Below are 265,186 nucleotides of genomic sequence, written 5' to 3'. Positions count from 1 at the left end.
CAGTTACTGTAGTGTTTCTGATCAATGCAAACAAACTATTGAAGGTGTTGTGAAGGGTATGTGGGAGAATCATATTTCTAATCTAGAGGAAGAAAGCCATTCCTTGTGTACCCCTTGTATAGTACAGAGGAGGTTAGTACATAGTGGCGGTCATGGCACTGCCGCTTATGTAATGGTGATGATGAGGACCAGAATTCTGTTATTGTACTGATTTGTGAAGAATTGCAACAATTATGTAAAAAAAAAAAAAAAAAAGAAAATCTAAGTGCATAATGAAATGTTTGATTTTGAATAGCCAGCATTTAATTCACATTGAAATCTCATTTTTTTTTTTTCTGTGTGTGTGTGCTGATCACAGTGACACTGCAATATATCAGGCAGAGATGTGTGTATATCAAAAAGATATTTTTATACTTCATGAAAGTCTAACCTCTATTGTAAGCGTAGGGGAATGAAATTTAGAAGAATATTCAATGAAATATTATATCGAAATAAGTAGAAAGATTCAGAAATTTGGGAAGTCATTCTTGTTCTGTGTGTCTCTTGTGTTTGAGTAGTAGAATGAGGTGTTGGTGCAACTAGGTTAACCTTCAACTCACAGTCTTGTAGCTCACTCTAATTACTATACATGGGACTTTGCATCAAATTTCTTACACACAGAGAAAATTGTGAAATTCATATCTGGTGGTACATCTTAAGCTGTCTACCTCATATGTCTTCTAGCCTATACTTTTTTTATCTGTCAAGTATATTCAGGTACGGTATTTCTATCTGTAAAGATTTCATTCGATTGGAGGAGTAGAATAATGCAGTCCATGTGGTACTGAGTATCTCCAATTAATGTGGTGTGGTAGTTCATAGCTTGTTTCGAGTCGTAGAAACCAGGAAGCCCAACATTGTGTATTGGTAATCCAGTGACAACCTGTTCGATTCACAGTGACTTGTGAAGTAGGGAGCTTGCTTTCCTCAAACCGTACATAACTATACTGATTGTGTGTACGATACGGCTATAATGTCACTGTATTTTGTTCTTGTATCATATGTTGCCAGCTTACCTTAGTAGCCTTAGCTTGCGTAAGTGCCACCTTTTCTCTTTCCTTTTTTTTTTTTCATACTATGTCACGATATTTATTCATAGACCTGGGAGAGATTTTTACTGTTTGAAGGGAGGTGAATACTGGAATAAAACCAGAATGTTATTGTACATGAGCCTGTCATACACAGATATGTTTGAGATTACAGAGTGCAAGACTCCAAACCTTCTCTCCGTCCTGTGAAATACTCCTCTACAGATTTCCCATGTATACCAGTCATGTCCTACGTCGCGTTATCCACCTGCCGATCTCTCTTTTCAGTTTACAGTCACTCGTACGTTTGATAACCCTTCTCTCTGATCACTGACGTTAACTATCCAACAAAAAAGAGAGAGAGAAAGTCCCAAAAGAATCCAATTTTCTATTTTTCAAACTGTAATCTTTGTCTCTTTGTGTTATAATTATACATTAATATGACTTTGATTCTTGTATTATCAATATATGACTTATGTTAATGAATTATCGATATGTTATGATGTGCTGGTAGAGCACGCGGTTTTCAGGTCAAAGGGATTTTTGCTTTATTTTTGCTTGTAGGTTTGAATCAAAGTGTCTCAGGCTAGAAAAAAAAAGACTAAAGAAGCATTTATTTTTTATCCTTCTGATATTCAACAGAACAGTGAGGTGAGAAGGTCTTATGTAATTGAATAGTGGAATTTCAGTTTTATTATTATTTTTTGTACGAAGAGAACGAATAATGATTTTTGTCGTGCTTTCTTCATTGTGAAGGGCACAAGAGTGATGATGATGTTCCACGGAGAAGGAACAGAGGCTGAAATAAGTGAGATGCGTGTAAAGGACCGTCAAATATATTTGTGAATAGTTTCTTTGGGGAAGTGCGAAAGGTTGGTAAATGTTCATTCTTCCAAGCAATAAAGTTAGGACAACCACATTAGACAAGGCACTGAGTGTACTTGTCGAATTGTATGATTATATAACGTGGTATTTTACTTCCTTTTTTTTTTTCAAATAAAAAAAAATGTATTCCCAACATACAGCCTTTGTGTGAAGTTGCTTTATTCATGTTGAGATGTTCATTCAGCTGCCTTACCCGTTGAGGACGAGTCCCGAGTATACTGTAAAACATAATATATTCGCAGCATGAAATTTTCGCGAATTTGAGCCGACAGCCTTTTTCGTGGCATGAAATTTTCGCAAATTGCCACTGGCGTTCATTGCATGTAGTGTAGACAAAAACTTTCGCGTGCATTTTAATTTCACTAATTTTGGCGATCGCGAAATTCGCGAAATTAAAATGCACGCAAAAATTCCTCGTTTTACAGTACTCAAGCAGGTGTCTGTGGGAAATGTGCGTTGTAAGCAAAATCAGTCAGTCCTCAACGGGTTAAAACTCACAGTTGTGCCTGAATGCTCAATGGGATGTTGAGCCTGGACACTAGAAGGTTGTGTTTTTCCAAGTTTTACTGATGCCGAAGATTACCTGGAGGAACATAATGTCTTCTTGGAGGTTTGATGCCGAGAGTACGAGATTGAGGCTTGGATACATGTCTGGCTGGGATCCCTAGGGAAGTATGCGTGTATGTGCGTGTGTGTGTGTGTGTGTGTGTGTGTGTGTGTGTGTGTGTGTGTGTGTGTGTGTATGTGTGTGTGTGTGTGTGTGTATGTGTGTGTGTGTATCTGTGTCTGTGACTATCTGTGTGGATGGGTGGGGGATGGGGAGGGGGAAGGGGGAGGGGAGGGGATATTAAAGTAAGAGAGTAATGACTAAGACTTGTCATATTCAACGTATCCTCCATAAATGATATAGGCATAGACAGCTTTTCATAGGAGCATTCAAAAATGATGTTGACTGATCCAGCTATATTTATCAGACAGATAAAACTACGGCTGACACTAATAATTTTCAGACATGACCTGGCTTTCAGGAGCATCAGGATCTGAAAGTGCGGAAAAGAAAAAAAAAATCAGAAATAATTGAATGTAGTCCACCAAAAAGAGATGAACTTGTTTTATTCGTAGATACCGGTACACCCACAATCAATTTACTTGCACCGTGTATATACTCTGCACCATGCACCTCAACTACTGCGTTTCACACACACACTCACACACATCCAAAGTTTGCAAGAATCTTCAAGTTTGAAGGAGACAGACTGAACCAGAAGAAGAAGAATCATTGAAACAGTTTTACAATAATGCTTCAGTGCACTAATACAATGTACAATGTACCTAATTTTTGTTCTACTGTGTCTATATTTGGTGCCGTTCAGAATACATTAGCCTGGAGTATATTTTAGAGTCTTGATGTCGGTGACACGGATAATCATTGGTATACATTTGAGTGCTCCACTTTGGGATGGAGAAGAAATACGAGGGGAAATTTGCAGGAGATGTCGGGGTGCAGAAACCTGTCGACCTTGGTGCAGAGTCCGGAAAACTTGCGTGATGGTCTCAAAATAAAACAAACCCAAACTGTCTATATTATGGTGAACTAACACTCATTTTGAGCTCAAAATCCAAACTTCAAGTTAAATCGATACTGGGTGGGTGTGTAAGAGGGAGGTAAAATGTTGAGTGGAAAGTGAGAGAGAGGGAGAGATTGTGAGAGTGAAGGTAGGAGGGAGGAAGAGGGCAGACTGGAGGATGAAGACAGGCATACAGCGTACTAAAGGGCTTTTTACACTTGTAAATTTTTGCTTAGCCCCGGACTATCGGTGGGGCTAAGGGGGGGCCTTAGCCCCACCGTTGGTACGGGACTATCCTTAGCCCACTTTCTGTTTACACTCGTTTTTGCCAAAGTGGGCTAGCCCCACCGATAGTACGGTACTATCTGGCCCTGCAAAATAGCAGGGGTTAGCACCGCAATTGCGGTGCTAGCACCGCAATTGCGGTGCCAAGCAAGTGAGTGTAAACAGAACGAAAAAATAATCCTGGGCTAAGCGACGGAGACGAAGTCCGACCCTCACTGACCAATCAGAAACGAGGCAATCAAGTGCTGCCGGTGCGTGCGTGTACGTGTACAGTACACAGCGTAATTATGAATATTCATGTGGTTTGGAAAGTCCGGGGCTAAGAAATACGAGTGTAAAAAGGTCAGTTTTCTCCTTAGCCCCGGACAAGAGATAGTACGGGACTAATTGGCCAGTGTAAAAAGCTGAAAAAATTGGTACGGGACTAACGATAGTCCTGGGTCAGAGAAAGTCCGGGGTTAAGAAACACAAGTGTAAAAAGCCCTAAAGAGAGAGTAGCAGCCAATGGTAGCAGCACGTTTCGTAAAATGCAAGTGCGCCATCAGTGTTCGTTTATGGCAAAAGAGACAAATGATATTACTGTATGTTGCTTTGATCGAAACTGTTAATGTCTGTTTTCTTTCCTGTATAACGCCGACATTAAATTTTGTCTGATATTCTTTGGGAGTATTCTTCTCCCATCAATCAAGAGCAGTAAGACTATAAGAGAATCTAAAAGGCTTTATATGAAAACAAAAACTCTCTTTGATCTTTGATGAAATGTACCTGAAATTATACATGTATAACTATAAGCATGCAATGTTTCCTCCTCTGCCTCTTTTCTTGTCTTTTCATTGTACCTTCCACCTTAGTTTTATCATTTGAATTTGTTTGATCATTGCTCCAATGGAATAGGACAATGATTGTTTGTAGGGGATCATTTCCAACAAACCTCGCCTGTGATTTTTAAGATCCCTCCATTTAAAATGTATACATTGTAGCAAGGCAATTGCATTTTGAATTTCGTACATGTTGTTATGTTTTGAAATGGGAATGAATGAATGAATGAATGAATGAATGAATGAATGCACGAATGAATGAAAGAATGTATGAATGAATGAATGAGTGAGTGAGTGAATGAATGAATGAATGAATGAATGAAGATCCATCTATTCTTGCCCATGCAAAATACACACACACACAAAAACAAACAAACAAATTTGAACATTCGTAAACACTGTACAGGCACCTAATTATCATACAAGTGTGACTCTGCATGCACTCGTCCTCCTTAACCCCCCCCCCTCCCACCCCCATGTCTGCCTCACTCTCTCCTCTCCCTTATTCTCCTCTCACCTTTGTATAGAGTCTGTCTCCCTTCACCCTCCCTTTTATATCCACTCTCCATTCTACACTCTACCTCTCTTCGGTGGCACTGTGCATCGGTGCACCGATGCAAAAATACTCCCACCCCCCCCCCCCCCCCCCTCCTTAGCCCCACCGTTGGTACGGGACAAGCAAAAAATTTGCAAGACTGTAAAAAGCGCTTGCTTTTTTAGACGAAGAGAGAGTAGACCAAGTGATAGATCACCCTCCCCCCCCCTCCCCCTCCCTCTCTTCCTTCTCTCTTACTACATGACAGCGGCTTTTAGTAAGTGTAGGAATTTGTACAGGGTGATGTTTCGGATTAGGTTTCCATTATCTCAGTTTGTTTTATGATTCTACAGTAGGCCCCTTTATCAATCATATTTGTTGTACATAATTACGTATATGTGGGGGAATGCACCCTATACAAGCATTGCTTGTTAAAGTATTCCTCCACATTTCTAGTATTTCCGTATACAGTACTTACAGTATTTTCATGCATTGTGATGTAATTTATGTATTCAATTTCTGTAAAATATTCATGTTTCTATTGGAAATGAAAAAAAAGAAAGACAGAAGGAATAAAGAAATGAGAGACTGACGGAGAGAAAGGGAGGGAGAAAAAGGGAGAAGGTGATTGGAAAGGGAGGCAGAATGGTGAGTGGGGAATAAGAGAGAGTGAGAGAAACTTATTACGTGGTATGAAGACGAAAAGACACAGAACTACAAGACAATTAGTTTGAGCCGCTCAGATTTGAAAAGAAAATAAAGTTGGACATTCTGGTTCTTTTGCAACCATTACAGGATCGGCACAATTTTGCGATTTCATGATGTTAATTTTTCAACATTAATTTTGATGATGAGACTCAGATAGATAGATTGTTGTAAATGATTTATAACAAAACAAAACTTCTTTAACTAGTCTTCTTCATAAGTTTCAAGGAACGTTCATCTGATGGATCATTAACTTTTATTTTTTCTCAAGTCCCAGGTGACTAAGAATCAGAGATTAAAATAAAATCCCCAAATGATTCATTGCGAATAAAATTGTGCAAGGATAACAATGGGATGGTAAGCGATGGAGCGGATCAGTCCTATTGCATGCTTCTCGAAACGTGAAATATTTTCTAAACCCACAAGAGGGACGAAGAATAGTTGTTCCCCACAAAAGCTGTAGCGATTAAGCAAACCTTCGAAGACCAAGCAGATCGATGGGAAATTTTCCCCCATTCGAGAGAGTTGACCCGATAAACCTGTGAAATGCAAAGCCACGGATCATCAAAAAGTAAGTATCTGAAAGAAGTGCCATTATACACTCTGTAGTAGAATGATAATAATAATTAACAACAGTTACAGCGCATAACCCATGCAGTGCATATCATGTACCTAATGTGCTCAAGAAAAGGAAAGAATATAAAAAGAATATAGAGTATAACATTGTAACTGCAATAATTGGGAGCTTCATGTTTGTTTAGACTGTTCAAAGGTGTAATTCCAAATTATATTTTGATTTATTGCCGTTAGTAATTTGCCGTAGATTCTGGGGTAGAACATATCACATAGAGTAGAGGCATTGTGCAAAATTTTCATTCTCCATAAAATTTGGTTATTCTATTAGGAATAACAAATAAAGCTTTGCTTTTTGAGGGAAAAGGCTTTTGAGGGAAAAGGCTCCTCTGTGGCGTGTAGATTTAAGTTATCTAAGTTCAGATGGCATGGGAGGGGGGGGGGCTGGGGAAACGTATAGGATGACTTTGTTTCTTTTCAAGAATCATCGTGTATTTGCACACAAACTTCAAAATTAATTATTAATGTAATAAGGCCAAGAAATTCGGATCTATTCCTATTTTGTGTTAGCATAGTAAGTTGCAATATTTGAGTTCTCGGGTGAATGTGTTCATTATCTTTCTTTGTTTGATCTGGGTGGGTCCAAGTTATTGTCGTATCAGTCGGTCGCTATCATTACGTCGCATGAATGACGCATAAGACTTAGAGGAACACGCAGAGAAAATAAGGAAGGGCCGAAAGAAACGTGTGTCAGTTGAAGGCAGAAGCCAAACTAGTATTTGTTCTGAGGGAGTGGAGTCAACGGAAACAAAATGAAGGCATGGGAAATGAGGGGAATGGCCGAGAGGTCCAGAAGTTTGGATCAAATCTAAAATACTGTAATATTTGCTGATATGAAAAATTTGGAGTTGTTATAACTTGAAGGGAGTTACAATCTCTTAATCATTAGAGTTTACATCAGTTTTTACCCCCAAGATACCCTATAGGTGTCACTGTATTTTTTGGCATCAATATGGGTTATATATATAGGCCTACAACTGTTTACGTATTTATTTTATTCTTTCACTTTCTGTTTTATGCATAATAACTATTTCTGAGAAATATTAGAAGCAATGAATCACAAATTCGTCAAATACGTACCGCTCTGTTCTCCTTCATACACACATTACATCACGTGTCGACACGCAATATTAATGGTTGAAGCGTAGGTGACTAATAATTACAGTAATGATATCGGTATTGACGCTACTGTATTCCTTCTTCCCCAAACATAATTATACAACGTGTACAGGCGTATCTAATGATCTTCCACCCACATTAATGCAAATACCCAACTGAGTTTGCCCCCCCCCCCCCACATCTTTCTCGGACTACAATGCATTGACACTATGTTTATCACCACCCACGGGTGCCTTGGATGTCTCGCCCATCATTGTAATCGTTATGACGTGATTGTGAGTCAGTGGTCTGGGGTGGGGATTGTCACAAAACGTCAAGGACCTCCGTGCCACTGGACGATGGGACCGAACGAAACAGAAAGATGTCATGGAAAAGGCCAATGTCCAATTTCTGCTATCCCGTGTCAGTATCTAAAGGACTCGCAAAATAATGCCAAAAGGCATGGGACAATAGCGAAATGCATTTGACCACAATAGCATCGGATATCAACGAGAAGAACCAAATTACAGAACGTGTTGTGGGTCCCACGCTTTTCATAAAACCATGGACTTGAGTAGGTCCAAGATGAAACCAACATCTATCTTCATTGTCTGATGCTGTGTTTATTGTAAAGCTATACATTCAATATAGATTGTTTCGATGGAGAAAGTTTCTAACGAATCACTTGATCATTCCGCGACAGTCATGAGTGGCGAGCATTACAGAGTTCAGTATAGTTCAGTTTCAGTTTGAAGGGAGTAAAAAAAAAAAAACCGACCTTAGGTAGCGAAGTTAGCTTATTACGTCCCGCGCAGTGCTGACTGCAGCGTGACAATAATGTTTGGTGTTTTGTTTTGTTTTGTTTCGTTATGTTTTTTTTTTTTTTGGGGGGGGGGGGGAGGTTAAGTTTTTTGTTTTTTGTTTTTGTTTTTCCGGAAAAGACAAGTTCAGTTCAGTTCAGTTCAGTTCGGTTCAGTCCAGTCCAGTTGAATCGAGTTGAATCACGAACAAACGATAGATGTAGTACAAAACTGTTAGATGTCAGACTGATTTGAAAACCAAATATGCCCCATCAGACAATGAACAATGAGGGATGACTCGTTTACTTCAAACAAGGCCGTCTCTTATCTGCATAGAGGTTAGACCTATATATATATCTTGAGATAACGGACATGAGTAGGCCTACTATATGACTTGATGACATTTTTCTTTCGCTTCATCTTTGTTGCTGCTCATTTATGTAATGGATGAGATGTTCTCATGTGGGTCGTGTCGAATGATGACGCATAAGATGACATTTGCTTGTGATTTAATTGGTAGTGCATGCGCTATATTTTGACAAAATTAAAAGTAAGAGAATACTCACATACACATACATACATACAGACAGACAGACAGAAACACACATGCACACACACACACACACACACATACACACACAGAAATAAAAGCACACATAAAGAATCAAATGCAGCCAGTTATCGATACAAGTCACCATGGCAGTTGTCATTAAAGGTATTAGCCCACATTTGTAAACCTGCAGCAATTGGTCTCATAGTTAGCATGGAGTTTGGGTATGATTGCAGTAACACCTGTGCAAAATTTCGTTCCAATTAGTCCATTACTTTCATAAAAATAAATGAAAATGCACCGTATGCATGCGTATAACGCTCGCTAGCTCCGGTCCACGTAATACGTACTACGTGCATGCGATACATGTGTAAGTTACATGTACGTACTAGCCCGCGCTCGTAATTCGATTTTGGGTCGGGTTAACCCGGTTTGAAAATTGATTTTAAAACGATGATTTTCTCTCTTTTATCGAATGGTATAGACAAAGAGCAACAGGTGAGGTATGTTACTGTTATAACTTGTACTTGAAGTCATATTGGACCTGTTTTATGCAGTTTTGATTTTCGTGGGTTTGCAAATGTGCATGGGCTAATACCTTTAACATGTTATTTACATGGCGGCTTTAATTGCATTGAAAAAAAAAAGCATAATGTATTATACATGTGTTACAAAAATCAAGTAAGAACCTGTCATCTTCCCTAAAATCTACAAGCTTATACAAAAAAAAAAAAAAAATACACGTCTACTTTTCCATACCTTTCATGTTACCGTCTATAAATGAATTCGAAATTAGAAATCTGTTCAAGTAAAAATATAAATAAAGTGAAGAAAATCATATCATCGTTATTAATGTTTAGGTAAGTAGCTTCCCGGGCTCATTACGTTACTTCAGTTGACATCATTGACGTGGCACGAAGGGGCACGTGAGTATATATACCACTTTTTTTCATCTATATAGTGACCATAATGGCCCTGTTTCATAAAGGTTTATAGATCAAAATTCTAATGTAAGTCAGAGTATCAAAACATAAGTCTCTGAATAGTAAATCATCTTTTTTTTTTGATACTTTGTACCTGATATAGACGTTTGATTTTCTGACATAATTATGTTGGATTGCATCTTCTTCTTCTGTTTTAAATATAGAACAGCGGCCCTGATTTATGTATACTCTCTGGTTGTAGGCCTACGTACCTGCATGGAAAGCCATCACAGTGGATGATCCCAAATAGCTTTTTGGACAGTAAGGCATGCCGTCTATAATGGCAATGGCTGCTTTAGAATGCAGAGTATCGGATAAGGGGCGGATCATCCATTGTGTATATAGAATAGGACTCTAGTGCATTGCAGTTCCAAATAATAATTCATGGAAACCTACCCATCACAATAGTGTTCAAATTTACTCAAATCAACAAAACTGAACGCTGATCATCATGGGATTATTGTAAGAAACATATTAATATCATTGCATTTCAAGAATTCACATGCTTTCACGATTATTGTAGTGATACAGTATTAGTTTGCAGCAATCAAACTAGGTGTATTTAATTGTCAAATTAATGAGGCGATCATCTTCGTCTCACATATCTCATATTGGTTTGTACGTAAATGATTACCATCCACGTATTGCTAAAACGAACAAACAAACAAAAAAACATAATATCAGTATTGCTAGATTATCATCTCTCAAAAATTTAAAGCTCCCTGGGGCTGTTCTTTTGAAGGGGAAATCCGGACCACTATGAAGTTGTAGTCTGAACAGACAGAATTAAATGTGACAAGGACAACAGTGAAAATTTGTTCAAAACAGGATTTGGAGGGGTTTTTCAAATTTCGGAGATTCGCTAATTTTTGCAAAACAGTTCTCGACAGTTGATATCACTATGTGAATAAGCTGATGCCACCACCTTCCCGTTTCTATTGATCGTGTGGCAAGAAAAGAACGAAAATCCAACTTTTCTGCTATAAAAGTGTAAAGCATAATGATAACGAATATCTTCCAAATAAACGGTCAGATATAATCAGGATTTGAGAAATGGGCATTATTGTGTCAAAATTTCTATACATATACAAACTGCCTGACAAGTTGTGAAGGTATAACATTATCAAATCACCATCTGTACACTCATATTGACTGTTCATGAAATGTTTCATGAGATATTGGCAAAATTTCACAATTTCACAGCTTCTCTGCTTATTTATTATTATTTTTTTTCGACGTTGTTCTCTCTTTTCAAACTTCTGATCCGGAACTCCCCTTACAGGAAAAAAGAATATTAGAAATGCTTGTGTGCAAGTATCCCATTAAGGACACAGTGACATGAGGGTAGATAATAATCACAACTCCAACTTTCCAGGGTATAGGATGGGACATAATAATGAGGTTGTCTGGAAAAAAACAGCAAATTTTGAAATAATATGTCAAGGTTTACTTATCCATGCTCGACTTTCTTGAAGCTTTCACCGTTCTGTGTTTGAGTTTATCATCTTTTCGAAAGATGGCTGTGAAACCTAGGAGTTTGAAGCTCCTTGGTGAAACCTATCACCAGACTGTATTTAGATCAACCGAAAATAAACATAACGAACTTACGAAAGAAGACAATTATCTATAAAAATCGATAATAAACAAAGCGGTTGAAATAAACACATATCATTAAAAAAAAGCCCCCAATTCCACGGGAAGTCGTAGCAATAATATGAATTGTGTTGAGCCGAGTTTCCCCGGTGGTTTGCATAATCCCCCTTGTTTCGCAATCCAAACACGCGAACAGATCGTCTGCCAATGGAAGGAAGAAAAAGGCAGTGGGAATCCCCGCAGTGGAACTCGAAAATCCCCTCGCTAGCTGCCTTGTTGGTACACTGTACAATATTATGAATGACATCAAATCTATTTAAAGATACAACGCTACGGCTAGCGGTTGCGCTATCGATCTCTAACCGCTCTCATGGAAAAAAAGGTATACGCACACACAGCGCTGTTGTTTTCACAGCGTTCTGTTTGCGCTCTATTCGTGCGTGCGCTGACACACCAGTAGATTGATTAGTCTGAATATCTAGACCGTAAGGCTATGTGAAAAGATCAGCAGACCGTGACTACGTCTGTGATGGCGGTTCAGTGAACGTGTCCATAATTTCTAGACATTATCCTAGAAGGAAACGACTACACTTCAGGAGAAACCTCTATAGTTATTCTCAAGAGTCTACCACAAAATATCAATACATGCAATAGCAATCTTATTTCTTGGGAAGCTGGCTCGACAATCGCAGACAGGGGTAGATATAGGAAGTCACCCGAAGTCCTCTATTCTTCTATTCTGGAACGCTACCACACAAATAATAACAGTTGTCACAATTCTTGTGCTTATTTGTCACAATTCTTGCGCTCTGGAGCACATAAGGCCGTCACGCAGTCTTGCTGCATATTTCCTTATTGTAAACAAATTCGAATTATATGTCTGTAGACAAAATACTGAAAACGATATCCTACAGACAGTATATATAGAAACCTGTGATATGATAAGGCTACGCTGACTGTTTATACACTTTATGCCGATTTGTTTCCTTTACAAGCTAATCAAGGCAGATTTAGTCTGAATAACATGGTGAAAAGGCACTATGTAGGCCAACTGGAAAAAAAGATATCCGTGTTTTGCCGGGAAAATACCTCATGAGAACTTTCCCTTGCCTGTGATTAGAGTGCGCAAAGTGGCGAGTTGTGTCAAATAACGTATTATAACCCATCCGATTGAAGGGGGAGAAGAACACATACTCCATAAAAATCCTCAACATTTGCCAGGTATCTTATATAATCACGGAGGGAATAAATGTTATACGGTTTGTGCTTATTTTCATACTGACAAATGCACGATTGTGTATATCAGGCTAGCTCGCAAGTAAAAGTAAAATATAATTATAGCCTTGAAGCATCGGAGTAAGCTGTAAACAGTTTTGAACAATTTCATTTCATATCTTGTAACCAAGCATGGACGACAAAAAGCGCCTCCATCATAAACTATGTTCCTTTCATAGTTCCTCTAAGTGATATTGTTCCCACTTCTTGAATTCAAGGAAAAGGGAATTGCGTGAGCATATATTTTAAATATGATCTTCCTTTCTTCAAATATATCTTGATCTGCTGTACATTCTCTCTGCTGTAAACGGTTGCGGGAGTACTGATATTCTAATGCTAATTTGATGACGTTATACAGTCATGATTTGCCGGCTGGTTTTTCCTCTTTCGGATATCATTTCTTCAAATACAATCTTGATCTGCTACATTCTTTGTGCTGTAAACGGTTGCTGGAGAACTGATATTCTATTGCTGACGACGTTATACATGATTTACCGACTGGCTTTTGATAGATCTATCAGTAAGTTGAAGCGAACATGACAATATCGTTTCTATTCCAAGACTTTAGTTAACCAAAGATGATAAATTGTTTCTACTCCTTGCCTAATATACAAAGGGTCGAAGAATCAAATGTGTTTTATGCATATAGTATGGAAGTAAATTAAATATCCTGTGTTCGTTCTTTATGGTTTTATATAACTTCCTAATGGCTATCATTATAGTGTCAGAATTTGTTCTAATTTGAGCCGATTAAAGCTGAGGTATTGTCACTTTCTTTCCATGGTTTTATATAACTTCCTAATGACTATTATTATAGTATGAGAATTTATTCTAATTTGAGCCGATTAAAGCTGAGATATTGTCACTTTCTTTCCATGGTTTGCAGCGTAAACATTGTCTGATAGATACATCCTCTTTCAGTGCGTTGGAATCGAAATGGATCCGGCTACCTCTGTTTCAGAGACAACATTGGATTCAAGCATGTGTGTCATCTTCTCAAATAACTTTCATCCTGTTCGCTCTCGCTCTCCCATTCCTTCTTTCTTTCTTTTTTTTTAACTTAGGTATACTCTGTCATATTAGATTACCATATCCGCCATTTCTATATGATTCACTTCCATCTTGGCTATGGCATATTCTGTTAATTTCCCCCAAATCCTTAATCATAATTAATTTTCACGTGATCATGCATGAGAAGGCCTTTCCAGACAAGTATTCGTATGCTATTGTGTAAAGGTGACCTCACCTCATTTTATTGTTTTTTTAGATACTTTTTGGTGGTTTTTTTTTCAATAAATAGACAACATTATTTACACGAACGCAATATATAGAGTAGGAATACATACATCAAACATATCAGTTTTGTTTTTCACAAATTTCATCTTGTTTTGAATGCATTTTGAAAGAATGTCATAGCTCAACAGCTTCGAAACAATTAATCATAAATGCTCCGCACATCAAAACGCATTGTGAAGTATACTCTTTCTCCCTCCCTCCATCTCTCTCTCTCTCTTGCCCTTTCTCTCTCTATCTCTCAACTTTTGTATAAATCAAGCAGATTACATGTAGTTGCATCGAATTCCGATTTTCACTTAACTTGTCAAACCAAATATGGTGCAGAGATAAAAAACAACAACAAATAATCATCCCTACAGCTGATAAATGGAATGTAAGATACATAGAGTAATTCATAACTGCGCTATTTCTATGTATATAATTGTTAGTACAAAGGGTAATTGCTCTTTTATAATGATCAAGGTGTCAGCACACATTGACTCGGGAGTAAAATGAATAGCAGACTTTGATTTCAGCCTACTCATCAGTACAAAACTTAATCGTTAAAGATGTTGTCTACAAAATATTGTCGATTCCTAATAAAGTGTTACGGCATACAGTACACCAATGTGCAATGAGATAACATTCCCCATTACAAATATTAATCACTAAAGGTGTTGTCTACGAAATACTGTCGATTCCCAATAGTGCTACGGTATACAGTACACCAGTGTGCAATGAGATAACCAACATTTCCAATTATTTTGTCCAGCAAAAACGGATGGTCTTCTAAAACGATAACAATAAAAAAAAAATCATGTCCAAATGGACTGGCTTTCAAGTCATCATTCGCTTCCTCGGCAGGTTTTTGAACAAGATTGACAAAAGCTAGCACACACTTCAATGAACATTCATTTTGACCGTTCAAAGAAACCAACATTCACCAAAAACGTCATAACTTTTGAATACATTCTACACAGCTTCTGGCTACTTGATGGTGGAAATCAAGAACCAATATTTCTGCTGGTAGCAAAACATATTGGTAACAATATTGTTACCAGGTACAATATTGCAATGCGCTCCAATATTATATCAAACTTTATAACGGAAGGCAGTTCGCGATGCATAGTTTCGTATTCTTCATATTTAACAACTTAAATGTACCATCATGTATGAGTATTCAGGGCACATCATTCAACTCAAGCTATATATAATACGTTCGAAGTCTTAAAAAAAAAGAATTCATGTCACACTTACGCTTGCAGCCTAAGATAAGCAATTAAAAGAAGCCCAAGTAATACAGCGAGTAGAAAGCGTTCTGTATACTGAGACGCAGCTACAACTATATATAGAGGCATCTTTGCAAATCTATTATTTCGTCGGTTTCAATCGCCATGACCAAAACCTCTGCGAGTGCACAAACTACAATTTTCTCTTGAAATGGTCATGCAGAAAATTTCTTATGAATCAACATATCTACAAAGACTTTAAAAATTTACTCAAGTCAGTATATCAGTACATAGAGTTATGACCGATCAATCATGACATACGGCCTGATAGAAGGCAAATGAACAGATCTTCTTTGCATAGTAATTCAGTGAAACGGGCAAGAAATGGGCAATAAACTTTCTTTGGTCGTTTTTGTTTTTGTTTTTGCTAGGAGTTTTGATGTGCTCCCCACGCAAAACACAGAAATATGAAATAGCATTAACAATACATAAAAAGGACTAGCCGACACAATGATGAGTTTTTTATAGTACTGATTCAGATTTCTTTGAATATCAACAGTTGGGATGCTAACTTCTGAAGACTAGTCTAAAACATGTCTTTGATAACAGACAAATCGGAAAACTGTTAACAGAGCATGCTACGTAAAATTTCAGAAAAGTCGTATTATCATTTCAAAACCAACATTTTCATGAAGGAAAAAATACTGAATGAGGTAAGAACGTACTATCCGTAAGCTCAGTATACAAGCATACACACAAGCCAAAATTTTACTGACATTTCAAAGTACTGGAGTATAATCACAAAGAATGTCTTTGACCTATACCTACCAACTGAATGTAGAAGAGTTTTTGCCATGTATGAGTACTGATGTATTCGATTGCAAAATATCGCGCGTGCTAGTACTTGCCTTATAGCACATGTTCATACTTTGATGATGAATGTCTGTTATCAAAAATATATTTATAAAAACCTTCAGAGGGCATACTGTATAAAAGATCATACTTGAGTGTTGCATATAGACCAGGAGGGATCTCACATACAGATTAAAAATGAAAGAAGTCGGACCCAATTAATCAATGTAGGACCAGATTGCTGGTTGGGAGAGGGGTTGTGGATGGCCTTTCCCCAGCACGCTTGACCCTGGGGAAGACCACTTGACCCATGATAGAGCGGTCATCGTACTGGGGAGGTGGGTCCCTGATTGCACCCCCACAAGTTCCCATGGGCGTGGCCACTGGCAGGTCAGTCTCGTCGAATCCATTGGGGGCGTCGTGGACGACGTCCCTCGGTAGAGTGTAGCCGGCATCATCCCACGAATCATCAAGGGGCTGCAAAGAAATTAAAAAGAGATAGCGATGTTGATGACACGAGTTCTCGTGTGAAAAAAAAGGCTACTCATACAAATTAATATACCAAAAAAGCAAAACTTATTCCAAGAGCGTTAACAAAGACGCTGTATAAATTACCAATTTAATATACGAGGAGGACACGTGAAATGTTTTGAATGATTATCGTTGAATGTGTAACTTTATATTCACGCAAGAACATGAACTATTACGAACCAAAGACTGTCCTTTGTTATCACTTTTCTAAAAGAAGCATCCACATTATCATAGTGTTTTCATCACATCATTGCTCTTACCTCCATAAACATGTCAGCATAGTAGTTTTGAACATGGCGGGTAGAGAGAACACGAGAGGACGACTTGTTTCTCTGCTGTTCTTGGTATCGTGTGATCTGTAATCAAGAAACACGCACAATAATTATTCAAGAATGATATGCACTTTAACGTATATGTAAATAGATGTGTGATCAATGTTATAAACGAAATCGAAAATTAAAAATCAAATAATCTCCTTTCACAAAAATCCTCTATACCCTCTACAACTTTTAAAACCGATTCCAGAACCAGTTAAGAGATCTGATCTTAAATATTTACCTGAACTTTGAGTGAGTTCGCAAAGTCCTCTGATTTCTTGAGCTGCTTCTTAAGATCATCATTTTCTTTCTTGATGCGATCCTTCTCCTTCTTTTCTTGCTTGAAATCCTCCAGACATATCGAAATCTGTGGGGGAATGGAAAGAGAAAACTCAGTTATCAGAAATGCCACAGACTAATAACTGCATTGAGATGCAAAAATGTTGACTACAACTATACCAAGCACAGAAGGGAACATAATATTACAATCATTTTCATTTTATGATTCAGTAATTTCCATAAACTATCATCCATGCGAAGGCGCTGAGAAAAGTCATTATGTTTTTCCTTGTTATGTGTAAGGATCGTTACATGGACTGTTCACAGATAAATAATCTGCAGAACTACACAACACCGCTTTGATCATGAAAATGTCTCTCACCTGCTGAGTGTATAGGTCGGCTTGCTCCGTCATCTGGGTCTTGGTTGCTACCAGCTGATCCTGCAGCTGGCTCGCTTTCTCCTTGAGGTCCACAACGCGCTTGCTCATTTGGTAAAGATCCCTGTCCTTAGTGGCCTCCTTGGTGGGTCGCCCGCCGTCCTCCCGCTTCGTTCGATCTCTCATGGCAGCATCAAGACGATGTGACGCCTCGTGTCGCTTCTTTTCCGACTGCCTCAGGTTCAGCTCCAACGCCTGTATCTTCTGCTGACACCGCTCCAGCTCAGCCTGCCGCTCCGCCGCCCGAACCCTGGCGTCTGTCCACCGCAGCTCCAGCTCCTCCGTCTGATCTCGCTGCTCCGAAAGCCTCGCCTCCAGTTCGTCAACCTTCTCCCGGGATTGCTGAAGCTGCGCCGTGAGGTCGTCGACCACGGCGTCCCTCTCCTTGTCGTACTTTTGCCACCGTGTGTTCATTTTGGTGACCTCCTTCAGTTGCTGCCGAATGTTGCTCTTCTCGCTTCGCAGTCGCTGAATTTGGTGATTCGCTACTCGCAACCGGGTCTCGAGTGGAAGGGGAGTGTCACTGTCGTATAACGCATGGTCGCTATTCTGTGAAAACGGTGGCATATTTCAAGCATATTTTAGAATAATATCACTCACACATTCATACCTTTAACTTATCTTACTTATCTCTACTAGCTGTGATTGATGATTCCATCATTATCTTTTTCTTGTGCATGCCACGTGCAACCGCACAGTTTGAAATGAATACCCAACATGATAAAATCATTACGAACATAAAACAAACAAACATAATTATTCATATGCCGGATTACAAAAATGAGATTGTACTCTTTCACCCCAAATGTTAGTATTGTTTCATTTCATTTCATTTATTTTACTTCCAATGCAATTGCAAATAGTCATTTGATTTATACGTAAGTACCCAAAATCAAGAAAATAAATGTGATCAAGGAAAATACTAAGAAATGAAATGCACCAAGTGTTAGGGCCTTTGTCTTTTAATATGACAAAAAAAAATAATAACATTATTGTTTAGGTTTGTTCCATTCGAAGGGGTCGTGGACAGTGTTATGGGAAAAGGAAGTGGGAGTACATTGTTAGTTCGGCTGTATACATTATAATTACCTCGTCCGAGTCCGAGCTGAGATGGTCGACAGGCTCCGAAGCTCTGCACGGTCGAGGTCCGGGGGCCTGCTCTAGCTTTCTGCCGTTGTGACATGTACACGTATAACTCTCGTCGCTTACTTTACCCACTGTAATATCTGGCTTGCCACAGTGATCCATGTTTGGCTGCTGTGCTTGGGCGGATCCCTTGCGTGAAAAACCAAAACAAATGTGAAATTATTTCCAGAGGGAAGGTGAAAGGGGAAAGATATGGCGCTTCCGTTTACCCTGCGAAATGAGAGAAACCCGCTCTCTACGTACCAGCCACAGAACAACGCTTTGAAATGATGGCAAATGTCTCACAGACGTCGGTTCTTATATAACGCTGTGCTGCGCGAGCAAAATCCCAAACCAGTCCATTACGATGCGAGAATGGTATTTATAGCCCCACGGGGTTTCCCCCACTGACTTGCGCCTGGTTTCGGGTTGTTGTTGTCTCCTTGTTTTGTTTTATGATATACGAGACTCAAAATGATTAGTGTTACATGATACAACCTTTTTTTTTTTTTTCGGGGGGGGGGGGGGTTGTTGTTGTTGTTGTTGTTGTTGTTTGCCTTTAGAGTTAATCTTTCCTTTTTCGGCAGTATATAGGGTAGGCCCTACTTACAAGATAGTACATCCCTGGTCAAACTGCCGTACCAGCTGCCGGACCGGTTGACGTTTGCGCTAGATGAGCCATGCAGGGAAGTGCATGGGAACCTCAGAGAACATGGCCGTGTAGCCTCTATCTGCATAACACAAGGATAGAGTTTTTTTATACTATGCGCTGCTTTGGTTTATCTAGTTATATGGAGCTATCTCTAGTACAAGTAGTTCTATGGTTATCCGAGAAAAGGGGGACATTCACACATGTCGTGAATTCATTCTATGCCCAGGCCTTGTGTAAAAACATATCAACTACAGTATGCAATGTATGACTGTGTCGAGTCAAGCACGTAACACACGATGCTCTCCAGGTAAGTAGTTTGCGCCACTTGTCGCATGATAGCACCGTGTGGAGGTGTACACACAAGCACTTAAACACACACAATACGCCTACACACAATACGTCTACACACAACACACCGCAGTCAGTCGGCTGAGGCACACGCAATCCGCCGTTTTAGGTGACCTTTATGCAAAATGGGGAGGGGGGGGGGGGGGCGGCGCGGGCGGCACGGAGTAAACAGTCTATATTTCAGACACAATTACAATCTATAAGTACTGATAGGCCTGTATGGTTTACGAAATCAGCGTTTCGAGAAAACCGCCTTCAAAGTTTTCCTTCCGACGCTATCATGATCAAGGGGAAGCAAGACAGTTTTCACTTCTTTACAATAAAAGGTATATCTTTCATGAAAACACAGTGGGAGTGAGGAAATGTTCATTTCCTTGATTACGTTCTTTGCTTTGCAATCCCAGTGGTCTTTAATTTCAAAGGAGGAACTTGTGCCCAATACCCAGGGTACATTTGATTTTGATCTACTAATTCATGGTATTCCTTTCTTATTTTAATTTTCAAACAATATACAGGTATATTGCAAAGGCAAAAATGATAGCATATTCCGTGTATAAATATGACTTCAAAATATTATGAGAAAGCATCTTGTTTCTTTAAAGACTAAAAATGAAAAATGAGGAACTGGTAAAATAAAAAATGTATAGGCCTGAAATGCCTTGGTGTATTTTACTTGCATAACTAGTAATAAATAACGAACCTTAATGAATTGAACTGAATTAAAAATGCACTTTATTTCGTTTTTGGATTAACAAATTATTTTTCGTCCTTCGCTTGTCTTACAGTTTAAAAAACACAATTTTATACATTTATGTAAATCCTTGTTATATAAGTAGACATCGCGGGCAAATTAGGGGCGATTATGATGGCACCACCAAACAACATTATCTTCAATATTATCTTCTTATCAAAGTTTGCGTTTTAAACCAAATAAGCAAGAAAACACTAATGGAGAATTTGTTTCAAGGTGGTAATACCATCCTCTATGAGACTTTGCATTCAGATGATTGTTCTGACACCAAAAAAGAAAGAAAGAAAGAAAGAAAGAAAGAAAGAAAGAAAAGAAAGTTAAACCTTCAACTTATTAACTTTCGAGGGACGATTTTGACCAAAGTTGCATTGTCCAATCCATTGGATGTTTCCAGTCTACCCATCTTGAATATGATTTCAATTTTTTTCTTTCCAGCATAACTATCCTGAGCACTCATACGTGCTATAGTGTCATGGAATGAACAAGTAACAAGATCAGGACATGGAGCTACTATGATCAGGGTGAGACCACTGAATTGTCATGCAAGATGAAGCGCGGCAGGAATTATATTACGTTGACCTATAGCCCGCTAATTGCCTCAATACTAGCAAACATTTTAGCACCCTCCCTCATAATCCTACCTAAATCCAATTGATTGCCCTGGCGGACGGAATTAACATATTTCAGTCGTCGTGCAAGCACTCTGCTATCATGGGCATGCATAATGGCACTCAGATAGTCTAATGGGTGGGCAAAACAGTATGATATTAGAAAGACACTGTTTGTGAAGCTCCATTTAAAGGAAGACTATGCAAAACTTCGCTGACTGAACTGCGTGCTGTAATTCTCAAGCATAATTTCATGTTTGTAAAAATTGTCTTCTCTTGTTCACTTTTTTTAATTACGAGGCTATGTCTATAGTATTATGTTCAATCGATTGCATCATGTTATTTGTGTTTGAGATGTGGAACAATAAAATGAAATAAAATAAAATCAATTAAAACAAACACAAATTGTAAAAAATCATGCAGTCATTATCAACAGTTATGTGAACAGATGTTCTCATACTTTCATTTCATTCTTATTGTGTGTGTGTGTGTGTGTGTGCGCGCGCGCGCGCGCTCGCCCACTACTGTCTATGGTAATTAAAAATCCTACCATTCGTAGCTTTTCACTTCCTTGATGAGATTGATGATAATTATTGTTTCAACCACGTTCTTTTCTTCTTCTTTTTTCTTTTTTTTTTCACAATAACAAATGTACAGATGACATGCAGAACATCGCAACTCCAAACATTGTAAAAAAGAAACATAGGTAAACGGTGCCTCTTATATCGATATTTGTTTCCTATCTGTCGTTGGGCGAGACGGCGTCATGCCTTTTATGCATCGCAAAAAGCCATACTCTGCTGAAAATCCAGCACATTTTCTTCACTGCTTATGCGTGCAGCATAACCCTTCCGTATTTCAATTCTGCGATGAGAATGGATTGAGAGTCACGACATAACAAATTAACAAAGAAGGTCCCCATCTCCCTGATAAATAATATTCACCCTGGCAAGCAAGCATGCAAACCTCAAGCAACCCTCGGTCTATACAAGTCCGTGCGGAGACAGTATAAAACTCCTTAGCTTGGGGATGGAACTCGCTCGATTTATTCAAAGCGATGTCATTAATGCACAAGAATTGACACCGCACCCATTAGCATCACTTTATGTCCATCACACCTAGCACAGCTTCGCTAGATTGAAAGAGAGAGAGAGGGAGGGGGGGGGGGGGGGTGTGCAGAAAAAAAAAACACCAGGAGATATAATCTACTGCGAGGAGATAGGAAAGAACCCCGGAAATTTATTTGCCGGGTAAGGCATAATACACATACACGTGTATCGGTCATAATCGACTTAAAATGGCTTCTTGAAAGATTGTTATGACACAGTTTAGTCTGGATGTATGCTCATGCGAGCTACATTATCGGCTGACAAGCAAGGTGTGATTGGTTAGTGACAGAAGTGTTATATCCAACGTGGCATTTACACTTCGAAGCGTTAAAACATTAATAGTGAAATACCCTATTATGATCCCGATTGGTGTTTAAATGAGCCCTAGATTTTAGATAAAGTTGCTACAATGTATTTGAGTTTTCTTTTTTAATCGTGACCTATATCGTGAAAACAAAATTACAATAGTTCAGAAGAAAATTGCATTTATGGAGTAAGAAAATGTTGAGAAATATCGCATAGTTAACAAAGTGACAGAAGAAGAAGAAGCATGCTGGCAATATGTATATAGGGTCAAGAGGTATAGGGAAAATGAGAAGGAGCTTAAAGAAGAGGAAAAGAAGAAAAGAAAGTGCAAAAAACTGGCCTATACGAGAAAAGAGAACTTGGTCGACATCTCAACTATCTCCCTCTCCATTCTTATTATTCACTTTCATGTCAGCCATCAATATCGACTGACGATGCGTCACCGTTACCTCCGCAGTTCATAAAAATAACAGGTCCAAGAAAGAGAGGAATCGAACACGTGAGATCTCATTCAGAGTCCCAGAAGTGTCAATCCATATGAGTCACCAACATCCTATATTGGTGGATTCTATCTAGAGATTCACTAACCAGTTAATGCAAAGTCTAATGTTGGAAGTCAAGAACAATTTTCCAACCATTCTGGAGGAAACCAGTGACGGAAATCAAATTTTGTGAGCAAGTAATCGAAGTAGTCGTTTAGTTACCACTCAGTACTACCAATTCAATTTGATGACGGAAGGTGCACCTACTCACACCCACACATAATAGTGATAGGTTTCCTAACCCACCCACAAACAGCGAAGACTTAGGGAACCTTTGAATTACTGAAATGGGGATTTGCAACGTTGCAATTGATTTCTCTGGTATAGTAATTGGTTCTATTCGTGGATTCGGCTAGCAAAATGGTTCATCTAAGCTCAGTTGAAGTTAATTAAGTCCAAGCTTTTAGGAAAGTTCTCAAATAATGTGGGTGTGAAATTTTAGTAAAGAACTTTCGTTTATGGTGCTTGCGCCGTTGCTTTTAGTTGTGGATGAGGAGTTTAAAAACTAGCGTAAAACGCAATGCAGTTAGCTACATGCATGGGCAAACATACAGACAGACATTTAACATACAGACATTTAAATATGTATAGGTATATACACAAGCACACTGATGTTCGCGTGCACACACACTACACACACACGCTCGCACACACAAACACAACGACTTGAAGAGTGTCAATCGTCAACGATGTCTTCCATTATTAACCGAAGTCGCACTGGGCGACAAAACGTCTTTGTGTCCGTCGAGTGTCGCTTCATAAAGACCGGTCATAATGGGCCCTGCATCAATTCTCGCTTTGATGCGAAAAACGATGGAAAGAGCTTTTTGGTGATGATGCATCACTCCGACATTTTTTAGTCTGACAGACACAAAAGTGGCAATTCTGACCAGAATATGTGGGATATTTCGTGCAGGAAATCGTCCAACAAGCGATAGTAGAATATCCTAAACGAGCGATTTACTCTCTGGATGAACAAATTTCAAGAAATCTCGATATTTTCGTTGGGACATCGATATTTTCGTTTGGACATGGATTACATACTTGCTGAACATCCCACTGAAGTCGAGTTTGTCTTCGTTTCCTATAACCCTTATCGCCAAGCATGGACTTCATCAACCAAGTTCCCAGAGTGATTGCCATCTTCACTAAAAGTAGCTATAGGCAAGAAGAAGAACAGCTCATCATACAGTAGTCATAAGGAGGTTGCACACGATTCTGGCCTCTTGAATCAAATTCACCCATCAACTCAGCCTTCAACTTCTGCAGTCGCATCTACAGATTTTCGCTATCCCTGTACTGGCAAGTTGTCTGGATTGTTATTCTTCGATAGATTTATGTCCTTGAAGATTTCCCAGCTTGGGTTTTTCTCCATCTTCCCTTCGAGTTTGAGAGCAACTAGAGGCCATCGCTGAGGAAGCACATACTTTTTCTTTCCGACAGAGCAGTATTCCTTTTTCTTTGTTTACATAGACAGACTCCGTGCAAATATAAATATTTTTCTTTGTTTCAATAGATAGATTCCATGTAAATTGCAAGTTGATCATCTCTTTCACTTCCCTAATTGTTTCTTTTTATTTTGGTTACTTTTTTTTAAAACAGCAAATGGAGAATGGTCTAACTGACATTAAGTCTGAATGTCAACAAGGGAGATAAATGGGACCAATATATAGAAATTAGGATGCAAACCAACGCTTTACAGATATCAAACCTCTCATAGATTCCGTTAAGAAGAGGGCCCGGGAAACACAAGCATGAGTTTAGGTTAGATATTTTTAGGGTAAGGTGTAGGATTAACATCAATGTCCGAAGTAAAAAAGAAAATGATGTTTTCAAATGACTGTAGTCAATTGAGGGGAGTCGCTCATCTATGTATTCTATAATGGGGAGATTTATCTCCGAACACGGGCAGCTGCCCTGACGCTACATCTTAGGCATGCAGTCGTCAGTCTACCAATAGATATCACCTATTATCTATAGTCAACTAAGGATTGATCATGGCGCGAACTAACATCATGATTCTTAAATTGTGGGATCTCGTGAGTTTGTTTATCACATTCGTCTGCATTAAAAGTGACATTTTATCAGATGCCACGCTTAATCCCGCCTTGTCTAGCAAGGGGGACGACCATTGTTTACGGAAGCAGCGTGATCTCAATATCTTTGCTCTTCGTTTTGACGAAAGCAAGACTGAATCGGAATGTATGCTGGATGTGATGCAGCTGGCATCCATGTTGGAAGATGTTGTCATGGAAACCAACGTCCGTTATTCAGGATCGAATTCTTCGCTTGGATACGCAGTTGTGAATGGATGTACAGTGAATAGCTCAGAAACATACAGTATCTTGAATGAGATGAGGACTGTCACGAACCCGGTATTGGTATATGACGGGAAGTACGATTCCCTCTTTTTGTTGATAGTGCTTAGACAAGCCAGAGAACTCAACATCCCCATCTACACGTATAACACGCTCTTCCGGGGCCAGGACGTTCCCACAGGGTCACTCCATCTAGGCCCAACCCAAGAAGACTTGGTCAGTGCCCTTCTGGGACTGATGGAATACTTTCACTGGTCCTGGATCAGTGTCGTCGTGGAAAATGATAGACTCGGTCGGCTCTTCCTCAGCCTGTTGGAGAAAAAGCTGGAGGAAGAGACGAGGATTTGTATAGACGCTAAACTTATCTTCAACTCTGATTTACTCCTGGCGAGTGACTTTAAAGCCCAGGAAGTACTTGGGGCTCGAATTCGGAACTCCACGGCAAGGGTTGTTATAGTCTTCGCATCTGGTGCAAATTTTGCGCAGATGTTCGCCAAAGTCAAGGATGATTATCAAGGTATTTATCGTGTGTGTATGTGTGTGGGTGGGTGGGTGTATTCTGACAACTATTGTACGATGCCTTGCATATAAGTGCAGCTAAAGTTTGGAGGATTTTATTGCGAATCCAGGGTTTTTCAAAACAAAATGATTTCAAAATATTCTATTCCATCATAGTTTTACATTGCATAGATGTATTCATCGTTTGTGTGCATTAATTGAAGCGTTGTCAAAACTTTTTAACAATCTAAACCTCTCGTGTTTACATTATCTAATACCGTGGGGTAATGAAGATCAATGCTTCGTAGTACTTCCTGTATGTGGGTTTACGTAGGCCCTTTATACCTCGAGTACTTTTAGTATACATGGTAGAAATCGTCAGGTATTGAAACAAGCAATGCATTGCTAGTTATACTGCAGGTGTGTTTATGTGTATAGTTGGCGTGTGTGTGTGTGTGTGTCAGATAAAGAACAAGGGATAATCTCATATGCGGTTGTCTCATCCCATATTCTTGCGCTTTCACATTCTGATTAACCTCCCTTCTACCTTCATTTCAAGATCGCACGTGGATCCTCACGTCTATCAGTTCATTACCAGAAGAACTTCCCCATGGCACTTGGACACTCATAGTCTCACCCACGAGCTACGAGATCCCAAACAACTCGACCGGTTTTCTCACCCACTTGTGCAGCTACGATGGAAACTGTTCGGCAGACGGCAACGACGCCGAGGGCTACAGGACGGATCGCACCAAGCTTTGTGGCGCCGTCTGGAATAGCACCGGTCTTGGCGGGAACTTCGCGGTGGACTCTCTCTACCTTCACCTTGCGGCCAGAATCGTGCGAGAGAAGGCGTCACTCGGGAGCGCATCCGAGTTCTCAATCTTGGACTTGGCCGAAATCAGAGCTCGCAATCGACTGCCGGTGCTACCGATCCACGAATCGATCAATGGCTTCGGCCCAGTCTGGATCGATGCAAAGAGCGTTGAGTTGCCATGGGGATTTGATCTGTGGTCCTTGAGACCAGCAGTGAGTACCTCAAACGGCTCAGAAGGAGTCAATGACAGTGGTGATGGTGAACACAGTGAGATCAGGAGTAGATCGATAGCGAATAGGGAAGATGGCGGCAGACTCCTCTCGTATCACGTGATTGGGAGAACTGTGAAGAACTTTGGGCATGAGAGAAATCTTGTCCTACTCAACGACAGCCTGATTCGATGGCCGGATGGTGCCAGTAAGGTTGGTTAACTTAACCATTAAAGGCAGTGGCGTATCTCGGGGAAAACGGCGCCCGGGGCAAGCGCGAAAATTGCGCCCGTAATTTCTGAAAAAGTGTTCAACCCCAACGGCATCCCGGTAGGGACTTTTAAAAAAAATCCACATGATATGCTTTTTCAAGCACTTAAAAGGGGTCCTCTGAGGGTGATTTAAATGTAATAAATTAAGATAAATTTTGGCGAGCGAGCGGAGCGAGCGTGCCGAAAAGTTCTGTATATTTCCGCGTCATCATCACGTTTTGTTCTTATCTATTCTTTTTTTTTTTTTTGGATACATTTTGGCGAGCAAGCAGCGAGCAAGCCGAAAATTGTTGTATTTCAGCTTACAAAATATGGAATTCTTGTCATTTTTTGCCTATTAAATCTTACAATTCTAATCAACATATAGTGACGGCCTTATAGATAACGATTTATACCAACAAACTGAGGACTTGAAGTAAATACTCTAAATCAGAACGCGAGAGTGAGCCGAAATTTGTATATTTCCGCGTCATCATTACGTTTTGTTCTTATCTTGTTGATTTGGTTTTTTGCGCCCCCCCCCCCCCCGTATGTTCGACACTTTTGGCTCCCTCGTTTGATCCAATGGGCGATCGCTTCAGAACGAAAGAAATAAAATTGCAGCCGCTGTTCGTGTAACATTTTGCCTTCTAACGATGGCCTGTGTGAACACAATATACATTGTCATTTTGTCCGCGTCATCATCACGTTTTTTCTTATCTTCTTTTTATATAAATTTTGGCGAGCGAGCGCAGCGAGCGAGCCAAAATTTCAGCTTACAAAACATGGAATTTTTATGTGAACACAATAAACATTGTCATTTTTTTGTTTTTATCTTGTTTGATTTGGTTTTCTCGTATTCATAATTTTCAAGATTATCATGAAGATGATTTCTAACATTGGCATGTAGGTCCTATATACGTATTATTACAATTTTTCCTTAATGATGATGAATAATTCATGATTATGAGCTTCTATATTATTATTAACACTATATAAGTGTTATTGATTATTACCATTATTATTATTATTATTATTATTATTATCATTATTATTATTAGGCCCTATTATTATCATTATATTCTCATGTCACATTGTTTATGAAATCATTATGATTGATACTATCATTAATTGTCATTGTTTGTCAACATAATCTTCATCTTTTCCAATTTGCATTATTTTTTCCATGCATATACCTAGCACTTGATCCCTTTTAAGCCAGTTGTGCTAATCACGGGCCAAAACATACACAAATCTTTTTTCTTTTTAATAACTGCGTGTTTTGTCATGATAAAACATGATTTCGATTACCTTTCTTTTGTGCATCTTACTTAAAACAAACCATAACGTCGTTCATACGTTTACAACCCTTCCGCGCAGAAGTGTGTGATGCAACAACTAAAAATAAAGCCCTGTTCGTCTCAAGTACGTTCTCGGCCTTTACTTTCCATTAATAGACTCGATCATTGCAACCAATGAACCTGATATGTCATCATCGGAACCTCTTTTTCGCACTTACCTCTCCCGCTCTCACTCCCCCTCTCTCTCTCGCTCTCTCACCCTCTCTTGCATTATGTGCTATTTTTAGCATTTGAGTAAGAACATTATACTTAGTACACATTAATGATTTCCTTATGATTTCGTCGTGTATCTATTTTCTTCAGCACACTTTCCCACTTCTGTGTTTACATTCATTTTTTTCCTCACAGTGTCGCCTGCCTTCTTCCTCTCTCACTTCCGAATATCCGAAACTTCCTTCTCACCGACTAAAATGTTATTAAAAATGTCTCCTAGAAGTTAGTGTCTGTTCGGAAATCAACGGTTGCTTCACCACGGTGTCCACTGTAACTTCCCCGTGACATAGACGCAGTTTCAGACGAATCTTGTAATTGTTTTTGTGAGACAAATGCAGTCGTCAACCCTTGAAATCGCCAAACAGAAACAAGTTATACAGTTATATAGTTATACAGTGCGCAAGGGACGAGGTTCATTTGGACACCTATTATCTACGAGTTGTTTAGTGTTCTTGACGTGTATATACAATTTGAGGAAGATGGTGCTTTTTACTTCTAACCCGAGCTCGGACCCTGGTCCCAGACTGCATTGTTCCTTCTTTTTCATGCTTTCTTTCTCCCCACATTGTCTACATAATTATCTTTGTCTGTCTGTCCTTCTGTCTGTCTGTCTCGCCTCCTTCATTATGTACGTAATCAATGAGTATTCTCGTCTGACACTCAGACTTAACACAAATAAACAGTACTTGGAGCTAAGGAGCTTGGAGGAAACTTTCATTTTCAATTTAGTGGAAGTAAATCATTGACTAGCACTTAGAATTAAAGATAATATGAAGTTTTGGTACCTTTACAAAGTTTCCCTGAGATTGCCTTGTCTTAGTTTGTGTTTCAGGTTAAAGTACCTTTCATATAACCAACACAGTGAGACTTACTCGCCCCAAAGTGCTCTCATGTCTTAGTAATCATGCAATAATGGTTTCGGATATTATCGACGCTGTACAACGTCAATAAATACTAACGGCTCGTTCGAATCGTTCGAATCTTTATATAGCTCCCTCAACGATCATTCTGCGTGTAACTCGTGAGAACCGGATCGCCAGCACAGAACTTGTGTAGAGTTCTGTGACCGCCAGTTATCCGGGCAGTGCCGCAGCGCTAACACTCCTCTGAAGCTGTTTGTGCGATGCGGTAATGCGTGCATGCATGCGAGCGGTATGTACAGTGCCGACAATGCGTGATCACAGATTATGGTACATGAGGCGAGGATGTACGACTTGTGTGTACTAGGACTAGTAGTATGGTACACGAAGACGGGTTTGACATAGAGCAGCCATTGCAGGAAGGAAACAAAAACAAATACGAAGACCATAAACAGTGGTCAATCCTGCCGGAGGGGAAAAAAGACGAGTATAGCTGCGGCAACTTTGAGGCGATCAGATATGCATCAGTATACTTTGTATACTACTAGGCGCTGCGTTTTACTCACCACCGGCCACCCTGGTTAGATCGAGGCTCGTTATGCAGCGAAGCACGGATTATACATACAGATTGTACGCGCACACAACTTGACAACACTGCGGTGGTGAGAAGTGACTTGCTGTGCTGCCAAATAAGACAGTAGTTCCTACATGATATTTTAATGTAGTTAGATATTTTTAATATTGTCTGAATTCATATGTTGGTAAACTCTCGTGATTTTAGAGGCTCCACCACAGTGCTAGACTATCACGCGGACTTGCTATGAGATAGATGACATCTATCTTGTAAGCAGCCTTAGCATGCCCTGTTCAGCAGTCGATCGTTTTACCAGGGAGGTGGTTTACCGGGGAGACGGGAACTCTCTATTCATTCAGTACTGTACATGAAGGAAGACATCACCTCAACCAGCTCCCAGCCCGACCAGATGCATGCATGAATGCAATACCCGCTCGCGCTGGTTTACGTTTGGAACAGCAACACACACACACGCACACACTCACATACACACACAGTACACACACACACACACACATACTCACAAGCACACTGACACCAGGGAGTGTTCCAGTCCACCTGCCTTGACACGGGTACAGAAATAGATCGAACGTTTATTGACCTTGAGTCGGGTCAGACTCACAAAAAAAGAGGAAGAAGAAACCACGCCAGAGATGGAGTGATCAGATTGCAGGGAGAGAGAGAGAGAGAGAGGAAGAGGGAAAGACACATTTTCACAAACCTGCCTCGTTATGACGCAATCGTGGAGAACAGTGCCAGACAGTCGAGGATGGAATCAGAGCTTGAAGCTCCTTGATGGAATAAAGCCCATCCCATACTCACGACTATAGGACTGACAGAGTTTGGATCCTGAACAAGTCACAGCAGCTTCAGCATAAACGAGTTGTTTTTTGTTTTGTTTTGTTTTTTCAAATCCAAAGTCGGTCAGTCATAGTCGTGAGTCGTATTCCAATAGTGTGCGGCGGGCTTAGGATATGTAGGTCACTCTCTGGCCTTTAGTTCGGCCTGCACTAATTTATTCATTTATTTATTTTATTATTTTTTTTTTTGTATTTCAAAGTTACGTTGGTGTTTTCATTATGCAGATGGTGCATTATAGTAGGCCTATGATAAGTGGTCTATTGGCCCCAAAACATGATTTTAGACTGAAAATAATCCGAGTTACGTGTTTGTTTTTTATTTTTTATTTTTACATACAGATTATATTCAGATTGACAGTGTAAATCATTAATCGATTGATTTTCAAGGAAAATGGACTTACCGGATTATTTTTTTCTTTCGAACACGCTCTTCTTCCTTCAGAGAAACACAAAACCTTCACATTCAACTCCAAAGGGAGGAAAATCAAGCTGCGCATACCGAGGTTGAGGTAACATAAGTAAATCCAAGTTCTGTGAGTTTCAGAGGAATATCGCAAGATCTTGTGGGTGGTATACTAGTACTTTAGTAAGCTTCAGTTTGATTGTAGTTATGAACTACCTATTTACGACGCCAGTGTAGCCACGGGTATGAGCATGTCGCTGTAATAATATTGTGCGACACAACAGAAGCCTGCAACATTGTGTGCGACATCCTCGAGAATTGGCGACATGTATGTTCTAACTATATAAGTATTATCAAATTTGTGAAAAACACGTGTAAAACTTGTAGGACGACAAACTCATATGTTGGCTGAACTCTATTTTATTTTTATTTTTTTTAAAGAATATTTTATTCTCCATCAATGGTATTTCGTTTATGCATCGATACAAGGTACTCCATCATCTCTTTATTGTTTTAGGGGGTTTCGTGTTGACAAAGTCGAGTATTTGGCTGCAAAAATTGCGGTGAGCTACCCGTGGTGTATGGCTGGTGCGTGTTCCACGTGTTTATAGGGCATAGTGAAAATTCATGGAAAAAAAAAACCTACAACCCAAACGAATTGAAACAGAACGCGCAGTGGTACGGGGAAAAGACACTGCGTGCGAACATAACATCTTCTTAAAAAAAACAAAAAAAAACAAAAAAAAACTAGAAATGTCGCTACGGCGACAGGTGTATGCCTCCGCAATAATGCAGGTCTATAGTACAATGTCTTGACAATGTGTGATGACAGTTTCACACCAAGTTTGATGCAAAACCACCTCACGGTTCTTGAGATATTGACAAAAACAAAACGGGACGGACGTACGGACGGACGCCCCGAAAACAATGCCTCCGGCCACTTCGTTGGCGGAGAAAAGAGAAAAGAGCAAAATCCCACGATAGCAAGGTGCCACAGACTTGGCAAAGAGGGGGGGGGGGGGGGGAGGGGGAGGGGGAGGGCGGGTAAACCACAAATCCGCGCGGTGGCGCATTCCTGCTGAGGTCATAAACAGTCTGGGGCCTGCGGGAATGAAAAGGATGTTTCGAAGCGAGCTCAAGTCGAAGACTCTGAGGAAGACCACTGGCAGGATTGCAATCGTTACCTGATTCTACATTTCTTTCAATCAATTGACGTAAAATAATGTCATTTTTTCTATTTTCTTTATATCTTTCCTGAAATATATCCCACTGCCCTCCAAAGGGGGAAGATTCTCTATCATTATTCTTTCTTTTCTGACGGTGACTCAGAGGTGCTTGATTATAAAAAGGGAAAATCATGTTACTGTTCGTCACTCTGCAAGTTCGTTGTTCTGAGAGAGAAACACTTTCGTTATTTTTATGGTTCCTTGATTCGAACACGGGTGTTCGTTCATCCTGAAACGAAATAAATTTCGTACCACGTATAGGACCTAATTCGTTTTCAGAATAAAAATGTTCGGATTATAACTAACGCCTTCATATTCGGAGCAACAAATGGATCTGGAACAGGAATTTGGGGACCCGGATTGACGGACCTTATACATGACGTGTACTTATCCCCCAAAGTAATGGATACCGTGCAAAGAAATTAACGATGTCAAAAAGGGAGATTAGTTTCCCGCCAATTCCCCCTTCCGTCAATACTAAGGCTCCTACTTCGGAAGTATAGGTCTGTCTCTCGTTGCTCGATAAAGAAAAAGAAAAAGAAATGAACAACGTCAAAATAAACAAGAACAGAATAAACGCATGTTCGCCTATCGTGGGGCATCTATGCAATACTGTTACCTTGGATGATATCCTCACCCTCACCATCGTGTAATTCCTATATAAGAAAGCAATTAATAATTATGTTTTGCACTGGATGTTATGACAATGTATGTGATCTGGTATCCCGACGTAATGTAAATGATTATGTTACATGAAGAGGGCTGTGAGTGGGTGGTATTCGAATACTGTTTTGTATAATTATGATTTCGTTATGTGTAGATTATGTGCGTATAATAAGAGTTTCATTTTAAATGGAGTTTCAATCAATTTAATTATTCATGTCAAATTGGATTCCTCGGAAGACCATCACGACCATGAATGCCGAGTTGCGAGCAGGGCAATCCATACGTTTACCTTTGGTTATAATACCATGTTATTATAGTTGAAATGTATCATTGTTACCTTGGGACTTTACGGTGAATCATTTATTAACAGACAATCAAATATCTCCCACTGCCCAAGGGGAAACATATCAAACTAAGAATGACATTCATTTTTGCTTTTAAGATTTCCCCTCCCGTCTGACAATTATTTTCTGAAACATCCACCAGTGCCGGATGTAGAATGTTTATTCCGAAGGTGATATTCGACAATGAAGTACAAAGGCTTGATACTCCGATGAATTAGAATCACAAGCTTACGCAATGCTATTTTACGAAGAACACTCTTCGGATATATGTTGAAGATTAGTGCCTAAACATTACCTATAAACCAAAACAATCGTAGCATATGTATACTAGCTAGGCCTTCTAAATAACCAATAAAACATTTGAACGAATTAATAATTGCCTATAAATAATCGGCAGCACCCCTCAAGTATTTCAAGAAACAACTATATGTCTTGTGCAAAACAATTCCTGCATATTTTTTGAATGTGGCAAGATATAATGCGAACATGAGATTGTGAGTTATAAGAACAATTTCAATACTGAGCTGAGTTCAGCAGATGTCATAAAATATCTTCGGATCTCGTTCATGAGGACATGCCAGCAGAATTTTGGTAAATGAAATGCAGCCATTTCCACTGGAACTAATGGTAGATCAATGTTATTGCCGTATCCTTGGAGTAAAATGTCGCCGGGGCGCGGGACAATTCAGTGTGGTGTCTTCGAAGGAAACATCACCGGAGCAAGTGTTGGTGGTTCAGTCGTCGGCGGAGCAATCATTGTCGACGGAGCAGATGTCGTTGGGGTGATGTTGTGGAGCACATTCTCGCGGAGCGAATTAATGTCAGTGGAGCATAAAGACTGACCTCTCTTTGATACATACGTATACTCATGGACACAAAAGAAACATTAGCCAATGGTATAAAGGGTATAGTGGTCGGACATTTCCATCGCCTTGATGTTACCATTTTGCAAAGAATCTACAAATTTTAGTAACATACATTCACCAAAATTAATGTCATACCGTACATTTCTGGATGCTGAAAATAATTAGAAGCTGACCTATTTCACTAGGCCCCATGTCACAATGGAAATTGACAAAAGTTGCCAAAAATTGACAAAATTGACAAAGATTGCGCAACATTATGCAAAGTTGACATGCAAGTTTAGGCAACTTTGCATTTGCTTGCGCAACTTTGCGCCATTTCCGGCAATTTTGCGCCCATTTCTGGCAATTTTCCGCAACTTCCGGCAATTTTGCGCAACCTTGCACCATTTCCGGCAATTTTGCGCAACCTTGCGCCATTTCCGGCAATTTTGCGCAACCTTGCGCCATTTCCGGCAATTTTGCGCAACCTTGCGCCATTTCCGGCAATTTTGCGCCCATTTCTGGCAATTTTCCGCAACTTCCGGCAATTTTGTGCCCATTTCTGACAATTTTCCGCAACTTCCGGCAATTTTGCGCAACTTTGCGCCATGTCCAGCAATTTTACGCAACTTCGTGCCATTTTCCGGCATTTCTGTGCAATTTTGCGCCATTTCGGGCAATTTTGCGCAACTTTGCACCATTTCAGGCAATTTTGTACAAATTTGCGCCATTTTAGGCAATTTTGCCCAACTTTGCGCCATTTCCAGCAATTTTGTGCAACTTAGCACATTTTCAGGAAACTTTGGAAAAGTTTGCACAATTTAAGGGAACTTTGCACAATATCAAACATTTTTTAGCAATTTTTAGCACCTGCACACAATACAATGCCACTTTGAGCAGGTTTTCAAAATATATTGACTTTTGGTGCCTGCTCTCTTTCATTCGTCTCAAAATCTTATCTTGTATATGATTTCAAATATCAGGACTTTATAATAATACTATTGCATCTTTCCTGTGGTCATGCACTTCTGCCAAACAATCACATAGTTGAACATCATCTTTGAAACTCTGTATTCATACATGTACTTCAGTCACAGAGTATGAGGACACCAAGAATGGTGCAATGTCAGATGTGCATGTATATAAAAGATTTCTTTATTAATTTTTTAATCCTCTAGCCCTCTATAATATTTTGTTCATATCTAAAGGGATCATGGAGAAAATATAACATTCATGTGGTTCCAAAATCTCCATATATGCAATACGGTAAAGTGGGGGATGATGCTGTGGAACGGATCACCCACCTTTTAAATTCTTTGGGAGATAATTACATGGAACTCTAGCATTAACTAATTAAAATATACTATCGCAAATCTACGATGACATGCAATGCCTGGAGTATTTTATGTGGTACTAGTGAACAAAATAAAAAGACCTGCTTGCAAAAATATTTTGTAATGGAAGAAACAATTTATTATACTTAAAAATGTGATACATGTGATATGACTGCTGGATTTTGTTTATCACCCTTCCTCTAACTGTATTGAACACGTCGGCATTGTCTCTTAATGACATTCCTTAAACCAGTTTTGGCAAAATTGATCATGAGTATAGTAGGGGGGGGGGTCAGGAAAAAGCATTTATTATAGAGACTATAACTTCCATAATTACACACATTAAGAAGATTTTTGTGGCACTGAAAATGGAGAATTAAATATTGCTGACTTAGAAGGAACTTTTGTCCTGTGGCCATTTTCACCATTAACACTTGTGTAATAAAACACTCGCCATGAGTCCCTTAAACTATGTGCTTCCTTTAACTTAATCATGGTTAAGAGATTCCCTTAACCCTATGTCCACTGGGGGGGTCAAATTGACCCCCCCCCCCCCCGTACAAAAATTTTCTGCTGCCGCGCGACCGCCGCTGATCGCGTGATAATTTTTGGTGACTTTTTTTTTCTTTTGAAATAAATTTTGCGAAAATCCGACCACCGGTCGCGAGGTCACGTGACATTTCGTAAGTGCATGTCTGCCCAAAATTTGGCAAAAACCTGCTTTTCCCATACGTTTGTGTGCAAAGCAGCATATTTCATAAATTGCTCTAAAACACAGCTTTTTCAATCTTCTAGGCCATTTAAAAGATGTTATGTGACTTCACATCAACTAATTTTAGATTAGAAAACAAAAAAAAATCTTAAAAACAAGGAAATACATAAGAAATAAAAACAATAGAATACATAAGAAATTCGGAAAACAATACAATACAAAGAAAATGTTTTGAAATTTGAAAATATTACATATAATCTTGTTGACAATGCTTCTGGGATACAAAGAATTAGAATCCAATTATAATTTTTGAAGGAAATATTGATATATTGTGAATTTTATGAAATTTGATGCACCTCATTTGCATAAATTATAATAATTAAAAAAATTAAGAACTTTGCGAAAAAAATAATGCAGCGACGTTCTTTTCACGTGTCTTCAGGCTTACTTGAATACTTCCAAACTGAAGTTAAATTACATTCAATTAAAACAGAAAACTAAACATTTCAGGTAATAAAGGAAACATTAAACACAATGATAATGTATACATGTACGTAGACTCCATTTGCTTATGAAGAGAGACATTTGTTTAGCCCTTTTTGATTGGGGTGCAATAGGTATACATATACAAATCATCAGAAATCTGCAGTTTTGACAGAAACAAAATGCTTCCTACATGTAGTCAGCTCTACTGTCCAAACTGGATACATCCTTGAGATCTTTGAAGCATCAGCAACAGATATGGAATACATTATTGCATTTGATTGTAATGTTACTTTAGTTTGAAAGTATTCATTTATAATGGAGTCTTGTACACACATTACCAACAAAATATCAGTATGTGGGGGTAACAGTAACTTTGTAAATTGCATTAAAAAGAGTTTTTAAAGGTGAAGAAATAAAGTATCATCCTAGATATTTACATGTTATGTTAATACTATACTGACAATTAACATACATAAAAATCAAGTAAAAATATTATTCGTCTGGGGGGCAAAAGCAAGGTTAAAGGAAAGGTCAAAGGTCATAGCACTTTAACTTTCTCCAATAATATGTTTGATACCATTTTTGAATTCCTCTTTGAATTTCATTTTGAATGGTACCAGTTTCACAAAAATTGGTCAACCAGTTCAGACGCATTGTGCCGTTGAAATGGAAGGTCACAACCATTTTTGCCAAAACGAATCAAATAGGGCGGGCCATAGCTCGGAATGGCTTTTTTTTTGTTTCATGGGAAGGTAATGTTAAACTTTATGTGTACCAAATTTGAGCAAATTCTGAGACGGAAGGGTGCAAAATTGCACTTTCATTGGGTGAATTGGCATGGAATGACCCTAGAGCTCCATTATAGATAATTGTATCATACCTTTCTTTGATTTACAGTCCATCACTGGACACCAGAACATAACTGGATTTATTGTCAGTACTTCATAGGTCTTATCGCCATAAACTTTGCCAGTCATGCTCCTGAATCGGTCAAACTCATAAAGGAGAAACGAAGCATCTGTGCTGCAGAGGAGCTTGTTACAATTTTCTGACCATTTTCCATCAGACTTAAGTTCTCTTACTAGTTCTTGGTGGATTTTAGAAGCTGTCACAAGAAAATAAAAATTAGATAAAGGAGTAAGTGAACAGGCTTTGAGCCAGTTTTGTCATTTCGATATCTTTAAAAAATAAACAAAACAAACAAACAAACAAAAAGAAACTAAGGAATATAGGGATTCTTAAATATAAGAAATATACTTTTACACAATACACACACCACTGCTTGTGATACATGTACAGCAGGGACATTGTTTATAAACAGTTTTCCAAATGTAAATCCAGGGGACAATAATTTGATTTGGGCTGGTGTAACTGGAATTCTGACTCACTTTCATTTGCAAATGCAATAGACCCTATGCATAGAATTTCTGCCCCTACAAGATGCCAGAAAACAATGGTTATATTGAAATGTTGCCTGGTCAACCGATTCCCGGTATCAATGGGTTGTCAACTCTGATGCAAACCAGCGAAATGGTGTACATGACAAGCCATGTCCTCCACGATGGCGGCAATTTCAATTGTAATGCTGTTCCGCATGGTGGAATGCATATAGGGTCTGTAGCGGATACTCCCATAAAAAAAGTCCAATAAAAATTCTGTTAAAATGAATGGGTCGGCTCATATGGCCTAATATAAATAACAATAGTGGTATATCTATGTGCAATGGCTACCTGATACTGATTTTGGTTGACATGCACAAGCACACTTTACATAGTAGTAAAAACACATGAAATACTGTGGTTACCAGTAGTTTTCTCAAGCCATCACTTCATATGCAAAGGAAGACCCTATGAACAAATCTACTAGACCTTCGTTATCTCATTAAGGCATCAGCATATTTGTGACCATCCACCACAAATCGCTTGTAAAGTCGGCACCGACTTGAGACTAGTTTCTGTTTGTTTTCAGTAGAAGAATTGATTAGGTGTTCTGTACCATAGTGCAATCCCTGGGCATTGTTGATTACGAAGAACGATAAAAGGCAATGGGTGGTAACTGGGTCGGTCATGTATAACATACTTCATTCAATCAATGCAAACAAACGCCCATGGATCACATTATCGTAGAGAACACCTGTTCAATTCTTCCACTGGAAACGAACAGAACCCAGAAACCAGACTCACCTTGGTACCAACTTAACGAGTGATTCGTTGTGGACGGTCACATTTTTGCCATGATCCTCAATAAGGGGCTTTCCCCTGGAACCCCTGCCAAGTAGCTTTGCCTCCTGGAATGCATAACATTGGACAGAAATTTCATTGCATCTCAGTCCCAACCCCCCCCCCCCCACCAATCAAAATCATCATGTCCTAAGCCTATGTACTTCTCATCATGACTAACACTTTTCACAGTTTATATGAAGCGTGTAATTCTAACAATGTTTTATAAAGGTGAAATATTTGTCTCACAAACATTATCACTAAACTTTATCAACCATTCTTAAACACTTTAGTCAGTTCTTGAAATTTCATTGGTTCCTGGCCGTGTTACATACACATGGCTGCAGCATGTGCACGTCTACGCAATGCGCACACGCGCTGCTCGAACCATATTGGAGCCGCATAGTAATAACGGGACTGATCGATTCTAAAGCCCAGGTAATATTTTGTGTAAAAAATGTAAAAATTGCCTAGTCTAAAAGTTAGTCTATTTTTAAAATTAAAACCAATCTTGAATTGAAGTGTTTAAGAATGAGAATAAAGGTATTGTTTTTAGCTGCTGACTTGCATCTATATATCATATAACAAGCGATCGGATTCCATTATTTTTAGCATAGAACAGAGACTCCAACTCTCCCGTTTTCGACGGGAGATCTCCCGCCGAAAGCCCATTTTTGCACAATCTCCCGTTCTCCCGTTTGAGATTTGATTTCTCCCGCCCTGGCTCTGTGTCTCCCGGTGGAAAGGATTTCTTACTTATTTCTATCGTATGTTGAAAAAACAAGCCTTTGATAGCACCAGAGAACATCTAGAATCCTAGGAACTTCGCGCTTCTCACACATCAACTTGGAGTCTCCCGTTTGCTAGGGGTTTCAGGCGGGAGAATCTCCAGATCAGAAGGCGCTTGGGTTGGAGTCTCTGATAGAACCGTTCGGCTACGCCTCACAGTTCTTGATATCGCCTGTGTTATATGAGACGACAGATGCACGTCAGCAACTAAAAACAATACCTTCATTCTCTAATTGACAATAAGCAGCAACAGTTTTTCAGAAGTAACATTATTAGGCCTACTATTTGGATGTCATTACTCATTAGCAACACCTCTTTTGGCACCTACTATTTAGAGCAAACATGATGCAAACTTAACCCGTTTGAAATCTAAACTAATAAAATCAGAGACTCTCTCTTTGTCTGTTCACGAATAGGCTCCTAAACGATGTACTTTCATACTGAACTGACCCCGTACAATGATAGAACAGGTATCTTAGATGTGCAATGGGTAGGTTAGAGTAGGGGGTCAATCGTTTACTATGCAAATAACAAAAAAAAAATGAATAATAAACAGCTTGGTTGCTATGGCTTGTGCCGAAAGGGTGGGTTGGGTGGTGGCGCGTCGCGTTAATGGGAACACCACCCTTCGTCCAAAGCCCCCCCGGTTTTGCCGAAAGGGTGCGTTGGGAGCGTTGGGTCGCGTCGCGTTGACTGGAACCCCACCCTTCGTCCAAAGCCCCCCCCCCCCCCCCCCCGGTTTTGCCGAAAGGGTGCGTTGGTACTTTTTCTTACGTAATATCAAAAGAATTGAATTTATATTTAACCTTCAAACAACCATTTCAAAGAGGCTATCGTCCGGATCGGTTTACACTCTATTACAACTTGGTCTACAGCCAGTTGGTCTAATAGACTGTTTAATATCAGTTGGTCTAATATATACCAGTTGGTCTAGTCATCATTTCGTCCAATTACTGTTTGGTCTAATTGCTATTTGTTGTTTAATATCAGTTGGTTAGATATGAATTCAAAACTCGTCTTTTAACCCTATAAAGCCCAAGGGGGGGGGGGGCACATTGTGCCCCCTACCCGATTTTCATTCGCCACTCCTTCGCCCTTAATTCAGTTTTAACCAAATTTGGTGACTTTTCTAAAAATCTTATTCCAAACATTTTGACATATGATTAAGCTATATTTGATATTGCTGGTTGCCATGGCAACAATAAAACTGACAACCATGTCAGTCAGATTTTGCATATTTTTCTGTTCCAATTCCAATTACCCATATTATAATGTATAAAATGGGCGTTTCTTGGCTGAAATTTGCTGAAGGAGCAAAATGTGAAGTAATTATGGCCCTGAAATGTTCTTCCTATTATTTCCTTTGTTTTTCTGTGACAATGCCATAAAACAGTAGATATAATAGAGGTACTTGAAAATAACAGTATTTTCCAAAGATTGCCATTCTATTTTGTGTCATTTTGATTCCTCCACCCAAGTTATACCTCTAATATCATTTGTTTATCACATTATCAATCTGCAAACTTAAAATTCCGATATTATTGGTATATGAAATATGATAACTATATGCATGTACCTATTCCTAACAATACATCACAGGTCTCATAATGTATTTCTTTATTTTGTTATGAATAGCGCCCCCATGTAGTGACCTTGAGAAATTTCGACCATAAAAAATAATGAGCTTTGACTTGCAAATCATTTGTGGCAAATATGAAAAATATTGGTCTATGATAACACATAGTGGGGATAAAGAAATTATACAGAAAAATCATGTTTTTAGCATATTTCCTATGTATTTCTTTATATTTTGGTGAATAGCGCCCTCTATGTGTCACCATGAAAAAAAAAAATCAAGTATGCGGTCATGTAGACTATGAGTTGCTCTACCCATGTGCCGAATGTGACGATGAAACATCAAACAATAACATCAAGATAGCTTGGGCTTTATAGGGTTACATGAGAAAAAGAGAAAAAGTACCAACGCACCCTTTCGGCAAAACCGGGGGGGGGGGGGGGCTTTGGACGAAGGGTGGTGTTCCCATTAACGCGACGCGCCACCACCCAACCCACCCTTTCGGCACAAGCCGGTTGCTATGCGGTCCTACACATGGATTACGCGTTGCAACATCAGGGTCATGTTATACGCGCGATGACGGTGATGCTCGCGTCAGACGCGAATGCACGGTAACTGCGGCGACGCGTTCACTGTGCACAGTGGCCATGGCCACTGCGAAGCACGGGTACCCGCTAGTTATAATAAAATTGTACATCATGACTTGTTATGTGGAGCAACACTACGGATAATATTATATGTTTATGCAGCTGTCATTTGTATGACGCACCTCTTGACCCCCGGGAAAAGTGCGTCATGGTCGCGTCAAGTACCACCAATTTGATGATGCGTGGTACCGTCACGGGAGCAAAATGTCCGTCACATACTGACCCATTATGTGCGTCATAGTCGGTCATTTAACCAGAGTGTGTCAAAAGGTTCGTTAATATACTAATGATGCACAGGATAGAGTGCGTTAGTGTAGGCGTAGTGCACTCGAGGGTATTTACAATTGGGAAACATGCACTACATTGTAAATACCCGAGAGTGAGCTACGCCTACACTAACGCCACGAAATAATCCTGTGCATCATTTGTTTTATAAAATGGGTCGAAAATTCGAAAACTAACATCATTTTTCAGCGTTTTTCACGTACCTTTGTGGATCAAGACGTCCGAAGATGTTCGTCCCAAACTTTTACGCACGTCGCACTCGCGGAAGTCCCGCACATACAGTATAAGTATAATGGGGGGTTGGGTTTCCGGACACCCGCATGAAAACTTACTTATTTTACATAGAATATGCACCCTTTACCTTAAAGACTTGATATAGACTTCTCATATAGGCCTACTAGACAACATACTCTGAAAACGGCGTGAGAATTAACCTGCTAAATCGTTGGATTTGCTCTTCAAAGTGACTCCATGTACGTGTCCGGTCCCATAACGCTTGGTCTACTGTACTGTACAAAGTGTACGTATAGTACAGTATACGTACGTACGCCACATATGTTATGCACAAGGGAAGACAGGCCGGCCGGCCGGCAGCCCGAACTAGAAGTTGTTTACAGGATTGACGGCGCGTACGCGTATGCACGCAATTCATCAAAGGAGCCGCCGCGCGCACAGACGATCGGCAATCTACCATAGGATTACAGGCAGTGCAGTTGTACTGAAGTAAAGGAAGGAGGTGTGTCTCATTTCAGCGCTTCCTATTGGCTACATTCTTGAACCCATTTTATAATAGGACCGTCATGTAATTTTGCGAGGCTTCTTGCATGGTATCCCTCCGTAACAGAATAAAACAAACTCGCGATCGCGAGCCGGGCAAATTCACCGGCTCCTGAAAACGCGAAACTGACACAATTTTCATTCAGTTTTATTATAACATACTGATACTCACTTCATTCTCGTATGTCTTCTTTTTCTATCTGATGTCAGACTAAAGGTCTTTTCAGAAGGTTTGAGCACAAATTTGCTCAAAAAACCACACTACCAAACACGATTTGTGATTAAAATCATCACATACAGCCCGCGGCATCGCGAAGCTCGCTATCCTTCAATCGCATTCACTGCTGTAGTGTAGCATCGACCGACCGTCGACCGTGAAATCTGCTGCAAAACCATGTGCGTGATGTGGACCGTGTTGTACATGTATACAGTACAGGCGTACAGTACAGGCGTACATACACGTGTACAGAAGACGAGGCATGGCAGAGCAGAGGCCAGGCCGCGATTATTTTTTCCGTAACCCTAACCTGCCGATCGACACACAAACGATTATGGAACTACTGAGAGTCTTATTCATATTTATGAACAAAATATTTACGTCGATGTAGGGCAATTTGTTAATCAGTTGCAATACTGACAGTCTATTATTAACTTAAAATAGTAAATTCTATTCAAACACTAGCCATATAAACCATGTACCTAACTTAGGGTTTAATAAGGTTCGTGTTTAAATATAGGCAGGGGCTTCAATCAAGCTGTTTTCGAATCGGGGAAGGGGAGGCGGGAGGTTACGGAAAAAAATTACTGTGGCCATGCCAGGCCGTAGTTTCGCGAAACTAGATATAATAGTTCGAGGACATGCCATAGCAACGTGTAGGCCTATATATCAAAACACGCGTTTCTATGGGATGTCCATGAACTAGGGAACGGTTTTGAGAAATTCGAAGTCATTCGAAGTTGAAGTGGTCTTTTCCTATGCATTTTTAGGTGATCCGAGTATCCTCTCGAATCACCTTCTGTATCTGTACGGATTCTTTCTTTCTTTCTTTCTTCTTCTTCTTCTTCTTCTTCTTTCTTTCTTTCTTTATTTCTCCCCAAAAGTTGTGCAGAGGTTAGCTCAGAAAGTGATATGCCTATCAAGTTCATACTTATACCATGTATGTATCGTGTCCCAAAGACGACAGATCTAGTTATTTTTTGTTGTTGTTCATATCTCAAAAATTCGATTTCTTATTTTTTTTTCAACTGGTATTTGGGAGTCTTGTAATATATTTAAAATGTTGATAGAAATTTCTGAATATATTCAGAAAGTACGCCTAGGCGCCTACTGTTTGGATAAACGGTAAACATAGTCTACGTTCGATACGAAGAAATCATTACGTCTTTCACTTGAGGAAAAACATACAAAACAAACAAACAAACAAAAAACACGTACGAACGAATGTTGATAGCCAAAACCAGGGAGGTGGAAGAAAGACCTCCCTGGCCAAAACTTTGATAAGTAATAAGCAGTTATGATGAGCGTGAACTGAAATTAATTGTCACGATTTTGCTGTCTAACCAGGTGATGACTGCATCTCATTGAACCTACTCGTAGTGAATTTCTCTGGGCATACGAGACCTTTTTATTTCTGTGATTGCATTTTTAATTGACTGATTAATCGATCTTTTTTTTTTTTAGTGTTCAGGGAACATAAGATATTCGATCAAGTACACTATATTCGACTGTTTGATGTTTCCTACTATGCGCCAAAAGAAAGGCTATAGAATCACGATATTTTTGCAATGATTCCTTTAATTCAACTAATGAGCTGGTTCTTCGATCGATATTTCCAGGATATTTACACGCTGTTTATTCCAGCGCGCGCATTCTTTCGTCTGGCACGCACCTGGGTGTGGCACCTGCTTTTGTGGAAATTTCCACAAGGGGAGAGAGGTGGGGTGTCAAGTTTCTTATCGAGCCGAAGAGACTGCATGTAACACAATCTCTTCGCTCTGATTTATTGTCATTCGTGCTTTCCCCTTATTCTTTGCTGATGTTGGTAAAATCAGACAACTTGTCTAAAATTTGTCACAAATTTTCTTTAGGTATGGAAGAAGAGAAAGGGGAAAGGAAAAGAGAAAAAAAGAGGAAAGAAGAAGAAGGCCAAGGGGAAGGAAGAACCTGGGGTGTTAAGTTGGATTGACATTTTCGGGGGAATTGGCGACTGTGACCTCTAAAGTCTCTAACAACATGTTAGAGGTCATTTTTAGTGTTTGGGTTAACTGGGGGGGGGGGGGGGAACATTTCTGATGGGGGAAATGCCTCATAACCCCCCCCCCCCCACCCTCTCACTCTCTCTCTCTCTTTAACTTATGTGAATTTTAACACTTCAATCTATCTTTTAGGCCCGTGAAGATTAAACCTAGCAGAATTAGATTATTATCCATAATCATATAGATCTAGGCCTTACAAAGAAATACAGTGTCACTCACGTCGTTACAAGTCGCGACGACGTGGAATCGGGGAAATCTCCACCGACTCCCGTCCTCAGATTTAGAAGACGACCCGAGGGTAAGAATTTGAGACGTCACCTCGTACTAAGCTTGACGTTCGGTCTGGCGTTAGAAAGCTGCCTAATGCAATGAAAAACCCCCACCCCATTCCTAAATAATCCAAACTGCCTTTAGAGCCACGTTCTATTACAACCACAACACACAAAAAAATGTAAATAAAAACAAACACAAAACAATAAATAAATATATATTTTTTTTAAATTGTTCCAAATTCGAATAGACTAATAGTAATATAAATCTTAGGGCTTACCTTTATATCAGATGCCATGTACATGGCTTCCTGTGTTATCTTGTTCCGGTAACATGTGGGTTATGAAATTATAATCATCATGATTTAAAAAAAAAAAAATTGATCAAATGGAATTATAAACACTTTAAAATTAAAGAAATCGCGTAAATCAGAAATAATTTGTTTTATGTGTTTATCATTAATAATGATCAAGTCACTTGGTCTAATATCTAAATGAGACTCCATGAGTTTCTTCAGCAGTGGGCTCGCTTTTGACGACATATTTTTGTATCTTGACTCGACTCGACTATACAGTATTCGACTTGAGAAAAAGAATGAAGATGGCGTATCGATATCTCTTGTGAATATCGATACAGACCTCATTTTAACTTTCAACCAATGAAACAGCCGCAAATTTGCAAAGAATCGTTTTTCAAGTAGTTCAAGTTTTGACACGTCCGGCGCACCATGAATCGAAATGACGTCATCTCTTAGTTTGTTTGGGTTTTATCCTTCGATCTCTAACCACTGGATATAGCATAGTACCAAAGACGCTTAATTGAAAAGACTGGGAACTGCGCGATTTTCATGTACAAAACAAATGGACAGCGCGCGGTCATCAAGCGTGCTAATTAATTCATACGCGGGTATACTCAGTCGCACTTGGTGGGTAGTTTCTCAGTTATAGTGGTACGCAATTATACTAATGATGCACAGGATAGAGTGTGTTAGTGAAGGTGTGGCGCGCTCGAGAGTATTGACAATGGTGCGACATGCACGAGGCGCAGCCGAGTGCATGTTTGCAACCGTTGTCAATACTCGAGAGTGAGCCGCACCTTCACTAACGCCACGAAATAATCCTGTGCATCATTAGATTTATAAAATGGGTCGAAAACTAACAGCATTATTCACGTACCTTTGTGGGTCAATACCAGTCAGCTACATGTAGCACTCGCTCAAAAGTCAAGGTGTCCGAAGATGTTCGTCCCAAACATTTACGCACGTCGCACTCGGAAATCCCGCACACTATAAGTACTGTACGTACGTATAAGAGTATACGTACGCCACGTACTGTTATGCACAAGAAAGGCCGCCGGCTGTTGTGGCAGCCCGCGGCCCGAACTAGAAGTTGTTTACAGGATTGACAGCGCGTATAGTAGCGCGTGACGCACTTGTAACAACTGATTGAGTGCGCACTGCTAGTGTAAAACATTGTGACGTACATCAGGCCAGGGAGGTGGAAGAGAGACTCTTCTTAGTGCTTACCTGAAGAAAATAATGCACGCACACGTGACTCATTTCAGCGCTTCCACTTGGCTACATTCTTGAACCCATTTTATAATATACTAATGATGCACAGGATAGAGTGTGTTAGTGAAGGTGCGGCGCGCTCGAGAGTGTTGACAATGGTGCGACATGCACGAGGCGCAGCCGAGTGCATGTTTGCAACCGTTGTCAATACTCGAGAGTGAGCCGCACCTTCACTAACGCCACGAAATAATCCTGTGCATCATTAGTTTTATAAAATGGGTCGAAAACTAACAGCATTATTCACGTACCTTTGTGGGTCAATACCAGTCAGCTACATGTAGCACTCGCTCAAACGGTGTCCGAAGATGTTCGTCCCAAACATTTACGCACGTCGCACTCGGAAATCCCGCACACTATAAGTACTGTACGTTCGTATAAGAGTATACGTACGCCACGTACTGTTATGCACAAGAAAGGCCGCCGGCTGTTGTGGCAGCCCGCGGCCCGAACTAGAAGTTGTTTACAGGATTGACAGCGCGTATAGTAGCGCGTGACGCACTTGTAACAACTGATTGAGTGCGCACTGCTAGTGTAAAACATTGTGACGTACGTCAGGCCAGGGAGGTGGAAGAGAGACTCTTCTTAGTGCTTACCTGAAGAAAATAATGCACGCACACGTGACTCATTTCAGCGCTTCCACTTGGCTACATTCTTGAACCCATTTTATAATATACTAATGATGCACAGGATAGAGTGTGTTAGTGAAGGTGCGGCGCGCTCGAGAGTATTGACAATGGTGCGACATGCACGAGGCGCAGCCGAGTGCATGTTTGCAACCGTTGTCAATACTCGAGAGTGAGCCGCACCTTCACTAACGCCACGAAATAATCCTGTGCATCATTAGTTTTATAAAATGGGTCGAAAACTAACAGCATTATTCACGTACCTTTGTGGGTCAATACCAGTCAGCTACATGTAGCACTCGCTCAAAAGTCAAGATGTCCGAAGATGTTCGTCCCAAACATTTACGCACGTCGCACTCGGAAATCCCGCACACTGTAAGTACTGTACGTACGTATAAGAGTATACGTACGCCACGTACTGTTATGCACAAGAAAGGCCGCCGGTGTAGCGGCAGATAGCGTTCCGCGGCGTTTTTTGTTCTAGAACAGTATCCGCCGGCAGTTATCGTTTCAATCGGCAGTTATCGTTCCGACATGGGCTGAAATCTGCCGCGATTAGTGACGGCAGATACTGTACAGCGGCGGATTTTGTACGTACAGGCTACTACGTTGTAATAGCGTTGCTTAACCTGCCGCGTGCACGTGATCTTCGTCAGGGACTGTGTCGAAAGAGTTCCGCGCTGCGCGGATTAGGTTCCAAGTGGCTACTGCAGCCATTTTAGTAAGCAAAATGCTGCATGAATCGTCACGAGATGGAGTGAATTCTGCCTCCCTATGAATACACAACAGGGCGGACTTATTCCTCTCTTTGAATACGTTACAGGGACTCACGGTTGACATTTTTATAATCTGTTGATATTTTTATAATCTGCGGACATTTTAGTAGGCAAAGTGCTGCATTCACCTAGGCATGATACCTGCACCATGTGCACTGGAGTGAATTCTGCCTCCCTTTCATTTTCTCGTTTGAGGGGGAGCCGAGGGGAGGGGGTGGGGGAGGGAGGGGGAGGGATCATAATGCTATTCAAAAGCATATATCTATAAGATAATTTCTCGCATGGCTACGAAAAAAAAAGATACGTGCGGACCAGAGCTAGCTGTTGTAACCTCGGAATACCGGTCTGGAGTGTAAGTGGAGGCAGCGAAACAGCAGCAGCGAGGGGCGGAAGCAGCAAATATAGAGTTATTGTACGTGAAACTCGAAATGGAAGCAGCGAACAAGCAGGGGCGCATTGGCAGAATCAGCGAAAAGAAGAAACCACAGTGAGAAGCAACGATAGTAACGATACCTGCGCTTCAGAACAGTATCCGCCAGTGTTAGGACACGATCTGCCGGCGGATACTGTTTTAGAACAAAAAAAACGCCGCGGAACGCTATCTGCCGCTACACCGGCTGTTGTGGCAGTCCGCGGCCCGAACTAGAAGTTGTTTACAGGATTGACAGCGCGTATAGTAGCGCGTGACGCACTTGTAACAACTGAGTGCGCACTGCTAGTGTAAAACAATAGCCGGGTTCACACGTACAAATTAGCGGGATGACGATCGCGATGCTCATCCCGAGTTTTTTGGCGAGCGTCCACACGTACCAAATTAGCGGGATGGCGATCGCGATCGGTAGGCCTATCCCGCTAATTTGGCGAGCGTCCACACGTACCGAATTATCCCGCTAATTGCCGATAGAGACAACAACAAAGCCTGCAAACTGGGTCACACAGCGCCCTTCTCTAGCCGGGTTCACACGTACAAATTAGCGGGATGACGATCGCGATGCTCATCCCGAGTTTTTTGGCGAGCGTCCACACGTACCAAATTAGCGGGATGGCGATCGCGATCGGTATCCCGCTAATTTGGCGAGCGTCCACACGTACCGAATTATCCCGCTAAGTGCCGATAGAGACAACAACAAAGCCTGCAAACTGGGTCACGCAGCGCCCTTCTCTATCACTGCTTGCGCGCACTTACCTTTGTCCATTGTCTTTTACGCGTCAGTGGTGTGGTTCGCGCGCTGTTGTTATTGTTCTCCAAAGAGGTGAAGGACCTCTTCGCAGAGGCCTCGCTGTTGTGATGTGCGCATTGCATGATGGGATGTAAAAACTCGAGATTGTAATCCCGACCGTTCACACGTACCAGCGCGCGGCCAATTATCCCGCTAATTGACGAACCAGCGCAAGATTTCTTGGGATTAGCATCGCGATGCTTATCCCGCTAATTTTCGGGTTTTTTCTGTCCACACGTGCAAAAAACTAGGGATGACGATCGCGATGCAAATCTCGAGATTTGTATCCCGCTAATTGGTGTACGTGTGAACCCGGCTTCTGTCACTGCTTGCGCGCACTTACCTTTGTCCATTGTCTTTTACGCGTCAGTGGTGTGGTTCGCGCGCTGTTGTTGTTGTGCTCCAAAGAGGTGAAGGACCTCTTCGCAGAGGCCTCGCTGTTGTGATGTGCGCATTGCATGATGGGATATAAAAACTCGAGATTGTAATCCCGACCGTTCACACGTACCAGCGCGCGGCCAATTATCCCGCTAATTGACGAACCAGCGCAAGATTTCTTGGGATTAGCATCGCGATGCTTATCCCGCTAATTTTCGGGTTTTTTCTGTCCACACGTGCAAAAAACTCGGGATGACGATCGCGATGCAAATCTCGAGATTTGTATCCCGCTAATTGGTGTACGTGTGAACCCGGCTATTGTGACGTACGTCAGGCCAGGGAGGTGGAAGAGAGACTCTTCTTAGTGCTTACCTGAAGAAAATAATGCACGCACACGTGACTCATTTCAGCGCTTCCAATTGGCTACATTCTTGAACCCATTTTATAAATCCAATTAATGTACAATACAAATGGACGCGTGCGCAATCACCCATATATTGCGCAGTGAAACTTAATCATGGCAAGGCGCGTGATCAATAAATTCGACGCAACTGATTGGTGATTGATGCGCTTATTTCTTTTGTCACTGATTGTGTTTTGGCGTATTGTGGCATTGCCTATTTTTCATGTACACGAATTAATCCTTATTTTTCTAAAATATTTTGTTACGATTCAAGCACTTTATATCACAAAAATCGTGTATAATTTTAAAATCTTTTAAAGATAATATTAACACCATTTATCTTATAAATAATCAATGCTTGCGGGCGGACTGAGTTGTGTTCTTAGCTCTGTGATTATAGTTCTGCCCGATCAGTCAGGCGCAAGATCGATTTACCGATCTTATGGAAAAGAATGGTTTTTGGCTGTTTTCAATCACCCGCCGCGTGATGGCGTAGAGATCGTGCTACATAGACTCTACGCAGTCGTTTATTCAAAACAACCAAAAACATCAAAATTATTAATCGATCTGCACGCAAGAATGATAGGAGTTGCGTATACGTGAACGGGTGACATGGTAACTTCATTCTCACACACACACACACACACACACACACACAAACACACACACATGCACAGAATATTTCTCAGTATAGTTTCTTTTTGAAGGTATTGCAGTTTTGTTACGTTATTAGTAGTATACACACACGCACACACACACACATACATACATACATACATACACACAAACACACATATTTTTAGTGTCTCAATATGTAGCGCTTTTATTCTAAGACAATGCAGTTCCATTTCGCGATTACTATGGTCCAAAAACTACCTGGCCTGATGTGCATGCTTGGTGGGGGGGGGGGGGGGGGGGGGGGTCAAGCAGGAGAAGCAAACCCCATAATTTGAAAACCAAACAGGGTGTTGACCCATACGCAGAGCGGGAGATGTTTTTAGTACCGTTTTAGAATGTTTTCCCCTGCTCGTTTGTCATAATTCAATTGCATATCTTGGTATATAAGAAATCAAAACAAGAACAATTACATAATCTTACCCCCCGGTTCAATAGAGGGGTTTCGTAATGTCAAATTTTATGCACACACCTTTGTTAAATTTCGATAAGCAAACATTTGTTCACCTGATAACAAACAATAACATTGTAATGGATGGAATGATCGTCACCCGCTGTGAATGTTGCTATAGGTTTGACAAGCTACAATGTTTGTCCGACTTGGCAATACTAATGTATGCAGTTCGCCTTCTGACTATTGTGATGTGGTTGTATTTGACAGGTGAATACATAGTTTGTCTACATTACCAAATCATCTATTCTGCTCCACCCCCCCCCCCCTTCTACTCTATGTCTCTGAGCTTCACGATAAGATGTTACATTGATAAACATTAGCGAGTTGCAACCCAACTGATAACAAACAATACCCTTACCAGATTGCGTTATTTGACAAAGCGCCTGTTCGAACACGTCTATAAGGAACGGTTCGTTCAAATCTTCAAAAATATCGAGCCTAATTACGTATTCCAGTGGAAATTCTCAAAAATGTCATGGCTCATTTTCTTTTATATTAACAGAGAAGTATCATTATGTATTCTTCATGATTCATGCGCTTTGTAAAAAATATTGAGCCATGACATTTTCCGTAAATATTTTTTGAAAAACGGTACTGCAAACCAAACATTTGTTGGCCATAGGTATAACACGCAACGCATCGCAAAGCATGACGGGACTAAGGTTTATGTATTATTCATCAGGCCCCAAAACAACCATAAACCGTTCTTTTGGGGAAGAACGGTATTTCGATCTTGTGCCTGACTGCCGATTGCGGTCCAAATGTGCTTGCTCCATGCATACTGCACGCTTTCCTATCTTGTTAACTCTTTGATAGTACCAAAGATATTAGAGTTAACAAGATAGGAAAACGCACAGAATGTACGGAGCAAGCACATTTGGACCTCATTTGGGGAAGGGAGAAGAATTAAAGTGGAATTTTGTGAGAAGTTAACCCGTTGAAGACGAGTCCCGGGTATAATCGGGCTGGGGTCATAAGAATTGCGTGTAATAGCAAAATCAGCTCGTCTTCAACGGGTTAATGGAACTTAGTAGGGTGGAACATCCTATTACCGGACGCTTTTCTTTGTGGCTTTGAATTCCGTACTCATAGAGTGAAATTTCGGCTAAAAACAACACCACTTATTCACAGACTCATGGAAATTACGAATTCAGCCAACTTACGTCATTTCTTCGTTCCAGTTTTTAGAAAATATGCTTCAAACATACCCCTCTAAAAATAGTGGTTTTTTGCGCGGTGCAAAATCGCATTGTATTACCGGACGCTATTTTCGTAATCGAATAATCGAGGTCTTTCGCACCTAATCCTTGCACCAGAATCACAATTCATCCCACAAATCACCATACACATTCTCACCGAGCGGATGACACACAAAAAAAATCTGCAAATGAAGCTCAAATTTCGTATTTTACAGTAAAATGTCTGTCTTGACCATTTCGAACAGTTCACGCAATAAAACCTTGTGAGAAATCGACAACTGGTTAGAGTATACGTGCTTTGTCTATGGGAGCTGCACGCGCGGGTGATGAGTTGCGTGCCCCTTAGCGCACAACTATTCCGCATCGTTCGCGTTTGAGGACGATAGCTACAATTTTTCCGATATTGATCAGTGAACTTTTGGTTCTAATAGAATCTTCAGCATTTTTCCTGTATGTGAGTGGGATTTCATAGAATTTCAGTCGCGAAATGTGATTCAAACATGCATAAATATTAACTATAAACAAGGTACGGGTCACTCAACTATAAATTTGAGGTAAAATGTGAATTTTTTCGTTTTTTTTTTACATTTTTATGTGGCGTTTTTTGCGATTTCGGTCCACACAAAGTTCTGTGAGGCTAATCTACGAAGTCTCGCGCGTACAGAATGTCATTAGTACGCAAAAATGTGCGTGTCCGGTAATACCATGGTGTCCGGTGACACCATGCTTGCCCCTACAATTTTATGTGACTTTGTGAACCTTTGCGCAATTTTGCATAACTTTGTGAAAAGTTAATGTAACTTTGTACAACTTTGCGCAATTTTTTGCAACTTTGTGAGAAGGTCATGCAACTTTGTACAACTTTGCACATTTTTGTGCAACTTCGTGAGAAGTTTATGCAATTTAGTGCAACTTTGTACAATTTTGCGCAATTTAGTGCAACTTTGTACAATTTTGCGCAATTTTTAGTGCAACTTTGTACAATTTTGCGCAATTTAGTGCAACTTTGTACAATTTTGCGCAATTTAGTGCAACTTTGTACAATTTTGCGCAATTTAGTGCAACTTTGTACAATTTTGCGCAATTTAGTGCAACTTTGAGAAAAGTTTGTGCAACTTTGTACAATTTTGCGCAATTTAGTGCAACTTTGAGAAAAGTTTGTGCAACTTAGTACAATTTTGCGCAATTTAGTGCAACTTTGAGAAAAGTTTGTGCAACTTTGTACAATTTTGCGCAATTTTGTGCAACTTTGTGAAAAGTTTATGCAACTTTGTACAACTTTGCGCAATTTTGAGCAACTTTGTGAAAAGTTTATGCAATTTTGTACAATTTTGTGCAACTTTGGTCAATTTTGTCAATTTTTGGCAACTTTTGTCAATTTCCACTGTGACATGGGGCCTAACGGAGTTACTCTGTGCGGTAACATCCTCGTATGAGATGAACATGAGACCCGAGAGGAGCTCAAACTTGTTTTCAATCAGAAGTACAGGGGCATAATAATTTATGCAGTAGATCGATCTCCATAGGGAAAACGCTATTTGAGAAAGACTTGCAAACAACATGAAAAATGCTGGCGAGTCGCCCCTCGTGCGTGGGCCAAAAAGTCACCTTCTCCGACCGACCGCGTCGTCGGTCGTTCGGTAGCACGCGGATAGAACATACCGTCATATTTTCCAGCATCGCACCATCTAATGTAGAAAAACTAGTAAGTCCCCGTTTACATGCCGGACGACTCAGATTTTTCAAAGAGACGTGGTCTCTCATTATTTCTGATCCCTGGATTTCAGACACTATTTGTTGTTACAAGATCTTATTTGACGGTTATCCCAACAAAAATTATTCCTCCTCAATTACTACTGTCGGAGGAAGGAAAATGCGGCAATTAATTTGGAATTTCTTTCGTTGTTAACCAGAAAGGGGCAACATCAGAAATTTCCCCAGGGGAAGTGTCATTTCTGTCCACTATATTCACAATTCCAAAGAAAACCGAGGATCTCAGATCCTTCATTGATTTGAAAAATCTGAACTCGTTCGTTCAGTATGAGCATTTCAAGATGGAAATTTTTCGAAATGTTAAAGAAATAATCAATGCAATCCGACTACTTAACGCCACTGGATCTCAAGGATGCATATGTTTCCATTCCTATTCATGAAGATTATCAAAGTAATTGTTCTACGTGGAATGTTCGTTTTTATTGTCTTACTTGCTTACCCTCTGGGTTAAGCTCAGCGCCAAGGGTATTTACTAAAGGAATGAAACCCGTTATTGCTTCTCTTAAAAGCAGAGGCATGAGAATAATGATTTATTTGGACGATATTTTAATTGTTTGCCCGCTCTAAAGAGGAGAGTATTGCTAACACGAACTGTGTTTTGGATTTACTGGCATCATTGGGATTGTCATTAATTTTGGGAAGTCACAACATCTCCGACCTACTCAGGCTTTAATTTGGTGGCGAGCCATCTAGACAAAAAAAAAAAAAAAAAAAATTGACAAGATAAGGAATCTTGGGCATCCCATTTTGTCGTCTCCCTCGACAAAAATTCGAGATTTAGCAAAGTTCATTGGTTTCTTTCTTCTCCATTTGACCCCGTACCGGCGGGTCGTTGGCATTATCGTGTTCTAGAGTCGTGCAGAACCAAAGCAGTGCAAGAATCAGGTGGTAATTTTGATGCATCTCTTTAATTCAATAAACAATAATGCCATTGAAGAAATTCGTTGGTGGCTTCCCTTGCCATGCAAGGAATTTGGGTCCTGCATCGACATTCCTGTCATCCATTGACAATATTCGTACAGATGCCAGCACCTCAAGATGGGGTACACTCTGTGTAAATGATAATTCCTTTGCTCAAGGTGTCTGGTCTCGAGAGGAAGCTAATCTGCATATCAATGCGCTAGAATTACTGGCTATTCATCGAGGCCTTGCCTCCCTGTGCGACACCTCCCATAAGCAACACATTCATATTAAGTCAGATAACAGTGCAGCTGTCAGTTACGTCAGGAAAATGAGTGGTAGTATTCCATTACTTAATAAGTTGTCATATGACATTTGGGCGTGGTCGCTGGGTCGCTACTCTTGGCTATCTGTTTCCCACTTGGCTGGTGTTGCTCATATAGAAGCAGATAATTAATCTATCTCGGAGAGATATGAAGAATTAAGTCTTCGTCCTGATATATATTTTCGTTGCTCTTATCTATACCTTCCTTCAGACCCGAAATTGATCTTTTCGCGTCCAATGCCAATAGGAAATTGGTTACGTACTTGTCTTGGGAACAAGACCTCTAAGGCTATCGATGCCTTTTCAATATCATGGGAATTTTTACATCCCTACTATGTTTTTCCTCCACTTTGTTTTTGCCTACTTTCCAGGGTCCTTCCCAAGTCCGCAGGGACAATATTAACTGCCAGAGAGCAGTCTCGATCACCCCCTTTGTGGAGGACACAATCGTGGCTCCCGCTCACCCGCGATCCTGGCAGCCCTACCCCTCCTACCAGGGGACTGCCTGGTTCCCCTTCCCATTCCAATGCCCGAGCTGAGGTTACTCGCCTGACCCAGGGAGATATCTCTTCCCACCTCCCTGCCTGACCTATCTCAGCAAACGTTGGCGAGCATTAGGAATTTCAGAGCACACTTCCGAGCTCATCGCAAATTCATGGCACAACACCAAAAAACATTATAACTCAGCTTGAAAGCAGCGGATTAGTTGATGCCGCAAACAATCGCTTGAGCCATTTAGTTCATCTATCACCAATATCGTGATGTTTGTCTGACCAGCATGTGTTAGGGAAAAATACAGTAAGGTAGATTCGTATCGATCAGCCTTGTCATCTGTGTTGCCCTCTTCTGACGGGTTTTCCGTGGGAAAGCACCCGTTTGTAGTACCTGTGTTGAAAGGTAGAACTTCCCAAACCACGGTACAACACCACATTTCTTAAGTTTCTCAATTATGTTCATTAGGTAATGATGCAAGACTGTTACTTCTAAGCGAGAATTTGATTGCCCTGGCGACTCTTGTTTCAACACAGAGATTGCAGACTCTGAGTTTTTTGGACATTACATAATGTCAATTCCTAATGACAGTACAGTCTTTCAAGTGGTTGAGTTAATTGAAAACAACTACAGAAGAAGGGTACTGCCAACCAATCTATTAAATTGTCTTCTTTCCTCACAAACGAGAAGTTGTGTGTTTTATCAGTGCTCATGGAGTACTTAAGTCGAAAAGAACCCTTGCGTCAGGTTCACGTTGTGACTAAACTTTTTATTTCTACTACAAAACCTCACAAAGAAGTAATCACTTCTACCCTGTCTAGGTGCTAAAAGGGCACATTGAATAAGCAGGCATAGATACATCGGTTTTCTGCTCACATTTACCGCAGTGCCTCGAGTACTGCAGCTTTTAATCAAGGCGTTACCATGGAGGAGTGGCCAATGCCAAAACCTTTCGAGATTTTTATTCTAAGCCAGTTCAAGAAGCAAAATTCGCTTCAACCATTCTCAGCTCATCTTCACAAGTTATAAGGAAGATGGGGGACACGATACGTATGTAACTCAGTTACTATACTGTTACAAAACTATACTGTTATTTCCTCCTTGTGATCATGCGTGTTCATACGGAACATACACCTTGTCATGGTACTACTCAGATTGCTCATGACTAAAATTTGACCTATCATGAACGCTCATGTGCAGCAGTTTTTTGTTTCATTTGCCTGAAACATATCTCAATTGACAGTTTCTGCGTATTACTTTGAAGATGCTAACCCTCTGAAAGCTTGTACGAAGTGTTATGTAATAGAATTCCTAAATTATGCGAATAATATTACGAAGTATAATTAGAATTCTATTAATAACAATGAAGTACAAGATGAAGAGGGTCCCACCCAACGCGTTGCGGGTTCATAACATATTGTTTGATAACCCCCCTCTCTCTTCTCGTCACAGAAACTGTCAACTCATTTGCCATACTATATTATACTATACTTCCGTAACCAGGCTCATTACTTTACTGTCTGGCTTCATGCCTGTAAGATATATATGACTGAGCCGGATGAATGATTGTTGATACGTATTCTGTTCAATGTTAGTGGAGACTGACGTTGAGTGATCGTGTGAATGTTTGGATACTGCCTCGTATACTTTAAAAAGATGTCGAATAGTGGGAATACCTGCTATTTATAGGGACTGGGGTGCCAAACTCATTATCATAACAAAAGACTTTGAATTTCCTTGGTGTGATCTCTCTGCCAAAGCACGCAGGAATATGCTAACCCTCTTCATCTTGTACTTCATTGTTATTAATAGAATTCTAATTATACTTCATAATATTATTCGCATAATTTAGGAATTATATGATTTCAATCACGCATAAATGTACTTAAAATACAAGAATTACAAAATAAACCATAAATACGGCAATCAATGTATTTATGACTTAATAATAATAATAATGATGATATGAAATACTTATTAAGCGCTTAATACAACATGTTTCGAAGCGCTTTACAAACAAACAAACATACAAATCAGCTTGGAATAAGAATAATTTACTACAAATGCATATGGGGGCCTACATGATTATTGATTCCGATCCAAAAATAAATGGGTTTTAAGTTTCTTTTTGAAGATGTCAAGGTAGAGGTCTGAATATGAGTAGGGAGAGTGTTCCAAAGAAGGGGGGGGGGGGCACACACGGAGAAATCACGGTCACCATAACGGTTGTGGGTGCGAGGGCCAAGTTTAAGCTTGGTTGCAGATGCTGATCTTAGGTCCATGTGTGTAGCCGGTCTGGGTTTCGATGAGATCAGGTCAGTGAGATATAAGGGTGAACGGTTATGGATTTATTTATTTAATCTTGCAAACACTGGCTCATGAGCATGCGAAAAGAGTTGTATACTAAGATTGTATTACAGGTTTGATTTGATAGTGTTGGGAATGGTAAGTGTAATGGAGAAGATACTACGTAAGCCTATGATACCTCCAATGTAATTACCATGTAGGAGCCCGAATCGCGGTGTAGACTGTTGTTGGTTATATGTGTGACTGGATAATGTGTGTGGTAGGTAGTGTAGTGGGTTCGAAAAATACAGGCTGTTGGGTATTGCACAAGCCATTATAGAGCATGACTGGTATTGGTTTCTGTGTACAAATGTATAGGTGTATGTATTTGTGTGTGTTGGTTTTTGAGGATACTCAAGAACACTATATCTATGTTAGGATTTCGATGTATTATGCTTAATTGCAAGACGAACATACGCAGGTAGTTATGCCGAGAAGGTGAAAATAAAGTGCGGGGAAGCCGCTTTCGTGGATATACCGGCCCTCTTTCATTCGTTGACATTAATGTTCATATACAAATATATATCATAGCAAATTGTGTATATATATATATATATATATATATATATATATAACACAACTGAAACAAAGTTCATGCTGTATTCACCAACGATGTGCAGAAATAAACCGTTTGTGAATAAAGCATAAACTTTCCTCTAGTTGTGTTTTTAATATTATTATCTCGCCAACACGTGGACAACCTACTTAATATACACGTATATATATATATATATATATATATATGTGTGTGTGTGTGTGTGTGTGTGTGTGTGTATGTTTGTTTGTGTTAATATGATAGGAATATGAAAAGCAGCACACTATCATGGTTTCAATTTAAACTGTAATAACAACCTTGGTTGCAGAAACTTGCAAAATGCTGCATACATTCGAAATCTGACTTTGTGTAGACACTTCCGCCCCGAACCGGTTATGAATCATTATACAACACCTTATATAGAATGATGTCGAATTGTGATTGGCCAAGAACATGTCACATGACATTCAATAGAAAATACCTATCAAACTCATTGAGAGTGACAGCCGTGCAATAGGCCCCTGGCATGGGCCTATTGCACGGCTCGAAGATACTATAGCACGGCTTTGCGGGGGGCTACTAATGCACGGCCGCTCACACTAGCAAAGCGCCAGCAAACTACGTGCTGGCCGGCTGCGCTGCCGGTAAGTCTCACAGACCAGGCGCAGCGGGGTACTGCAACGTTAACGTGTACGCGCAGCTACTTTGCTAGTACCACTTAGTAGTTGCATGTATTGCGGCCTTACCTACGGCTGTGTTTTTACTTTTGACTCTGATCTGCTACGTGGACCACAGTGATCCCAAAATCAAGATTTCATTTCAAGTTGAGAAACCGTTATTTGATTATTTTTCTGTGTTTTTATACAAAATCATTTTCGGAAATAGACAAAGTCTAGACCCAAGCACTACTAGATCTACCGACATCTCAGATCGGCCTATAACAGTCAGGCCTAACTCGATATAACGTTAGTGTAGAATGGGTATAGACCCTGCAGAGTTTGTGATTCCAGTGTGGTCGAATCATGACGAGTGTTTGAAAGCAGTACACTGGGTGGTTTACAATTCTTGGCCTAATTGTTGCATATATTTTGGGGCTTTCCTGAGTTGGCGGTCACTAATTTAGTACTGTGATTGAGGACAAGGTGTTGTATAAAACGAATAATTCATGATTTTTTTCGTGCATTAGGGCACGTAATATCGCACTCGGCGCGAGATTCGTCACTGGTCTATTCAACGCGGCGCTATGCGCCTTGTTGAATAGACCAGTGGCTTATCTCGCGCCTCGTGCGATATTCGTGCCCTAATGCACTCACAACTCATAAATTATTCGTATACTATACAGTACATATTGTTGATCAAACACAATTACAATAAAATTCTATGCACAATACCCTGAACATGTCCTGGGCTTATGTTTCATATTTTACTAATTATCATCGAAGTGAAAGAAAAATAAAGAAAATGAGTCTCATAGAGAAAAATTCTGTAAAATTGTTTTTATAATTATGTGTTTATTCCTGGCTGCGTATTTCTGTTTATTAGCTCGCCATGAAGGAGTCTGGTATATCATGTAGCTTGCGTCAACAGCAAGAACAAACAAGATCACTCACATGTTGTAATAATGTTCTTCGTGCACTGTGTCAGATCAATGTTTCCCACTGTAATTCCCCACACAAATCGAAATTAAGAAAAAAAAAATGAAAACACTTATCTCCACAAGAAATGAGAAAGCTCAATTAGCACGTAAGTTGCCATGCATTATTTCTTTTTAATCACTGTTGACATTGCTCCAGCAAAGCACAGAGCGAATCAACAAAACAAGAAGATAATGACAAAGGAATTAAAGGGTTGTCCAACACTTACTCCATTTCGACTTCTCTTACCCCCATTTTTTTTTTTTTTTTTTTGCAATTCATCCCCATTTCTTTACTATTATTCCTATCATTTCCTATTATTCTTCCGTCAGTCTTCCCGGGCCCTTTCTCAGTAGCATTTTCAAACATCTCGCTAGACAAGCTTCCGATCATTGGCCTCTCACAACGTGTAACTTCTGTTATGATGATCTTTGATCAGGGGTGCGTGCTTTGATAATATTCCTCCTCATCTCGGCAGTAACTGTGCGTTTGTAGCTCATTGCTTTACAACGTCCACAGAGCAAAGATCACATATTTTCCATTGTGAGGGAGGCATTTGCACACTCTGAAGTTATGAATTCTTTAAGTTTCTGCTCAGTCACGGCTAGATGAGAAGACTACTATAGTTTGTGATGTCACATGTGTACAACGATATAAAGAAAGAATAAAGAAAAATCAACATATTTTCACTTTTCTCGCATAACAAAAGAATACTCATCTTCTCTCCTTCAGAAGGCAGGGGAAATAATATTACCCTTAACATACGTCAGTAACAAGTCAACGAAATGTGTACTTTATTCAAAAAGTACAGTTTTGTGAAATTTTCTTTTAATTTTCCTTATGTAGTTGTACGCATGTGACATCACACACTGAAGTAGTCTTCTCATCCAGCAGTGACTGTGCAGATACTTAAAAAATTCATAACTTTTGAACAGACTGTCCGATTTCCCCCCAAATTTTCACTGATGTGTTCTACTAATATTGTTGCATTCACTCAATCCACATGTATATGAAGGTGAGCTTGTCCTTTAATTTATCATAATATTTGGAGAAAAAGTACAGATATAGAACTAAAATCAAGCCTGACCAAACTAATTAATCTTCGTTTGGCAATCAGTTAAGTGTTCACGAGGGGACTGAAACTGTGAGGTACTGCTTTTCAGCAGTCCGATCCATTTCCAATAACGTTGTCTTGGCGCAGCTGTGACAGGCCTTTTGTAGTTGTATTTCCTTGATGTTGTAGAGTACTGTCCCTTTATGTGAAATATTGCACTGGTAATTTTATAACCATGTATATGTATCTGTTACACTGTAATTGCTTTTTTGTTGGAAATTAAATACATGAAATAAAATGGATGTGTCAAGCCAGCACAACTAAAGGAAGCAGGAAGCTCAAAAAATTCGTGGGAGTATTACAGTTTATAAATCTTCCGTTGACCATCACTTATTGAAACTTGAAGCCTTGTTTCGAAAACTATCACAAAAAGTAATTAATCGCATACGAGGTACTTTTGAAACCACGCTACATGTTTCAGCGCAGCCCAACGCGTTGGCCGGCGTCACACCCGCCACTTGGTCGATTGTCATCTAGTTGTTTACCCGCACTGGTATATGAGAAATTCGTTAAGGCCATGCCACACTTTTTCGGGCAAGCCTTGCATGCGACTTGCGAAGATCAATTTTTACTACCCGGAGATCCCCGCAGATGACCCACACATGACAGTACCTAGCACATAAAATCTCACCCGTAGTCACCCGGAGGTGCACGCGCAAATCAGTTTTTCCCGCAACCATGTTTAGGACCTGTCCCACCTTTTCGGACAAGCTACGCGGGCTTGCTGCGTGTGGGGATTTTCCAGGATACCTGACAATTTCTGAGGGCGGAAAAGGATTTGGGCGAGTTTTGCATGTGTCTTACTTACTGGACGCGTTCTACTTAAGCTCTACTTGCGGGTATTCTGTGTGTATTCGTTTTCGTAACAGAAAACGGATCGGTTTCAAAGCTCTCACGCAGGCCGCACGGAATACAAGCAAGTAGAAGATTATAACACGCGTCTAGCAGGTAAGACACAAGTGCGAAACTCGTAAACATTCTTGTCCGCCCGCAGAAAATTCCCCTGCGTGTTGGAAAATCCCTAATCTCAACAAGCCCGCGTAGCCAACCTTCAACTATGGCATATTTGATGGGTTTTTTTTACGGACCACGAGCGATGTCGTGTCTTCCGGCAATATCCTTTTGTAAAGTAAGATGGGGCATCAGACGGAATAGATATAAATCTCTAAAGATGTTGATGTCATCTATGGTAAATATGATGATGATATTGGTGAAGCTGCTGATGGAAATAAAGCAATATCAAATTTATCATAGGACGTTAATCATCGTGATAATAATGAAACTGATAGTAACGATAATAACAATAAATGTCATTCCGTATTAGGTTAGTGACATTCTCCGCTTTGCGTAAATGAGAACTCACACACACACACACACACACACACACACACACACGACACAAATTTCCCTCAATGATTAGTTGCAATTAACTTTTCAAATGCTTTCGAATACAGAAGATCATCAGATATTCAGAAATTACATGTCAATTTGCTAAAGGAATAAATGAATAATAAACAAATTCATAGTGAATCGGAATCTGAACATACATTTTTGTATCATTTTAATAACGCATGAATGTACATATTATTTAGATAGACCATAAATACGGCTATCAATGTATTTATGATTTATTCATTAAATCTTGCCAACACTGACTCATGAGCATGCGAAAAGAGTTTTGTACTAATAATTAACCTAAGAGTGTAATACAGGTGTAATTTTAAAGTGTTGGGAATGGTAAGTATAATGGAGGAGATACTATTGTACGTAAGCCTATAATAACTCCAAGGAGCCAGAATCGCGGTGTAGACTTCTGTGGTTGTTGGTTGAATGTGTGACTGGACAATGTATGTGGTAGGTATATAGTGGGTTCGAAAAATACAGGCTTTTGGGTATTGCACAAGCCATTATAGAGCATGACTGGTATTAGTTTCTGTGTACAAATGTAAAGGTGTGTGTATTTGTGTGTGTTGGTTTTCGAGGATACGCAAGAACACCTTATCTTTGTTAGGATTTCGATTTATTATGCTAAATTGCAAGACGAACATACGCAGCTTATTATGCCGAGAAGGTGAAAATAAAGTGCGGGAAGCCGCTTTCGTTGATATACCGGCCCTCTGTCATTCGTTGACATTAATGTTCTTAAACAAATATATAATATATAATATAATATATATATATATATATATATATATATATATATATAATTTTTGTATAAAACAAAACTGGAACAATGTTCATGTTGTATTCACCAACGATGTGCACAAATAAACCGTTTGTGAATAAAGCATAAACTTTCTTCTAGTTTTGCTTTTAATCTTACTATCTCGCCAATATATATATATATATATATATGCGTGTGTGTGTGTGTGTGTGTGTGTATGTGTGTTTGTGTTAATATGATAGGAAAATGAAAAGTAGCACACTATCATGGTTGCAATTTAAACTGTAATAACAACCATATCAGTTTTAGAAAAATCTACTCATCTTCAACACAATCATTTCGCTCACACATATACAAACCAGCTTGGTTGCAGAAACTTGCAAAATGCTGCATACATTCGAAATCTGACTTTGCATAGACACTTCCGCCCCGAACCGGTTATGAAGCACTATACAGTACATATTGTTGATCAAACACAATTACAATAAGATTCTATGCACAATACCCTGAACCTGCCCTGGGCTTATGTTTCATATTTTACTAATTATCATCGAAGTGAAAGAAAAATAAAGAAAATGTGTCTTATAGAGAAAAATTCTGTAAAATTGTTTTTTATAATTATGTGTTTATTCCTGGCTGCGTATTTTTGTTTATTAGCTCGCCATGAAGGAGTCTGGTATATCATGTAGCTTGCATCAACAGCAAGAACAAGAACACTCACATGTTGTAATAATGTTCTTCGTGCACTGTGTCAGATCAATGTTTCCCACTGTAATTCCTCACACAAATCGAAATTAAGATAAAAATGAAAACACTTATCTCCACAAGAAATGAGAAAGCTCAATTAGCACGTAAGTTGCCATGCATTATTTTTTGTAATAACTGTTGATATTGGTCCAGCAAAAGCACAGAGCGAATCAACAAAAAACGAAGATAATGACAAAGGAATTGAAGGGTTGTCCAACTCTTACTCCATTTCGACTTCTCTTCCCCTCCCCCCCTTTTTTTTTGCAATTCATCCTCATTTCTTTACTATTATTCCTATCATTTCCTATTATTCTACCGCCAGTCTTCCCGGGCCCTTTCTCAGTAGCATTTTCAAACATCTCGCAAGACAAGCTTCCGATCTTTGCCCTCTCACAACGTGTAACTTCTGTTATGATGATCTTTGATCAGGGGTGCGTGCTTTGATAATATTCCTCCTCATCTCGGCAGTAATTGTGCGTTTGTAGCTCATTGCTTTACAACGTATACAGAGCAAAGATCACATATTTTCCATTGTGAGGGAGGCATTTGCACACTCTGAAATCAAATTTTCCAATAGCAGATCAGAGAAATTGCTATACGAGTCCTGTACTCGTACGGTAAGCTTTTACAGTTATTTCTTTTTTTTTTCCATTCTGCAGCAGAATTTTGAAAGGCTGATCGTATTGTAAGTTTTTCCTTTTCTCAAGATTTCATTGATCTGCGAACTGTTATAGTCATTGCTTGTTTCAACAATATGTTGCGCAAATCTTTAAGATCAGTGATATATTTGATTTTAATAGGTCGTTGCATTATTCTCGTTATCATGCAGGGGTTCCACAATGTCGTTATAATGTCCACCTTCACACCGGATGCTGTCTAGTCACAGTACGCCAACTTGTTTGGGCTAGTGACCTTGCAGTCCCCGACAAGACCGGGGGTTGCGTTGTCTACAATCTGGGAGTAAACCTGCTCCGCACTAAGTCCCATCCCCAACATAACAGCAGCGATACCTGAGTGGAGAGACAGAGTAACCTTTGAAACTGATCAAACCCATCAACTCGACCAATAATGATAATAATAATAATAATGATAATAATAATAATAATAATAACCAACATTTATATAGCGCTTTTTTTCTAAACAGACAGAAAGCGCTTCAACAATTGTAACAAAATACAAGAAATCAACAATATTCACCAAACAAAACAAACAAAGAAAATACAAAGCAAAACAAATAGATAATGACTTTACACTTGTCAGATCACTATCAGTGGAATTAAGAGCCATAAAGAGGTTTTACTTTTGGAACAAATAAGTTTTCAACAGTTTTTTAAATTGATCTATGTTAACTGCTGATTAGATATTTGCAGGGAGACTGTTCCAGGATTGATGTGCTGCAATATTATCCGGCTGTCGTTTCAATATTTCACTAGCACAATAAACATAACCTCTGCAATTCATCTCTACAATCGAAGTCATGGTGGCCAGAAGTAAAACTTAACAAGAATTGCAAATCAACTGAGTAATAGATGGATTGAAATGACAACCTTACGATACATCGAATTATGAAATACCCAGTCAGTTAAATCGGTTAAACCGTTGATCAACAAATGCTACCCCACACTCTTTTAAAAAGAAAAAGGGTAAAATCAGCGTTTTAAACTTGGCAAGGACTGACAGCGTTTTAAAAGTATTGTATTCACCCCTTTTATTGCTGTATCTAGCACATCTAACTGTTGGATTCAGCTGGATAAAAGGCTGAATACAACATTTTAAAAGCGTTGTCATTCCTCCCCCTTAATGTTGATTTAACATTTTCCTTTTAAGAGTGCACCATATAAAAAAGAATACAAGTCAGTCATTGCAGATGCCTATCCTTGCATTGATCTTTGATGGGACCAAAACTATTGTAAGAAGCAGTCACGTACCAGAGACATGTGGACAGGCCATGCTCGTCCCGCTCATCGTTCTGGTTCCGGAGTTATTGCTGTGCCTAAGGCTGACGATGCTGGAACCAGGGGCAAACAAATCGACGCAGTTTCCGTAGTTTGAGAAATATGAACGAGTGTCGGTTTTATCGGTGGCTCCGACGGTAATGGCCTGAGAAAAAAAATGGAGACTAGAATTGTAAACATTCTTAGGACATAACAATCTAGTAATCACCACCCTAAATCCACCCTAAAAGTGGATATATTATTAGTATCTTGATGAAAAGATCACACTCCCTTTTTCTGAAAGACTTTCCATGGATGAAAGGTACAGAAATAAAAGCTGTATAATTGTCTTACAATTAATGAAAAGTAGTCCTCCCACATAAAACACAAACAAATAAACGAACAAGAACAAACAAACAAACAAACAAACAAATAAACAAACAAACAAACAAACAAGCAAACCGAGAAGCCATCAGTGTAAAGCTGCGGTCACAAAGGTTCGTACGAACGATGCGTTCATACGAATGTCACTGTTCGTACGAATTATAGAGTTCGTAGAGATTCGTACATGGGGCACAGATTCTTATACGCCCTTTCGCAAGAGCAACTTAAGACTTTTTAGAGCAATGAAATGATTTATGGCCCTAGAATTCGTACGTTTTTTGTAAAAATGCCTTGAGTTATTATTTCGTCAGACTTACGGCCATCTTACGATTTCTTTTTGTCGTAAGATGGTCTTACGTGCAACTCACGGCACTCTCAAGTCATTCGTAAGAAGATTTACGATATTTTGTATATTTTGTCGGGTTGTTAAGAAGACGCTGCCGTGTCCTGTCGAAAATTCTGTAACAGTTGAAAGTTTTATACTTCAAGATGGCAGTAGTGCCAAGGAGACTACAATTGCAGCTGCATCTACAAGTAGAGGAGGAGGAGGTTGTTGCTCCAAATCTCCCCCTCTCACTCCTTCCTCCTCATCTCCCTCTTTTCTTTTCTTCCCCTTCCCTCTTTTCCCTTTGATTGCCTTCCCTTTTGGTCCCATATTAGTGGGGTGGCTTAGTGAAATTATCGTGACACGGTGGACAAAAGCATGATTTTTTCACCAAAGGTACTTCATGATGTACTTTCTCAAAAAATAGGGTGCTCCAAGAAAATTGATGCTGGGAAGGAGGTCAGAGGTCAAAGGTCAATGACCTTTATTTGTGAAATAGGTTTTTTGGCTATTTCTCAGGTCAGGAATATCCAATCTGGATAAAACTTGGCAGGAAGAATATTGAGAACAAGTAAAATATTTTGATTGAATTTGGAGTGAATTTTCCAAAGGTCAAAGGTCAAAGGTCAATGAACTTTTTCTAAAAATCATGTTTTTGTTTATTTCTCCAGGTATAGGAAGATTCAATTTTCACAAAATTTGATATGAACGTTGTATAGAAGGTACCAAGAGTATAAACCAGGGGTCAAATATAATTGTTGATTTGTACGTTGCCATGGCAACCCAAAAGTAGGGTTTTTAATTGAAGTTAGTTACAGGAGGCTATTTTCCAGTTTGGAAGAGATTCCATTTGAATAGGTACAACTGATCGACGGGATGTATAGAGGTTTGAAATACTTTTCATTAGTGTTTAGTGGTATGTTGCCATGGCAACTACATATGTAGATTTTGGCTAAACTTAAAGGAGACTTCAGAACTTATGAATTTGAAGAGATTTCCATCAGGGTTGGTATAATTGATCAACAAAAAAGTCGTCAGACAAAGATTTGTCACCTTTATAGCATGTGGGTTGAGTGAATGCAGCAACAATAGTAGAACACATCAGTGAGAGTTTGAGGAAAATTGGACAATCCGTTCTAAAGTTATGAATTTTTGAAGTTTCTGCTCATGCAGTCGAGGCTGGATGAGAAGACTACTATACCTTATAATGTCACATGTGTACAACGATATAAAGAATGAATAAAGAAAATTCAACATAAATTATTTTCGCTTACAACAGGATACTCAACTTCTCTTTCAGAAGGCAGGGGGAATAATATTACCCTTGACATACGTCAGTAGCAAGTCAAAGAAACTATGTGAACTTTATTCAAAAAGTATGGTTTTGTGAAATTCTCATTTTATATTCCTTAGAATGTGCGCATGTGACATCATACACTGTGGTATAGTAGTCTTTTCATCCAGCCGCGACTGTGCAGATACCTTAAAAAATCATAACTTTTGAACGGATTGTACGATTTTTCCAAGCTTTCTGTGATGTGTCCTACTAATATTGTTGTATTCACTGAATCCACGTGTGCATGAAGGTGGACTTGTCGTTTTAGGACAGATTCTGAAAGAGCAGACTGTAAGCTTTAAAATGATGTATCACACAATTCAAAGGGATTCCCCTAACCTATCTAAATAATAATACCGGTACTGGAAAGAAAGCACACACTCTGGATAAGTATGAACTGAGAAAAGAGGCTGCATTGTCTATCTTAGCGTTTAATCCTTACCAAGCTGTCTCATGTCATTATGTTCATCTTTTCTTCCCCCCTCTAATTTTCATTTGAGTTTGTCATTATTAATTTTTGATGATAAGAACGATGCCACAAGGCATTGTTTCTTAAACATGCTTCAACTGCTCCTTCAGGTCCAAAATCTACATCAATATATATAATTTTCCTGATCTCCTCAACATTTTCCAAAAATAAAGCATACACCTTTTATGCATTGAGTCCTCCTTTTTGTGGATAATTAAAGGCAAAAACCCAAAATTAGTGCTTGAAAATTATTCTTAAGTGTGAGTTACGGATAGAAAGAACCTCTGTAAAAAAATGAATCTGTATAATCAATGTTAAGTATTGTTAATAACACAAAATGTGAACAATATTTCTATATGATAACATGTTTCCAGACTAAACCGTCCGCATTTATGCTTTAATGAGAAAAATACTGATATCTCTTTATTATGTTTGCTTTGATTGCAAAAACTGTATTATGGTAGGATGTCTTGTGATACAACAGGGGGGCAATTCATGAAGCAGTTTGGTCAGATATTTTTCTGACAAACTGTTACAAACTACAGAAATCCTTGCATCTGATTGGCAGAGAGCAAATTATTTTGTCCGACAACTTGTCGGACAAAATGCTTCATGAAATGCCCCCTGCAGACCTACACATATTATGCATGAAATGTGATATCCTGAACATTTTTTCAAGTCACTCTCCCAAAAGTGTATACATAGGACCTTTAAGTTTTTCTTGTGTTTGTTCCTGGCAGATTACTAGTACACAAATGCTCCAATCCATGATGACCTAACGGAAATTAAGGAAATTAAAATGAATATACTGAAAACCAAAACTACAGATACTAATAACTTACTTCATTCTTCTCTCCCCACCCCACCCCACCCCTTCTTTTTAGTTTCTTGATATACTAGTAGATCTAGCTGACTTTGATAATTGTCATTATGTAACATCATCTTCAATTGACAAGGCGATAAAACTTAACAATCATTTCATTATGCTGCTGGACTAATGGGGTTAGTTGAACTTTATTGTTTTTAATGTACTATACTTTTTCCTCCTATCAATCACATGTATTTTGGGTGGAATGTATTTTGACATAAAGCATCATAGAATCAACCGCATTTGGGGTCGGGAATTTTGTCATATCATATTGTGATTTAGATTCTGCTCTATGCCGATTTTGTTTTATTTCTATCAACTTTTTAAACTTCACCATAGACTTTGTTCACCAGCCAACTACATCCCACCCTCTTTGGATAATGTGAACCAATCAAACATTGCTTTTACTTTTTAATAACATGTCTATACATAGCTATCAGATCAAAAATATTCAAACCGCTTTAAGTCTTTATGAGTGAAATTACAAATATCAATATATTTTTAAAAATATTCAAATTGTCTAAATTCAACTTCATCTATGAAAACAGACTTTTAACCTTTTTAAACATTTGAATAACCCCCATAAGAAATAAGAAACATATAGAGAGGGGAAGTGCGGACTATAAAAATTGCTTACGGGAACCAGGTAATCCCTGCGCTAAACCTATGGAATTCACACAATCTTGGAGGAAACGGGTTAAATTTGTTAGGAAATATGTAGGGCAATACCCAAAACCTTAAGTTCTCAATGGAATATGCAGCTCTTCTATACTGGTAAACTAGTAGTTCTGGGAGAAAAAAATGAGCTGAGACATAGTCCTACACCTGGCTCAGTCATTGCCCAAGATTCAAAGTATCTGAGCCAGAGTCACATGTCACTCTTTGCCATTTCTCTACAGGAGGTAGACAGTACTAAAAAAATCCTTTACCAGAAATTATATCAAATTATTTAATGAAAAGGTGCTTAAGAAAACTTGACTATTCCAACACACCTCCCTCAGGTCTGCAACACAGACTAACCTCCTGTTACCATAGGAAAACCAGGAAAAATGGTGTATTACTGTAAACATGCACATAATATGTCGTATTATGGGTCTGAATTTTAAGACTAGCAACCATGTACATTGCATTGCATTGAACAGAAACCTGGCGAATGCCCCGTGTATAGTCTTTGAATTCAGACATTATTGTTATGTACAAATTAAGGGCATTTTCTCATTTTTTCTGTTAGCGGATTTCTTGGAGCACCCCCTAATTTTGATCCTCATATATATACAAATGTCTGAGGAAAAACTGACACTTTTGTCCGGCGTGTCACGATTATCAGTATATTTGTCACTAAGCCACCCCACTATATTGAACAGATATGATTTCTGGTCGAACACCTAGAACAAAGTGAGGATTTGAACTTCGCACGTTCGGGTTTATATCCCTAAAACTCAACAGTTGCACAAAATAATCATTATTGAGTACATACGCCTTACGAGTCCCTGAAGCCGTGGTCACAACTCGCCGTACTTGCAAGTGCGTGCTGTCTACTTGCAAAAAACGTGGGCAAAATTTGGGGATCCGTACGTAGTAAGTACCGCCTCATTACGGATTTTGGAGCACGCAGACACGCCGTAGCAATTTTAGGACACGAGGAACTTTCGCTGCGTTCGGGCTACGGATTCGCCCTAAGTGCGGGCAACTTACGTGCCCTCTACAGCGAATGTGCGTACAACGCACTAACTCCGTGCGCCTTTTGAAATTTTCCCACCGTCACTTGCTCGACGGACGGCGCACGTAGCACGTACATTTTGAGCACGTAATAAGTGCGCAGCCCGTGCTTATTCGACACTTCCCTGAGTTCAACTGTTCAATAGAGCACGCAGACCGTACCGAACTTGCCGAATAAGCACCTGCTCCGCACTTAAAACGCAAGTTGTGCGCAGTGATTTCTGCAATGTACACGAGCCGAGCCGACGGAAGAGTATCATCATTTCGTCTCCAAGATGTCTTGATGTTGGCAATTATATATTCATACTGTTCTATTTCACCTACCGGTCAGAAATGCCCTGTAAGGATTAAATATGGGATCGAAAAAATCGCATACACAGAAAAAATGATTGTTATATCATTAGAAAGGGCATATAAGACACCGTCAAAAACTGCTTGAAGAAGCAAAGCATATAGAAATCTTGAGCTCTAAGTGGTCAGTACATGAAGTGACCAGGTTTTTGGAGTTTTGAAAAATTGTTACATTTAAGAGCTGCACAAGCGTGGTTAAAAGGCATTGACCATCATTGTGTATGCAGAACAGTGATAAAGTCAGTACCATTCTCTGAAATTGAGAATTTGTATATTTTGAAATTAAGCAAGGAAGAAATTTCTGTGACAGTATTACCTTATATAGGGCCTTAATTGCCAACGTGACACCTTCAGCCTCAGATAAAACTGCAAAACCATAGGCCTACATTCATTATTCTAGTAATATGCTGATAAATCTATGCTGATAAATCTAGCTAAAAAATGCCTCCATGGCTGAAATGCCACCACCTCTGAAACTGGGTATAAAGATGGTAGACTTCATAACAGCAAATCATTATGTGTTGCGACACGGATTGTCGCCCCTACACGGATTGTCGCCCCCGGCTCGGGGCGACAATCCGTGACGGAGTTGGCGACACGGATTGTCGCCCCCGTCACGGATTGTCGACTGGCGACAATCCGTGATGGCAAAAAATTTGTTGCGACACGGATTGTCGCCCCGTCAAGGATTGTCGCCCCGGGCTCGGGGTGGTTCCTCCGGTGTTATGCCCCAGTCACACAGTGCTTTACGATGGGTTACGTCCGCCGCGGATAAATACGGATGAGTGAACGCAGGAGGACGCAGCGTGGATGCAGGCATCCGCAGGGACGTATGTAGACGTAACTGTCCCTAACTCATCCGTTAAGAAACGCAATATGAGGGCGCCAAGCCTGCGAAATTTTGAAATGTTCAAAATTTCGCAGAGGGATTCTACGGATGCAGACTTACGCAAGTAACCGTAACCAAACGTAATCATCCGTAACTGAACGTAAGTATCCGTAGCCTGGACGCAGACTATCCGCAAAATATTTTACCTCCCGTCCGTTTGCGTTCGTTTACGTCCACCTTAAGTATCCGAAAGTAACCGCAAGTTAACGTATCTCAACACTTTCGTCCGCTTACGGATATTTGCGGACAGTTACAGATGCTGCGGACGATTACGTCCTTCGAAGTTTTCCATTTTCCACTCGCATGGGAACACAGAGACTCGTGGGAAGCCACACATCTCGTGTTGCCAAGCTGCAGTGCATTTACCTGAAGGAATGCAACAACACAGTCGGAGCAGTGGAGAGGCAGAACCACATAGTCAAATTATGAAATTTCTCTCACAAATGGTCATTTTATAGGTAGCACCAATATACTCATGACATTGGTTGACCCTTGGTACTGAAATTTTTTTCTTGCACTCAATGAATGTATATTTTTCGAAAAGGCAATATTTTGGGTAGGGAATGGGGTGACAGCATTTAAACCTACATTCATTTTTCTGGCCGGGAAAAGTGTGGGACAGCGATAATTATTATAAAATGAGAACGAATTCAGTATTTCTCTATTGTCTTACCCACTTTACGATGAGTATTACATTTTGTATATATATATATATATATATATATATATATATATATATATATTGTACTTGGGTGTGAATGACGAATTAAATGATTGACGATGAACCCTTAGGTTGTAGAGACCAGCTAAATAAATAATGAAAAGTATATTATCTTAGTATGAATTCAACAAAAAAAGCTTCAACTTACGCTTAAACGAATTCAAAGATAAAGAGTTTTTTATATCACAGCTTAATGAATTCCAGAATCTATAGGGCCAGTGTAAATAAATGTATTTTGCGCCAATAAGGTTCTCAAGAGGGGTAAATGAAACTCATTAGATCGCCTGGTGGGATAATTATATTAAAAAAATGATTTCTTGGAAACATTTAATCAAAAATACTGGAAAGTGCATTTGTGTTATAATTAAACATAAACTGACCCAGCTGAAAGAAAAACAAATTTTTAATCTTTAAAATCTTATTTTTCACGAATAATGGATCTGCATGGGAACGCGGTGAAACGCCAAAAATATTACGAAGTGCCTTTTTTGTAATAACAATAGTTTATCTAATAACGTTTGATGGGCACTTCCCCATGCTAAAATTCCATAATTAAGATAAGGTAATATTAATGAAAAATACAACGTCAACAAAGAAGACAACGGGATATGAGTTTAATGATACCAATATTACGCGAAATTATTTTACTAATATTAATAATATGAGGCTTCCGCGAAAGTTTATCGTCCACTGTAATACCGAGAAACTTATGTGAGATACACGTTCTAAATGAACGTCATCAAAAATAATATCTGTGCCTAAAACTTCTTTAGACTTACTTAATAACATATACTTTGTTTTCTGAAGATTTAGTGATAATTTATTGGCTCTTATCCATTGAGTCATTTTTTTAAATTCAGAATTGACAGTATGGTCAAAGGTAAATGGATTTTGGTGGGAGAAAAAATATTTGAATCATCGGCAAGGAGTATAAAAGAAAGCAATATATGTCCAATGATATGCAAAAGTTATTAATGTGAATGATGAAAGGTAAAGGTCCTGATATAAGTTTTTAAAGTGTTTGAAAGTCTGAATGTCTTTTTTTTCTAGAAATGTAATAAACATTGCTTTTAAAATAACCCTAAAAGTCATGAATATCGCTGCACAACAACAGCGTAACCACATGTCTATTCCATGACTGTAAGTAATAATTTTCTTACTCTAATGTTTAACTTATCGATCTATATTGTATTATTATTGTGGTATAATTAGGTTATGTATTCTTTACATTTATGAAGTTTATTCATATTTGAGTTGCACAAATGCAATTTAAACCTCAAGTTCAAAATGTCATATATATTTTATTACTGTAAAGCAAATTAAAGGATTACGAACTTGTACGTAATTCAATATCAGTTTTCTCCAGTGTACAATGTAAGACAGTCCAATATGTGATAACCTTGTTGTCATAATACACTGACTTAGCAGGGATCGTCAAAGAAAACCATACTGTCCATAATCTGTAACCATCCGTAACTATCCGAAAATATCCGCAACTCTCCGCAAGTGTTCAGAACTATTATGTCCCAATTCGCATGAATATCCGCGAGTGGACGCAAGTACTCGCATCTGGTCGTATTTGTCCGTATCGCCCGCATTTTCCCCGTATGTTTTGAACAAATTTTCTGGTGACGGCAAAGGATCCGCGGGAGTCCGCAGAAAAAAATGACTTTTTTGGACGTAACGTCGGACGCAAAGCATTATGTGACTGGGGCTTTAAGCTTTGGTGGGATGGGTATGACTGGTAAGTTATGCGTATGTGTGTGTGTGTGTGTGTGTGTGTGTGTGTGTATTTGTAGTGAGCTGCATGATTATGTGATGTGTATGATTTGTAGGTGCGTACAATAAGTGACTTGTGTATGGGTTTCCGTATTGTTGTGTGTGTGTGTGTGTGTGTGTGTGTTAGTGTGTTTGGAGTATACCACAATATGTAGAAACTGTGCATGTGTGGTGGTTGTATAGTGGTAGTGGTTTGTTTGTCTGTGTGTATACGTGTGCCTGTATGCTTACGTGTGTATATGGTATATAGTGGCGTATACATATCAAAGGGTATGTGATGGTGCGTGTTTGTGGGCGCAGTTTTGTGCCTGCATGAGTATCTAGGGGTTTGGTGTTCGTGGGCTACGTAGGCCCTACGTAAGTGTGTTGTGTGTGAGCGTTCGTGTGTCTACGTAAGGCCCCAGTCACATAATGCCCTGCGTCCGGCGTTACGTCCAAATAAGTCATTTTTTTCTTTCTGCGGACACCCGGGGATCTCTTGCTGTCACCAGAGCATTTTTACAAAACATACGGGAAAAAATATGCGGGCGATACGGAGAGATACGACCAGATGCGGATACTTGCGTCCACTTGCGGATATTCTTACGAATTGGCACGTAATTTTGTTCTTTCAACTTGCATAAACTTCCGAATAGTTCGGAACACTTGCGGAGAGTTGCGACTATTTACGGAGAGTTGCGGATATTTTCGGATAGTTACAGATTGTTATAAATAATTATGGACAATATGACGATCCCTGCCAAGTCAATGTATGATGACAGCAAATTTATCACATATTGGACTGTCTTACATTGTACGCTGGGGAAAACTGAAATTGAATTTACGTACAAGTTGTGAAAAGTTTTCGCATTTCTTTAATTTGCTTTACAGTAATGAAAGATATATGAAATTTTGAACTTGAAGTTTGAATTGTATTTGTGCAGCTCAAATATGGATAAACATCATAAATATAAAGACTACATAACATAATTATACCACAAATAGAATACTATCTAGATCGATAAGTTAAACAGAGTGAGAAAATATTACTTACAGTCATGGAATAGACAAACTGTGGTTACGCTGTCATTGTGCAGCGATATTCATGACTTTCTAGGTTATGTTTAAGGAGATTGTTATAATAAACCAAAGCCTACTACATTTCCAGAAAAAAAAAAAACATTAGTACTTTCGGACACCCCTCCCACACCCAAATACAATACAAAAAAAATGTAATATCCATGGAGCGTAAAGTGGGTAAGACTATAGGGAAATACTAAATTCTTTCTCATTTTGTATCGTTTATCTCTGTCCCACACCTTCCCGGCCAGAAAAACGAAAAAAAAAAAAAATGCTGTCACCTCATCCCCAACCCCCAAATTGCTTTCCGAGTTTCGAAAAATATACATTCAAATAGTACAAGGAAAAAATGTTCAGCACCAATGGTCAAGCGATGTCATGCGTATATGGGTGCCATCTAAAATGACAATAAAATTATGTGGGAGAAATTTAGTAACTTGACTTTGCGGTTCTGCCTCTCCACCGCTCCGAGTGTGTTGTAGCATTCCTTCAGGTAAATGCGTTGCAGCTTGGCAACACGAGTTGTGTGGCTTCCCACGCGTCTCTGTGCCCCCATGCGAGTGAAAAACAGAAAACGTCGAAAGACGTAATCGTGTACAGCATCCGTAACTCTCCGCAAATATCCGTAAGCGGACGAAAGTGTTGTGATACGTTAACTTGCGGTTGATTTCGAAAACTTACGGTGGACGTAAACGAACGTAAACGGAAGGTAGGTAAAATGTTTTGCGGATGGTCTGCGTTCAAGCTATGGAGAGTTACGTTCAGTTACGGGTAGTTACGTTTGGTTACGGTTACCTTACGTAAGTCCGCGTCCGTGGAGTCCCTCTGCGAAATTTGAACATTTCAAAATTTCGCAGGTTTGCCGCCTTCATTTTACGTTTCTTTACAGACGAGTTACGGACAGTTACGTCTACATACGTCCCTGCGGATGCCTGCGTCCACGCTGCGTCCACCTGCGTCCACTCATCCGCATCTATCCGCGGCGTACGTAACCCATCGTAAAGCACTGTGTGACTGTTGCATTAGCACGCAGGAGATAATAGGAACGAAACATTCAAGCGACACAATTCCCACAACACGCGCAGCGCTTCATCACACACACACACACACACACACACACACACGCACAAACGGACATTAAATTATCATGTGCACGCGCACATACACACTTCCTTGAAACCTCACCATGACTTTTTACGTGGTATGTTTGCATGGATGTAGCCATGTAAGTTATGCGTTAGTATTTCAATGACTATGTCCAGAACGGATTGTCGCCCCCCCCCCCCCCCCCCCGAAGCACATTTTGCTGGGTAATATCGACGACAATCCGTGACGGGGGCGACAATCCGTGCCGCCAACGCCCGTCACGGATTGTCGCCCCGAGCAGGAGGCGACAATCCGTGTAGGGGCGACAATCCGTGTCGCAACATAATTATGCATCTCACCTCCAGTGCCAATGTGCTAGGATATTTCAACCAAAATAATGTTAGGCCTATACAATGTCATTGTATACCTGATATTGACAGTTGCCTATTAGCCTACATCAGGTAATATAATGCCATTTTATACGTGATGTAGCATATGACCTATACCTGATAATTATAGCCTATTTCTCTCTCAGTGAGTCAAATATGCACACATTTCACATATTTCATTCAGTTCATTTATTTCAATCTCATTTTCTTTCCACAAAATATGAAAACCTAGAGACATGAAATGAATATGACACACAGAAGGTTAAACTACCATTTACACGTATGGAGAAGACGTATGATTATACATCTGAAGAACCTCGGAAGATGGTCCTATAATTAGGCCTACCCCTAGCATCTGAAGGGAAAACAAAATCATCGCACTTGCACGCACTTACAATATGCAACAGAGTAGGGATACCGTACGTGAGCAGCACGTGTAATTACAGCCTCCGCAAGAGAACGTGGCAATCGCACACAGATTGTAAGTTGTAAGCACGTGCAACTCACTGACCACGTGCACAACGTACGATGCACGTAACCCCTCATGGCCAGGCGTGGCGTGCGGGCCACGCACTTACACCCTGCACAACCGTGCGAGTGTCGTGCGTTGACGTACTTCCTCCCTGCGCTAGTCACTTCCTCCCCACGTTTGTACGGACGAAAAGGACGCACGGCGAGTTGTGACCAGGGCTTGACGAACGCCTTACAAACTCGAAGAGTTGTTCGTAAGAACGCCGTACGAATCTCCGTTCGTAAGGCATTCTTACGAAAGACGTAAGAGCCCTCTATGAACGACTTAAGGCGTTCTTACAATCATCGTTAGAATTTAAGGCTTCTAGAATTGTCTCTCGAACCTGCAAAATCTTGTGTAGTTCTTACGATGTTCGCACGACATTCGTACATCCACCTTGCGACGAGAGGGTTTCGTACGAAGTTAAAAAAAAATCTTGGACAAGACCATTGACCAGGCTAGGAACTCACGAACGGTCTACTAACAGTCTACGAACCCTGGTTTCGTACGGGCTTCCTAAGAAGATCTTAGGAAATCGTCTGAAAATCGTTCGTACGGCGTTCGTAGCAGTTCGTAAAGGCATTTGGGACCGAACCTTATGCTACAACATTATATCAAGACCCGGCATCATGGGAATAATATGGCTGGCACGATTCGAATATTATTATACCAGGTATTCGGGATATCCCGTGCAGTTTTATCACCAATCTCTAAAGCCTCATCTCATTGTTCTACAATGCCGGTATCGCCACAATTCGACAATTTTCTGAGATCGGAAAGGATCGGGTTGAACATGAGCCGATCTCTGTTCCCTCGTCCAGATACCTGAAGTGCGTGCCCCGATGTACCCCGATCCTCAGTCAGTCAACTTCAGCATGTAGAACCAAAGATATATACTGTGGACCTCGGAAAGCCTCCTAAACTCACGGCTCTTCTGCAGCAATTCATTAATATTCAAAGACGCGCTGATCTTTCCAAGGCTTTTTCTTGGTGTCCTTGCTTTCATAGTCCGTCTTCTTGCTGTCGTAGATGATTTCATATTCTTCAAAACTCTACAAGATCCTCTTTTTCCTCCTCTGCTTGCATCACCAGCGTGCAGTCTCTCTTTCTTCATCTTTTAGGTAGCTGCTTCGCTGCTTTCTTTTCTTCTTTGTCTTCATCTTTTTTTTTTCTTCGTCGAAAATTTGAGCTCCTTTTTCATATTCTCTCTCGACAGGTGCAGGGACAACGTCCTCCTCTTCCTCAACAATTTTAGGTCTCGATCTCTTTGATCTTCTCTTGGCAGAAGTTTTGGCTCCGAATTTTCCAGCGTATCGGCTTTTAGAGCGGCGAGAGCGGAAGACGTGCGTAATTGAATCTGGAAAAGCGCAGGAACAGCGTAGCTAAAGCCGAAACAGGGTAACTAAAGCGGGAATAAAGCGTACTGAGAGCGTTGTAGGAACAGACCTTGATTCTATATGGGAGGAGAGAACGTAGTGAGAGCGTCGTTGAAGCGGGAAGGTCGTGCTTTGATTAGAGAAGAGCGGCGAGGCAGCGGGATCATGTCGGCGTCTAACAGTTTACTTCCCGTTTTTGTGCCAGAAAGACTATGTTACGCTCATATCTCGCGGTATTTACACTATCACTACGATATCTCCACTGGCCTTACGATTCAAAATAGGTCACTTTTGATCGGGGAGATCCTGAAGAAATTTTGAACAGGTTCAAAATTTCTTCCCAATCTGAGAAAAAAAAAAATGTCCGCTCCATCCCGGTCCTCCAAACGCTGCTGTTACGACGCTCCTGATCCCCGTACGCTTTTACCTCTCTCGCCCTATCTGCTGGATCGAGATAGATCGGGGTCCAGATCGTGGTCCAGATCGTGATAGTGGAATAACGGTAAAAAAAAAAAAAAAAAATGCAGCCGAGGACTCTGAAGCAGCATTTACATTATGTTTCCGGCAACCACGGCAGCCATGTTTCTGGCCACCGTGGAAAAACCGTGGATGGACGTAAAACCACGCGGGGAGACAGGATTGTCTAACGTGGCAGGCTGTGTTTGCCGTGGATACCGTGTCAGATTTTTAAACTGTCAAAAAATTGCCACGGCAGTCCCGGTGCTAATGAGGAATTTTGTATACCGTGATAAAAAAGTGGTAAACGCAACGAAACACGGCGGCACGTAATAGACCGTAACATTAATGATCATTAATCAAGATATCTGTAATGATAGTACTTTTACCATATTATGGATAATCCTCAGATTCTAGACAAAAAAAAAATCTATAGATTATATGGGTCCTTGTATTTTTACAGGTTTCATTATACCAATACTGAATTACAAGGGGAAAAAAGTACCTCTGTTGCAGAAGCAGGTGAGTAATTGCATGCATTTGCATCGTCGTTCCCAGCAGCTACCACGACGACAATTCCAGCTCTTCGCGCTTCCGCCACAGCTGCGTTCTGACTACTTGAGTAGCTTCCACCAAGAGACATGGACGCTACTGATGGCTTTTTACCCTTTTCTATTATCCATTCCAGGGCTGTCAAATTACAAGAAAAAGTGAATGATCATGCTGATAGCAATGACAAACAAATTCTGCCTCAGCTCAGAGTAAAAAAGTAAATAGAAGCTGTGTATAGGTGAGATGGGATAAGGAAAAGACACAATGATGGGCATACGTTGATTCCTGGGTAGATTGAAGAAAAGAGAGAAAAGAAAGAAAGAAAGAATGAAAGAAAGAAAGAAAAATCCCACCCATGCTCGGTCTCCCTGTTTTTCGTGTCCCTCCTCCACCTAATCCCCCGGAAAATATATCTGCATAGACTACGAACATGCAACTCTCCGTATCATGGTTTCTTGCACCAGCTGGGGTGAATGATTTTGTCCTAAATTAGAGGCTCACAGTGCTAATATCAAGTTGATACTGCAAAATAGTCTCCTCCCCCCCCCCCAAGCCGGACTATCGAATACATGGCTCTATTTACATTTTCGTCGACAATTCGAGTTTACTGCCTTCCCGTGTGAGAAACGGCAGAACTTGTTGCCATACAATCATCTCAAGCCGAGGGATCTCACTGATTCATCAGGGTGGCACAGGGTGGTGACAGTTCCAACTTTCGACTTCCGGAACAATATTGACTGGCATTAAGACTCATAATGCAGCTACCGATTGGGTTATACTGATACGTATCAATCAGGTCATACCAGCCTTATACACTGTAAGGTCTTTATTTTCTCCATCTTTGTAAAAACACACAGATTAACATTCGTACATAACGGTAAGTGACAAAGCCACATCTCTCTCTCTCCAACTTCAACTCCAACTCTTTTTAAAAATGGACAATCCCTGGTTTTGTTAAGAATACACTGTATAACCATGAACTATATTAGTAATAGACTAGAAATGTCGCTAGGGCGACTGGTATGCCTCCGCCATAATGCATGATTCTCCTAATAGGTCTGTTGTACATGTGGACAATGCGTGATTACATTTTCACAAAATTGGCAAAATATCAAAATGGCAAGTTTGTCACAAATGTGTTGAATGTTCACCTTCCTTGACCTAGGTTTAATTGGATGAATAGTAGAGCATGTATGTGGGGATTTAAGGACTTTAACTTGACTTTCACCCATTCATAAGTTTATGCATTGGATAATTTTCAAGGTATGGAGAAAAAGTGCAATTCCTGTATTGAAAAGTACATTGTTACCACTTTCATCTGGCCTTTGACCCTAAATTCATAGGATTATCACTGTCAGGCAGAACATGCATAAGTATGTAGAAAGTTTCAAGATAACTTGAGCCACTTCCCAGATAGGGAGGAAAAAGTTTGTTCAGCACTTTCCCTTGATCTTTGACCTTTTGACCTTTGAGGCAAAAAAAAAGAAGAAATTTTCCAGAGAATCTCTATTAGGTTATACATGCATACACCAAGTGTAAAAAAAAAAAATCCTGCTGGCACTGCATAAATGACGGAAATAGTAAAATTTTGAAGTGTTGCCCTTGACCTTTGACCCTTGACCTTTCTCTAGATAATCATTGCCAGTCAGTACATGTATAATTATTATTTTACTATGTTCCATGAAGATACCTTGAACAATTTCCAAGTTATGGAGAAAAAAGTGAAGTTTTAATAATTTTTACTTGATCTTTTGACCTTTGACCTTTGACCTCATGACCCCAAACTTTCACCAGAGACTTTTAATTGGGTAATACATGTATACACTAAATTTCAAGTAAATATCTTCAGGCATTGCATAGATATGGGGGAAATAGTGAAATTTTGCGTATTTGACCTTTACCTTTTGACCTTTGACCTTGAGCATATGCACCCAAAAGTTGATAGGCACAACTTTACCCCCTAATACACATACATGCCAAGTTTCATTAGGATACCTCAAAAGGTTTTTCAGTTACGCTGTCCACAAAATTCATTACGGACGGACGGACAACCCGAAAACATAATCCTTCCGGCACCACTTCGTGGCGGAGGCATGCAAACAAGTTCAGAAGGATTATTGGCCAATCAATGATCCTCGCCAGTGGAACATCACAGTCAGCTGGAAAATGGAATATCTCGTGACATATTAAAGAAAGATCGTATTGCCTATTTTGTATGTTTATACTATTTCGTGATCTCAATGAGTATCAGATAAAATCAACTATGTGAATTACGAATGTCATTTTCATTGCATACGGTACACAACCCAAAATAATGACCGCATTTGTAATAGATTTGTGTCTAGCTTAAAGCATTTTCAGTCCGGCTTTTTGTTTTTGTTATTGCCTTTCTTTTTCTTTTTACCTGCAATGGAATCGCTCTTGTATCCGGACCCACTGCAATCCAACGTGCGTATTCCCAGGACGTTTGCCTCGTTTGCGACTCCGTAGGTTGAACTGGCAACAGTCCCGGCACAATGTGTCCCGTGGCCCTGGCAGTCGATTCCCTTAGGTTAGTCCAGAAAGACAAGACTTACTTCGGTACATAGAACAAAGTCAAATTCAAAGTATTTAATTCAGTCATCTTCCTATGTTCACATACGGATACAACGCAATTTTACATCTACACCTCTATTAACAATGAATGTTTATTTCGTTTTATTTTTATTACTGTGGTTATCTGTTCAATAAAAAATGCGTGTAGATTATCAACCTAATCAGTTAATATGAATGATTTAGGGGTAGCAACGAACACAATAATAGATTATCACTGCATGCATTCGCTTGTATGTTTGTGTGTAGCATCACCGGATACAGGAAAGTAACACGAGCTAAACAGCATTTTTCAGGATTTTTTTTTTTTTTTTGTCTAATTAAAATCACTAAAATATCTAGATAACTAGAGAAGCAGTCTCAGAGTGCAGACCTAAGCCAAGCAGCTAATTTCCACCAATGACCTTGTTCTTCCGTAGAGATACGTATGCATGCTGAAAATCGCCCGAATTCCCAATACTGAAGTGTAGAAGCCTTTTGTTACGTCATCAACCCTTAGCTGTGCGGGGCGCCTCGCCCTCGCAGAAACTAGAAAAGTGCAAAAATGCGCAGCTTGAACTCCAAAGTTCATTGACCCTACCTGACAAAATATCGAAAATCCTTCATAAAATCCATAAAATTTCCGGATCACTACACTATTTAAGCTCTTATCTTCCTTGTGTCAGTCTCAACCTTTCCTGTAAGTTTCAACCAAATTCGTTCACAACTTTTAGAGTTATTTTGCACACAGACAAACAAACTGACAGTAATGCAAACATAACCTCCTCCCTTGGCGGAAGTAATAATCTTACATCTCCACCAATCATATCAGCTGCGACAGACGCACGTTCGCCAAAGTCTTGGTGTTCCGGGTTTATACCAGTGTCGATGACGTAGATGTATTGTCCACTTCCATATCCTGATGACGATAATGATAATAATCATAATAAAAATAGTAATGATGATAATAATAACTTTAAAAATGATAATGATAATAATGATTTTAAAAAATGATAATGATAATAATAAGTAAAACTTATATAGCGCTTATACTGATGTTTCCAAGCGCATTGATACGGAAAAATATTGAATTAAAATACAGCATTATGTACATATAATAAAAACAACAACAAAAATGAGGATTGATTAAATAGATAAGTAAGTGTTTTCAGCAATGATTTAAACTTATCAAGACAATCAGCATTTCGGAATTAAAGAGGGAGTTTGTTCTAAAGAGATGGAGAAATAACAGAAAAAGCCCTATCACCATAACAGGTACTGGTGCGGGGATCATGTGATAGTAGCAGAGTGGAGGAAGAATGGAGAGAACGGGTTGAAGTGGAGGAGCGGAGGGATATCAAGTCTTTGAGATAAGATGGGGCTAGATTATTACATATCTTGTAAACAATGAGAGGGATTTTAAAAGTGATACGTTAATCTATGGGGAGCCAGTGGAGGGATTTGAGATATTTGATATATATATATATATACAGTATATATATATATATACACTGTATATATATATATATATATATATATATATATATATATACATATATATATATAGCGAAAACTTTGAGCAAAGAAAATGGGTTTTCATCGGGATTCGAACCCGAGACCTCCGGATTACTAGACCGGTGCTCTACCGACTGAGCTATTGAAAGCCCTAGATCGGTGTTCGTCCCAAACCCTTAATTCTCTTTGCTCGTGTGGTCAGAAGCTATAGTGTGTGTATGTGTGCCACACACTCACACACACATTAACCTGACATAAACCCAAATGATGTAAATCAACTTTGGAATAAATGTGAGGGATCACCGAAGCGATGCAGCTTTTTGTAATAATTATATTTTGAAACAAGGAAGGAAAAACTGACCAGAAACAATTGTAATAATAAATAGCGAAAACTTTGAGCAAAGAAAATGGGTTTTCATCGGGATTCGAACTCGAGAACTCCGGATTACTAGACCGGTGCTCTACCGACTGAGCTATTGAAAGCCCTAGATCGGTGTTCGTCCCAAACCCTTAATTCTCTTTGCTCGTGTGGTCAGAAGCTATATATATATACATATATATATATATATATATATATATATATATATATATATATATACCGTGTCTGAAAAGTAATTTTGCGTCCATTGGTTTTACAATGATGTAACACAAAAGCACAATAAATACTGATTTGTTAGGAACCTGTATGTAGGTCCTAAATACGGGAAGAGTGACTTGTGAAGAGATTGTATAGAAAAAAAAAAGGCCGAAGGAAAGAAGGGATTTTACTGCCTTCAGAAAAGGTTTGTTTTCTTGTTCACACAATGTATCACAGAGGATGAGGATAACAGCTCAGCAAACCGTTCCATACTTTTTTTTTTTCTTTCCACCCAGGGGCAGATGGACAGTTTGTACGCCAGGTCGGCAATATTTACAAGAAGGAAATTATGTACAGCACACACGCATCAACAGCTTTCTTAAAAGTGTTTTTATACTGCACCATTGAGATTCATGTCGTCATTCAATTCAGAGTTCTTCTCATCAATACGATCAATTCCCCATGATCCTGGAGATCTGTTCCTGCCATAGGCATAGACGACCTCGTCTTCTTCAACATATTTCACCCCTTCAAGAGATCGCAGCTTCATGCAGACAAAAGACGAAAGATGAAGATGATATTGAAGTAGAAGTTTGCAGGCGTAAGTCGAGACTTATTATTTCTTTTGTTTGTTCGTTTTCTTTGTCTTTATTTGTTTACTTTCTTTATATCATCCTGCAGGGGTGGTCTTTTCAGTTCGACAAAACTGGTTTTCGAAGGGGCTTTGCATGGATTACACATCATCAGTGATCATGAAATTACATGGAACATAATTATTATGTACATGACTTTCACAAACCAAACATATACAACATGTGCAAGTATAAAGAGTGAATCAAACAATACGAAAATGCATCATGCAGATACAAAATCAGAATTATACTGAATATCAATGTTGAACGCACATCCCAGACGTAACGAGCACATTTCCTTCCGTTCAATTCAAGTCAAAGTATAAAGCTTTGTAAGGTTTATTGTTACTAGGCATATGGACGGACAAACAACCCTGAACATTACGAAGAAGTGCATCGTACAACGCACGCATAGCGATTAACTCTAAAAAGCTTGTAACTCGTAAAATAAGTAGCCCAGCGCCTCTTGGTACGCAAGGGCACCAAAAACAAGTCCTATATATCGGGTACATCGAAGAATTGTGAAGTGATGGCATCATCGTTGTATTCACCAATAGCTTTTCCTTTTTCTGCGGGCAAAACCAACTTCATCATATTCATAAATTTCATTACTTTCTTATTGTTATGTACGATTTTGAAATAAATTTTGTTCCATGTAGCTGATTGACAAATTGCCCTGCATCGACGTAAATAAGCGCTGAATTGATCAGTATTTTAGTAGTAGCCATGACAAAAGTAATGGGCGTACGTACTCAAGCAGGATTCGAACCTACGACCCCCTGATCACCGGACAGGCTTCATCTTCACTAAACCACCGAGCTTCCTCCCGACGGCAAGTAGCGGGCACTGCGCAATTATTCAAATTCATGAAATTCTTCCGTCGAGGTGTTTTTTCTTTTTGTTTTTTTTTTTTACGTCGACATGTTCGATGTAGGGCAAATTGTCAATCAGTTACAAGAAAAACACCTCGACGGAAGATTTTCATGAATTTGAATAATTCAGTTCCTTCCTGCTTACTCTGTCAACTAGAGCTGAAACCCAAATTTGCCTGAGGTAGGCCTATATAGTAACTAAATTTATTCAAAAGGGGTTAAATGAATATCTTTCAGTATAGCTATTCTAACCTTAGAATGCAATTGCACTTCAAGAACATGACATAATTTCAATTTCTACTTCCTGCTGGTTTGACAAGTTCTCAGTTACATCTATTAAGCAAGCGTTTAAATAATTCATTGCAAAAGGGGTGGGGCAATAAAGTAGACGAAAATTACCAAATCAAGACATTGTCTGCTTTTTTTTTTTACTTACAAGATTAAGGGCGACACCGGCAACATCAGCTTGGATCACGAATCCGTTTAACGCCTTTGTGAATTTTCTCTTGATGGCGGTTTCCACTGACACATCTCGCTCAAAACGGCTGATAAAGGAGTCTAGTTCAACACCGTCCTGCATATTATATGAATAGAGTAATTTTTTTCTTGGTCATTGTTAGTTACACACTCTCTGAATTTTGAGACAAATCAATGGAAACAAAATAAATATACATATCAAAACAAGGATGGTAAATATTTGAGTATGTTTACAAAAAAAAAGAGAACTTCCAATTTACCCTTTCAGGGCACTAACAATGCTTACATATCAACAGTATCTCGATGAATGCTTAAAACTATCGTGCTTCAAGAGAAAAAATAATTATGTAAATCGGTATATACTATTGTTTGTGCGTATTGATTTCGTGAAAACATACACAACTTAAATTTTGCATTCGAGCCCCAAAGTTACAAACGAAATTTTAAACCGTAATTTGAAAGGTCTTAGCCAAGTGAACCTGTAAACTCAAAGGACCCAATATTCTGATTTTTTGCACTACCAATTTTCAAAATGAATTTCTAAATGAACAAAGTGTATACTGTCACGTAATACATTACGATCTGGAAGACAGGTACAATTCCTATAGGCATAATGGAATTAAGAAACGTGACTTCTTTTAAGACAATGGGGGGGGGGGGGGGGGGGGGGTCACAGACACAAACGAAAGTAATCAACTGCCACCAGCAATTGGGAATATGATAACATGTATGGCTATCTAGTACTGTAAGGATATGAAGAACAATCGTGATTCTTGTGGAAGAACGATTTTGAAAAGCAAATCTGTAGTGGGTCAAGATCTTGGGCGCATTGATAACATACACATTTTCTTTCCTATGACATAAACTAATAGATACAGGCCTATTGAAAGTAAGATCGCAATTGACAGCTTCTTTTTCAAGTAAAATATCAGACAGCAACATGTACAGGCATGGGTATAGAATGAGATTCAGGTAACTAAAGCAAAGTTACACACTTGCAAAAGAATAAGAGGTTTCAAAGAGGAAGAAACGCGAAGCTTTATCACAAAATCACCTCCAACACCACGATGTAGCGCCCTTGGATTCGGTTCTTGGTCGGGACATGGAATGGAGCCAGGGCGGTGGCAGCGGCCACAAAGGCGAGAAGAAATAGGTACCTCATCTCTGAAAAACTACTGTTCATGCAGAAAAATAAATTGAACATCTCGTACTTAAACTAATATTCGTTACTCTACTTCCGTCATAAGATTCACATAGCACCTCAACATCGCTTCAATAGGATTTTGTTTAATTCTAACACTTGAAATTTATGTCTTTCTCATTTCGATTTCATCTATTGTTAGGGAACAAACGCGTTCACAACAATGTGAGTGTAAAAGTGTGGGTATAGTTTGTACGAGCAGAGTATGAATTTATTCATGTTTAATACTTGTTTTTCAATATGTCCTTGAGGTACCCAAACATTTGGAAAAATTTTCAAGAAGCCTGGCTGAAAACGACACTTTACCACACATCTGTCTTTAAGATGTCTACTCCTGAAGTCAATTAGAATTAAAGCAGTAGAATGCGCAAGATTAAGTGTGAAAGTCAATATCGGATTATACAGTAACCAAGAACGCAACTACATTTCGGGATGAACGTTCGAATTAAAACAAAATTGAATCAAATTTACTATAGCTACATGCCATATTTAACTTCAAGAATCAACATTATAGGCAAGTCTTCACCATAAAATTATGATTGAATTAAGTTTGGAGAGAGACACCAAACAAATATCGTCCATGTTTTTGACAGACCATGAAAACCAATCTTACCTTTCTTGCAACACTGGTCCCAGTAAAAGGTAGAGCTTCAATCTGAGCACTGCAGATGATAATTATCTATCTCGTCCATTTCATTTATACTTCAGGTTAACCACGCTTGAAGCAAGTGTGAAAATCACCACCTGTTTGACCCAATTCAAATGCGCGAGGAGACAAGCAAAAATAATAAATTAATAAGTCAACTGCTGTTAGATAAAGCAATACCCTGGTAGGCCCTTTGTCTTATCCGTCTATTGATTATTACTTTTTTTCAGATTAATTGTGAATAAGGACCTGTACTCCTAAAATGCTGATTAATGATTCATCATCTTGTGAAAACGTTTTGGAAAGGTTGCTTTACGTCTAAAGAAGTTTTCACACTAGTAATTCTAAAAGGTAAGCGTTTATGAGACACTTAATGTTCATCGACCAAATGCAGCGTACTGATGCTGATCTTGAATGCTAGGAGTGGAATAGGATAGGATAACCTGAAGTGAACTTATTCTATTTCATTTTATTTCATTTCCACATGTTCAGAACGAACATGTTAGCCGTGCAGAACAGTACATAAAAACATAGAAACACTGCGAAAAAACACCCGCTTAGACGTTTTGAATTAACCCGTTGAGGACGGACTGATTTTGCTACAACACGCATTTCCCATAGACACCTGCCCGAGTATACTCAGGACTCGTCCTCAACGGGTTAAGAAAAAAGGCATAACACATCATGTAGGAACAACTCTGTCAGTATTTGGCCAATTAGCATAGACCGTTGGTCTTTCTAAAGGTAATCCTGAGATCAGAGAACATCTAAAAATAATAACATTTAGTCACAAATACCTGATGACTATAGAGGAGATACTATAGGTCTGTAGGTCTATTGAAGACTTATGAAAAATTACAATCGTGGTGAGGTATACTTTAATGATTATGAACATAAAATGCAGCGAAGAATTCGTATGGTTCGTCTTCATGTAGAAACAAATTTATGTAGTTACTTTTGAATCTTGCGGGTATTTTAGAAGATTTTCAACGCGTTTATCAATTTTGACTTACCAATAAAACTGGTCCCTTCAATGTACCACCATCTTATTTGACACATGTGTAGAGCACCTCATGCATTACATGACCAAACATGATTTTTTTTCAAGGTCATCCATTGAGGGCGTTATTTACCAAAATGCAAAAGAACTACATAGGAAGTATTTCAAAATTGTGTTTTTTTTATATGAAATGAATATTCATAAATCCCAGTAAACATGTCTTTGTTTTAGAACAATCATTTTACATCTGAAACTTTTGTCACTAAAGGAAAGCAGGCCAAAGTGTGCCAATATTGTTATAATTGAAATGTCTGAAGGGCAACACATAGGAACGCTATGTGTTACATTATAAAGAAGAAGAAAAGATACCTGTACGATTTATATATATATATATATATATATATATATATATATATATATATATTTATATATATATACATAATATACAATGGGTATAGAATTCTGAACAACATATTTCTATACACAATTACATAAAGAAGCAAGGAAAAATGTATTTATATGAATATAAAAATAAATCAAATTGTCATGCTTTGAATAATGAACTTATGTGACTAGAACATTGCCTATTACCTGTAATATAGATTGTAAATAAAACGTCTATCTAACGGAAACTTGGCACAATTTCCCCAGTACAATGTCATTTTAAAAAAAAAATGAATAAAACAGGATTCTACAAAACTGAGCGCAGTGGAATCGAAAGAACGATGGAATTGTCCTATTTCGAATACACATGTTGTGGTCTTTATATAGAACATCATTACCAACTGATTTCTGCTGCAGGCAGTTTTGATTAGTATGGTGTGTGTTTGTGTGTGTTTGTGTGTGTGTGTGTGTGTGTGTGTGCGTGCGCGCGCGTATGTGTTTGTCTGTTTGTGGTGGTCGTGTGTATGTGTGGGAATGACGACGTAACCTAACACACAAAATTCGTTGTGCCTGTGGGTTCCTCAATCCGAGAATGAAATTAAGTTGATGTAAACGAGTATTCTGATGGGACTGTCCTTGGAAAAGTATCGCTCTGACTCTTCAAAAAATCTTCGTCATCAGAAAACTAGCACATTACTTAATCATGACTTCGCTACCGTCAATTATCATTTCAGTTCCGACTTATATTTGAACAGCATTTTGCCAGCAAAACACGTTGATAAGATGTCTGCTCGTAAAATGCATTATCACGACTTCAATCAACACAGCTAACCAATATGGTTAATATAACAGTTCTCGTTAGACATCAACATCCCAAAATATCTATGATGAACGTCTAGGTACCGATAAGTTTTTAGTCATCAGTTGGTGAAATTCACAAGCAAGAGAAATGTACGATGGCGAGTGCTGTCATGCCACGTGAATGAGAAATCTCGTGGCATGAATGTGATTCCGATATGCGCATGTGCGAAAGAAATGTCATCCTAATTTTTTGTGGATTTTCCATTGATTTCAAAACGGAAACAAATTTTCAGGCAAGGTTCTAAGTTATGTGTTTCACGCTGGTTGGAAAGTCTAGAAGAAAGTGATACATCAACAATGTTTACCAAAACCTCTTTATGCATTTCATTTTAAATACATTCATTTCAAATATGACCTAAACAGGAATGCTTTATCACAAAACCTTTCAAGGTTTATTTAAAAGTATGTGATATGGGCCAAACGAGACATACATGCATAATTTACCATTGCAGATGAAACAAAAACCCAGCATTAGTGCTTAAAAATAGTCCTAAAATGAGAGTTAGGAATAAAATCAACCAATGCAAAAATTTGAACCAATATAATCGATGTTTGATTTTGATTTGATTTGATTTGATTTGATTTATTTCTGCTTAATTCCGTTACATCAGATAGGATCATGTACATGTCATTTATGACAAACAGTATATCGACACATATTTTTTAGTACAATTATACAAGACAAATACAAACATACATGCTTATGGAACTTAAACAGAAGGGTCTCCAAAATAAGCCGAGGCTTGACGGAATGGAGACTATATGCTTACCTACTCTGAATAGAATAGGGAATAGAGAAAGAGAGAAATAGGGAAGGGTAGGGGGAATAGGGAAAGTTACAGAGTGTATGGGTACCACTCCAACTACTTTGCAATACTAGTAATGATGATAAATACAATATGATAATGATATTAAAGTTAACACGTTCAGTTGCCTTTGCCGGAGTAATGACCGAATATGCACTATGAAAATGATAATGTGTGAATACAAAATATCTTAAACGTATTGTTATCTGACATTGAATAAAATATATTGTGCTTGTTTTATGTGCGCAGTAATGGTAAGGCACATCGTACACATGCATGCTCATAATATATACATGATGTATCCTATACATACATATACATACTCATATTCATAATATGGATAGATAAATGCATTATGTGTCACGTACATATTCATATACATTTGATTATAATACAATAAAGGAATCAGAATGTTATCCTGGGGAATACTGCTTAAGGAGGTGAAGTTTTACAGCCTTCTTAAATGAATACATAGTGGTCATGTTTTTAATTTCAATGGGAAGGGAATTCCAAGTGTCAGGGCCGGAGTGTCTGATAGAATGATGCGCGAGTGCGGTTTTGGGGTTAAATAAATGTAAATTTGTGGATTGTCTGGTTGGATAAAAGTGAATCTCTGAATTTGACCGAAATATTATGTTAAATATTGGAGGCAAGAGGTTTGACTTGAGACAAAACATAAATACAGCTTTTTGGAGAAAATTTATATCATTTACCTTAAGGGATTTAAGCTGGAAAAACAATGGGTCGGTGTGATCTCGAGAGCGTGCTCGACTGCACACTCGTATTGTTTTTTTCTGTAGGAGAAGTATACGGTCTGTGTTACATTTGTGGGTTGCCCAGATAATGTTGCAATACGATATATATGGTAAGATTAAGGCATTATACAGGGTAAACAATACACGAGTTGGTAAAAAATACTGAAGCTTAGCTAACAGGCCAACGTTTCGGGATATAGGCAAAATGATGTGTTTTACATGATCATCCCATTTTAGGTTTTCATTTATATACACACCAAGAAATTTATTAGATATTTTCCTTTCAAGAGATATACCATCAATATACAATTCATATTCTGGTAGATCAGCTTTTTTACATTTAAAATGAATGAAATTAGTTTTGCTTAAATTAAGTGCCAGTATATTACTTTTAAACCATGTAGATAATTTCGGTAATTCATTGTTCAAAGTAGCAACTAGGTGGTTTAGGTCAGCATGTGAGTAAAACACGTTTGTATCATCGGCAAATAATATATACTGTAACATAGATGATGCGTTTGAAATATCATTAATGTAAATTAAAAACAATAACGGCCCTAAGATCGAACCCTGGGGAACTCCACATGTTACAGGTAGTGTATTGGAGGATACTGAATCAAAGGAAACAAATTGTTTTCTACATAACAAATAGTTTTCAAACCATGTAAGTGCAGTACCCCGAACCCCGTAATGTCGTAGCTTATATAATAATATTTTGTGGTCAAGAGTATCGAATGCCTTGCTCAGATCCATAAATATACCAATTACATGTTTGCGATCTGCCAAGGCACTCGATACTCTATCAAATAACTGCATTAGCACGTGATCAGTAGAATGATTGGTTCGGAAACCGAATTGATCAGGATTGAAGAAATCATTCTGACACAAAAATCCATACAACCTATTATACACAATTCTCTCGAGTATTTTGGAGAAACTAGAGAGAATAGAAATGGGACGGTAATTAGTTACACACGTGGGATCATCTTTTTTATAAATCGGTATTACTTTAGTAATTTTGAAGGAACTTGGAAAAATACCAGAAGAAAGAGATAGATTAAAGATAATTATGGACTAAGGGAGACAAAATACTACCTATAATCTGCTTAAGTAAATTGGTGCTGATTTCATCATGACTGACAGAATAACTATTTGTAAAAGCACAAATAATTCTTAATATTTCAATAAAATCAGTTGGGTTTAAAAATAAGGATGAATCTATTGGTTGTGGCAGAAAATCTACGAAATCACAATTACTCTTATCGATTTTAGAGCCCTGTTGTGGACCAATGTGCACAAAATATTCATTAAACATATAACTTATATCTACCGGATTACTTACAGTATTGCCATCTTTATAAAATACTTGAGAATCAGATGATGATATACTCTTATTGAGAATTTCATTGATTACTTTCCATATAGTTGAACTTTTACCTTGAGCATTATCTATCTTTTTAGAAAAATACATTTGTTTGGACTGTTTGATAATGCTTGTAAATCTATTTCGATATGTCTTGTAATTAGAAACATTTTCAGGGCTAGCTTGATAAAGACTTATTTTGTACAAAATATTTCTTTTATTTGTAGAATTCAAAATTCCTCTTGTTATCCAAGGTTTTATAGGTTTATTACGTTTTCCCCCTGCCTTGGTCTTAGGTATACTAATGTTGAAATATATCTCAAATTTAGCCCAGAATAACTGATATGCTCTTTCGGTATCGTCACAGGTTAAAACATCTTCCCAATCTTCATTCTGCAAATTTTCATTTAACCTAGCTACATTTTCAGTGGTGAATTTACGAGCATTAAATGATTGTCCATTTCTACGAGGAGGAGGGGAATGTTAAGTATTGTTGAATACACAAAATATGAACAATAGTGGTAATAAAAATGTTTCCAGACTAAACCGTCTGTAAAAATGTTTCCAGACTAAACCGTCTATAAAAATGTTTCCAGACTAAACCGTCTATAAAAATGTTTCCAGACTCAACCGTCATGGTTTAATGAGAAAAATAGTGATATCTCCTTATATTTTAGACTTTGTGGCAAAAATTATGCATTGTAGGATGTTTTGTGATACAACTGACCTACACATATGCATCAAAATGGATATCTTTAACCTTTTTAAAATCACTGCTCCCAAAGGTAGTCAGGACCTTTAACTGTGACTGGCTTTTAAACCCGGGTCCGTTTCATGAAGTCATCTTAAAAGTAAATGTCAGAAGGGTCAAAGTCGCTCATTTATGTAGTAGCCATAGGCGCCGGAAGTGGGGGGGGGGGGGGGGGGGCAAAACGCATTTTTGCCCCCCCCCCAAAAAAAAAAAATATATATATATATATATATATATATATATAATAGATGTGTGTGCGTGTGTGTGTGTGTGTGTGTATATGTATATTGTGTAACATATGCATGGTCTAATCTTGAGCCCCCTTCAATGTTTGCCCCCCCCCCCCCAAATCCAAAACTGCTTCCGGCGCGCCTGGTAGTAGCTATGAAAGATTGTCAAAGAGAAGTTAAATCCAGATCATGAAGTCTCTCATAAGTGTATCTTTAGGAGCGAAAAGTCTCTCAAAAGACTTTCATGGAATTGACTCCTGGTCAGCTATCCTTTCAAATTGATCAATAGTTAAGTTCTGCGATTTGTGTGAGTGTGTTTGTGTTTATGTGTCTTTGTCTATCATGTAAATGATATGTGATAGTGTGCCTTGTGTGTGTATTTAACTGCAGTATGGGGAGGTTTATAACAAAAATATTTTTTTTTCCGGTTTTGCGGCAAAACAGGAAGAATCCTCAACCAAGCTATTTCGACATTACATGAAGAGCTTGCTTCAAAAAGGCGCTAAATCCATTGAAAATTATGGATTTAGCGCCTTTTGGAAGCAAGCTCTTCATATGTTGTTTGTTTTATTCTCTCTGGAACGGACAATATTAAAGGGATAGTACAGTTGGTGGAGGCGAGGATTAGGCTTTTTACTTTTTATGAGATACCAAGAAACCACTTGTGAAATAGTACAGAGCGTATCATACAAAGACGAATCCAAAGTTTATTTGATGAAAATCGGTTTTGGAATGGCCAAGACATCCAAAAAGAAAGTAAAATAAAGCGATCATAATAAGACGTGGGTCCCACCTTTCATAAGGATTGCTCTATTTTGCGTATCTCGGCCATTTCAAAACCAATTTTCAGCAAATAAACATTAAATTTCTCTTGGAATTACATGTTCTTTCATATTTCATAAGATTTTTCTCATTATCTCACCCAGAAATGTTAGAAACCTGAAGTTAGGCCTCTATTTAAACTATACGATCCCTTTAATAAGGTAAATCATCAACAATTTTCAACAAAAGCTTTACGAATGCATGTAATTTACATTGATTAGATAGAAAGCCTGAATATGAGGGCTGCATCACACAATCTGCCAATTTGTTTTGAAATCCCGTAGAGTATGCGAGTCAAATGAGATATGCATTAATCGTGAACAAGATTATTTTAATATCTGGTAAACAAAACTTGGTGACAGAATAATCAGTGGTGAAGCGATTTGTTTGTTTGTTTGTTGTGTGTGTGTGTGTGTGTGTGTGTGTGTGTGTGTGTTATATGCCTTTCATTTTGCAATGCAATCATTCATTTTCACTCTTCAGTAGATGACCTACCCATCCTTGGCCATTGTTATAAACCGACTAAAAGCACATAAATGCACTTTGGAATTTCTACGTACACAAGGGCATGGTCATGTTTACCCAGGGTAGCCTTTTTCTGTGATACCGTCCCTCTTTGGACGGCCCTGCTATCATCAGTATTCCCACATTTCCAGGTACCCATGTTAAGAGAGATCAACATGTATGGGTGAAAACATCTCATCCAAGGACATGACACAAGGTAGTATCCGAACTCGGAAAATCTCATTGACTCTTTCACAGCGGCTACAAAACTACACAGAATATGAAGGATGAAAAGTCAATACGAATGCAAAAAACAACAACAACAACAACAAACAAGCAAACCAACAAACAAACAAACAAAAAATGCCCCTTAGAAAACTCTGACTTTGTCAAAGAGTCCTTAGTAATTAGAAAAAGAAATACATAACTTCAACATGACGGTGCCACTGTCTTTTAAGATCCGTTTTCTCTTTGAATAGCATGCACTTTGTATTTTGTTAGCGACGTCAAAAAATTCATTATGATCTAACTCTGCTCGTAAAACACTACACGCCATATCAACACTTCAGTCAACAATGATAAGATACAGTCGGGCATCAATCCCGGGCATCAACATCCCAAAATATCTATGATGTACGACTTGGTACCGATAAGACTATAGTCACCAGTCGGTGAAATTCACACGCGAGAGAAATGTTGTTTGAATGCAAGTGCTGTCATGCCACGTGAATGTGCAAGTTCGTGGCACTGATGTGATTATGATTTGCGCATGTGCGAAAGATATGTCCTCAGTTCATTTGTGAATCATTCGTCATTGATTTCAATACGAAAAGAATCATCAGGAAAGTTATTTTTAGACAATATATTCATATGTGACCGTGCACCTCAAAACGAACATAAAGTCGCACACACTGATTTTGCGTGAGGACTGAAAATAAGTGAAATGGGTCAACCTAGCCGAACTTGACTTTTTCATATTTTCTGAAAGAGCGGGTCTTCTTTTACATTATGCTAAAATTTGGTATCATAAAACGGGCAGGAAAGTGTGGTTTTTTTAGCAGTTTATCTCGAACATTTTTGGTAGAATAGTGTGATTACGTGTGTCTTTAGAATCCCTTTTTCATTTCTGAAAAACCTTGTCCACACTCTTCACTTTCAACTCTAATAACTTTTGAAAGGATAGTGCTACTGCTTTGAAAGTTGGCATTAATTATGGACAGAATGTGTTAATGAGGCATGCTTAATTTCAGTTTAATCTGATAATCCCTTCATTGTTGTTACTCTGGTGGTTTACTTCCTGTTTTTTGTCCCATTCACCGCACCGCCAGCGCAGTTTGGTAAAGATTAAGCGCTTGAATAGACACTGTACTTCAGAGCCTCTTTTCTCAGTTCACACTTTTCCTGAGTTTGTGCTTTCTTTCCAATATTTAGATAGGTTAGGAGAGTCCATTTGATTTGAGTTATACATCAATTTAAAGCTTAAGGTCTGCTCTTTCAGAATATGGTCTTAACTAAAAATTCATGTCTGGCGACTTTTTGTTTGTTTTGATGTGCAGGGTCACATATATAAATTATATTTCATTCTTGTTGCCACGTTTTGGTGAAAGGGATTCATCAACAAAGTTTAACAATAGTACATTGAATAAAAGGCTTTTAAATTTTAACGTCTATAAAGTTATATACTATATATATATATATATATATGTACATATATATATGTACATATATATAAATAAATAAATAAATATATATATATATTATATATATATATATATATATATATATATATATATATATCATATTATATGTTATATCTTATACTCTGTAAATAACTACCGAGTCAATAACCACTGGGATATGGAATGAGCATGTTTTCAAAATCCATTACAAATCACAGTAAACAAGGATGATGACATAGCAGCTTCACATAAGAATTGGGTGCTCATAGAAACAGGACGAAGGAAGAAAGCTCCCCCATATATATATATATATATATATATATATATATATATATACTATATATATATATATCTTAATATCATTGTGAAAATTCGCATTGTTATCCCTGATGAAGAGGAAGGATCCTCGAAAATTCGGATTATTCATTAAAATCAAGATTGGCAATTAATGCATTCCCTGCATTCCTCTGTTGTGACATTATTATTGCTATATATATATATATATATATATATATATATGTATATATATATGTATATATATATAATATATATATATATATATATATATATATATATATATATATATATATATATTATATGTTATATCTCAACAGGCAGAAAATGTGAAGGGTAAAATGCGATTGCGTATGACAGAGAGATTCCAACAGGAATGGGCGCCCTTGACACCGAGGAAAAATGTAATGCGATCTAAATTTCTCTATTGAATGAGCAAACAAGACAACGACAAACAGTCAAGGAAGTCAATGACATTGCATATATCCAGTTTGCATGTACAAGTATCTCTTTGGCATACAATTAAATTCAAGGTGCTGACGATCCGTGATACTAACAGCTTGCGAAAGAGACAGGCCCCAAATGCAAGACGTCATATAGTATGAAAGTGTGATAGTATGAATGCAAAATACTAGATTATGTTTAGTATTGACATAAAAAGAGAAAAAAAAAACATTGGAAGACAAATTTAGAGGGGGTTGGAGAATAACATTGCCTCCTTTAATCCAAGGTAGCCTCTTCAGTGTTGCCACTGCTCTACCAGAGGACCCTAATATCATTTTTACCCTAGCTTTGCCAGGTACCATTGATACACCTGGGTCGAGAGAGACACCTGGGCGGGTATTGAACTCGGGCCCTCGGATTGGCAGTTGGGAGTCTTATCCACTATGCCACAGCGCCCCCCCCCCCCCCCCCCCCACACACACACGCAAGAAGAGGAGAAATACAAATACGAATTTGCAGAGAGATGTGACTGTGGATACGATAAGGCAAGGGTAGCAGCGCAAAAGAGAAGGAGGGAGGGAGAGAGAGAGAGAGATAGAGAAAGAGAGAAGGGGGGGGGGGAGAGAGACGGACAAAAACAAAGAGGGAGCGTGGAAAAGAGAGTGGCATAATCATTCATTGCAACACAATATTTTTCAGTAGTCCGAGTTCGGGAGACGAACGAGAGAGGGCACTGTTTGTACTTCCTCAACGTGGTACAGCCACTGATCTCTATCCATGTATCTACCGGTATCTTTTAGAAGTCAGTGGGTAAACCATGGTCAACTTTTTTTGTTTTCTTTTCTTTTCAGACTCCAACCAGTTTCAACATGGCTCGACTATGGCTAGAGATGGTGATATTTTGCAGATCCAAACAGTGACTATCGCAAAACACAAAGTTTAACTATTACTACTACTTATAACTCACGACATGACAGCATTCTACAAGCAAGTCTTTTTAGCAGTTCCCTCTATTTCTGACAACTTTTCCTTAATGATTCAGTGACAGTTTGCGTATGCTTTTCCTCAAATTATGTACTGTTGTATTGTATGCATTAATTTCGCTTGGTTATGCAAAAGTCACATGGTATTCCATTTTTTGTATAATGCAAGTATCATAATATTGTATACTATGCTTTTATCGGAAATTAAATAAAACACACACACACACACACACACACACACACACACACACACATTGCCCCGAATTCACGAAGGTGGTACAATCTTGTCCGTGGTTCAAAAGACAAAGACCGTATTTTTTTATCTTTTTTTAAAGCGCCAAGTGTTACATGGCCTATTTCGTTACGAAATCAGTCATTTCGTTAACAAAATGGTCATTTCATCGACCAAATGACTGATTTCGTAACGAAATAGGCCATATGCGACACTTGGCGCCCCATAAGAACGTGAAACTACGGTCCTTAAACCATGGACAAGATTGTACCACCTTCGCGAATTCGGGACATGAGGATTTCAACAGTCTGCTAGAGATGCATCTCTGAGTTGGCCAAAAATGTTGTCATAGCGAGCATGGAACAAGCAGGATAACATAAAGTACTCTCTTCTGCAATTCGGCAGACTAGCCCAGGGTCAGACCAGACCCCCTAAACTGGTACTCCGCATATACATGTACACCGTACTACAAAATGTTATACCACTTAGTGTCAAATGAACGGGATGGGGGTGGGCGCAGGGGAGTTTGATTTGATTTGATTTGATTTGAGTCATTGGTTTCTGCATTATCATTCTACCGTACATGCACATCCATGTACACGTATATATAGTTTGTTGGTGTCATACATGTACATTATATACATATTATTTCGAAGAAAGGAATTGCAACACTTGACTCTTTGTAGACTTTGGATTTAATATTTTGTCATCGCACAGGTGACTCAGCGAATCGAGAGTTGACTTCACTTATGACGGCTGCGAGTGATGTAAAACTTTCACAATTGACAATTCATCGACATTATACTTCCAGTGGTCACGCACTTCGACAACGTCGTTGTTTGTTAAATGAATATGAATACAATAAGTTTAAGTTTCATCCTTTGAGGCCACCACAAGAGAGTTCATGGACATCAGACGACACCCCCTTGAATAAAACAGACTGCGTTCTATGCGAAGGAAAACTGCAAATGGTTGGCAGAATAGTTCTATGAGCACCACGCTTTTCCTGATTGCATCCGTATAAAATTGACCTTGTCGAGCGACAGACATGCTGGTCAAGGCCTTTGTGAATGTGGTAAAGCATTCTAACAAGACAGTGTTCGATCTAAGAACCGTTGATATTCCCCAATGTGCTGAGATCTACGAAGTGCCTAATGTCCTCCATTACCATTATCATCCTTCAGCGAGAAACCCTTCGAAGAGGCGAGCTAGACTGCATGGTTCTGAAAGAGACAGATCGCATCTGGTCATATCCAGTAAAAGAGGTGCTCTTGGGATAGGATGGACTGACGAATCTTTCCAGGCATCAGGATTGACAACATTCGGTTCTAAGACAAAAGCAAAAAAAAAAAAAAAAAAAAAAAAACTGCATAAGGTTCTAACATCTCATGAACGAACTCATTAATCAGGGGCAATAGATTCCTATGGAGTGAGATTCTTTCAACACATTCAAACAACGACGAAGTTGGACGTAAACCCGACGGCGGTCAATGATGGGCAGGCAAGAGGCATCAGGAAGATAAACAATTAAAGTTCACATGTCCAGTGGGCAGTGGATTGAGTGTAGAGCAGATGGGGGCAAAATGTCAATTCAATTCATTGGCATTATCTGCGGCAGATTTCTTGTCCTCATGTTGACGCAATGATTGTTTCGAGTCCAGCCGTAAGAAATATTTGCTGGTGCCATTGGCCTGGTTCAGCATTCCTTAGATTGACAATTTTCTATTATTTTTTTTCTTCAAACAGAAAGGCCTTTTGGAGTTTTAATATCTCTTTGGACAGGTATTTACGTACGGTGATGTAAGAGATACAATAAATGTACTTCCTGAAGGCCATGACACGTTTCAATATCAATCTGCAAATATTATTCGTAATCCAATAGTTTGAAGCTCTGTCGACGCTTGTGATCATTACAAGTTTAAAGAAACACTGTTGTTGTAGAGAGTAGGTTCAGATGTCTCGAAATGCCGCGCCTTAGCACGTACAGATGTTACCTACTGTTTTTACCTCTGGAATTTACTATCACATAATGTGTGGGTGCACCTGAACACCTACACCACTGCAGGTGTGTTGCAGCTCCTCGGTCTGTTCTTCACCACCACGAGTGGTTGGCTATATAGACGTATTGAAATTCAATTTGAAAACAGAGTCACTTGTGTCGGCCATAAGTTTAAAGGAGCGGGGGGGGGGTGTCTAAAATTTGAAGAAAAATGTTTCAATGGGTTAGCAATGAGTCAGGTGCAAGTGCAAAAACTAACTATTGTTAGATATACTGAAGGCCCAGTTATGGTAGAAATAATCACATAAGAAATTGTACCCAAACCAAACAAGTCTATAGTCATAATCCCGTAAGTCTTGTCAGCTTGTCGTCGATATCATCAACACCGAAAAACAAATCCACAAACAGACAACATTCCCAGGTGGTGAGTTTCTAAACATTCAGCTGACAAACATCATAGCTATATGCTTGAAGAAAAGATATTCTATACACACATTAAAATGAAAAAGAAGGTGGAAACGATGTGAGAATACACAACACAGGAAAGAGAAATATAACACCTGGAGAAAGATTTTGTCAATGCCACGTTGAAGCCTGAAATAATCGGTGATCTCGATATCTCACCAGTGAGAAACGATGTAGCGCCACCTATCGGCATTAACACTCCTCGTTTGGTTGTTTTGATATCCGAGTGGACAAGATTCGCTTATGTTGCACGTCGTAGAGTCCGCACTCTGCTAAATGAAACACCGTTAGGAATTCATACGATAGAAATAAAACGTAAGAGATGGAGACACTGATAACAACCCGTCACCTAATACAAAATCCAAGAGGATACTTTTATAAATAAATTTCAATAAACACACTGACACGGCGTTAGCCCTAAAGGATCATTATGAAGGGGATAACTTAAGTCACAAGAGAGCATGATTAGACGACATTAAACACCCACGGTAAAGTGATGAACATTGTAGTGAATGGATCAATGGTAAATGATACCTCGTACGTGCCAAATGAAATGAGAAGCTCAGTAACTCTCACTCGTCTCCTGGGAAGAACCAACTTAAAGGAGTCACAGCTAAGAGATGTTTACCACAGGGGGACGAGCCGCAGTCATCCCGGTACAACGTTAATCTGGGCAGACATATCCGCTTTCTTCTCGCAAAGCATCTCATTCTCTATACAGGAACTATAAAGGGTAGGAGGGAGGGAGAGAACATTATGCGTTTGTGTGTAATGTACACTGAAGAGGATTTATGTGTGCATGTGAAAGAATGAGAAGGCAGAATCAATGAGGGATATAGGAAGAGGGGAAACGAGAGGGGGAGAAATGAGGTAGGAAAACCATAAGAATGCCTCCTGGCAACCAGGTATCGCTTTCAGCGAGCTTGGAATACCTCTCAATTGATATCGGCAGATAACTCCCCGCGCAATCCATAAGGGACCTGCCGCCAAAGAGGTAACGCATTATCGCCATCGGGCTATCTTGGGCAGGGAATTCGTCGGCGCACACGCGGACAACTTGAGTCAACACCCTTGGACATACGACCAACATACCAGGAGCACGCGCGTCCGTCCCTGGCAAATTAGCTTTCGAACAAACTCAACGAAGTGTGTGCGACGATATCTAGGGTTGGAAAAAAAATGTGTAACGTGGTTATTTCCCAATTCACAATACTGAACATACGTTTAGACTATATCAGCAACAAGCCATCGATCGAAATATCTTGATATCCCTGTGTTTAAAGGTGGAAAATGAGGTTTATTTTGACTGAGGTCTGATGCCAAGTCAGTAAGGAATGACTACGTGTATTAAAGATCAGTGTGAGGGTCAGTATATCATTGTATCATTTTGTTTAGAGATCAAAAAGGTGTAAATAATAGAATCATTCTCTACATTCTGCGGCTGTCTGGTTAATAATTGAAAGAAGACATCCAACGATCCAAGGCAAAAATTGTTTGCATAATTCGAGCTTCGTTTTCGTCTCCATTTTCTTTGACGCCATTGCGTCCCCGACTTCAAGCATCTCTTTGACGTTCCCCACGGAAAGGCTAAGATTTTGACGCAATGGAAGCATCACGAAAATAATTGACTACTATCTTCGGACTTTGAGGATATGAGGTCCCATACGATTATGCAGAAACCCGGTTAGCACATATTGCTGCCTGAGAATACTCCGTGGTCCTTAGGGATGTTCCAGCACGAAGTTGGTGTGAGAACATTTTTCCAGGATCAAAATATCTTGCACTGGTCAGTGTGCTGGTACAATTCTACAAAATAACACACACAAAAAGGACCATGACGTCATTCCTTAATCCCCGAAGATACTATCCCATGGCCCTTTAGTATTTCGGGAACCAGAGGGGCTTTTTAAATGGGTTTATCTTCTCACGGATGGTTAAATTTCACGCGTCTAAATTCATTTTTTTTTCTCCATCGATCCTTCAAGTAAGTGACTATTGTGTTCATATGTGGTTTTGTGCTCCTCCTTCTGCCTCTGCGTGCATGCCTTGATGTCTATGTACATGCCTGCGTGTAGCATCAACAAACGTACTTGCGCTTCCACACTTTGCAGGGTTAGCATAAAGGTGCGTTGGATGCCGGTATTGACATGATAGGTATACTTAAAGCGATTTCATCATTATTCTCTCTGAATATTCAGTAAAGTATTGTATTTTGTCTAGTTCTGCAAAAGTCCATGAATTTGTCCTTCCAAACAGGTTTGTGACTTCGCTTAGATCTCACCTTCATGTTTAATTCTCCATTCACTTTTCTTCTTTTTTTTTCTTTTTTTCTACCTCTACTTATAATGCTTTTACTACAGATCTTTTTGTTTCTTCCTTTCTTCTTTTTATGTTTCTCTTTCCCCTTTAAAGTGGATGTCTAAACACTTAAATGCGAATTAAATATGGTGTATACTGGGAAAAAAAGAGCAAAACACTGCAGTTCAATATACATGTATTTTTTTGCGAAAAAAAAGGAATAGTGAAAAGTCTTCATTTGCCTGTAGATGGAAGAATATTGATCTGTACAGTAGTCGTTGTTCAGCAGTATTTCTATACTCAATCACCTGCCAAAACTGTCATCAGCAGGCCCTTGATCAAACCCTGATGAGCCCAAGGCCTATTGCACCCTGTCAGAATCACTACTTTACAATACCTTTTTCCTGTTTTATGAAGAGTTATGATTTATCATATAGTGATTTCTATCATAAGTCTATGGCTTTACACTAGATGTCTAAACACTCAAATATGTTTTAGATATGGTGTATACTGGCGAAAAAAATACAGCAAAACACTGCAGGTCAATTATACTTGTATTTTTTTTGCGAAAAAAAAAGGAACAGTGAAAAATCTTCACTCGCCTCTAGATGGAAGAATATTGATCTGTATACAGAAGCAGCAGCATATCTATACTCAATCACGTGCCCTAAACTGTCAACAGCAGGCCCTTGATCTAAACCTGATGAAACCTAATGCAAGTACCCTGTCCGAAAAACTACTTTACAATACCTTGTCACCCAGGCCTGTACATGCTGGTTGCCGATGATAATGACACAGTTTGGGTTATTCAAGAGAAAGAAGAACAGCAGCAATACAAAATAGATGAAAAACAGGAAGGCAGAGATGGATGTCTGAATTGATTAGGAGAAAAATTCTTCCCGCCGAAACTTGCAAGAAGATAAAATGTGTCACGAGGCCGGATGCTGTCACCTGGATCGAATTACTGCACTGACGTCATCAGGTGAGAACTCGACGCGAATCCCCGGATGGTGATGGGATACTGCAGCGATTCTTTTGATGAAAGTACATCGTTTTCGCCAGTTTCTTCTTCTTCCTCACATTCTAGGGAAGAAGACTTTCCGCACATACCTTCGAGAAGAGACGATACAAAATCTTCCACTTTGGGTGGTGATACTTTGAGTGCCTGTTAGCTGGAAAGGTAGACAATCATGTCAGTTAGCAAATAGTAGGGCCTATTCCTGATGGTTACACTTTCGAGCGGCACGATTCCTTGTTTACGCCTCCCCCCTCCTCCGGTTTGCCGACACACACTAACTTGTGTATTCAAAAGGCGCGTGACTTCACCGACTTTTGTGCATAAGAGCCACCTTTTGTTGTTGTTGTTGCCGTGATAGGACTTAGGATAGTGGGGGGGGGGGGGGCTGCATGGTGGTGAATGATGGAGCAGTCTACAATTTGGCATCCCTATGTTTTCACTTTACATACGAATCTAACTTTACATGTTTTACCGCGTGCAGGAATCATACAAATCCATTGTGTAGGTACTGCCAACACAAAAATAGCCCCAATAACTGATTTCAAGGAAACTCAACATTTTTGAGCGATATCTAATGTTTGCATTCCGGCAAACACAGATCGAAGAAGGAAACTACTAGGAAATTAGAGATGTATACTTCAAACATACATTTTGTGTTATGCTCTACACCTGCAGCGGTATGAAATAGAACTATGCCTGTACACAACCACAATTACCAACAAAACATCAATTCAATGATTGATAATTTATAATTTTCCAAACCACCGTGTTAGATTCTATATTCTCATCAAAGAAGTAGATCATCACATTGTAGGTGCTTTGCAGATTTGCTGTTCGATGATTCAATCTTGTGCGATCAAGTATCAAGAACACCAAAATAATTATATTTGGGGGTTGGGGCTTAAGGTATCTCTACTTGTCTGTTTGGATAACCACATTACGTGCATGTAATGAGCATGCACATACCACGGCGAAAATGCAGATTTGCACAATCACACATCCCTCACTAAATTTTTAGCCCACATAAAAACACGCCCACGACGCACAGTGGGCCAGAATGGCTCCAAAGTGCGCCAAAATTCATATTCACCGAGAGCAACTTAAAATGTATGCTAAATTGGAGGATCTAGGGGTAATCAGACCCGTAGAATGCAATGAAAATATTTTCAAACACCTATGACGTCATTTATACAGCGATTTCTGATCGGCTGTGAACATCCAATAAGAAATATAATATTTCTCACGTTACAATAGTTTTCCCATGTCAGAAAATTGATATTGCGAACTTTAGCTGTAACGCATGTGCAGAAACAACATGAAATGTAACAAAACAAAAGAAAAAATACAGGAAAGACGTCAAAGGTTCAGACTTAGGTCACACATAGAGGGGCGCCCTTCAGGACTTTTTTTTTTGGCATATTCAATCAATAGTTTGCTGTATATGATGTCCTTTCTTGAAAATGTATGCGTTAACAATGCAAATAAGAGACAAGTGAGAAACAAACATTGTACACAAATTGAAAAGGAAATTTGATAAATTTATTATGTTAAGTGCGCCCTCTGTAGCCCGGAAAACAACAAAACAACAAAACAAAACAAAACAAAACAGAAAAAAAATACCGCATACCTGTATCACTGAAGCAACCTGTTCAAAATATTGAAATTACTCTGAATCACAGTAACTCTCTGCTGCGTCACCAGCAATGTCCTGGATTGTTGGATCTTTCAACATTTTCTGAACACCTCAGCGGGAAGCGGCTGTGATTTCTGTACTCGCAGAGATTTGCTACTGATTACTAAAAGGCGCAAGAACACACACTACAATCTAAAAAAAAAAACAAGAAAAAACAAAACAAAGGTACTACTAGTATTCACCTAGCTCATTTATGCACTCTCCGTAACTTCCTCTCTACAATAACCACACCCCGCCCTGGCTGGGGGGGGGGGGGGGTGGTATTCGACGCTACAATCTTTGGGATGATAATGCAGGACAGAACAATTGTTTCATAAACATAAACTGCAATGAAAGCCATGACAAGAGAGAGAGAGAGAGGGGGGGGGGGATGTATAACACCATATAACGCCTTTTGATATGAAAACAATTGCAAGGAATCAATTTTCCTTTTTTCCTCTTTAAACAATGATTCCAAGAATACTGACACCTTCCGGCAATAAAAAAAAAACAAAAAAAAACCACCAAATGTTCTATTGTGTCCGGTTCACCTTTACAAAAGGAACATCTTGAGTCATCTTTTCTCCCTATTCGAACAAGCCACGAATTAACGGGGATCAAATTATTCGGTATCCTATATTGCGTTATTCTTAATTTTGTATCAATTGTCAAACTGGCAGGTAATTTGAAAAAAAAAGATTGAACATCTTCAAATCCAATGTCATACATAACATCAAAACGATCAAAAACACTAGATTTTCGAGGGTTATTCAAATGCAGATATATATTATAATATAAATGCTTTGTTGTTACGTAATGTAATTCCAACCATCTACCCTTAATCCAAATTAAAGGAAACATACTCAGGGGTTTAATAAAGGGGTGATAATCTTGATGAAGAAAAACAAGCTTCTATTCACTTGGCATCTTCTTGAAGCAATCAAGAAGAGTGAAATACTGAGTAAACTGCAAACCTTTACCCTTACAATCCTTCCAACGCAGAGGTCGGTTGTATTCATCTAACATAAAATTTATCAGTTACCTTCAAAAAACCTTTCTCTACTATGTGTATTAAACATAGACTTTTCCATGAAACAAAATGTTCCAAATTATTTGATTAGGTATGCTTAATTCTCTGTACTGAAGGAGGGACCACGTTTCTAATACCTCAAAAAACCATCGTGAAACATTAATCTTTAACTATGAAACATCAAAGTTGCAGAAGAACAAAAATTCCCCTCCTACAGATGCTAACAAATTCAAACAAATGGATTTCCACCCTTTTAAACATGACCCAAATAACCTCTGCACCCATTTTATTTTTTGAGCTTGCATCATTGACTTTAAACAACACATTTACATTTTCAAACCTCCCTCCTCATAATCTTTTACTAAAACATCGCGCCTTATTCTATCTGGGCCTCTCCAAATAAATTCATAAATAACTTTATTCAGGTCATGTATAAAAGAATGTGGCACTGAAACTATACTTGCGATATATAGCAACTGAGATAAAGTATAAGTCTGAACAATCTAAATTTTCCCGTAAAGGGATAAATCTCTAAATCTCCACCTGGGCAGTTATGATTAAATATTCAGCAAAATTCTTTGTAATTGTGCCTTACGGTCGTGAAAAGAATACGAAATTTTTATTCCTAAAACAGTGAGAGCAGATACAAATTCTACATTCCTAAATTGTTGCACGTCCGTCTCAGGTGCAGTAGTAAACACAGATGGACCAATTCGCATCACTTTTGTCTTATCATAATTGATTGATAAAGACGAACAGATGGCAAAATCATCTAAAATCTTTGCAAGATTAGGAAAACATTGATATTGTTAAAAGAAAAAAAACTTTGGGAACTTTATAGTCCGGTGGTTTGCTATAAGCAAAAATCGCTTTACTTTTACGATGTACTACTAAGGTCTGCAATCTCAGAAATGTCATAATGCATATATCTAGGAAACTTGGACAACATATCGTTAGCAATCTCGACTTCATACCAAATAATACATAACGATGCAAAAAAGAGAAAAGTCCCTTCCCCTCTCTTGTCGACTACAGGCGTGGAACGAATGGTAGTAGAGCAGATGTTTGGGGTGGCCAGCGCCAACAGGGAACGGATCGTGCTCTTCTATATAGCTTCAACAGACTTGACGCGGGTAGCATATTGCTACGGTCACCGCATGGAAAGAAATTGCGCGGAGTGAAATGAAATTACTCGGGCTTCCGATATGATTTCTGCACGTGCCCTGACACTCATCCGTAGCACCCAGAAATTAAATATCATCTGCTTTAAATACGAAGAACTTACAAAATTCAATGGGACACACGCATACAAGATGTGCGCAATGCATTGGCATATTATGTGCGTATATGCCGATCATGTAGACACTGAAGTCATGATTTGAGCATGGAGCTACCACAAACCTCCCTGGTTTTGAGCTAAATTTTGAAACCTTAGACTGCATTCCATTCCTACAGGGGAAAACAAGCGTTAACTGAGGACAGGCTCTGTACTCTGTAAACAAAACAACAGCAAAATAACCAGTAAAGATATTCTATATAAGATATGAATATGAGATGTCAATCACTGTAAAACATTTTTCGCAAACCATATTATACAAAATAATGCAAATACTGATAAAACTATACGAACGTGGTAAATTTCTCATGCAAAGAGAACAAGGGAAGAACAGTACATGTACCGAACGGGAAAAGAAATTCAGGGTTAATACACCTATAAAACATACTTTGGTGCCACAAAGTTGTAGGCCCAGGATTTTACTTGAAATCATCACGCGCCATGACTATTCAATCTAATTAAATTGAAATGATTTTATTTCCATAATAAAGTAATACAAAGCAATACACATAACGCTTATATGAGTACATAACATTTTAAGGAACTTTTAATCTCAAAAGTTTCAACAAAACATGAACACATTATTATACTGATATCAACTTTGGGTTAGATAAATAAACAAGCAAGCAATACAATCTTATTTTGTAACTCTACATGTAAAAGAGGAATTCACAAGAAAAGCATAGCTTGTAAAATTTGTGAATTGCTCTAGAAGATGAGGGCATCTCCAGATCCGTCAAGGACTCTCTTTATGAAAATTTTGATATCCTCACGTCAGGCGAAACAATCAGAAAATAAAAAAAGGAAAACAAAATCTATTGAAGAAAGGGCTATCTAAATTCATAATATTCAATTCTATCATAATCAGCTCCCCATGTTTCTTACGAAACAAGATAATCGTTACACAATACATGTATGTAATATAGGCCTACAAAATGTCTCTAACTGAGAGATGCTGATTTGATGACCAGTCGACGGATTATTCTGGCGAAGAAACATGGAGGAAGCTGGGTTAAGCAGAGATTTTCCCTGCAGATTACATTATCTTGTAGAGAGAGAGCGAGAGAGAAGTGTGTGTGTTTGTATGCAGATTGTACATGTGTGTGTGTGTGTGTGTGTGTGTGTGTGTGTGTGTGTGTGTGTAGGGGGAGGGGGTAGCATACTTAAATGAAAAATAATGAAATCAGCATGTGTCAGCGCCCGGCTGGGGCTTTCGGTTAAGGCGCCTCGAGCCCCGGGGGAGTAAAAATACAGGCCTGGTCTGGTACTCGGACGAACGCCGCAGAATTTTCGCAGAGGTCAAGGGACAAAATCATAAAGTTAACAAGAGAATGACTGCATATCATAATAAATTATATACATACTTACGTGCCTGTGTATCATGTTTTATGTTTGCTACAATATTTGGTGCACATATACGAGCTGTTATTTTCTGATATTGTACGAAATGATTATGTTTGATTTGATTTCACTTATTTCATTTCCAAGAAAAAATGCAAGCATTTACCATAAGACATTTGAATACATAATAAGAACACAAAATCATTACAACATTGTAATCAATACGTTTGACTCAGAAACAATAAAGGAGTAGGCCCTACATGTATTTGGATATATGTAATAAATATACATGTATATACATAAAATTTGTATCCATATAGATAATGCATACATAGAAGTAATAGTACAATATTATCGACCTTCATCACCAAAGGATAAACATCCCACAAATACAAAAAAAAAAGGCCTCTTTATGGCCTAATGGTCTATTGGTCTCTTACATCACTCTCCCCGTTACCCTAATAAAGTTGAAGAACTTGCGATCGAGACTTAACATCTTGTGAGCACTCCCTCCTTCTTAAAAATAAACCCTTAACAGCGTTCAACATGGTGCTTATAATTATATAGGTAAAAAAGTACATCGGAGACGTGCATAATAACAACCATAGACTGATGACCTGCAATACAGAAGCGCGCGTTGTGGCTATGTGCCGGACTGTTATGGATGGCTGACGGCCGTAAGACGCAGGGTCTAAATCCCTAGCAAGACAAGGCATCTCCGTGATTAACCTATGGGAACTTCTGAATTTCGTTGATATTTTTCGTACAAAATGTCCATTTTTGTCTTGTAAGACAGTTTTCACTCAGACCCAGGACTTATGGCAGCAAAAGAAAGACAACGGGACGCATACTTTGGGTGCCAGATAGTCCCACGCGTGCATTTTGAGCGTAATGCAAGTGCTGATTTAACTTGATATGAACGAACATTTTTTATTCCCCAAATATATCATAGATTGTAGTGTAGGTATATTAGTAGAAATCATGAATAAAATTATAAATCTACTTTAAAATTATATGAACCTTACACTATATATACTACCTTTCAGCTGTACTCAAATAACTAATAACACCACCGCAAAGCTAAAAGTTGCTTTCGGCGTAAAATCCAGATGAATTACAGAACTTGTACTACAGTGCACGCGTGGGACTATCTTTCACCTGAAGGGTACCTCCCGAGTTGTACCCTTCATGCGGAACACTGCATTCACTTTCAAAATTGAAAATATCGCCTCTAATTCCTAGCAGTGTCTTTGTACAGGTATTTTACTATTTGTTTGTTTGTTTGTTTGCTTTTTGTTTAAGAAGTTGTCTTCCCCTGGCTGTCGTAAGTGCTGTAATGCACATTTTTACACGAAAAATTTCTTGACAAATGCTGGAGCTCCCATAGTTTTGAAGACGCAAATGCCTTGTCGTCTACTCGAGATTTTGACTTTGTGTGTGTGTGTGTGTGTGTGTGTGTGTGTGTGTGTGTGTGTGTGTGTGTGTGTGTATGGCGCCTATGGCAGATCTACACGGTGAAATGGAAATAGACGGCCCTCTATAGTGTTCATAATGTTATGAAAGTACAACCAGTAGCTGTATTGCGCAAAATCCCCATTCCTGCTTCCTTAACACTGCCACCAACGTTTGGTAGGAAGCAGCACTTCAGTCCTTTCGAGTTTGTCTATGTCTATGGAACCTTGCGGAGCAGATTTCTATTGAATCTCTTTCTGGAGTGTTTCTAATGACAACAACAAATACTGAAGTGATTAGCGTCTGTCATTATCTATTTCTCTGCTGGATATCGCGAACGCTTGTCTTAATCAAAATTACCCATATCTGTATGAAAATCAGGTGAAATAATAAGACAAAATATCGACCATCCGTGTAGTCAGTAAGATATGGATTGCTGTCAGACTGGTCATAGTTATGGAACGTTAACTTTTGGACGTGGGTTTATTTATAGCAAACTGCAATGAATCGAGGGCGAAATGGCTATCAAGTGTCAAGCGCTTCGATGGCAACGTATATCTTGTCGTCATGCAAATGTTATGATTCTTCTGCGTGCCGTGCTTTTCTACGGACTAAATAGCCTTGCTTCTACTGGCACAGCCGCCACCGCGACCATCACGGTCCAACCCAATTAGTGATCTAATGGCTCTTTTTGCACGCTCGCACACCCGCTCAAAGGAGAGGAAAAAGCAAGAACAAGCAGGAACGGTTTTACCTATAGTGAGGCAAGTGAGACAAAAAGACTGAGCTTGCTATGGTCTCCATCCCTCTCTCACTCCCTCTCTCCCCCCTCTCCTTTCGACTCCCCCCCCCCCCCCCCCCCCTCTCTGACGGTCTGCTCTCACTTTGCCTATCCCACTAAGATCACTCACTCACTAATTGAGCGCTCTGCTTGCTCGCTCGCCGAGCTCAGTGCGTGCGCTCGGTTGAAACGATTGGTAGCGCTCCTCCGGTCACCACGAAACTACCACCAGTAAGAGTCCGAACTACCAGTGGAGGTCGGTAACTCTTACGAGAGCAAAGAAGCGGGGCAAAAAGATGGCGCGAGAGAGATAGATGGTAGGGTTTTGAAAGTGGCATAACGAATTAAAACAGAGGGGCGGCCAATCGTCTGCCGTTCGGATTGCTACCCCGGAGTGGGCCGTGGACGTTGTAACACCTCGCTCGATACCATCTTCAGTGATCTTACCATCGCCCAGCTACGGCGCGCAGCATCTTAAAACGAGACCGACGATGATTGAAATGCACTGGCCGAAGGGAAATTGCTGCCGAGAGCGAGAGAAAAAAAAGTGCAGCTGCAATTACAACCTCAAAATATGTGCACCGTAAATGTATCTATAAACCTGTATGCTCATAGTGTGTTTTTCTAATTGCATTACTTTTGTATTATGTTGGAGCTATCAATACGTCATAATTTCACAGGATTTTAGAGCGCTGCTGGTTTCTTTCTGACGCAGTGGAGATGAGAGAGGCAAGTGAATAAGTTAGTAATGGCGTCCAGGGGCTGCCAAGTGCGAACCTATTTGGAAGGACTTCCTGCCCACTTTTCCAAGGAGATAATCGGAAATTAACGACAAATTCTGGGATTCTATATCACGGATAGGCCCTTGTTCTTGTTGACATCGGAAATTATTTGTCGCGTTGAGCTTTTGAGACATCTGCAGTGTTGCCCAGTGCGGCTGGATTTATTTTGTTTTGATTATTTTTATGTTTCACTTTAAGATGCACCGAGTCTCTGACATGAGTGATGTATATGTAGGAGGTTATTTTTGCATTTGAAGAGATATGTTTTGCCTCAAGATATTGGTATAGGATACAGCGATGCAGGTAAGCGAAAAACAGCTAACCTGGTCCGAGTTCTCCGGGTGCTCGACCGCACACACACCAACATTAGCCAAAAGTTCGTCTTTTATTTTTTTTGATTGAGCAAAGCTGTTAGCTGCGTTCTGGTCGTTTCGTCGGACACGGATCACGGACCTCCAGGGAGATGGAACGTCGCCTACAAGCGTCCGGCAACAGTCCCACTTTGCTCGACATCGAGGAAGGCCGGGTCGACATCGTTGAGCGGCCAAGTGCCGGTGAGCAGTGCTGCCACTATTTCCGCGTCTTCGTCCAATTTCTCTTCTCTTACATCGGCTTGACCGCCATGCTCTGCGGTTACCTGTTCCTCGGAGCTCTGGTCTTCCGCTCCATCGAGGGACCCAAGGAGATGAAGCTAAGGGAAGATATTCACGAAGAGATGAAGCAGACATTTTTGGAGTTGTACTCGGAGGCGGAGAGATTTCCCGCCAAAAACTGGACAGACCTGGCCATCGACCGAATGAAGGAAAAGCAACGCCACTACGCTGTACACTCCATTGTCTTCTTGGAATACCTTGACGACACAGAGAAGTGGTCCTTTTTCGGAGCTATGCTGTTTTCTCTCACTGTTTTGAGCACCATTGGTAAGTCTTCCCACTTTATGGCTATGATTATTTGTATTATTTTCTCTTGTCAATATTTCTTGTTGTTCTTTGCAGTGCGCGCTATCATTTTTATTATCAGCTGATCATAGGTCGGTGTGTGTCATTCCATGATCAAGGTTTCCATAATTCCTCGTTACATTCCCAACTGCAACCATTCGACAGTCGTCTGTTGAATAAATCAATATCAAAATTAATTGGTGTAGTACAATATAGGAAGGGATAGATAAGTCAAAGGTTCATGTATTCCTTTGTTAAAGTGGGAGTTTGCTTCAAGTCGCAGTATATAAGGCTCTGCGTGTGAGTTGTTGCTCTTACTGTTGATTTGGGAAACTCAGCATTGCACTTCCACTTCGATGAAAAAAAAAAACCACCACAAACACATCAAGCGGAAGACATTGCGAAATTGCTTCATAAGTTAAGGTGTGTTTATGATGAAAAAATGATAGATGAAAGCACGTAACTTGACTTGGCGATGACAGAAAAGAAGGAGGGACTTAGAAATGCAACGGACAGGTCTTTGTCATTGATCGACATGGTACAAGAATCTACAAATCAAAATCATGAATGGCCATAATTGATACTTTTTCAATGAAACTTCAAGAAAAAAGAAAACAAAAACGAGGCGATCAAAAAGGGAAAGAAATACAGAATAAAAGAGCATCAGAAAGATAACAAGGATAAGGAGAGAAATGAAAAGAGGGTAAGGGTAAGAGGAAAACGACATATGGAAGAAGACATTTTAACTCTAGTCCAGCCTCTTTTCCTCGCTTTTTAAATCAGCTTCGAGTTTGAGCTTGTTTTGTATCGAAAGTGCTTGGATTGAACAATGAAAGATCATAATAAGTTAAACTTGTTTTTAAGAAAATTTGTGCTGTGTTATTTTCATGCGCCATAGACAAACATTTTTTTTTTTTGGATCTTGGCCACGTTTTGAAGTGTTAGAGAGATGTTTTTAAAAGTTCAAATAAAGTCACGAGACTTTATCTCGACAACGGCAAGGTTTATTCAGTGCTGTGCTTTACACTGAAAAATAGTAATAGTACTTATCACTTATTTCCTTTTATTTCTTGAAGTTAAACAGACAAATCTGCACACTCTGAAGAAATAGTTGTCAAGGTGATGGCAGAAAAACAATACTGGGTCACTGAAAGTTCAGCCGTACAATGCAATCTAATAAATCTTGATGTCTTCATCTAGAAATGTAGCTGCGGCCGATGCATTTTCGTTGATAGAGTTAGCTCTTTTTTTCCCAGTATGCGTCAAAGTAGTTGTTATTCTAGACACGTCTGAGGATGCTTAAGCCGCTTGGAGTTCAATGTGTCGTCACTTACCGTCGTCTGCAGACACTCAGACAATTGATGATTTCAGCAATATTCCGCGTATCAAGGGATGGAGCACTGAGCCTCCCATATCTCCGAGGCGCAACATTGGGGCTTACCATCCAATCAAAGCTGGGTTCTCTTTCAGCGTCGCTGCTCCTAACATTATTGCCGAGGCCTTGTTAACAGACACATGAATGTAGCCAATAAACGTTGAAATGACAAACCCGAATCCTATTTCAGCACTGTCTAGTCGACTGGTATCAGCTTAACGAACTTTCGACAGCCGCTCTCATAACAGGGAAAATTGAAAGCTAAATGGCGCAAAAGCTTAACAATAACCACGACAGCAGCAAGAGAAATGACAGCTAATTATGATGACATCTTTTGGATTCCTCTCATTAATCGGTCATGTTATCAGCGTATCCATCGATCAAGTCAGCCGCACCACAGCTTCAAGCAAACAGAAGAGTAATCAATCTGAATTCTCGGTTTGTCTAATCCGCCTGCCGTCACAGTACCGCAATCAATTTTAACACTTACACGACACATTCATCATGTGTACATAATACTAGTATGTGGCGTGATGGTACTTTCAACGTTTGGTCACTTCTATGATAACATAATGACCAATGCGATAGGATTGTCTTACGTTGGGATCGAACCCAATTCTGGTTTATTGCGAGGTATGGTGTGACAGCTCTGGATCGTTAAAAAAAAAAATGTTTCCCTCACCTACTGTAACGCCATTGCAGCATTGAACTACCGGCGTTACAGTATCATTCGTTATCATAAGGCTGCTATGCATACATATTACTTAAAAGAACAAGGAAAGATTCAAACAAACTAAAACAAACACTTCTCCCTCTCCGAATGATATATTCACGGATTTCATAGTTTCTGTCTTATAAGCTTTCATTTTTTGTTCGTTTAACAAAACACTCATAAAAAAAAAGAGAGACCGGAATAGAAAGAATAGGGGAAAAAGAAGAAGAGGACTTGAGAGAAAAAGGGAGAGAGAGGGTAAAAAGAGAGATCGATAAAAGTGAAAGAACAACGTAAACAGATCGACGTCCTCCACAATGCCATGGTCGGGTTATTAGTTTGTCATTATTATAATTTCTTTTTAATTTTGTTATTAGTTTTTTTTTTTTAATTATCATTTTTGTGTGAGCACGCGATAAATTTATCACACCCCAAAACTTTGGAAAGACAAACCATAAGACGTGCCAATGTCAGCTGCTGCAAACACATGCACACACACACATACACACATACACACATACACACACACACACACACACATATATATATATATATATACATATATATATATATATATATATATATATATATATATATGTGTGTGTGTGTGTGTATATATATATAGGTCTATGTACATAGGGTATCAAATGCAGATGTAAATGTAAGTACGATAAAAAAGTGAGTAATCTTTAAAAAGTGTATTCCAAGAATTCAGTAAAGAAAATTGATATTCGCAATAACGATACCATGAGGAATTTCCTTATCACTCCAAACCGTTTTTTTTTTTCCTGAATTTGGCTAACTCTCTTCTAACATTTCAATCTCTCTCTTGCGGTAAGCAATTTTCATCTCGCACGAAATATTATTCCCGTGCCTCACTTTAATAGGGTCTTGGTGTGCGGACGAAAGTAAATACGCCGCCCTCCCGCCGCTTAAGTGGTCAGTGGTCATTCAGGCATGGAAAGCGACCTATCAGCCATTAAACGTACTGATCTTGGGAATTGTCAGCTTGAATTTTGTTCCAGCAGAAAAAAAAAGAGGAAGAAGAAGCGATGAGTGAGGTAAACAGATTGGAAAAGCGAAAGATCAGTGGGAATTCAAACGTATAGGCCTAAATGGCTTCCATATTTTTGTCTTTGATCTAATGTGTATAATACGTACGCACGCACGCGCAGTATAGATGTAAATGTATATCATATCTAAACATATGTATATGCAATATACACAGTGTGTGTGTATGTAATATATGTATACATATATATATATGTATATATATGAATATGAATACATATACATATATATATATAGATAGATAGATAGATAGATAGATAAAATAGATATATATATAATGTGTGTGTGTGTGTGTGTGTGTGTGTGTGAAGTGTGTATAAGTACTAGGTAGTGCATTTTGATCAACATAATAGAGATTGATTTTGTGACAGTGTCACAGAAAAGATATTAAACTGCGGTATAGATATGAGTGGAAGACCTATCTTGGAGTCCTTGGTCCAGTAAACACAAGACTTGGTGTCATACCAGATCCTTTCTCCACAAGTCGCTATATGTGACTTGACCTTTCTGGGCTAGAATCGATTACTCTAGAGTCCAGCAGTAATCTCTCAACTCTTCATCAAGTCTCGCCTCCTAATATCTCTTCACCGTTCTCCTCCTCCTCCTCCTCCTACTTCCACTCCTCTCTACCAACCAATATCCACCAGCTTCCCTCGCTACACATTCAATCTAAATGCGCTCTGTTCCATATTTTCCAAAGTGTTGGTGGAATTGTGTAGAGGGAGTGGTTGGACAGTCAGAATTCAAAATTGTACATGAGTTCATGTGATACTTGTTCCAGACGAGCCGCTTGCGTTCTAAACGATCACATTCTTTCTGGTAATGAAATATTGTGTCCTTGTCTAGTTTCAATAATAATGTTTATTTAAATGTTTATATTTTATTTATTTATCTATTTATTTATTTTATGTATTTCTGCATGTATGTGTGTATGTATGTATGTATGTACATGTATGTATTCATTTATTTATTTATTTTAGGTAGATATGTATGTATGTATACATTTATTCTATTTACTATTTTGTGAGAAATACCTTTAATCTGCGAGGAGAGAAAAAGAGTTAATGTTGTGGTTTTCAAGCCCTCTTTAGAACAGCTATAGGAAGATAACATACACACTCCATAAAAGACAAGACCATACATATTTTCTTTAATTTTTCAATCAGAAAATAAGACAACTCGTAGGGTGAAAGTTACTGTCACTTAAGATTGTGAAATAGGACACTGTGTTGGGGTTGAATCTACTTACTTTTTACACCTGAGCAGAGCAGTTGCATGCTTTAAAGGAGAACGACCACCAGAACTCCAGCCTCTTGTAAAAGCATCAAAGGCAATTATCTTTACCAGCGGGAGAACAGTGAGGAGCGATAGCATGTTTTTTATCTCCCATACACCTGTTTCGACTAAAAGTAAGACATCATACAGGAAACAAGTCGTAATGTTATCTCTACAGTTGTCTCAATGACTGATTTGCGGAGTTAAGTGCATTGTTAGCTGAATGATACTGGTATCGTGTTGACATTCCGTTCGCGTTTATTGTGTGTTCCAGTCTGAATATATGGATAAGACTATCTTTCTTCAATAAATTCATACTCCATTTCATACGTAACAAGCATTCATGTTTTTTTTATTGACTAGCTACGAATTGTCGTCATTTTTCGGCTGTAATTGCCGAAATGTATTGGACTCTGTATTTCGTTTCCTGGAGATATGTTCCGTACAATTCAATCGTTAGAATTACATGTAAGTGATACATTCAATCAATGACTACTTGTGCCTCTCTTTCGTTATTCATTTATTCGCATTACCACATAGGCACTTGAAAAGACAAATGATACATGAAGTATGTATTTGCCTAAAGGAATTTTGTTTGCACAGGTGTCTGACATCATCAGCTGATGAACTTGTATATTTCATGAGTGCCTACGTCTCTCAATAGTTTTCTGATAATTAGGGTCCGAGAAAAGAACAAAACTGTCGTGTACATAAGGACGAGGTTGTGCGAACTCCACTATCAGTTTGAAGTTCTTCAAGAGTTAACTCAGTGAAATTTACACTTCCTTGAAATTTACACAGGTGGCGATCGAAAGTTTCACTTCCGTAGAGACTGCGTGTAGATTTCAAATTTTGTCTCCAGTTGAACAAGGTACTTAAAAGGGCACAGTCCCCATGGAACATGCTTTTATTCATTAAGTGCACATGTGTGCACTTAATGAATAAAACAAAAATGTTTCAGTTTAAAAAGGGACCCATCGGTTCATATAGCGATAGAATTGCACAATTCTTTCGCGAGACATGACTTCTTACATGTTCTAATCTATTCGATAAAATCCCTGCGCCAACCCCCGCAATTGCCAAATGTATCGATACAAGTTCTTCAATGTACTCTCCCTTGAGAATCATGTACACAGAAAACGTGCCAAAATGTAGGTTCCCCACACGCACAAATTCCACTTACAAGATAACCTATTGGCAACGAGCAACTAGATGGGTCTTGGGGAGATCAAAATCTCTCGGGAAAAGAGTGAATCGAGTGTGTTTTGGTAGTTGTAAATCTGCACTTTTTTGTCCCTTTTTCTTAAATGAAGTGGCTCACTACTGTACCCATTTCGAGGTGAAAAAAAAAATCAAACATTTTTTGAGAACATACTTGACACCCCCCCCCCCAACAATGCAGATTGCTGCATACAATGACATTAAATGATTTCTATCACGTGAGGGCGGAGTAAAGATATGGAATTTCATCAAATTTTTTTAAATCCGTTGCTTTGGTTGGATGATGCAGTTATTCTTTTCTCTTTGTTTGAAATGGTAGATATTTTTAAACATTTTGCATTATGTAAATTAACAAGAGCTTTCTGCGGAATCTTTCGTTTTGAAAGTAGCGTCCCTCGTAAGAAGAGAATGCAGTTTGGAAACAATTACTTCGGAACTATTCAAAGTGTTTTTTGTTTGTTTATTTGTTTGGTCGGTTAGTTGGTTGGTGTTCTTGCACTAGAAATAGACTCCTCTCTGCTTGTGTAGTAAGGCAACGACATTTCTCTGAGACTTGATAGCTTAATGCAATGCAGGGCTGTGTTGGCTGGTTTGAAGCCGTTTTCACGCCTAAGCTCCTCCTGCGACAAAGGGTGTGGTAAAGTTCACCTCGCCAACGCCACCTTATTTCACCGAATTTGCCTTGTCACTTTGTTGACATCTAAATCTCGGCGCTGATGATACGGGTGCACGTCACGAGACCGACACCCACGAGTCATACAGCCCACGAGTCATACAGCTCACAATTCATACAGCCCATGAGTTATACAGCTCACGAGTTATACAGTCCATTAGTGCGACACTAAGCAAGGCCCACGAGACCGACACATTAATCCCCGTGTTCTATCTGTCGAACTCGTGGGCTGTTTTTACGTAGTGTCGAACTCATGGGCTTTATTTGCCTAGTGTCGAACTCATGGGCTGTATGACTTTTGGACCCTTTCTTCAAAGTCGAACTCGTGGGCTGTATCACTCGTCCGTGTTGGTCTAGTGGGATGACTCCGATGATACTTGTGGGTCTCACGAGCAAACATTAAAGCGATACTTAACACGTACTGGACCATTTATTTACAACAAATCACCATTACTCTTCTTTCTTGCGTTCATTGTAACACACCACATGGCATAAATTGAAATAAGAATAAACTATACGGATTTGACGTTTCTCTCTTTTCTATCCGTCTCTTTCTTCTTTATTGAAGAAATATAGTTTGTACAGAGAAAGGATACGTGTACATATAGTCAACAAGAAGGTGGGATCATTGTAACAAATGTTCTAGTATTATGTGCTGACCAGTGGGTAATGAGGGTATAGTAGCAACTATTCAGGTTTTCATCAGGACGACCCCCGCAAACTAAAAGCCCCAAACAGTAAACAACCACAACACAACACAACACAACACAACACAACACAACACCACACAACACAACGCAACGCAACACAACGCAACGCAATGCAACGCAACGCGACGCAACGCAACGCAACACACCACAACACAACACAACACAACACAAAACAACACAACACACCACAACAAAATACAACACAACACAACACAACGCAACACAACACAACACAGCACAACACAACACAACACAACACAACGCAACGCAACGCAACGCAACGCAACGCAACGCGACGCAACGCAACGCAACACAACACAACACAACACAACACAACACAAAACAACACAACACACCACAACAAAATACAACACAACACAACACAACACAACGCAACACAACACAGCACAACACAACACAACACAACACAACACAACACAACACAGCGCAACGCAACGCAACACGGCACAACACAACAGAACACAACACAACAACAACAACAACTTTCTGCGCGTCTGTATTTCTTTGCATTGGCTGTCTATCCTGTATAGTACCTGTGAGTCTTTTTCTTTTTTGTGATGCCTTCCAGTGTCGACTTTGTCTTTAGTCCGAGTCTCCATCATGTCACGTGCCTGTCTTATGACGTCAGAGAAGTATCTTTATAAAGTACCTTCTCTTTTCATTTCTTCATGAAGACGCATCGTTATTGAATGGAATGCACGAAACGATGCCTCTCTTTTCACTAGGTTGTTCTCATCTGCGTTGAATCAGCGGGCAATAGAATTTGCCTTCACTTTCTCCCTGTTATCATGTTACAAACTGCTCTCTGACCTTCCCATGGTATGTGTGCTTATTTCACTGAATGGCTCCACATGACGGACAAATTAAAGACGCTGCATGGCTTATATAATTCTGAGCTGTAATAAAACTATTATAATTTATATGCATATATTCAATGCATATGTTTACATATATACATATTTATTTATTATATTATATGGATATAGTTGATTGAACATTTAGTTACGTCTTTATTCATTTTATGGGTATCTGAAGAACTTTTTTTTAATATCACTAAAGTGCTGCATTCAATCTAAAGTACAGTAAAAAAATTGCAACAAGTTCGATGGCATAGCTAAGCTCAGATAAATTCACTATGTATCTTAATTCATGTTTTTTTTTTCATTTCATCACTGTACATATGTATATAAATATATATATATATATATATATATATGACGAAGAATCAAGAAATAAACTAGTAATGCATTATTTTGCAAATAAAGAATGAGTTTATTGTACTCAAATTTTCGATGGCCTCCACCTTTTTCAGGAGTCTCGACGGGTTCAATTTGTTGTTCATTTTGTTTTGTTTTTTGGTACCGTCATTCCCCGTCGAGACTCCTGAAGAAAGTGGAGGCCACCGAAAATTGGAGTACAATAAACTCCTTCTTTATTGGCAAAATAATGCATTACTAGTTTATTTCTTGATTCTTCGTTATATTGAAGCCAATGCGTGAATTCGCAACATGTTTATATCTATATATATATATATATATATATATACGTACATATATTACGAATCATGGAAACCGATGCCTAGATTGATGCCTAGTAAGAGAGATTCATAGTTGCCACTGACAGTGCTTTGCCAGAAATTGCAGGAACATATAAAAACACCCCAGAGGCTTGTCGATTCTTGTCTCAATTTTGTCACAAAAAAAAAGGAAGTAGGGTGGAAAATGCTGAAATGAGACGGGCAGGGAGGGCTAGACGGTTTAATTGCTGGTGAAATAGAAAGATTAATGACTAACCTTGGCTACCCTGGTAAAAGACGATTAGCTTTGATCACCGCGCGCTGCTGTTCAACGCACAAGGCCGCGTTGCTGGTGCGCCAAGCGCCGGGGAGGCCACCACGCCAAAGATCACATCAAGCGCGTAGTGGGACAAAACTGTGTAACTTCCAATTAGGCGAAGCGTTTTGTCTTCATTGAACTTTCGGACGGGCAAATATCGCTGTATGCCGTCATATCTCACCTGCTTTGGGGCCTGTTTGACACATCACGGGTTAGGCTTCCCCACAAAGCTATAAAGTCCGTGTCTCCATAGGTTGGCGGTGACCTGCTTTTGTGCTTAACCCATGACACAGTCACTGCTCGACTGTATGATTGCTTTCCTTGTCGCACACTGGTTTCGAACTGGGAGGTCAATTCAATTGCTCGTACACCCAGCTGTCTCCGCGGTGAAATACTGTCAACATCACAGCCAATTCCGTTATGACTCAAAGATGAACCAACAATGGTCCTTATCATTTCACTTCTGCCATAACTTTGTCGTCTTCTTCTTCTCTCCCTCGTGTCTGCACTTTGTGTGTGTATGTGTGTGTGTGTGTGTGTGTGCTCCTCCACTTTTGCTATCCACGTGACTACACTCACTCAATGTCTCGGTGCCAAACGAGGGAAACCAATTTGGAGGAAACTTGACTCTTTTTCCCTAACTGTAATCTTTATGGAAGTATAATATGAATAGGCGTCCTGGGGGTGTTTCATAAGCTGTAACGAACGACTTACGAGTGACTGGTGATCAGTTCTTGTGCTGAATTATGGAAATTCTGATAAGTATAGCACATCAGAACTGATCACCACTCGCTTGTAAGTTGTTCGTAACTTTATACGAACAGCTATATAAAACACCCCCCTGGAAATTGCAAGCAAATGGGGGGAAATGCCACTAGAAGAATAGCCAAGCCCTCTGAAGCAACACATTGCATAGTTGGATAGTAGATGCCTATCATAGAAGAATTTAAAAGAAGTAGTGCATACCCTCTATCTTAGCGAACATAACATAGATTCACGTGGAAATGGCACAGTTGATGTATGAGATGATGCAAGATGAGTTATTCTGTAATGCTAACTGTCATTGATTTTTAAAGAATACTACACAAAAGAGAGGTTACTGGTCAAAGAAAACACCCTGACAAACTAATTTATTCTAAATTTGAAAGTTCGTGTTAATGAATTATATCTAAAGTTAGATCTATTTTAAAAAGTTGTAATTAATCATGATGGTAACATCTTTCGGCAAGTGAATTTGCAATGGACCGGCGCAGAAAAAAATATATACAGTTGAATTAAAACATGGTGTATCAAAATCACAAATTACCACTTCATCTTCGGAAGACCAGTCCCAGTGCGAAAAGAAATGAAAATTAAAACTGTTTAGATAATTTCTAAGTCTTTGAAGAAAAAATTTCATTTGAAACAAAAGTTTCAATTGTCATTTTAGAGAATTTTGTACGATCTGATTTTTAGATTTCTTCTTTTCAGAAGCAGATGAGGCAGAGATCTACTGCTGATATGAAACAAGTGGAAATTAGATTTCACGGGGGCGTGGCTCCTCATACATAATGAAGAATATTCCATGAAAACTGCGATTTTTTAACTAATGATAATGTCTCGAAACTCTTATTTTTTTACATCAGTCCCCTTTCTCACTCCTTCTTCGTGCCTCTTTCTTGATCTTCTTGTCTCTCTCCTGCCCCAAACTTTCTTATTTTCCTTTCGCCCTCACAGAAAAAGAGGAAGGTTTCGTTTTTTTTTTCTTTACGTCAAAATTCTATTCAATCGAAACTTCCATAGTACTAGATGAAGCACAACTTTACCAGTAGGCACGATTTTTATATTTCCAGGAATGCAACAACTATATGACAGTATAGAATTGGCATAGCTCTAAAGTTCTCCGGTGAATATGGCTTACGGTGCGTGTTACTCAAGTTATGCAAGGGTTGATTTCTATTAACTTTGTATTGAAATAAACACAAATTAAACCAAATCAAACCCAAAATTTTATAGCTTTAGGATGAGAGGATTCATGTGAACCATGGGAGTACTGGGGTCCGGTGTAGTGAGCTGTTGACTCGTCAGCAGGGTTCGCAGGTTCAAAGCCAGCCTGAAACAGACATCGATATCTGTTGCCATCATGCATCACCCAACATGTCCGTGAACTTTTTTTTTAATTTTCATTTTTTTCAAATGAGAACCCATATATGGTAGAAAAAAAATGTAAGTTTCCTTTTACGAGTACAGTGTCAAACACTGACATGGCTGCCCTAGGTAAATGGGATCATATCGCATAGCCAATATCAAGAGTGGATTTACGGATACATTTTACACTGCCAATGTGGAATCAACATTCGACAAGCTAACTATATAAAGCCCATTTCTGTTCTTTTTTTTTCTTTTGCAAAGCACTGATATCCACTCCCCCTGGAATTAATCCCGTAATATCGCTGGCCTTGGGCGAGAACATCAAATAAAGTGGAAACCAGCACCAGAGGCAGGTCTTGATTAATGACAATTTGATAGAATGCATGCTGATAATACATCAGCAAATGAAACGAAATTGACACAAAATACAGGCAGTCGAGCAGAATGTGTATCTGTGAGGTGTGTGTGTGTGTGTGTGTGTGTGCGTGTGTGTGTGTTGTTTGCGTTTTGCATCTTTCATACATTCACGTATAGGCCCCATACGTGAATGTATGAGGATTATGAAAGTTTTAATAATTGAACTTGGAGCAGCAATCACATTTCAAATTTTAATTGTCTTTTTTTTTTGGGGGGGGGGATGGTGGCGGGGCGGGTGGAGGGTGCTATTTTAGAATGGTAATTTGGCATCAGCCCCTTCTCTGGTGGTGGAATGACTGGAACATTAGTGATTGTGCCAGTCAGTGATGGGTGTGGTACAGAGTACAGGATTCTTGCGACCCTCAGATGGGTTTAAAGGTGGGAAAGTTCGCACCACGATGCTCCAACACGTTTCATTATGCCGGCTTTCCAATTTTCAGCATATTTTTCATAATGGCCACTGTTGGGTGTAGTGAAACAGCCCACAAACTCTCCCGCAGAGTAGGCATCAACGGCCATTAAATATTGGGCACTTCGTTGTATTACGAGGGGTGATTTATCGGGCTCGTAAACACGTCGAAAAGCTGGAGAAATAGAAATAAACACCGCGGACAGCGTTCTCCTTAAAGCTCTGCGCCTATCAGACGCATTATTCGGCGTTAGCGCCTCGAAGCATACAACCGGGGAGTCTTGTTTAACCCTGTGTATCCCGATAACCCACCGTGTACAATTGACTCTGCATAGACTGAAGTTGGGAGTGGGTTTCAGTGCAGTGAGGAATGACATATTACCGACCCTTCTCCAAACTTGTCAGGAATGAGCCACCGTGGATTCGGGTTGCGCGCCCAGTCGATGTTATGTTCGTGTGCATCCAAGAGGCATAGCAAGACGGCAGTTGCGTGTAATATTGACAAGTCACGTGACATCAACATAATCACAGGGTATTGGAAAGCCTTGGAGGGCCTTTCCGCGGTAAACATACAAGAATATGAGTTCTTTTCGACGTGGCATCAACAGCGACGATGAAGTCTTTGTTAGTACCGCTGGCCTCTCCCTCCCCCTCCCCCTTACAGTATAACTTTTGGAGACTAGATACATCTCGTTATTTCTTACGCAAAGAAGAATATAGTTAATGGCTCGACTAGACTGCTAGACGGTGGATTTCTAAGCTATCAATTCTACCCTATGCAGATATCAAAACGATTGTATTAGTTTCGAACCTAAAATGGGGATCATCACTTAATTATAACGGAATGCAATTAAAAAATCAAGACATAAGAGTAACGATCTGTACAATGTGCCATCAAACTGTCGTCAATCATCACATGTTATATGGAACTTTGTGAAATCTCAAAACCACTTCACGGTAACAACAAACAATTCAACCAGTTTTACTACGAATTCCTTATAATGAAGTACAAGATGCATGTAATGTAGTGTGAAACAAAACAAAGATGGAGGTCATTCTTTTTTTCAAACGATTTCTGAATGACTGTGTCACATTTTGTTGAATGGGATTCGTAGAAGTTAAGTAACTCATTAGTACCATCCGTCAGGATTTTATCCGTGCCTTGTTCTCTGCGTTACAGTGGATAAACTACGGACTCATCTGACTCCAAGAACTGACAAAGCTCCAATAATATTGATGGAGGAATAAACCAAGAGAAATTTTCTTCACCGTTATATCTCAGGGAATAATAGATATCAAGCGCGTTTAGAAAATGACAATAGACAAAGTGTTTAACATTAGAGAACTAATATCAGCAAGTTAAAAACAGAAAAGAAAAGTTAAAAGTTCATTAAGTTGTCCATAAGGTTGATGCTATTGGTTAATGAAGTGAGTGTTGAAGTGTGCAAAGCAACAATGAGCCTTTAACTTGAAGTTATTATTATTTTTTTTCTTTGGATCGCGGTCAATATTTCGGACTGTGATTTCTGTGAATCCCCCTATAGCTTTACATCCATATCGACGCCAGTCTCCTTCTTATCAACACGATCGAAGCACTAGAATAAGCAATTACCACGAGTCTCTAGTAAGCCGACTGACGGTAATTATCTCACCAAATGCGTTACGATTGATCGATGTGTCCAAAAATTGGAGTTGTACGTTTATGTTCAGAGTAATAAACATATACATTCATCAACGAAGTGCTCACACATGTGCCGGAGGAAGAATCCTTCTAATCGGTTTGGGGAGATCGTGAACAAAGGGCTAATCTCGTTCAAATCGGTTTGGGGAGATCGTGAGCAAAGGGCTAATCTTTTCCGAATTATCATTACTGCTGCTATTATAATTCTCTTGTTTGTTATTAGTTATTTACGTTATCATTGTGTTGTTTTTTTATATTTCAAACTTGCTGTAAGCCAACGGTAATCTATGTGTAACAGAGCCCTCTCCCGCTCTCCCGCTCTCTCTTATGGTTGGTCAACGTGTGCGTGATGCAGAATAGTGTCTTGACCCCAACCTTTCCATCTTCAGATTTAAAAACCTCAATTCGTTCATCCTACGACATGGATTTAATCCGATTTCTCGATTTAAGTCACGTTGATATTGTTTTCATCCTTACGAGGAGAAGAACTGCTTGCTTGACGCATTTATGGGATAAAGGATTTATCATTAAAATGATAATTTGGCTTGTCATATTGTTTCTCTTTCGCACTGATATCTAAAACATCTGCGACGTCTGCGGTGGTAGACTGCTTGGAAATGTAATCATATTTCACGTTGAATGATACATTTGGGACATAATTATGTAGAAAAAAATATCGATGTGCTTAATTTCATTTAATGAGGTAACAGACTCCTTGTAATTTCTACTTTCGTACTCTTTTGCATGTTATTTCATCTCACCATTTTCTTTCTTTCTGTTCTACGAAGTATACTGCAGGGAAAGGATGATATAACGGATAATACGCATTGATCTTACCATGCTGACATACAAACTACGTGTGTATGGATTCTAGCATGCAGTATTTTCTGTATACATATTCTACTTAAACGACCCTTTATACATATAGTGTGAATAAGACATCAAATCAATTTCTACCGGTATAGCTACCACGTTCAAACCCACAAAATGAAACAAAAGCAAGTAAAAAAAAAAAACAACAACAACAAGCAAACACAAATAATCAAACCGAATATAATTATTATTGAAAACGAACAAATGAAATTATTGACGTAACTACTGTCGTTATTTTTTCAATGTGGAGAAGGAATGGAAATATTAAACATAAAGATAAGCAAGACACATTTTTTAAAGGTATTTCCAGCTCTCACATGACTGTATCCTCTATTCTTATCTCTATGGTCGTTTCGTGAAGCGAATCGTGAGCACTTGACACAACACATCTCTATTTGGGAATCAGTAAATAATTTGATGCTGCCAGTTCCCTTTTTTTAACATTCCGGGGGTTTCTGCTTGTTTTTGTTTTGATTTACTCATACAAAATATTGCATCTTTTATATTCTTATAGTACTGGAAGTCGATTGATTAGCAATTATGAATGTTAAAATGCCTGGAGTACTGTACAGGAATGAACTTAATACAGGGCTGCTCGTTTGGCACTATGTTTGTGCACGCGTAGTTGATTTCGTTTTGCAGACATTTAGCACTCCATGCTGAGTGTATGTGCGTGCGTATCGCACTCCTTGCCGGCTAGACAATTAATCGGTGGCTGCGCCGGTTCTTTACGGGTCCTTGCCTCGACTTTGGCGGGAGTCCCGCCGTGTAGAAACTCATCTCGATTACGTCACCTTGATTTACCCCCACTTTGGCTGAAAAATAATAAACGTGGTGAGCATTGACCCATGGGGGCTCTCTGCTGAGATTTATCATAGTACGTCCAAAAGGCTAATGGTCGGCAAGGGATTGGAAAACAAAATGATGGCTGACGTGGGCTCCTTAGGATCTGTTATAGAATAATGTTACATGGACTTGGGAGACATTTCCCTGAGATGTTTATCGAATATGAATGTGATATTTGTCTGTGTGTTGTAATTACTTTTTCTTGCGTTATTAACTTCCGAAAAGACATTAATGCAGACATACACACAGACATATATGCACAAACTCAATGTACATGCCTCACATTGATATAATCGTACCACGACAATTACCCCCCCCCCCCCACCCCGGCTAAATACTAGTTATTGATAAGGTTAGAGTAAAGATTAGGTTTAGAGTTAGGTTTAAGGTTAGAGTTTGAGTAAGGGGTAGGTTTAGGTTCAGGATTTAGGATTAGTGTTACGGTCAGGGGAAGGGTCTGGGGTGATTGCCTTCGGGGTAATTGATCTAGACCCAATATGATATCGTAACTTACATGCATACATATCTTTTTTGTACAAATACATAAACAAATTTATATGTTTATTAGTCGAAATTGAAAAAGATGGAGCTAATCAATGTTAAAAGTGCTGTGCAGTATTTTTTTTAATTTTCGTTACCAGTATATTCCGTGTGCGTGTGTGACGGTGTGTGTGTGTGTGTGTGTATATGTGTGTGTGCGTGTGTATGTGTCTGTGTGTGTGCATTTGGACCTAGTAAGTGCTAAGCGACTCAACCTAACAGCTGAAAGCAGTGAGGTAAATTTTGAATTATACAGTCGCATACGAAACTCAAGTTATGCAAGAGAGAGAGGGAGAGAGAGAGAGAGAGAGAGAGAGAGCATTGAGACAAAAGGCGAAATGTTTTGACATAAAATTCATTTAAACGGTAACACACGATTTCTTCTCATGGTACCCGGACCGCAATGAAACATGACAACTTAGCCACTGGTGTTGGGATTGGGCAATGCATAACAGGGCGACCTCATCAGACGAGCATCATTTTATGCTTCTATCGATATGATATGCAACGCCCTCCCAAAACAAAGATGTGAAGGATTAGTTTGGTGAGGGTCAAATCCAACCAGCATCCATGCAGAACCAGGAGTCTGTTGAATCCGTCTAATACGCTCTGTTTTCTCCATTCTTGTTTTTTTTTCTCTCTTTTTTCACATCTATTTATTTCTGTCTCACATGGCGGGGATGATTTGAAAAGTGCAAGCATGTCGAGCGTGCACAGAAGATATTTATAGAGCCCCCTCAATCCTGTCGTTGGCGTTGCACGCCGTAGCATAGCCCCAGGTCCTGTGTTATAGGGCTCGAGTGATGGCGGTATTGGTGACATTCACACTCAACACTTACTCCTGTCTATATCTCAGGGTTCGTGAAAGAAAGAAAGAAAGAAAAAAGAAAGAAAGAAAGAAAGAAAGAAAGAAAGAAAGAAGGCAGAGAATATCGTATTATACAATTGTACTAGATATTGAAGATATAAAGCAGTTTTATTTCATGATACACACACAAACACACACACACACACACACACACACACACATACACTACGAATATCGTATTTAAGAAATTTAGCTTATAGACAATAATTAATGTGCCATGCGTTCACTTTCTTTAATTTCTTTAGGTAGACTTTCTTAGAACATATACTCTGTCTCGAAGGAGTGTTCCTTGAAGGCCAAACTAAAATCGTCAAAAATGATTGATAACTGGCACAAAAATAAAAGTGTTACTGTTTCCAAACTCTAGTACTTTCTTTTGGCGTTCAATTTTCCAGAATTCATCTTTGGCTAAGAAAGAGTTATCAAATTTATAAATGCTTTCAAAATATTGTCATCTAAAACAGAGCAGATTGTGGCTGTGACTCACAAATTAATGAGGATAATTTTTTTTCTAATTTCCCTAGAATTAAGTGATATGGATGAATCAACTTTGCATTTGTTCGTACTGATCTAACCACATACGAATCACAAAGCGTCCAAAGTCATGACGTACCAGGGGTAGCGTTAACACCGCACTTTCGTCCTTGCATGCAAGAGACCAGTCTCGTATAAACAACCTCGCCAGTTTGGATGGTTATTTTCGTACCCGCCGGCGGTGGATATATTGCGGAATCTTCGTAGATACTTCTTTTAAACTTACGAGGTGATAATTTTTGGCCTCTGTGCAAAAAGGCCGACGAACTCCTTGCCGCTAATAGACTAGCCGACAGACGTAAATTAAAATGGCCCTTACTCAATGTGACTAAGAAACTCAGTGAACACTTTGGTGAAGATAAATTCAAATACGCAAGTATCAGTGAAACCGGAATCATGAAATCTTAGAAGTATCAGATTTTGAAAGTTTCATGACATAGGGATACTATAGTTACAAACACGAGTGTGAATCAAACAATAGGACGAAGCCTCACACAGCTGAACGTAAGTCTGAACTGAATTTCTTTTTCTTTTCCAATGAAATGACTTACAACGAGGCGCAGCCGCTCCGTTGCTAAACCATCGCAAGAAAATGACCATGAGGTGATTGCGTTTGCAGCTTTTCAGATACCTTTTCCATTCTCTTTTTTCTTTTAAGGAAGGTAGGGTGGGATAAAGTTAAGTATTTTACAACATCCTTGCCTGACAGGAGTCTTATTGAAATTTGCCGATTGGCAGCTCAAAAATGTTTTGATAAGGTCTGAATAAATCCAACCGGACGCAGACCCGCCGAATGCTCCTCGCGTGAAAACAAACATGAAATTTTCCCAGTCAAGCGCGGAGTGCGTACGCTGCGGAAATAAATCGCTCAGCACTGGTGTCTAATGGGCACTTCTTACAGATTTGATGGATTTGGGCAAATTAGAGGCCAGGAAATTCCCCTCCATTTGTCCCTAGTCCATTTCTGGTCTTGCCCCTCGGGGCCTCTTCTATTACCCCTTTAATACTGAGATGGAGGATCTTCAGCAATGTTCAGGGCAGGAAACCCGCCCGGGAGCATATTGAGCACTGTGTGAACAAAAGAGACAAAATAGGGTCCAGTGCGCTTCGGGTTTTATTTTTCATTTTTTCAATCTTATGCTGTGCGTCTCACGTGCAAACGGAAAATTGGGAATCAACCATGTCAGACAGGTACTGACAAAAGAAAAACTTCACAAAATTATGTCTGTTTATTGTACTTGATCTCATGCATAGATCAATTGATGCCATAGCGTCGATTAACGGATTTTTCTAAAACTCAATCAAGAGATGCTTAATCTATTGTAATCATAATTATATTTAGCTGTCAATATTTCATCCTAGACTCCTAGCAGTTAATTTTTCCACTTTCTTTTCCTTTTTTAACTTTCAACGACAAACTACTGTGCATTGTCGCTCAAATTACGTCGAAACGAACAAAGACTGCCGTACCGAAGGTAAAGCGCTGGGATGTCGAGACGAGGAATTTAAATTGCATCATGTAGTTTTCACTCTTTCAAAGTCTTGGTTTGCAAATATTACAATATCATCTAATGATTCAACTATGCGTCTACCGCACCTATATACATAAATACAACATATTGTATATATATATATATATATATATACATAAATGATTATATATATATATTATATATACTATGAAACAAATAGAATAATGATTGTTGATTTTTATCATTTCTGTTCAATTCAATCATAAAATCTTTAGGAAAGATTGATGATTATGTTTTATTACAGTTGATTCCATTTGCGCAGGATTTTCCAAACTATGAAAGCTTAAGTAAAGATTGAATCAAGAAACTCCTGTTTATTTATTGAGAGACACCATGCTGGGGGGTTTCTTTCGAAGTGATGCACCAGTCCAACGCATGCTTAAATTGGATGCTTTATTTGATTGATCATTGGAAATGACTGAAATGTTATCTGACTACCATTAGGCAAAACATGGTCAAAATCCTATTACTAAACCGATTTAATCCTGTTAGATTGTCCTAGCATATTGCCTAGTATCTGGCAAGAGGTGTTTCGATTGCAAGCAATCCTCCGTATGTGCTGATTTTTATTTTTTTTTTACTTTATGCATTTATAGAATTATCCCAATAAACTCCGATCAAAGTGTTAAATTTTACAATGAACGCCATTTTGTATCGATGCAACTGTCAAAGACCGACACAATTGAAAAAAAACCCAACCCAACAACAACAACAACAGCAACAACAACAACAACAAAGAAACGCGTTTCCCCACCGGCAGACATGGTAATACCCTTTTAGAGTCAAGATCTGTTTACTCATCTCTCTGTTTCACAGCATGACCCTAAAATTTCCTTTCGAAACATCGTTCCATCTCCATCTAATGTTTGCAGTCTGCGAAGAAAATGGATGTTATACAATTGCAACGAGACAGACTAACGCCATCAAACGCAAAACCGTCCCATTAGCACATTGTTGTGCACTGTACCTATGAGGATCCGGGCAGCGGAGGCTCGCAATACGATCTGCTTTTGATGTGAAATGATTGGTGCTAGATCCATGACTGCTTATAATAGCTCATGACATATCACTGCAATAATGTCATATCCTGCAGGAGTCTGCGGCAGACCGCCGCGCTGACATGGGCGTCCAGGGCGTAGAATGTGGTAACGTGCATCATGCTTTCAACTGAGGCAAACAATCATCACACAGAAGACAGTGCTACAATTTCGTTTCGTCTGTGTGGGCCTATACTGGCGGGCATGCCACGTCCAACAGAGAGAGAGAAAGAATGGGTCTGTTCATATCGGGAATATTTTCAGCGCATAACTTGTCAAGGACAAATTAATGTGCTTTTATGTTGCTGCGTGATTCCATCTGCATTTTTATGCTTGTTTAAAAAGAACTGTAAGATTTGTTTGATTTTCGTCGTATTTCCCTCAAAATACATCAAGAGAATTGTATTTTTTACACCAATGCGTGCGTTTAGTACTAGACACGGCGAAATTATTATCTTTTTCTATACACAACAGCCAGTATTCCAAATGTACGCCAGTATGGTAAGGGGTATGATAGATACTCAAGAAAATACAACACGTTAATATAGAGCAAATGGCAAACCGATTACTTATGAGCAAGTGTGTTCGACAGTGATGCATGTGCTAGTTTCATTGAGGATAAACACGTGCCGTTTTAGTCATTACCTTTTGAAAGGTTGTCAGCATCGGATTGCTCATTAAATTGCAGTCTTTGGAAACATACTGAATATTTGAAAAGCAAGCATTCCATGAGGAAAACATGGTTTGAATGTGAAAGCGGTCTGCACGAAGCGGAGTGCACCTGTTCTGTGCCGCGGACCCATGGAATTCACCCCAAGGCTCGGGTGTCCAATAAAGCACGGGCAACTATTATTATAACTTTATCATTTTCCTTCAGGAGACCCGGGCCTTCATGTTCGAAAAATAATTAACAACGGATGGAAGTATGGCTAAATAACTGGGGGTTCAGCATGCGAGGCCGAGCCTTAATATGGGCGCACGGCATCATTATCGCTTTGAACATCGATGAGAGGTTTATGGAGTTCAGGGTGAGGCATGCCGGACCAAAATGGACGTTTGATCATAAAGTACTACAGTAATATCTGCATACCATTCATGCGACGACTACTGCATCACCACCGGCACGAACGTCACATGTCATGTTTTCCAGCTTTACTCTTACGAGTGGTTTAAACAGCATGAATTTCATTTTAGGCCGACTGCAAACCTCTTTCCGCTGTTTTTTTTTCTAGTCAAATCTGTCCAGACAATTAAACTACAATAGTCTTTAATGCACTTCACATACAGAATTTCAATGAAGATGTCTCTCATTTTTTTCAAATGTACTTTGTCAGTTGTATTTTGACAAGATGTCTTTTCCTCCATTTTGAATTGCCACCAGAAAACAACAACTTTGTGCTATCAGACCAAAGGACAGTGTTTATACCCGAGGAAGAACCCCGTTAAATTTGGAGAACTCTTTTCTGGTGCCGACGTGTTAAAGTTGTTCAAAAATCTTACGAGTAGCGTTAGCTTGGGTCATTCTCGAACTATAGGCATATGTCGCCAGTGGGCGAATGGCCGTATTGGCATTTTGAGTTCAGCGATTTAAGGCTGTGCGTGGCGCCCCTCGGGCCCACGCTGCTGGTTTCGTCACCCAGCGCGCCGATGCAAGCAGGCCGGGCTCTGCGGCGGTCAGTACCTCTTGTCGCTGGTTACTGTCATGGCAAGCCGACGGGGTGTATTAACCGGCCGGGAAAGGTCAAAGGTAACACATCAGATAACGCTGGCGGCTGCCTGCTGTGATGATTGACGTGTAACTAGTCTTTGTTCCATCGTACAATTTGAGTCACACCTAACTAAAGTTAATACACTTTTCCATATCACCCTGTTGAGAAACGCGTTTCTTCCATTTCAGACGTAAAGCCATTTTCAGATATAAAAAAACACACACACACACACACACACAATACATTGTTCCTATGCGAGTATTTTTGCAGTGTGGGAGGTTTAGGAAATACGTGTTATGTTGTTGATGAATGTCACCTGCGATAATTGAAAAAAAAATCAAAACAAACTATCTTAAGGACAATGTGAAATATGTTCAAAAAGAAAAAGTCGTTACGCAAACACTAGAAATGAAGCTGACAATCTGACTGATATAAAAGACCTTAAGCAATGTTTCATTCCCTTACAAAATGTCTGTGAAGACTGAAGATGAAAGTTGTGCCAAATCAACATGGCTCGTGTCTCGCCTTGTTTTTCGCTCATGTCCACGCCAGTTACCACAGCTGCCATCGTCTGTATTTGACATATCGGCGAAATAAAAATAGAAATAAGACGGAACAACTGTCGAAACATGCCGAGTGTTTTCCTCTAGAATCCGTCTGCTGGAGGAAAGGAGGGTGTTTGCGTGACTCACACTGCTATAAATACTTCCCCCTCAGTACCAGCTCTTCCTTCAGTGCTTCTTAAGCGACTTCACCTCTGTTTCATCCCATCCCTTCTGAAACACTGCTCAACATAGAATTACATAGAATTCGTCGTCACGTGTTCGGCTATAGGACTCGACTGGTACAGCACGCTATATACGTATCCGTCAAGTATTCCATGAGCTGTATATTTGGACCTCGTGTTTTGTCAGTTGCCAGTGCTGTCAGAATGTTTGAGTTGGTCTATTGCATTACATGTATCCATGTGGGGTGGAGTGTTCGAAGTGTTTGAAAGCCATTCCGGTAATGGGCTGTCTGGGGTTCGGCGCCTGGTTATACTGATGTCTTACGGTATTAGAAGCAGCTTTTTTGCCACACTTTAATACTTTCTACTAATATGTCGGGCCCCACTTTGTATCAAAAACACTTTATATCAATTGTAATTTAGAGTAATTACAGTCAACATGGTTACAGCTGGGCAGAAGTAGGGTGAGCTGTGATTACATCTAGATTGTTGCCATGGTGAGTGCAATCACTGTAACCCCATACTCACATACAATTTGGACGTAGATACAATTTGGCCCGTGTAAGGAGAACGAGCTTAAATATGGGTGCATGGAACCCTGATTTACAACGCATCAAGGGGTGTTCCGAAGTTAATGGATGTGTGGCTTAGCACTAAGCGATCTCATAATTGACACGAGATAAAGGAGATAAAATGTCAAGATGTAAAAGAAGGAGCAGCGTCCATTTAGGAACATTATATGGAGCATTTGTATTCATCCGTTAACACCACTCTACTTGATATATACCTCGCCTGTTAACCAATCAACACATTTGCTATATCATAGTAAGATAAAGATGTATTGGCCAAGATAATGGAAAATAGATAGTGCCACCAATATTGAAATAGCAGTAACGACTAGGATAATGATGAATATGATCCATATTGTGCCATATTGTTCAACTAAGTCATTAGTACATGACAGGAGTGGAACTCACTACCAGCGGTTGAAAGTCAACGGTGTTATCCAATATGCCAAAGTGCACTCACAAGCTACGTTGCTAGATAAGTTGGTTGCTTAGTAGAGAGAGAAAGAGAACAGAAGTGTATACAATTTCCTCACGTTCATGAGATTTAATGAGGTTGTGAGATGTTTGATTTTATTATATCACAAAGAAATGGTTCATATATCTATCTAAGTCTATTTATAGATTTAAGCCGTGGAACTTCCTTTTTTTCATAGCCACTACAAACACCAGTGTCTAGTCGTTTAATGCTGAACTTTTGCGTTCTTAACCTTTAACGGAACCAAAAAACACAGGAGGTATTTATCCCGTTTAAGCCGCGTAACAGTCGGGATGGGCTGGAAGTACCGTCCTGTCGAATTAACCGTCACGTCACGAGCCCGACTTTGGTCTACGTGAGACGCGATGTCGTCCTTGGCAAAATGTGACGAGTGACGAGGAAAAAGGTATGAAAACATAATACCTGTCTCGTCAGATAACTCACCTGGTCTCAGCATTTAGCTCGGGACCTCCCCCCCCCCCCCCCCGCCCACCCCGCACCATTCCCCTCAGCCATCGCCCCTAACATTAATAGCGACACGTTTCCCAGCCTGCAGGGATTATGAGCAAGGCATTTATGTCCATGGTGGCGATTCGTTATATTAAAGGCACACTTTAACCCCTTAAACGCCACTGTGTAACCCCTAGGTGTGCCACATTATTCTGAGATTGCAACGCAGGCATACTTTGTGAAAGCATTGTTTTTCATATCATCGTATTTTATTTATAGATTTTCGCTTTGATTGACATGCGATGTGCAAAGTTGTAGAGAAAATTCCAATTTTATAACATATCTATGACTATTTTTCATTCAAATAACTAGTAACTTCATTATTGTCCAGGCATGACTTTTGCACACAAAACAATGACAGAAACTTTTAGAATTTCCTCGAAAAGCCAATAGGGAGCTGTGCTTGATATTCAATCACCACACAATGCCAGATATAATATATCTTCATTCGCGATCCCATTTATCTCACATATTACTAGTATGTGAGATAAATTGGATCGCGAGTGAAGCTTTCATTGTAATGTGGCATTTGGCGATTTATTGATCAGTTTTGGCGGGTTTGTGTATTAGAGCAGAATATGCGAACTTGACACGCCGTAGACTTACTGCGAACGTGGCCCATACAAATTTAATAATGTTTCCATTTCGAAAAGTTAAATCTGAGCTGTATGGTCTTACATGCCGCCGGGGTCTCTAATATAGAAATATAAGCTCCGATCGAATGCTTTAAAAATGTTTATCACAGTAAATATTTTCCATAGATTGTAGTGTAGAATAGATCATTATTCAAAGTAACCTGGTTATTAGCAAAGTGAAATTTATTCAAAACAATCAAAACATTCTTAAAAAGAAGAAGAAGAAGAAGAAGAAGAAGAAGAAGACAACGTTGGTATGCTGAACATCATCATACAGCTGTTTCAGCAATAGGGACAGTTTCTGTCTTTAACCCATCAATACATGTAATTTAACCCATCACAGCCGTGTCTTGTAGCCCTTTGACATCGCAAACTTTATCATGAATATCAAGACTAATTAGTCATTTGTTGCTTCATTCCGCCTTTTCTGTTCAATTCAAGTCAATCCAATTTACTTTATTCCTCTTCGAAAAAAAAGATACAAATTCTAAGTGTACGTTTGATGAATTATATTGTTAAAAAGAAATAAATATGAAATACAATTTCATAAATGTAATTCAAAATGTATGAACGAATGGATATATAATGATAGAAACAATGAATACTTCGAAATAGAGTGATCTACTGAAATGCAGAGCTTGTACATTGTTTAACGTGAATAACTATTATTATTATGAACAAGATTAAATTTACAGCTAGAGCATTCAATAACAGAAATAATGTGCCTAATGATAATAATAATAATAATGATAATAATAATAATAATAATAATAATAATATGTATATATATATATATATATATATATATATATATATATAATACAGTACTTGTAAAATATAGAGAAGATACAAACTTAAAATGAGAACAATGTTACGGCACAGCACTGTTCATTGATAACTCATTTATAACTCACTAAATAATTCTTAAAAGCGGAGAAAACGATAACACAGACTTCAGCACAGACTAGGAAAAATGCAATTTCGAATGTACAATGAATCGCCCTAAACTGGGATGTGGATAATTTTATAGTCTTACAACTAAAACAGAAACCCCAAAAAATATCAATGCCAAATGCGAAATTACTTCCAATAAATGCGAGAAGAGTAGGCTTCACTGGGTGATATCCTACCTTCAGTAAGCCGCCGCTATCATTTCTTTACGATAAATTAAACTTTTGACGAACATCATTCTATCTAAGGTTGTGCTCTGAAACAGTAGATTTCCATGTTTACGTCCTCCTTTAGACGTAAATTTATCTCACCATGGTTACGGTACAAAGATACCGAAAGTGATAATCAACTCGTTCTCTCGCATGCCTTCGGCGAAAAGAATCAATATGAAATCCAGGGAAAGGTAAAGTGCGATGCGATTGAAATCTTCGGGATAAGAGCGATTTCCTCGAAATTAGATCAACTCCTTATCTTATCGTAGCATCAACAAACTCTACAAGACTTCACGGCATGCTTAATTGATATATCATGCAACGTTCGTTATGCACTGCACTTTCATAGGAATTAAACTTCGTCGACACGTTGTGTTGTTAGTGCTCTCTGTTTCTTTATTTTACAGTCAAATATTCTATACCAAACAATGTTAAATTTTTCAGGTCTCTACGCATAGATATACTCTCATCGGCGATCATCATCAAATCACTGTTAGGAGAGAGAGGGGGGGGGGGGGGGCTAGAGAGAATCGGGAGAAGTATCAATGATTTAATCGTCTCTGGGCACAGTTCCTTTTCATACAGTTATGGACATCTTGTGCAACAAAATTCAACAGTGACAACGACAAAGATGTAATAACTTTGAAATCTAACACCATGGACTTATTATGGAACAACGACACGAGAAAAAAAGAAGAAACAAACACAAAAACAAAAATTTACCATGCATCGCATGAAATTGATGGAGGTTCTTGAATGATTGATTAAACCTTCCATATATCGACATTATTTGAATCCTTTTTCCTTCCCCCTCCTCGGATTTCATTTCATTAAATTTTGATGATGATGATGATGATGATGATGCTATGGACGACGTATATATCGCATCGAGCGTTTTCTGGGTCTATTCCTGGCAAAATTGGAGGAAACTGAAGACGGGCATATGGCCACCAGTCATAACAATCAACCGTGCAAAACTGACGAATTCAAAACATTCATCCCGAGAGCGAAAATGAGTTGTATACGAAGTTCAAAACACAGGAAGAACTACCTTTATCTATAGGACTACTGAGATTATGTGTCAATGACCTTAATCATTTCTGCCTACACTGAGAGGTATACCGGGAGTTCACGTCCCTAAAATTATTCATCAAATATGAAAAAAATCGTACCCTCTTCTGTGTATATTACTTACTTCTGTAAAGTGAAGAATGTACAGAGTTTTTCATTTTTTTCTTCATTTTTGATTACACTGGTCAACAACAAATTTGTTGTCTGCGTATTTTCAGCTAATTTAGGGTAAACCTGATGCGCTGAATCCAAAAATCACATTGGTTTTGCTTAATCAGGTCAAGTTTTTGAGCTAGGGCCACATGTCGTTTTTTACGTTTTTGTTCACATTAACGCATGTGTGGAGCATTTTAGAAGAAATCGGTGGGGGTAAAATGCCATTTTGATTAATTGTTTTGATTGGAAATGTTTATTTTAATGACAAAAAGTATTCGGGTCCGATAGTTCTGGGTGATTATGTCGAAAAGGGATCAGTTTGTAGTCATAAAAACCTTGAAATCTTCACTCACTCAACTACACGTACACTGAAGGAGAAGTATGAAGCAGTGAAGTATGTGCTGGAGAAAATTGGTTATGATCAGCGTAAGTGGTTTATTTGTGTTGACCTGAAGATGGTGAACTTTTTGTTGGGACAACAACAACAGAGTGGCTTCACCAAGTACCCATGTTTTCTGTGCATGTGGGATAGTAGGGACCGTGCTCAGCATTACACGAAGAAGGACTGTCCTGTACGAGAGGAATTGGTGCCTTGCAAAGAAAGGAATGTCATCAACGACCCTCTGGTGGACCGAGACAGAATACTCTTCCCACCGCTGCACATCAAGCTCGGCTTAATCAAGCAGTTCACCAAGGCTCTGGACAAGAATGGTAATTGATGTTTCTAAGATCAGGTTATCAATATATGTAGTTGGAAAAAACATTTTTTTCTCTTAAAAATATATTTAGGGTGATATATGTGACAAAAATCAGCTGATAATACCATCGATAATCGATTTTGTCACAAGATCTATTTTTTTTTTCAAATCAACCTAACCTGTTGGCCACTTGAACCGAGTGATCCCTGTACAAAGTCTATGGGAATTACAGAATTGAGTATTCAAAGGGTTAACACAAAAACTTGACCTGATGGAGAGAAACGGATGCCATTTCCTGATTCAGCACTACAAAAATACTCTGAATCAGTTGTAGAAATCAAGACAACATTCAAAAAGTTAAAAATTGTTGCCCAGTGTTATCCATTCGCTTTGCCAGGAATTATTTCGAAGGCGAAACATTGAAGCTTGCAATAAATATTATATTTATCTGCCAAGACAAAAGGAATACCCCAGACCAAGTACTGGTTGTCTCTGCTGTTCCTTTTGATAAGTGCTCTCCAGAATTTTCACATGAGATGAGGCCTTGGTCTACGTTTTCCTGTGGAATATGAATATAACATTATATAGATATATAATTATACAATTGCAAGAAATATATATGTTCAAATATATGAATACATCAATATAAAGATAGATATATATATATATATATATATATATATATATATATATAGATGTATATATACTTAATGTGACCACTATCCTTGACGTTAATGTCGAATACTTTTCATTTTCATTTCATTTCATTTCATTTTATCTCCATCACATTTCAAACGTTTTCTCTTCATCTATCTGTAATCAAGTTGAAAGTCCTAAAATGTATCCTAAAATTGCCATGTAATACTGAATAAACATGGAAATTGGCTTAATTTTAGAGTGGAATGCACTGTGGATAGTGACATAGGACCTACTTGCATTAGGTATATTACTTAAGAAGTAAGCAGCCGCATCAAGCAAATTTGACATAGAATACATTGTATATACATGACAACTCTCTGAGCAGATGTAGGAACACAAAGTGTGTGTATAGACACCATGGAAAAAAAAATAAAGGCATGGCTATAATTTGAAGAAAAAAAACAATAACCCTAGAACAACACAAATTAAGAAAATAATGCCCTCAGTGCCTTTAATAGTGCGTGTATATTAAACCATTAAATCCTGATAATGGCGAAGAGTGGAATGCTTTAGAATGTGAAAAATCTGATAACTGAATTTCCTATGGTAAATTTCACTCACGAGTGAAGACCTAAAAACTATTTTCATACAAGCACTGTACCATTGATCGCAAGCAGCTTAAAAGTGACAGCATAATTTCCAACAACCCTTGTTTGCTTCAGTATATTTCCGCATCCATTTAAACATCGTGACCTAGCTTTGTATTAATAGTGAGCAAACTCTTAGAATGTGTTCTCGAGTTAGACAGTATCTTTAAAATCCAGCGAAGCGATAGCCAACGCGCTCTACCATTAGGCCGGCCCGGGATAACTTAATTAGACCGGCAAGTCTGGCGATGCGGACCTCGTGACATCGTCTGGAACAGCCATTACAATTATCTCACCTGCCTCCAGCTCCAGGTATATACACACGCCGACACCGAAAACGGAGCAAGACAGAAACAAAACAAAACAATGCACCGGAATGTCACCTTAGGGGAGCCAAGAGATAAAGAGGGAGAGAGAGAGAAGGAGAGAAAGAGAAGGAAAGAGAGAGAGAGAGAGAGAGAGGGAGAGAGAGAAAGAAGGATGGAGCTTAAAACTCAAAATGACAAGAGAAGCTCTTTACATGAAATTTATGTTGATCGGAATTACATTACTTGTACCTAGAAGGACCTCACTATGTAAACAGACAGAAGAGTAAAAATAAGAGGAAAAGAAGGCACGATACTATACGAGAAATTTCGATGATGTTGCTGAATCTTTCAATGTATTACCATCTAAGACAAACACAGAGATTCTTTCAAAGAATAAGCAGAATTTTTGTGAAGAGACTATACCAACAGAGAAGCAAACATAGGTGCCAAAACATGAACTCTTTTAAAGTGTGCGAAAATGAAATTTGTTCAAATGAACCGGAAGGTTGAGATTTCACTCAATTTTGTTAAAATACCATTTTGTCGGTACATTGTGTGGACTGGCATTCTGCACATTTAATACAAAGAGACAATGTCTACACGTCTTCAGATTTGCGTTACTTTAAAGCTAGACTCTGTGCGATATATACGGTCCCATTTTATGGTTATATAGAATAAGGGCAGAGCGTAGTTACATTATTTATGTCAATTTGGGCGTGTATTTGGCGGCTGTGATGCTTTCGGCCCATTAATTTCATAAAAAATGTACTGTCTGCGAGACTGAACAGGCCGGTATACCAGCATTCAACAGGCAAGCGCACTATGAACTCGTGCGCACGCACACACGCAAACACACACACACACACACACACACACACACACACACACACACACACATACACACACACACAAATCAGTAAGGGGCTGTTTGAATTGATGTGTTTGGATGTGTATATAAATGATCCTTTAATGTTATATATCATATATGAAACGGGTCCATTAATCTGCTCAGGAACGATGGAAAACGGTAGTGAGTTAGTTAAGGTTAACTAGCCTCTTTTATTTTCTCATTTTGTTCTTTGTTTGGCTTTATGAAGTAATATTGCTCCTTTGGTTTTGATGTACTCGGAAGTCTAGTAGATTGAGGATGTCATTTTTTTTTTTTTTTTTAAGTCAGTGTGTCTTCTAATTTTTATCTTTTAATGATTTGACCGGGGTTTCCTTAAAACAATTTTATTGAAAAATATTACGGACGTGTAAACAACAATGAAATGACTTGCACATTTCATTTGTATAAACATAATAAAAAAGTTATTGTTGTTTGTTGTAAGACATAATAAATCGTTCCGAATTTGTTGAATAGGATACAATAAGATACAATACAATAAGAAAGCAATCCATATCTATCTATATGAAAAGGAGAACATGCAGGAATATGCTATCGTAGTTATACTTAACTAGGATGGTCGTCTTAAAGTAAGTTAGCACATGATGATGTATTCATTCAATGTACAACATTCAATAAACTGTTTAGAACAAAAATCCATTTTCGAAGGATAATAATGAAGACACCCGCCGTAAAAGGAACCTTGTTCACGTCGGGGTACCTAATGCACCATGATATGTTTATTTTGTATGTTTCCCCTTCATTTCCCTGCTGAAACTTTTGCCCGGAAACCACATGAACATTAATAGAATGATTATGAAAACAATAATGACAATGAAATAATAATATGATGATGACAATTATACTGGGGCTAATAATATCATCATAAAAGTTATAATAGTCATCACATTAATACGTGTCATAGTTGGTATTATCCTGATAGCGACAATAAAAAAGAACTGTTATATTACTATTTTGTCCTTCTCCAAGTCATTCGTCGCCGTGTGAAGTAGACTCAAATGCAATTTTGTGCCAAATTGTCGATTTTCATGCGAAATAGCCACGAATAGGTAAGATAGAATAATGCTGCATGGAAATCTATCCTGAACTGCCTGATCGAGCTATCGCCATCCCCCCCCCCCACCCCATTTTCCTCTCTCCCTGCGACAGACAAGTATTTTTCTCCATCCTGCTTGACATTTTGCTGAGAGACTGCATAAGTACGTTGGTCTGTATTTGCTCAGTTGGTAAAATCACTGTTGGCATATCGGAAAAAAAAAGGTGGCAACTCCGTCGCGGTGGTGCACTTTATTCCTACCCTTCTACGAGTGCGCTTAAACGAGATACTGTTTTAAGGTGCACTGTAGTAACTTCCGTAATCAAAATATGTTATGATAGGAAGTTTAATCGCAAAACGACATAACTCCATTCTTGTTAAGTTGAGATATTTCCCAGTAATGCTGCTAAAAACAAAGGAAATAATAAAAATATTATTGTGTTATATTGTATTTCGATGTTGTGTCTTTTATGTTATATCATGTATATATTACGCTATATTTTATTTTAGTGTGAATACTATATTTCAATATAGGTAGAGCATGTATATCGTTTTTTTCTCCATGTTATGTTTGGTACATTGACAATCTTTGCCGTGTTTTTTTTTTTCTTGAAAATGAAAAGAAATGAAAAGAAATAAAACAAAATATTCCTTGTTACATGTATGTAACATGAAGAAACACTGGTAGGGTTTTATTTTGCTTAATGACAGACTTACCATAAAGTGTTTAAAATGGCATTTAACCTATTCAAACTCTTCAAAATAAGTTTATTTATTAGCTAAAGAGTCATTGGATATTAATTTTATGACAGAGAAATGCAACGCGAGCGTCCTGTATAAAACTATTGAAGACATCTCATTTTGAAATAATTCCTGCACGTTATTCGGAGCACTCAATATCATATATTCCAGAGTTACTGGGGTATTCAAGAGTTATATTCTCCATGTTATGAAAAATCTTATATCAAAGCGATTTAACTCCATTCCGGTGAACTTGAGATATTTTCTTTCTCTTTTTTTTTCGTTTTGGTCCTAAGGTACTTAGAAAAATAACAAGACAATTTGGAATGTTTTAAACATAGTGAACTTCAAAAATATTCCGTGTTATGTAACATGTGAAGTACCACTGGAAAGGTTTTATTTTGCCTTAAAAATATGCCAGACTTATTTCAAAATGTTTAGCACAGGCGTTTTTCCCGTTTGACACCAAACTCTCCACTTTAAGCTTACGCTAGAGATTCATTTGATATTCATCTAAGAGAGGTGCAAGGTTATTTGCGTGTAATAACTATCTATTACGCTTCATTTATCGGTCCCACACGTTATTCAATGCACTCTGAAATATAAGTTAAGTCTCAGAACCTTACATTTGGACATCCCGAGTCTGAAGTTTGAATCCCGTTGCCTTGTGAGTTGCATTCTTGGAACAGATGCTTTACTACCGATGTTCATCTTGACCAGGGTATGACTATCGATATTTCACATTCCTTGGGTAATAATCTTTCTATTTTCAATAGACAGTGACATGATATTGTAAGATACTAAAGTTGACGGGTGGTATAAGTTTCTCACTATCGATTATTTTCGAGTTATAGGCGTTGCGTTAATCTTGTTATTAATAACACTGCGTTTCAATTCTACGTCGCTCTGCAGGATGGAGAATTTTTCCAGCATGAACAGACAGAGAGAGAGAGAGAGAGAGAGGAAAAAAAACCTGCTGCCAATACCCTTTAAAATATATTCCCTAGGGTGAGAAATGGAATGAAAGGGAGAAATGAAATATAAGAGAAAGGTAAATAGCGGATAATCTCGCAGGAAGAGGTCACTCACTCATCTCAGCGTCACCTCCCATGCCAATGAAACCCTGTCCTCCCTCGCTGGTTAAGTTGAAGAGTAACCTTCATGTAGCTACTCTCTTTTTCCATCCTGCAACAAAGTTTGAGTAGTTGTTGTCTGTCCCTTCTCTTCTTTTGTTTTTCCTGACGCGCATGTATAGTAGCGAATGTACGCCCGAGGGTCCGCAATGAAATTTCTTGTTGTGTACAGGACTTTAAAAGCTGTAGGATTCGCCTTCCCTCTGCCTGTCTCTTTTCAATCTGCTTCTTGCTTGATCTGTTACATTTTCTTTCCTCCATTTCTCCCCCTCTCCAACATCTTATCCAATGTCTTCCACTCGAACTACATCCTCTGTGGCAGTTGTGCGCCGCCTAAAGCAAATACATTCCGCATAGTGATGCATGATACATATTTCATCGTTGGAGAAAGCTAAAAAGGAAGGATTCTAACGGACATACCGGATATCTGGATCTACGCTCATTCCCATGCATATTCTGTAATGGATGGAAGGGCGGTTTACGTATTCGTTCTTGAGTTTTCAACATAAAAACTTTGACAGTGCTCGCGAGCATCATATGATAGAGGTTGAATTAAGATAATCTCCATATCAAATTGAGGGCACTCTTTAGACGAAGACCGGTACTCCAGTCTGAATAGCTGTAGACTACATCGTTGCAATGTCTTGTAGCGAAGGGATAGTGTAATGATTTATCGAGCTCGGGTGCGCATCAATATTATTTCCATTACCGCTAACCGCCCCGCTCGTCAGAAGCAGTCATATCTGTCATACTCCAGTTCTACGTGTAGTCTTACTTCAAGACACACCATCTTTCGTCTCTGCCCTGCTGGTCAGGCCAGCATGAAGGTATTCCACGTAAGTGTCATGTCCCCTGTCTTCGTGACTGTGAGGCTAACCTTACTTGATCTAGACTTGGCTATTCCGTCACAAAAGCCTCGAGTGAAGACTGATTCAATTATTGACCGGTTTTACTTTGACAGAATTTCAGAATGGCAATGATTACGTATATGTCTTGCAAATATGATAGTGTTGCCAAGTTTCTGTTTTAATGCTAACATGACTCTTGTTTAAAGGAGGAGTCCAGACGATTTTTCATGATTTCACATCATGAATTACATGAATCGACAGCTCCATGTATAGATTTGTGGAATCCATTGTGGTCCTCGAGATGAGAAACCGATACTCTGAAAAATCTTAAACAAGTTGACACTGAACAAGGATGATGACGACATAGAGGCATACATATTTAAGAAACATAGAAACGTAATTCCATTGCACTGTGTAGTATTTCTGCATGCTTTCTTCTTTTGTTCTGCTTCCTTGCGTCCCAACTCATGCATTCTTATGGTGAAGGTGCCATGTCATCGTCCTCGTTCATTGTGATTTGTTATAAATTTTTGAAAATGTTCTTATTCCTCATCGGAATTACTATAAATTCGGAAATTCTGTATCCAGTATATCAAAGCTATTTGGAGTTGTTCAAATGTAAAAGTCTGACAATCATCCAGAGTTCTCTTTTAAGACAGCTTAACGATAATAATGTAGGATAGAACGACATGTGCTGAGACACCTATAAAGAAAACTGAGACAAGCAGAAATGGAGACTTAAGTATTTGAGAAATGCGGATGGAGTCACTAAATGTGGTCATTATGCACTTACGTGATCTATACGCATGCGCAACGCGTACGCATACATGTTACACACGTGTATAGGCCTATTCACATGACCAGTCGTGCTCTTTAAGGTAAGCAAATACAGGATACATATCTTCAGTGGTTATATGATTCCAAGTAAACCAAATATTTAGACAATGTTAGGGGAACTGATTAGTGGGTGTGGTGAATATTCTAACCATTAGTCTAACTCTGCCCACAGAATGACTTCTATACCGGTATTCAATTACAAGCTGAGTTGTCATTCTGTGATTGAAATGCTTGTTTAAAACATTTTAGGACAAATATTTCGAAATTGCATTATCATTTCTAGTTATGAAAATACCCCCCCCCCCAAAAAAAAAAACCAACAACAACCCAACAACAACAACTACAAAACAACACCAAACCCACGGAGGCCCATCCAGTCACCTAACATCCCCTATCGTCTGCGTTTGCATGCTCCTCTAATGAACCATTTCACATGTACTTGAAAAACGAATTCATGTTCTGTGATGCCATTCGCTGGAGATCGGAGCTGCAAAGAGGGTGGAATATCTACGCTGCCCAAATTTGCATGAATAAAAGGAGAAAGAGAGTGGAGTGGTGGTAGCATGAAACGCGTTATTTATAGAGCACTTGAATCAAAAGTGTGGAACATGGGAAATGCTACCGTTTTGAAAAGGGAGTTCACAGTACGCGTCTAGCAATGTGAGTAATCCTCGAAATGGTCGTAAAGCTGCACGATGTGCGAGTATTAATGACGACTCTTTTGGAATAAACAGAGATGGCGTGGGAAGGCACAAAGGAGACGAAGAATTCTGAATGAATGTTTATCAAATACGCTGCCGCATTCTGTCAACAGCGTGCCACATTTTCCGAGATCCGCGCTGAATTATTCGGGACATGATTGCGATTGAAAGAGATCTGTGGTGAGCGTGATTCGCCTAATTGGCCTCTCGAGATTTTAAAGCAAAAAGTAGATACATTTTGGTAGCCAGGCAAAGTGTAGTCAGCGTTGGTATCTATGAAACAATTAATGTATGATCCTTCTCCTTGCATACACTGTGTTCGTGTTATTTCAAACCATAACGTCGGTTTTACAGGCCAAGACGTTACATGGAGCAGCAGAGGATCTCTGTAGCATGGGAGATCATAAAAAAGATGGCGGATAAAAAGAGTAAAGGGTGGATGGGGGGGGGGGGGGGTAGGTTTCAGTATGTTGGAATATTATTTGACAGGTATTAGAGGCAAATGGCTACCCGTTGGTGACTCACGAGGAATGCGGCTATACTGCAGCCAGTGGAGGGTTCAGGCAGGGGCTGCAGCCGGAGAAGAAACAGCGCCAGTCGAGACCGTGTGACTGTACCATACAACCCTTGCTGCCTGGATGGAATAACATCAGGTTCACGACGAGACAGCCAGATTTAATGTTAAAATATCAAACACAGGAAACTTCCTGAAGATTGTGTAAGCTAATATCTTACCCACCCAAATGCTGACATGGTAACATAAGATCATACATGGTTAAGCAAGTAATTAGGATGAGACATCGGAAATACTCTTGCTGTTTGGAATAATGTAGGTAGGGTATTTATTTCATTGATTTCTTTCCGATGAATGACCTTTTACATTCAGACAGATAAAAGTATGTTTTCAGACTTATTAACATGACAACAGATGGAGAAGGAACTTTATGTAACAACAAAATGTACAAGAAGGATAATCAATATTTATACTCGTTGATTGCTGAGACTAGGTTTTTTCAAGATTTTGATAGTCCTGCCTTAATTCAACCTGTCGTTTCAATTCCTTTTAAATGTTTGTTGAAATTGAATTTTATGTTAATTCTGTTTGGAGTGTATTCAAAATTCTAATGGCACAGATATTGCTCTTGAGACATTGTATAGGTCATAATTATGATAGGGAATCAAAAGTTCTTGCAACAAATAAGTGCTGTTGGAAGCCTGGTATAAGAGGGAATACCAGCAGCAATGGAAAGATTCACCTCAGCAACGTCACGGTTTCCCTACGGAATTTATTCCATAGTCCAGTATTTATGTGACACTCTCTGGAGATGCGAGCTTACACAAAGTATGCTGAAACTGCTCTTAATTCCACTGCTCCGGTTTAGATACGAGTAATGCTTCGCTGTGAAAGGAAAAAGAAAGAAAACAGCAATGAAAAAGAAAACACCACAAAATCAATATTTCAGAGCAAGGAAAGTGGAATTACGAAACTGTGCTACGAAGTAAACTTACAGTAGATATGTCTCCTGGTTCTGGTGAAACTTTCGATTCTCTCTTTCTCAGAAAAATCTACTTAACCGTCGGGCTGGCACTCCCCTTATTTTGTAAAATTTCAACTACTCTGGTGTTGAGGCTCTTTTGGACAACACCCTAGCTTTCTCTTACGAAACAAGATATTTATTTTCTAGTCTCACCCCCTACTTCATTTAACCCTTACCGTCCTGTTTGCGCTACCGGCTCCTACTCGGTGGCAAGGAATCAACTGTAGCCTTGCTCAATAAAACAAGGCAAATCCGAAAGACCTCATAGGTATGCATCTACCCCCTTCGCACGCTCCAACCCTCCGAGCCTCGTAGACGTTGGAATACTGTATCAGCCCCCACCCTTTTTAACCACGCCAGCAGAGGATTACCCTCCCCATACCACCCCCCTCCCCGAACTCTGATGAAACGTAACGACATCCAGACGTATAGTAGGGATGTGTGGCGTCACGCGAGTACAGGCGGTCTAGACGGGGGTCAAAATACTGGCCCAATATTTTCCTAACCTACAGACCTTTTGTCGGACGTTGATCTTCTACTTCTTTGGATGGCTTTGGCGGCCTCGCACGATTCATCTTGTTCTATTCTCCTTCTATGTTCCATTGTGTACACAAAGTTACCTCTTTGTATTTGTAATCATGTTAGAACCCAAATACAATGCAAAAGTTTATATTATGATTCCATGTTTAGTTATGATAATATACTATGCGATAACGCCTGTGTTGCGCACGATGTATGCACTGAGTATCCCGCCAGTGTGGCTGCACATAAAATCTATATACACTACTCAATCCGAATCCGTTGACTTTATGTAAGAACTTAGTATTCGTGAAGAACTGATCATGTTTAATAGAAGTTAAACCAACAAACAAGGTTTCAGGTGAAGCAGAATGCAGCACTCCGTAGAAATCGATTATTTGTTGTTCTCTTAAGGCCCATTTATCATGCTGTGCTGTGAACGTGCCATTTTTCGTTTTTGTGTCCCTGTCCACAGTACTTCGTCTTTCATCCTGTCATTTCATTTCCTGATTTTTTTCTTCTTGTCACCTCCATTTTCTTACTTACTCTCTAACAGGGAAGGATTAAGGCAGTTTAACCTTTTAATAGAATCAAAACTGTTGGAAGCTCCTTGATAAAATGATATGTGCGCGTGCATCGAAGTATGAATGAATTAACAGCTTGATTTCTTGATTGATCGCAAGCATCGATTTCACATGCCAACCTGGTTTGCCCCGGGCGATTCGGTATAAAGACAGCGGCTGACACGTCCGTCGCTTTGACATCAAACACGTGACGACCAGGTGGCGGGGTGCTCACGGGGCTCAGGTAATGATAGCAGACAACATGAATGCAGCCCTCCAACAACGCACATTAGCTTCATGAGACGGCAGTGTCACGCCGAGGATTGGCCATTAAAAGGTGACGCGACGAGGGAGTTATAAGAGTCATTTATCGAATGGCGTAGGTGGTGTTGGTGATCTCATTCTATCATGACATCGCACCTGTCACCTAGTAGTCATGACTGTTATACTCCCTGTGTGCATTGTAAATGCACATAGCACGTGTTTTGTTAGTGCGTTTTTGTGTTTGTGTCTGCCCCTGTGTGTGTTTATTTATTTGGATGAGGATGGTCTGTGTTTGTGTTTCAGCTTATATAATTCATCATTACCTGCCCGGAAACATGTGACAAAGACCTGGAAGGTGTTTGTTTGTGTTTTTATCTAAGCTACTTATCTTCATCAAATTTTCCTATGTGGGCACCTACATTTACTGCAAATAGTTTCCCCTTGTATTATGTCTTCATGATGTCTGGGTGGTAAATTGAAAGAAATAAGGGAAGGCGTGTATCTCTATGTCTGTGGAACCCTAGTGGTGTAGAAAGCGTTCTGCACTTTATTTTTGCCATGATCTTACCTGACGATTGATTTCAAGTCATATCCTTTCTGTCTGTCTGTCTGTCTGTCTCTGTCTCTCTCTTTCTCTTTTTCTCTCTTTCGGCGTAATTTTTCCTGTTCCGGTTCGTATAATGAACTCGACGAAAGCGTTCTGGTCGAAGAGTTCCGGATGAAAATTTCTCCCGTCATTTCATTGTTATGTCGAATGTCCGTAGCATAATACCCTCATATATTTTCCGTCGAAGATAATCGCGAGATAATAGAAGAAGGGCCTCCTTCTAATATTAACTCAAATGCATGTAGGCCTACATTTTTTTGATCTTCAGTTACACAAAGGAGAACAGTAAAAAAGGTGGGAGGAATTATTGATATATATATATATATATATATATATATGTATTTGTAGAGTGTTTGTCAGTTGATATATGCTGTTATGAAACTGATTTCCTATTTAGGATTTTATGACACACATTAGAATATTAAGTAAAGTAATTAAACATTCACCTGCACGAATTATTCACTATGTATGCTACAAGAAGACAAATGTGACCCGCGACAACGGTTTCAGGCAAAAGTCGCAAGAGCAAATTCCCTCCTAGGCGGGATACAAAGATTTTGACCATTATTTTTGTCGATTTAGGTTTTTTGCAGAAATCGAATCTTTGATATGTTTTCTACATCTACACTAAATTTCAAAGTATAAGACTAAGTTTTTCCCATCAAAAATGGAATTTTAAGCACCCTATGTTGGATCGCACTCGTCAGTTTCGAGCTTCTTTCGAACGCCGCGCCAATATCCCCTGTGTTGCTACGGCGCACAGTCTCGCATGCGATTGGCTGGTGCGTCGCATACATTTACATAATTCGGCTTTCGGAGACACCAGTTGCAGCGTGTGGGGAATGCTTTGTCCACGCATGCACGATTACATACATGCTCCATTGTTCTTGCTATAGTGGTTTAAACGCTCGCTCTAGTAGTGCGTGCTCTTCGTGTGGCTTTCTGTCCAAACTATTCTACCGCAATGTTCGACAACGGAAGTGAAACAAAAATCGTGTAGCATGACATAATCGTGTGAAAAGAAAACTAAATATTCTCAAATGTGTCTACTTGTACATGTAGTAAAGATTATGACAGCAGACTGACTCAGTGGAAGGCAGATAAGAGGAAAGGAGCAGTCACATGTGACCAATTATATTCAAATACTACACGTCAAAATCGCACCAAACTAACGAGTCGTGTTTTTTTTTTTTTAATTTAAGCATGACCCTTGCCAGCACTAGCAATTCTGCTTCCAAAAGGGTCGCCAATGATAAAGACAAATCAACCACAATGAAAACGCGATTTGTAAATGTGTGGATTCGCCACCACTCATGTTACATATGCACAGTCATGGCGTGTAGATGCCATTGCGTAATACGTGCACCATACACGTCATGTACATGTACACCATACGTGCAATTATCGTATTCGCCATCTTGAAAGACGTACTGGTAAACAAACCCGAGCGAAACGCATTGTTTTTCGGCTCCATACGCTGAGCTCCGAGGAAGGTGCCCGGGAAATTTGACTCTCTCAGTGAGCCAATCAGAAGGCGATGTGGTTGCTAGAGGCGGGGCTTAACATCGATTGGCACCATCGTACGGATGGGTGATTCTCCCCTCGCATCGCCGCTCGGACATTGTCTTTGAGAAAGAGGTGAATCTTCAAAGCCTGTTTTCTCGCAGTTTTGTCAGGCGAACAACTTAAAAAGTGAATTTTATTTCTCTTTCTATGCCCACTTATGGTGCCGAAGAATACAAGTGTTTTATATCAATGCAAAGCTTAGGAAATGGGCAATGTGATTCAGTGAAAAAATGAATTTTCAAAATTCCCGACTTTTGCCTGAAACCGTTGTCGCCGGTCACAAATCATTTGCACTCATCAAATCATATTATGTATTTTAAAATGAGAGATGGAATCAGGACACCATTTTTTGGGAGGTTACATTTATAGAAATTGCAAACTGTATAGAATTAATGTTGTTTTTTTTTTTTTTTTTTTTGGTCGTTATGTATATGTTAGATTGACTTCTAAAACATCATACAAGAAGCCACGAGATTTCTTCAACTGCACCGAGTGAGAACTTTCGCCGACGATTGCCATACAGCAAGCAGACCTTTGAGTTATCCCCGGCCATATTACATGACTTTTAACTTAATTCAATATCTCAACAGGCCACTTGCCTCCGTTGAGGTCTTGCCAACAGTGCCTGATTTCTAAATTGCATGAGCCTCTATCAATTGCATAAGCATGTTTGCTGCTAATTGAATAGTAACATCACAAGCTTCGTTCACTTGAAATCCGATGCTGCCGCGTGCACGCGCGCGCGAAAAGAAATAGCTATCGTGATTGGAAGAAAAGGAAGATAGACGCTCAAACAAACAAACAAACAGACAGGCAGACAAACAAACCATCTAGCTTAGATATGAACATAGCGCTGAAAGCTTTGCAGGGCACAAGTGTATGTAATTGCATAAGCGTTTAGATGTACTGGTAGAATTATACTGACAAATTTTGCTTCCGTTTCATTTTTAGCAAATTATGTGCGCACTGTTTCTTCAAACTTGCGTGCTGGCAGTTCAAGGTCTGCAGACAAGCGCATGCACGTACACACACACGCACACACACAACACACACACACACACACACACACAGATACAAACGCAACATCTGAATCTTCTTCAAAACATTGTTATATCATCCTTCTGTCATGGATATGTGATTTCCTCTTCTGCCAAACTGTCATCACATAGATTTAATGAAGGGACAATTTTTCTTCGTTTTTTTCTTTACTTCTTCCTTTTCTTTCGTTGCATAAAATAGTAACACATTTTATGGTTTCCCCTTCTCGAAACTCCTGTAACAAGAATAGGCTACTTCTCTTCGCTGTTGTTTGTGAGGCGTCCGCAAATTGATCACTAGATTCTGAATCAAAATTAACAAGTGTCACCGGGCTTAACTGATTGCTATTTCTGGTAATAATGGTAATAATTGTTCAAAATCGAATTATCTCTGATCATTTCTGGCGCGGTAACTGCATAGTTCATCGTAAATAATAAATGATATCGAATAATCTACGAAACAGAGCCCTGGTGCTGAATGAGATCAACACTTTCCTTATAATATTACAATGTGATGATATTATCATCACATTGTAATTGTCTATTGCCTGTTTTGTATCAATTCGATTACAGTAAATTACACATGTTACAACATTTGTTTTTGGTTGTTTCTTTTGTTAAAGAGCACAGAGCACATCACCTTTAAATCCCATACGATGAACTGAACAGAAGCCTATTAGTATACAAAGATGTATTTTCCAGAGCTGTCCTATATCACCTTAACTTGCTTTTACTTATCAATTTGACAGAATACCATTTGAAAGGTATTCTCTTATATGTGTGATAAAGGACTTAAGATATCTTTCTTATCAGATGATTTTTGTTTCTCAGATTTTTTTTTCTGTTGAATTTTTTAGTATTGTCTTTGAAATACTCAATATTTTTGCTTCACGTTGAAACGTTGGACCGTTTTAATAAGAAGAATCTAGAGTAAATGTGGAGACAAGTTTAATTTAACGAAAAAAAAAAGAAGACAGATAAATTAGATCCCTATTTCCAAAAATGGAGAATCGAATTTGATACTTTAAAAAATCATGCTTTTTCAAAAGTATTTTAAATTACACAATGGTAATCGCTTTTTACAATCATTTGAGCACACACACACATGCTCAAGCACGCACTCGCACACACACACATACACACAGTATATTTACATAATATACACACACATATACATATAGGCCTGTACATGTATATATATATATATACATATATATATGTGTGTGTGTGTGTGTGTATGTGTGTGTTTTCCTTTCATTGTTTATGCCTTATTCTATATTTGATTAACATGCAAGGGGGAAAAAGAAGCATTCGATGAATTATTCGAAATACCGGACGCACACATATCAACATATTTTATGACCATATTTCATTTTGTAGAGTATATGTATATGTATATCTAACCTTTTACAGTTTTTTTTTTTCTCCAATAATTGCACGCTGGTGCGCAATTCTGCAATTCTTACACCACTTCCTCATGCCTGTACCGGTGACAGCAAAAGAATGCGACATATCTCTCGTCAAAATGCAATTTCAAGCTCCACTTTTTTTAAAAGAGAAAAAAAAAACACCAACAGCAATTGAATTTACCGTTCTGCAAGAAAGAGAAGTCACTAGAGAAAGTCCTCGTCAGTAATCTACGTCATTTTGTCCAGTGACAGCGAAGCAAAGTCATAGATTCATAATGCTGTCTGTTTTTTTTTTTTGTTTCCTGTAAAAAGATGGCGTGACATTTGGACTCATCACCATGGTCACTTGGCGTGAATACGTAAAGCAAATTTCGCTCCGTCAGCTCACATTGAAAAGGTTAGATATATTTTTTTTAAAGATTTAATATCATAATACAGTGGATTTGATATCTATGAATACAGTCTTCCGGAGAAGCACGCTTTTTAATTTTTCTCATCCAGATTTCCAAAATGAAAAAGCAGACAAATTGTACCCGAAAAATAGTGCGAACTGTAATAGATATTTTGGTTTGTTTTGTTGACCCACAACACCTTTATTCTTTTTTTTTTTCGTTGCAAGCTAGCGTGGAGGTACAAAAATTTATTTTCATTATTCGGATCTTTCCTGCCCGTTTTGTACTTTAACCTTCTTTTTTTTGTGATATACAATATGATTGTGTACAATCTGTGTGATTTCCAGCGTTGCTTATTAACCTGGGGGATCAAGAGTTTTACTGAAGTTTGTAATATATCAATATGACTTTGAAGCGAGTTATTATGAAATGTAGCTATTTCAGCAGTTATAATCATCCAAAAGAGTGTTACATTGCTTTATTTGTTACAAGTAATGATGGTTTCTGGAAATGTATAATTACATCAACTATTTTGCAATAGAAGACTAAATGTAATTGCTTTGGTCTAAGAAACGGTACTCTCTAAAAAAGATCGAGTGAAAATGTTTACTCTTGAAGGAGTCAATAACAGAAAAGAGTGAGTTTAGAGTGAAATTGGAGTGAATTTTGAGTGAAAATGTTCATTTTCACTAATTTTGGAGTGACCTCAGGGATCACTCCAAAATCTTCGAGTGATTCCTGAGGTTACTCCAAAATTAGTGAATACTATTTTTTTTAAAGAGTAGAATAAGTCGAAGACAAAAACGGATCTTGTGCTACTTCTTCTCGTACGTTTTTCAATTCTGCTTACATTGCCATTGGCAACAACATTCTAATCAGTTGTAATGGAGGCCGGCATTGGCACGTATATTGGATATTCTGTCTGGGGGTATGTCGTGCAGTGAGTGGCGATGTAAGACGAAACGCGTTCGTCTGGTGTGCGTTTGTTCTATACGTCTGTTTTGTTCGGTCGTTCATGGTTTGAGATCACGTAGGGCCGACATGCCAACACGCTATGGGGCCAGCCTTGATTAAAAACATGATTTACTTTGTATTTCTTCGGCATCGACTCCAGCTATACATCGTAAATTGTGAGCTCTCCCCCGTCTACAAAAACCATCGCATACAACATCGAGCCACATGCATTGTTGAAAGCACAGACATGTCGGACTACACATTGGTGCAGGAAAAGCAATGTGTCACAATAGGAACAAAAATAGTCAACACAACTCTGCAAAATAATCAGGGAGATTCTAATATTTCATCGACGCTGTCGAAGTAATCTGTGAGGTGTTGCTAGCAGACGCATCAAAATCTAAAAGTGTCTCTTCGCCCGGATATCCATCCCCCCCCCCCCTCGCTCTGTTGCAAGTCGGCAGTCACAGGTATCAGTTATTGTGCAGGTTTCTTCATCTACTCCTCGTCAATAACATTTTTTTTCTCTGCTATCCTTCATTCGACAAGATAACAACCATTATCTATACACGCTATCTATACACGCTATCGAGCGACTTAATGATGTTCAACTTGAATCTAATCATGATTGATCTTAGTATATCGTTCCACTTTCTCCACTCCAGACCTTTACCACTTATCTAATACATCTATTTATTTATTCGCATCTTTTAACAGGGATATTCCGTTCAGTTCTGTCGATAATCAGCAGAGGTACTTTTCAAGGAAGCCCTGTATACAGTGCACATAGAACTTAAAAGTAAAAACGAGCAATACAAAACAAACAAACAAACAAACAAACAAACAAACAAAAACATACAATATTTACAAATCATTGTTAAGAACTACATTCACAAAGGATAAAGACTATCATGTGTACAAAATGGGTACCAGCATAGTAAACGCTGGTAGCAAGAAAACGGAAAATAGGGAAGAATAAGACAGACGAACGATAAACTGGTTTTCAACAAGCGGGATTATATGTATCTTCATTTGAAAAGAAAAACCCAGAATGGTCACACTCATAATATAAGTGTATAAGTGTGAAGTGTGTCAACATCCTCTTTACTGGACGTAAGATGGTTATTATTGCTTTAAGTGAGTGAATAACGAGCGATAGTACATTCGCGATTAACGCCGAGAACGGCACAAAGCGTAACTGGCAAAATAAAACGTGCGGGAAAGACACGTAATTAAATGTATATTTGCTCTGTTATAATAATCTTTATGTACAGTTTATAAGATAATTGAAGGCTCAACAAAACCGGTTGCCCGGTTAAGAATACGTTTTGTGGCCCGATCACGCCACCAAGAAATTTGTTAGTGGGTATATTTTTAGATGTGCTTTTCTACTCCAGAATAGGGAAGAATAACTCGCGGCTCAGTGCTAGATAGCTGCACTCATTTCAACTAGCTAGTCTTCACGGCCAAATGCGACCAAACTATTTTTCCTCACGGCCAATTCTGTCTACCATGTCACATATTTAGGTATACCGCTATGGATAATATTTGGTAAATGGTAGATTATTTTATTTGTTATGCTTTTCTTTCTTACTTCATGTCACAGTACGTGGTATTTGATGCCCTTCATCATCCTACCGGGCCATCTAATTTCATTGTCTGGTCACAAAAGACAAAAAAAAAAAAATCGTTGTTGTCGAGACTTAATACATTAGGCCCATTAATTATCTTTTATAGTCCTCTACCTTTTATATCTACACACCACTCAATCAATTTCTCTCTCTCTCTCTCTCTCTCTCTCTCTCTCTCTCTCTTTCCTTCTGTACTGCATGGCAGCGACATAGTGTAGGGATTTGCTTAGGGTGTTTGTTTCTGGCTAGTTAGGTTACCATGTCTTAGTTTGTTTCGAAATTTCGATTTTCATGCACCATAGTATACCAGTATGATTTGTTGTATTACGTGTGGGGGATGCACCCTAAAAGCATTGCTTTTTTTTGGGGGGGGGGGGGGGATTCCTTTTCATTTTCAGCATTTCCACATACGTTTAATATTTTGCAATGTTATACATTTCTTGTATAATATATTGTGATTTAATTTGTGTATTCAACTTCTGTAAAATATTCTTATGCTTCAGCTGGAAATAGAAAAATGAATGAATGAATGAATGAATGAATGAATGAATGAATGAATGGTTCATATAAGGGTCTCAGGGATGGCGATGTGAAATGGGCGTGTCGGAAAAGATGTGAAAACGATACGTGGAGAGTAATGATACACATTAGGAACACATGGTTCCATGAAATGTCACGAGATATTAATTGGGGCAAGAGGCTAAAGACGAGCCAGAGCGATGCAGAGATAATTGACTGACAACGATGATAGATGGATGATCAGCCCGTAGCGCCTAGATGTCATAATGGTAATCATACTGGAAGAGAGTGATGGTAGTGGTGGTGGTGGTGGTGTGTGGTGGTGTCCACCCTCGAAATTAGCAGTGTCTGATGCTTCATAGCTAGCCAGGGTGACAATGACCTGAAACATGACCCTATTCACTACGGTTCAGGTTATGCTCTGCTAACAGACCTGGTTATAAAAACAGGGTAAGTTAACCCTTATTAACGAGACTGCCCCTTTCTGTGAAGTGGAAGACATAACTTAAGGTATTACTGCCGTCATTTAATACTTGATGTAAAAAATTCGTACAAGTATTTTTTTGTAATGTCTTTTAAAGTGTTCGGACCGCATAGTTTTTCTTTTTTAGCTTTCATACAATGATGAAATTGTCGTTGGACACTTATAGAACAAAGTTGTGGCGTAATGGTAACAGATTTTATTGCCATTTGTGCGTTTGGGTGTGGATTCTTTGTGCCAAAATAGGACTGCTTAAGTGTGCAACACTGCCAACATCATTACCAATTACCCCTTCTGCAGCTGCTGTCTATGCATTTCCCGCTACTTTAATATCTACTGAAGACTACAAGGACCACTACTTAAAGTAAAAATATATTTTGATATGATAGTCTAAAACACATACCAAATTAATACGCTCAAAACGCCGTCACACCTGGAAAACCTCTAGAGGTTGCCTTTTAACGTTCGAGTTAATTTGATGCCTCAATGCGTTAAAACATATCATACTTTGTCCCCCCTAGAGGGGAATATAACCCAAATGAAATTGGATTATGCAGCAATATTAGTACAACACATAGTAACGTTGCAAAATATTCGGCAGCCCGTTCAAAAGTACAGGATTTTTTGTGTTTATGTTTCGGCGCAGCCAGCGTTGGATGACAAGACTAGGATTTCATGGCGTCAATCCAGGACACCGATTTTAAGAAAGTTAGAAAGAATGTCTCAAAATGTAATTGTCACTATAAGGTATATATTTATCGACTTCTTGCTGACATAATATGATAAGTATCTATATGATAAGTATAAGTATTTATCATTCTCCCTGCTTTTTGAAAAAGGTAAGTCAAATGTATTTAGTTATGCTAAAAAAGAGAAAGTATGTTGAATTCTCTTTGCGTTTTCTCTATATCTTTGCCTGGTAGTCTTCTCATCCCGCAATGGCGGCACCAAAACTATAAAAATTCATAGCTTTTGAACCAACTGTCTGATTTTCCTTAAATTTCATCGATGTCTTTGTATGGATATTGCCGCGTTAATGAAGTTTTAATTCATAGTTGGATTTTATTCTCCTTTAATGCAATTGGTGATTAATGACAACATCTACAAAAAGCCATGTGACAGTGACAATAAAGGCAATAATGATAATACCTAGCAAGGTAAAATGACTGGTGATGCCCTTTCCCCAGTTAACAAAGTACACCAGACACCATGTCACACACACAATGCTCGTTCGCTTGGGATTCCCCCTAAAGGCAATCCCGTTTGCATTTCCACGCCTGGACAAATTTACTTTCTACTTCGCCGTCCAATGTTCGAGTGAAGTCACCAGCTAAGCCTGACATGAACATCATCATCATTAATCATTTTCCATACAACCCTCGTGTTTGTATTATCTAATGCTGTTAGGTTGGAACATTTTCCACGCGTATTTTATTATGAGCAGTGCAGTGTATTTTCAGGGTCAGTACGCGATGGTTACAGCATACATCGTCTTTGAGGTTAACTTTACTCAACGCATGAAGGCCGAGGGTACGAGTAAAACTGGAACCTAAGTAGTACAAAGCAGAAAGACAAATCAAAGGCTATATGCATTGATATCTTCAATATGCCAGTGACTGCATGCATCTACACAAATTAAAAGGTGATCGCCGTCGGAAATTATTTCGAAATAAATCCTTAGTGGCAATTACGATAAGACTTGCTCTATGAATTTAAAGGAACCCATTGATGTTCGTTTTTTTTTCAGAGTGGCGGGCAGTGCGCAAGATGCAACGCCCGCGCAGCTTCCAGCGGGCGAAAGTCGGACCAGCTCGGCTGTAGCTGTTACCGTAACAGAGTTTCACGTGAAAATCAGCAGGATTTAATAAGCGGGTGGCGATGCGGAGAAATTCCGAACCGAAGGGGCGCACCAGCAGCCAGGCACCAGTGAAGTGTTTCTGACAGCGACCTTGCTGCCTTTTCGCTGCAAGCGGAAGGTCAAACAAGGGGAAAGTTTGTGTGCCGTGCGACGAGGCATTAGTACGTTTGCACATTAGGAGAAGTGAAAGCACACGTCGATGGAATGTTTTTAGCGGTTTGTAACACTAAGGAGCTGAGACACCAATCGAATGGTAGTATTCAAACAAAGCTCCTATGCCTAATGATTATCATAAATGAGAAAAAAAAGTCTTGGGAGTGTTGGTGGCATATTCTTCAGCTGAGGCGGACTTCTGACAGATGCATCGTTGTCATTTCCAGTCAACATGTCAATTCCTTTTTACCACACAGACCTAATGAGAAAAGATATATCCCCATGAAGGAAGATATTGGAGTGAAGAAAGCCAAAAGAAAGGAGAACTCAACTTGTCCATTTGTCCAGAAGCTCCTAGATATTCGGGAAGACATAAACTTGCAGCACATTAAGCCTGCGCTCCTAAATCAGATCTGAAGATAGCAAGATACATGCTTTGATGTCGTCGATAAACACACACACAGACTCACACAAACAGCACACAAACAGTCGTATCAAGACTACAGAGTCCCAGCTGCTATACGCAGGTGTGTACAAACATGAGTATACCTCCGAGAAATAAAATAAACCAGAGAGTGAATTTTCCCGTTCCCGATTGCAGAGTCGCAAGATGTGGCGCCTGTATAGCTAGCACCCCGTGGATGCCCAATTACAGCTACTAATAGGATTGTACGAAAAGGTGTGTGTATATGTGGCGGGCGGTGGTGGATCTTTTCAACATCGGTAGCTAAATTTTTAAAGGAGTGGGTCCTTGAAATTCATCCAAATAATATAATGAAATGACCTTAATTTAATAGATGTATCCTGCTATCTCCAGGTCTTAAAGGTATACTAAAGCACAAAGGTGTTGCGTAGTGGTAGGATGTGCTTCTATCCTTCATCTAGTGTCTGCATCTTGATGACGTCGTACACGTCACCTTTAGACTTTTTTTTCGATTAAATAATCCATGTGACTACAAGGTAGCTAGCTATACGGTACCCCACTTTCCTACTACCTTATAAACCTTGTCCAATCTTCGCATCACCTTCTAAGATGCCTTATTACCCTCGACACCTTACTTGCCTTGCAACCTGTATACAATCCACGCAGGGGCGCGATCTTCGGTCGGAAGATAATTTACGCGCCAGAAAAGGTGACGTCACTCGGTTTGGCCTAAAAGTGGCGTCTGTTAGACAGGTTAATGGGCGATATTTTCTGCCCGTAATCTCGCGAGCGGGTGTAAGATGACGACATGGATACTTGTCTTGCATTGCGGTACTGACTTCGACAGCGAACAGCGAAGAGGGGTGAGAAAATGAAGACCTCAGACGAAGGAGAGGATACTACTATAAAAAAAAAAAAATGTTTGGTAACGCAAACTTAATATCACATAACGTTAGTTGATATCATGTCGTTTTGCTGATTTTTTTCAGCCCCTATTTCTAGTCCCCCTATTTCTAGTCGGAGAATATTGTTAACGGAAGCCAGATCGTTATGCCCTCCTCATGTGTGCTAGTATGATGATATTTCAGCTGAAGAGATATTGTTTAGTCTTAACAAACAAAAAATCATGTCAAATTATCATTGCGTATGAGTTTGTAAGTGATTCAAAATATCACAGTACAGTTTCGTTTGTTTTTTAACAATTTTATTCAGAAAGGTACGTGCCCTGTGTGCGTGCAAGTAAGTATATGTAATTTTTTTAAATGTATTTCGTCCATTAAGAAGTTTATCTCCATGCTACAACCACAACTACACATAATGTAGAATGTGAGCAGTTCCTTGCCCACCTTTAGACATCATATTTTGTAAATTTTGCGGGCTACATTGTAACATGAACGAAAGACTAAAAAGAGAGAGTCTGAATTAATGCTAAACCTTGCCTCTCTCTGCGTATACCCATTTAGAAACTGTGTATAAATAATGATCGGTAGCTTTACGCTGGACTCGAAGGAACATTCCGCTCTACCATCCTAGCTCCTTCTCCCTAAATATCTTTTAGAATATAGAACATTTTAAAATGACAGCTATTATGACTAGGAGAAAAGTAAGAGGGAGGGGGGGGGGGGGGTAGCGTGGGTGCACAAAGAGAGAGAAAAATATGTAAGTCTGCTGGAGGTAGAAATAAACAAACCAGAAATGACAATAGCAATACAATTTGTCATTCTATTGTATTCTCATCAACAAGCTAAACAAGGCAAGAGCGAGCCAAACTGAAAATCTGCTTACATGCTTTGTTTCAGTCTTCGGTATATACAAGTGAGAGTGTTTTCATCATATAGTACACCATGTCTAATGCCTGCATTGTCCATAAACACGATAATGAATGGCGCTCTTTAAGTTTAACTAAGACGATGATATTGAGCCGCTCATTTCCGTTCTCTATAGATAATGTACTGAACACGGCTTTCACCTTTTTTTTTCCTGTCCTTTAATACACGTAGAGGACCATCACTTCATGACTCGTTGGAGCGAAAGCGGGACGATGAAAATTGGATCTCCAAAAGGATCGTCTGTAGATCGCTGGCGGGTAACATGAGTTGAAAGCTTGGTTCAGTGGTAATTGAATGATTCGACAATGTTCGCCGGTGTCGCGTTTCGGCGGCCATGCGTTTGACGTAAGCCGTTTATATATACAAGGACCCTAGATACTCTCTTCTCAGCACACACACACACACACACACACACACACACATGCACAAGAGGTCATAATCCGATATTGCTGATAAACAAAGGCGCAAATACAGAGATGATTTACAAGATACTTCACGGCGTCGACCATCAATGGTCGTATGATAGTCAGTATTTCATGCCGGAGTGCCGGCGGTAATAAATGTGCAAAAGGTCATTTTATTCGCTGCGACAATGAAGGCTGGCCATCTCTCTAATTTATTTCAATGGACATATATACACATGCAAACAAACATACATACAAACGCGTACGTACACACTTTGAGTGCATGCTTTATAGATGTATGAAGATCTCACTACATACTGTGTAATGGGTCGGCTGATTCTAGATGGTCGACAGCATGAGTGCAGATTGACAATAATAAAAAGCTGGTGTAACATTCTAGCTGTACACAATTGGTATATGACGCACAGTGCTTTCATGTCACATGAAGGCATTGTAAAACATAACTAAGTTGGTCATTCTTTCAATATGAAAGTTTCTTACCGATGAAGGAAATGCACCATTAGACATGGCTGTGTGCATGATGAAAATAATAATGTAATATAATATTAAGAATTTGATGATACACTGTGCAGTTTAAATCCTTGGTCAAAGAATCACGAGCAAGCCGGTATGACGTTGAAGGCGGAGCACGCCGTGAGTGCATGTATTTCCCGCTCCGTCATGTCCGTGTCCTCCAAAATTTACTTGACTCCTTGTAGATAGTTGGTAATGGCGTTTCATTCTGCAGAATTTACATCCTAAAAGTCATAATGCGTCGTCAAGGAAGACCAAGGTTACCAGAGTCCTTCTTTGTATGTGGATGCTCGCCATATCATTAACCGCATTCCATCAATATTTGAACATCATCCGTCCGTCGAGCGATGAATGGTATAAGAATTGCATTACGGGTCGGTCATTAAAACTACCCTTGATGTTTGGCTGCCAAGTAAAATTTGATAAAGTTTGCGCAAGGGAAGTGAGCTTCAGCATCATTTTGTCATGACAGATTTTGTCTTCGACCAAACTGTTGTCCCCACGTCATTGAAAGTCGAACTTTTGTGGGTTTTTTTCTGCCTGTAGTCTTTTTAAAACCTGCTCACCAATTTGTATGCATATCAAATTCAAAGTATTCAAAATATCAAAGTGAGTGGGAGATGTGTGTATATGTGTGTTTTGATTTAATCTCTAATTTAATCTAGTATAATCTAATCTAAATCAAACGCTCTAAATACGCAAAACTCTCTAACTCCGCTCTCGAAGAAGGTTACACGCCATACTTCATGATAATCAAGAAGATTTGATGAGTGCAGGGGGAAATGATGTACAATGATACACAGTCTTGCGATGAAGCTTTTTTTTTTTTTTTTTTTTTTTAGTATCGTATAAGTGAGGCAGAGACTGGACTATTACTCTGTTTAGGACAGAGTTCAAGGCATCACTCCATGTTTAACCATTTCTGTGCCAGGGACTTGGACGGTGTGTGCAAAGCTATTACAGGGCCCACCTACTGTGTCAATCAGCACTCCAAGCACACAGTGTTAATAAACTCTCTGAAAATGAAGAAATACTATACAAATGTGACCCTGCACCTCAAAACAAACAAAAAGTCGCCAGACATGAATTTTTAGTTAAGACCATATTCTGAAAGAGCAGACTTTAAGCTTTAAAATGATGTATAACTCAAATCAAATGGACTCTCCTAACCTATCTAAATATTGGAAAGAAAGCACAAACTCGGGAAAAGTGTGAACTGAGAAAAGAGGCTCTGAAGTACAGTGTCTAATCAAGCGCTTAATCTTTACCAAACCGTGTTGGCTGTGCGATGAATGGGACAAAAAACAGGAAGAAAACCACCAGAGTAACAACAATGAAGGGATTATTAGATTAAACTGAAATTAAGCTTGCCTCATTAACACATTCTGTCCATAATCAATGCCAACTTTCAAATCAGTAGCCCTATCCTTTCAAAAGTTATTAGAGTTGAAAGTGAAGTGAGGTGAAGTGAAGTGAAGAGAGTGTGGACAAGGTTTTTCAGAAATGAAAAAGGGATTCTAAAGACACACCTAATCACACTATTCTACCAAAATGTTCGAGATAAACTGCTAAAAACACACTTTCCTGCCCGTTTTATGATACCAAATGTTAGCATAATGTAAAAGAAGACCCGCTCTTTCAGAAAATATAAAAAAGTCAAGTTCGGCTAGGTTGACCCATTTCACTTATTTTCGGTCCTCACGCAAAATCAGTGTGTGCGACTTTATGTTCGTTTTGAGGTGCACGGTCACAAACAGATATTATAATAGCAAAAGCATATATGCTGCACTCGTGCGCAAATTGGATGAACCGATGATGTCATTTCAAACGTATTCGATGAGGATGTAGCAAATACCGCAAAAATCTCAATTTGGTCACACTCTCAACAACTGCTATAGTCACTCCAACGGATCCCTTATTTGCATCAGCACTCTTGAGTGCAATTCAGAATTTCGCATATTTCTTCTGGTAAATTCAATATCCATGGTTATCAAAGTGAACTTGAGCACCAGCAGCCATTTCAATGTAAGTTTATAGTCTGGAGTTAGAGTGTTCTAAACATTTGAGTAAAACCACCGGTGTATAAACAATAGGACCTCGTCAGCGTGGACACAATATTAAGCGTGATATGGAGATTGTGCCCCTGGAGTTAGATACGGACCCCATTAGCCCAATTAGAGAGACAATGAACATTGTCAACGGGCGTGTGGTGTCTAAGTATTTACAAGACCTGTGCACCCATGATACACCAGGCTTCTTCTCATGCGCATTGTCGAAAATCATGAAAGATATCATTATGGGTATTGTGTAATGACGAGGGTATTCGAATGTATATCATAAAGTTAAATGAATGAAAGAAGTAGGTAGACACATTGTTACAATATCCGGTTCTTCTCTTCTTTTTTTTTCATTATTGCTCGGAAACGATAGAGCGCAAGCACAAGGAACTTGTATGCAGCAGTCAAACTGATGCAGGGTTTCTCCCTGAACAATATTGATAAAGATGTTTCATTAGTGTAACCTACCACCAATTTGACAAGGACTGGTGGATACATAGTGTTGTGAAGTGTTAAAGGTACAGTATGTGACATCGGTCATCTCACACCATTTTGCTGCTCATGTCGCACCCAACAAAATCGGATTGAACATTTTCTTGGTAAAGATCACAATCTCAATCTCAAAGAAACAATCTATTGATATCGAAGATACAACATGTATGAATATTAACCGTTGCAGTAATGGAACATAGTTTTGGTGCCTATAAAATGCAATGGTTTGGTCATATTATTTCAATGTGACTGTTTTTTTTTTTTTGTGCAGGGGGGGGGGGGGGGGGTGCTTTTACTGGACGGCTGATTCGCAATGTGCTGCCGAAAATGGAGCATGATACATCGCTTTCTTATGCGAAGCAATCTTCTGCAACCGGCAAAGCCGCGGTCTTGGTGTGTATAGCCGTGTCTCGTTCAGTGAAACCTAAAAATACCCCCTCGCTTTATCGGGTTCTTATTACGGCAGGCGATACACCTTCGCATTTTCGGTAATTATCCAATTCCCTTCGGTCCGGGTTTCGGTATTTCAACTATGGGAGACTTATGTAACTTGAACTAGGCCAAACTTGTGTCACTCCACCCCCCCCCCCCCCCCCCCCCCCCCTCTCTCTCTCTCTCTCCCTCTCTTTCTCATATCCACTCTCCGTCAAACCCCAAATCTCCCTCTGTACGTTCTTCGCTGTAGCGTCAATGAAAGTATGCCTCCCTCGTCCCCACCCTCCCCCCTAACCCATTCTCTCTCTGTCTCACCAGCATAATATCCATCTACGTTCCTCATTTCTGATACCATTCGGTACGCTGCGCTGGCCTCTTTTCTTTTCCGGCCGTCAGCTCCATTAACGTTTTCCTCACTATTTAACGTTGAGTTCAGTTTGACTTAATATAAATAGAGTTTAAGTCGAATCCAAACAGAATGGCAGAATTGTTAAGTCTCATTGGAATTAAGCATGAAATAAGAAGTAATGCAGGAACTTTAGAGTTTCAGACGCGGAGACGAATCAGTGATAATCTTGACTCATCATAACCATTCTTTAGCAACTTATAAGTACTGTAGATCACTGCTGATGATAGGGTAATGGTTTCATCGGGGTCACACTTATTCTTCGACTTTGGTTTGGGCAGAGAAATACCACAAAATTCATGTTTTTAACGATAATCCAGCAACTGCATCCAAAGGTGAAGTGATCTCATCTTTGCTCAGACGTTACAAGGAAACAATAAAGTAGATGTGAAGGTTATTGCTTTTCATTTGCATCTTTGCCATGTAAAAAAAAATAATAAGGACATGGTGGAAGTACATGACGTGCATTGAAGACAGCATCGTATTTGCATAATGTAGTTCGTACAGGCACCACTGTTTCGTTAAAACACGTGAAACATCAAAATTTCATAAGCTTCTAAAGTTTTGTATGACCATGGGATAAAATTTCACTTAAGTTAACCCTCATAGAGAAAGTGCATTCATTTGTTATTCTTTTTTTTAATTGTAATTTTAGTCTGTCTGATGCCTATGAAATTACACCCTTGCCTAAAAGTGCAAAGCTATTATCATGAGAAAGGGATAAAGAAAATGAGAGACGATATAACGGCTACGATTCTATAAAGAAGAAATCCATCCCCAAAATAGATAAACTTCAAAAGATAGAGAAAAATATACCCTACAGAATGATACAAAAATGACAAAAAAAAACTGAAAAACCTGCAGTCCTTATGAATATTCAAATGAGCGAGTTGATGATATCATACCTTCACAATTTCTCATGTGTGCTACATATGGAATTCAGAAAAATTATTTTCAGCTAACCAAATAAAAACATGTTCCCGTCCTAAAATATATCAGAGTTAGCATATTTTTTTCTTATTTATTTTGAGTGGTTTTAAGACAAGTTTTATAGCTATACAGCAGAAATATGAGATTTTTGTCATTTCTGTATTATGAAATGAATAAGAAATTGTAACAGCATGTCGTCAACTTGCTGAATTGAATATTCATATGGACTGGTCAAGAATTTTTTTTCAGAAAAAATGTAAAATTTCTAAATGTCATATCTGCTTTATTTCTCATCCGATTTTGAGGCATTTTTCTCTTTCTTTTAAAGTTTCTTTGTTTTGGGGTGGATTTCCTCTTTAAAGAGTGATGGTGTTAGTGCCCACAGTTCTTGTTGGGAAAGAGGGCCTTGCCTCTTTTATTTTAAAATTGTATCATGATGAAGCGTAACCCCTTGCGTTCTCATGAGGGGTTTGGTGCCATCTGTACGCTGCGTTAAAGATAATACCCAATCAAAGGGTGGCACCCAATGTCATTGCTTTCACGCATGTTCAATCACCTAAAAAGTGTAAGTCCCACCTGTAAAAAAATAGGTATGAGTGGAGGCACTTATGAGTACCTGGAAGATATATCAAGCCAATTATGTGCGGCTTTGGGCAAAAAGAGTTGCATCATCCTCCCTAGATAAGCTACCCTCTTCTTCCTTTGTGCATGAGATTTCAATTCCTACACCTCTTGTCAGCACGACGTCATAAAACGCTGAAATATTCAAAACCCATGATTGACCAATTATGGCATTTCTTCTTCTTTTACTTTCTTTTCAAATTATTTTGCCTGTAGCACAGGCAACCCTTCCCAAGCAGTTATACGCTGAATAAAAGATGGAAGGGAAAGGGGGGTGGAGTGAGGGTATAAAATTACTATCGCTGAACTTTAGGATTCACGGCTGCCTTCCATGGGGTTTGGGTGGAGTGCAGGTTGTCGGGGAAAGACAACCATCGGGGATTTGAAGCAATTAGTATAATTGACTCCGCGCCAGCCCTCGCCTTCATTGGGTTTGGTTGGACGCAACAAACTCGCCGGGACATCTAGCGGTCATTATCATATCGCTCTGCCGACGCACTATCATCGTGGGTCTGCACTGAGTGTATCGGACGTTGACTTGGAGATGGGTTGCGTCGGTTGCGAATTGGGTCAATCTCTGATGAACTCTAGTCTCGTGATGTTAGTCCACATTGTCATCAAGGAAAGATAAATGTATACTACTTGCAATCACCATTTGTTACAGTCATTGACATATTTTTTTCTGAAATTATGTCAGGGAAATTTCCGTAAAAGCAATTTGTATAATTGCCTATTTCCATGTTAATCACTCATTACTCGCGGTGCAACATCAGCGTTTGCTCTCTTTTGTATGTTTTGCAACCATACCCCTCTATCATGGTCTGTTTTTTTCCATAATCTTTACTCTTTTGAATGGAAATTATTCAAATCGTATATAGATAGACTGCGTTCCCGCTGTTCCGCGTCTAATCAAGTAATAATAAATATGACATCAAAAGAACTATGTAATGCAAACGCATGTACACCTGCGTTGATATACAAATGATGCACAGGATAGAGTGCGTAGCGCACTCGAAGGTATTTACAATTGTGAAACATGCACGAGGCGAAGCCGAGTGCATGTTGCACTACATTGTAAATACCCGAGAGTGAGCTGCATCTCACTAACGCCACGAAATAATCCTGTGCATCATTTGTTTTATAAAATGGGTCGAAAACTAACAGCATTTTTCACGTACCTTTGTGGGTCAATACCAGTCAGCTACATGTAGCACTCGCTCGAGAGAGTCGAGTCAAGCACGTCGCACGCGGAAATCCCGCACATGTAAGTACTGTACGTGTAAGAGTACTGTATACGTACAGTATGTTATGCTATACGTACAGTATGTTATGCACACAAGAAAGGCCGGCCGGCAGCCCGAACTAGAAGTTGTTTACAGGATTGACAGCGCGTATAGTAGCGCGCGACGCACTTGTAACAACTGATTGAGTGCGCACTGGTACTGCAGTGCAATGGTACTAAAGTAATCAAAGCCCACGTGACTCATTTCAGCGCTTCCTATTGGCTACGTTCTTGGACCCATTTTATAATTCATGATAACCTCAACATCACCTATGGGGCCAAATGAATGTATAAATACGTGTCATATATTTTATGATAGCTCTTCTACTCTTTTTCTTCAGATTACTTGGATACGCTAAAAAAAAAAAATCTAGAATAGGATCCTGCCAGTGACATTATCTTTCGATTATTACTTAAGTACTAATATGATTAACAGCAGACATTCGAATGCGCCTTTCCCTAGGCTGATCACAACTTGCATGTTTCCGTGTTACCATACTACTTCACATTTTACTTTTGCAATAATTGTCAGGGAAGTCTTTTTTTTCACCGATTGCATGCGTCGCCACAGTATACAAGCACAATTCGTCAGTGGGTCCCTATATCATTATTTCATCAGAATGTAGAATTTATAACATGTTGGTTTCAAACTGTGTATACATGCTTTCAATGGTAATTAAGTCTGGTTTTTATCCTACCGTCAACCAGTTTTTACTAAAGATCATTCTTAATTTTCTTATAGGTTCTGTGGAAGAAAATGAATAAAAAAAAAAGTGAAATTGAAATAGAAATTGAAATAAATTCTATGATATTCTACATTAATTTTCAAGTCGATTTTCCTTCACTTCTCCCGATCTATTTAAGATACCTTTTCTTCCTTCATCCCGTCATAAGATTTAATTGGTATCAGCAACTGACATAATTGACTTTCTTGGTATAAATCTGTCACGATAGTTAGTGAAGAGATCTATCAAGTGCAAAGAAAAGCATGTGATCCAACCTTTCGGAGTGTCAGTCCTTTCATGTCCCGTCGGCTCCGCTGACAAGAGTGGGCGATGGGCGTTATAAGTTTTCGCGCCGCAGTGTCATGGGAAATTAATCTTAAAATATTGTCACTGTGTATCATTTCTCTCTCCACCCTATCTCTCTCTCTCTCTCTCTCTCTCTTCTCTCTCTCCATCTAAATCTCGCCCATCAGTCCACTGTGTCTTAATGTCAAGAAAGTGCAAGCGGGGTAAAATAAAATAACGTCGTATAGAATTTAGCAAAATAGATGGCGCACTGTCATTTTTTTTTCGCTCTCTCTTTCCTTCTTCCATCTTCCTATTCTCCTTCTATTTTCTATTCACTCTCTCCCTCTTTCTTTTCTGTCCTCTCTACCTCCCCTCCCTCCCTCTCTCCCCCTCTCCTTCACCGTCATGTAAGCTTGGTAAGGAGGGGATTAGGTATTCTATACTCAAATCTATACATCGAAATCTATACATCAATTTCCAAATACATATCAACTTAAAGGGTTGAGTTTTGGTTGCGATGGGGGATTCAGATTTCAACATTTGAGAGATGATTAGAAACTCCCATATGAAATATTTAAAATCATACAATTTTAAGAGGAATTCAAAGTTTAACTGATGAAAATTGATTTTGAAATGGCTGATATATAATAATATAAAAGAAAATAATGTGGTCCTAATAAAAGATGGGTCCCACCTTTTATTAGGACCTGTTTGCTTTTGGATAATATCTCAGTCATTTAAAAACCAATTTTCATCAAATACTAGCAAACTTTGAATTTCTCTTAGAACTGTATGCTCTTTCATATTTCTTCAAGGTTTCTCATTCACTCACGAAAAGTTAGAAACCTGAAGCCCTGTTGCATTTCAGCCAGAACTATACCAACTCTTTAATAAATCGTGTGCATATTACTAAGGAGTGTTAGTTTGCCCCAAGCTGTATATAATGAAGTGTTCGTTACAATTTTGAGTGTTCCGTGTCTGATTTGACGATTTTTTTTTTCATGTGTGAGTTGTATGTGTTCAATATCTATCATATTCAGGTCTGAATTGAGCTAGGAGCTATTCCAGTAGTGCGTTGTTTGCTTTTGTTGATGTTGCTGTCATCCATGTGTGTAGACAGACTGTACCGACTGTGCTTCAAGCTGAATGAAACACTTCACCCTTCTGGTGTGAGAAACACAGTGCAAACACAATGTGAATCCAATGTGAACACATTGTGAACACAGTGTGAAATCTCTTCACACTGTTGAATTCGAACGTTTTAACTGTGTGAACGCATTGTGAATCATCAATTTACAGTGTGACACAGATCATTACCATGTGAACACTCTGTGAAAAAGAAACCACAGTGTGAAATCATCTCCACACTGTTCGAGCGTTTTAACATAGTCGAGCGTTTTAACATAGTCGATTATGCGACCACACTATGAACACACTGTGGGACACTATGTTTTTCCAGTAGGGCATATTCAGCAATCTCCCCGGCGTCCTCTGTTTGGCGGGAAATTCCGTGTAGTGCGCCTTTAAAAGGTCCAGCGTTACTAAGACTTCATCTCATCTCTGGAGTGTGATTGATACACTATCAAGGACAACGTAAAGACCCTCAAGGTCAGGTGGGAAAAAAAATCAATCTCATCGCCTTCATCTACCTCTTCTGTCACGCTCCAGTCACTGTGAAACATTGCCAAACCGTCTATGAAGGAGAAGTCACCGTAGGCTGACAAAAGAGAAAGGTATTCTACAAGAATTTCGAAAGAAAAGTGGGACAAGGAAAACAAAATTTAGGCGTAATGGAGAGCTAGTGTCATATCCAAAATGGCGATGTATTTGCTATGGGCAGCTCAATTCCCTTGCTAACATTTGCAGATTATAAAGACGAGCAGCTGCAGTACTTCAAAATAATTCAACAATCTGAGTTAGGAATAAAAAATAACCAACATAAAAATGTTATACACTATGATCAATATCAAGTATTGTTAAATTTACAAAAATCCTAATGTGAACAGTAGAATGGACCATTACCCTGACGGTTTATGGAGAAAAATAATGATAATATTGTATCTCCCTGTATCTGTGGCTTTATTGCGATTTTTTTTTTTATACGGTACGGTATTTCATGATACAACTGAACTATATACATGTGCATCAATCGCGATGATTAAAACATTTTTTTCATCACTGTTCCAAATGTTAAATTAAAAACAAACCTGATTTGGTAAAAAAGTACACATAATTTCTTTGCACCTCTTTAATAAGGGATTCCAATTTGTCAAATCTTTAGCCATCCCCGGACCACATACTGCGCTGCTCTATGCATAGTATTATGTATACTACCAATGTTTTTCGGTGTTTGCGTGATACTGGTTATATCTCTTGAGTGAGCTGTCGCTATGTAAAGCACGTCTCAGGCGAGCGTTCTGATTATCAGGAACAGCCTTGGTCTTATAGAGGTATGCTTACACCCTCGATATTTATCTTTAGAGTAAAATTGTCCGCTGTAATTTGCTGACAAATTCTAGGATTGGAAGGCTTTGGTTTTCTCGTTCGTGGGTACTGCACTTGGACGTCAAGCTTTAATCACAATGTGTCTGTAGTAATAATTGATATAATTGGCTTTTCAATGACATCTTGCGTTTTGAAAAAAATATAAGACATTTTCCAAAAGCAAAGCCATGGTCATGCGCCCAAAGTAACTGTTGTAGCACGTGCATAGGAGACCAGGCAAGGTAACTCATACATTATTGAGAATAAATTATATCATTATCAATACTAGACTTATTTTGCCAAACCTGCAAACTATTCTCTTTTAACTTCGCTGTTCCCATTCAAAATGTCCTTCTTCTTGAATTGAATATCAATTTTAAGCAACAACACTATTAATATCGCTGACGAATGCAGTCACAACAATTAGTATAGGACGTAAAGAAACCCTTGCAATCCAATAGATTATATTATGGTGTGATTAGCAGCTTGCAAAATAGGAACTAGGATTTCTTGGTTTCTCTATATTGAGTATTCTTGTTCTCTGTCTCATTCTTATCTGATTTACATGTTAACCCCCAAAGCTTCAATATACATCAATGCGTGTCAACATGGTATGAATGTCATGTCATACCAGTGGCAGAAAAACATAAATGAAATAACAGAAAAACAACACATAAGTGAAGGGGAAAAAATGGCCATGATTGACTCCCGGTCTCTTTCTATGCCGAGCAAACATCCCAAGAGCGGAGTGCGTAAGCTACTGTATACGTCACTCCTAATTTTCTCCACAAACTTCAGCGAAGTTTTTTACCCAAACGCTCGTGGGCACGTGCAATTTCGCAGGTAAAGGCAGAAAGGCGCGTCACACCACCGCAACCATCCCGTCATTCACCCGTGGAATTCTAGGTTCGGGACGCTCGCTTTAAAGGTAGCGAACACCACCATTGCACTGATGGAATCAGACACAGGTTGATTCCTGCATGCAACACCGTAGCAATAACTAGCAATATAATGACCACTAACCATGTAGTTCGCATGAAATTTTGCGCATAAGCAGAAAAAGGGTCCTTTTGTACAATCAGGCATTTGTTTTTTATTTCACTGAGATAAGAATCAGTGACGTAATGATTATTCATGTAATTCTCATACAAATGATGCTTGCGAGCACATCCACCTGACAGCAAGCATTGTATTTGGCAATATTGATAGAAAAAGGTTGTTAATGCATTAAACACAAAACAATGAAATTTCTGCCTGTCGAAATGTCAATTGACGGACCATTCACCATTTCAATTGTTATACACAAATTCATTCTTCGTTTTGACACGAATGCCATAAACTGTTACTTCGGACAAGCTTATGCATTATGGCGCATCGAAAATGAGTGAAGTGCCTTACCAACTGAGAAAAAATAAAGGTCATTACTAATTTGTACCACAATGTGGACTTGAACTAATTATGAACTGGATTATAAATGGTTAATGTTCTTCGAAGGAATGATTATGAATGATAATGAAGAATTAAGTAAAGGCGCGGAACAGGAAAACTCATCAGTTTACAGAATTTTAAGAATATCATTTAATCAGCTACGTGACAAAATTTTGAGAATATTCAGTTGGAACATGAAAATCATGTTGTTGTTTTTTGTGTGTGGGTTTAGATAATCGTTTTGATACGCTTTTTAAGCTGAAGGAACGAAGTTTATCACAAAATCTGCATACCTATCAGTCCGTTGGATGCACACTTCAATATAAATGCAACAAAGAGGAAAAACACTGCGCTAATTGCTTGTGTTGTATTGAGTATTAAACTGTAAAATGTTATGGTTTGATCATTATATTGGTTATCATTTTAACAAACATTTATATTGATGTGGAAGTAGTTTACAATGATTGCAGATTTCATAATAATGAACTGAGGAAATGTCATTAAGACGTCCTCATATGAAAAATCTAGTTTATTGTAAATTTTGCACGTTCTGTGATCTCTTCTTCCATGATACGCTGGTTGTTGCTATACATAGGGGACCAAAGATAGTTATGGCAGTCATGTGTTGTACAAGATGAATTCGCTCGCAATCTCTGGTGGATCAAAATGGGCGATGCTATTTTTCCCTTGTCAGCTACTCAATATCAAAATATATTTTTATTAGTTTTATCTGTGTGTGTCGTGTTGGCTTCAAGGACAGTTCGAATGCACACACAGTCATATTAAAATCATTGTTATATTCTGAGATCGAATCCTTGATGTTTCAACATCATCTTATGTTTATAATCGCATTCACGCGTGCGACTTACTTTGTACAACTCATAGCTGTTACTACCACCATAACAGTATCACATTAACTTTCCAATTAGGTCAAGTGAGCGAGACACATTGTCATGTATGTATGTGTTTGTGTGTGTTTAAGATGTGTGTCTGCAAGAAACAAAGCTATTGGTTCCTTTTGTCCCACCACAAATGCATAAATTATATAATGCATTTAAATGTTTTCATATTATGCACTGTGCACAAACCTCCATATCTATAATAATCCTTTTCTCACCCGTTTCTCACCCGCAGTTTCTCGTTTAACGCGTGACATGGGTAAACAGTTTTCAACAGAAGTTTTTTTTTTTCTGAAGGTTGCTGAAAATATACAGATGAGGTATACATTTGAAGGCATCACAAAGGAGGTATATCGATCAATTCACTACTGTACCTTCATTGCCGAACAGCTATTCCTGTATGACAGCCGACGAAACTCACTACATGATTGTCTGATGTAACAAGAATTAATGCATGCAGTTGTCTTCCAGTTATTGAGATTGACTTGACAAAAAGGAATAGCTGAATAGCTTTTTAGTGACAAAAAATGTATACATATCTGAAAATATTAATATACTATCTTACATTTTCTTCATAAACTATTGACGTATTAACGCAACCAGACTTTTGATCTTTACACCCAGGACGAATGTATTTTTCGCTTGCCTTTTTTTTTCTCTCAAGCTTTGGGAATGTATCGATATCATGGCTCGGGTTTAATCATAGCACTGCCGGACAGGATCGCCTAGCGCATGTGACAAGCGAACGTTTGACAGCTGTCATTACGGACCATACATTTTTCGTTCCTCTCGTGTGACGCGGCCGCAACGAATCACTTACTCCCCTAATGACCACCGTCACTGGCACTCGGCGATCTCGGAGGGACATTTAGCTTAGCCTCCTATCAAGGCTCATTCGCTTTTCATCATAACTTAGGTCCGCTTATCTCTCGATCGGTATCCGTAATATACCATGAATCTGCATCTGTGATCTGTCTTCTGTTGATCTAATTGTAATAAATCCTCAAGTGCTGAGTTTTGATGGTAATGATTTTACGAGCTGAAAATGTAGGTTTATCGTTCGTGCGTTTGATTGTGCGTGAGCGATTTCCACGATTCCATAATTACGTGGCAATTTGCTTGACATGGAAATTTTCAATGAGATTATCGTGGAAAATGCATTAACGTGCAAAGTTTGCTTCGCTGCCAACAGGGATATGCTAATATATTTGTGATTACTATCAGAGCACGACGTCTAACACAATTCTAAATGGGACCAATCCTTGGAATACAATGATACAAACCTGGAATTCCAATTATAACCATATCCATCGGCATCTCTTAATGATTACCGTTATGACAATATCTAGGAGGATCTGCTCCATTTCCTTAATGTTAACGTTAATCTTGAAATACTACATTCCACATGTAGCAATTCATATTTGATAGTACCTGCACGTACGCTACCCCATTCACTAAGAAATCGTCTGTTAAATAAAAATGATGAGATATTAAAAAACAAACAAACAAACAATCTGACATGCTTTTAGGATCAGATCAATCCATTAATGTATAACCACCAGGGATAAAACTGGAAGAAAATAAAGGATATATAAGATAGAATTCCCAAAACCTTTGTATACATGAGTGTTACTTCACACACTTAAAATATCATTTGGCAGCTCAGTCATCAATGCACGACATTGTTTAAAAGTGAGGCACCATTCTATAAGACTATGCCTTTCAGACATTGGCATGGTAACCCTCTCCATTTTCTGAAGTCAGCCATCGCAAGCAATCCGAGATACCCATAGTACTGGAATGGGCTCTTATACTTTTTTTTTTTGGTATAGCTAAGCGTGCTGGTCCACCTTCGGATACTACAGTCTGTATAAGCATTGGTATGGTGTCATGGTCAGTTTCATTCGAGTATATGTGCCTTATAGTGCAGCGCTTTGAATCCCGTGACAAATAACGAGGGTTTCTGTCAATTCCCCTTCTCCGTGCCTTCACAGGACAGAAGCGAGGGAATATTGCTCACCGGATCCCACTTCTATCCTGACCGCTTTACATCCCTTTATCCCCAAATAATCCCAGCAAACAGAACTCAACCGGATCCCCGCGCGTATTTTTATCCCGCTCGCGGGCAGCGGGTGTTGTTTTGAGAATGACGCGCTAAGCCCGGGCGGCGCGGACAACGGTGATTGGCGTTTTGGGGGGGATCTGTGCAAAAGGATCAGGCGCCGCAAACAAAACGAACAGCGCTTAGGCCGGACACCAGTGTTCTGTATATCACGTGACCTTCCTTCACGAGGAAACCGTAATCCTTCTGTAAATGCGTACCACTGTTACTGCGTACAAGGCATGTCAGTTCAATTCCAAGCCTCGCTCAAACTGTAGCAAGGAAACGGCTCTCACTTGCACCTGACGCCCACACGTACGCATTCTTTGCCTAACTGGATTCGATTTGCTTTACATCATTGTTTACCAGCTTCTGATGTAATATCAACTAAGCCGGTACAAGAGGGTAAAGTATAATCAAAGTACAAAAAAAGGTGCAATATAGAAATATGAAATCCACAAGTTCGCAATGGATGTTACTGGCCATGAATCTAATCAATCCTTGATACCGCGCAATTAATGCTAGTAACTGGGAGTACATTAAAAGATTATCATTTTAACTGTATTACTCAATTAAAAGACGGGAACTGGATACAGAAACGACGGGAAAAAGAGATTACATTAAGCGGAAAGAATTGTTTTGTGGAAAAAGTTTGACAGGACACTTCTACTTTCATGATATCTTATGAAACACTTGATTAATGTGAGACTATCAAGGACAACCAGAAGGTCAGATGTTAGATGCTGGTCCATATTATTTTGTCATTTTTTTCTTAATGTATCATAGGAACTTTCACTTTTGAGTGCTAAATGCTTACATTGCAATCCTAATTGAAAAAGGCAAAAAAAAGGTTCACCTGGAATCCTTGGCGTCCTTCGAAAAGTTTCCCTCTCACCAGAAGTGTATATATATAAATATATATATATATATATATATATATATATATATATATATACACATATACAGGGCTGCACTCTAACCCATTTTTTCTGCCGGTCCAACCTGTCTCTGTCGGACCGGTAAATGCCCCGTTTTACCATTTTTTACCGGTCCGAACAGAAAATTTACCGGTCAACAATGACAACCTAAAAAAAAACCATTATATGACTTGCAAACTTATTTTCTTGTTTTTTATGGACGTACCCCCTCCCCCACCCATGTACATTTTACAGATTAATATTTTTTTTGGAAAACTTGCTTTATTTATTGCACAAGAAATTTAAAAAGAAAAGAAAGGAAGAAAATAGAATGTTTGTTTGTGAATTAAAGTGTAAAATGATAATGAACAAAATCAGATTGTATCAAATGCGTTTGTGACTTTTTCTAAACATCGGCGCACGAACTTGCTTTGTAACCTGCTCTTGGTGGTCAGTTGGATTGCGACGATTTAATGAATTATTTTAGCTGTGATATTTTCTGATGCACGCGCTACAAGGGGTTCTTTATTTTTCTCCCGATAATCTATTCACATTTGTGCATGCGTTCTTGAAAGGTACACGACATGCAGGGCCGAATTCGCAATCCTTTTTGCGCCCATTTCCACCTCAAATATTAGCGGGATTGTGACGATTTCATAAATTACTTCGGCTGTAATATTTTCTGATGCACGCGCCAAAAGGGGTTGAAAATGTGTCCTTTATTTTTTCGCGATAAACTCTTCGAATTTCGTAAGTGCGTTCTTAAAAGATGCACCACATGGCTGAATTCACGATACTTTTTGCGCCTATTTCTACCTCAAATATCAGCGGGATTGTGACGATTTCATAAATTACTTTTCGGCTGTAATCTTTTATGATGCAAGCGCCAAAAGGGGTTGAATTAATGTGTCCTTTATTATTTCCCGATAAACTCTTCGAATTTCATACGTGCGTTCTTAAAAGATGTTTCACACGGCCGAATTCATGATACTTTTTACGCCTATTTCTACCTCAAATATATCAGCGGAATTGTGGCGATTTCATAAATTACTTCGGATGTAACTTTTTGTGATGCACGCACCGGCTAGAATGGTTGAAAATGCGTTCTTTATTTTTCTCCCCATAATCTCTTCGCATTCCGTACATTGCGTTCTTTAAAGGTATACGACACGGCCGAATTCACGATCCTTTTTGCGCCTATTGTTTCCTCAAACTTCAACGGGATTGCGATGATTTTATGAATTATTATTCGGCTGTAATCTTTATGATGCACGGGCCAAAAGGGGTTGAAAATGTGTCCTCAAATATCAGCGGGATTGCAATGATTTTATGAATTACTTCGGCTGTAATCTTTTGTGATACACGCGCCAAAAGGGGTTGAAAACGTGTCCTTTATTTTTCCCCGATATAAACTCTTCGCATTTCGTAAATGCGTTCTTAAAAGATATACGACACGGCCAAAAATCATAAATCTTTTTGCGCCTATTGTTTCCTCAAACTTCAACGGGATTGCGATGATTTTATGAATTATTATTCGGCTGTAATCTTTGTGATGCACGGGCCAAAAGGGGTTGAAAATGTGTCCTGTATTTTTCTCCCAATAATCTCTTCGCATTTGGTACATGCAAATACGACACGGCCAAATTCACGATCCTTTTAGCGCCTATTTCTACATCAAAATTAATATCAGCCGAATTGAGGCGAGTTCATGAATTACTTCGGATGTAATCTTTTGTGATGCACGCACCAGCTATACTGGTTGAAAATGCGTTCTTTATTTTTCTCCCCATAATCTCTTCGCATTCCGTACATGCGTTCTTTAAAGGTATACGACACGGCCGAATTCACGATCCTTTTTGCGCCTATTTCTACCTCAAATATGAGCGGGATTGCGATGATTTCATGTATGACTTCGGATGTAATCTTTTATGATACACGCGCCAAAAGGGGTTGAAAAATTAATGTGTCCTTTCTTTTCCCCGATAAACTCTTCGCATTTCGTAGATGCGTTCTTAAAAGATACACGACACGGCCAAAAATCATGATTCTTTTGCGCCTATCGTTTCCTCAAACTTCAACGGGATTGCGATGATTTTATGAATTATTATTCGTCTGTAATCTTTATGATGCACGGGCCAAAAGGGGTTGAAAATGTGTCCTGTATTTTTCACTCAATAATCACTTCGCATTGCGTACATGCCTATACGTCACGGCAGAATTCACGATCCTTTTAGCGCCTATTTCTACATCAAATATCAGCGGGATTGCGATATGTCATTAATTATTAATTTCGGCTGTAATCTTTTGTGATACATGCACCAGAAGGGTTGAAAATGCGTTCTTTATTTTTCTCCCGATAATTTCTTCGCATTTGTGGATGCGTTTGCAAAATTATACACTGCATGCAGGGCGGAATTTGAGATTCTTTTTGCGCTTATTATTGTTTACTCAAATTCCAACGGGATTGCGAAAAATTCATGAATTACTATTCGGCTGTAACCTATATGATGCAAGCGCCAAAAGGGGTGAAAATGTGTCCTTTATTTTTCTCCCGCTAATCTTTTCCCATTTCGTACATGTGTTCTTAAAAGGTATACGACACGGCCAAACTCACGATCCTTTTTGCGCCTTTTTCTACCTCAAATATCAGCGGGATGGTGGCGATTTCATGAATTACTTCAGATGTAATCTTTTGTAATGCACGCACCAGAAGGGTAAAAATGTGTTTTTTTATTTTTCTCCCGATAATCTTGTCGCATTTGTGCATGTGTTTTTGATAACCAACACGGCATGCAGGACTGAATTCAAGATCCTTTTTGCGCCTATTATTTCCTCAAATTTCAACGGGATTGCGTTGATTTCATGAATTGTTATTTGGCTGTTATCTTTTATGATGCACTCACCAAATGTGTCCTTTATTTTTTTTTTCTCCTCTATAATCTCTTCGCATTTCGTACATAAGCTTTTGAAAGATACGACGCGGCCGGTCAAATTCATAATCCTTTTTGGGACGATTTCTACCTCAAATATGTAAGCGGGACTGCGATGATTTTATGATTTTTTTTTTCTCCCTAGTATTATCTCTTCACATTTTGTGCATGCGTTCTTAAAAAGTACACGGAAGGGCCGATTTCGTGATCCTTTTTGCGCCTTTCTTCATTATGAGACCATTCTGAACGAATGAAAATATTCATCTGTGAAATGACTGTGTAAAACGAAAATAAACGCAATCAGATCCATTTACTGTATCGCTGAATATTGAATGTCTTTTTACTTTTTCTAAAAATCAACACAAGTAAATTAGTTCTAACATAACTGCCACGCTGCTGCGAAGCCGGGATCGGATTGATCTGGCGTTAAAAAATCATGAGTAAAATGACCCAGAAATACGTGCGCTTCTATCAATGCTTCTTGTCTGGCATGACCGCCGATCGCAAGCAAACGAAAAGCAGTTACACTGTACATGCTTTGCATCGTTTGCTTTGCATGTATTGCATTGCATGGCAGTGCGTGAGCAGCGCCAAATGCGCAAGCGAGCGCGAATAACTGGTCGACTGCTAGTGCTCAAAACTAATATATGTTTACTGTACAAATTGCACCGGTAGACATAAACGAAAACTTGCGTAAAACTTGTTGAACAGTGCGATATCTTGCATTCTGTTTCTTCCTGATCGGGGCTGCTCTTTTTCTTTCTACTGACCCCACCAATGCTTTTTTTTTACTGGTCATGCAGAGACTCCAACTCTCCCGTTTTCGACGGGAGATCTCCCGCCGAAAGCCCATTTTTGCAAAATCTCCCGTTCTCCCGTTTGAGATTTGATTTCTCCCGCCCTGGCTCTGTGTCTCCCGGTGGAAAGGATTTCTTACTTTTTGCTATCGTATGTTGAAAAAATAAGCCTTAGATAGCACCAGAGAACATCTAGAACCCTAGGAACTTCGCGCTTCGCACACATCAACTTGGAGTCTCCCGTTTACTAGGGGTTTCGGGCGGGAGAATCTCCAGATCAGAAGGTGCTTGGGGTTGGAGTCTCTGGGTCATGTCGGACCGGTAACTTGTGGATTTCCTGAAAAGTTACCGGTCCGACAGTGACTTTTACCGGTCTTTGACCGTCGGACCGGCGCCAGTGTGCAGCCCTGACATATATATATATATATATATATATATACACATATATATATATATATATATACATATAAACATATATATACGCATATATACATATAAACATGTATTATATACATATAAGCATATATTTATATAAACATATATATAATATACATACATGTTTATATACATGTCATCATTTATATATATACGTACAGATGGATATAATATCCTTGTGATTGAGCGTGTTTTTTTTTTTGTATGTTTGCGTGTGTGTAGGGTGGGGGAGATTGCGTACCAATGCGTGTCTGATAAGTCTGCCATACGGAAATCACTCAAACATTCTACTCTCATTTTGCCTTTATGCTCCCACTCCCTACAGTGTTATGACTGCACTAATACACACATACACCACGCGCGCGCACATACACACAAACACACAAACAAACACACACACACACACACACACACACACACAGAGATACAAAGATGAGAGTGTGCATACCTGCTTTTTTGTTGATTAAACTTTAAAAAAAAACAGGAAGTTGAATATATCATGGCTACATTCTATGCTGCCAACATTTAATGTTACCAGCTTCGAGAGAGACTCACGCGCCGGTTTTAGCGAGGGGGTTTGATCTCCTTAATGTAAACAAACGCAACGAATTCTGAAAGTAGATGATTCATGGAGACATAAAATTCGCATCCATTCACTGTTTTTCACCTGCAGCGCCAGACGATAGAGGGGGGGGGGGGGGGGCACCTTATTCACGATTCATGAATGAAACAGCCAGGAAATATAGTGACAGTTGCTGCCAGGTCTTTATGTCGCTAAAAATATACTACATAGCCAGATTCACCGATTCTCTCTCCATCTATGGTGTGGTGTCCTAAATATAGTCCGACTGACCTCAAATGCTCTTAAATCTATCTATAATGGCCATCGTCTGTTGACACATGTCGCGAGAAGTGTATTTGCAGAGCGGCACGATTGCTTATATTTTCCTCAGACATCTGAAATGAGCAAGTCTTTCATCTTGTCACTTTCGTCTAGTCTTTTCTCTCTTTTTTATCGTCTGTAATCGCGACTTGTATCATCATTCATCTGAAATGGTTTATGACGTTCAAGAAAATGAATCTGAATTTATGTCAGAAGCGCCGAATTACACTTTCTAACGATTATTGTTTTCAAGTTTTGCATCCTTAGAAATGTTGATATTCAAGCTGTAGTACCCACGCTGAAGGGACGGACACACCCACACACGTTACACTACACAATTTACGTGGAAGCTACAGTTGTGTGACAGTAGTCATGTTTACTGACATGTAAATTCGTTGTACACTTATCCGACACAGGCTAACAGAATGCTTGTTAGTGACTATCCGAATAGCAACACACAATGCGTGGAGACTGGATCCATTATGACATTAATCCTGTAAGAACAGGAACACTCAATAGCTCGTCACTGCGTCTTTGGTTTACAAAATGTCAATGAATTCGAATTTATCGGTGTACCCACGACTGTGAAGCGACATTGCGTCATATCATCATTATAATACATGTATGTCTAGACAGATGGCACTTTAAACGACTATACATAAATGATTGAAAGGAAAAAAAAAACACATTACTGAGCCGAGAACAGCTTGACAGTCCTTGAATACTTGAGCGAAAATATGAGGTGCCACGATTGCATTGAACTTGACTATTCACGGGAAGATTTACCCAGCTTATTACTTGCGTAAATCTCTCTCCCTTTTCTTAAGACGTAAAGTGTGATATAAGCCCTTCTTCCATTTTCGCTGTAATGACCATGAACGGGGACATGCGCACATGACATTATTTTCACCTCCTTTTTGCGAAAACTTATTGATTGGGAAAATATTTTCTCTCCCGTGTTCAGTTTCCCCAAACGTCACATCATTCTGCACTTCTCTCGCCTGTGACTTAAAGCGGTGACATTTTTTTTTTATTCTCCCCCCTTTTTTCTCTCTCCTTTTCTCCTTCATTCTCCCCTAAACTTTTTCCTCATCTATGTAATCCTTTCTCTCACATTGTGTTTTGCTGGGATGTCTGCTTGGCACACGGGCTGACATACCGCGAGGGATTAGAGAGAATAACAAGGTAGAATATTAGTCAGGAATAGAAATTAAATCTGGCTAGGAGTGTTTCTCTTAATCCCTAGAAAGGAGGTTTCCAAAACTCATTCACTTTGGGATTGTCCTATCTTTTAGAAAGATAAATATACTATGAAAGGACTACTAGCAGCATATTGTGACGTGTGCGTGACTGAAAAATAATTTCCGAACTTATTCATTTGTGCTTATCTGGGTTTGCGTCAATGAGGTGATACAGAAAAAGAACTGTACAAAAACTGTTTTTTTCCCAATTATGAGCAACTTCTTCACTTTCTTATTTTCTCTTTTACTCTTAAGGAACAGTTTGTTTGTTGTGTATGATAACATTTAGATTTTTTTTTGACACGATGTTGACAACACTTTGATCCAGTAATTTTCTACCGGCAGCCGCCACGCTTGACTGAGTGGGAGAACGTGAAAGGGTATGACACGGACGGATGTCCATTGCGGGATATGGTCCAGCGAGTATGTTCATTACCTCCACCAACTGTGGCCAAGGAGGCTATGTTTTTGCCGGTGTTGGTTTGTCTAATTGTTTGTTTGTTTGTTTGTTTGTTTGTTTGCAAAAAAGATCAAAAAGTTGTGAACGAAGTAGATAAACTTTCAGAAAACGTTGAAACGTCACAAGAAAGAGATAGTAATAGAAATAGAAATAGATTTTAATCTTGATAGTGGTCAGATTCACCGTTTGAATCTATTTTTTAAAGGATTCTTTATTATCGAGAAATAGGTTCATTTTAATGCAATGGTAGGAAGAAACAATAGGAAATTGAAAAGAAATAAGTACTTACACTTATGATTAGGAGGTTATCCAATCTCTGAAAAAGCTGAATATAAAGCATCAATAACACCATAAGTAGCAACAAAAGAAAAAATCAGACAAACACGAGAATGATTTCACCCATGTGCAGCGTCAGATGATACTACTTTCTATACCCTGTAGCACAGTGACTGTACACTTCCTCATGATGTTCATTCCAGCTAATTAGAAGTACCGTGGATCGATATAACGCAGAAGACTATATGGGAAGAGTCACTGAGAATATATCAATAGAGTGATGACTTCCATCGTTCACTCAAGCCGTCGAAATTAAAATTTTGCTCATTCTTTTTAACATTGCCTCTCTTTGTGGACGCCACAAAGCTGGCACAAGCCAATCCAAAGGCCAGTTGCCCTTTTTTTGTATAATGTGACCGTGCACCACAAAACAAACAAAAAGTCGCACCCCTTGATTTTACGTGAAGACTCAAAACAAGTGAAATGGATCAACTAGGTCAATCTTGAGATTTTCATATTTTCTGAAAGAGCTATCTTTTTTTCTGCATTAATCTGTAGTTTGGGATCATAAGATGAATGAAAAAGTGTGTTTTCAGCAGTTTTTCTACAACCTCTTTTTGGTGGAGAGTAGAATGATGAGGTATGTATTAGAGGCCCGTTTTTATTTCTTGAAATCTTTGCTACACTGTTCACTTTCAAGTCTAATAACTTTTGAAAGGATAATGCTACTGCTTTGCAAGTTGGCATCAATCGTGGACAGAATGTGTTAATAGAACATGCTCAATTTCAGCGTAATCTGATAATTCCTTTATTGTTTTTGCTCCCGTGGTTGATATTCTGTGTTTTGTCCCTTTTATCGCACAGCTAGGGCGGCATGGTGAAAGATTAAGCGCTTGAATAGACCCTGTACTTCAGAGCCCCTTTTCTCAGTTCACACTTTTCCAGAGTGTACGCTTTCTTTCCAGTATTTACGGAGGTTAGGGGAGTCCATTTGAATTGAGTTAAAAATCATTTTAAAGCTTAGAGTCTGCCCTTTCAGAATCTGTCCTTAACTAAAATTAATATCTGGCGACCTTTTTTTGTGTGATGCAGGGTCACATATGTATTATTCTGTTTCTTATTTTCTCTTCAAGGCTGCCATCACATTCAAGCATTTGTTTCAGATGGCAGGATCCTGCATTTTTTCTTTTCCTTTAGGCCTACCTGGCAACGAGTGTATCGGCGATTAATTTGATCTCATAGTCAGTATGTCCAAACTTCAAAAGATTGTTGGCGATCATCATACGTACTATGAATGGGATAATTTTTTTTTTCTGCTATTGTCAGATACACGTGTTGTCATTTTCATGTAAGGTTTCCTTGAAACATACAGAACTAGAATCAAACTGAAAATGAAACTGAACTGATCTGAGCTAAAGGAATTCATCAGCAATTACACATCAATACCAATGTGACTAAGTTTGCCAAGGTTCTTTTGTTACCAATAAATCGTTTAAAACACAAATCATATATAACAGTATAACAGTATAAATGGATAGAATGGACAAAGCCGCGGAAGTGTTTAAAGAGAATCATATCAAGACATACGCTACACAAAACAAAGGACGATTTTTATCTGAAAGATATCATAAAAATTATAATACTTGGACAAAGAGATACACTTGTACTTTTCTTCTTAATGCCAAATAGATGTGAACTGTAAACTCGAGCAAAACATCGATAAAATACGAATACTAAGCTTATTTGTAAGAACGACTTCACTCATCAATGACATGTAATTACCAATTATCAATCGTCATCGCTCTCTTTTCTTGGAGAGTGGTTGAAATTTAACCATACTAATTCAAAAGATAGCATCATCATGATAGTATGGGAGTTTTGAAGTCTAACTGACTTGAATGAGAAATGTCTAGACTTCTTTCGTTTGTTAGGATTTGAATTATACCACTTGAAATTATAATTTTCCAGTTGCAAACCACAAGAAAAAAGTTTTGGTAGGGTTCTGGTCACCGTCTTTAGAAAATCCCCTAATTGCCACTAATACTTTACAACGACATTACAGACATTCTTCAGACTGCGAGGGCTACCAAAAAAAAAGAAAGAAATGAAGTAAACAACAGCACTATATTCAATTTCCTGACATACATATTTTGTTGTTACATTATCATAATTATTATGGCAAGTAATATCACTGCAACATTCGTGTAAAACATCAGATTCCGCAAGAGTAGGATGAATGTCAAAAATCTGCTGGGTAGGGGTTTCAGTTCGCTATATCTTAAGTCGGTGGCAATGCCACCCTCACATGGTGTAGATGCTATAGGGGCGTGAAGTCCACAGTGTATAAAAGAGGCCTTGGTGTGATCGGTTGTATTCGTTCAACAGTATGACGTCATAATGTCTTTCGCTATGATATCAGCAGCAGTGGCCAACGTGGAGGCGCGTGTCCATTTTCTCCTGTCAAGAAGGAGACGATTGCAATTCGTAAGGGCATCCTGACTTTAGATCAAGTTACTGGTCAACGAGAACGAACTTGATTGATGGCTGTACCAGGCTGTCGGAACAACATCAGACAATACAAGGATGATGCTTTCACGAGGAAGGTACAACCCCCATGTTTCTTTTTCTCCCTTTTTTCTATAATCGTTACTCTCCATCATCCTGCTACGGGTTTGGGTTTGTTGTGGTTCATCGCCATCACGCCAGAGCCGTTTGCCATGAAGTCATCACGCCAATTTAGTCTTGCTACACCAGGTGTTTGTGCGATGTGACGAATGAATCTGAATTGGCGTCACAAACCAACCAACCACGTGGCATTTGCATTAAGAGAGAACCTAGGACGGAGGGATGTGAATTATCGACAGAACATGGCCTCTCACTCCTAGGTCTCTCTCTCCTCTCCCTCTCTCTCCCTTCTACTCTCTCTATTTTTTCTTCCTGTTTTCCACCCTCTCTCCCTCTCTCTCCTTTTCTCCGTCCCTATTTTTGTGTCCACGTTGAACGAGCTCTTTGACGCATGGGATGTAAGGCTCGGCTGGCGTGGAATGAAGTTGTATGGTGACGCCTACTACACGGGCTTTCAATTTACTTAGCAGACTGGGGCAAAGATAATACGTCAGGCCAGATTAGAATTCATGTTGGCGAGTTGGGGCGGTTAAAGGTCCGGTCGTTTCGTGCTAGTCCGGAGACTGAGACATACGCATCTCTCTCAGTTAAGAAAACTCTGGAGATGTCGTGCCATGCCAAATTTTGACGCACACAAAAAAAAAAAAAATGACTACAATAGCAACACGCATCAACAAACAAAGCAACCGGCACAAAACAATATGATATGCGTTTAGGTAAAATGAAGAAGGACGTTGATGCAAATCAGAATACTTTTAGTGTAAGAGAAATATAAGCATAATAAATCTGCGATGTCACAACCTGTTTACATTGTGAAGGGATGAAAGGTGAAAGCATTCCTCCCGTGCTATAGAAAAACATTGAGTATAGGGATAGTTGGATACTTTGCCAACATTTCAGGGTTTGATTAATCATTTAGATTTGCTTGTCAGCTTAACCAGAGGTTTGATTTTGTCCGACAATCTCACAGCATTGGTGGAAAAATGCGAAAAGATGAAAGCGTAAAAATGAGTTTTCAGAAGCACTCTTAACTTTTTTTAATCCATATGTACGTGATTGTACCTTGTAGACGACATATTTGAGCTTCTTACACGGATGAGATTGGTCAAAGGCTGATGTAACCGATGGTAGTTGCGTCATGAAATTATCAAAATAATGTTGTGTACGTTTGACGACCTGTAATCATTGTTTAGCTCCTGCTTGACACCCTGTCCCACCCAACCCCCGGTGTACAATCGGTTGATTGGTCTTGCTACACAACTGAGGGAGAGAGAAGATGCTGAAGATGCTATGTGTTCATGCGCGATCTTGCCAAGTTTTATTAGAAACATTTCTGGGCAAAATGAATTGCAGCAGTAAAAGAATTGAGCACTTTGATCCAAGCAACTCCGAAAAATAATTCACTCTTCCAGGCTACATGCAGTGTTTTATATCACTTTTTTTCTTCTTCAAGCAATTCGAAGTTCCAAGTAGCTTTTTTCGACAATTTGTAACAAGTATGAAGAGTTATCATCCAGTGTCTTTGCAACGATTCTCTAGGTCGTCTTTTTTCTCTTTCTCTCGCTCTCTCTCAAGTCAGCGTACTGTCGGAGCATTGTACTGTCCAGATCATACAGAGAGACATGTCTCAAAAGTTAGGGTTTTCGTGTCTTAGTTTTGAAGGAGGAAGGTTTTCGTGACCGAACAAATATTACTGATAAGTCTACTGATATATATAGAGATACCCATGTACGAAATGATTCCCCCCCCCCCCCCCAAGAATCATACAACCTGGGATGATGAAGTAATTGTTTCCTTTAATGTACTGAAGTACTGAAAAGAAGGACGTGCTATTACCAGTCAAAACGATGTTTCCAACATTCTGCATTGAGAGCTCTCAGACGTGTGTCATAGAGCTACGATGATTGGAGATATTCAGGTAGAAGCCAAAAGATAAATGTTCAACTTTGAGCATTCAAGGCGTGTTATGGTAACAACAATCACTGTATATGACGATAATTGCGGACAGTTTCCTATTTGCTGCTAACCCATGATGAATCTTCAGGCCCTTTTTGTATTGGTGCATAATATAGTATAAATCAAGTCACGTCTTGTAAAGTGACCAAGCAGTAGACCTTTAATGCTCTCATTGGCAACGGCTGTGTGCGTACAAATATGGGGAGGTAACTAGACAGATCATGCTACAACTGGAACTATCATCAGCCGTATCGGTCCTTAGTCTGTTCCGCAGACCCTAGGAATCCCATCTTCCTATTAAAAAAAAAAGAATAAAGATGCGCATTCTTCTTGCTTGTTTGGAAAGACCTCCACTGTATTTTCTCCTCTTCTTCCACCTCTCCGCCAATCCACCTAGTTATTAGCTGTATCGGACCTCTCGACTCCTCTCTATTTGAAATACTCCCACGATCTATGCCACCGGGCACACCTAATGCGATTTCTGTAATCAGTAAAAGCGCCTATGAAAAGGGGGGCAAAATGTGATTAATTCTTCTGCTGACCAGTAGTTTGATAAGAGAGCAAGAAAAAAGACTGCGGAATAGAGACACAATACAGGGAGATGGGAGAGGAGGGGAAAGAAAGAACGAATGAAGAGAGAGAGAGACAGATAGAGAGAAAAGGCTGCAATAAAAGTGAGGAGGGTTACGGGGCTTATTTGGTCGGTTTCAGCTCCCTTCTTTTCTCCCACATTTTGTTCCTGCTTCATCGCACTGCATCACGTAGGTCCTCAACGGAGCGCTTCCATGCTACGAAATCTTCTCTTTAAGACCCCGTGACTGACAGATATGTAGAAATGGGCTGACATTTAGATATCAATGAATGGATAATGAAAAAGACAATTAAAATATTCTAGTGAGGTATGGATCGACAGAGGAGGTTATTGTACTAACAATACATCAGTAGTCACATGCAGTGCTTCTATCTGGTATTCTGTTGAAAAGTTTAAATTAGTTTACTGGTAAAGTAAATTAATGAACATAAATTGCGAAGTTGAATGTTCGTGAAATTATGTATCTTTACACCTACCTACCTATCTATTTGTCCATCTATCTATCTATCTATCTATCCGTCATTGTTTGTTTGGTATGTGTATGTGTGTGTGAGAGTGTTAAGAGCAGTCATCTCATGTACATGCTTTTAAGTCATATTATTTTATCGCGCTAAAACGCAAAACGCTGAGGGGATCAGCTAAAAGAAAGTACAAGGAAAATGTGTCAAGGACGTAACCTTCAAATACAGGATTCACGGATCCAAGGATGTGAAGAGAGGGACGATAGCCTTATATGACATGATGAATAGATGAAGATACGTCCCTTGCAATTAGACCAATATAAACCTGAGTAAACCAAACAAATGTAAAGCTATGAAAAAAAAAAAAACTGTATGAGGAGATTTCTTTTACAAACGATTATGAAATACACCTGTATACTGCAAATTAGTATATAATGATGTTCGGAGTCTGCTTCCGGGGAACAGTTTTGTATTTTAGATTGGGGTCGTCAGACCGACCTGTAACTTTTCTATCTATTCTGCATTTCTTTGCTTGCTCGTCTTTGTTTGAAAAGATAGTGATAGTAGTAGTAGTAATAGGAGTAGTAGTAGTAGTAGTAGTAGTACTACTACTACTACTAGTACTACTACTACTACTACTACTACTACTACGATAAAACCATACTCATGACAATTAAACTACAATGGTGGCATTTTCGTACATACAAACATACGATGAAGGTATTCATTTACCTTTTTATATATAAAAAGCTTATCCTATTTACCTACTGTATACTGTTGTCAACTTCCTGCATGTATGCACGCAGGCTGGTGTCCCAAACGTGCATACGCCTTTAGTGATCTACCGTAGATATTGACTTACTCAAATCATATGTCTGAACATAACAAATGCAGACATTGGTTGCCAGAATCGTATTGTCCAACTGTTTTGATCTTTTAGATGGCTAGAAAGATGAAGGAATCTTCCGACTACGGTAGTAACAAAAAAAAAAATGAAATATATTGAATGCTGATTCTTATTTCTGCAGGTTTCTTGCCCAAGGTCTAAATTCATCTTGAAACAGGAACTGACTTGGCTGAAACAGAGCTTCCCCCTATATGAGCAAACAATTGTTATTTCAAGCGGTCACCTGACACAGACGGTGACGTCAATAACCTGTTGTCATGGCAACCTACCCCATCTAGGTGTGTGTTGGGAAAGCTATCTTTTTCAATGTAGACAATTCGATGCATACCTTTCCAGTTCAGGTAGAGCAAATAGCACGAAGTTGGCGGATCTTTGATAGACATGCATTTTCGTAGCGTTTTTGAAGGAATTGAAATAAAGGTCCCATCAAGGTGGCAATCATTGTGTTCAGATTTTCGAATTTAAGTTTAATACTTTAAAAGTAACGATGTTCATGTCAACTTTACTAGCATTGTGGGCAAAGAGAAAAAGAAATATATGTCACTAAGTGACAAATTGCTTCAGAGATATGACGAAATTATTTACTTTGGGGTACAAGAAAACAATCGATATGATACAGAGGATAGGACAGGATAAATCAAAATCGACACTAAAGGATATCCCATTAAGTCTTGAGGGGTAACCTCATCGAACATCGAATTCGTTTGGGAGTTTTTTTTTTTTTTTTTAAAGTATTTGCGTTTTTTGACACAATACCAACATGTATACTTTGTCATGACCTTATGAAGTTTACAAACTTCTACCATTTTTCAAACGATATAGTAAATCATACCTCCTTCAATGGAACGTAATCATAAATGTGAGTTTGAGCTTCATACCCCTTCACGCACAATACGAATACGTGGTGAATCTCACATCACGGGACATCAGAAGTACTCAGACTAAAATAATTAGAGCTGTTGCAATTATGTCTTAATATCTTAGTCCACTTGTCAAAATACACTTTTAATCATGTACTGATTGGTATGAGCATTTAAGTCTTCAATAGAATGCTAGACAGAATCAGAATGAGAAGGGAAAAATAGCAACAACAACAACCACAGGTCATGCATTGAGGGATAGCAAAGAACAAGTTATGAAACCAGATATCCCATACCCTTTTAACAAAATTAAGGGAACGTTTATCTCTGACAACGAATAAAAGGCATTGAAGATGCTGCGACTTGTCGTTTTATATAGATTCTTGTGACATAATGCTTTCACTTCACATATTGCAATATGATATGAACATTCACGTTCTGAATGAAATGTTGATCGGAAATAAAAGAATGTCGTACATTCATAATATAGGCGTATTGAGTGTTCCTTCGGGGACATTAAAGACGTGAAGAATGAAACCAGATACGCCATATACGCTTTTTAACGAATAGCAGGCTCACTCCCCCGAGCTTCCCTCAGGGTCAACTTCTTTTCAAGTAAAGCGCCGAGCATCTTTCTTGAGGAGGCATTTAACGTGCAGTGTGTCTACTCTTGATGGGGACCCTGGCTTAGACGATGCAGCGAATGACATGAAAAATGTTTGGAGCGGCCACGTAAGTGATATTGATAGGGCCAAACATTGCCGTGACTGCTCGCGACACAGGGCGAGCACGTTCTCCCAATTTTGACGAGACGTTCCCCGTGGATGCCTACTACCCTCGCTGATTTTCCTTCTGCAATAATCAAGACGCAGCTGCCTACCAGACCTTACTTTGAGAGAAAAACAAAATATGTAGAAAACTTGCGACGGTTTACACAATGATAAGACTCTGCAAACTTTCCAGGAATGGTGCAAAACTACACTTTTTATTATAAACAACCGCTGCGAGCTGGCACACTTTGGAGCATCATTTGCATGAAATGTTAGTAATTGTCTTCATCAGTCAGAAATCCAGGAAGAATATCGGATGCTGAGGGACAACATTAAGATGTATAACTTTGACTTTTTTTTTTTTTCAACCACTAGGATATTCCTTCGCTTGATTTGACCGCAAAAGAATCTGTCCTAAGGGTCAATTTCCTTAAATCTTGAATAAGGCCCGCAACTTATAAGAGACTTATTTTTCAAAGCTCTTTGCTTCATTTACTCATTTCCATGTTTACGTACCTCGACGTTTTGCCTGCCGACACCTAATGGCTTCTGTGTCAAGGTTATAGGGATCTTAGACTCTCTAAGGAGACGAAGTAATCGTTTTCTATAGTTAATATTCGAAATAAGTTTCTGTTACAGTCGTTTTTAAAAACGTTTGAAGATGTTGCATGGTTTTTACAAACTGTTTAAAGAAAAGATGTTGTTTAATCACAGCTATACTTGCGAAGATGTATCTCAGCTAGTCAAGGTATAAAGTACGCTTGATATGTTCTTCCCATCCGCATTAAATAAAATACTGTGAAAATATGAACACAAAAATATCCATAGTAACACCCATTGTATCCATACTAGGCATGGAAGTGACATTGCCACATGATTACAAAGTTGATTCAATGATGAAGATCAGCTGGTCTTGTGTTATTTACCTGGGCAGTTCTAAAAATTACCTACTTGTATGACAGTCTGTTTTGTTTCTTTTAGAAAAGACAACGCAAACTATTTATTGAACGAGTCACTCAGATGGGTTATTACTGAAGAACTCTTAAGATGGGGTGCCTCGGAGGCAAAAGGTGTATCGAGTTTTTGTAACTTTTTTTCCCCCTGGTTACTAGTCGTCCCCATATTTAATCCACTTAAATAGGGCAAGCATCGTTCTCTCTTACTTTCCCATATGATTGGGTCGGTGGGGGAAAGGTTGTATCTGCATGATGACGTCAATCTGCAGAGGGTAAGTCTGTCCAATCAGAGTCGAGCATCGTTGCCGAGCGAGAAGTGACGTCATTAGTGGAAGGGTCGGCGGTGCCTCGTTGCGAATTACTTTGCATGATGATGAAGCGGGAAACCTCACTTGAAGGGGAGAACACCTGGATATGATTTGGTTGCATGTATGCGTTTATGTATGTGTGTGTGGTTGTGTGTGGATGAGTGAGTGTAGCTGTGTATAATTTTGTGTGTGATTCAATATTATTTTAACCTACACAAGAGGGATATGTTTCGAGGGATAGAGATTTAGAATAATCTCGCAAGTATTGTCAGACGAACGCCCGTTGAATGACCTCACCGAAATGTGCAAGATGCCAGCCTTTGAACGCGTTGGAAGCAGTACACGTTTTGTGGTTGATTGAAAATGTCAAATTCCCTGATAAAAGGAATGATAAGATACCAACAATTACGATGAAAAAAAAATACATTCGTAATGATTATTGCAGTTAGACTTTTTATAATGTCGTTAGCAATAGTGGTTATCGTTGATGATACTATTATCACCGTAAGAAAAGCGATGGTAATATAATGGTCACAGTTACGTCGCGAGTTCAATTTTTGTTTTTGGCGTATATTTTTGCTTGTTTCTGTTATACAAATCAAACTAGTAAATATCAATAGGTAACCTGGTATGTCTCTCTTTCTCTCTCTTTCCCTCCCCTTTCTCTCTATAAGTGTATTTATAATTATATATGTATATATGTAATACGAAAGTACGCTTCATCTTCTCGCACTATATACATATGTATATTAAGAAGGGGTCGGTGCAATATAGTGCTAACCCACACAATAGTCATTTTGAGATAATCGCTGTTGAATGTTTGGAAAGTCCATACATTGTACATTAATAAAACATGAATGCATGCATTTTTACCATCTTATTGGTTGAATTCAAATATGATATTTTCACGGAGGTTAGAGTGAAGGATAAGGATTATGAAAATGCATGTAACTCAATTTTGACAAAAGTGTGGGTTAGCATTATATTGCACCGACCCCTTCAATATATATATATATATATATATATATATATATATATATATATATGTATATAAAGGTATATTTTGCTTAATTCTCTGTTGAAGCTATTTTTGTGTCTCGTTCCTTTCACTTTCTTCTTCCTGCGTTCCTCAATTTCTAAAATTGCATGTCCTTGTGATTTGGCCAGATGTTAAACATAGTCGCGATTAATTATTGCTTAATCATTGACCGACGTTCCGCATCGATTTGGAGGGAGAGCCATTCCAAGTTTGGGCGTGTTCCTGGCGACAGTGGATCACGAGGAAAAATAATATTTATTGCTCTTCTTCGATTGATCCACAGCATTTCCGAACAATGCCGGTAGCCGTTCATCTCGATGTGCAGGCCCTGTCGCCGTCTCAAAATCCCATATATTCTGCGATGAACCTATTGATGATAGTGCCCTTTATCTTCTCAAACAAAAAAGCCTGTTTTCTCATACGGTAGCATTTTCGAATGACTACAGAAGTTGTAGGGACGAAATGCTTGCTCAAAATTAAAGTAAACACAAATTAAGAGATATTGAAAAGTAGCAACGGAGCCTAGAATTTCACTGAAACGTTACAATCTCAGGAAGGAATTGGGAAAGACTGGCTGAAAAGAGGAGGGGGGGGGGGGCTAGAGGAAGCGACGAGTAGCTATGAAAGAGATGTTGAGGAAAAAGTAAAATATAATTAGGTGGATATGTTCGCTTACGTGTCTGTGCAACTGCATGGATTCTATGATGTGTAGGTTTCTAGATATGTAATCATCATAAGTAAGAAGTGTTTTTTTAAAAAAATCTCACTGTCTACTTTTACATGGGTTTATGTCATGTATGTATGTGTATCATTTCTGTGTGTAAATGTATGTGCGTGTGTGCGTGCGTGCCTGTGTGAATATGTTTTTCGGTTGTTGTTTTTTTTTTTGTAGACCTGTGTATACATGATTATTTCGAGAGTTATTGCTGTTGTTTCATCTAAGGGCAATTAAAACATGCTAACCCCCCAGCAAGTCTGCTTTTACCTAAAAATAACGCATTTTATGAAGCAGTAACACAAATCCAGTGCAGTGATACGTAATGAATACGGACAATAGCACTCGGTACCAATACACATAGCCTTTGATTGATGATGTTGTTTGAATAGTCTTTGCCATGAATCACATTCACATTGTGCGTCAGCCATCGTACCAATAAAAAATGATGTGGAAATGTCATTGTAGGTTTTGTTAATTCTTTCCTGTCATTCATCCCTGTACCAGTGAAAGCAAATTGACATTTGTTCTCCATGAGATGAGAAAGAACAAAACCACCACAAATAAGACAACAACAAAAAATTCATGGATACAATCCGATGAATTAATCCAAACGTCGCGCAGCTGGTATTAAAAGCAATTTTTCTCAAAAGCCCCAGTCGCTCTGTCCAAGGCCGCGGCCGTGCAACGGGTAATTACTTCTCGATACATTATGGATTTGTGGAAGTGAATGAGCAACTGTCAATATCCGGCAACAGAAAATAAAATAGTAGAAATTTGATGTCCGGACAAATAGTCTGGAAATTTGACATTGCTTTTCTCTTAAGCTCGGATGAAATACATAATTCAAGTTAACACCACAGATATATTATAAGTGAACTTACCACTTAAGCAAGGTTTTTTTTTTTTTTTTATCTGATTGATTGCATTATCCTAACATTCTAATTGCCTCTTCGCTGAACTCTGTGTGTCGCGGAGCACGCCCTCAGTAGCGCAAAAAAAGTAGAAACAATTTTAGTCCATTATTGCGGTTCTCTTGGAGGAATGATGGAAATTAGAAGGGTTGGTCACGAACCAAGAGGGTAATCACACATTTGAAATTGTTTCAATATCGAAGCACTCCCTTCTCGGGCAGTATCGAAGCACCTCCTTAACACATATAGCACATTTGCCCTCTGGTATGTACAGGGCAGCGAAGTTATCGCTTACGATTTTCGCTGCTTGCATTCGTGGACCAGGGACTCTTGTCTGCAATCAAGCCCTGCCGATAAGCATGCCGCCTCGTGTTTGTTGTACCAGGTGTTGCCGGTAACAGCCACAGGTCCGGTCCGGATAAAAAGGCGGGGAGAAAATATTGACGTCATCACACTTTGGGTAAACACGAGACCCTGATACGTACCAAGCATGATAGGGAACTCGGCTGATACGGGGCAGAGGGTGACTCGCCTGAAGCCGCGCTGATTCAAAGTAGCACAAACGTATGAAGCAGCGAAACAGTTTTAAGATGAGAGAACCACAGAGATGATTGTCATGCCCATGGAGCCAACGCTCTGTCAGCATATCCAAGATATCAAAATGCATTTCGCTGGTGCCGATGTCGCGGCATTCCGAGGAGTCAAGCTACGTACCTTACGACTCCGGTCAGAGAGGCATTCGTGTCACTGAGTTCAGACTTGAACGAACACTGAAACAGCACTCTGCCATGTATACAGACTTCAGTGTGTTGGTCGTTGTCATTGTTACATACCGGCCTAAAAGACCTATACCTCAAGAGGCTTATACTACTTTCGTAGTTCCTTTGCTGCTTAACAACGCCGTTGCATTATTACAATGATAACCATCTGCTAATACGTTACGACTCTTTCAGGGTATGAACACGAATCTACCAGACATAGTAGTATTAGAGGGAAAGCATGAGCTCATTTTGGTCTAAAATGGTTTGTTCATCTAATCAACTAACATTTTTAACCCTTTATCACCTTATGAAATATTCAGGTTTTGTACAGTACTGGGAGTTGATTGAATAGATGACACTTTAACAGGTGAAATAACACAAAACGAAATCAAAAGTACTCAATTGTCATGAATTGATGAAATGTTATGCTTACATTAATCAATTCAATTAATAGTTTAAATAAATGCATGAGTTTGTGAATACTAGAGCGTGGATGAACATTAGTTTGTACAATTGAAAGAGCAGTTAGTATCCATATTTAATCAATTGAATTTTTAGGAATGAATTATTGCTCAGCAGTTGGAAAAGGAAAATGCAGTTGCACACAATACTCTGCATTAGTTACGATGTGCATTGAAAGCTAATAATTTTTCCTGAATTGTTCATTGCGTTTTCCCTGTAAGAAACAAAGCGTACTTTTGTGTTTCGTGTACGTGCCTCGCGCTTCCCTTCTCATCTCGCACGTGACGTCAAAAAGTTTGTGAAATATCTTCCTGGCAACATTTTCGTTCAGCCTGACGTCCCATATTTCATTCCGAACATTCGCTCGTAAATTCATGTGGTTATTGGTTCTACCCTGCTGCGTTTGGCGTAAGGCGGCGGAAATTACACGACCTGACATTCAAATTTAAAGCAAGACGCTACGGCAAAGCAGGCGGAGCTCAGATTCATTAAGATTATGTTAAAAGTAGGTATATTCTCTTGAAAAGAATATCAATTCTTTTTTTTAAACCGCCGTCCCTTAAGAACTGTCTATAAGCCTCTTGAAACGAATGAATAGAATGTGTTACGACATGATGCAGCTATTCAAAAAAAAATCGACTAAAAATAGAAATGCGAATAGCTGTATATTTTCGAGTGCTTTATTGAGGTAAGTGAAACAAATAGAAATAACTACTGGATATATTATTTTGTGTTTACAATTTGTTTATTCTTTGGGGGGGGGGTGTATTACACTCTGATTTCCTGTCGTACGATTTTATTTCTAATATTGTCAGTACTGTCGAAGAGATACGCTTATCGCAGTTGCTTACATGTTGTTTCATGTAGATTTTTTTTTTTTGGTCTGGCTCTTGTTCTTGGCACAGTTATACGTCAGGTGCATGCGAGTCGAGAGAGGTCAAGGAGTATAAAGATGGAAATTTAGATAACGAATAAACAGTAAAGAAGATACATGTACTTCCTGGTTTTAAAGTATAACATAAGGACACATTACTTGATCCTGAGACAAAGCAGCAAAATGTACACCCCCCCCCCCCCCCCCCCCACTTGGACAAAGGTGTATAGCTAATAATGCTTGAGCAGTACTCAGTAGTGATAGCGAAAGAATCCCAGGCAGAATTATGACACTGAAGAAGCACTTGCTTGTAAGTGAAGGGTGGGGGGGGGGGGATAAGAGATGATTTTTACTAGTAGTACGAATTACAGATAACAGATTGAAGAATATTAAAGATCGTTTACAACATTTTCCCCTTTTATTGCTACTAATAGGCAATCGTTTCTTTGGTTGCCACTGGTTACCGAAGAAATGAGCACGGGTTGGGATGATTTTATAGTGTGTCCAGTATTTTCTTTTGAGTGTCTCTTAAAAGACTTTCTCCTGGGCTCAGTTCGTACAGATTATTTGTTTTGTTTTTGTTTTTGTAACCAATGGATCATTCTGTAATTCTGTATGCAAACTTTTTCTGTCTTTGTAATCAAAGCCGTAGACAGCGTTTCGCAAAAAAAGAGAAAATGCACGATTTCTTTTTATATCCAGAGTTGCCTAACAGTACACCACTGCCACAAAGACCGTACATATTGAAATGACAATACAAGTACGAGTTCGTGGACTGACTCGTGCTTTCAATAAAGTACCTGCATCGAATAATCGTACATTATTATTTCTTTTTCTTTGTGTTTAGGTGAGAAACTGTGCCATGGTCACTCACAGCAGGGAGCTCGTCCTATCTCTCGGTTGGAGAGCCAGAAAGTCGCATGTCAAGGCTGATTAGATGAAAAGCAATTTCATATTTTCCCCCTGGATCCGTTACTTGAACATGACTGGCACGAAATGGGCAAGACCTAAAGCCATATTAATGTCTAATTCCTGATCATACGCACTTGTCACGAAGTGCGTAACCCTGAAAGTGTCTTGTATATTGCATTCCCAAGCGTGTGCATGAGTAAGATGGAAAAGGAAAGAGATAGATGGAAAAAGAAAAAGAAAAGGGAAGCTAGCCAGACAGACAGACAGACAGACAGACTGACTAACAGACAGACTGACTGACAGACCGGCAAAATGGACATTTACGCTATAAGACATTTATAAGCCTCGGAATATGAAATACAATATGTCGTCCACGTTTTCGCGGGCCCCTTAAATCATCAATACTTTCTTCAATCTCTAGCTGATATCGGCAAAGAAATAATGTCAGGTCCTCCTCGTGGGCTCTTTAAATTACTTTAGCAGAAAGCACATTGAATTATGACGCGAGTTTTTGAGTGAGGTTTGGTTTATGAAACGAAAATCTATGATATCTTTGTCCCATTTGATAATATGTTAATCTAAGGTAGATATGGATTTCTACGATCATCACTGCCTCTGTCTCTGTTTGTATTTCTCTATGTCTGTCTGTCTGTGTGTCAGTCTAGCGAATAATGTGTCTTGCTCTTTGATTGATATTCAGCTTAGTGTTGATTCTTACACTGCGGCAGATAGGATGCCAGTGTATGAATCGAGAATTTGTTTAATCAATGCCATGACATTTATGCTGATATTCAAGAGGCAGATGCTGTAGCAGCCAATATACACTCACACAGAGATAACCTTTATATTCCCTCTCTCTCTCTCTTTGCCTTTCTTCTCTTCCCCTCTCGCTATATCACTGTAGTATCAATCTGTTATCCTATAATGTAATGAATACCATAATGAAATATGTTACAAGCCATGGAAGCTCAATTGGCCACGTGACACGGGATAACATGTCAATTACCTCTCCACCTATTTCCCTCTCCCTCTCTCTCCCCCTCATCCCTTCCTCACCCCCCCCCCCCCGGTCTCTCCCACTCATTTTGTCACTGTCTCTTTCTCTCTCTCTTGTTAATACATGCCTTTAAAGCGCTATCGAGAAGTATCACTTCAGCCTTCCAGCCCTGGGCGCCATGGAAGGCCGCGATATGACGATATCCATGGGGGACACGTAGACAAAGACATGGGCCAGACGATCACTGCCGGTATTTTTTTTTTTCGCGCCACTTGTCCACAGTGTGATTTGCAGCACCATAGGCGGGGAGTCTTTATTGACTCCCCCCTCCATGCATGTAGTCGAGGACTTTCCCCCTCGGACAGTCCTCTATTCGTCGATCGCCTAACATCCTCAATCTTAAAATTCCGGTACTTCTTCCTCCTCTCATTGTCTTCTCTTAAAATGAAATATCCATGTCCTGGTGTTTATATATTTTCTCATTGATTAAAGGGATGGTACAGTATTGTTGGAGATGAAAATTGAGCTTTTAATTTTTTGCGAGATATCAAGAAAACACTTATGATATAGTACAGAGCACACCATTTTAAGAGGAATTCAAAGTTTATTTGATGAATATCGGGTTTGGAATGACTAAAACATCCAAAAACAAAGTAAAACAAAGCGATCATAATAATGTGTGGGTCCCACACTTTATTAGAATTGCTCTTTTTTGGATATCTCAGCCTTTTCAAAACTAATTTTCATCGAATAAACGTTGAATTCCTCATAGAATTACATGCTCTTTCATATTTCTTTAGAGGTTTCTCATTATCTCACCAAAGAATGTTAGAAACATGAAATTAGGTCTCAACCAAAACTATACGATCCCTTTAAATTGTTACACATGAGCATGCAAAAAAGAGTTCATTCATACGCATACGAAAAACTAAATTACGTTCAACAACACTTGGTATTATGCCTTCTCCCTTCTTGCCTAGTTTTTGTCTTTTTTATTTGTTTCGCAAGGAAAGTATAGTTTCTTGTAGTAGCTTCATATTCTCGCAGACTTTTTCCTTGTTATCTACCAACATTATAGGTATTTTACTGAATTGCTTCAAAGTAGGCCATAGGGGGAAACAAGCATCCTTTCAAAGCGTCCTTTCACAATTTCTCTCAAGTATGCATTATGTATATAACATACACAATACACAGACACACTCAGTTTGGATAGAAAATGATTAATAATAAAGTAATGCCTACAATAAAAGCATCTGTACTTCTTCCCTTGCTATTTCATTTGTGCTTTTGCCTTCAAAGGCAGTATTTTGTCTCAGTTCTTTTTTTTTTATCAACTCAGATTTGTTGTCCTGGTCATTATTTTGATTAAGAAAAAAGTGATATGAATATAAGTATAGATTATATATATATATATACATATATATGAAGAAACAAACTCGTAATCCATTTTTGGCCAATAAGGAATGAGTTTATTTGAGTCGTATAAAATGCAATACATGAAATCTCAACATATATATTTACATTATTATACATGTACCCATAAAACCTCTTTCATCTGTGCTCATCCACCAACATAGTGTTCCCGCATCTGTCTCGTGGTTACATGGTTACAAAATTAATTATGGAATATTCCAACAAGCGATGACACCATTGCTTCCTTGAAGAGATAGATGAGAAGAAAAAAAAATGAGAGAGAGAGAGAGGGGGGGTAGGGGAGAGAGAGAGATAAGGTTGGGTTATGGAAAATGAATTCTTGTAAAAGTATTTATAGATTGATTTACGTTGTCTGAAGGCCTTACTTTTTTTTCTCCCTCAACTCTGCAGCTATGTTTCCCTCAATGGGTCTTTATTAGCTAATGATGGATATGAAACATGCGTCCACATTGATTCGAATGTCTGCGAAGACCGTTAAAGACAAATGATCGAATTTTTTCTCGGTCAAGGAATAGTCTCTTTCTAGGCGTCAGTGATAATATGTCGGCAATAGTTTTGCCAGAACGGGGATGAACTGTTTGCTCCCTAATTCCTTCCTTTTCATTGGGACTAAGTGTGTTTAAGATGATGAATGTGGTTATCATGTCTGTATCTTCAGATTTTGACCAGATTATAATCTTTAATTTTGATGTAAGCATGATTAAGCCCAATTAAGCCCTAACAGTGCCAAGACTTGTGTTGTCTTTGAACATTGTTGCTCATTTCGCTTTCGAGCACCGTAATTCTATAATGATATTTCCTCAAAATCATCAGATATAATGATTGATTCGAATGTCTGGCCGGGAAGGCTGTTTCCCAACAACATTATCTGTCGCATTTGACCTGCGCAAACATTTTTACTACCATTAATAAGAAATTCATCTATAAACTAGGATTTGATGACGCATATTCTTAATGTACCGGAGATGGTAATGACATAATTATGTCAGCTTCAACGATACTAAAATTGGTGTGATTGTTGCAATCAGTATCATTATCATTATCATAAAAAGATATCGATAAACGAATACAACATAAAAATACAGCAATTCATGCCGGAACTCAAGCCCACAAAATATACGTTTAACTGGCACATTACAGTATGGTTGTGGCGACCTTAGAGAAGACGGTCTAGGTATTTGTAGACTATACAGCGAGGAAATGTAGCCAGTGCAAGCTCTAACTTTTCCCGCTAGTGCTTCGCGATCGATCGATCGTCTGCGACGGGGAAATGTCCTTTTCCCGCTCCTGACGAACTGTCTGCAAGAAGCGTGGCGGTTTAGACCTGGTGTCCACCGCCACTCTGCCGATTGTTAGTCGAGTGCAGCTGCAGCTGCTGCGACGACGAACTTGCTTTTGTGTCTTGCTCCAGTTTTGTCGTTTTGCCTTTCTTTCTCTCAAAGCTCCTTGGGAGGCGACTTGAGTTATAGGGTGCCAAAGCAAATGCTGAAGACGGATATGTTCAATCGATTTGTTTGCATTCGTGTGCGTGCATGCGTGCAAATGTTTGTTTGTTTCCGTGTGTGTTATCAGAAACATAATCTGCCTTTTATTTTTCCACAATTTTCTTGTTCCAGCAGAACAAGGGCCTCCTATATGGAAAGTTCGCTTCTTCTCAGTGGTAGTCTCTCGGTCCAGTTTTTTTTCTTCAGTCTCGACTTCGTACCTCCTCTCCACATGAGAAATGAATTCAGACTGCCGCTGTAGTGCTGCTTCTGTATGAATGTGTGATTTTATGTGGTATTACGGTTTATGAATTATGTTATTGCGGTAATTTTCGTCGTTTGTCTTCTAAGTTCAATGCTGCTGGTACTGGTGGGTTACCACTCTTGGCATAAATCCATACTGAATTCCACTATGATTACAACTACTACACAAAAATGTAAGAAAATCCAGTGTCTTTTATTATATCATAACATCAGTGTTTTGCCGCTACACCTATAGGCCTACTGCAACGACGACGACGACGTAAAAGAGGAAACAACATGAACAAGGAGGATTGGAATTTTAAAGATGATGAAGTTTAAGGCTAGGATAAAAATTACAAAAAGAGAGGGATCCGCCCCCAAAACGCAGGTAATTCGTTGTTTTTATGCAGCACATTTCTACTACCTAGTGATTTTCAAAGCGCTCTAACTGTCGAAGTCAGTTTACTACGTATCATTGGATTTGAACCCCGCATCTACGATACACCAACTCCTGGAGGCCTCCTAGCTAGCTCGCAACGAGCGGTCATGCATGCGTAGCAAGATTACCAGTTTTTTTTGCCACTTTACACAGATTCTAAAGCCACCTATACATTAATCTTTAGCCTCGTATCAGTTACCCATTTCCAAACCCGTTTAGAATAAATCGTCATGATAACGGACACAAGTGTCATTACAGCTAGGGTTCGAACACAACACCGTGTCATTAAAAGAACAAAGCTCTATCAACCCGTCAATAATTTGTCGCATTATTTTTTTTTTTCCTTTCTATTCACTAGCAATGGAATTTTTCTACTTTAGACACTAGGCACGCTAGGCAAAATAATTGAAACGAGACTCCAGAAATCGCTTGGGGATTATCCCTCTTTTTGTTCTTTTCGGGGGGGGGGGGCTACCTCCCTACTTTTAGGAGTCTCAATTTTGAACTGACTATAATTATAAAACAAACCAAACTCATAATAATTTCATGGTAGAACTCTTACCGTTACATACCGTACTCATTGGCGAGGTTATTACACTCGTCTGTAAAACCAAATAGAAAGCCACCGGCCGGTATCTTTAAAGCCACTCTCATTACTCTATGTCCTTAATCCTGGTAAGATTATGTTCTAAATATAGACCGCTATCAGCGTTTGCATCGTCTGCAGGGAATGATAATACGCCCGACATTTCGTTCCGATTCATTACCACTGCACCGGCAAGAAACGGAAAAAAGTTATTCACCTCACTTTGCTTAATTCGGAATGACTCAGATAACGAGCATTCCGGGTTTTTTAAAAATCTTCCTCTCAAAATTTCAAGACTTTTAATGTCCATGTAGATTTGTGCATTTCTTAATTCCCGTCATCTTGGTTTTGCTTTTCCCATCTCCATTTCTTCATTTGATTACCTGTTTGTTCTCATTTTTTATGTGATTTTGCCACACCTTTCAAATATCTGTGTCGTACATTCCTTCTTCATAAATCAGTTGAAACAAAAGTATGTTACTCTAGTCGCTTTATTTTGTCTCTTCCAGAAGACGATGTATAGATCCCAATCCGTTTTTTTTTTTTTTACTTCATCGTTTATGTTTTCTGCTATTTTTCTTCCCTTTAATTTTTCTCCCTCACTCTTGTGTTGGATGATGAACTTACATTACTCTTTATTTTGATAATTTTCTTTACATAGGCCTATCTATTTTCTCTCTTCTTGTCCTCTGTAATTTTTCTTACTGTCTTGTCTCATTTCATTTGCCAACGGCCGTATTTGATAGTCTTCATTAATGCTACGTCTCAATCATATCCCATTGTGTTCTACAACCCCTCTTTTTTCTCTTAGTTGCCCAATTTTGTACAATGTTTTCCTATATCCAGAAATATAACTGCAATTTACCCAAACATCAAGTTACTGCGTTATATCTTTCCAGTAATCTGCTTATGTATACCTCACGCATAATAATTGCAATTCGCGTGATGATTGTCACAAACAGAGAGAGATTAAAAATGCAGCAAACTTAATTCAAAAAACTACCCGTAACAATGGTATTATCGTCGCTATTAGGTGGGTGTGTCGGTTTTATATGGAGGTCAAGAACTCAATGAGAGTCATTGAAAGGGGCTGGGCTGCCGGAATACCCGTCTGGGATTCATCAACACTTCGTTTCATTGGATATCCCTCTCCACAACCTCCGCGATGCATCCAAAGTCGTCACTTTCGTATCACTCATGGAGAAGTCGCACCATCGCTACCTCTGAAGGCCACTTAAATAGAGAAAATTCTGGCTTCCCTGTATTCGATTAAAAACTGATTAAAAAAGCCCGACTTACACGAAATTAATCAGCTCCTTTTTCTGCACTTTCCAGCAAGTATAAAAAAAGACGCTTGCACATTTGAATGTAATTTATATCTATATACATGCATAGATGATTTTTATGACAGAATAATCAACGCATAAAACAATTTCCAAATCATCCAAACGGTATCAAAATGCTATGTCTTCAACCATCTGTCTTTCTGTCCAGCTATTATTTTCTAGTTACACACTAACGAAAAAAAAAAAAAAAAGACCAGACCATCAGATGTATTATAATAACAGCTTACCCGCTTTTCGATACCGTTTTATTAAATGACCGTTACCGCCACACTCTTCGGGATTTTCACAGAGGGCGTGATTTGCATGGATGAACGGGCAAAAAAAACAAGTGCCGCCACAATTCGTGTCAGGGTTCAATTATCTAGATGAGAGCGCTATCGTTTGACATGCCTGTTTTTTCTTTCGCACCATAAGTGGGTTAATTGAGTAACGCACACAGCGGGCGGTAAAGATTTTTTTTTTTTTCTGAGTACTTACGGGGGGGGGGGGTTATCATGGTTTTTGTTCTTTTGTCTATTTTTTTTTCGTTACGTTTCTACGTGTTTACCTGTTTTTGTAATTGTGTTCATTTACTTGATGGCCATCTTTTAATCAGTAAAGGGAAATTAGCTCTTTATGAGTAAAAGTGAATAAAAGGTAACAACTCGACAGAAAAAAAAGGAAACGTAGGGAGTTGATTATGTCATAAATTAGCAGCAACGCGGCGATTTTACCAGGGAATATTTTAGTACACGAACTGCCTAGTACTGATTGGTTTGATAAGGGGTAGGGTGACTGAAAGCCCGGCCGAATCAAATAATCATAGTAATAAAAGGATTATGTTAATAGGAGCGTCTGACCGGCGAGTTGACATGCCTTCTATTATTTTGTCTGTTAGTCTGTCAATGGTGTAGCTCCACGGTCTGTTCTTTTGGTTAGTTGTACCAGTCTCTTACCAGTTTCTTTTGTCCACAGTTATCAGACTGTCGTCCTTTCTCTATGACAACCACAATTTTTTTCCTCTTTCTAGTTTCTATTCTTCTTTCCTTCATTTAAGGTCTGAAAGTGAAAACTTTCCGGTAGACTATTAAATTGTTACATTCTGAACTCAGTTCTGACAATTACTTTCCCGCTGGGAACAGTTAGATTCATACATGATATAGCTTCTCCTCTGCTCTCTCCAGGCTCTCTCTCGCATCTTCTTTGTCTTCCGATCTATACCCTTTTACTCAATCACTATTTCTTTTTCTTTCGAATTGTCTTTACCCCTCTCTTTACAGATCCCCCTCTTCTTCTCACTCTCTCTTTCTTTCCCTTATGATTTTTTTCACACTGCCCATCTAGCTGAGCTGGGATACGTCGACAATCAGTTGTGATGAATTATTTACTTACGTCATTAGGCGACTTGATGAGGCATTGGGACGAACACGACATCCGTGTAAACTCGACGCCACACGTTGTTCAGGGGCCGGAGTTAAAGACGCCCATGCACTGGAATATCTAATCGTTGATTATGCTCTCGTGTGTGTGTGTATGGGGGCATGTCTGTCTGGATGTCTGGATGTATGTATGTCCGTCAGTCTGTGTGTTTGATCATGTGTGTCTGTCAAGGAGTTAAACTGTACTTGCGCTTTATTCATTTTTACATTTGTTTTTACAATTTCCAGCCTGTGCTACGGTCAAGTAACGCCAAAACATATGAAGACAAACATGCATCCATTAGGAACCTTTCTTGTCATGTAATTCACATCAAATGAAATTCCGCCTATGTGAACATGTGAAAGCAGTGTTCATCCACCTCGTAGAAAGCTGCAGCTCCGAATACTGACTTGTACATCATAACAGGACTAGTATGACTTACTGGAATATATTCATAGAGCCTATTTATTTTCAAACATTTTCCTTTCGGATTTATCTATAGTACTCCTTTCAGATATACCTCACCTGCTCATTTTCTTTTATTTCTATTTAATGTTACCAGTATTGAGATATTGTCTCTGTTCGATGTGTAAAATAGACTATTAATTTTATAGACATTTCCGAATGTGTAAATGAATTCTACACAGCCCTTTAAGCGCGAGTGTCGGGAGACGAACATACTCTTACACGTGATCAAATCTGATCAGCCGGCGCGAACAGTGTTTGGCGAGATTCTTGCCTCGATGTTTGGCATCTTGGCGGGCAAGAAGTGCTGAAGAGGGTCGTGTTAATCGAAGGAGACTCTCCAAAATGATCAGTTACATCGTGCCAGTTCAAGATCGAAGTCAAACAACGTGCATACACCGTCTTCCTACTTCATTAGCCGCTGTCAGACGCAGAGGATGGGTAATTACAATGCAAACACTCGAATCAAAATGTCCAACAGCGCATTAAGTTTGGATTCCTGCTCGCGCCCTCATGAGTTCGATGTTTGTGAATGTGTCCACTCAGTTTGAGGGTATCATTGTCGCTGGAGAGGAGTGACATTGGGCATGTTGGGGACTTTAAGCCCGTCTTGCATGTAAATTTGAGATTTAGGTAAGGCTTTCAACAACATGGGCCTTTTCAACTTCTCGGTTGGCCCAATGGGCAGCTCAAGGGGTACAGCCGGGCAAGGACTATATTTTTGCTATGTGACAACTACACCACCCATAAACGTTATCACAACTAATTCAGATTTTCAAAACTTCCTGCCATTTCATAGCAGGACAACATTTTGTTCAATTTTGTGCCGGGTTGACGTTCCCTCATGACACATCGCCAGATGCAATCGATGTAGCGTAGAGTGAAATAACGCTGTCTCCTACATGCACAAAGTCGCAACCACTTCATGTGTGATAATAACGCATGTAGCCATTCTCTACATGCTGTGCGTGCGTTTGTGCGGTTGATGCAATTATACAGAATTATCGACAAAATGGACCCGATATCTTAGAAGAAAGGACAGTTGAACGTAATACGCGTGTCATTAAAAAAAAACGCAATCACAAGAAAGTATGGGGGAAAAATGCCGGTAACGTCATTGATGATTTCTTGGGTTTTCGTTTCTTTTTCTTTTCCTGTTTTCCAAAGCAAAAACAAAAACAACAAAAAGGAAATAGGGCCTATAGACAAAAACGGCACGAGACCAAAAAAACAAAAACAAAAACAAACAGCAAAAGTCTTCCTTAGTCCTCTTATTTACGACTTTTCGCTGCCAAACGTATCAATTTTTATATTGCGCATGCGTATTTTTTTTTCTTCTCCCCAAATTCAACAATAAAAGTCGATGATCTGAGTGAGGGTAAAAATCTACTTCTATCGTGCACGTGAAACAATGAAGAATATCGTATTTGGTTTCTTCGCGGCGAAAATGCGATGAAAGCTTAGGAACTAAGAATCCATTCATCGCCTCTCACCTGGAAGAAAAAAAAAATCACATCGAGTTTGAAATACAAAAGGTAAAATCATATTTGGAATCTTTGCTTTAAAAAATCCAAGCTAATGCGGCTTTCGTAGAGAAGAACCCAATATTTAGGCAATCAGTTATGAGCAGAAATTCAAAACTCAGGATACTGCGAATTTGCAATTTGTACTGCCCTGGTACGAACTAGGTACGCTCCACAGTACTTACGAGGGTTCAAGAGACGACACACATCCCCCACCCCCTCCCCCACCACCACTTCCACCACCCACCCACCCCCAAGTCTGAACGACGGAGCCAGGAATGAGAAAATATCGCTGCAGGAAATCATGTTTCACGCTCCATTAATACAAAGCTCGTTGCACATTCCACACAATGAACTTGAATACACAATCATACTCTCTCCCATTACCTCACCGTTACTCCCACATCAGTTTAGTTAATGGAAGAGCAATTTTTGAAATAAGGGAATTCAGCGCTGGAAGAATATAATACGCATTCACAGCCATTCTTCAGTAACTAGCTGCTATTTTTCATCGGGTAAGAAAAGTCCCCCACACTGAAAGGGACTATTAGTGGGATATAGTGGGGGAGAAAAATTAGAATCCGAGGGGGTTCAGATTAATGATAGAACTCATTTGATACAACGGGTTTCTTTATGTTTTTCTGAATGAACCCAGAGTACGAAATGTTCATACACTAAAATAAGTATTCTGTCAGACTGTCGCAGGCGTCATTCCACACAGAGCAATCACAAAGTTTGAGGCACAGACTCCAAGGCCTGCCAGTGAAACAACCAATTACTTGATGCGCTAGAATGCAAAAATGTCCATATTATACAAAAACGTTGTTTTTAGAACTGAAGATTACACCAATTCGTCTTTATACGTAATTATCAGTTGAGTATCTTATGTACTCTTTTCACCATAATCTGTTACCTGTATCATTCGATTTGTAAGTGCAATAGGCAAATACATTGTACATAGCTACAATGCTAGAAAAGCTGATGACGGTCATGTCTGATTTTTCATAAGTCTCAAGTTTATATTTTTCATTCAAGGGACCGCTTTTGTGGCACAGTTTGTCTACTTATGTTAAACAGTGTCAAACTTTGAGAGCCTTTAAAGGAGTAATGGGGTCGCAATTATTACTAATAGTGTAACCAATAAGAATCATACCACTTAATTTTTATGTCTGTTTTTATCCTAACTTACTATGATTTTCTCTGAAATTGTTCCAGGATCACCATCTAATAACTTTTTTTTTTTTGCACTTTTGGGGTGATCCATCCACTTATCATGTTATATATTGATTTTTTTTTAAATCTTTGTTTCTTGTAACTATTTTTTTCTGTTGTTTCTTTAATGTTTTGCAATGATCGTGGGAAATTAAATTTAGATTTAATTCAAGAATACGTCGTATATAAAAAGCACACGCCAAGGTCAAGTTAAGATCCATCGCCTCAATTGTGTTGCAGAGGTCAAGAGTTTCAGACTGTATTCAGAATAGACAACACCTCCAAACTACTACATGTATTGGGCAAACATGCTTTTAGGAACGTGATTCAAGCTTGCTTTCAGACCTCAAAATAACTACTCAATTAGCTTAAAATGTGCGCTTAATCACGTTTACAAACAGTTTCGTCTGTGGGTGTGAAACTAGTGGTACTCCCCACCCCCCCCCCCTTCTCTTTCCTCACTACTTCGATGGGTCGCTCAGGTGGGCCAGATGAGGGAATACTGATAGACGAGCCAAGCTAACGCGAGACTTAATGAATTAACTCTATGAAAGAAAATCACCAACGTGGACTCATGACAAACGCCCGGGGCGTTCTTTCCTGGCATATTGTGTTGAAACATGTCTTACTATTGATGTCCCCTATAAGCTTGTTCCTCTTCCTTTTTCGTAATGGAATTAAAAAAACACCGATAGAAAAAAAGAAAGAAAAAAAAAACGACAACAACTCATCCAGTTTTTGGCGTCCTGTACCTAATCAGGGAGGTCACATCCCTGACTATGTTTCGTTGTATAGTGTCCTACACGAAAATCCTCTTGGAAGTAGCTGTCTAAAGCTACGGTCACAATGGTTCGTACGAATTCTGGAGTTCGTACGGCCGCCTTACGAAGAGAGGGTTCCGTACGAAGTTAAAAGAAAAAATCTTGGACAAGACCATCGACCAGGCTACGAACTTTTATACGGAAGGTCTAAGAACGGTCTACGAACGCTGGTTTCGTACGGCCTTCTTAAGGAGATCTAAATACGAAATTGTCTAAAAATCGTTCGTACGGCGTTCATAGCAGTTCTTAATGGTATTTGTGACCGAGCCATAAACCAACTGCTTACACATGCTACAGGGAAATTACAATCCATATTCAAAGTCTGTGGAGATGTTCGAATAACGCAGGGAACGGTTAAGAATACATTCAGAGTTACGGATTGACGCAAAATTAACAGAGGGCGCCATGTAGGAAATGAAGATGCGGGCAGTATGAAAATAGATGTATCGCTGCATGGACCTAATACACATCGACATTCATCGTATCGTTGATTACTATTCATGCACCCGTCCATCTCAAAAGCGTCACAAAGACATTGTTAGCATGCATCACTGCTTTGATGCCATGATCGTCACCGCCAGCAAGCCGGGAGAAGAACAAGACGGAGATTCGAGAAATCTGAAACTATACGCGCAGAAGAATATAACTCACAAAAATCAAGTAAAGTGAATGTGCAGTTGTGGTGTATGTTAGGAAATCATACCTCAAACAATTTCGCTTGGGAGAAGCAGGCAGTTTTTAAAAGAAAACTAACATTTTGGCAGAATGATTGTCATTTGTGATCTCAATATGTCACTTTTCTCCAGCTTATTCCAGAGCAAAAAGGGACGGTAGTGGTAGAGAACAGATATATCTTGCCATTAGGCAAGATCTTATGCGTGTGCGAAAATGTGCGAATCAGCAATTACCCATCTTTTGACACAAAATTTGTAATGATCTCAGGGTTGCTGCTCCTCATCATCTATATTTATTCAAAGACATTTCCGTCTGAAAAAAGGCACTTCAGCGAAACAAGACTGAAATGAGGGAAACGATTATTTTGTTAGTGACGATACATGATCACACAATCGTCATTGTCCAGACACCTGAATGTACTCATTAAGATGCTCATAATCAGGTGTCGGCGACGATCATTACATCAAAGAAAGACTGCAGTGAACAGTCCATGTATATTAGGCCCATGATCGCTGTCAGAGAGAAGTTTATGAATTGTGTCGCTGCTTGTTGATGAACATGATGGTTGGTCCCGGGCACTTGTGTAAGGAGAGACTAAAGATTAAACGCCACGTATAAGTATCAGCTCAGTACAAACTGCACTGTGACAATTACATTTCACGCTAAACATACAGGTTTCATAGTTACTGTTTGCTTATCCCTATAAAATTTTGATAGACATCATCGTCAAAACCCCCTTTTTAAACGTTTCGAAAATTTCCAAAACCCAATCAATCGATCTGTAAAATAGCTGCCGAATTAAAAGGAAGTCACTGCATAGAAAAGAACAAACGTGACATTACGATTAGATGCTGTCGTTTGCGCATATTCAGCTGGTTAATAAGAACCATATTTGGCGTTGCCCAGCGCTACGCTAGCTGAGCCAGAGGCAAATTACCTGGTTGAATGATTTGCTTTTGGCAGGTTTTAATCGTAGCATTATCACTAGTTTTCCTTATCATGAGACCAGACAATCGTCGATTTGATCACGGGGAATACTAGTATTGCGCCAATACATCCCCAGTGGCTGATGATATCCATTATTATTTGGACAGAAACAGTGGTAGATATGGAACTCTTGTAAAACTTTTTATTTCCTTTGGTGCAGTTTGAGAAATACGATCCCGCGTTTATGTGCGGTCATGTAAACGTGTGTTGTTTGTGGGTTTTTTGTGTGTGCATGTATGAGTGTGTGTATGCGTGTGTGTGCATGTGTGTGGATTTAATAATGTGTGTGTGTGGGGGGGGGTACACGTTGACGTTCGGTGTTGTTAATTGTTGTTCAATGTCAATTACCTACGAGCTCAATCGCGACAATAGCTTTCCACACAGTGTGACTGACAACTAATGTGATACTTTTTAAGGTAAAAGAACTCGGTGTGTCTATCGTTTGGTGTAATATTCCAATATCGTAATGTAACACATGCATTTCCCATTTTCATGATTATTTTAGGCAATCTGCTGGCCATGTGAAAACGAGAGCCGATATGTCGCAGACGCAAACACGCTCCATTGATGCGTCTAATTTGCTCGGCTCATAATGTCTCGGCACATTACAAAAGGATAAGAAAAAAAAAAACGAAAATGAAAAGCGGAAATGTTCTGTCTGGAAACGCTGCAGAATCTCGCCGAAATGGAACGATTGGAATGCCTCGGGTCTGGCGACTCGTGACACGGAAACGGTCGCAGTTTGCACGACATTTCTGCTCCACCGGCTCGCCTCACACGACGTGCATTGGGTTTCGTTTTGGCTAAACGGAACGCATAGTGGGTGTGATTAAGTATTAAAGATAAGCTATGGAGCAATCAAGAAAATTGCCGAATGACGATATAGGCGTCCCATCATGCTTTGTTGTTTTTTCCCCACAAATGCTCCAGGTCACGTGATAAAAGGATCATAACGAGGTGGGGGAATCTTTCTGTTTCTGTCATCCATGGTCGGTCTAGGCCCTACGTATAATACAGAAAGGAATGTCCATATCATATCGATGTCGTATCCATACAAAATTGCATTTACGAAGTAATACTCGCCTAAACTGAACTCAACCGCATGCATTCACAGCGTTGGTGGGTTGAAAATACTTGCTTATGTGTGAAAAGTGGAAATAGTTTCAAGTTAAAGCTCTGGATTAAAAGCATTAAACATGTCGATAATGGTTATACGATGGTGACAACAAGAACAAAAATAACACATGTAATAATCTATCATAACAGGAATAATATTGACAATGATGATGATAATGAAAACTACTATTCACATTCATCATCACAATTGAAATGATGTTAATCTTAAGATGATAATAATGGTGATATTCTTGTCAATATCCTAATAACTAACCATTTTTAAAATCCAAGAATAGCCTGCCATTATAAGCAACGACATCAGCATAAACCATACCTTCCAATTAGGCTAATTACTGTCTGTGTGATGCTCATGCGGGTGAAGAGGGACACGGTGAGTTTAACCCGTCGACCGAAAATTGACTAACCGGACGGGCATCGAACTCATATTTTCCTGTATCGAAGAAAGGACTACCCTATTTGACAATGCTTCTATATCAGTCATTTCCTTTCGACAACGCGAAGATTAATGATCTTTGGGATATTTCTTGCATAATTAGATTACGTCACATCAGCGTGTCTGAAGAAAACTGCCTCCGCCCTCAACGAGTATAGATATGATTAACTTGCAAACCTACCCAGTATTTAAAGCAAACAAACTACACTCAGATACCCATATTTGATATCATCATGTGCCAAAGCTGTTACCCTTCTCTCTGTTGATGATCAAGGAATACATCAGAGAATACCTGAGATGAGCTTTTGTGAAATAGAAATACAAAATGTGTAAAATGTCGCCAGGTGTCTCTTAATTTAATGCTCTCAATAATAATTTTTCAAGGACGAAAAAAGGATAAAAAAGGACGAATGCGAAGGATAATAAGGCGATAAGTGAGATCTAGGTTAAGTTCATAGGAACTTTGTACCATTTACACAAAAAGCAATAAAAAAGAAATAAAAAACTTGGCTCCTACAAATGGTGGTGTAATACATGTCAAAATGTTTGCTTTTTCCCTTCCCTACTCATTTCATGGGCCTACTTATAAATTCGATTATTGATTATTCTAAATTTTGATACATATACACTTCTTTGGTGTAAAGATTAGCAGCTATGTGTTTTCTGTTGGAAATGGAAAATAAATAAAAAAAAACAACTCTAAATCTCTTGCAAGCGCTGGATGATTCTGAAATTGAAATTCTAAAGGGGGAGCTTATCTGTTGTCCTTTATTGGTACTGTCATGCATATGCATTTGTATTATGTCGGTGTGGCCTATTCGGCCCACGTTGCAAAAAAAAAATAAATAAAGAGGAAGATGGATCGAGACTAGGACCATGCCAGTTGAGGCGAGGGAAGAATAAAGTTTGCGTTATTTGAAGTTTGATATCATTGACGGTGGTGATTTGGTTCGATGTCAGAATGTATGACATGTTGTTGTGCCACCAGGATCCCCCCCCCCCCATCCATAATCGTTCACATTCAAATTGATAAGCCAGACATACTTTTTTATTTTGTACGGGGAGAAAAAGAAATGTAGCTTTGTGGGAATTACTAACTCAATGTAAAACCAATGCCAGCTGCATGCGTTGTCTGTGACAGGTACACATCTAAACCAGATATGCATGCTTTTTGTACATGCTACGTGAGAATGGCAAACTCATTGTGGAAACCTATGTGGCGTGCATGCTCCGGCGGAAGCAAGCGAGTGATCACCTAACCAGCGTCGGTAGCATTATGCCAATCTGTGAGTCAGGAAAATGACAAGTGCAAAAATGTAATTGGGCAATAGTACGAATAGTTTCATATCTACGGCTGTCATTAATCGTAAATTAGTGTACCTTCGAAGTCTCTCACTTTACCTCATATGAAACGCTTTTAACATTGTAGTGTGCACTTGATTAGGACCTGGACTACCCCCACTATTACCTTTCTTTGATTTAGCCGGAATAAAGAGGACAATTTAACCTTTTAAGACAAAAACTACTCCAGCAATATTAATCTACACGTGTCTGGTTTCATACTCCCACGAACAGCATAGACAATCAATTTGTTCATCGTTAGACTCCTATTTGTTCCTTTTGTTTGATGTACGGATTTTTATGTTGCTTGATGGTACTATACATCATAAACATTACATGTATGTAATACGTATTTAAATATACACGATATGTATAGACCATATATAGATTATACATATATATAGCTCCTAAAAACAAAGAAAATACTAAAAATGTATCTTTTTTTATCATAACTTTAAAACGATCACTGAAAAGATTTTATGTTGCTTGATCTGACGCTGGACTTATTTCAAAATGTTTAGAAATGACCATCAGCCCATTTTGTCATCAAATTATTCATACACACACATGCACACACACACACACACACACACACACACACACACACACACACACACACATTTAACCTGTATTTTTGGCAGCGCATTCTATTGGTGAACATAATTTCTCCTGCATAAGGTTCCTTGTGAAGCAGACCAGCATTGCGCATCAAACGGGGCTACCTTCCTTTAGAGAAAATATGAATGGATAAAGGAATGACTATTGACGACATGAACGAAGAGCACGTAACCTCCTGCTGCACTATCGCTGCATTGGATAACTAGTATTTTTTCAACAGTGAATTTTCAGAAATGTGTGGTTTGTTAACGCCAGTTATTACACACATCACAAGTTAGAAATGCCCCGCAAAACAAGCTCGGTTTGAAAATTCTCTGTATGTCTCTTCGCAGAGGATTGTACGGAATATATCCTTCCTCACGAGTCTATCTCGGTCGATAAGCAATCATGTTGCCAGCGATGACTGACTTTCCAAGGCGCGCGACGCCCCGGGGGCAGGCATGCACGAAGGCTACTCAGCGACAAGGCCATTGCTACCTCCGCAATTACAGACGAGAAGGGTGGTGAATTGTGTCTATACTCGCACCGAAATAATTGTACATTCGCAGGTAGTCAGGCGAAGGAGTTATCACAGAACTTCCCAGGGTGGCCATCTTCGCGCGTGATGATTTTGCATTTTTTTGCATTTTTTCTTTTGTTATGTTTTGATTCTTTTTTTTGTTTCAGCACTTGTCACTTTGTAACCACCACACGACAAGTTTTATAGTTAGTCCGACGATCTGTAACACAAAGGCGCGTAAGAAGCCATCACTTGGCATCGTTTCGTCATTACTTTAATTTTGGAAACTGATTTAGTTTGCACTTACCACCAGGTCACCCGTTTCATGAAAGTTGTGTCAGCCCTGACAAGATGTTAGTCTCTGACAATTTCAACAAAACCCTTGGTTTTAATTGACTGAAAAGAACTGGTCACTGACCGTTAAACTATGGTAATTGTCAGAGACTAACATTTTGTCAGGGCTGACAACTTTCATGGAACGGTGCCCAGGACACGAAGTGATTGTTTCTCAAATCGTTAAGTCGGGATGGAAGAGAGTAATCAGTTTGTAATCATAACGAAAAATTTGATTTACAAGATGTTGAAAGCTATTTATGTAAGCAACCAAAACTGCTGAGAAAATGTTGATATCTCCAAAGAGCTCGTACGAAAACTCACAACTCATACTTTCACACTGTCAAACTTTTGAATCATTATTATGCCAAACTACCACATGTGTGAGAACATTTTTTTTTTTCCTCTCAAAATTTGTCCTTAGCATCCATGGAATGGCGTCCGCGCGAGCCGATGCGGTCAACAATTCGTCAAAATCTGAGCCATAACGAACGCGTATCTAGTCCCGACAGAATGTTATGATTTGCTGCCCGACTTTGTAGGTTAACCTGGCCCTGGAATGCAGTGACCACTCTCCGTCCTCATCCGCTGATCGGGAACACCTGCTTGCCCACGCATCAAAAGCTGCATTTTGCCTTCCCGTCATGGCAACTCAAGGCGTAATGGCGTCTCAGTCCCACCGCCCCGTCTCGCTGTCTCGCTGTCTCTCCACATTCCCATATTTACTCCTCTGTCTGCCCTTGTCGTGACATACGCGTGGTTGTTTAAAATGACGTCCCGTGACGTCATTTGTTAGTGTCCCGACTGCATCGGTTGTTATTCATCATCAGGATTATTTCTTTCGATCCAGCAATAAATCATCGTGTCATTGAGTGAACGTAGACAGCGACCCCGTACCTAAAAGCGGGAGGTAGTTGCTTGACGGTCTCAAAGCAAAGATCGACGAGGGAAGAACGAAGATGGCAAGATGTCATGTGCATCCCAGGTTTTACAATATGATGTATTACTGGTAGTATATTATGTCCTCCTTTTTTATTTTCTTGAAGCTTCGCTCAATGAGCAGATTAGCATTTTATAATAGTATATAGTGCTCCTGTGAAGCATTTTATTTTGTTTGATGCGTTGTATTACGCTTTTTATTCAATATTTTCTGGGAAACTTAATACGCCAAAGCGGATATCAATGTGCACAATTATACCCTTCATGTATAATATCATGTTTGAATAAAGTTTTAATAATAAAGCTCCATGTTAGTCAACACCCTCCACTCGTCATTAATATTGTGCAAAGAATCCTTGAAGACAACTTAGATGCGATGCGAACGAAATGTGAAGTACGACGAGTTCTAAATCATTATGATATATTTTCGCGCTTGGAGAGAGCATCCCGCACTGACATAATGACGTCATGAACATCGTAACTCTCGCAGTCGTCGCCATAACTTGTGACGATACTCTGAGGCGACAGATATATCATAATTATGACGCGACAGGAGTGCACGTGTTGAATGAAAGTGTCGCGTGTGTCTCTGAAGTATGAAGCATTGCGGAGTGATTGTTGCCCAATATTCTGAATACAGACAAACGATGAGCAGAATCACAAAATGGTGCAAATGGGATGGTTCGTGAGTAATTCACCTATTGCCGGAAGTGAATTGTAATCGCCGTGATGCAGTAGTGGTCCCTCTGAGAGCACTGAGTTCGTGCTGCCGAATCTCCTAGATCCATTTCTGAGTATAACTTTAATAGTACATAATATATATCATTTTCACATAACGGTGTACCACGTTCACCGGCGTGATGCCACTATCTTTCTCGCTTGGTGGCGCCCTCTATTCTCCTTGATTAGTGTCCATTTGATGCAGTACATTGTGACAGGGTATTATTGACCAAAGTTGACTGTCAGCATAATCTGGGATGGGCTCATTTCCTTCACTACATATATAGAAATTGGGAACAAAGCAGGGGAGGGGGAGCAGAAAAGTAAAATGGTGGATTGCTCGTCCATCAATTTCGTCCCAGTATTCATTAATGTTATCAAACATTTGCGCTAATCATATTGACAAAATGATGGACGGATTGTGGATGTGGATGTATGACTGTTCTACCACATACAGATAAACGCCTCTCTTCTTTTCTTTTGAAATGTCTGTATTTTACCGACAAGGAACGGCAGATGTGGTCGCTAAAGCCGGTGTTGACGCAACGAAATGTGCTTGAAATAATATCATTGGTAGGAAATGATAGGAATTATGGAGATTGTGAACGGTTCTAAGGTTCGGCATTGAAGAGACGTTGTTGACAGTTGCATGCTTTGGAGCACAACGTAGTGCTATTACAGAGTATCTGCTACTTACGGTAGCCTCTGACAACAAAATACAAAGCCATAGCGACTATTTGATATTTTTTGTATTGACGACAGATATCATCTGACATTGTCTGACGATTATCAAACGTGACGACTACATGATCTATGATGCTCTATAAATTAATGGGTAGCTGTTATAGCATGTGACATGTGAGCGCTTTTTCACGTAATTTTAACTTTCCCGAAGGTCTGTTACCTTAAAGATGTAAAATGATGATTAAGTGTTCCCTATGTACTTTTTCATATATTTGTTCTCAAACAATAAAGTCAGCAGCGAAAACAACAAAACGAAAACAACGATGAATCAGTGGACAGAAGGAACTTCCACGCCTTCTACTAGAGTCAGAACAGACGGGGGGGTTATAGAACTTTGGCGGACTTAAACATACGCAGTATGCTGTTATGAAACAGCTACAACCGATCATATTATATGAAACTACACATGATAAACACCATCAACTGCGTAGAGAGATTTGTATGCCGAAGACCTAGATAAGACAGTTATGTCAAATGGGACAGAGACGATGAGATAGAATACAATGTAGATGATAAATCGGGAGTGATGGGAGCCACATATACTGATAAAATTCCTTCTTTACATCAACACGTTGTGTTATATAGCATTCCGTGCGTAGGTGACTTATGACGGCTAGTGATGCTACTCTAAACCATGCAATGCACGCATTCACTCACACACACAGACACACACACATGTATGTATGCGTGTGTCGTCCCCCCCCCCCATCTACTTCAGGTTCTTGACCTGGTACGATAAACTGTTCTGCAAGGTAATTACATTCAGGATTTCCATTTAGGAACACTAAGATCTAATAGTTATATGCCATAAACATACGAACAGTTTACTGTTGTCCGTCTTTGATATAATGTACCACTTGTTGCATTTCTCACTGTTGGAATAGGAGAGAAAGGAGGTGCCGCTGATGTGTACATTTTGATTAGACATCGATTAAGACAGAAAGCGAGGCGATATGTTAGGGCTGAGTGATACAGCTCACCACACATTCTAGGTACATTTGCCAGCGGCAGTATACCGAAAGACCCACACCCATTCACCTGACTATTCTGCACCATAAACCATTATTGTGTTGTCCACAGGTGGGTTGAAACATTTGAAAGAGCGATAGGCTATGAAAGTCAATCATAACAAAATTATAAGCACTTCCGTCATACTAATCGCGACAAACGACATAATGAATCTTTATCTTTATAGAAATTGCCCTTTCATAAGAAGTACAATGTAGCTACTATATCATTCTCTGGTGCTACGTTTTCCTCTCTTTTCTCATAATGATCACAAATCGAGACGAAATAAGCGAAAAACCATCAGGGGAAGGCAAATTAGCTATAAGATACTCACGCATGACGCCTCGAATATCAAAGTACGTATAACACGACACAGTATTAGTCGCGAAGGGCTAGACCTACGATAGTTTGGTACTAGGATCAGTTCTGTCAAGAACGAGACCAACAATTGCTTGAAATGTTCTGTACTACATCCCGTATCCTCTTCTACAGGCATGAGGCTTTCAGATGTCATAATATGAGCTGACGTGACACCTTGCGCCCCGATACCTTGTTACTCTCGACTATGGCATAACCATTCTTTTTGCCATTTAAGAGCGATGTGGCACAATTTTTAGGCAAAATCAATTTTTAGCTTTCTTATGAAAGGGCAATTTCTATAAAGATAAAGATTCATTATGTCGTTTGTCGCGATTAGTATGACGGAAGTGCTTATAATTTTGTTATGATTGACTTTCATAGCCTATCGCTCTTTCAAATGTTTCAACCCACCTGTGGACAACACAATAATGGTTTATGGTGCAGAATAGTCAGGTGAATGGGTGTGGGTCTTTCGGTATACTGCCGCTGGCAAATGTACCTAGAATGTGTGGTGAGCTGTATCACTCAGCCCTAACATATCGCCTCGCTTTCTGTCTTAATCGATGTCTAATCAAAATGTACACATCAGCGGCACCTCCTTTCTCTCCTATTCCGGCGCTGAGCGGAATAACAACATGGTGGCGGTAATGCCCACTTTAGCTTGCTTGTTTGCCATGCCGTAATTTACAGCTGTTTAATCGCACATCTGCGGCTTATCACGACGACATAATCCTGGGCCTCCTTCGTTCTTTCAGCACAGTGTGGCGAGAAAAAAAGAGGGAAGGCAGCGATAATTCAGATTTATCATCCGCGATGACCTTTGGGCGACCGATAAACAAGATCCGAGGCCAAGGAGGAGGTGGGAGGAGGAGGAGGCGCTCCTACCAAGTTCCCTTAATACCACGCTCATAAGATGACGAGCAAGAACCCAAATTTCATTCTTATCCCCTGGCAATACTTGTCACCAATCCTGCATGGGCATGCATCCACACGACAAACAATGAATTGTCACAAAATGTCCGGTGTTTTCTTTGTGATCATTGTGATCAGGAGCCCTATAGTCAGACTGATACGCTTTCGTCAGTAGCCATGGAATTTGAAGTTCCTATGACAAGGAAAATAACCATTTACAACCTCAGGAATACGCACGAAATATTATGCCGTTTCATTTGCCCTTTAACACCCATGGGGTAAAATAGCTGACGAGCCCGTAGATTTGCAGGGAAAATAGGGCCATCCTCCATAATACAATCGCACAAGGGGGCGCGCGATAAAAAAGAACTAAAACAAAACAAAACATGCTTTGGATGTGAACTGCCGACAGAGGCAATGACGTCACACGTCACATGACTTTGGGCTTCGTTGATCTAGTCAAGATGTGGACATGACAGTAGACACCACAAGACCTCGGATTCCTCGATACGCACGTACTGCCGGGTGGTGCCAAATACCGGCGACACATTACACAGTTGCCAGCGCTGACGGACAGTCACCCTTAATGCCATGTACTACAGCCGATGACAACTACAAAAGCAGGGCATAAAAGATAAAGATTTTCTTGCAGATCTTCCATGAAGTTTCTGTATACCCCAGGGTCCTAGTTTACTAAATAAATTACAATTGTTGCAGCCATATTGATCAGATAATACGCTTCTATCTTTTACTTATTATTTTGAGCCCACTTGCCGTCACATTAAGCTAATGTTTTATTGACTATTACCATGGTTATATGGGTGATGCGTCAGGACTATGCTGAAAGCATTGCATTATTCATACTCTCCGGGAAGCTTAAAAGGGAAGCTACAATTGAGAGTAAAAAGAAAATAAGCAAAACAATGAAACTGCAGTCAACATGTTTGGTAGATCCACTGAGCTTATTGAAGCACTTATCCGCATAGATAGAATGAAAAAGTAATGAATACTTACTTAATTTATTGTATACGTTGATACGCCCACGGGTGTATACTTCTTTATACATTAATATGGAAAGATAGATAGACCAATAATAGGTAGATATATAGATAGATAGATACATACATACATACATACATACATACATACATACACACATACACAGACAGACAGATAGATAAATAGGACCTACATACCTAGAAACATATATGGAAGTATACTTTGAGAAAGGGAAGATGAAAGAGGAAGAGATGGCGAGGGACATATAAAATGAAAGATATGTAGATAGATAAATAGATAGGTAGGTAGATAGATAGATAGATAGATAGATACAGAGTCGTAGATAGATAGATAGATAGATAGATAGATAGATAGATAGATAGATAGATAGATAGATAGCGAGGGGAGGGAAGGGAGGGAGAGAGGGATATAGGGGAGCAGGTTCCTCTGCGCGGAATGCACCGTATGAATACATATCTCACACAGTGTGTTGTCTACGTCAAACTATCTCCTTCCTTTGACTTGATTGACTTTCGTATTATTTATTTTTGAACATTTTACCTTGGTCCAGGATGAAAGGGGCGGCGAGCCATCATCCGGGTCATCGTGTGTACACTCGGCACACTCGGTGTTTTGGCCGTGACATTTATGGGTGATGACACATAGCTATGAATGTCATGGGAGTACCTGTGTCATGACGACATAAAGAGGGCGGTATATTATCAAAATGCGGTTGGGATGGTTCGTACGTGTGGTTACACAATAATAGTCATACGTTTATAAATTCAAGTGCTCCTGATGATATATCATATTCATTAAACCAAATGTAGAGTTAGAATTAAACACATTCGTAGATTAATGTATAAGAATGATTTTAGCTCACAATTCTGCATCTGACGATAACCTCATACATTCTATAAAAAATGTTTCATCTTCCAAAATAGGATAAGAAATAGAATCATTTGGATGTGTGTATGTGTGCGTAATGTCCTAAGAAAATGCAAAATACAATAGAAGATGTGAAGGATTAAATAATAAAAGGTTGTCACTGTTGTCACTCATTATCCTTAATCTGCAATAGGAGGTTTCCTTTCACTGTGGACATTTAGAAAAGTACAATACAAAATGCAGCTCTCCCTATTTTTTTTTCTTATTTCAATAATTGAAATATCAATCATTTGGACAAGTCTTTGGAAAACATGCTTCCCACAATAGTCCCCTTGAAGTGAAATGTAAACCTGGTAATCAAGCACGATATTTCACGCTCCTTACACTTTCTCACATTGCACACGGCATATTTGAAGTGTTTCAGAAAACTTCTTCAAAGTAAAATGCGACAGTTACAGCTCTTCTTTACACTCTGTGACAGTCATGATATGTTAGGTAGGGAGATTCAATCAAGGCTGTCTGCGTCAAAGGGACGATTTTTTTTTTTTTTTTTTTTTTGGGGGGGGGGGGGGGCTGATTATCAATCACAGTGTATCACGTAAATAGGATACAGACAAATAATGCCCAGTCGACATCTTGTATATATGGGAAAGGAGGCGAACACTGGTATGACCTGCCCTTCACCATTTCACCACGCCACCGGTGTTTCCTTTCAGAGCCCTAAACGAAGTGGAATGCGTGAAATGCATTAGTGGATCGGGTTACTCCCAAACACTTTCAGCCGATTTCTGACGCACTGCGCTCCTTGTTAGTCCCACACGTGTTATTATTTTAAGGCCTGTTTTCATGTTCAATTACCAAACTTGCAAACCGTTAGATCTTATGCCTTTCCCCTTGCGCTGCGAGCGGCGAATCCAAATAGTCGGGACTGTGGAGCGTGTTTGAAATTTAAAGCCGCGGGGTGGATTTGGGAGCAGGACGAGTTACCGAGAGCGAGCACATTATTTCATTTATCTGCTAAAGGGTATAAGCTCTGGCAATGTGCGAGACCATTTCCTGACCAGAGAGAAAACGAAAAGACAAAGAGAACAAAAAGAACAAAAAAGATGGCGTTTCTATCATACTGGTCGTGAAATGCCTTCGCTCCTTTTCCCATTAGTATTCTTTATATTATGGATTCTTCCACTTTGTTGTATACTTATCCCATTGTGCGTGTGTTTGTTTGTGTGTGCGTGTGTGTCTTTGCTTTATCGTCCATGTCTTAGACAATTCAATTGACATAAACACATAACAGCGACACACGCACGCGCACATTCATCAAGAATATTCTCCATAGCTTTAAAAGTCAAGACAGTCATCTGACTTTATCGACATTTAAAAAAAAAAAAAAAAATATATATATATATATATATATATATATATATATATATATTAGATATAAAAATGTAAGATTTGAGTCAGCAGGAGTGGCACAGTGCTGTTGAGTTAGACAATGTACTGTTTATAGAAATTCTAAGCAGAAATTATGTTTGGAAAGTACCTGATTCATCTTTTAATCACAATCTCTATCACATTTTCGTTGCCTCAATCATGTACTCATTGTTCTAAAAGTGATATTGGTGATGAATTCCATTATTTGTTTGAATGTCCTTTCTCAAACACGAAACTTACAAAATATCAGGAGGTATTTTTGGAAATACCCTAACATACTCTGACACATACACATACGATCAATTGGTTAATGCCGCTATTAAAGAGAGAAACATCGTCGAATGTCTAGAGGTTTTTGTAAAGAAATGATGTCATTTTTCATTAGTTATTGTACTCTATATTAATTCTTTTCAATCCATTTAATTGTTTAATTATATCCTTTGTATCCTATGCATGATTTTCTACATCAGACAGTGCTTGTATCAGTCATGTAGAGATAGTTTCATATCTGTATGATTATTCATAGTATATTTTCATGCAAATTTTTAAGCTGATGTCTTAATTGTATTATGCATGTATAATTTATGATGACGTTCAACATTTTGTTTGATACTATTCTATTTCGCATACAATAATTTGCAAATTGGTCTTATACTCCCATGTACCCCATTAGGATCGTTGAGTCAATAAACTTCATAGACTTCACAAAGTTAATCACACACGAACTAAAAAGCACGCCCGTACAACACACCTACACGTGTATAGGTGACTCCCGTTACAATGGAAGTCCGGCAGTTTTCTTTCGTTTCATTAAAATTTTGTTCTAAGCGAAGGAAATTTTACAACTTAAACCTTAGTGATAATGATAATCTTGGAACCTGAATTTTTAATTCGTTGTAAAGAAGATTTCTTTATAACCGTGTGCTCGTTGTAACGGGAGCGCTCCTGTATCTATACCAAACGTCCGAAGTTTTGTACAAATTGTTAATGCTACTTTGCAATAATTTTGTATCATTTGGACATGAAAATAAAAAGAAATGAAAATGAAAATAAAGTGATTGGTCATTACGCGTGACCATTACCTCCGCCAGAGGTGAAGCCCATACGGCCGGCGGATGCTGTTTTCAGTTCCGTATGTTTGTTTGTCTGTCTGTCTGTGTACAAAATAACCCGAGAATGGATGAACACTTATCTTTATCAAATTTGCAGGGTGTATTCATAATGAAATAAGAAAGAAACTAGTAAATTTGGGGGTCAGGAGGTTTAACATCAAATTTCATAGGGGTCATAAATGACATAAGATAACATTAATTTCCCAGTAATTCGAGAACGGATTATCAAATTTTCACCAAACTTGCATGGTGTGTTTATAATAAGGTTTAAAAGAAACAATTGAATTTGGGGGTCACGAGGTCAACGGTCAAACGTCGCAGGGGTTATGAAGAACATAAAACAATAATAACAATAATTCAAGAAAGGATGATTTTAATTTTCACCAAATGTATTTCGTAGATGTCCCTTTACCTCTATGTTTGTATTGAAGATACTGCCCATGAAATGACGATATTTTAATCATGGCTGCTTGGCGTAAAGTGCTCCTGTAGTTTATTTATAAAGTAAGTTATTCAAGTTTACATGGGTGTGATCGTTAGCCTCGGCGATCGTAGGTATGAACTAGCTTTATGGTATGACGTGTTGTGTTTTTCTGTGGAGGGCTGAAAACTGCTACATAAATTACTGCGCATCACACATGAGTTGTGAATCACAAACTCTAAATATCCATCAAACACCACAGCTTCTCCCGTACATCCCTGGATACGTATTTCACGCTGCGCTGTCGAGTGATGCGTATTGTAATCATAGTACAAACATATTAAAAAGGAAGCACTAGCACGGCGAGCATTAGTACCTGCACGAGCCGGGTGCTGTCGGCTCCATTAGCCAGTTCGTCCTTGTATCGCCAGCTTTGGTCTCTGACGAGGAAAAATTGTTGAAATGAAGATGAAACGCTTGTTCATATTATTTGGCTGCCAGTGTATAAGCATGACTGCAAAAATATTAGATATTTCATTGCAACATGAAATGACTGAAGTGGAACTTACCAAACCTCCATGTGTCATGATTATACGCATCTTTAGTGTTTATTGTGATCGTGATGATTATTACCGGTTTCATGAGAGAGGGTTGATGCAATTTGAAGAGTTTCATTGCAAAGTGCGCTAAGCGCAATCTTTAAACATTTTAAAGTATGTCCATCGTCTAATAGAGCAAAATAAAACCTTTCCGGTGATACCTCACTTGCAAAAACTGCAAAAAGGAATATTCTACAAGTTATGATTAGACTTATCTCATATTTCTTATCATTTTCTTTGTTTTTTTAGCAGCTTTAATCACAAATATTTCAACTTAACAAGAATGGAGTTAGCTCCTTTTGCGATAAAACTCTTCATATGTTGATGATTATTATTAAAATTATCATTTCAAATCACGAAATTATTTCTCCATAATTATGCATAAGGTCGATGTGAATAATTTTCCAACAACTGCAGTAGTGGATAGACATACTTTCAGAGCGTGACATCCTCCCTCCTGTTTCTTTGTTGTTCATTGTGGTCACGTGAATCATAAAACTATACGCATTTCACGATCATGTTATGAACACACACATTCTATACTGAATAATCACTGTAAAATGTACGTTAATGTTTGTGTGTATGTGTGTGTTTGTGTGTGTGTGTGTGCGTTTGTTTGTCCGTGTGTCTGTGAGTATGCGTAAAGACGCACAAAGAAATGCTGCCTGACATCTTTAGCCGGTGTATTTGTTATGCGCCGTCTGAAACACGGACGAGCTCTGTTATTGCCTCGATGGGGTAATCACGCAATTCTTCAAAGTCATCGCCTGTAGCGTCCAAATAGGCGGATTTCGTTTTGGCGCTCGAGCAATATTTGACCTTGAAATCTTTCTGATCGATTTAACTGAGAGTGATCTTGTTATCGCTGTAGGGGAAGAAAAAGAAGGAAAAAAAATTATGCGAAGCCAGGAGTTTATCATGTGGTATATCCTTCGTGGAATGCGCTCGAACGACTCTTTTGATAAAGAAATTGATTTTCTGTTTTCCCGGGATTGTGCGATGGCACCCTACGGCGATATAACACTGGGAAGTGTTACAGTTTCACGCTCGCTCAAAAGAGTCGCATCGTTATGAGTCAGTGTGAGCAGCTAGGAGAGTAGATTGATATGAAGAAAGAAGGAACACAAAACCACTAGCCGTGGTCCCTTTATTCTCTTTTGTTTTGTGTCCTGTCAGAGCAGAATAGACAAAAACATCAATCCTACAACTTGAATTGATATATATATAAATGCCATGTCACAATTTTCTTTTGTTCTCAAAGAAGCTTTGTTCCGGTGCAACTGCTCGTAATTTGAAATAACAGAAGTTACTCAAACTCGCTTATATGTATCAATCAACTCGAAGAAGTATTATGTAAACCTTCCCTAAAAATTACCGAAAACGAATAATCATTTGCATTATGTTGTGGTGAAAAATGAAGCAAAGCCAAAAGACCTAATGAGTGACCGAGCCATCAGCGTTTATTCTTTAAAATGTTAGCCGATATTCTCAGTTTGATTTGCAGCTCGCACACTACATTTTGTCAGACTGTTCGTAAATGCAACTATCTCTTTGAGATGTACTAACTTAATTGATACGAATTTAGAGACATATCATACATGTAGTTTTTAATAGACGCATTTGTTTCTATTTCAGCTTGCGTTCCGTGCCAGAAATTGAGTCATGAAATGAATTTTAAGGTAAAATGGATGCAAAGTCAATACTAGTAATTATGGTATGCTCATTGCCAGTCTTTTTGCATGTCCGCATCATCTGAATCGAGCATTTTCAGTAATCTGTAAAAATCGTCTGCTATAAGAAAAAAGCAATATTCTTGTTCATGTTGTTATTTTGTTAACTCCCCTTATTGTAATAAAAAAAAACACATTACGATGATTTATGGCAATTAAATGGAAAATATCTGATTACTTGGTAAATCTCTCTCTCTCTCTCTCTCTCTCTCTCTCTCTCTCTCTCTCTTAATTGCAAAGAAGTGATATTGTTGAAGGCAAGTGGACCGAGACTAATGGGGGCGGTATTTGGCTTTTGATGTGATGAGGGCATTCCTGGAATCTGCAATATACTTCCATTATTGCTTTGTGTGTACTAATATTTTTAGAAAATACCCGTGCACTCATTAACATATTGATTGTCAGACTATACAGCAAACAATCAAGATAGCATGAATAAGATGAATAAAGATAAGGGCTATACTTATTACCATGAGGCACGGAAGATTTTTTAATCACTTGAAATAAGTGGAATGTCAAAGTGGATCCCCTCCCCTCCCCCTCCCCATGAAAAATAACAACAAACAAAACACATGGAAGAAATAGTAATGACAAAGTTAATGTGTGCTTGCGTTAGAATTTGAAAAGCATAGAAACATAGCCTGGCGCGCGTCATCAATGTGTACACTATCATTGACGTTGTTCTTTACAGGTCCTGATAGCGTAGGTGCATAGATGAGTATGTATACACATGACGAGCAAACTGTAATCGTGCCAAATGACTTGTCCACATTTAATGACCACCAAAAAATTAATGTTCATTATTTTATTCCAAACACATGATTGTATCACTTAACTCACGTACTCCTGTGTTGTACAATTCTACCATAGAAAACATTTAAACATCGCGAATGTGTGTTAAAACGTGTCCATTTCGTGAACGCCATAATCGAAAGTGACACGATAATAAGCATACGAGAGTTTCAAATTGTATTTTATATCTACGGATTGTCCTTCCGGGTGGATCGGGCAATTTGAAATTCCTAAACCTTTATCGTACCTTCTGTGAATCTTTTTTTTTGTAAAAAAAAACAAAAAAAAAACAAAAAAAAAACAAAAACGCGTTTGATCCTAACTGTATTCTATCAGTGTCATTAAGTAGGGCGAGGTAGGCTTACAAGCTTTCAGAATGATAAGGAAATTCCATTGATCCAAGTCAAGCGTAAACAGTGAATATAATTACAAATAATCTCGTCAATTGCAAAACACAGCGTGCCGACTCTGTAGATTCGACTCCATTAAACTACATTATGTGCATGTATGTATGGCTTTGCTTCGCGGACGAAGATTTAAAGGAAGTCCACGTCTGCTGCAGGCTCGTAGGTGACTGATGAGTCCGATGAGGTGCAGGCAGGCACGGTTGCAGCGGTTGCGGCGGGAGATTGGTTGGCTGGGGTTGGGCGTTGGGTTTTTTTCCTCCGTTTAAGTATTTGAAGTGTGAAACACATTGAATTGTAGTTCTCATCATTCTAGTCGACTAATGGCAGCACAATGTTCCTTCATGGTCATTATGCAGGTTACGGTCACATCGCTCCACTCACGTGGTACGGACAGCTCTTCTGTATGCTGTACGCCCTCGTTGGAATTCCCCTGATGTTGCTCGTCCTGACCAATGTTGGCCGCGTGATGGCGACATCCGCCCGACTTCTCTACAGAATGTACACCAGCCGCCTGTGCAAGAGGGTGCGGTGCGGAAAGCGCGGGAAAAGCAAGAAGAAGAAAAAGAAGAAGCAAGCTAAGAATGCTTTGCAGCGAAAAGGTAAGATGGGTTACTCATGATGTTTTTTTTTTTCTTTTCTGTTCTTTCGCTGTCATTCTTATGTGATAAAACATATCAGATTTGTTGGATGTTATGAGCTATTCGAAGATATTGAGAACATGACCATGATCATCAATCCCCAGCAGTTAACATACATAATTATGATAATAGTGATGACGAGAATGATAGTTGCCATCAAAATTACGCCAAATTCAAGAAATGAAATACTCAAGGCACATTCAAAGATGAGAGGGCGAAGATACAGTAAGATGAAGAAACAGGAAGAGATAAACAATCTTGAAACAATCAAAATATTCAGATTCGAGTTTCTTCACTTTGTCTCCCTCAACAAATTAAATTCGTTAAGATCGCAACTGCTGATCTGTAAATTCACAAACATGTCGGAAAAAAGGAACCAGTGGGACTCGAACCTGTCATCTACTGCTTTCCGGTCAGCGACACATTACTACCACCAGGCTGTCCCTGGTTGCCGGCAGTGGCATGTTCATCGTGTCACTGCCGGCAACCAGGGACAGCCTGGTGGTAGTAATGTGTCGCTGCCCGGAAAGCAGTAGATGACAGGTTCGAGTCCCACTGGTTCCTTTTTTCCGACATGTTTGTTGATTTACAGATCTGCAGTTGCGATCTTAACAAACTTAATTTGTTGAGGGAGACAAAGTGAAGAAACTCGAATCTGAACCTTCACCCCTCTGAATAATTATCATTCTTTCTATATCAAAATATTGTCACTAACTCGCACATTTTGTTTACATGTTCAGATTCTTTTTTCCTCTTCTCACGTAAAAACATGACATTGACATACATTGAAATATGAGGCAATACTGTTGATAAAAAATACATATTGAATAAATAAAAGTGTAATAATTGGATAGTTAAATACAATAATTAAATACATAATTATTCAATACATATTAGTAAAATAGATATTGCAAAAAGAAAGACAGATCATCATTTTTACAGCAGGCAAAAACACAAACTTACTGGATACAATCTGAAAGTAGGGCCTACGTAATGTTCAGTGACAATAATGCGCCGAAGGGGGGGGGGGGGGGGTGTGGGGTGGAGCGAGAAATGAATTGTAAAGTGTCTATGCAAGCAGGAAGATAGATCCTCCGAAGTTTAATCCGAAATTTAATAACATAAATCGTAACAGATTATGAAAATGGTCGGGCTAAGTGTTCTACAAATAAAATTCTTGATCTTTGCCTTTACAATCAAGTGGGACTGTTACTTTGTATGCATGTGTGTGATTGTGTGTCTTCTTTCCCTTTAAATTGGATAAATCAAATCCAATACACAGGATTGATATCATGCTTATCTTTCTCACTCTCTCTCTCTCTCTCCCTCTCTCTCTCTCTCTCTCTCCCCTCTCTCTCTCGCTCTTTCTCTCCATCTCTCTCTCTCGGTGCATCTATGTTATGTAATTGCGCTTGCAGAGAGATGCAGGGGAAAAAAATCAAATCAATACAACTGCTACCTCTGTAGAATGGAACAAAACCAACATCAACCACTGACGTCAAATTGTCCATATTAAGAGCAATATGTGTTTGAAATTGAAGTTGTTGCAGTCATTCGTGTTTGTATGAAGTGTTCAGTTCTTAGAAGATACTATGGGCATTATGATATCTACCACTTACATCAAATGTTTCTGCTTAGCATGCATACCGTCTATTCACTTTCTAAGTTGATAATATGTGTAATTCAAAGTTAAGCCCACTGACGTTATCATTTCTGTGTTGTCTTGACCTTACAGGAAGTACCAGGTCCACGAAGGGCACACAAAACAAGAAAAAAGCTCGCAAAGGAAGCAAAAAGAGTTCAAAGAAGGGGACCCAAAAGCCTCGTCAAACAGTTGTGAATATGGACAACCAAACTAAAGTGACCAATACGAGGCCACTGTCACTCAATATGGAGCTCGTGTCTGCAGCGGATAGTCGTCTACCGCCCCCATACGACGAATCCAACGAGATGGCCGAACGGTTGTTGGAGGATCGCGAGGATGCCGGAGACGCACAGGGCTCGCGGCTCAGCATAAGCAGCTCGTCCCAACAGCAGTCGCTCGTCAACCTGCCCAGGCCGATCAGCGAAGAGATAGGCGAGGGATCGGCCGATGATGTTAGAAGCGTCGTGTCGCTTGCGACGTCGTCGGAAGCAAGCCACCGATCTCCGTCACTACCAAAGAGCGAGAGTTATGACTCGGCGGGGCCGCAGCCCTTCGCCTCTGCCAGCCGAGCGGGCTCGAACATAGAGCTGGGTGGCACTCGACAAAACAAGTCGTCGTCGTCTTTCCCTAGGCAGCAGTCTTGCATAGAATTCCGCCAGTTCGATAAGGGCGACGAGGTTGGAGAGCGGAAAGACGGGGACGGAAGCGAAGGCGACTCCAGCCGCTCGTCGTCCGAGCCGAAGAGTATATCAAGGCAAGGCTCCTCGGCGTCCCGCCACAGCCCGTCAGGGGCCTCCACCTATCCACGTACCAACGTGGAATTACGAGCGAAGCGACGCGGCGAACATGGAGGTGGAACCATAGACCGAACCTCTCTGGGACTCAATCACAAATATAGCAATACTTTCCCTCGCAGAAGATTTCGAGGGCGTAAGAAGGTGTTGATGAGGCCTCCAACATTAAAGTCGCTACATCATCACAGAAAATTAAAGTTGATAGACTCTACTCTCGCAATACGCCTAGCCACGTACGACAAGATGCTTGGGAGCAGTAGGGAGGACCTCGCATTCGCGCTTCCTGAGCTGTCGTGCGGCGAAAATACAAAGCTACTCAATGACATTGCCATGAAGGGTTTCGACCCTCGCCCGCCGCCTCCTCCGCCAGAATCGGAACTATCACGTGACCGCTTACGTAAAAGCAAGGGCAAGCGGCGGAAGAAGAAAGCGCGCAGGAGCGAGACGGGCGATGACGAACTGGGGACAATCTACGAGGGGAGCGAGTCGGACGCGAGCGAAGGCCGTGCGCGCGGCGATATCGAAGTGTCCGAAATTCCCATGTGGCCCGTTCTCCTCCTACTCTTTGGCTACATCACCTCGGGCGCCATTTTGTTCGATCTGATCGAAGCAAACTGGAACATCTTTGACGCTTTCTACTTTTGTTTTATCACGCTAACGACGATTGGCTTCGGTGATTTAGTACCCGATAACTCATTAATTAGTCTCATCGCTTGCTGCATATATACCATGATTGGTATGGCAGTGACATCAATGTGTATTGCGCTCATTATGAAGAAATTTGTGGTGACAGTTAAAAACTTTGGCCGAAAAATAGGCATTATAAAGGACGATTAATTTGTTTAGGATTCCCTGTACATCGTAATAGAATTAGCCTTAAATAGAGCTAGTTAAACATGGACGCTGCATTTTTTTTTCACGTGATATAACTGAATTTGTTCACTTTAGCTATACGTTACACACTGTTACAGCTAATCACTTTAATCGCTCCCCTCAATAGATCAGTTGTAGAAAAAGACGTACATGACGTGTGGCTCATTTCTATTGAACGATGATTTTATGTCATAAGAATCACACCAACTGTAGCAATTGAATGAGGCAAAAGTTTTCTTTTATCAGTTGTCCCCCTTTTTTCAGTTATCCCCCTTAATAACAATATCATAGGACATTCTAGCTCATAAACGTCTATCTTTAATTTGCACAAAAGCGTGAAAACATGAGTCTGAAACAGCACCGAGGTTTTCGCTTTAAGTATCGATAAGGTACACAGTGCTGTATGTTTAAACAACTACTTTTACCTGAAGTAGATCGTCTTAATGGGAAAGATTATTGTTATTTGACAATCTTTTGAACAAAAAAAAAAAATCAGTTATTTTCATCGTTCTCCTTCCTCAGATTGCCTCATTGGTAGAAGATTATGTGCTTGAACCGGACATTGTGCAAAACACTGCCTAAAATCATACTGGTGTATCAAGACCTTTTGTTTACATGACGTTGGAAGGTATGTTGACTTTAAAAGGGTGTCATTATTCGTAACTTTAACAGGTAAATCCGCCGTAATTGCTAGTGCAATAAAAATAACAGGAGTCGGTGATTCAAAATATTCCTTCTATAGATATGTGTACTCTGAAGGCGCAATGAAACAATGCAGCAAAACCGCTCTCTTGAATGCTGGTACAGCTCATTAACCATTTCTATGCCAGGAACGTTTGACAGTGTATACAAAGCTATTGAGTTTTCTGTCCCAATCGGCACTCGAAGCATGCAACGACTTTAGCAGTAACTATTTCAGTCCTGGGTAGCTACGATTGTTACGCATAACTCTACAATGTGCCGAGAGGCTGCTTTTCCATATATCCACTGATGATGGAATATTATGTGTCATGTCCAGGGACAAATTTACATTACGGTGTTCACAGTCGGATACGAAGTCAATAGTAATGCTAATGCGATCAATCACATAATTTATGATATTGCTCTCGACAGTATCGTTTGCTATGATACGTGACAAAAAATAAATATTCTGGCTCTACCGGATTGTAGATTTACGGATTTTACGGAACTGGTAGGCTTTGCTTCGGAGCATCATTGATGAAAACGGCGTAAAGCCTGATGTAATATCTAAGCACATCAAAAGCTGGTGTACTAAGCTTACTTCTGCGCACACAGTCAAAATGATAAAATTCCACTCTCCATTCCCTGTCACGTACATAAGATCGTGCCTGTCTTACCACCAGTATCGTATCCGACTCATGTACTCAAAAGAGCTTGCTCTTTCTTTTTTTTTTGCACGTGTTGTTAGCGTGCCCTGTGAATGATTTGAATTCGCACAAATGAGAGACAGACGATTGACAGTCATTATTTTGTCCGTAAACATGGTAATGGTTGAAGTTTCTTAGGACGAGGGCACTACTTTGTTTAAATTTGAATCCAGAATTTTCATTCTCCTCTCCTTCAATCTCTTCCAGTGAATCTTTGCGTACAAAGTAAATGTATTGAATAGATTAACAATAATTCACTTACAGCTGACAAGAACAAAGCCGATATGAAATACGTGCATATATGAATTATCTTAGTATCCATTACAGAGAAATAAGTCTTCTTCTACCAGACTGATATGTAATGATAATAATGTCTTGACATCACATCTGACGCTTTTGAGCTTACCATAGATACATTATATTCATTTCTCATAGGCTATATGTACAAAATACAACACATCGAAGAGTCAACACTTTTGGCAAAGCAACAAAGGCTAGACACATTTGTCTGTATTGGGTCTGTATTGGTACGTACTATTGAGTATCCATAAATTCGGCCTTCGAACAATCGAATTGTGGTACGATGTATCTAAAACGATAAGCAACATTATGGGTAGTGAATTTTGGTTGTTGTTGTTTTTTTTCTTCCATGTGCGTATGATTTTACACGACTTCTAAATTCAAAATAAAACGCTATATCAGCAAAGCATTCAAGAGCAAATGCTGTAGCTTGAAACATCCTGGATAATGATCACATTTAATGGTTTCTTAGCTTTATTATTGGATTCAGAACGCCCTGTCATGAAAATGAATGGCTTCGAGTCAATGCTGTTCACTGGACAATGTCACCTTATCCGCAATCACCGATGTTGACGCTCTTCTTTTCGTTTTATTACTACTATTATTATAACCAGAACAGCCGAATAGTACGGATAATGGCATCAATGATGCTTCCCTTCCTTTCGTCGTTATTGATTAACAAGATTACTGCAGCCGAATACGGATGCGAATGGGATCAATGTTGGCGCTCTCCTTTTCGTTGCTATTGATTAACAAGATAACATCAGCCGAATATTACTGATGAATGGCATCACTCTAGCACCAGCTCTCATGACGGGCCGACGACTCGAACAATACTGTCAAAGTCCCCTCCGAAGGGTGTCAAACACTATTGTATTACTGTGGGAAATATTTCCAGTAATTGGACGTTCGAAAGAACTCAAAGGACAGACTCGAAAGAATGACCTTTAAGTCATAATGTTTGAATCGACAACTGGTCATAATTATCATATTATAATTGTTGCTATTATCTTTTATTGATAAAAATTGAACTTAGACCTGGCTTAGGAGTCACAGTATCAAACTTTTCCCCGTACGTCATTCTTTTTTCTTTTCTTTTTTTGGTAATACTACACGAATACTCCAAGAATGTTTTACAAAGATGTTCTGTCCTGTCGTCAAGTTCTATTGCAAATGATCTCGAAATCTGGATTATGAACATGGCATTTTTGTCACACGAAAACCAGAAGGACATCAACTCCGCAAGCTTTACTCGGAGTTAACATCGCTCTGGTTTTCAGCTGTAAAAATGGTATTTCATTTCATCTTTCAAATATGCGAGAGTTAAGGTATTATTTTGGAAGTCTGAATAATATGCTATTTTAATGTTTTATATTTTGATATTGTTGTATATGGCAAATGTACACTCCAAAAGGATAAAGTTGATATATTATATAAGACAACTGATATGCATAAACCAATATCATGTTATATCCCAAGCTATGCAGTTTCTTCGTGTAGACATTGTAAAGGAAAGGATTAATGCGAAACCGAACATAATTATATACATGTAGATTGCTTTCGATGAACTTTTGAAAGTTTTGTAGTCATAGCTAACTTTTCGTTATTTTTCCTTGGAGATGTTATATCTCGGCATTATCTACCTGCGATTCTTCCCGATGTGTATACCACTACCCATTCTCTACATATCCCTCACTTGTCTTTGTCTCTGTGTTTTCTCCCTGACAACGCGCTAATTTCCTTGTCTTTCTCTATCGGTCTCGTTGTTTGCTTCCCAGCTATCTTAAAAAAAAAAATCCTATCCGTCTAAACATGTTTCCCCACTGATTTTCCCTAACAATTCCCTTCTTATTCATCGAAGGAAGAAACCGCCAAGGGAAATTTCCTCTCAACTGAGAGGCAGAAATCATTCTATTGTACGAGGACTTTGTTTCGTTTTTATATCTCATTCGGTTGATATGCAGAAGAAATAATGATCGCAATAGAATCAGCTTCACCAAAAGTTGGAGTTTGAATTTAAAATAATTTCTTACTATCGCGAATTGTTGTTTGTGGATGTATCATTTATTGAATATGAATGTGTGATGGTGACTTATTAAATGACATTTCATAAGAAACTGTTACTGCAAACACATTCCATGACTCGCTAGTACATTTTGTACATATAACTATTGTATGTGTGTTGTCTGTTGTTCTTGTTGTCGCGTGTTATCTGGAAATTAAAGACCGGGTAGCGTGGGGACTTATGGAGTGGGAAGGCTGACCCCGTTCGGATAGTATTCGAGAATCCTCGTAACGAATTGTGTATAGCTTTATGACTGATCTCTACGTCAGTACACACACAGCCGAAGAATCTTTACTGGAGCCGACCGTTACCAATTGTGACCCTGCACCTCAAAACAAACAAAAAGTTACCAGACATGAATTTTTAGTTAAGACCATATTCTGAAAGAGCAGACTTTAAGCTCTAAAATGATGTATAACTCAAATCAATTGGACTCTCCTAAAATATCTAAATATTAGAAAGAAAGCACAAACTCAGGAAAAGTGTGTACTGAGAAAAGAGGCTCTGAAGTACAGTGCATATTCAAGCGCTTAATCTTTACCAAACTGTGCAGGCTGTGCAATGAATGGGACAAAAAACAGGAACTAAACCACCAGAGTAATAACAATAAAGGGATTATTAGATTAAACTGAAATTAAGCATGCCTCATTCACACATTCTGTCCATAATTAATGCCAATTTTCAAAGCAGTAGCACTATCCTTTCAAAAGTTATTAGAGTTGAAAGCAAAGAGAGTGGACAAGGTTTTTCAGAAATGAAAAAGGGATTCTAAAGACACACCTAATCACACTATTCTACCAAAAATGTTCGAGATAAACTGCTAAAAAAAACCACTTTCCTGCCCGTTTTATGATACCAAATTTTAGCATAATGTGAAAGAAGACCCGCTCTTTCAGAAAATATGAAAAAGTTAAGTTCGGCTAAGTTGACCCATTTCACTAATTTTCAGTCCTCACGCAAAATCAGTGTGTGCGACTTTATGTTCGTTTTGAGGTGCACGGTCACAATTGGGTTATTGTGGACTTGTGCTATTCTTGGTTTTTCATTATACCACGGTGGGCAGCGAATGAATTGGGCAACCCATGAATCCCCACTCTACCGCGTCTTTAATATCTGCTCCGAAGGTTATACCGACCGAATGACTAAGGTCAGTATTCCATTTCCGCATTTACTTTACTTGAGTAAATTCAAGTTCACTGAACATACAAGTTTTAGTGAAACTTTGCCAAAGGATGAAAATATTATGCAATCTTAAATTTTTACACGTTTTCATGAAACGCTGATGTCGGCCAAAACTGCATGACTCGAATTATAAATAAGGTGAGAATGATACCGCCTCACCATTTTTTCCGTTTCTGAATGAAAAATCGATTCAAATTTCTTTTTTTCTAAAGGAAAGAAACTGTAACTTTCTCTATGCCTTTACGGTTCCATGACATTTGCTCCTTCGACAGTTTCTCCAATGGAATATATTATGCACGTTAAGCCAATTATAAATTCCACCCACAAAAACATCCCTAGCCTTAATCCTAATCCTCGCATTACACTAAACCTAAAACCTTATCACAACCCTACCCTTAAGTCCGTGGAGAAAATGAGACCGGAGCATTTGTCGCAGGAGTAAAATAATGTCGTGTCACCTACCATTAGAACTACTGTAGGCCTACATGATGATAATTGTTAATTCAATGATTCCGAAGGATAAGTTTCTCCTTTTCAAAAATGAATTTTGGAAAGCACAATCATAGGAAATTTATAGAGCAGGAAATTTATATTTTTTTTTCAATTTCATGATACATGTCATTGTGACAGACATAATCTAAATGGTCATAATGTTGTTATTTTCTGTCCGATTTTTAAAGCATCAACACTGCAAAAAGGCCGGTGTTAAATATGAAACACCGAGCTGGTGTTAAATTTCCGGTGCTCATTCATGGTGTTAGATTAACACCTCCGGGTGTCATTTCAAAATTTAAAATTGTCTTTTGAATAGTTTCTTAGTTACTGCACTTCTTGTTAATTTTGAACTTCAACAAGACGATAGAGAATTTTCCGATAAAGTACTTGATTTTTGAAAAAAATCTGTAAATACATTTACACCACAGTAACACCAGTTGGTGTGGTCCCCTATTGAAGATGGACGGGTGTTATACCATTGAAATTAACACCACCAATATCAAATCAACACCATGCGGTGTCATTATTGAATTAACTCTAGCGCAGTGTCAAAAATATCACCAGCCAGTGTCAAATTAACACCACGAAGTGCCAGGGGAACACTTTTTAACACCGTCACAATACACTTTCTACACCTGTGGGTGTGGTCCTCTATTGAAGTTTGATCGGTGTTAGATTTAACACCCATGGTGTTAAATCTAACACCGATGTTTTTACAGTGTACGTGTATCTCTATTGCGCTTGTTTAGTCTCAATCTATTTATAAAATTCAACTTGAACACTGACTGGAGTTCCATTAATCATAATTCCACATCGCGGTCCATATAATTCCACATCATGGTCAGTTTTGATAAACAGAATAAAATTAATCTAAAAGAAAGCTTATTAGATGTCGGGAAAAGTCAGAAAGTTGTGGAACACTAAAGTTTTACCTTTTTTTGGAGCAATGATATTACTAAAAACCACATAACCTATCATGGGTGGAGGATGAGGTGATTAACAAACATATGTGATATTATTTTTGACAATGGGACAAATGATATTCTTCAAAAAAAGATGACACATATTTGGATGCCACCTCAGGGAGACACTACATGTTTTTTATATCATTACTAATTCACTGTATTTAATGCCAAGCTTTCGACCTTTTGACGGTCTTCTTCCGGGCTCCTGGAATTCACCATAACGAAAAGCAACCAACTGCAACCAGACTTGAACAAAATCATAGTAAAGCACTAGTAAGCACAAACAGCAACAGCAATATGACATAACTTCATTATTGTGTGCATAATATATGTATATAATATATATATATATATATATATATATATATATATATATATATATATATGGTGTGTGTGTGTGTGTGTGTGTGTGTGTGCAATGTTCATTGTAAATATGGGCCTAAAATCGAATGAAATTCAAATAAAGAATATCATAAAACAAAACAAAATGTTGCCACCAATTTCATCCAAACCAGCATTTTCGTCCAAGCAATTCCCTGTGAAGTTCTCATTTGATTGCTTTGTAGTTTTCTCTTTTATTTGAGCGTTTGACCTCAAGTTACACACATGTAATTACTATGGTATGTTGGAGTGCAGACCCACTTTTTGTAGTTGTAGGATGGTATGGGTTGTCGTGGTGACAGGTTTTGTTTTTATTTTTATTTTATTTTCTTTTCTTTTTCTTTTTTCTTTTTCATGTAGGACCTATTGAGTTATGTAAATGTCATTTGTTGTAATTGTTACCTTGTATATATGTGTTTACAGGGCCCCCTGGAAAACAGTATTCGATTACTGTGGGGTCACCCTGTATAAATAAAACGAAATAATAATAATAATGATAATAAAAATAACTTGAACACAGTCATGACCAGCACTTCACCTCACATCCGGGGATTTATTTGAAACTCGTTTCTAAGCACATCACGATGTCTACACAGCTGAAAAAAAGAAACAAATGTACGTGCAGATGTACTCTTGCAATGTTTTCAAGACACTACCCCATCTTCATTACACAAGCTATAGAAGTACATGAAGAGTTTGTTCGCAAAAACCAATAAGTCCATATTTGCCAAATGGAGATATTTGCGATTAAAGGTCAAGAAAAATAAAGAGAATAATAAGAAAATGTTTGCTTCTTTTGACCATTACTTCAAAAATATATCTTTATACTTAGTGACCAATATATCATTTAAAAAGTATTATTTTGCACTTTATGACAGAGACCGTACTTCAAAATCTTCAAAAATGGACTTATCGGTTTTTGCGAACAAACTCTTCACATGTATATGTGTTTTTTTTTTTAGTTTGATTAATTCTGATCTGCCATAGAAAGATGCATCACAAATATGTTATACTTGCGAAATTGGACATTATTCCATGCGGCAGAACTGTTCAATATGACATGACGTAGTAAATTGTTCTTATTACGTCAGTCATTTTTTTATTCATCATGATTGCTTCATATAATATGAATTGTCACTCCCACTCCATGCATTTACTGTAGCTCGCAAATCGTTTTGGCACCGCCAGTGGTGAGGACCTTACAGTTATTGTTGACCCCGCGATCTGGCCTTAATCCTTTCTACAAAGGCATGAATAGACTGTCCGGGAATTGGCAACGTTTATCCTCGTTGGAATTATCCCCATTCAGCTTGAGTGCGAAAATTCACATATTCTTTTCTAAGTCTGAATAAAAGGAAAATCCAAACAAACAAGCTCTTGCGTAGATCGGCTACGGTTATCCAAGAGCAGACGAATACTAAGGCCACTATTCTGTTCACCAGAAAGAAATGATGAAAGCGTTGAGTATTTGAGGTCAGGTCACAATGGAGGTTCTCTACGCAAGCGAGCGCGGTCATTTTGCTCCCCCTGCAGACCAAGTCGTACCGAGTATACGAAACACGTATTCGGCGACTGACCTCCGATAGCATAGAACAAGTGGTACAGCCAGTGCTTTGATATGTATAATAGTAAAAAATGTCAATGTATATGTCAATGTTACGTCAACGTATGCCAGCTTCTTGGTTGACCAAAACATGGCCGGGACCTGCAATGGTCATAGAATCCTGAAAGAGCTGCTGTCCTCCGTGTTCTTGGTAACCTCTCTTTATCGGTGTTACATCACAGAAGACGTTAACACTTTCTGTGCCATCAGGGACTTTCAACGGGTGCACGTCACGAGACCGACACCCACGAGTCATACAGCCCACGAGTCATACAGCTCACAAGTCAAACAGCCCATGAGTTACAATGTATAATATACAGCTCACGAGTCATACAGCCCATTAGTTCGACACTAAGCTAACAAGGCCCAAGAGACCGACACATTAAGCCCTGTGTTGTATCTGTTGACCTCGTGGGCTGTTTTTACTTCGTGTAGAACTCATGGGCTTTAATCGCCCAGTGTTGAACTCATGGGCTGTATGACTCGTGAGCTGTATGACCCATGGACCTGTTTTCAATGAGAACTCGTGGGCTGTATGACTTATGGGTGTCGGTCTAGTGGGATGACTCCCTTCGACACTATGTAATAGGGTGTTCTGTGCCAATTGGCACTCGAAATACACAAAGGATTGAAAATATCGCTATGTTGGTTTGGCATCTCGTCTTCAACACTAAATTATGATTACTCTATCAAAAATCATACGAACACATTGTTGACTGCAAAATGATCATTTGCATCTGTTGTTGCAGTTCTCAAAGTCAAATAGTGTGCAATATCTTCCGGAAATAACCATTGGATACGCTATAATATGTATTGCATAGTGACAATTCGATCTTGACAGCAACATTTTGTAAGTACCTATAATATTACTATTTTTAAGACAATGGGGACGATCGAGCTGATTTTACCGTATCACACATTTTCAGTAGACACCTGCCCAGGTATACCCGGGACTAGTCTTCAACGGGTTAAGTCCCATAATTTTCTTATTTCGATTTGTGATTTTAATGGAACGTTTTCCACTTTCTTTGTTTCACTTTACTTACTTGTTGTTTTTTTTAAGCCAACGAAGATTGGAATCGCACTTTAGATTCTGCCAATGTATCGCTGTGTGTTGTGCTTTTGATTTGCAAATTGTGAAAGACGCGCTGAAACTCTCCCTCACTTGAACGTTCTACAACTCCATATTTCAGTTTAATTCTGTTCAGAAGACTGAACGTTCTGAACGTTTACTCAGAACTAAATTCAAGTAATAGAATACTTCTTTTCAAAGCCTACCAACTCAGACATTTCCACTTTTCTTCACCTTCTTCCCCTGCAGTATATTTCCATGAAAGTTTTCCTTCCAGTACTCACAGGACTATAATAAGTTATGTCATGCATTGATTTGTAGAAGACTACATTGTTATCTGTAACTTGCTTTCTACATCATTTGAAGCAAACCCATTTCACACTTCGATAATATCAAACTTACACAAGAGCTTTATACGTCATTTTGGCATAATTCTGAAAAGAAATAGAAGAGAAACAAGGAACGACTGAGCTGGGAGAAAAAGAGAGATATATGTAGAGAGGGGGAGAAGGAGAATAGAGAGATATGGATATATTGATAGAGAGAAAATAGACAGAGATGGGGAGGGGAGGAGGAAGGGGGGGGGAGGAGATGAGAGATAAAAAGAAAGAGAAGTTGTCCGCCTCCTAATGAAGGCACTTCACTGTCCATCGATTTCCAGACGCCCGAACCAAACCGCATGAATGAGTCGTCTCCAGACCATGAGCTAGCGGCTAAACTCCACTAATTGTCCTCGATGAGCCATGAAATGTAAAGCTAAGCCAATACATTCCATTCATACGTTATTCTCGTGTCCAGCCTGCATGACCTCACGATATCCTACAAAGTCGCCATCCAGTACGAATTAAAAAAATGGTCGCTCCTTTCATCATCGTCACAACTGGGCATTGTTGACGATTTGACAACAAACCCAACGCCAACTAAACAAAGTAGTTTCGCAGTAGACTGGGCATACTTTTGTTTTTGTTTTTTGGAAATGATGTTTGCTTTACTTTCCAAAGACTATAACTTCTACAAATATCAAAACTCTTAAGAGTGCTAATAATGTGATGAGATGGCATTGATGATGTTTTGTATGTAAAGGTAATTTCGTACAGTATATTCAGAAGTGTACTGAGGAATGTATTGTATCGCGGATGACGTTCTAATAACCACTGATTTGGTGTGACCTTCCTCCCCCACAATTCCTTTCTATTTCCTGGTCTGACATCTTGCTCTTTTTCTTGTTTGTTGTCGCTTTCATTACGTCAAACTGTAATGCACACGGACAAGCACAAGGATTTACCTCTGATAAAGAAATTCATGGGATAATCACATTTCATTTCACGCTTTAGAGTCATCTTGCCGTCTGGCTACATTTCGACGTCGCCTACGTAATCATGGCCGTATGATAAGGTGATCCGAACGAGACGACAACAATGACCACGACCTTCATCGTTAATATCCTAATTATGGTTGTAAAATATATAATATCTATAATTTTCTTTCATTTAATATCTTTAATACTAATATTATTCTGATGGCCTCACTAATGAAAAAAAAAATCAACCCAACAATGATGAATCAAATTATGAAATTAATCCTGCAAAGGGGCATGCCCAATTTATTTTTGAATTGAACTTTGGCCATGTATTCTCTATAACATACATGCCTGCTCAAAGAAAACAATAGAGAACACCACTGAAATAATCATGTTTCACATGTTGCAACAATTTAATTCTTATCTATTAGTTAGACAATGAATTTTGTTTTTGCATCATTTCTGTTTCTTTAGGCTGGTACCTTTTCATTTTCATATTTTATTAGGAGAGATATAACTTTCATTTCCGATATGGATTTACGGACAAGAACAAAATGTGTACTCAATAATCTTTTCGGCAATCATTATTTCATACGTTGATGTTATATGACAAGGATCTGCATAAATCTCACCGCACAAAAACGTAATCAAGCATGTCATGTACCCCTTTCTTAAGGTTGTCTCGAACAGTGAGCATCATGCCCCGGTATACGGGATGTAGTGAAGAGACAAAGGGTACCAGGAATCGATACTAAAGTGAAAGCCAGGCTTTCAACTCTCCGCCACTTTTCACCTCTTTCCGGCGTGCGACGAAGAATGCCCCAAAGCACCGAATCGACCAGCGGATGACACCCCTTGAACCAATGGCTGGACAGCTGCTTGTCTTGACCATCACTTCGAGGTGCAATGTCCAGCTATCATCACCCACGGTGACAGCGGAAAGAATTCATAATATCTCGGGAGTTCGAATCGAACGAACGATTGCGTCTCCAGAGTTTGTGCTTTCTTCACTTTAAGTTGCTGTTGTTTTTTTTTTCAATAAAGGTCATTGAGGGAATTTCCGCCCATTCATTACAGACCAAATTACATTCTGTATAGTCGACGAGAGTGGCTAGTGAGTGTTGAATCTTTGAGGAGTACGCTCTATAAAGTTGGTCGGAACAGGAGCGCAATGCGCTACGAGCTGATGAGGCTGAGATGTATGGATGCCTTTGGAACTTTGGAGAGTTCTGCTGCTGAGTCACCAGAAAGACAAGGATATTATTCTTACACCTCCTCAGAGTACTCCGTCCTCGCAGGTAAACTTGACTTGACTACTTACATTTTGTACTTAAAGCTATCACAGACGTAACCCAATGTGATATCAAATGAAGCTATACATGTTTATTTTGTATCATTATCAAGGCATTGAAATGAAGTCAACATTAGCCATTTCAAGTAATATCTTATATTTTGTATCAATAAACACGACGGATTCATTCAATCGAAATAAGGACATCGTACATGCAAAATCTGTAAATCCGCTGTTTGTTGATATTGATTGGGTAAACAGTATAAAGCGCCATATAAATACAATTATTATTATTATTATTATTATTATTATTATTATTATTATCATTATTATTATCATTATTATTAAACATAATGTAATTAATTTACCTATCTAAAAATTCACCACACCTTTATCCCTAAAGACTTATTGATTATATTCTGCATGTGTAACGTTTGTAATTGGGTGTATAGCTGCTGCAGCTGCTGAGTTGCTGGATCATATCCCTTTACCATGGTCCATGACATAAAAAAGTGTTCTCTTCATCAAACCCCTTTATCTCCATCACTATCTTTCATCATTTTTGTATCAGATGAATAATGACACAACAGTCTATTACTTTTCGCTAGTTGTTTTCTTTTATTTTCTTGTAATTGTTGATATTTGTTTTGTTCGTCAAACTACAGCTGTACTATTGCTTTGAACAAGAGTATAGATATCAGCATACTAGTTATACTACACGATGTTTACAGCGCCATTCTTACATGTCCATCGTCTCCTATATTTGTTTGACACTGTACCCCTTCTCTATCCCTGACACATTCTATGCGTGTAAACAGCATTCGGACCTGTTTGCTTTCTCAAGGTAATGGGCTGTTGTGCATGTCAGTGCGTGTGTGCAGTTTCGCACATGAGCGTTTACCTTCCTTCACAATACCACCATTAAACTTTCTAATAAGGATGAACAAAAGCTTTCCGTTCACATAGTCGACGATTAACTCCTTTTGTCCACTTATCAAAACACTTGCCCCTTCTTTTGCTTTCGACACCCCCCCCCCCCCCCCCCCTCCCCAACCCACCCTCATGCATTGTCCACAGATAATGGTCTCCGCCGTTCACTCGGCGTCTGCAGCGGCTAAGATGAGGCTGGACGAGAGGCGCGAAAGTCTCTTCCGAGAAGCTGGCCAACTTCGCTCAGAACTGGTAAGGAAGGACTGTAAGAACTAATCCTTTGATGGCCCTTTTGAAAGATTACGGGCTGAGAACAGGGACACCAGTCAAAATTTGAGTGATCAATTCTTGGTCAGATTGAGCAACTAATTATAGGTACGGGAAAACGATCAACGCAGTATAAGATATCTACATATTCAGTTTCCACAAAAACGTAGCCTTTTATTCCGAGACGTTTCCATTTTCAATGCCACAAGGAATAATGTCAGTGAGTTTCTCTGACATCACTTTCATAATAAATACGCCATTTTGCATGCTTCAATTTGCACAGGATGTTACAAACATCCTCTTTTAAAACGCTGCTCTTTGAAACGACATGAAGAATATAACGTCAGTGGTTTCTAATGACATCCATTATACATCATAAAAAGCCTAAAGATTTTCAGTGTCCACAATATATTTTGGCATTTCTCAACAAACCTATAGCTCTTCTTGAATGACATGCACAATTTAAAGGACGTGTCGATATCCACTGGAAACTAATGTTTTAGAAAAGTAGGGCCTATTTTAGGAAGGAGGAATAGCTGGTGGTTTATTTGGGCAAAGACTGAAATAAACAGCTGCACGAGGGCAAGACGGCCTTTTCTATGATCACTCACTTCTTAATTCGTAAAAACAAACAAACTCGTTTAGGCTTATAGTGTTCTTTATGTCTAGTTGATTAAGTACAATGTATTTCATTGAATCACAGAGAGTTAAAACGTTGTATCACTGCAATCTAGATTGCTCTGAGAATGTCAGGAGAGTCTATATAGGGCCTAATTCTGTCTGTGGTGTGAAGAATATACAAACCTCTTCGTGGCGAACAACCCTTGAAAAGATATCAAAAGCAATCATGCGGAGTGGTTCTTATGTACAGTGTATGTTCACACTTATTGTGAGTTGCAGTCACTTGATTTATCAGTGCAACGACTAACTGTTCACAACTTAAGTTTGATTCAATTAAAGCCCAGTCATGCCAACTGCTATTGAAATCTAGGCGTGTTCTACATGTATATCTGATATAATCACAAGCAACAAATTAAACTGATCACTGGATTCGAACGCTATGCAAGCTTACTCTGGATGACAACATTAATATAGTTTATTATTTCTTTTTTTAAACTTTTATGTCAAATGATCAAATATTAAAACATTTTTATACCTTAATAAATACGCTGAATCAGACGGCGTTACGCACATCCAAATTATTTTATATCCAATGGAGGAGAGCAGAGCATTTTACCTTTCTTTAGTGTGTGTTTGCTTTCATACAGCGGATTCATGTAAATTAAACCTAATACAAGTACATGAATAAGCATCGCCGGAAGAAATATCGTATTATGAAAATATCTGCTCTTTTATTAAGAAACGTCACTTGCAATCACATTCCTTGCTTCTTCTGTTTTAATTCACTGGTACACACTTGATTTATGTCGAGTTATTCTTACATGTGTTTTAACTTGTCTGTTATCTCTCGGTTTTTTTTTTTCATTTTCCTTTCGTCTTTTCGGTTTTTTTTTTTTTTTTGCGCTGAAGAACACTGTATTAAGCGCATTACAAATGTAACGCATTACTATTACTATTACTCGTCGCTTTACGATAAACATGTTCTCTTACGAATGCCACCGATTAAAAGTACGACAGTGAACAGGTGAATGAGTTATCATTTATGACGCAGGCAATATCAGCTGTCTGTATCCTGTTGGGGTTATGAGAAGATATGATGTAGCCGATGTTACTATGCAACGGCATAAAGTGACTGAGTTATATCGTTAGGTCGATACTCTACCGTGTTGAGACGCCTTCAATCTCCATGGTTGGTTAGTCTATCGAGGACACATTAATCTCCATCATATCGCGCTCGACGTAATGGAGCGACTCCTCCGCGAACAAGCGAGTTTTCTTTGCCAGATCTTTCCTCCCTGCTGCGATATTGTCGCCGAGTAATTATCCTAATCGATGGCATGATGTTCTCCCCACTCCAGCCCCATCGACTCAGGTTTGGTGGATGGGTATCTATCGATCATATCTCTCAATCCAACTGGTAAAGTACCATTATTTCATGACGCGCCTTCGATTTCTTATTCTGTCTGTTCAGGTGGATAACAGGATTTTTACGACTTCAAAAATCGATTCAGTCTTTCTGCCAAAAAAGAACGAATACTGATGCACAACGAGTGCATTGTCGGGAGAACTGGAAGTTAAACGTTAAATTTCATCATTGCTCCGCCTTGGCGTACTCCTTTGTAACTTTTCAATATCTTGGTGGAGAATTTCGAATTGACAGCAATTATCAGTTAAGAATTTGGCAAACAGGATTACGAAAGACAAGATTATCTAATAGTACCCAGTAAAGAGCTCAAGAGAAGATGTTTGAGAAACAGAGGTAGAAGAAGGAGAACATGACTGAGAGAAAAAGACTCAAAGTGTGCTTTCATCACTTTCCTTCTGATATTTCATTGTAATCAAATATCAATTTCCGATACCACATCGCGATCTAGCCGATCTTATAGTATCATTAATGTCTAGAGAACGGTCATACCGTAGCTCACAGATAAGTAGTTCACAGAGATCAAACCAATGAATCGTTACCTATTCATTGTTGTGTTTGGGTGTTGTTGTTATTTTTTCGACACAGCTCGTCATTGCGCACCTGCTACTTATTAACTAGATATAACAGAAACAAATTTGTTTCATCTTTCCACAAAACATATCACGTAAGAAAATTAAAAATGATCTTGAGTATGCAATAGCTGCCTGTACGATGAAATTACAGGTAATTAACGAAATAAAAACATGTATAAATTGTTGATTCGCAGTTGGTTCTGGGCATTTGATAGCCTTTCTTCTTTTTTAGTTTTTCTTGTATGTATATTTTCATATTCTTTCTTCTTTTTGCTAGTCTTACGTCCACCATTCAAAATATCACGTTCTTGTTAAGTGTATACACGCTACGATCTTTGCCATCATTTTTTTTCAACTTTTGATCATTCATGTACTTATTGATTGATTGATTGATTGAAACCAGCAAGAAACACTTTCTTACAAGGAAGAAAAAGCGTTTCTGGTCTTGCTGTTTTCCATTGTCATTAATTTCATGATAGTTTTCGAAAGTGATACATAATTATGAATAACCAGCAAAATGTCATATGTTTGTCTATATCTGGCCGATGATAAAAATCCGAATTTGCGCAGCCAAGCATCTTATGGAGTGTCTTCATTCAAATGCTGTCTTCTCCGCCCTTTCGTATATAGAATGTGAGGTCATACCATAGAATCAATGGATGCTGAATAAAGAGCCTGTATCGATCCATTTTCCTCACACGTTGGTCACGATGGCTGAAATCAATACACTTTGAAGAATGAAACATGTGTGATGTATCTATTCAGAAGAGCTAGTGTTGTTATGAATGAAAAAAAAAGACTAAACAAAACATGATCCTTGAAGCGACAAGACAAAGCAGAACAAAACAAAGAAGATTCCTATAATCAAATTCATGCTAATTTAATAATTTTCTTCTTCTTTTTTTTCGTTTTCATATCCCCAGTGACTGGAGTGTCAGGTTTTACTTTTCTTTTCTTTTTTTTTATTGTAACGCACAATATCATCGTGCGGCACACTGTGCTTCAAGATCACGGTAACAATTGCACAGAGTATGTCATTTTCCTTACCTGTCAATAGTTTGAACCTGAAAATAGTGCTTGCCGGTGCTTCTCAATCACATGTAAAGAAACATAGATGCATAATACGTAGGCCATATTATGGAAAGTTTCCATCGACTCAGCTCAAAACAGAACACGACTTGCGCTTGACATGCTTCTGCTCAGTTGATTCAATAACATTGAATGATGAATACATATACGTGATTTCCGCATGCAATAGCTTTATCTATTTCTTTATTTCATTAACTTAGTCCTCTTTATGCTCCGCAACCTTTTCATTGTGCCAAATTTTCTACCAAGTATAGGGATACCTGTAACCTGTTCATATTTACACAGAATTAGGGTTCTTCATTAAATGTCGACAAATCGTTTTGAAGAAAAGTTGTAAGAGAAACCATGATCTCTTTTTTTTTCTTACCAGTACGAACTTGGCATGCACGTGATATTATTGTTAAATGAGAGATAATTTGGTTGAAATGATATGCCGTATGACAGCAATAAAAGTCTGATGATTAAACTTAACCCGTTGTCTACGAGAAACGGGTGCCCCTGTTTCGAAGCAGTGGGAAATCAAGTAATCCCGGAAGCAATGGGCTAAATGCCAGCTTTATGTAGAACATGCATGCAGAGGAACCGTTTAAGAATGCACAGCACTCATACTATGAAAAGATGTATTCTGGACTTGAAAACCTCTGTTGAAATTCACGTCCAATCCTTTACTGCTGGCATGTTGTCACGACTTTTTAAACTATGGTGGCAATGATAATGAAGATCTTATAGCAATAATCATTATCTTAGAGTCACAAATTCGTCAGTCCAAATCTTGGACCCAAGACAACGTGATTGCTCCTACAATGTATATACCAGTAGACAAGGTTCCTTAGATATAATACTATGATTGCTTCACCTTGTAATGTAGGCATGAAAAGCGCACGGAATACAATTGAAACATCAGGCTATCATGACATACACCACCTAATTAGATATCGATTCTTACTCGCGCATAACCTCCTTTTCAGACCCTGGCGAAGAAATAAAATAATTATGTGCATAAAGTAGTACTGCAGATCCTTTTTTTTTTGTCTGTTGTCTGTGTAAAACATTGGTATACATGGTCTTCCAGAAGCAAGCATAGGATTCCTGGCCGTTGTATCCTCATCCTGGTAATGTCATTTAGGTATGGGGAGGGTTTATTTTTCTACTTCGGTAACGCTCTGGCACAGTGCGTACTGCAGAGTTAGCTGTAAAATAACGCCACTTCTAGTATACTATTGTTATTCTATAAACCAATCTTATAATTCATTCCTCTTCACTGATTGTTTAAAAAGTTTGTATACTTAAATAAGATTCTATCACTGGTCTTCTGTCTTTAAGGGTATGAAATTTCACCTGGTTGTGAATAGAGCCATGAACATTATTTTATGATAATTTTTCTAGAAACAAGTGAAAAAAAAAATGAACTGAAGTGGATGCAACATTATCAGTTTGTAGTACAACGCAGGGTGATTACAGCCAGGTGAATTGCTTTGAATTACATAGTTCATTAGATGTAAAGTCACAGCATTTCTCTGCTACTTCGCTTGAATTCTTTCCGAGGAGTCACTCAGATTTCATTGCTCTCATTAACGAAGACTTCTTCTTTTATCGGGGGAATTTTCCATGATTTATTTTAGAGTGTTTCATTATGCCTTTTCATGTGCAATGTTCCCACGGTCGACTCAGTCAACGGCGTGCCAAGTTCGCATATTTCGCTAAAACGCACAAACCCGCCCAATCCAATGTATATATCGCTAAATGCCACAGTACAATGAAAGCGTCACTTGCGATTCCATTCTTTTCACATGTAGCTTACATTATGTGGTTATTGAATACCAAGCGGTGTTACCTATATGATTATGATTTTTGAGTAAATTTTCAGTTTCTGTCACTGTTTTGTGTGCAAAAGTCATGCCTGGACAATAATGTAACTACTGGTAATTCAATTAAATAGAAATAATCATAGATTTGTCAAAAAAAAACAACAACAACAAACCTTTCATCAAAGCATAGCTTGGCATTTTCTCCACAACTTTGCCTATTACTGTCATGTCAAGCGTAACAAAAATCCATAAAAAGATGCTCAGATTAAAAAAAAAGAGGTTGTTTTCCAAAAGTATGTATACGTTGCCGTCTCAGAATATTGTAGCACACAGGTGCTTTGCAACATGCCGCGTAAAGAGTTAACGATGCTTATATCTAAAACCAAATTTTAAAGAGGTCACATCTTATTTCGTATTTTGCTCCAGGAAAACATCAAGGATGCACACCGACTCGTCAAGAAGGAGATTAAAGGCATCCGACGAGCGATGGGGCTCTTGGTGGTTAGCTGTCGGAGCCAGAACAACGGCGAGAGAAGCCGCGAGTCTCACAATCTTCAGTCCAACTGCAATCAGATGATCAGATTACCGACAGAGTTTAGCCAGAACATCGATATGGAAGCAATGTGTACCGACATACCCATGCTGGAGCCGCTGTCTGATGATGACATGATTTTTGGTGAATATGACGAATATGATAGTCCGCCTCCGGATGAAACATTCCGACACATGTACCTACAGCGTCGGCAGAGCTATCAGTTTGGATCGCCCTCTCCAGAGCGCGCCGTTTTCAACGCAAAGCGCGTCAGCCCAACTCGCGCGTCTATTCACTTCGACAGAGACTTTCGCGTCAGTCCGTCTGCCGCCGGCACAGTCCATGGTCGAAGATCTAAGCTTGCCACGATGCGCGAAGACGACCATGACGATAGTTCGTACATGAGCAGTGAAACCGATGTTGAAACGGACTATGCTGGCACGGAGAGTAGCGAAAGCCAGGATTTGAGTCCGCGCTCGTTTGTTCACCACATGGATGGAACTTACGCTCATTTAAACCATGGACAGGTGCCCCATTCGAAACGACGTGGTTCGGCTGGTATGATAGACGCGGAATCTCTCCGCTGGAGCAGTAGTTACGATACGGATACCAGGCAGTTCGCTCTCGAGTCAATAGCCGAGTACAGAGTGAGTTTGAGTCGAAAGCATCCTCCTGTTTTAAGGCGTGGCTCAACGCAACCTAACCTATACGCCTACAGCCGCCAGACAACGAGCATGAAGGGAGCAGCAAACTCAACAAAAAGGCATCACACAGCGCCGCCATCACCGGCCGATAGTTCCAGGAGGTTTTCGTTCCAAATTCCGGCGACAAGCAGCAGACATGCTTCGACGTCGCCGAAATCCTCGCCACGACAGACAAGGAGCGCATCTGTGTACGCCCAGCAGGAACTCATCGGCTCGCCACTGACCATGCGGAGAGGTTCGGCGGCTGCAGCTGCGGCGGCCGCTTTCACGTCAAGAAACTATCATCTTGAACGACGAGTCACAGAAATTGTCTGAAAAAAGGGAAAGGACACTCAACGGAGACACATCTAGACTAAAAATTGCAATTACATTGACAAAGCACTAATATTTCCGCAGTCTAGTTTGTCTGAATACAAACAATGAAGGCTGGAAAAGCAAACAAAGAATGGATAAAGATTAACGAATGATTATTGTAACATTAGGATTCGGAAGGAGTTAAACTATATTAAATAAGAGTTCTTCACGACGTCATTATTTCTAAAGGATTAAACTTTGATCGAGCTATAGAAAACAACATGTTTCATAATTAGGCCGACTCATGGAACCCAATATCACTTGTGTTGTTTCCTTTTTCGTGTCAAAAGTTTCTCTTTTATTTTCTTTGTATGATTCACCATGTCATTAACTCTGCGATCACATCAATCTCTCTTAAAGTACACCTGTACAATTGTACCTCACGAATACTATTATTTCCGAGATTAAAAACATTTACAAAAATGTCAAGCGTGGTTGTAGCCATTCACCGTCATTAATGTTGAAAAATGATATGACTCGGGTATTATAACATAACTTTCACCCTAAACCTGATACACTGCTGTTGTTATTTCGTCGTGGAATGTTGATAGGATTATGTCGTCGGTTGAGAATGATAAGGGTGTTAAGTTGTCGCTAAACCCATAGTGTTCAAGACAAGTTAACGCCCTTCTCATTCTCAACAGACGATGTTATAAGATGAGACAGTGCAAAATCCGATTATTGATCTCATTGACGCTTTAATTACAAAATGATTTGCATGTTGTTGTTGCTGTTGTTGTTTTGTTTTGTTGCAATGGAGCGATAAAATTCTGCGTCCACGACAGATCATGATGTGCGTCTCTCAGCACTGCTGAGAATAAGGCATGAATATGTGCTTTCCGTGCAGTAACCACTGAGGGCGCTCGACTAGAAAAGTAAAGCTCCATGGCTCAGCCAACGGTCTCTTTTGGATAGTCATTATTCCGTGTATTGAATTCTGCTGATGTGCAACAGTTCACAAAATTATACGAGTGCTAAATCAAAACATCTTTTGCGGCTTGTCATTATAATTGTTGTTTTTTTTATTTTCTTTTGCGTTTTCTGCAATCACTGATCCACTCCTTACATCACCCCTACCCCCCCCCAAAAAAAAAAATATGGATATATACTGTAATAAATTTCATGCCTTACATAATGTCCTCAACAAGTATCAAACTTCAGCTGAAACACGCATCACTTACCTTATGATTTGCATTTACCTTGACTAATGCACAAATTCAAAATAATAAACAAGTCTTAAAGAATCACGGTTCAGACATTATGGTAGCAAGGCCCCCAATGCTACAGTCGTATGTGAGAAAAAAAAAAAACAACTCATGTCCGGGTTAAATTTCACTGGAGGAAAAGAACCGTGAAACGGTATTGTATGTAGCCTGTGATTCTGTATGTGAGCTGGTGCATCTGTTACAAGACAAGTTGCCTACATTAATAGGGTGTTGTTATACACGTTGTACCTATTTCAACTGATTTCACTATTAATAACATTACGAGGCAGGATAGACTTTTTGAGCGCTGGAGCTCAGTGGGTACGGAAAGAAGTAAAATTAAGGAATCCTGAATGATATACCTATTCGGATCATTGTGACGGACGCAGGACCGGAATTAAGGTATTTTGATGTCTGTGGGCCTATACTGGTCGTGGGTATGAGATTCGAGCATACAAGGAGTTACTAGGCGAGCTTGGTACATCTACGGCTTTACTTACACCCTGCAGTCAGGGGGTTGGTGACCGTCGGTCTTACTGACTGATGCAAGCGAAACATATTTTTTTTTTTTTTGTACTCCATACAACAGGTGATACACTGCATGGCTCATTCTTGATCACGGTTATAGTGTGGGGTCCTTTTGCTTATCACGCATTGGGTAGGCATAATTATTTGGATATTCTGTTGGTGGCCCCTCTCTTCACAATAGCAGGGAGTTTTCGCATCATTGAAGTTGAATGATTAGAATAGAAGCCGAAGATCGAAATAGCTGCGCGTTATCAGGCACTTTTCTATACAATGTATCATAACCGGGTCATCAGGCATTTTTCTACAGTATACTACGGTGGATTGTATAACCAGTATCATGCTTCTGCACTGTTTCCGTGCTAGTAGTGCTGTCATCACGAGGACTTTCATTGCTTTGTGCACAAAAAATACAATGAAATTCATGATGTTCCGTGGATAATTCAGCAACGTCAACCCTTTAAAGGTCGAAACTGACACTTTCATCATCGTTGCAAGGTTATCGCAACACAGCAAAAATTCTGATGCAAAGAACAAATTGCATTTCAATTTTCGATTTCATTTCAAAAACTTAAAGAGAACTTTAGTGTAGATTAGAAGATAAGCCAACCGGAAACTCCCCGAGGTCATTTCAGCTAGTACCATCACGTCATTTCATATACACATACTGTAGTTTCTGCTTATATCAATGTTTTCAGAGAAAAAAACAAACACGTGAGACTGTAAATTTCCACATCCGGAATATTTAAGTTGATTTTCACGAAATATCTACCAATATCCCTGCTTGATTTTGCAGTGTTAATATCAGTGCAAAGATCAAACTTGGAAATACAAAGAGCAAGAGATTATTGCAACTCATTCGTTAAAGTCCAGGGCCCCGTTGCATAAAAGTTACTATTGTGGTAATTTTGCCATCCAATGGTAACTACCATGGAATTCTCGATTTTGATTGGCTATTGAGTATTGTTACCATGGTAGTTACCATTGGATGGGGAAGTTACCACAATAGTAACTTTTAAGCAACGGGGCACAGAAATATTTTGCCCTTGGACAACTAACTTCCTGGCAGCGCAGTAACTTCCTCCATACACCATTGAACTTTATTTATGATTTACCACCAACGCTCCTACATGCGTTGACGTATTGCGATATAGGTATAGTACTATTCTGTTGCATGTTTGCGATCTAGACCTACCGTATCATACGAACACGGTAAATCCTGAATGTGTAGGGATATTATGCTAACACCCTTTGATGGTAGTCATATATATATCTATGTTTTCGAAGGAACCGTTCCATGCATGTATACCATATTCAAGAAGGAAGTAACTGAAGAGGGCGTTTCATAGCATAATCAGGAGTTGGTTTCATGACATTTGTTCCTGCGACAATAATTGCTCCCACAAAATATGTGCACGCTAAGCCAAAAATGAATTCTACCCTCAAACATAACCCTATCCCTGATCCTTTGATATGACCACATCAAACTAAACATAAAATCCTTTCACAACCCGAACCCCAACGAAAATAAAACCAGCGCAGTTGTCGCAGAGGCGAATGTCGTGTCACCATGGAGTTCCATAGCAAGTCACAGAGGAAGTATTAGCAAGGGTAATTATTATGAGCAAGAATACGGCGAGGCTATCGACCACCATGGTTGACTTCCCATTATGAATAATAAGATGTCACGTAAAATACCGCGTTCGCATGGTTGACTTCACACTTTGAAATGGTGGTAATATTTCCTCAGAGTGCTTTATTCACTGAATATGTTTGGAGTAGCGCTCTTGAACCTAAAAATCGCTGTGCTATGATAACTTGAAAGAGGCGAATCCAGGAATTCCACAAAGGGGGAGGGGGTGGGGGGGGGGGGTGGGGTGAGAGGCGCACGCGTCCCCCGGCCTCCATTTTTTTCTTTTTATGTCATTTGGTTTAGCAAAAAAAAAAAGGGGGGGGGGGCGCCCGCTGCTCCCCCACCTGTATCCGCCACTGTATGTAGGTTATAATATATATCATGTATATATATATATATATATATATATATATATATATATATATATACTATATACTATATGTATATGTATATATATTTATATGTATAATCATGTAATTCTGTTTTACTGAACTAATTTGTTGATCTGACTGACGTCTGTGAAATGCACGCAAACGCTTGATTGTAGTAGCATTGTAAAACTCAAGTGTTTAAAATAATCATAAGGAATAATCGTTTTCACTCTAATAATCAACTTTTACAGATTGCACTCACGAATGTAGGTGTGCGTCATTGTCTGTATAACGAGATACGAAGTAAAAATGTGACCACTCACATGGGTTTTCGATACAATACAAAAATACACAATGAAAGATGATCACATGGGAAAAGATGAAGTCACACGTTTCCAAATGTCTGACAACAACAAGAAAAAAGATTTTTACTGTAAGTTTATGGTGCAAGTCATAAACACCAAAGACGACAATCAAAAATGAAAAAAAAAACAACCAACAACAAAATCTCATGAATAGAATACTAGTTTTATAGACCTACCAATAAATTTGAAAACTTGTGATTATCATATCTACATCTAAGAACACTACTACACGAGTGTAATCCAAACATCACTCAAGCTTTCAAATAGACAACCCGAATGGATTTCGGATTATATGTAACGCACGTATTTCGACACCAGTAATGGATTATTGATGTCAGTGTTCACCTTTTTACAACTATGAAAGGAACGCCGAGGTACCTAACAGGGGATGTTTCCCTATCGAGACCCTTT

General features: G+C 39.1%; 4 protein-coding genes across 4 annotated transcripts; 2 read left to right on the top strand and 2 right to left on the bottom strand.

Annotated features, from left to right (window-relative positions):
• Positions 1-12,983: 12,983 nt before the first annotated feature.
• LOC139728801 (uncharacterized) lies at positions 12,984-19,115 on the bottom strand. The gene is made up of 5 exons (XM_071639737.1): positions 18,807-19,115; positions 17,661-18,266; positions 17,241-17,366; positions 16,943-17,038; positions 12,984-16,628 (listed from the first exon to the last, which is right to left on the bottom strand). Exons 1-5 carry the CDS (start codon positions 18,963-18,965, stop codon positions 16,374-16,376), a joined length of 1,242 nt encoding a protein of 413 aa, XP_071495838.1. The 5' UTR covers positions 18,966-19,115; the 3' UTR covers positions 12,984-16,373.
• A 47,043-nt stretch (positions 19,116-66,158) lies between these two features.
• LOC139728787 (aqualysin-1-like) lies at positions 66,159-89,292 on the bottom strand. Its single transcript, XM_071639727.1, has 8 exons — positions 89,185-89,292; positions 88,090-88,227; positions 86,552-86,693; positions 84,870-84,976; positions 83,891-84,032; positions 81,440-81,624; positions 67,211-67,382; positions 66,159-66,292 (listed from the first exon to the last, which is right to left on the bottom strand). Exons 1-8 carry the CDS (start codon positions 89,290-89,292, stop codon positions 66,159-66,161), a joined length of 1,128 nt encoding a protein of 375 aa, XP_071495828.1.
• Positions 89,293-114,657: 25,365 nt separating this feature from the next.
• Positions 114,658-240,886, top strand: LOC139728799 (uncharacterized). The gene is made up of 3 exons (XM_071639736.1): positions 114,658-116,179; positions 236,738-236,980; positions 238,755-240,886. The coding sequence occupies exons 1-3, from the start codon at positions 115,723-115,725 to the stop codon at positions 240,293-240,295; spliced, it is 2,241 nt and encodes a 746-aa protein (XP_071495837.1). The 5' UTR covers positions 114,658-115,722; the 3' UTR covers positions 240,296-240,886.
• A 12,567-nt stretch (positions 240,887-253,453) lies between these two features.
• On the top strand, positions 253,454-260,637 carry LOC139728798 (uncharacterized). The gene is made up of 2 exons (XM_071639735.1): positions 253,454-253,555; positions 259,513-260,637. The coding sequence occupies exons 1-2, from the start codon at positions 253,454-253,456 to the stop codon at positions 260,635-260,637; spliced, it is 1,227 nt and encodes a 408-aa protein (XP_071495836.1).
• The last annotated feature ends 4,549 nt before the right edge of the window (positions 260,638-265,186 follow it).

Source organism: Diadema antillarum, unplaced genomic scaffold (genome assembly GCF_040938485.1).
Source record: "Diadema antillarum isolate AM-2024a unplaced genomic scaffold, OU_Dant_1.0 seq00000201_RagTag, whole genome shotgun sequence".
Lineage (NCBI taxonomy): Eukaryota > Metazoa > Echinodermata > Echinoidea > Diadematoida > Diadematidae > Diadema > Diadema antillarum.
Note: the sequence above shows the minus strand (reverse complement) of the source record. Positions and strands in the feature narration are given on the sequence as shown.

Excerpts from the sequence above, each read along its gene's own strand:
- LOC139728801 (XM_071639737.1), bottom strand. The coding sequence starts at position 18,965 with ATGGATCACTGTGGCAAGCCAGATATTACAGTGGGTAAAGTAAGCGAC. Across the intron at positions 17,039-17,240 it reads CGAACTCACTCAAAGTTCAG|ATCACACGATACCAAGAACA; the intron begins GTAAATATTTAA and ends TCTTGATTACAG. Across the intron at positions 16,629-16,942 it reads ATGCTGACATGTTTATGGAG|CCCCTTGATGATTCGTGGGA; the intron begins GTAAGAGCAATG and ends ATTTCTTTGCAG.
- LOC139728799 (XM_071639736.1), top strand. The coding sequence starts at position 115,723 with ATGGAACGTCGCCTACAAGCGTCCGGCAACAGTCCCACTTTGCTCGAC. Across the intron at positions 116,180-236,737 it reads CACTGTTTTGAGCACCATTG|GTTACGGTCACATCGCTCCA; the intron begins GTAAGTCTTCCC and ends GTCATTATGCAG. Across the intron at positions 236,981-238,754 it reads GAATGCTTTGCAGCGAAAAG|GAAGTACCAGGTCCACGAAG; the intron begins GTAAGATGGGTT and ends TTGACCTTACAG.
- LOC139728787 (XM_071639727.1), bottom strand. The coding sequence starts at position 89,292 with ATGAGGTACCTATTTCTTCTCGCCTTTGTGGCCGCTGCCACCGCCCTG. Across the intron at positions 88,228-89,184 it reads GCTACATCGTGGTGTTGGAG|GACGGTGTTGAACTAGACTC; the intron begins GTGATTTTGTGA and ends TATAATATGCAG. Across the intron at positions 84,033-84,869 it reads CTGATATGATTGGTGGAGAT|GGAATCGACTGCCAGGGCCA; the intron begins GTAAGATTATTA and ends GACTAACCTAAG.
- LOC139728798 (XM_071639735.1), top strand. The coding sequence starts at position 253,454 with ATGGTCTCCGCCGTTCACTCGGCGTCTGCAGCGGCTAAGATGAGGCTG. Across the intron at positions 253,556-259,512 it reads GCCAACTTCGCTCAGAACTG|GAAAACATCAAGGATGCACA; the intron begins GTAAGGAAGGAC and ends ATTTTGCTCCAG.